This window comes from Megascapheus bottae, chromosome 5 (assembly GCF_031878675.1).
Source record: "Megascapheus bottae isolate mThoBot1 chromosome 5, mThoBot2.hap1, whole genome shotgun sequence".
Taxonomy (NCBI): Eukaryota; Metazoa; Chordata; class Mammalia; order Rodentia; family Geomyidae; genus Megascapheus; species Megascapheus bottae.
The window spans coordinates 2751534-2995326 of NC_143513.1; the positions used below are offsets into that span (position 1 = coordinate 2751534).

The 243793-nt window shown below is 47.5% G+C and overlaps 1 protein-coding gene across 5 annotated transcripts; it reads right to left on the reverse strand.

The window, feature by feature from the left end:
* Positions 1–28710: 28710 nt before the first annotated feature.
* Tns3 (tensin 3) lies at positions 28711–237405 on the reverse strand. 5 transcript variants are annotated; one of them, XM_090332534.1, is made up of 31 exons: positions 237365–237405; positions 199624–199735; positions 184907–184944; positions 166305–166343; positions 134225–134277; positions 133228–133399; positions 130515–130565; positions 127718–127840; positions 121817–121881; positions 118816–118899; positions 114742–114854; positions 114128–114188; positions 113393–113468; positions 102381–102510; positions 101563–101628; positions 100918–101022; positions 77305–78555; positions 69847–70016; positions 68938–69052; positions 68772–68852; positions 46405–46576; positions 44671–45314; positions 43662–43748; positions 40572–40703; positions 38546–38641; positions 37621–37698; positions 36540–36617; positions 33181–33349; positions 32090–32158; positions 31975–32001; positions 28711–30064 (listed from the first exon to the last, which is right to left on the reverse strand). In XM_090332534.1, the coding sequence occupies exons 6-31, from the start codon at positions 133393–133395 to the stop codon at positions 29920–29922; spliced, it is 4356 nt and encodes a 1451-aa protein (XP_090188660.1). In that variant the 5' UTR covers positions 133396–133399; positions 134225–134277; positions 166305–166343; positions 184907–184944; positions 199624–199735; positions 237365–237405; the 3' UTR covers positions 28711–29919. The 5 variants fall into 5 exon arrangements, with proteins under 5 accessions (XP_090188660.1, XP_090188658.1, XP_090188659.1 ...); XM_090332532.1 differs by lacking the exon at positions 237365–237405 and adding an exon at positions 237025–237190; XM_090332533.1 differs by lacking the exon at positions 237365–237405 and adding an exon at positions 235809–235910.
* Positions 237406–243793: the final 6388 nt, after the last annotated feature.

A 243793-nucleotide genomic window follows, 5' to 3' on the forward strand; every position in this document is an offset into this window, starting at 1 on the left:
TCAAGTGGTAGAGCTCTAGCCTTGAGAAAGTCCAAGGACAGTGCTCAGGCCCTGAGCTCAAGCCTAGGACTGGTAAAAAAAAAAAAAAAAAGAACAATCACACAAGATAAAGCACTTGTTTCCCATATCATAGAGTTCCTTTCATTTAGCTTTTAATACTTCTTTTTTTTGTGTGTGTGGGTCATAGGGCTTGAACTCTGGGCCTGGGCACTGTCCCTGAGCTCTTTAGCTCAAGTCTACCACCCTACTGCTGGGCCTGTGCATTTTCTGTGAGGGTAGCCATACCCTTGAGCCATGGCCCCACTTCTCATTTTCTAGGGGTTAATTGGAGATAAGAGTCTCAAATTCTTTAGGTTCTTTAGTGCCCGGGCTGGCTTTGAACCGAGATCCTCAGATCTCAGCCTCCTGAGTAGCGAGCATTACAGGCTTGAGTCACCGTGCATGGCTAAACTTTTAATACTCCTGTGGGAGGAAAGAAAAGACTCTTGCACATGGCAGCTGCCCAAAAGCTCCTTTCATCCCACCGCCAGTTCCAAAAAAGTTGGTTGTGTGTCCAGCTCTGGATTTGCTAATTAAGTCAGCCTCCATTAACTGCCCAAGCTTTCTTCTTGCTCCTCCAGTGTTGGGGCTGAGTAACGCCATGTCTATAACTTTCTGCTGAGGCTTGTAGTAGGGATAAAACACGTGGACCTCTTTGTCCTGACCATCTTGTATCCTGATAGGTTCCCTCACCCAATGTAAGAAGGAGGGATTTAGGGAATAGAAAGAGAGAGATCTTCCTGCCTTGATGAAGCTGTGTGGCGTCTCTGTTCTTCTGTTCGTGCTCTGGGGTAAGAAGGCTGGGAGCGGGAGGACAGTGGGCCCCTTCCTCTCGCGGCTTGGCCTGGTCAGGGTGTGTTTTTCCCCATCCCCCTACTAGTAGAGGGGGACTGGGGATGAAGGACCCCGACACTCCAGGGTTGTCATTGTCTCAATAGACGTAGCACTGTGCTAACCAGTACTTCTGACCCAGTGAAGTACTCAGTTGCCAGGAAAGAGGCTTCAGTTAACTTTGCCCTCAGCTTTCAGAATGTCCACCTTTCTCTCAAAGGCTTATATCAGACTCACCAACAACTCAAGAAGTACTAATAAAAGCTCAAGGGGGCTCCCCTCTATTTCCTGTCCCACTCAGCTTGTCTCTGGCATCCATGCAACAACCAGACCTTAGACAGCTATGACCCATCAAGGTTTTACATCAAGAAGGAAACTTGCTCCAAACCACTGGTTTCTAGGAACCTCAGTCTATATTCCAGAAATCCTGCGTATGGTAGAATCAAGACAGTTGTGTATAGCTGGATCCATGTGCTTTTGTAGGGCTTTCTGGTTAGTAAACACTACTAGTGTGTCTGCGTGTCTCTGATTAGATTTGGCCCAATCTAGCATTTAGTAAATTACTCAGAGTGGCCTTTAGATAATTGGACTAGAAACGATACTCTAATTTTAGTTCTCCTTCCAGCCAAAGCCTTGCGTTAGGGAGACCTGAGCTGAGATCCCACAGCCTCCTCTTCTATGAGAGAGCTTTAAAAAGGCAAGGGGAGGGGAGAGGGCAGGCAGAAGTGTAGCCTAGTGGTAGAATGCTTGCCTAGCATGCACGAAGCCCCGGATTTGATTCCTTGATATCACACATATACAGAAAAGCTGGAAGTGGTACTGTGGCTCAAGTGATAGAGCCACTAGAGAAAGCTCAAGGACAATGGCCAGGCCCTGAGTTCAAGCCTCTGGACTGGCACAAAAGAAAAGAAAAGGGAGCTCATACTAGGTACTGGAGACTCGTGCCTGTTATCTTAGTGACTCTGGACACTGGTATCTGAGGATGGAGCTTCAAAGCCATTCCAGGCAGGAAAGTCCATTAGACTCTTACTTCCAATTAACCACCACAATGCCAGAAGTGGAGCCACAGTTCCACTGGGGTTTTCCTTGCTGGTTAATTTGGATAATGCAAACCAAACTGTTGTTTAGTGAGCTAGCTGCTTCATGACTGCCAGCCAAAACTTGGATTCACTTTGAGTTTATTTTTTCAAGAGATAAAGGCTCAGTCAATTGCCATGTCTGTGACATTCCGTTGTTTCAGTAGTATTTGTTGAAAACATTCTTTTTCACCATTGAATTATATTGATAGCCTTTGTGGAAAGACAATGGAGTAGACTTTTTTCTGGAAACTTAAGTCTCCAGAAAATCTTGACAAATTTTGCAACCTGGACACATTCCATTCATCTATGCGTCTTCCCTGATATCAGTACCATTGATAAGTAACTATATTAACTTTTGGAATTGTGAGTCCTCCAGCTTCCATCTTCCTTTTCAGGATTGTTTTTGACTTTTCTGAGTTCCCTCTGTTTCTGTAAGAATCTTAGGGTCATCCAGTCAGTTTTGGCTAGAAACAGAGATACCTGAGCCAGACTCTGGTGGCTCAGGCACATATTTCTAACTAGTCTGGAGACAGATTTGATGATGATGGCCCAGGGTAAGGAAAGTCCTTGAGACCTTTTTCTCCAATGAACAATTAAAAAGCCAAAAGTGGAGCCATGGCTCAAGTGCTACTAGAGTAAAAAAGGTTAGGGACATCACCCAGGTCCTGAGTTCAAGGGTAGGACTGTGCGCGCACAAAGAGAGAGAGAGAGAGAGAGAGAGAGAGAGAGAGAGAGAGAGAGAGAGAGAGAGAGAGAGAGAGAAAAGAAAAAAAATCTTATCATCTGAAAACATCATTTTTCTTCTTTCTTCCCAATCTGGATGTGCCTCTGTGTCTTCATATTTTATGAGATGAGTTTCATTTGGTGCTTTAGTCATTTCTGATTGAAGCCAAAAGAGCATTTTCCAACTTATAAGGCTTGGACAAAAGCCATATTCCCCTCATGGAAACTGGAACAATTCATAACCGCAAATGGCCATGCTTCTTTGATGAAAATGTAGCTCTTGAGCCACGAGCTTCCAGCCTGTTCCCAAGCTGACCTCATTTAGAGAGCTGGGCCCTGTAACTGGGCCTTGTCCCTGCAACCTAATCTCCTTGTCCCATTTCAGACCTAAAAGAGTTTGTCTTACATCTCCACACACGGATTTAGTCCCTGCTGGGGGTGGCGCCCTTGTTCCACTGGCTATTCTATTGCTATGCTCAGGTTTTGCAGGGCCACTAAGACCTAGGGTTGAGGAAGAACTCAGACTTGAACCCAATCATCCTCACAGTAGGAGCCAAGCTTTCTTCCCCTGTCCTTTCTTCCTACTAGGACTCCTCCTCAGGACAGGAAGTTTCACCTCCTGGAAGGCATCCCTGAACTGGAGAGGCTTCCAAACCTTAAGAAATATTTCCAGGAGAGGAGCATAGGACAGAAGAGAAGGAATCCCCAAAGTGTTTAATAAGCAGCTGACACGTCACTCATGCTTGTCAGGAGACTCAGATCTGAGGATCACAGTTTGAAGCCAGCCCTGGCACATGTCTGTGAGCCTCTTCTCCAATCAACCAGCAAAGAACAGGTACTGGGAATGTGGCTTAGTGATAGAGTGCTTGCCTGGCATGCATGAAGCTCTGGGTTCAATTCCTTGATACCATAAACAGAAAAAGCCAGAAGTGGTGCTGTGGCTCAAGTAGCAGAGCAGTAGCTCTGAGCAAAAAGTGTCCAAGGACCGTGCTCAGGCCCTGATGAGTTCAAGCCCTACCACCAGCCAAAAACAGAAAACAAAAAAGAGCCAAAAGTGGAAGAGGGAATCAAGTGCCTTGCGTGAAAAAGCAAAGTTAGAGACTAAGGCACTGAATTAAACAGCATGAACACACACACACACACACACACACACACACACACACACACACACACACACACAGCTGAGTATATACTTAAGGTTGATTTTTACATGGAAACATTTTAAAACCAACAACATAGAGATCAATAGTAGAGTGTTCAAGTCCACAGATGCATTTGATTTGGAAACTTGTTCTGTGGTCCAATGATGAGAGATGATCAGGTCATTTTCCAGCCCAAGGAATCAGATTATAACACGCAGGTGACTCAGAGCCGAGCCTCTGCTTTTAAAAACCTGCCTGACAATCTAATAGGCAAAGATAGGCTGTGTTGAAAAGCTGAGCGGGACTGGGCAGGGCCAGCTCTGCCTCTGCGACCCGGCAGCCCCGCAAACGAGAGCCATCCCTTCCCCTCAACTCTGGCCTCCCACCTGTAGAGTAAGCAAAGCAAGACCTTCCCCATGCTCCTCTGGCCCTATTCCTGGGGCCAATTAAATTGGTTTCCACCCAGTGTGGACCATCCAGTCCTCCAAGAACATGCTACCGCAGCAGCCCTAGCAGAAAGGCCAGTGGCACATTTGATGAGTTCATCCACCATGGAGCGGTACCGCCATGTCTGTCTCCCTGGCCTTGAAGCTCTGCACCGAATTCACTGCAGGTTCCCACAGCCTAGCAGCCTCCCCAAATACCCCCCCACGCTGCTGCCAAGCTCCCTCCTGCCATTGCAGGCCCATCCTGCTAGTCACCTCTGCCTTTCCAAGCCATCTCCATGGGAAATGAAGCTCAGTGGGCCTCTCGGCCCGCAGAGCAGTCACCACATCTCTGTATACTGGTCGCACAGTGAGTCACCTCCCTGTGCCAAGGCCCACACTGACACATCCTGTAGTGAATGTACAAGCCTTTCAGCTTCTCCTATTCCCAGAATCCTACAAGGCACCCCAGGATCTGGACAAGGGGACAAACCTGAGTCACCCACAACCATGCTCAGGTCAGAAGCATCCTGCCTTCCAGGCCATTCCAGCCTGCATGGCTTCCCGGGACACTGCCCCCATGTGGAGATGAAAAAGGCTTTCTCTACTGCCTGAGAGGCCTTTCCACTCATCCCACAGCCCCAGTCAGCAATAAACACCCCAGCCACAAGATTCTCTGGTCCACTCCCCGGCGGCAGACACTCATTCTTGGCGCCACCAAGAGAAGCCGTCTCTAGGGAGGCTGTGACACAGGGTGTTTCCAGGGTCTTAAGGGCAGGGGTGACTCACCGCCCTCTGGCCCCACTCTGGGGACATGAAACATGGCCCCAGAGAACAGCTGTCAGCAGCTGGGATTGAGTCACCAGAAAGCCAGAGAGTGGTTCCTTGGAGCCACAGTGCCTGCTGGCCTGTGTCAGAACCTAGCAGCACCAGGGCATCTGATGGCCCAGGCGCAACATCGCCCCCTGCCGCCATCTGCATACACTCTGAGAATGGAACTGCTCTACCTCTGAGCAGTCTCACTGGTTTATTATACTAGGATCTCTTTTCCTCTCTCACTTCTCTCTATACCTTTTCATTCAAATGTTCCATACTGTGAAGGGCAGTTAGAAGAAGGCGAACTGTAAAACAAGATTTGAAAAGTTTAACCCAGCCAAGCACCCATGGCTCACACTTACAATCCTAGCTACTCTGGAGGCTGTGATCTGAAGATCACAATTCAAAGCCAGCGCAATTTAATTAGGGGCTGGGAGCATGGCCTAATATGGTAGAGTGCTGGCCTAGCATGCATGAAGCCCTGGGTTCGATTCCTCAGTACCACAAACTCAGCAAAAAGCTGGAAGTGGTGCTGTGGCTCAAGTGGTAGAGTGCTAGACTTGAGCAAAAGAAGCTCAGGGTCAGTGCCCAGGCCCTGAGTTCAAGCCCCAAGACTGACAAAAAAGAAAAAAGAAAACAAAGGAAAACAAGAATAAATTAAACTGGTAACAGTAAACGTGTCTGGTCTTGACTCATCTATGAATAAACTTTCTAACTCAGTGCAAAGCATTTCACCTTTCAGTTCAAAACGCTAATATTTCAAAAATGTATTATTCTGTTCCTCTGTCATATTTATATTTTTAGGTCAAAACATCACATTTATTCTCTAGAGAAAGCTCCAAATAGTAACACAATGGTTCAGAGAAACAGAGTACAGCCTACTGAGAGAACAGGAAGTTACTAAAAAGTCATCTCCTAGAATGAGCAAATTGTTGTTATGAATTCCTTCCCTTCGCTGTTTAACAGCCCAACAAAAGTAGAGGTCAAGAGCAGTATGGATGCTGAGAAGACTAGAGAGGTCAGTCACTGGTCATTTGACCTTTGCACTCTGCTGGACAGATAAGCCCCATCACAAGCCCAGAGACCAAAGCAGGGGCTCTTAGGGGAATTGGAGACGTTTGTTTCTCCACAAATCAAGTGGTCACTGTAAACAGAGGTGATGAAATTTCAGGAGAAGCTGATATGGGCAGCAAGCATGTGCCCGAACTCTTAGAGAAGAGAGAAATCTAACCCGATTCTAGGCCTACTTTTGTGTATTCAACGTTGGGATTACCTTGTGTGAGTTAGATGGGTTCTATGTGCAAGGTTCTTCTGTGGTCAATGAGTTAGTTGTTCCTGTAATTTTCTAACACTCTAAGAGGGACAGACGCTTGATGAGAGACATGTGGCCTCTCTTCACATACAACGTCACATCCAGGAGACCATGACCTCAAAACAAGAACGAAAGGTGCTGATCAAAGTAGGGTTTCTGACTCACTAGTAGTAAAGAGTGTTATCAGGTGACTGGCATCAAGGGTACTAAATCTACAGTTGTGGCCCATTCAATGTGCCAAGCCATTGGTGCAAGCTTCTTCCCTCATTTTCTTGCTCCATCTTCATGGTATCCAGAGAAGGAAGCACCTCATCTTCATTTGATGGGGGTAAGAAGCAGAGGCTCAGGGGACACAAGCCTCATTCTAATGGCACTTCCAACACTCCAAAGTTATTAGCCATCCCATTAACTGTGCATAGTGTGAGGTGGCAAAAGCACGTAGGCCTCTAATAGACAATCTGCCTAGCCTGGGCTCTGATGGCTCATACCTGCTATCCTAGCTACTCAGGACTCTGAGATCTGAGGATTGCAGTTTCAAGCCACCCCAGGCAGGGAAGTCCTTGAAACTCTTATCTCTGATTAATTACAGAAAAACACCAAAAAAGTTGTGCTGTGGCTCAAGTGGTAGCCTTGAGCGAAAAGAACTCAAGACCAACCCCCAAGGCCTAGAGTTCAAGCCTCAGAATTGGGGGGTGGGGGAGACAATCTGCCTATCTGCCTATCATTTTTATATGACCAAAGGCATATATGTTGTCTTTTTAATTTTTTTTTTTTGCTGGTTCTGGGGCTTGAATTCATGGCCTGGGCTCTATCCCTAAGCTATTTTTGCTCAGGGCTAGTGCTCTACCACTTGAACCATAGCTCCACTTCCTGCTTTTTTGATAGCTTATTAGAGTTAAGAGTCTCACAGACTTTTCTGCCTGGCCTGGCTTCCAACAGTGATCCTCAGATCTTAGCTTCCTGAGTAGTGAGGATGACAGACATAAGCCATTGGTACCTGGCTACATTGTCTTTTATATATGACCCAAAAACATGTGTGCACATAGGAAGGCCTGACGATATTTCAAATCACATGGAGCCCCTTAAATGTACAAATGTTTACTCGTTACTTGGATAAATTAGGGTAAAGAGTAATATTTTTAATGTAATGTTATAAATAACACTATTTAGAAAGCTGGAATCCATAAACCTAGATTTCATGAGAAAAAAAACAGCAGGCAAATTGAAATTAGGGGACATTCCACAAAATCCTGATGAGTATGCCTGAAACTGCCAGCACCTCCAGAGCTAGCTCACACTAGGGTGAACGGATGAATGAATGCCATGTGATATACTGAACTAGATTCTGGAACAATCAAAGTGACATCAAAAATGAAACTGGTGAAATACAAATAACCAACTTTCCTATAGGTCTAAGTTTATTCCAAAGTGAAATACTTCAGCTTTATCATCTGCCCCACTTTTCTCTTTATTGCACCTCCACTCTGGAAGTCTCTTTAGCCTTCACTTTTAAAATGTACATCATGGGGCTGGGAGTTTGGTCTAGTGGTAGATTGCTTGTTTAGCATGCATGAAGACCTAGGTTCAATTCCTCTGTACCATATATACATAGAAAAAACTGAAAATGGTGCTGTGGCTCAAGCGGTAGAGCTCTAACTCGAGAAGGCCCAAGGACAGTGCTCAGGCCCTGAGTTAAGTAAAATATATATATATATATATATATATATATATATATATATATATATATTTAAAGCTAGAACTAAATATGTTGATTCACACCCGTAATCCCAGCTAATTAGGAGGGAGTGATAGCAAGATCACAGTCTGAAGCCAGGCCAACCAAAGTCAGCAGAAGACCATATTGAAATAAGCTAAAAGCAAAACTAGAGATGTGGCCTCAGTCATGGGAATGCCTGCTTAGCAAGCCCAAAACCCTGAGCTCAATCCCCAGTACAGAGAGAGACAGAGAGAGAGAGAGAGTAAGAAAAGGAGGAGAAGTGGAAGGAAGAGAGGAAGGAAGGAAGGAAGGAAGGAAGGAAGGAAGGAAGGAAGGAAGGAAAGAAAGAAGGAAGGAAGGAAAGAAGGAAGAACAGACTGTATTAAAACATCCTGAATTCAATAAAAATGAAAATACAATATTAATATTAGGATAGGCTTAAGAATAAGAAGAATAACTAAAGATGATAAAGAATGAGTTCCCTAAAATGACTTAATTCAAATTGCAGAAGCATCTCACTTAGGCCCCAAATACATGACATGAAAACCATCTGACCTGAGAAAGAAGTAGTAGTCAATGCCACAGTTAAACCAGGAGAGTTCAGAGCCCCTTACCAAGTTGGAGGTGTGACTCAGGGTGCAGGGAACCTGCCAGTGAACAATAAATACCAGATACCAGGTTCAGATCCTGGTCTCGGACAAAAGAGAACAAAGAAAGAAACAGGAGATGAAAAATTCTCGAGACTATAAAATATTCAGAAAATGTTTTATATGCATAAACTTGATTGACATTTCTAGAACACTTGCAACATTCAACATCATATAACTCATCCAGTTCCATGAAAGAAGCATTAATAAACACGATAAACTGAAATCATACAAGCTGCATTCCCTAGCAAAAGTAGGATTAATCTAAAAATCAAAAACAAAATAAACCTGGGAAAGTTCCCAAAGAGTTAGAAATTAAATGACACATTTCTAAATAATGCAGTTGTTAAAGCAGGGGTCCCCAGGGAAAATGGAAAACCCCTGAATTGAATCAAAATGAAAATAAAACACATGGATGTTTGTTATATTTTACTGAAGAATTTCTTAGAAGGAAATTTATATTGATAAGTAATCATTTAGAAATAAAAGCCAAGGAATGGCTCAAATAGCAGAGCACCGATCTAAGAGCTAAGCCCTGAGTTAAAATCCTAGTATCCCAGAAAATAACTTTTTAAAATTATGTGTCAGTGGCCGGGAGTATAGCCTAGAGTAGAGTGCTCACCTAGCATTCACAAAGCCCTACGTTCGATTCCTCCATACCACATACATAGAAAAAAGCCGGAAGTGGTGCTGAGGCTCAAGTGGTAGAGCTCTACCCTTGAGAAAGTCCAAGGGCAGTGCTCAAGCCCTGAGCTCAAGACCAGGACTGGCAAAAAAAAAAAAAAAAGAAAATAATAAAAATAAAACCTGCAAATAGTGAGATTTAAAACACTATGCAATTGAAGAAACTAATTTAAATTAGTTCTTTGAAAACATCAATAATATAAATGCAATAATACAAATCGAAATGATAAATATCAGTGATGAGAGAGACATGTCCTTTAAACTATCCAGACAATAAAAAAGCTAAAAATAGGACAGTCTGCCTTTGCCTACATATCTGAAAAATCTATTTAGGTTATTATTATTATTATTTTGTCGGTTGTAGGACTTGAACTCTGGGCCTGGGTGCTGTCCCTGAGCTCTTCAGCTCAAGCCTGAAGAGCCCCTTAAGCCACTTCCTGTTTTCTGGTATTTAATTGGAGATAAGAGTCTCATGAGGGGCCGGGAGTTTGGCCTAGTGGTTAAAGTGCATGAAGACCCGGGTTCGATTCCTCGGTACCACATATACAGAAAAAAGCTGGAAGTAGTGCTGAGGCTCAAGTGGTAGAGCTCTAGCCTTGAGAAAGTCCAAGGACAGTGCTCAGGCCCTGAGCTCAAGCCCAGGACTGGCAAAAAAAAAAAAAAAGAGTCTCACGAACTTTTTAGTGCCCTGGCTGGCTTTGAACCACAATCCTCAGATCTCAGTATCCTGAATGTCTAAAGATTACAGGTGTTAGCCACTATACCCAACTATAGTCAGGTTATTTTCTGTGTAGTTATTTTAGTGCTGGTACCGGGACTTGAACTCAGGCCTTCATGTTCCTTCAGATTGCTCACTCTTCACTGGCTTTTTACCACTTGAGTTATGCCCCCATCTCAAGAAGTCCATGCAGATGTAACAAAAGGCACTAATTTCTTAAGAAACATATAACTTTTAAAAATTTGTCTAAAGAATTTTATATATTAAAGGACTTAGTTGTTTTGGTAAAAACAAACCATCCAATCTATACAAAAATATTTATTAAACTTTTTAAAAAATACATTTTAGGGGTGCCAGGAGTTTGGCCTAGTGGTAGAATGCTTGCCTAGCATGCATAAAGCCCTGGGTTCTATTCCTTGGTACCATATACATAGAAAAAGCCCAAAGTAGTGCTATGGCTCAAGTGGTAGAGCTCTAGCCTTGAGAAAGCCCAAGGATAGTGCTCAGGCCGTGAGTTCAAGCCCAGAACTGGCAAAAAAAAAAAGAAACAAAACAAAAAAAAATCCTGTTAGATTAAACTTATAAATATTTCATGATGCAAGCTTAACATATGAACTTTATTCATATACTATTATAATATAATATAGTAGATTACATAGTGCTATAATATATAGCATATTGATACTACTTATACATAGACTTTATATACTAACAATGAACAATCATAATAAAATTACAAAAATAAGTTATACTCAGGAACAAATTTAATACTATACATTGATGTCTGCAAAATATTGATGTAAAGAAATTAAATACCTTGATCCAGGAGGGTAGAGTTCTTGCCTAGCATGCATGAAGCCCTGAGTTCGATTCCTCGGTACCACATACTCAGAAAAAGCAGGTAACAGAACAGAACGTTTTCAGGAATAGCTAAGAAAACAGTCCATGAGGGAGGGTTGAAAGATACCCGGAAGATGCTCATGAACCACACTCCATGTCACTTGTGTCCCAAGCTGGGACTGAGGCCCCCTAAAGTAGTAAGAGACCACTGTATGTTATATGCAGTCGACCATCTGGGTTCTGCCCACGATTGCTCCCCATGATTGCTCCAGAGAGCCAGTTTCACTGTGCTCAGTGAACTGGCAGGAACCAGTTCAAATGCTTTAGGTGATGGTAAGTGTAAGTCCCACAGCAAGGCTGCCTGCACCAGGGATTCTTTGTGGGGTTTACACTCATCTTCTCTTCTCTGTGTGCTGCAGAGTAGACAAGAGAGCCAGCTGAGGACTCAGATTTGAGCTACAAGAGTTTGCTTTTTCAAAAGACTTTAGTTCTATTACCTGCCCCACGTTGTTTCCCCCCCCCCCCCTCTCTCTCTCTCTCTCTCTCTCTCTCTCTCTCTCTCTCTCTCTCTCTCTCTCTCTCTCTCTCTCTCTCTCTCTCTCTCTCTCTCTCTTTTCCAGTCCTGGGCTTCAGCTCAGGGCATGAACGTTGTCCTTGGGCTTTCTCAAAGTCAGAGCTCTACCACTTGAGCCACAGCACCACTTCTGGCTTTTTTCTATGTATGTGGGACTGAGGAATCGAACCCGGGTCTTCGTGCATGCTAGGCAAGCACTCTACCACTAGGCCAAACTCCTGGTCCCTGCCACGTTTTCTCTTTATCAAAGCTCCACTCAGGAAGTCTCTTTAGCCTTCACTTTTAAATGCACATCGTGGGGCTGGGAGGGAGAGAGAGAGAGAGAGAGAGAGAGAGAGAGAGAGAGAGAGAGAGAGAGAGAGAGAGAGAGAGAGAGAGCGAGCAAAAAGATTCTTAAATGTAGGTGTCAAAATTCTGTAGTTTGGGATAATTAAGTATCAGGTGGCATTTTCTGTATTTATCCCTCAGACTTCAAAAAATGGATCGCCATATCCTCCCTTCCATCTCCAGATGTGTTTGTTTGTTTGGTTCCTCCTGGTTATTCTGAAACTGTGACTACAATTGACCTGTTTTTGTTGGTTTGGGGAGAATTTTTATTTAAAAGAAATAAAATAAAAATCAGGATGGTCTAGAAGGATTGCATGTATCCCAAACTATGAAGCTCTGTTGTTTCCAGATTTGTTCTTTGTAAATGTGTTTTCTTTCTCCCTAAGCTTTTCTCCAGAGGTTATATTGTTCCAGATCTTTCCAGCACTTGGAATAGACTTGAACTGCACACTTAACATTCTTCTTTAATTATGAAGTTGGAATAAACATCAGTGAATGCCAGAACCCAGTTGCTGATAGGAACCAAAGTGCACAGCCAGTGGGGAAAGGAGAAGCCATCTTTCTGTGACCACTCACCACATGAAATTAAAATGATGGATCCTCTATATCCTCACCCTTTGAGAGGACAAGTCTCCATTCTGGCAAGTGTTTTTGTTTACAAAAATAATGGAAAGGTGGGAGAGGCATGGGTTCCCATGGCATGCTCAGTGTTTCACAACCTCTTTGCAGAGTTGCTAGGACACCAAGACCTTTGCTCTTAGAGAAGAGTCCTGAGGAGGAGAGTCCTAGTGTCACTCAAACAGCCAATGCCAAGTGCTTGCTGAACTCTGGGCTGGCTCCATGCGTAATCAGTGGTAGTTAGCAGTGTCTAGTTCCAATACTTGGGACTACCCCTGCAGATAGTATTCCAGTGCCTGCTCTCACCCAGCCGTGTCTCATCTGGGTTCCTCCTTGGCAGCCCACTGTGACTTTGTGCTTAGGTTACCCTGCTGGCATGGTCTCCTTTCTCTCCCAGGTGGGGAAGGCTGGCTCTCACTTGCCCCTTGCAGAGGCAGGACGCCTTCCTCCATTGCTGCAGCTGCCACATTGCTTGGTGACAGTTGCATGGGACGTTGTGTCCCACGAGAATCACAGAAAGAAGCCCGCTCTTTGACCTACATCAAGGGAAGACCCTGGCTGGGTAGGACTAGTGGCCTATGAAGAAGAGAGACGTTGGAATGGATGCTCAGAAAGAAGATGATGTGAGGACACAGGAAGAATATCTGCAAGCTAAGGAGAGAGACCTCAGGGAACACGGTCTGTAGACACATCAGCCCTGGATTCCCAGCTTCCAGGCCCATAACACAATAAGCATCTGCTGGTGAAGCCAGCCAGGCTGCGGTGCTGCGAGAGAAGCCCTTGCCCACTCACGTGATAACTGTCCACCCCTCTGCTCCATGGGGGTGTCTCCTTCCAGCAGAGAGAGACCTTCCCTCCCCAGTACCAGTACAGCAGCAGCCTCGTGCAGAGCACATCCTGTGGAAGAGCAGAGTGGTGGCAGCATCTGTCACTCCCCCATCCCTTCCTTTCATCTGGAAACCTTTGCTTCATGTGCTATATGGCAGGGAGAGGAGTCTGAGAGCACAACGATGGGAACAAGCCCTCAGTAGGTGCTGAGTGGGTGCCAATGCTGGCCCCACCCACCTACCACGACCCCAGTGAGACCTGCAGCAGGACACACCAGCCCATGTTTCTTAGGGCAACAAATGTCAGGGCCTTCCCAGGTTGGGACGGCCCTGGGCTCTTTGAGGGAAACCCAGCACGGAATAACTCCAGCTCTAGGAGCTGATGCTCTGTGGGGGAAGCAACAAGAACCCAACAGTAAATGAGTAGTGGTAGTGTATTGAGAATGAAGCAGGATAAGGGATGGAGTTATGCCAGGACTCTAACCCCTGCCTTGTGCTATGGAGCCACCTGGGTGTTAGCTAAGAAGATGAGCCAACCAGCTGCTCCTCTCAGTGGGGTGGGGATTCCTGCTGGGCCCCCAGCATCCAAGAAGTTCTAGATATATCCAAATGCAGGACTTTCTCTAAAATAGAATCTCAGTAAGCACAAATCTTGGCTAAAGCAAACGTGTGTGTGTGTGTGTGTGTGTGTGTGTGTGTGTGTGTGTGTGTGTATAATCCTGGGGCTTGGACTCTGGGCTTGGGTGTTGTCCCTGAACTCTTCAGCTCAAGGCTACCACCCTACCCATTTAGCCACAGTACCACTTCCTGTTTTCTAGTAGTTAATTGGAAATAAGAGTTTCAAGGACTTTAGTGCCCAGGCTGGCTTTGAACCAAGATCCTGAGATCTCAGCCTTTTGACTAGCTAGGATTACAGGTGTGAGTCACCATGCCCAGCTCACATGTTTTTAATTCTATTTTTTTCATGTTCTTTCCCTCTTTCTACATTCACAATTAGACCTTTTTAAAAATCTAATATCAACAGCCCTTTTGCTGTGTAATAATATTTAGGATGGGATATTGTAGGACTGGACATGAATAAAACATGTTTTTATGAGCTGTCCCAAAGCAAAGAAATTTAATCAACAGCGAAGAATATTCTAATAGATACTTCCTCATCTCTTTTTTCTTTTCTTCCTGTATTCTTTTTTTTACAAGAAAAGGTCAAGAAGGCATGGTGTTTCACATGTATAGTCCCAGCTGCTAAGAAAAAGAAATTTGGAGGACCAAGGTTCAAAGCCAACCTAAGCATTCCCCTTCTCCTTTCTCTTAATGGGTTTTACTCCCCACCCTATGATGAAATGCATGAAGAGAAAATTGAATATTCTCTGGAGTCTAAATGTTTCATTATTAGTTCTCCTGGTTTTGCTTCTGGGTGGTGTTCTGAAGCAGTCTATTTGTGGAAGTTCTTAAAATATGCTCATTAAACACAGGACAATTGCTAGCACAGGGACGGCAAGTGGGGGTGAGCCTGGTCAAGTGTGATTGAGGCTCTGTGTGGAGTCCACAAAGGAGAATATGCTCAAAATAAAATCGGAAGAAAACTGTTGGCTTGGAGCTTCCTAGCAGCCAAGGCAAGTAAGCATAAGGTCAGCTATAAAAGGCATCCAGAATGACTGCTGTGTCTCATATGACTTACTCATTTCAGAGGCATCTTAGATGACTAGCTGTGGGCTTTTCTGTCCTATCACCCATACATTCTTCTCCCCATAGTCCTCCTTATACTGAATTCTGGGCTCCAAAGGAGTGGACCTGGGCCCGATCATTCAGACCGTTTTCTCTGACTACAGCGGGGTCCTGTGCTAGGTAACCCAATCAAATGAAGGAGAATTAAAGGAAATCTGGGCTCCGAAGCAGACCAGTCTCATGCTGGGGCAGCTGGAATGGAGAGAATGAGGGATCTACACAGCTGTAGCCATATTGTTTCTGGCAAAGGTATATATGGAGTGGCCAGGACAGAGAACATAAAGCCAAATGGAGAGACATAACAACAAGGACAGGCTGGCTCTGATCAAGTCCTGACCATATGACGCAAAGGAGCAGAATAATTTGTGAGGTAGATGACCCTCTACAATCTCCTCCTCCTCCTCCTCCTCTTCCTCCTCCTCCTCCTCTTTCCCTTTCTCCTCCTATTTATCATCATCATCATCATCATCACCACCGTCATCACTATTATTAACTTTCCCTGCTTTTAAACTCATTTACAGTGAGTTTTCTCCAGTAGACCTTGGAAGAGTAAGAGGGAGACTGCATTATAGTCTAAATTAAATGACCACCCATGAGATGTAAGCAGATTCCAACCCATTGTCTGTGGAAGGAACAGGAGGGAGATTTTTACCGCATGACCTGCTGTCACCAATGAGTTGTCAGACGATGGATAAGCCAGGGCTGGTGGCTCACGCCTGTAATCCTGGTTACTCTGGAGGCTGAGATATGAGGATCATTTTTTTTTTGCCAGTCCTGGGCTTGAGCTCAGGGCCTGAGCACTGTCCTTGGACTTTCTCAAGGCTAGAGCTCTACCACTTGAGCCTCAGCACCACTTCCGGCTTTTTTCTATGTATGTGGTACCGAGGAGTCGAACCCGGGTCTTCATGCATGCTAGGCAAGCACTTTAACCACTAGGCCAAACTCCCGGCCCATGAGGATCATTTTTCAAAGCCAGTCAGACCTAAAAAAATAAATTCATGACACTCTTAGCTCCAATTCATCACCAGAAAACTGGAAGTGGCCATGTGGCTCAAAGTGATAGAGCACTAGCCTTGAGCTCAAGAGCTCAGGGACAGTGCCCAGGCCCAGAGTTCAAGCCCCACAACCACCACCAACAAAAAAAAGTTCATTAGATTAAAAGAAAAAAGGTGAAACAAGCTAGATCAACTTTCAAAGATACTACCACTGCCATTGGCCTTGATTCTTTGGTGCTTTTCTTTTCTTTGTTTAGAAAGAAGGAAGAAGTTTGGAGCAGAGCTGCAGGACAGATGGACATCTGTGGTTGGAATGAACCTTTGGGGAATGATGACACTGACTGGCCTTTGCTCTGTTGATGAATGACGGCTGATAAGCAGAGTGCAGAACCCTTCTGCGCAGGTGGCTGGACCAGCCTCTCACCAGAGGCTGGCCATCAGAGTGTCCCCTGCCAAAAGTGGGCTGCTGTGCCCCTCGAAGCCACTGGAAAGCAAGGTGTCATGGATAGCTCCCCTGTGAATGGATGTCTGCCTGGTCTTGGAGGCCTCCCCCATCTTGGCAGAAGTTAGCTTCAGAGCAGACTTCACTGACACTTTCCAGAAACAGGTCAGAAAAAATAAATGGCTGAAACCTGCCAGCCTTGTCTCTCACCCGGTCTTCCTCACACTGCACGGAGTTCCACATCTTAAAGTGGGTGGCCTTGAGAGGAAGTGGACAGAAAGGCTCTCTGCTCTCTGAGGAGTGGGCTCAGGGCCAAGAAGGACTGGGCAGGACCCACTGTGGACAGCCCGGGAGGGAGCAGCCACACCCAACCCAATGTGGTTCAGTAGCCCAAATATGATTATGAATAAAAAGCAAAGGAAACAAAATGGTTCTGAAAAGGGAACAGAACTCTAGGAAGACGTGGGGGTCATCTTATCTCCAGTATGTCACATGAGGACCCTGGGTCGCCTCACTACCAGAACACATGAAGAGCTTCCTGGGAGGCAACAGGTTTGTTGTTGTGGCTTTTCTGGCAAAGAGGAATAATCACTATAGGGGATGGTCATTTTGACAGGTAAGAGGCCAGAGCTCAGCCTGCCCTGGCCGGGTCCATGTCCCCTCCCCTCCCCTCAGGTGACTCGGTCCTTCATAGATCCCTCAACTCTGTGCAGCCCAGAATTCCTGGAACTTGGCCTTGCTCGCTGGCTCAGCAACCCAGTTTTTCTACTAAAGCCTACCAGTAATCCCAGTCTGCCCTAGCATGCCTGGAGTGTCTTCACCAGCACGCTAGGCCGTTGGACGGCTTCCTGCTACAGCCTGGCTCTGTCCAGGCTTGCCTTGTGACCTCTCCCTCATGCCCTGGCACTGACCTCCTGAGACCCTGAGACCCTGTCACTGTTGCCCTGAGGCATGCCACAGACACACTCCTGATGGCTGGTGTCTGAGCTGGGTGAGGCCTTCCCTCCTCCTGTGGCACCAGGGCTTCTGCGCCCAGGCTAATGCTTCCTACTCTGAGCATAACCATTTCTACAACTGGTCTGATCCTACCCCAGGACCAAGTCGTTTTCTCTCCATGGACCAAAGATGCCTAGGCACGCCCAACCCGTCCTCCACGGACCAAGAGACTCCTGGCCACGCCGAGAATGCCTTATATGGACCAATAGACTCCTGGCCACGCCCAGAATGCCTTACATGGACCAATAGACTCCTGGCCACGCCCAGGATGCCTTACATGGGCCTACAGACCCCCCTGGCCACGCCCAGAATGCCTTACATGGATCAATAGACTCCTGGCCACGCCCAGGATGCCTTACATGGACCAATAGACTCCTGGCCACGCCCAGAATGCCTTACATGGGCCTACAGACCCCCCTGGCCACGCCCAGAATGCCTTACATGGATCAATAGACTCCTGGCCACGCCCAGGATGCCTTACATGGACCAATAGACTCCTGGCCACGCCCAGAATGCCTTACATGGACCAATAGACTCCTGGCCACGCCCAGAATGCCTTACATGGACCAATAGACTCCTGGCCACGCCCAGAATGCCTTACATGGACCAATAGACTCCTGGCCACGCCCAGAATGCCTTACATGGGCCTACAGACCCCCCTGGCCACGCCCAGAATGCCTTACATGGATCAATAGACTCCTGGCCACGCCCAGGATGCCTTACATGGGCCTACAGACCCCCCTGGCCACGCCCAGAATGCCTTACATGGATCAATAGACTCCTGGCCACGCCCAGGATGCCTTACATGGACCTACAGACCCCTAGCCAGGCCCAGCATGTCCTCCCTCTTTCACTGGGAGCCTTTGGTCATGCAATGAGCTCACCATTGCTGCTGCCTTCCTGGAGCACAGCCCCAAACCCCGAGATGAACTACGTGCAGATCCAGTGCTGGGGACAGCTCGGTCTCACCTGTACCCCACAGTAAGGCTGCGAAGTCATCTATCTGCGGAAGGTAAATGTGGAGGCTCTTAGTCCGGAGGGACAATGGGGGAGGGTGACCAGAGGATGCCACCTGGGCAGCTCCCAAGAGTCTCTAGTGACTCCAGAAGATGAACCTGAAGACAGCTGGTCACAGGTCATGGCTCAGTTCCACAACAGACCAGGGAAAGTGGTTCTTTAATGTCAGTCTAATGAAAAGCCAGGTGCTGGTGACTCAGGTATGTATTTCTAGCTACGTGGGAGGTTGATAATGGGAGGATCAAGGTTTATGGTTACCCCAGGCAGAGATGTTGATGAGACGCTGCCCCCTCTTCTTCCTTAACCCAAGCGGAAGTAGTGGCACACCCTCATCAAACTAGCTAAGAGGGAGACTGAGATATGAAGAATCACAGTTCTAACACAGCAAAGTCTCTGAGATTCTCCAGAAGGAAGCTGAGCACAGTATCACACATACCTCATCCCAGCAAAGACGAGAGGCTTAAAACTGTCAGATTGTGATCTAGGAATTACACACCTGGAAAGGAAGCAAATCTCTGTCTCAACGATAGCCAGTACAAATCAGGAATGGAAGTGTGGCTCAGTGGTAGAGTTCCTGCCTAGCAAATAGGAGGTCCTGAGTTCAAACCGTAGGACTGACAAAAAACAAATTCAGTGTAACATACACCCAGATTTTATCTCACCAGGGACTTCATTCTACATGGTGGGGGAGATTCCCCCTCCTCATGCCAGGCAATGATTTCAGGCACATCTGATGGCCCAGAATACCTGAGAAGAGCTTCAGCCACTGGTTTACCTCCTAAGTTGTGGCCCCTCACATGCTACTGAGGCACAGATGCTGCAGGCCAATGTCCCTGAGCAGATCCAGGATCTTCTGCAACTCAGTGGGAAAGGGGAGAGCGCCAGCTGTCCACCAGCAAGGCTGAATCCCCACTTCAAGCTCATCCAAGACAGCCTCCGAAGCCTGCATCTTCTAGAAACCAACTCAGACATCTCCTCCTCCCACCCCTCCACTTCTGATTTCCTTTAATGTCATCACTGTAAGGAGACCACGTGCGTGTGCGTGTGTGTGTGTGTGTGTGTGTGTGCATGCGCACGCCTGTTTCTGGGACTTGAACTCAGGGCCTCCTTTCCTTTTTTCAAGGCAAGCACTCTTGACTCACTGCTCCACTTCTGGCTTTTTCAGAATTGTTTATTGGAGATAAGAGACTCACAGACTTTCCTGCCTCAGCAGGCTTTGAACCATGAGCCTCAAATCTCAGCCTCTTGAGCCACTAGGAATTCGGGATTACAGGACTACAGGTGTGAGCCAGCAGGGACTGGGCTCACTATGAAAATGTCTGTCTTCCGTTCAACCGTGCAAAGTGTCCTGAGTACCAGGCAGCTTGGCCCCAGAGGAGAAAAAACACCAGTTGCAAGAAGAAAGCATGGTGACCACTGGCTGTCTCTTACTTATGGCCACAAGGAGGCACATTGGAGCCACACACACAGAGAGCAACCTAACTCCTGTGTGCATGCCTCATCCCTGCAAAGAATATGAGCAGTATGCATTGCTTACAAATCCTGGCATCAAAATCGTTAAGTCAATCAGCAGAACTTCCTGGGAGGATAGTTGTAGCTTAAGTGAGTTCGTTTCTTACAAAGTTCTCTCCAGTGTACTTTAAATTCACTTGACTGGTGGGAAATTGTTTTTTCTCACCCCTCTGGCAGAGCTGTGGAGCTCAGATCAGCACCAACGAAGGGCTCGAGCGCCCCCTGCTGGCCATATGTGGAGCCATGGTATGCAGGGCTGAGGCAAGGCTGTAGGCAGCTCTCTTCATTCATTCATTCATTTGTTCATTCATTCATTCATTCAGACCTCAGGGTGCAGATGCACAGGGCAGGCTTGGCACAGTTCTGCGGAAATCGATTAAGCTCATGGTGAGCTTTCAAAGTGCCAACAAAAGGGTGAACCAAGCCTAGCACTCTGACAACCGTGCATTGTTATTTCTGTTTCCTTTTGTTCTAATATATGCTGGCAATAATGGACAGATATCTTCAAGGGTCTGCAAATCCACACAGAAAAGACCCTTGGATACTTGGCTGGGCAGACTGGGCTCATGTTGACCCCAGGAAGCCACTGGAAATGAACTATCATGGCTCCAGGAAGGTACATGGTTTTTGTTTTGTCTTTGTGCTGGTACTGGAGCTTGGACTCAGGGCCTGGGCACACCTACCATTCCAGCCTTTTGGTCATCAACTGGAGAAAGAGTGTCAAGGACTTTGTTGCTTGAGCTGGCTTTACACCACCATCCTCAGATCTCAGCCTCCTGAGATCTGGACTACAGTTAGGATTATAGGTGTGAGCCACTAGTGCCCTGTGGTATTCTCTTTAAAGTAAATGTGACTTTAAGCTCACCATCTTCCGATCCATATTAGGCTCAAGTTCTGTCCACCATTCCTTCTGCTGCACCCATGTCCAAGCCACATGAAGGGAAATGGGGGCGGGGGTCCCCAGCTTCTCCCAGGCTGCAGCTCTGTGGACACACTGCCATGCTCCAGATCCACTACTTGTCACCACGCCTACCACTACACTTAGTGGTAAGGTAGACCATTGACAGATACGTGTGAGCATGCACGGGCACACACACACACACACACACACACACACACACACAGAGTAAATTCTCTGTGTGGCCTTGGGGATTGACTTTGAATCTAGGTTTAACTATTTTATGCCACAAGCAAGGTATTTACCCCAGAAAGATCCTTGTCTCTCTCTCTCTCCTTTTTTTGTGGAGAGGGAGAGAGGGAGGGAGGGAGGGAGGGAGGGAGAGAGAGGCGGGGGGGGGGGCATGTGTGCAGTACTATGTGAACTCAGGACCCGGCCACTGGCACTTGAGATTTTCCACTCAAGGCTAGTGGTCTACCACTTGAGCCACAGTTTTGCGTTGAGCTATTTGGTGTTCAGCTGGACATACGAGTCTCATGGACTTCGTGCCCGGGCGGCTTCATGCTGTGGTCCTCGCATCTCTGCCTCTTGAGTTCGCTGGGAGACGTGAGCCACTGGCACCAGGCAGAACTAGTTCCCCATATTATCTAGCAGCCACCACCTGGTGGCCCTGAGGGACAGTTCCAGCCTCCCAGCTCAGTCCAGCACCCCACATCCCCATAAGCCTTACACAGGCGGCCCAGTGGCTGCCCTGGCACACAGAGCGATGCCCTTTGATTTCAACCCAACACTCAGAACTTGCAGAGGAAAACCTGCTTGGATAACACCCAACTAAGGTCTTGCCCTTAGGCCCTTCTCTCTGTCTTGTTTCCCAGGGGAGGTGAGTGTCTTGGGCTGCTCTTCTTCTCCTAGCAGGCCTGCTTCCTTCTTCCTGTTCATCCAGAAGGAAGACATGGCTTCTGCCACTTGACCTTACTTCTCTCTTGGTCCAGGATCCCAAAGAGAAGCCATCTTGAAAAGGATAATCTACATGCAGCTTAATAGGCAAGAGCCAGAAGATGTCCATGCTCAGGGGACCTGGTGGCAAGCAAGTCCCCACTGGATGGGGGATCTGCCAAGACAAAGAGGAAGCTGGAGAAATGAGTATTTGTAAAGACGTCCATTGTCGTAATCCGGGCCTGCCACCAGGGGGCACGCCTCACTGTGTTCTCAGCCACCACCACTAAGAGCTTTGAAGACCTGAGTTCAGCTGGGTTCTCCCCATCAAAATCCACTTGCAGAGGGAGAGCCATTTGATGGTAACTGGGATGGGTGGGCACACAGTGTCTCTGTGATTTAGCCAAGGTGTAGGACCTGCTGTCCAGTGGGCTGTGTTCTTGGAATTGATTGCTGCTGGAGACAAGCAATAAAGCCTGACTGCTCAGAAGGCTGCTATCTGAGAATGGTGATTCAAAACCAGCCCAGACTAATAATAATAATAATAATAAGAAGAAGAAGAAGAAGAAGAAGAAGAAGAAGAAGAAGAAGAAGGAGAAGAAGAAACTGAATAATTAAATAATAAATAGTAAATAAAAAATAAGAAGCCTCAGAAACTCGTGTGTGTGTGTCATGGGTCTTGAACTCTCAGACTTAAACTCTGGGCCTGGGCACTGTCCCTGAGCTCTTCAGCTCAAGGCTACCACCCTACCCCTTGAGCCACAGGGCCACTTCTGGTTTTGTGGTGATTAATTGGAGATAAGAGTCTCACGGACTTTTTAGTGCCCGGGCTGGCTTTGAACCGCCATCCCCAGGTCTCAGCCTCCTGTGTAGCTAGGATTACAGGTGTGAGCCACTGCTCCCGGCCCCAGGAGACTCTTATTTCTAATTAACTAGCAAAAAAAAAAAATGCCCCAAGTGGGGATTGGTTCAAGTAGCAGACTACCACCCTTGATCAGAAAAAAATCAAGTGAGAGTACAAGTCCCTGTGTTCAAGCCCCAGTGTTGGTACACACACACACACACACACACACACACACACACAACTTGCTCCCGCATGCGCACTCACATGCACACAGGAGTGTGTGTTGGGGGAGGGGAAATTATAAAACAATTGTTTTTTTTTTGTTTTTTTTTTTTCCCATGTCTGCTCCCTGCCCTTTTCTAGCCCCACCCTTCAAGACCTGTGCAGGGTGACATGAGTCATGGGTGGGCAGCCGTGAGAGGAAATGTGCCAGTGACATGGACAGTAGGCTTCTCTCCACCTACAGTTTTTCCTGTCCACCCAGCCTGCACCAGAGGAGTCGCCACTGTGGCTGTAAAAAGTTAATCATAAGCCGGTTCCTGTCTCCCAGGGTGCGGTTGTTTGCAGTTTTATCTGCCTGAGATAGACAGCTAACCATGCTGATTTGCACTGAGGGGGCCCCAGTCATGCCCTGGACCCGGGAAATGGACCAGGCTGGAGATCCCAGGGCCATTCTCAGCAGAGGCCGCATGGGCACATACGCCTCAGTAACCCCGCAGCATACGCCCTGCCTCTGGAAAGGATTGGCCCTCGACTGAAGATGGAATAGGCCTCCCAGGTAACAGGTACTTTCCAGTATCTGCCTGGTGCTAGGGCCCACTATAGAGGCCTGCCTGCCTCCCCCCTCCCTTCTCCCTCCTCCCTTCTTCTTCCTTCCTTTTTCCTCCCCCCCTTCTCTCTTTCTTTTTTCCAAAATGGTGACTGACAGTCAATCACTTGCTTCTGAGAGCCTTGAACCTTACATGGTAATCTTGAGGACATTTCCAGTAAGAAGTCCTGAAGAATAAAACCAAACTACCTTCTCTTTTAATAAATAAGCAGACATAGAGACAAGTGCACACATTCTAAGAGCTAATTTTCTGACTCAACACACTCAAAGCAAGACAACAGTATTAATGCCTCCCACCCGGTCCCCTTTCAACAAGCACCCTGCCTTTTTTCACCAAAGACCACCAGTCTGCCTGGTTGAGATATTTATATAGTGAAATGACATAGGAAGCATTCTTTGGCATATGGCTTTTCCAGTTCTTAATCTCCGATGTTGACCTGTCTTGTTTCACCGGGCTTGCCTGATGGACAGTACCTTAGCTGGCAGGTCTCAGTGATTCCTGATCAAATGAGTGGGTATTTCTGAATCTCCTTCACTAGGTTTCTGCCAGTTTACAAGTAGGCCATCCATTCATCAGTCCTTGAAAAATGCAGGGTCCTTCCCTTCTGCTGGCCTCTGTGGTTTGACAGAAACGCATTCAGATCCATAGCCACACACCCAACCACCATTTCTCTCTGGATACTCCTCATGGTATTTCTCTGCCTTTACCAGAAGTTTCATCCTAGTTGTTGATTCCGTTTAGTTTACTTGGCTACTTGAACCTATAGATTGGTCATCTACCCAACTTGCTTTTATTATGATCGTGGGGATTGAACCTAGGGACTCATGTTTACTAGACTGGTGCTCTATTACTTGAGCTACACCTCTAGTTCAAGTATATCTACTGGAGTCTCCCTGGGTTTTCGGCTTACGATGACTTTGAACAAGTCTCCTCTTGATCTTCAACACAAAAAGTTCATTTCCCCCCCACTGTCCAGATTGAATGAATTCTGTTGGTGTGCCACCAATCTCTTACCTCCATTCTGCTATTGAATACATGTAGGTGAAGTAAGGAAACTGAGTCTATCCTCCCCCAGATAATTGGCCCTTCAGCTCCCCTTGATGGTTTGCTTTTCTATTGGGTTTTAATGGTCCCCATCTGGTTTGCTTTGCTCATGTATAACACTTTTGTTGGATTTGACTTCACACATCTTATGTGGTTTCGTCCTGTATAAGCTTTGTGCTAGCTGCATAATTTTTTATTTAGTCGGTCATGGGGCTTGGACTCTGGGCCTGGGCACCATCCCTGAGCTCTTCATTCAAGGCTACTACCCTACCCCTTGAGCCACAGGGCCACTTCTGGTTTTCTAGTGGTTAATTGGAGATAAGAGTCTCTTTAGTGTCTGGGCTGGCTTTGAACCACGATCCTCAAATCTCAACCTCCTGAGTAGCTAGGATTACAGGTGTGAGCCACTGCACCCAGCTGAAGCAAGTTATTTCTATTATACTTTTTAGTCCTGTAATTGTGTGGTTCTTCCATTTTTTTGTCTTTATAATTAAAAAAATAATTTAAACAGACTTTATATTGATTTGTGGACGCATTTTTGAATCTATTTAAAAATCCTAGCTGGGTGCTGGTGGCTCATGCCTTACTTCCAGCTACTCAGGAGGCTGAGATCTGAGGATCATTGTTCAATATCAGACTGGTTAGAAAATTGTTCCATGAGACTCATCTCCAATTTGCCACAACCCGCGCCCCCCCCCCCCCCAGAAGTGGTACTGTGGCTCCGATTGGTTAAGAATGCTAGCTTTGAGTGAAAAAGCTCAGGGACAGCACCCAAGCCTTCAGTTCAAACCCCATGAATGACAAAAAAACCAAACTGTCAGCATGTGATTTTTCTCTATCCATATCACAACACTGGCATCAGCTGTCTTGCACTCATATGTTTAATTTTCTCAGAAGCCCAAGTGGTGGGTGACTCTGTCTTGGAGCAGCTAGAAGGCCCCGTCCAGCTGGGCCCAGCTCACAGCCACTGGGACGTTGATAGTTGGTCCCCTGGGGAGCTAAGGCCAATCAGGACATGTGAGTACCCTGCAATTCCCAGCACTGGACAAATGACCACCACCTGACCAGTACTACCCCAGTGCTCTACAGACCTCGCTGAGACCATGGCCGGACTTGAGCAGGTGGTGGTCAGCTGGGAAGAGGGAAGGGTCACTGGTATCCTCCTGCCAGATACCACTGCATCTGCCATTGTCTGCCTCATAATGCACCCGTGTTCCTGGGATGGAAATGAAGTGAGAGGTGTAAGAAGGGAGTGGAATGGGGGTCTCCAGTGCCAACAGTGCCCAGAGTACTGACTGCAGAGGCAACTAACTATCCTTAACTGGACCCCACCACTTCTTTCCAGCCTGATGGCTGTGGGGGAGTTAGTGGGTAGACTGTGTCCTGCCACCTGATGCAGCTGGGAGGGGGCATCCCTAGGGGCTGAGAGTTCCTCAGGGGACAGGTAAGGATCTTGCAGGAGAAAGGACTCCAGCGTGTGCTGGAGGCCAAGTGCACTGAAGCCAGGCCCACACCATCAGAGGACATCCCACCCAAGCCAGTGGTACATAGATAGTCAGAGAGCATCGAAAATATACCAGAGCCAGGTGCCAGTGGCTCACGCCTGTAATCCTCACTGCCGAGGTAGCTGAGACCTGCGGACTGTGGTTCAAAGCCAACCCGGGCAGGAACATCTGTGAGACTCATTTCCAATTACTCATCAAAAAGCCAGAAGTAGAGATGTGGCTCAAGTGGTAGAGTATAAGCAAAAAAAAAAAAAAGGATCAGAGACAGGGCCCCAGGCCCTGAGTTCAAGGTCCAGGACTGATATGCCCACACTATACCCCCTCCACATACACACCCAAAAATAAAAGTGTAGTATAGGTTTCAACAATACTACATAATGTAAATACTTTTTAAATACTTGGGTATATTCTTTCAAAGTTGTCTGAGCAACCATTTAGCATCTGTGCTGTCCCTTATCTTTTTTGTTCAAGGCTGAAGCCACACGTCTACTTCTAGCTTTTTGGTGATTAATTGGAAGCAAGAATCCAACAGATTTTTCTTGCTTACCTGGGTTTTGACCCATGATCCTCAGATCTCAGCCTCCAGAGTAGCCAGGATTACAGGTGTGAACCACCAGTGCCTGTCTGCAAATACACTCCTTTTTAAAAAAATTTTTTTTGCCAGTCCTGGGGCTTGAACTCAGGGTGTGGGGAACTGTCCTTGAACACTTTTTGCTCAAGGCTAGCACTCTGCCACTTGAGCCAGCTTTTTCTGTGTATGTGGTACTGAGGAAATGAACCCAGGGCTTCGTGCATGCTAGGCAAGCACTCTACCACTAGGCCACACTCCTGGCCCTATAAATATAGTCTTGAATGCCAAATGTGAATTGATTAACTGAGTACACTGGTCTTTTAAAAGCAAAAATAACTAAAAAACAAAAAAAAAACACAAAAGCCTAGTCACAAAAAATTAAAAATAAAGCAAAATAAGAACAAAATAAAAGCCAGGCATAGGTAATTCACGCATATAACCCTAACTACCCTGGAGGTTGTAATGTGAGGATTGAGGTTCCAATCAGCCGAGAAAGAAAAGTCCGTGAGACTCTTATCACCAGAAAGGGAGCTGTGGCTCAGGTGTTAAGAGCCAAGCAAGAGAACAAGGCCCTGATTTCAAGTCCCAGAACCAGAAGAGAATACAACCAAAACAACAGGCACACACACAAGACACATATACAGCACACAGTGTGTGTGTGTGTGTGTGTGTGTGTGTGTGTGTGTGTGTGTAGTCCCCACACATAGATGCTTATTTCATGAATTTTACTGAAGTCATAATTTTTATTATACTCTGAATAGAGATGATATTTAAAGAGCAGAGAAAATGACTATACAAAGGATTTATAGAACAATCATTTACATACTGGATATATGTTCTTTACAATATCAGAAGAGTAAAAATATACGCTACCAAGTAAGGCAGGCGGGGACACAGTGCAGGGTCTTTGACGCTGCGGGTAACTGTAGAGAACTTTTAACATGGCTATAGCTTAACACTGGAGGGATACATGCTTCTTGACTGGGTTAATAAGGACGTTGACTAGTACAAGAATTGGTTGGACATGGTTAAGTTCAACTCACTGTATTGACTCCCAGGACAGTGTTTGAGCTCAACTGGAGCTCTCAGGGCAAAATGCCCAGGATTAAGTCCTGAGCATACATGTGAGTGCATCTAACACACAGTCACCCCAGGAAGTGGACAACCTGTCACACCACGGGAAGGAAGGCCACTTCCCATAGCTTCTCAGAGGGAACTGTGTGCTAGCAGAGACTTCTTGGATGGCCTTGCCCACTTTTACCATGGAATCAAACTCACACCTGGCCAGTCAGTGGAAAGACAGAGCAAGGGTGCTTCTTGACTGCACTCTATAGCAGCCTTCCAGGGCCCTGGCGTCTCAGGGCAGCTGCGCGAGCTGGCAGCTCTCATTCCTTGCCAGGCCCTGTCTGTTCAGAGGGCCTGGGGTCTTGGGGACCAATTTGGATAGAAACCATTGTAGATATGAGACTTCTTAGAGACAGACAGCACAGATTCCGCTTCCCCTGTCAGGATTTCTGCAGTGGAGGAAAAACTGAAATGCTAGGAGCCCAGGAAACACATCAGGGCCTTCCAGAACATTCTAATAGCCACAAGGTGGGCTGGGAAGACCAAGGCAAACATTTGGCACAGAAATGAGGCACTTGGCGTTTGGTGCATCAAATAGGAGCTTAAAAAATGGAGAGATCCTCCAGTTAACAAACACACTCACTCACACACTCACTCACACACTCACTCACTCACCTACAACATCCAACATGACTGATTGCTTCCAACTCGACCTGAACTTGCACCTTGCTCCTCTGCACATGACAGAGAGCCTGTCGGGCATACTTCCCAAGCCTATCTGGCTAACCAGAGCTGTGAGACCTGTGCCCACAGCGGCCTTCTGAACGCTGGCAAGAATAGGAATTTCAACATGGGTCATAATGGGGCGGCAACTGAAGCTCCCATCCACCGCAATGGGTTGGGAGGGAAGGAGCCTGCAGTTTTGTCTCCCTGGGGCCTGACTCCATCTCTCAACTCTGACAAGTGCGGTGGCTCCCAAACCTCAGAGAGCTGCAAGATGGCTATTGGGAAAATGTACCCAAGCATGAACTATCACTATCAGGCCTGATTCTGTGGCTGAGATGACACAGAGGGGTGTCACCGAGCAGAGCCTGGAAGACTGGGATTCAATCCCATTCATTCCTGCTCTTTCATTCCCCTCAAGTGTCACGTGACACAGGAAGGGAGGGTGCAGGTGCTGCCAGGAGCAGCAAGGTAACATCTTACAAAAGTCACTTAGGCCTGCCCATGACCCCAGCCGGGATTGCAGGCGGGGCAAGGACTCACCCCAACATTCCCAGTGCTAGAGGCATGCAGCCTGAAAAAAAAATATGTTAATGTACAAAGCACAGGCTGGGCTGCCGGAGGGCAAAGCCACCTGTCTGGAGTACCGAAAGTAGGGGGCTTTCAGGTGTCACCCCCAAATCACTGTTTATCTTCTAGGCCAGGGGTTGGGGGGGGCACAAGGTGACAAACATCCTGAACATGCAGCTCAGCTGCTGTCACATCACACTGGTACGTCAGCCAAACAATGGCAAACCGTATAAATAATTTGGCATAAGTAAAATATAAATTATATAGAAATGGCATTTTTGGCTTCCATCTTCTCTCTCCTCTCAGGATCCTTCCAGGCTCTCTCCAGTCCGGCACTCTATCAGAGTGTTCCCCACGGAGAGTGGAGTCTCCGCACACTCCTCCATGCCAGGGGCCCCACCGCCCCATCCAGCAGCTCATCACTGTCCCCTAGTCCAAGGCCCTCCATTTCTGGAAGAGCCTGACCTGCTCAAACCTTCTTCAAACATGCATCCCTTTCTCCGTTTCATCAGCATCATCAGATCACTGGAAGGGAGATTCCAGCCTTAGGTGTCAATGGGCAGAATGGCTCCTGCTGCGTGGATTCGGTACCTGATGCTGGTGTGCCAGAACACAGGGCACCTCGCCTTCCCTGCTCCTCACAAACAGCCCTGCTCTCCCCTGGCTTCCAGGCGAGGAACCCCTGGGCCCATCTCCTTTTGTTCCAAAGTGCTTTTCAGAGAAGTGGCAGACAAGGCGGTCCTTCCAGAGAAAGGTCAATCCTTGCTGATACTGTTCTTGTCTTTGTAGAGTGGGCAGATTCTCTGCCAGGCCAAGAATGTCAGGATTACTGTCGGTATGCTATAATATGAGGGCCATGCCCCACCCCACAGCGTTCGTGAACATGTCAAGAGGCCACTGGTGGGGAGTCTGGGCTAGGAGGGGCTCTCAGATCTTCTTTGGGGAGCCGATCATGACCTTTGACACAAAAGTGACAATGGCACTGGCTGGCTGCTCAGGGTCATGTTCTGCGAACAGGTGGCACACATTGTCTGTGGCACTGCCCTGCTTCCGGGCCACAAATCCGAAGACTCTGCAGGAGGGAAAGCTCAGGTTAGGGGGATCATGCCTGTATGTAAAAGGAAAAGCTCAAGCTAGGGGACCAGGCCTGCACGCAGGACATGGCCTCCTCAAGCCTCCAGTGGGGCTGTCTGGAGCAATATCAACCATCACGTATTGAAATTGTACCACGAGCCAAGCACGCTTAAATGCCTCTCCACATATCTGACTTCCAGCCCTTGTGGACAGAACAGGTGAGAAACCCAGGCTGCAGAGGAGAAGCTGTAGCTGAGGAGAACAAACTATAGCCCCTACCCAGGCTCATTATAGTATAATCCACCCACAGCACCCCTGAGCTTCAGTGGACATGAGGGAAACCCAGGTTCCTACTGCCAGGGCCCTCTGGACTTGGGAGGTGACACAGAGGTCTCAGCCCAGCCTGCCTTGGCCATCCCACCCACGGGGACCAGAGAGAAACAGGTCAAGACTCCTTCTCATATCTCCTAGGCCTCTTTGGCCATCTAGTTAAGGAAGTTGTCTAAACAAACAGTGCCTCTAGTTATTTCTCTAAGAACAGGAGCTATATCGCCTTAATAGGCTTCTACAAGTCTTCGGCTTAGCACAACCAAGATCATTCTCAAAAAAAAAAAAATCTGCTAATGATCTGGTTTTTTTCCCAGAAAAGAAATTTAAAAGGGCGGATGGAGCTTTTTATTGCAACTTAGCAGTTCCACATTATGGAAGGGTCAAGCCACTGACACCGCAAATTCCAGGCAGATGAAACCCCACGTTCCTCACAGACAGAGGCCTTAGGGTGCTGGAGACATGGTCCTTCGGAGCTCAGGGGAGGGTACCAGCACTCACTACACTAACTAGGGAGTCTGGGAAAGGATCTTAGGGAAGGAGGCCCGAGGTGAACAGTATTGTCATTAAAACTGGGCAGAGGACAGAACTGCAGACACAGCCTCTGTCTCTCTGCCCACCCAAAGGCACCTCGCAGAATAACGTATGAAGAAAACACACTTCAATCTGTGCTATCTCATCCTTGATTCCTCTTAACTCTGAGCATCACTCCCTGCAAACTCCCACCTGGCTAGAAAGGACAAGGGATCTGTCTCCCTATACATGTTCCAGCTTACCCTATCCAGACTATCTATCTAGTACCAATCTTGGGACTTAAACTCAAGGCCTGAGCACTGTCCCTGAGCTCTTTTGCTCCAGGATATGTGCTCTTACCACTTGGTCCACTTTTGACTTTTTAAAGTTCATTAGAGTCTCATGGATTATTCTGCCCAGGCTGGCTTTGAACTGTGATCCTCACTCAGATCTCAGCCTAACTGAGTAGCTAGGATTATAGAAGTGAGCCACCATCTCCTGGTCTGTTTGTATTTTCAAGCAAACATCTTACTGATCTGCCTCAGTGGTTTTCTTATAGGAAATCCTTTCTAAAAAGTTGGAACCTAATGGCATTTGCAGGGAAGTGGATGAATCTAGAGCAAATCATGCTGAATGAGACAAGTCAAGGCCAAAGGAACAAAGGGCACATGGTATCCTTAATATGTGGCTATTACATCCAAATAGTACTAGAGTGAGGACTCAATATTTGCATACCCAATGCTATGGACATGGTACTGGAAATATAAACACAACTACATAGACATAAAAACCTATGACTCTATAGACATATTGTTTTATTACATAGATTAATATGTAGCTATGATATACAAACCCTTAGCCTAACTTTGATTATATTCTAAAAACTAAGTGCCAGTGATTGTATACAGACATTCCCTTCTTGAATACTTGTTTGTTAAACACATCATTTGAAATATGATGTAAAAATCAATGTTAATAAATTCTTTAAAAAAAAGTTAGAATCAAATCCATCTTTGGACTGTAATTCTACACAGAGAGAATAAATGAAAAATAAAGGCTGTGACTTACTTGGAGGAAGGACCATCTTTGATCCATCTGGAGAATGAAAAAGAGTGAGATTACTTTTAAATTCAAAAGGTAACATGAAGTGCTTGTCTCAATCAAAATGATGCAAGTTTCTTACTTCCGATCTTGTGGGTCCAAAGCACAGAAAATCACACTGCTTACAGGGTAATGTCTCCGGAAGAAGAGCCTGTGGGGGTACATGAAGAGAGGGACACTCCTGTCACCATGGTGCTGGGGATGGGGGGATGTGTTAGCAGAGTTCCCCCTTTACCCACAGATGAAGATAGGTGGGGTAGAAACCATTTGCTAGTTTCACTTTGTCCTTCAGGGAGAAAGGCAAGCTATGTGCTTGGGAAACTATCAATAGGACACGCCAGCCACATAGCACGTGGGAGGCATCAAAGAGCCCTGAGAAATTCCAGGGGAGACAAGGGCACAGAGAGGCATCTGGGCCCCCAAACTACTCCAGCTTCAGTCTCCTGGCCTATGAAGACAACTTCATGAGACAGCCTGCCCCTCTCACAACACACCAATACAGGGAGAGGTCGTGTGAGGGCCTCAACCCATCTCATGAGGCCACAGCAGGCCTGACACTTGCCCTTTCCTCTTGGTTTGTGTTGCTGAATTCCTAGATTTCCTTGTTTTTGTTTGTTTGTTTGTTTGTTTTGTGTGGTGTGTGTGTGTGTGTGTGTTTTATGTGTATGTGTATGTTTTTTCCTTGGTTCAAGTACTGGGGCTTGAACTCAAAGCCTGGGTGCTGTGTCAGCTTTTTCCACTCAAGGCTGGTTCTCTTCCACTTTTGAGCCACAGTTCTACTTCCAGTTTGAGTAGTTAATTGGAAATAAGAGCCTCCTGGACTTTCCTGCCCAGCCTGCTTTGAAATGGGAATTCTCAGATGTCGGCCTCACAAGCATGAGGATCACAGGTGTGAGCCACCTGTACCCATCCCCAGGTACTCTAGGGTAAATGTGAGAGATGAAGCACCACAGAGGGGAAGAACTTGTCAGAGGGAGCACAGAACTCCGAGTCAACCAGCTAAGCCCAAGACTTGTTGTCCCTGGGTCCTGTCTTATCAGCTGAAGGAGTATGACAAAACTTGCCCAAACGTGCTTCCTTCCCCCTAAAGCAATGCATGACTTACTAGCCCGGCCCAGGACCAGGACCCCTCCCTCCCCCCCCCCCACCCTCCAGCTCCTTCTCAGAACTCACTTCCTCTGATTGTCCGTCAGCGTGATGCCCTGGCTGGACACTTTGAAGTGTACTACTGTGGATACCGGGGCTGGCTCTTGGGCCAGGGTCATGCTCAGGGCCTTCTGGACAGCCTGGTGGCCGGTGAGGGACTCCATCTCCACAGAGTTCAAGTACCACACATTGCAGGCTGTAAGACAAGGGGAGAAGAGAGGGTGTGTCGGCTATGATGACCAGGACAGCCGCCACAGGCTGTACTGACACATGGTGGAGGTGGACCTGTGGACGATGGGCTTGTGAGAAGCCTGCACAGGTGACCCAGGCTAAGTGTGTTTCACAGCAGGCATCGCTGGTCCCCAAGTCTGATGACATGGACAGTAATGACCAATGGTATTTGCTCCATTGGCAAGGTGGAGAGGGAGCTGTTCCAGAATCTTCTCAGGGAGGTAGCGAGTGGTAGATTCCAAAAAAACTCCTCACCCCAGGTGGTAAGAGGTGATGCAGGCTGCAGATGTGGGATGCCCATCAGAATCTCAGGTAGATACGTCTGTCTGTAGATAGATCTACCAGTACTGGGGCTTAAACTCAGGACCTCACACTCTCCTTTGTTTTTGTATTTTTTTTTCTCTCATGGTGGTTACTCTACAGCTTGAGCAATGTCTCCACCTCCAGTATTTTGCTGGTTAATTCCACTGGCTTCAAATGGAGATCCTCAGATCTCAGCCTCCTGTATAACTAGGATTACACCTAGCCCATTGTCTCTTTTAGCCCACCGACCTTCTGAAGTAAGCACAGTAGCTAACATGGAATTTGAGGTGTGGGTGAAGTCACTTTCCCAATTCAAAAGATACTTGCTCTCTGCAAGAAACAAGGCCTTGCATGGCCAAAGATGGGAAATGTCTCCTCCCCTGGGACTATACCCACAGACAGCTTTCACAAAATGCCGGTGTCACTGGGGCCAAATTTTAGCTGGTAATGTGGCCAAACTTACCAAGAGGATCTGAAATGCCTAAACTAACCTGCAGGTCCAAGTTCTGAGAAGAATGAAAAGGAAAATATGTCACAGCCAATGATATAAGTAAACTTATAAGAGGCTGCTGGGACCACCCCGCCATTATACAGGGCAAACACTGGAGAGAGACTCTGTCCAAAAAGAAGAGAAGTTTCCATTTGTTCTCTGGGGGAAATACCAAGCGACCAGCAAACAGCAACCAGGAAAATTATATAGCAACGTGGGGGAAAAAATGGCTCACAGGTTAATTGGAAAAGCAGAATCAAGAGGCTCTATGAAGAGAACTATAAAATAGAAAGTATGTGTGTACATAAAAGCCAGCTAAATAGAGAGCAGATTTTAGGAGGATAAATATTCTACCTGTGGATTCTATACAAGACAATCTGGAGAGAAACAAGATAGAGAAAGAGAATTTTGACACCGCTATCACGAACAGGGAGAGAGAGGGAGAGAGGGAAGAGAGGAGAGAGAGAGAGAGAGAGGGATGAGAGGGAGAGAGGAGAGAGGGAGAGAGGGAGAGAGGGAGAGAGGAGAGAGAGAGAGAGAGAGAGAGAGAGAGAGAGAAGAGAGAGAGAGAAGAGAGAGAGAGAGAGGGTGAGAGAGAGAGAGAGGGAGAGGGGGAGAGAGAGGGGGAGAGAGGGAGAGAGGGAGAGGGAGAGAGAGAGGGAGAGAGTGTGTGTGTGTGTCCGTGCGCGCTGCGCGCGCGCGCGCTGGACTAGGATTTGGACTCAGGGACTGGGCACTATCCTTTAGGTTTTCTGCTCAAGCTGGTGCTCTATCCCTTGAACCACCCCTCTACCTCTGGATTTCTGTATCCACCAGGCTCACAGTAAGGAGTTCTGGGAAGTAGGGGGACGACTTCACAGTGTGGAAGCAAGTCTCGGGCCATTGTAATTTCGTTTCTGGCAATTTACCTCAAGACAAGGATGTAGAATGAGGAAAAAGAAAAAGCCAGAGACAAATGGAATGACAAGCAGGAAGAGTTAAATTACATGACAGATCACTATATAATCACTAAGAAAAGTGGTAGAAGCACCAGCTGGGAGAAATGTGAGGCTCTGTGTTCAACTCCCAGCATTATGCAAAAAACAAAAAAAGAACCAAGCACAACACAAAAATCCCATAGTATTTACAAGAAATCTTAGATGTCAGGTGAAAGTATTTTTTTTTAGAATTATCCTATATTCCTTCAACACAAGAAAAAATTAAAAACTGAAGCTTAAAACACAAAGAGAAATTGTTATAAAGAATGGATCAGTCATTCTTGGTCTCCTCAGTATCAAATGACAAGGGATTAAAGCCAGTAGGATTAAGCTGATTCTCGTATATGGGCTGTCTCACTGCTATGATTTCTGAGTCTTGGCTTCTATGGCCAGTAAGGCTATTGGACTTGGTGATTTCAGGACTTTCTGTCCTAAAGTCCCGATCCTGAGTGCAGTTTAGGGGCTAGGAAAGTGGCTTAGTGGTAGAGTGCTTGCCTAGCATGCACGAAGCCATGGGTTCAATTCCTTGGTACTTACATACACAGAAAAAGCAGGAAGTGATGCTGTGGCTCAAGTGGTACAGTGCTAGTCTTGAGAAAAAAGGCTCAGGGATAGTGCCCAGGCTGTAAGTTCCAGGACTGCCGGAGAAGGTGAGGGAGGGGGGGAGGGATAGCAGGGGGAGGGGGAGGCCCTTAGGTTCAAGCCTCAGTACTGGCACAAAGAAAATAAGGAAATACAGCTTATTATACCTTATCATAGACTTTGTGATTATAAAGTAGTGTACAGATATGTAATACAACATGGAAGTATTTCTGATCCAAACTTTCACCGGAACCAGGAATACTTCATCATTTCTGTATCCACCTGTGTAAAGACCTCCTTTGCAAGGGCCCTCCCTCCACCACCACCACCAAGCGAAGTGTACAATCTTTCAAGAACATGCCCACAAAGCGGCCTGGTCTCTGCAGAGAGCTGGAGGGGGTGGCTCTCGCCAGGCCCAGGGCAGCCTGCGGCCCACAGTGACTCACTTCTGATAGTTGAGTCACACATCTTGAGAACGTTTTTTTACTTTCACAGCTGGCAAGATAGGTCACCACATCCTGTCTTACTGCGCTTCCCCCATGGAGCCCCAAGCTAAATCCAGGACTCGCCACTATTCTGCTGAATTTGGTCTGGTCCTAAACTAAAGTTTCCAGGCTGTGATGCCCTAGGCCCGTCCCCTGACAAATGCACCCCACCAGCTCTGAGCAAGCTTCTATAAAAGGAAACTTCCTTCACAGTCCAGAGGAAACTTGAATAAAGAAGGTGCACGTGGAAGGTGTGTCCCTAAATGCCTGACTCTGCCCAGTCACCAGGAAATAGGAAAGGAAGCAGCGTCCACTGACCTGCCCCCTGCTTTAACAGCTCAGCTGCTGAATTGGCTGCAGTCTGGGGAGAATTCTCTGCCATGTCTTCTAATGGGTCTGCAGGAAGGGGCAAGAAAACACAAATATGAGTCCTCAAGAAAAACTAGAAGTCCCACATGGCAACCTGAAATGGCTTTGCAGAATGAAGTTTCTCTTCAGGACAAAGAGATGCTCAGAAAAACTGATTTCAATCTGAACCAAGTGAAGAGAATTTAGAAACTGAAATATGATCTCTGAATTCATGAATATGAGAAGTCAACTTTTAAAGGCAAATCACAGTTGTACACTACATTGTGGGGCTTGTACTCAGGGCCTTGTGTTCTTGTCTGGCTTTTTCCCTCCAGGTTAATGCTCTACCATTTGAGTCACACTTCCACTTCTGGACTTTTGCGGGTTAACTGGTGGTAAGAGTATTACAGCCAGCCTTTCCTTCCTTCCTGAGCTGGCTTCAACCCTTCATCTTCAGATTTCAACCTCCTGAGTAGCTAGAATTACATGTGTGAACCACCACTACCTGACTTTTATTTATTTGTTTCTCACTCATGGGGCATGAACTTGGGGCATGAGTGCTGTCTCTGAGCTCTTCAGCTCAAGGCCAGCACTATTATCACTTGAGCCACAGCACCACTTCTGGTTTTCTAGTGGTTAATTGGAGATAAAGAGTCTCATGGATTTTCAAGCCAGGGCTGGCTTTGAACTGCGACCCTCAGATCTCAGCCTCCTGAGCAGGTAGGATTACAGCCATGAGCCACTGGCACCTGGCTTACCCATATTTTTACTTGGATCATTTTTACATAAAATTATCTTTATATGAAATTAAGTTAGTTTTGGAAAGTTGAGCCCTGGAGTCAGATCACTAATGATATATTCTGCTGTCTGTTTTACTTTTTTTTTTTAAATGATTACAAATGTTTCCAAACAAACATAATAGTGGACCCATCATTAACATTCACATTCTCCTCGGTTCAGGGGAGCTCTACGGCTCTCTTGGGGTTTATAACTCAAGAGTAAATGTCAGAAGGTAACAACTAGCCCAACACCTCCCAGTGGCCCCTCCTACCTCTCTCTGGAATAAGCAGCTTGCAGGGCAAGGCCAAGGGCGTGATGGAGTGCTGACACACCAAGGCTGTCAGGCTGCCTGCAAAGGGAACAGAGGTGAACAGGGTCAGTCACCTCTTCTGGGTGGTGTGCTCTCCAAATGCAGGAGAGGTGAGAGGGAGATGACTCCAACTCTGCGTGCGTGCGTGCGTGTGTGTGTGTGTGTGTGTGTGTGTGTGTGTGTGTGTGTGTGTGTGTGTGTGTGTGTGTGTGTGTATACCAGTCTTAGGTCTTGAACTCAAGGTCCTGTGCTCTCACTTAGCTTTGCTCAAAGCTGGGGCTCTACTACCTGAGCCACATTTCTACTTCTGGCTTTTTGCTGGCTAATTTGAAATCAGAGTTTCATGTCCTTTTTTTTGGGGGGGGGGGCAGTCTGACTTCAAACCATGATCCTCAGATCTCTGTCTCCTGAGTGGTTAGGATCACAGGTGTGAGCCCTTAGGCTGGCTCACTGGGCCAATTTGACTTTGATTGAATACATGATCCCTGCTCAGTAGAGCTCAGGGCTTTGCTAACTAGGACGATGGGTGCCTATTCTCTAGGCTGGGTGCCTATTCTCTAGGCTGGGTGCCTCTGCCCTGCCTGGGAAGGAAAGGCGCCAGGCCTGGTGAGGCTCTGTGCTCTTCCATGTGCCTGGGTTTGGGGTCACCTTGTTGGTACACTCATGGTTTCTAGTCTTGATGTGGTGCTGTTTGGCTTAACAAGCCTTTGAAGAACTGCTGGCTCCCCCAGTTATCTTAAAAGCAGTGTTTCAGATGTAAGGGTGCTCAGCTCTGGGAACCAGCTGAGAGAACCCCAAAATGTAAATTGTAACTCTTGGGTGGGCCAGCAGAGGTAGGTGGAACAAAGTGATGCTCAAGGTATCAAGAGCGACTTGGGGGACTCACCGAAATACGGCTCGTTGGAGCAGCCTTTCAATCGCACGCCTTTCGGGGTGCACTCAATCAAAAAGTGCCGGACAAGTTCATTAGCTAAGTCTGCAGCTGTGAAGAGAAGTAAAAGAAATGCTTTTATAGCCCACATTGATGGCTCACACCTATAATCCTAACGACTCAGAGGCTGAGACCTGAGGATCAAGGTCTGAAGCCACCCTGGGCAGAAAAGTCCCTGAGACTGTTAATCACCAATTAAGGAAAGGGGGGGGGGGAACCACATACACACACAAAAAGCATATGTGGAACTCTGGGTCATATGGAAGAGTGTCAGCCTTGAGCAAAAAAAGGAGAGTAAGAGACCAAGGTCTGGAGTTTGAGCCTCAGTACTAGAAAAAGAAAGAGAGAGAAGAAGGAAGAAGGAAGGAGAGAGGAGAGGAGGGAAAAAACTCATGAGTCCACCAAATACCTTCCCATTGCCAGGCACCAGGTGTTAGGGGAAGGGGTGGGAACAGCTGGGGCAGGGAGAGTCCAGAGCAAGCCAGAGAAGATGCCACTGCTCATAGTCTGATCCCAGTGCACCCAGGGGCCCTGGGACAGCTTGAAGGGCGCCAAGGAGCCAAGTCTGGCGGTTTCTGAAGTTTCCTAAAATAATGAGGAAGATCCTGCCAGGGCTGGAAGGGGTGTGGGGATTGGTAGGGAACTTCCAGGAGGGTTTGCTCTCCCGGGCTGCAATTACAAGTGCTCACTTCAGAATTAGTCACATGTAACTAGCCATGTTGCTTGCTTTGAAGGCTTATAAATTAAAACTCATAAAGCTTTTATACATCTTTATGAATGGTGCTCTACTTCAAGACCAAAAATAGCTTCAGAAAAGGAAAAGTAGAGCTGGGTACCCGTGGCTCATGCCTGAAATCCTAGTTCCTCAGGAGGCTGAGCTTTGAGGATCACGGTTCAAAGCCAGCTCTAGGCACAAAAAAAACCTGTGAGACTCTTATCTCCAATTAACCATCAGAAAACTGGAAATGGTGCTGTGGCTCAAGTGGTAGAGCTATAGCCTTGAGATGAAGAGCTCAGAGACAGTGCCCAGGCCCAGAGTTCAAGTCCCACAACTGACACACACACACAGAGGAAGGGAAGGAGAGAGAGAGAGAGAGAGAGAGAGAGAGAGAGAGAGAGAGAGAGAGAGAGAGAGAGAGAGAGAGAGAGAGAGAGAGAGCGCTCGCGCACGCAGTAAAAAGGAAAAGTAAGAGGCTCACAAGCGTTGGTGCAGGAGCAGAAGGCTGGGAGGCTCACACAGTCCTTATACCCTACCCGGAACTGATCAGCTCAGGACTCTAGGCTTTGTGTTCTTGCACTACTGTTTTTTGTTTGTTTTCATTTTGAGCACTAGGGTTTGAACTCAAGGCTCTGCATCAGCTAGGCAAGATTCCTACCACAGGATCCCCTGGGTCTTTTCTCCGTGTTCCTTTGGGCCTGGCTGTGGTGACAGGCATGCAGCACTATGTCCCTACATTGGTTAAGATGGAAGGGGGGAGGGGGGCTCGAGAACTTTTGGGCAGAAATGGTGCTGAATCATGATCCTTTCAGTCTCTACCCAGTGAGTGGCTAAAATTACAGGAGTGAGCCACCATCTTAACTGATCTGAAAATACTCTATTGGGATTATATTCAAGAAGCACATATCAAGTACTAGAATAAGAAGGGAAGTAAGTAGCCATGTGTCTGTACGGAAGCCACCAGTGGAAAACCTCTCAGGAAGAACCCTGGATGGTCCTAGGGGAGCAGGGGCTGGGGAGGTGGATGGGGCTGTTGACCAATGATTTTTTTGAACAGAGAAGTGAATTACCCACCCACCGCAAACAACAGATTTATAAACCTAACGTTCTTCCTTGGACAAGGAAACTATTTTGGAAAATACACCTAAAAATATAAGCAATACAAAAAAAAAATCCCAAAAATCTGTGAGCACAGCTGTTATTCACTTACTAGCTTATCCCCAGCCCACCAACTGGACCCATCCACCACCTAGGGGCCCTTACCTTTCTTGTTGAGCTGCAGGACAGAGGGAGGGGGCGTGGCTACCTTCATGGCCAGCCCATAGGCTCCCCGGAAGGAGTGGCTGTCCCTCACGATGAATGAGCCAGGCTCTTTGTCCTTCAGCATGGCAATGGCTGGAGGGGATGGAGGACAAGACTATGAAACACGCTGGGTAGATAAGGAAAGTCACCCACTAGGGTCCCTGGCAAAGCTCCGTCTGTGACTGGAATACAGCTGGGCATCTCTGACACTCATTGGCTTGAATTCCAGTGCCACAACGGATGAAGTCGACCACCTGGGCAGGGATGTCCACTCCCAGGACTGGACTGGTCATGATGAATGAATGAACTTTTACAAAGCAAAGGTTTCAGTGCTCTCTTCCGCTCTCTGTCTCTGTCTGTCTGTCTGTCTGTCTGTCTGTCTGTCTCTCTCTCTCTCTCTCTCTCTCTCTCACACACACACACACACACACACACACACACACACACACACACACACACACACACACACTGGATTTGATTCTGTACAAAGCACAGTGAACACACCACAGACAGCCCAAGAAGCAATGTACTGAGACAGCACCATCGGAACTGGTTATTGTCATTTCTATTTTACTTTCTCCTTTCTCTTTTCTGTGCAAGTGTTTCTATGTTCACCTTTCAAGATCATCACAAGTTAATCTTGGGACGGTAACAGGCAACAAAACACGGTTCCGTTCCTTGCCTTTTACTTTTGATAGTGCTGGCATTTGAACTTGGGGCTCATACTTGCTAGGCAAGCATGCACTCTACCCACTGAGCCAAGTCCTTAGCCCTTTTTGCTTTAGGCATTTTTTTTTCAGGTAGGCTTTCATTTCACACTTTTTGTCTGGGACTCTGATCCTCATATGCGCACTTCTCTAGCAGCTGGGATTATAGACTTGCATTACCACACCTGACTCTTAATGTTCTTTTCTGTCCTTTTTCAATTCCTAAAATGTTATTTTCCAGGAGAAGCAAATAGCATAAGAAAAATCAAAGAAGCCTAGGGTTTTCCCTGTGACAATCGGAGAAGCTGGCATACCCAGTAGAATATTACTCTAAAACTAGGAGGAAGTTATGTTCTAGAGAATTGGAAAAATCACTGCCTAATGTACACACTGGGCACTTTCGATGAGAACAAGTCGTTCCAGAATGAATGCTAAAGGTCAGGCAAACAAAGATGCCATTCTTTGCATATTAAATATTCTCCAAAGGCCACGGTGGCAAAGGATTGGTCCCCAGAGCTGGCCAATGAAAGTGCTGGAAACCTTAAGGGGTGGGCCTGTCGGGAGGTGTTAGATCTTGGAGTGAGCTCTTCAAGGCCACAACACAAGCACTTTGCTACACATTCACTTGGTGGTGGGCCACCCATGCCAGTTGTGGGACAAATATGATCTTGGAGCAGAAACTCCAAAACCAAAAGACAAAATAAACCTTTCTTCATATGTTAACTGCCTGAGGTATTTCACTATAGCGATGGGGTGCCATTTCTTGTTCATCTACCAGAGTTCCCAGCTGCAACCATCGCTCTGGACTCTGCATGTAGGAGGCAGGCTCAGGGTTCTCTCCCCAGTCTGTTTGCTAGCCCAGCTCACCACCATAATCCAGAAGACCAGTGTTAACAAATAGCCAGGTACACACAGAACCTTCTAGAACACATCATGAAGCTGGGCAGGTGGCTAAGAGGGTTCAAGTCCCCCGAAGCAGGGAGCCTTTAAACTTGGTAAGTAGATTTTCACAAAGGCCAACTGAGGGAAAGGAAAGGCTATAGACTGCTGTTCTCCTTTCCTTTCTCTTCCATGAAAAATATGAGCTTCATTAAGCTCATGGGAAGAGACACACATTCTCGTAATTTCCATTATCTCTATACCCGGGTGGCAGAATTTCAAAGAAAAGGCTGAACAGTGGATTTTTCAGCCACTTCACGGTTCATCTTCACAGGCATTCCTGAGGCATAAACGTAAGCAGAATGCAATGACTTTCTTCTGACCTTGAGACACTCAGGCACAGACCAGCCAGGTGGGGTAGCTGTTGACCACAGCTGCAAACTACTCACCCCATTTAGTACCCACAAAGCAGCTTCCCTTGGCTTCCCCTCCACTCCCCAGGGTCCTATCTGACTCCTAGTTGCCATAGACACAGCTGTGATCTTCCCACACCAAACCCTCTAAGGGTCGCCTCTATCCTTGGACCAGAGCTCCGCCCTCTGCCCCAAGCAGCATCCAATGAGCAAATGAAAGATCGGCAGCTTCTTAGGCAGAGGGTGGAGTTACAGGCATTTGTAAACTCAAGCACTAGTCACCAGGCTGGAAATGGCCTGTTATCCCCCCACTGAGCATGCTGGTTTTAAATAAAGGAAAATAAAGTGACACAAGGACCTCACTGCTCAAAACTGTCCGTGATGTCACGAAGACTATTTGGCAAGGTAAGAAAGCTAATGGCTACCTTGGGTACATTCATTATAATCATCCTCATAGACTGTAGGGGTATCCGGTATCAGTTTAAAAAACATTAAAGACAGCAGTAGCTTCAATCTTTAAAAACTGTCTAGAGGCTGAATCAGGAAGACAGATACTCTGTCTATTTTTGCACTAGTTAAGTCCAACAGATAGTAAATGCTTCCCAATGGGAACCAACCCAAGTGTTCAGAAAACTAAGGGATCTCTCACTTTCTCCAGCAGAGCAGTGAAAGGAGGGCATTCTTCTCTTCTCTCCTTCCTGACCCTGGTCCCCATCCAAGATGGTGACAAGGGTGGTGTGTCTGCCCTCCCCAGCAGGCAGCCGTGAGCAGGCCTTGCTGGTGACCTGGTGGTGGAATCAGCCAGTGTTTGCACCCTGTACATGGCTGATGCCATTCCTCATTAATGCCTCATGAGTGGGAGTCTTTCCTGTAAGCCTCAAGGTCAAGGCACTTACCCAGAGATGCACTGTGGGGAGGGTATGGTTCTGCTTCACCCACACCTTAACCCCCCCCATCCTTTCCAGTTCCACTAGAAGACCCTTCAATCCAAAGTGCCTGCGCCCTGCCCAGCACAGGAGAGGTCCCAGGAGTCCCCGCATCTTCCAACCTACCTTGTTCCCTTGAAATATCCGCCTTGTACCAGAACTTGGAAGTGTCTTGAACAAACTTCACCATTACAAGTTTATCATTTGGACTGTCTATTAAAGCAAAAAGTTAAAAAGTGATTATGACAGAAGTGTGTCTGGAATCTGCTGCCTGTAAGGACCTGGCAAGTCCAAATCCCATGCCAAGATAAAGGAAGGAAGACTCTACCTGATGGGTTCGAGAGACAGTCAGTCATGGGTTTTCTAGACAACATAGAGCTTGGATGCACTTTTTTTTTCTTTGCCAGTCCTAGCCTTGACCTCAGGGCCTGAGCACTGTCCTTGGCTTTCTCAAGGCTACCCACTTGAGCCACAGCACCACTTCCAGCCTTTTCTATGTATGTGGTACTGAAGAATCAAACCTAGGTCTTCATGTGTGCTAGGCAAACACTCTACCACCAGGCTAACCTCCCGGCCCTTGGATGCACTTTGAACTTTTGTTGTTGTTGTTTTTGTCTTTTCTTTCTTGGTACTGGGGAAGTGAACTCAGCATGATGCCCTTGCTAGGCAAGTGCTTTGCCACCAAGCACCATGCCAGCACACTTCTAAATACATCCAAAGGTGGCTGCTGGTTGTCTGACTAGTATGTCGGACCAACTCTTCACACAACTAAATTCTGGATAAATCTATTTAATTTGAAAACAAAAGTAATTCTAAAAAGTCTGTTTGCAAGGCAAAGGAAAAAGAAAAGGAGAACAGGCGTTCCTCTTCCACTGAGATGAAGCAGGCAGACAATGGCAGGTGTTCTCTTTACCTGACACATCCTTACGAAATTACCTTATGAAAGGTAATTGCACATTGCCTTTATAATAGTAATAAGGTGGGAAGTATTGTGAGCAGGTCTGGCTTTGGGTCAGAAATATGGCTGAGCCGCTTGTAAGACCCCTGATCCATGAACGCAAGCACGCAGGCCAGCTCATACTGCAACCCCAGACCTCTTCCTCCCAAGTGAACAAACAGCAAGGGCAGCACATACCTGGCAAAGGCGAGGCCACTTCGGAAGACTTGGACAGGTCTGGGAGGACATTTGGGAAGGGAATGCTGATGGTGCTTCCGCTGTGGGGGCTGGAGAAGCCACTGGAGGAGGGGGAGACTGAGCCCAAAGAGCGGTCCCCCTCCGAGGCCCGCTTCTTCTCCGGGAGAGGTGGCTGCCCGGGTAGGGTCACCCCCTGACCCTGCAGGCCTGGGTTGTGGTGGCTGCTGCGTCCAGGGGACACAGTGAGGAAGCTGTGGGGCAGGAAGCCACCGTCTGCAGGCCCTGACGAGGCCAGAGGGGCGCCGGGGGCTGGTGATGTCCCGTGGCAACTGGCCAGCAAAGCCTCTGGGTCCTCACGGGGCAGAAGGCCGCCTCCCACGGGGGCAGCGCTGAGGCCTAGGAAGGCCTGGCTCCCTGGGGGGAGCAAGGCATCCTGGGGCTCGGCTGTGGACAGCTCATGGCTGTGCATCGAGGGCTGGGGCAATGGTGACGTGAAGGAGGGCCGTCCTGGTCCTGGAGAGTCCTTGCCAGGGCTGGAGAACTCACTGGTACCCAGGGGGCTTCCTGAGGGCCGGCGGCCCCCCAGCAGGGCTACAGTCGCTTTGGGGCTGCTCTCCACCCACTGGCATTCTGCAGCAGGCAGGCTGTTTGAAAGACAAAGCCAAACAGCCATTAGATGTCGCGAGCTATGTTAAAACACCTCAACATCACCAACCGACCTTGTTGGTATCTGTTGTATTTACCTAAGGCTAAACTATGGTCTAAAAATATTAAGTGGGATATTGCAGAAGCAAGTTTCAAATCACATGCCATTCTGAGTACTGTAAGGAAGTCTTACACCTTCCTATCCACATCTGCTATCCAATGTCCCTACGAGTCACTGGGGCTGTGACACTGATATGGCAAGAACAAGCCATCAAATACTTTCTGTGTGAAGTTTGTCACAGAAGCACAGGAGAAACCGTAGCTGATATGGGATTTTGGTTCATTTTTTGGCCAGTCTGGGGCTTGAACTCAAGATCTAGGCACTGTCCTTGAGTTTTCTCAAGGCTAGCACTTTAACACTTGAGTCACAGCACCACTTCAGGCCTTTTCTGTGTATGTGGAATTGAACTCAGGGCTTCACACATGCTAGGCAAGCACTCTACCACTAGGCTACACTCTTAGACCCTGGGATTTGGTTCTATTCATGGCTTTAGGCATCAACTGAGGCTCATGGCCTCACCATCTTCTCTGCAGATGCGGGTGGACAACTGAACTGGAAATGACCACCCATTTAGGAATACAGAAAGACAGGTAAGAATCAGACCCACAGGATACATACATATTCCAATTAGCAAGTAAATAATCAAGTAAGTCCTTAGGAAGATCTGCTTCATTGTAATGAGAAAGGAGAAAAGAATTAGGGGTGGGAAACAGAAAACCAAGTGCCCAGGAATACACTTAAAGGAATTTACTTCGACTCTAGCTAGTGCCTCCCCCCTCCACGTGCCATTTTCTACTGTGGGCCCCTGCAGGACACTTCTGTCTTATTTTCCATTCTAGCAACCAAGCTCTCTGCCACTGGGTTTCCCATACTTCCTATAAATCCCATGTCCCCTGAGCAGCTGGGAACATCTGTTCCCTGCCCGCTCAGGGCCACCCCTGCTCTGGGCAGAGACACCCCTTCTGGGCATTGATCCAGAATCTTGTTTCTCTTCTTCTTCCCCTTTTGCTTTGAGGCCATTGTCCTACCTCTCTCTTCTCTGGCCAGGGCCATTGCTTGAAATCGTGCACGAAGATGTGAACGCCTGCTGAAAGCTGGGTGTAGCAGGCATGTCAGCCCGGAGCATGGTGGCTTTGGGTCCAACAGGACTGTCTGACATCCCCACAGAGTGGCTGAGAATGTCCCGGCAGCCTCGTGGCTCTGCAGGAAAAAGCCAAAAGCGAAGACTATGTGATCCAGGGTGCCCAAGTTCAACCTTCACCATGAGCTGTAAGAAACAGCTTTGGTGTTTCAGGCTTCCTGGGACTATGGAGCTGTGACACTCCACAGGCCCTCATGTTACCTCTGCTGAATAAGTGAATGCATGAATGAATGAATACACCAGGGAAACACCCTGTGACCATCCCTGGTCACACTTGGTTTGGTTAGAGCAGTATGTCCGTTTCCTGCTGACATCAAGTGCATTTATTGGGTGTCGGTCCTGGGGCTTGAACTCAGAGCCTGGGCATCAGGTGAGCTCTACTTCCAGCTTTTTTTGGTGGTTAGTTGAAGACATGGACTTTCCTGCCCGGGCTGGCTTTGAACATCAATCCTCAGACCTAAGATCTCAGCTAGGACTACAGGTGTAAGCCACTGGTGCCTGGCTGAGGTTTTCTTACAATAATTTGATCATCCCCTCCCAGAGAGACCACAATGAGCATTTTAAACTAAATGATGAATTAGATAACTGTCTTCCAAGCTCATTGTTCATTCTTCCCATGGCACTGGGGTAGAAAAACAAAAATATACAGTATTTCAAACCGTGCTCTGTAGGATTTGTTTTCTTTCATATTTGACCCTTTTCTCAGCTTTACAGGGGATGGAATTCAGGGCCTCTTGAGCCACATCCTCAGTCAGTCTGTATTTATTTTCTGAACATGAACTCTTCATACACGGTTTGGATCCATGGGAAGGTAGAAAAAGAAGGAAAAACATACAGGGGAGGAGGGGGGGGAACCAGTATTTCTTGCCATTGTGGAGGATGAGAATCTGAGATGACACAGCCTCCTATGGGCCTCAGAGAGACTCAGAAAAGATCAGAATCTTTAGGACGATTCTTTTCTTCCTGGAAAGGCACTAGAAGGCTTCTAGGAAGAAGCAGGAAGGACAGGCTAGGTGGCCTTTTGATGAATACTATCACACAGGCTCAGGGACAGAAGCTGCCTCACCATTCACTGCTGCGTTTTCAGCACCCACTCTCGTAGGCATGTGGTATCAGGCAGGTAATGACTGACTAAATGACTGAACGAATGAGCCAAGTGAGCAGCAGCTAGCTTAGAGGGTAGGGAGGGAAAGTTGAAAGCATTGTGCCCTGGAGAGCAGGTAAATTGGCTACCTCTGGCTTCGAACCACAATAGCTGTTCATCACTCTAGTCTCAGGCACCGGTGGTGAGGCAGAGCAGGCCAGGCAGGTGAAGTCAGACACTTAGCAGCTCCTCCCCAAACTGGCCAGAGGTCCAGAGGACCTCAGTCCCTGAATTTTTTTTTTTTTTTTTTTTTTAAATTGAGCTCCAGGGCCACAGAGATCAGAGGAAGCCATGCCTGGACTCGGGAGCCCAGAACACATTCACATGGCAAGCCAGAGATGTCCACCAAATGAGAGGAGGCCCGCAAAGAATGAAATCCCACTTTGTTCCAATTATCACCCTGTTTGGCCCAGAAATCGGCAAGCACAGCACTTCTCATGAAAGTGGCTTTGTTTATGGTTCTGTTAGCACCAGCACTGGGGCAGGCACTGGGGCTGTGTGGTTCTCTCTGTTCCTGGCCCACAGTCAGGACTTTAACCCTTTAGGGGAAGAAGACAAAAGCACCAGGTCCCCTGTTTCTGCCTGGCCCTCAGTGCAGAGGGGCCTGGCTGCTGCTTCTACTCTATCTGCAGAGCCCCAAACCGGGCCTGTGCTCACACCATGCAAGTCGGTAAACGCAACCTATACACGGCCCAATACCATAGCAATCAATTGTGTGCTAGCTGGACCAGAGAATTCATAGAAAAGTGGGGTGCTGGCAACTTGTTCCTGTCAATAGTTACTATGCAACCCCACTGGGTTGTAGGCAGCAAGGGAGATGACAGTGGGTCACCCCACTTCGCAGAGCATGGGAATCTGACACCCCACTGCCCCACAGCAAGGGGGGGTGCATCTCTAACTCCCAGGCGAGGAGAGGGTGGGGAACAGGTTGGATCCAGTGTCTGTTGGGAATGGAGAGCAGAGGACAGCACCCCACAGGCATGGGAAGTGCAAACTTTACTCCCAGAACTGGTATGTTCAGCAATCCTTGAGCCCTTCTGCCCAGGCTGCAGATGGAGCAGGCAAGGCAGGGCTACTAGGCTGTGGCTTATACTTGTACAGGTAGGGATAGAAGATGTGCAAAGTGAGCAGAGCAGATAGGCTGAGCAGACCTCTGGCAGAAGCTCAGGAATGACTGGAGGGAAAGAAGCACAGCTGTGACCTCTAATGTCCAAAAGCCATTACACCACTGTCACTTTCAAGCGAAAATGCAGTAAGCGGCCTTATCTCCTCCAAACAGCAGGGGACACAGGGCCAACGCAGAGGGGACCATGGCTCCTTAGAGTTACTACACAAAAGCCTGGGGGCCAGGCACCTTCCTTCTAAAGGCACACTCTGTAAGATGGGTTGCTGCCGTCGAAAGTCTGACCCGAAGTCCCCCACAGAGGATGGGCCCTGGGTGGGAGAGCTTCTTGGCACCTTCCGGACACAGGATCACTTCTGATCCCACTTGTCACTATCATCTTACCACTGGGCTACCCAAGCCCAGAGGTGGTACCACACAACTGGTATTCGGAAACCCAATCCCATTTCACTTCTAAGATTTCTTTGAAGCGAAGGGTATCCTGGCACTCTGTGGGCTGGAGATGCAATGCCCAGCAGAGGTGCTGGGCTCTGTCTGGCAGCCCCTCTGAGCTGGGCTGGAACTGGGGCTGGGGTACTCACAGTTCCCCTGGGATCTCAGGAATGCCTGCCCTGCCCTCCCCTCTGCTCCCACTTCCTCCACTTCCTTTACCAGATACAAGGGTGAGAGGGTCACCGGCTTCCTTCCAAATGATCTATTTTTGTGCTTTCTTTCAAGCCGTGGGAGGAAGGCTCTGTGGGAAGCTGGTCCCTCCTCTCTGTCCACTGGTGGCTCCTGAGCAAGTCACCAGAGGAAATGGTGACCCTGACAGGGCTGCGAGCCGGGCTGGAGCCCCAAAATCTAAACACAGGGACCTGCCACACATGAAAATTCCTGAGTGACTTAGAGACATCAAACTCTATCCCTGGAGATGCAGAAACCTACACAACTTCCCAAACAAAAATTTAGGCCCAGTGATATTTAAAACACTTTCCTGTCTTAATTAAAAACAAAAACAACAACAAAAACACTTTACCGAGGCATAAAAATTATTTCTTATACATATATTAGGCAAAAATGACAAATTGCCTTCAAATCGTTTATATCTTCAGTGAAAAATGAAATATATTTAGCAGAGGTCAGTATTAGAATTTCCTGTCCAGGTAAAAAGAATTTGTTAGATAACTACTTGAAAAGTCATTCTCAGCTGGGAGCTGATAGCTGTCATTCCAGCTACTCAGGAGGCTGAGATCTGAGGATTACAGTTAGAAAGCAGTCCAGGGAAGAAAGTCTGTGAGACTCTTACCTCCATTTAACTAACAGAAAAGCTGGAAATGGAGTCGTAGCTCAAGTGGAAGAACACTAGCTTTGAGCAAAAACGATGAAGGACAGTGCCAGGCCCTGAGTTCAAGCCCCAGGACCAGAACATGAACACACACACACACACACACACACACACACACACACACGCACGCACACACGTGCGCACGCGCTGTCATTTTCAATCTATGGCTCATAAATATGCAGGTATTATCAAAACAGCCTTTTAAACACAAGCTCTCTCATCTCTCAATTTACCTTTCATGGCTTTCAATTTCTAGCAGTCTTCCATCTATAGCTATCATCTATCTTTCATCAATACGGATGGATATATCATATATTTACTATCTATGACCTGTCATTTTTTTGTTTGTTTATGGAGGAAGAAGGGAAGTGCTGGTACTGAGGCTGGAACTCAGGGCCCAGACACTGTCCTTCTGCTTTCGGTGCTCAAGACTAGTGCTCTACCGCTTGAGCCAAACCTCCACTTTTGGCTTTTTGACAGTTAATTGGAGATAAGAGTATCACAGATTATCTTGCCAGGGGTGGCTTTGAGCCACGATCCTCAGATCTCAGCTAGGTTTACAGGTGTAAGCCGCCAGCCTGGTTCATCATTTGTCTTTTACCTACAGCTAACCATCTTATTTACCTTCTGTCTTTCACATATTTCAGATCATGTATCTGATCTATCATCTATCTGCCTCCTTCCTTGCCTCTTGAATTATACATCAAAAAATCCTTTGCCTTCCTCCCCCATGCTGTTTCCTGGTATGGGTTTTGGGGCCACCAAGCAGACAGCTGATCTCTGAATCCCAGTCTGGGCTCCTTGGCACAAGCCCCAGGGCCAAGACACCTCCTTGCCTTCCAGAACCTCCTCTTCAATTCCAGAACCCCATTTGCTGGGGTCAGACAGAGGATTTCTGGGGTCTCTCTAGGTCTAAACACTAGGGGCTGGAGAAATGACTCCAACAGTAGAGCACCAGACATGTGAGCAAGCCACATAGGTCCGAGGCCCTGAATTCAAATCTAGTACTGCACCCCCCCCCAAAAAAAAGAAAAAGAAATGAAACAACAACAACAAAAACCTCATCATTGTGTATGGATGTTTGATCGTAGTAATAACTTTTTTAAAAGAATGTTTTTAGAGACAGGTGCCAGTGGCTCCAGCCTATAATCCTAGCTACCCAAGAAGCTGAGACCTGAGGATCATGATTTGAAGCCAGCCTGGGCAGGAAATATCTGTGAGACTCTTATCTTCCATTAACCACAGAAAGAAGTCAGAAGTAGTATTTCAGCTCAAGGAGCAGAGCCCTAGCCTTGAGCAATATAAAGAACAACATCCTGGCCCCCATGGAGGGGGGTAGAGAAGAATGTCTTTCGTTTATCATTCTTCTGTTATCTATGACAAAAAGGAATTTAGGCGATTTTTCTGGAAGGGGGGGGGGTGAAATGGGTAGACAGCCAAACCTAATGAGAATTAATCCATGGGAGATCCTGAAGCTCTGTGTGTGCTTCCTCAGCCTTCACTTTTCTCCTGATCAGTAGTGGAGCTTGAACTCAGGGCCTTACACTCACCACTTGACTCCCTAACCCCAGTTCTTTGTATTTTGGTTAAATTTTATTAGATATGATCTTAGGTTTTGTGCCCACACCAGCTCGGGACCGTGATCTTCTCATCTACCTCCCACAGTAGATGGGACTACAGATAAGTATTCTAGCTAGCTTGTTTATTGAGATGACCTCCTGCCAACTTTTTGTCCCCATGTTCAAGCTAGCCTTGAACTTTGATCCTCCCACTATCACTCCTGAGGTGGGGTTCACCATGGCTGGCCCAAGCATATTTCTTGATGAGAAGCAAAGTCCTGCATCTCCATCCTATTAACTCTCTATATACTCAGGAGCAGCCATCTGTAAGTGGATCAATGCCCATTTTCTTGGTGTATGCGCATGTGCTGGGGGCGGGAGTGTGCCGGGCACTGTCCCTGAGCGTGTTTTATTCAAGACTAGTGCTCTACAACCTGAGTTACAGCTCTGCTTCTAGCTTTCTAGGTGATTAGCTGAAGATAAAGAATCTCCGGGACTTCCCTACTTCGGCTGGCTTTGGACCTGGATCCTCAGATCTCAGTGGGATGACAGGCGTGAGCCACTAGCTTGGTGCAGCTTGAGCCTTTTGTTTCCCCCTAAGTCCTAAGGTCCATATCACATGATAAGCTGCCTCTGTCCTCTCAAAGCAAGCCCTGCCACCATGGAGTGCCATTCGTTTCCATGTGTGGACAGCATCCCCCAAACTAGGCCACCGCCTTTCCTTTCACCAGCAACACAGAAGGAAGCCGAAAAAATGCAGAGCAAAGTTCACTCTGGATGGGGCCCTGTGTCCTCTGATTCTTTGGAGATGTCCCATTTATAGACCCGGGCTTTGATTCAACAAACTGGCAGGAAAACACCCCGTCCCCCCGCGCCCCTCACCGCACATTTATATGGGGGTGTGCAGCGAATTTTAATGTGGAGACCCTGAAAAGATGTTCCTTTCAGAGTGAGTGTTTCCCAAGGCAGTTACACCCTCGGAGATGGACACAAAGCCAGGCCCTCTTCAGGACCTTACCACACAGTTGCATGGGAGAAGCCTGTGATTCAGTTCTAGTTCTAAGGAAGACAAGACCTCAAGGCCCGCTGGGCAGCTGACTTTGGAAAGGAGCAAGTTACATGTCTACTGTCACTGCTTTCTACAACAGAACAAATACAACTGAGAAGCAGCAGCATGGCCATTCTTAATTACACGGTGTGAAGTCCACCCACATCGCTGTCCAGACACCCTAACCAACAGCTACAGGACCCTTGCAAAACTGAGTCCCCACTAAACATATTCCTCCCACTGGCCCTCCTGTACCCCCCACCCCGACAACTCCTAGTCTCCTGCTTCAGACAACCCCCAAGTGGGATGATGGTACAGCTTGGACATCTCCCCACACCTTTAGCTTTATTCTTTTTCAGATATGTTCTTGTCCCAGCCAGCCTGGACACAGCCCTCCCCCTTCCACCTGCGCAGCTGCTGTCACAGGCCTGGACCACTGTGTTCAGCTTCGTGGTGAAGATAGGGAGAGGGTGTCTCACTTTTGCCCAGGTTAGCCTCAAACCCTGGTTCTCCCAATATCTGCCTCCCTCCCAAGAAGCTGGCATCGGTGGTGGGAGCCACCACAGAGCCTAGTCTACTGACAAGTTGACAAGTGACAAGAGCAAGTCCCTAACAGGAACTTCTGGCTCTTATGGTTACCAGCAGTGTGATATAAACAATCCATCTACTATTGCTGACCACTATCTATCTGTATGGTACTTGATGGGTTTACTCAGACATTAGGAGAACCAGCAAACAACCCCGCCAGCAGCCATCCACACTGACCAGGAACAGGCTCCCTCCGGTGCCTCCCTGCACCTGGAGAGAATGAGTGCAACTCTGCAGTGGGACTTAAAACACACTCCTCCAGCTTTTCCTCATGGGTTCTGTAGCGAAATCTCTATCCTTCCCATTCTCAATGCAGCTCCACGGGTGACAACTCTGGGATCGCAAGACTTGGCACCTCAGCTGGCTCAGTTATCTGCTGAATTTGTTACAACTAATCTGTGGCATTTGTTATAGTTGCTGTCCACAAGAGATGGGTGTGGGGAGGTGAGAGACGGTTTCACAACGCGTGCTCCTCCTAGTCCATGGTCAAGGGTCAGCGGGCCTCGTTCTTCCTGAGGTTTCTCTCTTGGACTCTTCTTCTCCCTGTGACTGCCATCTGGCCATCCTTCCATCTGTGTCCCCAGCCACCCTGGCTCAGGCGCTGCCCCCATGAAAGACCCCTGTACGTCCCTGGTGACCCCATCTCCAAAGCTGGCACATCCACAGGGTGAATGCAGCGTGTGGATCTGGGAGCTGTGACACGGGGGTTTGGTGAAGTGAGGAAGGGCAGCCTTGTAGACAGCAGCAGGGTGCCGGCAGGGTTATCAGGAGGACTGCTGGCCTGTGCAGAAAGTGTCCGTATACCGTACCTGATTCCCAGCAGCCCTGCCAAGGGAACTCATGCCTGCGTGGGTGAAACCAGGGTGTGGAAAAGACCACACAGAATGGCTGAGGTGTCCTCTCTGAGAGTGTGGTAAATTCTAACCGGGCTGTGGTAGACTCCCCAAGGAGCAAAGTGTGCCAGGAACCTGTGTGTCCCAAGGGGTCTTGGGGCACCCAAGGAGCCAGTGACCCAGGGTCACAGCACCCCTTCTCATCTGAGTCTGTAGCTTCCTGCCATGAGGCTAATGAAGAAGCAGGGAGGCTCTGAACATTATATTTTGGTTTGCTGCATGCTGGCTGCTTTGACTTTGGTGTCTAGTTCTGCCTACTTCTAGCACATGGACTACCCATGTTGAGTGCCTGACTGGCAATCTCATCCCACCGTGGGCAGGCTCAGCTCTACAGCCCACAGATGCCACTGGCTCCAAGCAAGTTCAAACTTCATGGCAGCGCTGCTAAAGGCCACCAGGCTGGGTTAGCATTTGTCTCAACTTCCAATGAAGCTCTGAGCACATTGAAGTTGTTCCATATGCTGCAATGAAGCTAATTAACAGGCTATATCTGGAAGGCCTGGAGGGTCTCCATACCCTGAGCAACACAACCATTCCTTAGGCTGGGTACTGGTAGCTCAGAGCTGTAATCCAAGGTACTCAGGAGAGACAGATGCAGACAGAGCTGCCCTGAAACAAACCACACTGCCCTGCTTGCACCTGCACTCTTCCATGAGGGCCAGCCTATTGAAAGTTCACAGCAGAGCATTAACCATCTGCTGTCTGAGCATTGGCCAACCTGCACCTTGGGGTGGACAGCCTGTGTAGTGTTCTGTAGCCGATGAGGAGTGAGGACCAATAGTGTGGGTGCCCCCAGGGTGACTGGGAGACAATGGGCAAAACTAAGTTATGAAACGGACATTAAAACCCATCCCTCCTTGACCCTCATGGAAGATTATTGGAAGAGGAAGTGGGGAGGCGAAGGCAAACATATGTCAAAAATCTATCGTTGCAGTGGAGGGTAATGGGAAGAATAATGTTGATCAAGATGCATGCTTAATTGAAACCAGTTGATAACAACTGAAAACATTAAAATTTATAGTAAGGGTTTTTGTTTTGTTTTGGTTTTGGTTTTTTTTTTTGCCAATTGTGGGGATGGAACTCAGGGCCTGAGCACTGTCCTTGGGCTTTCTCAAGGCTAGAACTCTACCACTTGAGCCACAGCGCCACCACTGGCTTTTTTAATATGTATGTGGTACTGAGGAATCGAACCTGGATCTTCGTGCATGCTAGGCAAGCACTCTTACAACTAGGCCAACTCCTGGACCCTTTATTAAGAAATTAAAAAAAAATAATAAATCTGTGGCCAGGTGACAGTGGCTTACATCTGCAATCCTAGCTACTCAACAAGTTTGAAGCCAGCCTAGGCAGAAAACTCTATGAAACATCCCTATCTCCAATTAACCAGCAAAAAGCCCAAAGCCGAGCCAAGTGGTATGATGCCATCTTTGAATAAAAAAGCTGAGGGACAGTGCCTAGGCCCCAGTACCGGCACAAAAAATTACAAAGCAGCTATTGACAAATGCAGAATGAAGGGCTATGGCTAAATATTCTAAGGAATTGGCAAAAATACAAATGTGAGATAGCCATGTCCAAGTCTGGAACACGTAAGAGCCCATATAATCAAGAAAACCCTGCTTGGGCGTAAGGGCCCCCGGGGCTGAGGCTGTAATGCAGCCATGAACTTGAACCTGGCCACCTGGCCACAGCACACCACCGCTGACCTCATTACACACACCTGCAATCTGCATTCTCATCTGGGGCACATCCTGCTTCACCTGGAAACACTTCCACCCTCCAGGGTCCCTATGGGGATGGTTTGTGCATACCTTGGATGTGGAGAGAGCAAAAAAACAAGGAGGAAGCTGGGTACCGTAGCTCACACCTGAAATCCCAGCTACTTAGGAGGCTGAGATCTGAGGATCACTTTTGGAAGCCAGAGGCAGCAGGGAAGTCCATGTGACTCTGTAGGCCAATTAACCACCAAAATTTAAAACTAGAAATAAGACCTTTGGCTCAAGTGGTAAAGTCCCAGCCTTGAGCCAAAAGCTAAGGGACAGGGCCATGGATCTGAGTTCAAGCACCAAAGCCCGTGGACTGTGTATCCAGAAAAGCACTGCTCCGGAAGGAAGGGCATGAAGACATGATGAAGAATTGGTTGTTTGCAAATCTGCCCTTCAGGAATGGCCACAGGAAATCTTCTAAACAGAAAGGAAATCCTAAGGCCTGGAACTTCCCAAAGGAAAGAACTTCGGATGAGTGACGTCAGGGTAGATAGGAGAATCTCCCCTTCTCATGAGTTGCCTGTGCCGCTTTCACATAAAGTATAACACTGGCCTGTGTGACACCTGACAGTTTTTTTTTATTCTTTTTTTTGGGGGGGGGGGGTCATCCTGGGAATTAACTTAGGGCATACTTGAACTACATCTCTATCTATACTACACTGACTTTTGTCTTGTTTTGTTTTGTTTTTTGTCAGCCGTGGGGCTTGAACTCTGGGCTTGGGTGCTGTCCCTGAGCTCTTCAGCTCAAGGCTAGCACTCTGCCACTTGAGCCACAATGTCACTTCCAATTTTCTGGTGGTTAATTGGACATAAAAGTCTCATGGATTTTCATGCCCGGGCTGGCTTTGAACCACAATCCTCAGATCTCTGCCTCCTGAGTAACTAGGCGTGAGTCACCATGCCCAGCTATAACACTGATTATTTTTGTGGTAGGGACTTGCTTTCTGCCCAAGGCCAACCTGGCCTGGGACCCTCTTACCTACAATTCTGTGTATCACGAGATGACACATGTACACCACAACACTCAACCACTAGTTGAGATGGAGTCTCTGGAGCTTCTTTTTCATCAACTGGCTTCAAATTGGGAACTCTATTTCTGCCTCTCACGCAGGATTACAGATTGAGCCACCATCTTGTTTTGAAACAGAGGATTTCTCACTTTACTGACACTAGTAGATTAGAATAGGAGCACAATCTACCAATAAGAAATGGCCAATCCTACCCCCCTCCCATCAATACGACACAAACTCACTCAAGGCATGACAGGACATAGGGGAAGGGACAGAAAACAAATACATCCTTCCTTTCCAGGAAGAACTGAACTTGCTGTCAAGCCCTGGTCCACTCAGGGTGGAGAATCCATTCCCCTATTCAGAATGGAGCCCTTCCCAACTAGACTGGGAGGATTTAGGGGGCAGTCTTCCTCTCCACCTTGGACCAGCTCCACAGTTCCTGCCATGTGCAGGCCTGTTCTACCTTTTCATCAACAGATGTGTATGATTGATCTCAAAGGGCTGGCTTCCAGTGGAAGCTCCTGGGAGAAGGGGAACCTTTAAAGGGTGGGGCCTAGTGACAGAGTCCCTCCTTAGGGACATTTACTCCAAGGGACTGCGGGGGGGGGGGGGGGGGGGAGGGGCCCAGTCCCTCCCCTCTCTCTTCTCAAAATGCGGTGTTCTGTTCCACCAGGAGCTCCTGTCATGACATGCTCACAGCCTGTATACCCAAATAAACTCCTGCATTGTTATCTCAGTATTTGTGTTTGTGACCGAAAGCCAGGGACACACTGGCTGAGGGCACGAACTCACAATTGGCTGAATTCTCTACCTTTGCCACAAGTCCTTGCCTCTCCTCACATGCATCTTGGAGACCTAGGTCTATTTTTTGTTTGTGGTGGTGGTTGTAGTTGGGTTGAACTCAGGGCCTGAGCATTTTCCCTGAGCTTTGTCACTCAAGACTAGCCCTCTACCACAACACCACTTCTGCTTTTCTGGTGGTTAATTGGAGATAAGAATCTCCTGGACTTTCCTTCCTGCCTGGGACAGCTTTGAACCCTGATCCTCAGTGCTAATATTACAAGCACCAACCACCAACACTCAGGTAGGATTTTTATTCCAGAAATTTTGAATCAGTTGACCAAGCTGTACCTCCACAAAAGAAGTCGGTGTTTTTATTGGAAATGAATTAACTGCACAGATAAAACTGAGAATAGAAAAAACAAAACAAAAGAAAACACCACCACCACCACCAACAAAAACACTTTATGATGCCATCTTCTGATTCCTGAACATGTATTTGTAACTTTTAAAGCTTTGGCAGTCTTTTCTACCCCTCCCTACCTGGACCCAGTACCAGAGACCCAAGAGAGGCAGCCAAGGTGACCATGGCTCCTGGAAGGCCAGACCCTCACCCCTCTCCCCCCTCCTAGCTTGTAAAATCTCCTTGCTCCAGTTTCCTCTGCTGTTTGCAGACCAGGCACACATCTTTTCCAGCTGAACATCAATCTGCCCTAGCTGAGACTCATCATATAACCCCACTCAGTACCAAGTGTAGAAGACTAGAGATTGAAATCCCCCCACCCCACACTTCTCATGTTTCATCCTGACAAACTGGGACAGAAGAACTGGGCCAGGGTGTGGCCCGTGACTTAGGCATACCTTTAAGTCAGTTTCATATGCCTGTGATAAAAGTGAGGGAGTGCTGGGGCCTCAACAGATCCTAGGACGTGCGCCACCCCTGACCCTCCTCCTGCTGGCTAAAGAACTAGCTTCTATTCATCAGTGGACTCTTGTCACCTCTGTTCAGATTCCCACCTGGATGGGCAGCCTTCTGCTTTCTGCTATTGGGTTTTCAGCTTGTTCGTTTACTACAGCACAGGGAAGACATGAACAGAGCAGACATCCATAAACCATACAGACTGCCAATCCCCAGAATCCATCCTGCTCCGGAACTTCCAATGCCTAGAAGTCTCACAAGGAAGGGAGTGGGAAAACCCCCAAATCTCAAACCCAAATACTGACACCCTTTAAACTACACAGTCCTCAGAATCACTGAGAAATTCTGATGGCATTGCACAAGATGTTGAGGGGGGCGGGGAGAGTAGATGATGGGTGAGAGTGCTTAGCCTTATGTACCCTGCACGTCTTCTGGAAAGCATTTCCATGGCTAATGATTGCTTCTAGTACCCAAACAAGAGACAGATCCTGAAAGGTGAATTTCAACTTGTTCTAGGAAGCCACCTAGATCTTTGTCTCCCATCAGCTATTTCTTAAGATCAACCTCCACCAGAGCTAGCTTTATTTCCCCCTCAAATTGTGACATAAATAGTATAGGTCTCACAGAGGACAAGGAACTTGTCACACAGGTTTGCCCCACAGTCGGGGAACACACCATGTTGTCTTAAGCAATTTCTGGCCCTGTAACTGTGGGTGCGACTCAGCCCCAATAGAACACAGCTCACAGACACCCCCCCCCACCACATTCTTGAAGGCTGAAGCAGAAAATATATAACTTCTCTGTTGACACAGAAGGACACAGATTTCCTTTTCATTTCCCTTGGACCCAAAAAATGATTTCCATCCCAATCACACTATTTCAAATCCACTGACACGCACGTGGGATGCACAGAAGAATGGTGGCTCATGCCGGTAATCCTGGCTACTCCAAAGGAGGCTCAGGCAGGGAAGTCTGAGATCCCTAATCTCCATGAACTGCCTCAAAGCTAGAAGTAGAGCCGTGACCTCTGGTCTTTGACCTCTGGTCTTTCAGAAAGGATGGGTAGACCCTAACCAGCCAGGCTTATCCCAAAGTCACAGCTGAACTTAGCTCACCAAGGACACTTGTTGGGGTTTGCTCTCCTCTCCCCAAACCTTCCCCAACCCTTCTGACACCCCCCCCAACCTGGCACAGTTTAGTATAGATATACAGTCAACGTATTCTAAGCAGGTTATTCCAGCAAATATCAAAGTCATGAACTCATTTAGAAAGATTCCCTTTGCATGCTCTGACCACAGGCAAGACAAGCCAAAACAGCATTGGCATTGAAAACCCACTGCCTGCTTTCTGCCTCCAGGAGGGAGGACGGCCTCTGAGGAGCTCCCGGATGGGGACGTGAGATGCCAGGGTGTGCGGCCACTCTGCGCTTTGGGCATGGAGTGGGAAGTAGCTCAGTACAGCTGCACACATCTGTAAACCAGGCTTGAGCCCCACCCCCCCCACCCCCCCACCCCGTCTTAAAGAAAAGAATGCTTTGTCTTGAAAAGAAGTGCCTTCCCCTCCTCCCTTCGGGGCTCAGGCTGGGGGACTGCATCTTATAGCCGGGAACAGAGCTGTCACCAAGTGACAGGGACTAGGAGGGTCCCGAGCCCTATCAAGGCATCTTCCTGGCACTGTGGACCCCGCCATCCAGCTGCATCCTTCACTACCCCGCCCCCCATCCCAGATCAGATTTCAACAACTGGCCTTGGCTTGAGGGAGGTGGGGAGGTGAGGATGAACCCCGCCCCCCCCAGCGGGATGTGGATGGGAAGTTCCTCTACCCGGCTTACCTGGGCACCTGGGAGCTGGTCAATCCATGGGAGAGCGGGGGAGCCGTGGGCCTGGCGGCGGTGGCCCGGTGATCTGTCCCCAGCAGTCTGGGTGGGGAGTTTCTGTCCCCGCGGTGTCCACCCACCCACCCAGGGTGTGCTCTGCGTTCTGGGCCGTCCCCGGGGGCCTCAGGGCTGGAGGCGGGGCAGCCACCTCAAAGAGGCCCATTCAGAGGGGAGAGCTGGCCAGGAAAGAATCCCGGGATTGTGGGGCGGCCGGGCCCACTGGCTGCTTCGGGCTGTCTGCCCAGTCAGTGCCTCCAGCACAGGCCCCGCCTGCTCCATGTGGCTCAGCTTCCTTTCATTCCCTTTCCCTTTTTCCTCCCCTCCCCTGTGGCTGGGACTCTTCCTGCCCCCACCCACCACATAGACCAGTGGGCTCCCAGGTCAGGGCCACAGGCAGCCAGAAAGGCCAGCACAGCACCGGACCCCTCCCGGCCCCTCCCCAGCCAAGTTCCAGGCCCTTCCCCAAGGGCTTCCCCTCACCAGGCTTTCATTGCAACCCTTCACCCAGAGCCCCAGGGGCCTTGGCAACAGCAAGTCCCACAGATCTAGCTCCTCAGGCTTTTCTATGGACCTCAGGGCTACCCATCCAGCCAGGTCATCCCTAGCACTCCAACAGGTTGTGCGGGTGAAACAGGCAAGGTGCTCTCCTCTGTGGAGGTGACGCCTTTTTTCTTCCCTCTCTGCTCCAGTGTTTTCCTCTGTATGAAAAACCAACCCCTATACATCCTTCAAAACCCCTTGCAAATAACCTCTTTTAGAAAAAAGTCTCCTGTCTCCTTCAATCAAGTGGAAGTAAGTGCTTGGTTCCCAAGGCCCCAAATCTGACCCTGACAGATCACACAGCAGAGCACAGGGGCCTGGGAATCATGCAACTCACACAAGGCCACAACAGGAGTTCTCCCATCTGGAGAGTCCAGCACAGTCTCCAATGAGAGTGCTGACATCACTTCTAGAAAGTTCTCCGTGGAGGAGAAGGTACAAGGTACATTGTGCTCTCTCTCTCTACCCCCCCCCCCCACTCACACCACTCACACATACACACACACAGGAGGCTTCCTCTTCTGTATAGGGGTCAGCAGTGGCGTTAGTGTATCACGGGGTGGGGTGGGGGTTGCACAGCCACCCGTGCAGGCCTCCAGAACTGCCCCCCATCCCACCCCTGCACCCAGCAGGAGCCTGGGCCCACTCACAACCTGTGGTGGTGAGCAGGTCACTATCCCACCAAAGACATGGTGTGCCCAGGTTTCTCGGGCCCCAAGGCAAGGCCAGGAAAAGCCTGCTGGGTCCCCTCCCAGGCTGTGCTGCACAGGGCTTCCCCTCAGCTTCCCCTGGGCTGTTTATATGAGACTGCTGGGAGGCTGGGCGGCTGGGATGGAGCACTGACCAGGGATGGAGCACAGACCCGGGATGGGAGGCTCTGGATGAGAAGTGGGGGCATCCCTCCCAAGCTGGTCCTGTTGCCCCCACAGATGCCAAGGCAACCCCACTGGAAACAGTGTGAAAGAAGACAAAGCGCCTGCATCTAAGTCCACATCAAAGCCCTGACCAGTTCTGCCCAGGGCACGAGTTTCTACACAGTTAACGCTGTCCTGCCTCCCCCACTGTGCTGTAGCCAGGGCCCTGCATGCTTTCTGGGTTGTGTCTCAAGTGGGTCTGTAATACCGGGGAGGGGAGAGAAAGAGGTGGGGAGGGAGGGGATGGGGAGGGGGAGGGAAAAGGGGGGAGGGCTCCAGTCCTGCCAGTCTGGGATCTTCCTCCCACACTTAGGATGGCGGCCTCTGCAAGGCTGATACACTGGTTCCCAGCAGTGAAAGCCAACACATTTCATTCTTCCTCACCCTCCCCTCACTTCTCCAGCCTTCCCTCCTTCTCTCCCACTCCCTAATCTCCACCACCACCCCCCTTCCTTCTGTTCTCCAGAAAACAAGACCCCTCTCTCCTTCTCCTCCCACACTTCCTGTTTTTGGAGGGGTGTATGTGACTCTGGTTATGGACCCAGGCTTTCTGCATAGCAGGCAGGCCCTCTGCCACTGAGCTCCATGCCCAGCCTTTGTTTTTTGTTGTTGTTGTTTGTTTGGGGTTTTTTAATATAAGATCTCCCTATGTGAACCAGGCTGGCCCTACCTCGGCCTTCCCAAAGCTAAGATTACAAGTGGACCCTACTGCACCCAGCTCAAAAGTAACTTTTATCTAGAAGTTTCTGTGCTAGATAATGGGGTACAATCACTGCCCTTGGAATGTTACCAGGCTAACAGAAAGGCTGGGTACAAACTCCTTATGATCCCCGCAGGTCACAGCTGCCTGTTTCTTCTACTCCTGCAGGGAAGGCAGAACTGGGGTCCCTTCTAACATGGAGCACAGACCCTGGGCCAAACACAAAAACAAAAAAACCACGGTGAGATAGCCACAGAGGGGCAAATGGGGTGAGGTTTAGGCTGGGGTCACTGGGAGGTCTGGCCCCTTTCTAGAACTGGGTAAAAAGAGAGGAGGAAGGAGAGGGGCCAGGGGAGCTCACTTCAGTGGGGAGAAACCAGACCTGGTGTCCATGGATGAGGCTGCCAACAGCAGGAAGAAAGAATTACACAGCCAGCTAGCTGCCAGCTCAGGTGAGTGAGGGAGGCGGCGAGGAAGCTCATCTAAGAGCCAGCCTCCCTGCCCCTTTTTGTGCAGGTACCAGAGCATGAACCTGGGTGCTGTCCCTTAGCTTTTTCACTCAAGGCTGGGAGCCACAGCTCTTCTTCTGGCTTTACAAGTGATAGACAAGAGTCTTACAGACTTTGCTGCTTGGGCTGCCTTCGAATCATGATCCTCAGATCTCAGCCTTCCGAGGAGCTAGGATTATAGGTGTGCGCCACCAGTGGCCAGCAAAGCCTGACCTCTCTAAGAAACCCTCTGAGGAAGACACTCAGCCAAGATGGCATCTGCATACACCACGCATAGTGCACACATGTTACTTTCCAGAAACTAAAAAGAGGTGCTAAGTTATGCAACTCGGGCATCTCAAGAGGAAGGAGTTCTGGTCACCAGGCTTTCTTGGGGCTAATGAGAGCTGAAGACCTGTTGGCAGCTGTGTCCCAGTAGCTGTGACAGGATGTTATTTAAGAGCAGCCCAGCAGGAGTGGGTGAGGAATGGAAAACTGTTCTCTGAGCCCCAAAACAAGCAAGTTAAAGGACACACTCAGCATGGACCAGCTCCCAGCAACTGTGTGTGTGTGTGTGTGTGTGTGTGTGTGTGTGTGTGTGTGTGTGTGTGTGTGTGCGCACGCGCCCACACACGCCAGTAGTGAAACTTGACCTGGCTTCTTTAATTGGCCTGCTCTAGCTCTGAAAAGTTTTCTGAGCAAAATCGTGTTCTCACCTCACCCAACTCCTGATGGTGCATGTGCCAGCCAGTGCGTTACCCTGACCCTATCCCTGATATTGATGGTTAAGCGCATTTAAGCACACTCTGCCCTTTCTCTATTCACATCTCACAGGAGGCAGGGCATGAGAGCTTGCTGTATTTGTAGTGAGTTCTCGTTCACACACACACACACACACACACACACACACCCATCCTCATGCCAGTCCTAGGCCTTGAACTTAGGACCTGGGCTCCATCATTCATCTTGTTCACGCAAGGCTAGTGCTCTACCGTGAAGCCACAGCTCCACTTCCAACTCTGCCGATTAACTGAAGCATCTCACACTCTTCTGCCTGGGCCTGCTTCTAACAGCAAGTAGAGCTCAGATCTCAGCCTCCCGAGTAGCTAGGATTACAGGTGTGAGCTACTGTCACCAGGACATGATCACATTCTTTGGCACAGATGAGAGCACACAGAACACCCCAGAGATGGATACGGATGCATCTGCTACTACTCATTCCTGTACACATGTGAATACAACTTTCCTGAGGCTTGACCTCTGGACCTGGGTGCTTTACTGCTCAAGGCTGGCACTCTACCACTTGAGCCTCATTTTCACTTCTGGCTTTTTGCTGGCTAATTGGAGATAAAACACCTCAAGGGCTTTGCCGCCCCAGCTGACTCTGAACCCTGATTTCACAGATCTCAACCTCCTGAGTAGCTAAGATTACAAGCAATGGCACCCAACTGCCAATGCTTTTAAATTAAAAAGGTACTGTGGTGAGACAATCTGCCTTTCTGTTCCCGTCTTTCTTCCTGTCTCTGACTTTGTGTCTCTTCTTTTTTTGAATTTGAACTCAAGGCTCTATACTTGTTAGACAGGCATGCTCACCCCTCTGCCCTTTGTTGATGTTTTATGGGGTTTATTTGCCAGTCCCAGGCCTGAGCTCAGGGCCTGAGCACTGTCCTTGGGCTTTCCCAAGGCTCTACCACTTGAGCAACAATACCACTTCTGGCTTTTTTATATATGTGGTACTGAGAATTCGAACCAGGGCCTCCATGCATGCTAGGCAAGCACTCTACCATTAGGCCAAACTCCCAGCACCTGTTCTGGTTATTTCTGAGATAGTCATGATATGTTCCCCCGCCCCCCCCCCCCCCACCAGCTTGGACAGTGACCCTCTTAGTTTAGGCTTTCCTCTATTGCTGAGATGACAGGTGTGTAGTACTGAGCATTTTTTCAGTTGAAAGGACATCAGCTAAACTTTTTTTTTTTTGCTGAGGCTGACCTACAACCATAATCCAGACAATCAGAGCTGGGATCACAGGCAAGAGCCATGGGTGTCCAGTGTGTGTATCCTCCTTTTCTCTATCCTCTGTCAACTTTACTTTCAGACCTTGGCAGGTTTTGAATGCCAGGGGTCCCCAGGCGCTGAGCTCCCTGCTCTGAACCAGTGATAGCATCCATGCATGCTCTTGTGCCCACTCCCTCCCCACCCTGGAAATCATGCCCCAAATCAACACATGAGCTATGTGCTCCTCAGGCCGCCCCAAGGTCAAGGTCCACCCAAGACAGGAGATAGGATTAGGACCAACTGGCAGCAAAACCAAAGCATTTTTCTAGAAATAAAACATCAACAGAAGATCATTTTCCCAGAAGCCAACAATCTTCAGCCACATTACTACGAGGCTGTTATGTGACAGGAATGTTCTGGAACTACACAGGGATCGTGGCTGCAGGATTTTGTGCATGTAATCAATGCCTCTGAATTGTTCACTTGCAAAGAGCTAATTTTAAATTAAGAGATTTATTTTTTGCCCCCATTTAAAATACACACACACACACACACACACACACACACACACACACCTTGTGAAGCTCAGATATGTTACATTTTTTTCATCATGCTTTTGTCTTTCTGAAACAATTTCATATTTTGAAACTATGAAAGTTAACTATCAGATACAAAACACTGACAAAACAGTACAATCCTCCAACCTCTCCTTGGCAAGCAGTTCTGGGGTTTGAACTCAGATGCTTGTACTGGCTAGACCCTATCTTATATTTGTTAGGCCTTATACTTGCTAGTGCTCTACCACTTGAGCCACACCTCTTGTTCCTTCTGGGCTTTTGCTGTTGTTGTTGTTGTTAATATGATGATGTTTTTGAAAGGACCTCACTTTGCTTTTGCCAGCACCAGCCTAGACCAGATCCTTCTACTCACACTTCTCACACAGATGGAATAAGAGGTGTGCATATCACCTGCTTGGCTTTGTTGTTATTATTATTTTTAAGGTGAGACCTTGCTGACTGTTTTTTGCCCAGGCTGGTCTACTGTTATAATCTACACAAACTCTTCCTTCCAGGTAATTGGGATTACAGGCTTGAGTCACTGTGCTTGGTTTACAAATAATTTTTGTATGTTGATATTTAGTGTCTTCAAACTTGTTGAATCTATTTTTATTTTCAGGTGAGGGGGATAGGCTGTGGGATTTGAACTCTGGGCCTGGGCACTGTCCCTGAGCTCTTCAGCTCAAGGCTACTGCCTTACCCTTTGAGCCACAGCACTATTTCCGGCTTTCTAGTTGTTAATTGGAGATAAGAGTCTCACGGACTTTAGTGCCCAGGCTGGCTTTGAACTGAGAGCCCCAGATCTCACCCTCCTGAGTAGCTAGGATTATAGGCATGAGCCACCACGCCCGGCTTGAATACATTTTTTATTCTAATTTGTTATTCCATTTTTCTGCACTGTCATTTTCATAAATCATGTCATTAACAAAACAGTTTTATTTCTGATTCCCCTCCAATCTGTGGTAAGGTTTTACTCTAGTGCAGTAGGACTTCAAACATTACACTGAATATTAGTGGTGCTGGCTATAGAAATTTTTAGACATTTTTATCCACACTAGACATGTGGATGAGGAAACTCCCCTCCCTTCTAATAGGAATTTTTAGACTTGAAGACTATGAATTTAGCCAAATCCCTCCTCCACCCCAGACACTTCACATTGATTGACATAATCATGGATTGTCTTGTTTAGTTAATATGGCAGAACACATGGGCAGACTGTCAAATGTTGAACCAGCCTTCTGTTGCTGGAAGAAAGGCTACTTGGTCATGGTATGTGAAAAAGTCTATAAACTTAGGTTCTGTGTATGGTTTTTCATTTATATTCATGAGGGATATTAGCCTGTGGTTTCATTCTTTTCCTCTTCTTTTTCCTTTTTTCCCTCTCTTCATTACCTTTCTGGAGGAAAGTGGGGGGAGGTGCTGATGAGAAGCCAATCTTCTCTGGGGACTTTTGAGATAGAAATCAGAAGACTATCATCATCATCATTTAAAAGCAAAAGTCCTATCTTTCCTGCATAGATACTTATTTGCAGAAAGTAGTTAAGATGTGGGGTGCCCTACTCTATACTGGCATGCAAGGCCCCACTCTATTCTCAGGAGAAGGCTCAATAAACCAGGCAGATCCTGGGTACTCCAATGCTTTCTAGACCTTTCTATAGCCTAGAGGAGGCTCAGTCTTCTCCCGACACCAGTGTCCCAGAGGCCTACATAATAGGCTGTTACTGAGCTTCAAAGTTCTTTCTAGTATTTTCTTTCCTTGAGGTCATGATTCACCTTGTATACATGTTTGTGGTCTGGTACTGAATGGAATGAAGAAATCCAAACCAGAGGGCTGGTTCCACTCCAATCCAATGTATACACTGCATTTAGGAGTCAAGTGTGGTTGACTGAATGAGGAAGAGAATTTGGGGGGTAGAGAGAATGCATCTCTTTTGGCCTCCATGTACATTAACCAATGACTAGACACACAGGTCCTTGTGTGCATTAGTGACATGGACAGACATACATCAGAACATTCACCCTCCTCCTAAGCCACGTTCAGGCAAGGTCCAAACAGAAACAAAGCAACGTTCCATGTATGCCTTTTTTCTCCCTTAAATTTCAAGTCATCTCTGCTAAGAAATACAGATAACTAATTGCTAAATGCTATAGATAACAGAAGCACTATAGTCCTGTTTCATTCAAAGTCCTTTAAATTAATCTCTATGGACAAAGAGGGCAGGAGCTGACATTTCCATGACTGTTTCAGATCCAAGAAAGGAGTGGACATGATCTAGTGGAGACCCCTCATTCTCAGAACAAGTGGAATAGGGCCCTCCCCAGAACAGCTGCATGAAGAATCTTCACGTGGAGCAGTAGGTGAGTCTCAATCCTCCCCCTGTCAACACCTGGTTTCCCCACAATGCTGAGCAATGCCTGTCCCTGTCACCACTCCCTCCCAGGGCTGGCTGTGCAGATGGACACAACACACAATGCCAAAGGTGTCCCTAGGCCCTGCTGCGAACACTCAGACTCAAGGACCACACATGCAGAGATCAGAAGAGCCACAGCAAGTACAGACAGGGGCACAGGCAGCTCCAGCCAGGGTGCACACACAGAGCTCACTCTTGCTCCCCCCCCACAAGAACCACTTGCTCAGGGAAGGGTGAGGCCTGTTAGCTCCTCCCTCCAACTCAGGCTAGCAGTAGTGTCACATGGACATTAAAGGTGCCTCTGCTAGTGGGGGACTGCTGACAGCCACAGGCACCCCTGGTCTTGCCACAAATGCGCATCTTGGGGGACAGATGGGAACTGTGGAGCAAAAACGCTCCTGCACAATGTCAGAAGCCCCTCCACATCCTCTGGCTCCCGTCTACACACGAGGTACATCCCTATCAACATCCCAACATCTTTTCCCATGAGTCAGGACCGCACCCAAGGCTTCTGAGCTATGCAGCAAAAACAGAAGCATCTACACAAAGCAATGTCATTGCAGCAACCATATCAACAGTACCAGGGCTATGCATATCACATTCTGGGGGTTACTTACCCAGACCTTCGCAGAGACTGACAGGACCACTCAGCTGGATGTCAGGGGGGCTGAAAGGAGGGTACCGTGGAGGTGTCTTCACTGGAAAAGAGGACATGGCAGAGCTGCTGTCACTGGTCTCTGGGCAGTGGCAAGTTGTAAATACTTAGCTTTACTGTGTTCTTACCATACGGTGTTTCTGGAGACACTGGAAATGCTGGGGTCGAACATGTAGATTCCTTGCTATTTAAAATCCTGCCATCGATCAGATCAAGGTCTGGAGGATAAGCAGCCACCATCGTCTATAATCAGCATGGAAAGAAGAACGGAAGAATGAGGAATCATTCTCAGTTTCAGGTCCCTCAGATGGTCTGTGGCACAGGAGCCCTCCAAGAGTAGGGACAGGAAGAAACCAATGCCTGTGTCTTGGGGCGAAGACAAAGGCTTTTATGGTCACTAGTAAAAGGAGAAAGAGAATCTTGATACCTATCCTCTTTTTATTTTTTGCCAGTCCTGAGACTTGAACTCAGGGCTTGGGCATAGTCTGAGATTCTTTTGCTCTACCACTTGAGCTACAGAAGCACTTACGTCTTTTCTGTTTATGTGGTAACAAGGAATTCAATACAGGGCTTCATGCATTCTCAGCAAGCATTCTACCACTAGGCCACATTCTCAGCCCAGCTCCTCCTCTTAATCTGGCATGTGACGCTTACAATAACTGAGCCGGAGACACAACACAGACCAGGAGACGCCTGGATAGGAGTGATGGTGTAGGCTTGGGAGTTAAGATACTAGCGTCAGGTAGTTATCAGTGGCTCACACCAGTCATCCTAGCTACTTGAGAGGCTGAGCTCTGAGGATCCTGGTTTAAAGCCAGCTCAGGTAAAAAGTTCATGAGGATTTCATCTCCAATTACTCAGGAGAGGCTCACGAAGAGGCAGCCTCCCCAGAGCCATCTCTGAGGTACAGTGGGACCCCACCTCTGCCCCTCCCTGAGGAAACTATGTGTAGAGTTGAGGTACAGCCAGAGCTGGGAGGGTCATGGTGCCTGTGTACAGGAATCGGGCCCAGCTGCTGCCCTGGACCCAGCCCATACCTCTTTCATGTCTGCCGGAGAAGGAAATGGCGCCATGCTTGGTGCTGGGTCTACAGCAGCTTTTGCCCATCCACACTTGGAGAAAGACAGCTGGCAGGCAGCCTCATTATCGTACTGTCCAAGGCTCAACTTCCGGAGTCTTCCGCCCAGGGGCTCATGACTGGAAGGGCCTGTAAGGAGAGAGAGGGATGGGTGTGGGCCATCACAGTGGAATGTGGACACCTGGATAAAAACCCTCCACAGCCCATCTCCAAGGCTGGCAGTGAGCAGGGCAGTCAGTCTATGAGCAGACCCTGTTTGGGCACTGGGCACACTCAGGTGTGCAGTGGTGAGCCAGGCAGCAGCCACTGCTTCTCTACTGCACTTCCTTCCAGAGCAGGCCTCAGACGACAGGGCAAGGTAGCAGGACTCACCCCCACAGCACTGGGACAGGCCAGACAGCTGTTACCAGTCTCAGGCCCTGGACTAATTCTTGTGACCACCAGCAAACCCATGGCCCCCACAACTTGAGTCTTCACAAGGAGAACTTTAGGAAGGAGAGCCCAAGGGGAGGCCTTCGGGTCACTAATGTACCCTTGAGAGGACAGTGGGACTAGATACTAACAACCCTGAGCCAACACCCATGGTCAGTATTTCCTGCCGGAAACCCGCCGGAAACCCTGCAGGCTTTCAGTCCTCACACAGACATCCTTGCTGCCTTTTTTTATTTTTGGACAGTTCTGGGGCTTGAATTCAGGGCCTGAACACTATCCTTGGGGTTTCTCAAGACTAGAGCTCTACCACTTGAGCCACAGCACCATGTCCAGCTTTTACTATATATGTGGTACCAAGGAATCGACCCCGGGTCTTCGTGCATGCTGGGCAAGCACGCTACCACTAGGCCACGCCCCTGTTCTACATCATCTATCTATCTATTTATCTATCTATCTATCTGTCTGTCTGTCTGTCTGTCTGTCTGTCTGTCGTCTGTCTGTCTGTCTGTCTTGCTGGTTCTGGGGCTTGAACTCAGGGTCTGGGTGCTGTCCCTAAGTTTGTGCTCAGGACCAGGGCTCTATCATTTGGGCCACAGAGCTACTTCCAACATTTTAGATTTAAGTGAGGAATATATAGTCCTGCTAGGTGTCATGGCTCATGTCTGTAATCTCAGCACACAAAAAGTGGAGGCAGGAGGATTGAGACTTCCAGGACAGACTGGATTACATAGAAAGATCCTGTCTCCAGGAAAAAAAGAATCTGGGTGTGTAGATTCATGGCTGGAATCCCAACTATGTATGTGGAAGGCAGTCAGAAGGATTTTTTTTTTTTTTGCCAGATTAGCCACATTCCATGATTTTATCTGAAAAACAAAACAAAAAGGTCAAAGGGCTAGGTGAAGGTGGTTCACACTCCGGAGGCTGAGATGTGATGACTGTGGCTTGAAGCTAACCAGCCTAGGCAGGAAAAGTCTGTGAGAATCATATCTCCAATCTATAAGAGAAAGAGCTGGAGCTGTGGTTCAAGTGGTAAAGTGCTAGCTTTGAACACAAAAGCTCCGGGTTAGCACACAAGTTCAGAGTGCAAGCCTCAGGACCAGCATTTAAAGAAAAACAAAAAAGAAGGGGCCGGGAGTTTGGCCTAGTGGTAGAGTACTTGCCTAGCATGCACGAAGACCCGGGTTCAATTCCTCAGTACCACATACATACAAAAAAGCCAAAAATTGTGCTGAGGCTCAAGTGGTAGAGCTCTAGCCTTGAGAAAGTCCAAAGACAGTGCTCAGGCCCTGAGCTCAAGCCCAGGACTGACAAAAAAAAAAAAAAAAAAAAGAAAAGAAAAGAAAAAAGAAAGGCCCTTCCTAAATGACCACTGACAGCACAGTGACAGCCCAGAGCAGGCACACACAGCCCTGTGTGGCCAAGACACCAGGTGGTGCCTGGCAATGGGGCTGCCTGCTTCCCTGGTCATACTCCCTGCCACTATTGCCTGGTACTTGCTCAGCACCAAACTCAGCATCAAACTGGTCATACCAAGGGCTATTGGTGCAGTTGGGTGGCTCTTGGAGAGGAGTCTTTTCCTAGCCTGGGTCAGGGCAACACTGCGACAATGGCCCTGTGGAGTGGCGCACAGACCTGCTCATTACCCGTGTCCTGGGCCTCCCACCCTGCCTGCTTGTCAAGGCCGGTGGAACCGGCCACTTCCTGAGCCTTAGTACTCCTTCAGTGCTCATGCTTGCAGCCTCTGGTTGGATGACAGCCTATAACTAATTAACAGTCAGGAGTGGATGGCATCTCTTGTTCCTGGCCTTCCTAGGCCACAGAATCTAGGAGAGTACCAGTGAAGCAGACACCAGGTCTGAGGAATGTTGCAAACCCTTGAGGCAAGAAGGCCCGGCACTCTACTCAGTACACACACAAGCATCTGCCAGGTTCCTGTCATCGTGGGCGTGATGGTGGTGGAACATGAATAAAATATTTTGACAGCACAAAGCCAGAAGCCCTGGAGATATGGAAACAGCAGCCCACTTTTTTTTTTTTCTTGCTTCCATGGAACTGTCCATTCCATAGGCCAAGTCGCTGGTCTCTTGTCTCAGGTGTCATCAATTGAAATCTCCACTGAAATCTCTTCCCACCTGAGGACCCCCTTGGTGGGCAGCTGCACCAGAGCTGTGAGGCCAGGTGGAGGCCCCAGGGCAGGTTGAGGGCTGGACAGTACAGGAGGACTGCCACAGGGCCAGGGGAGGGAGGTGGCCTTTAACTGGAAAACAGTCCTTCAGTTCCAGGGTACTTCACTGTACAAAGAGAAGTGGCCTCAATCACCTGGGCTGGCATCCCACCCCTGACTGGCCTCGCTGCTGCCTGGTGGTAGGGAGGGGCCATTCTACACTGCCTTGTGATAAATGTCACCTCTGTGTCCACGTGGAAGCCACATGGGACATGCGCGTTGCCACCTGTCAGGGCCCTTTTCACAGATCATCTGTCAAGTCTGTATACCACATACCAGGTAACATAATGAGTAAGTCATGGGCACTGGCCTCGAGATGGAAATAGGGCCAGGCACCAGTGGCTCCTGCCTGTAATCCTAGCTACTCAGGAGGCTGAGATCCGAGAATCAGGGTTCAATGCCAGCCCAGGCAGGCAAGCCCACGACCATGAACCACCAGAAAAGCCGGAAGTGGTTTGGGCTGTGGCTCAAAGTGGTAGAGCACTAACTAGCTTTGAGCAAAAGAAGCTCAGTGATAGAGCCCAGACTCTGAGTTCAAGCCCCAGGACCAACAGTAACAACAATAACAAAAGATAAAAGAAGGTAAGGGTAGCAAAAGCAAGGTGGAGGTGGGCCAGAAGACAAACATTGAGAGCAGTCAGAAAGACATCATCGGGCTGGGAATGTGGCTCAGTGGTAGAGTGTTTGCCCAGCATGCATGAAGCCCTGGGTTTGATTCCTCAGCACCATATCCACAGAAAAAGCTACAAGTGGCGCTGTGGCTCAAGTGGTAACGTGTTAGCCTTGAGCAAAAGAGGCACAGGCCCTAAATTCAAATTCTAGGACTGGCACACTGGCATGCACACATACACACACACACACACACGCAAAAAAGTAACACCACCATCACCATCACCACCATCACCATCATCAGCACACCAGCATTTTCTAGCCAGGAATTTGGTCTAGTGGTAGAGTGCTTGCCTAGCATGCACGAAGACCCGGGTTCAATTCTTTGGTACCACATACATAGAAAAAAGCCAGAAGTGGTGCTGAGGCTCAAGTGGTAGAGCTCTAGCCTTGAGAAAGTCCAAAGACAGTGCTCAGGCCCTGGGCTCAAGCCCAGGACTGGCAAAAAAAATGTCTCTCGTTACACTTTCATCTATGTAGAAAACCCCAGAGAATCTGTCCCCCCACTATCCCCCAGAAAAGGCCCTCCTAGAACTCTGAGTCCAGCAAGATTTCAAGGAAGGTGCTAGCTTTCGATCCCGACCACAAATACCAGAGCTATCTATCCATCTGGTGAGGACAAAGAGTTACTGTACAGGTCTGGAGATTTCTATGTCAGTTGTAGCCCCACGGTTTTCTCATGGTTGAGGGTAAAGCAGAGTAAACACAACCACATGACCAGAAAGCAAAAGGGGCGGGAATTCTACTCTCCTCTTCAAGAGTACAACACCAATGACTTACACACAGACCTCCCATTCTGCTACAGGCTCTACCACATCTGATCAGCACCTTGCTGGGGAGGAAGTCTCACCACACAGACCTTTGGAGGACACCGAAAACCCACCCGTGTGCCATCAGCACCTCCATTTGCAACACAGCCACTCCTGTCACTGTGGTCACAGGGTCATCCTTACCACAATCACCCAACCACCACCAGCATCCTCACCCCCTCCATCAGTACTATCTCCTCTTCATCACCATGACTACAGCCAGTAGCAACAGCCATCATTATCACTGTGTCCACAGGAAAGAGACATTCTCAGAAATGCTGAGCCTTTACATCATATTTTCATCACAGAAATAACCAGACCCAGGTGGGCTTGCTTCAAGTTTAGCAAAGTGAGTATCAGAGAGCTAAAACAGGATTGTAGGAGCTTCAGGAGTGCAGGGAAGGGAGTGAACGAGAAGGGAATGGGATACAAATTCATACACTCAATGTACACAGGTGATGAAGAAAGTAGAGAAAGGTACCATGGGTCTGGGGAAGAAATACATGGGATTGGGGAGAATGACAGAATCAAGAAGCACTCTATATTTGAACAGATATGAACCTTTTGAAGTTCAGTATATTAAAAAAAAACATAAAAATTGAGGGAGAGGGGAGAGGCATTGACCAAGATGCAGTGCACTCAAACTGATGCGTTGAATGGAAACATCTTTGCAAAGCTACTTAAGAGAAACTTGAAATATAAAATAAGAAAGCTGGGCTGGTGGCTCATCTTGGAATCCCAACCACCTAGGTGGCTGATAGATAGCTGAGGATGCAGTTTGAAACCAGCCTGAGGGAAAAATTTTAAAAAAAAAGGTCCCTGAGACATCTCCAATTAATCACTCAAAAAAAATGGAAGTGGAGTTGTTCAAGACCCATGACTGACAATAAGAGAAGGGAGTGAGGGAACATCAATGGGTAAAAACGTTTACGTTTCCATGACAAAGTTATATTAGTTTTTTTTTTTTTTTTTTTTCCTTTCTCCCTTGCCGGTCCTGACGTTTGAACTCAAAGTCTGGGTTCTGTCCTTGGGCTTTTGTGCTCAAGGCCAGGGCTCTACCACTTGAGACACAGCTCTACTTCTAGCTTTTAGGTGATTAACTGGAGACAGAAGTCTCATATTCAGACTTTGATCCTAGATTTCATCCTACTGAGTACATAGGATCACAGGCGTGAGCCCTTAGGCTATATAAGTCAGGTAAAGAGTACATTTCTTTTTGAACAATATCACCCCTTCCCTTGCTTTCTCCCAGTTGCCCTTCCCCTCCCACCACTACAATTACTTTTATAAGAATGGATGGAGTTAAAGAAGATCTAAAATTGGGTCTAGGAGTGTGGCCTAGTGGTAGAGTGCTTGCCTAGCATACATGAAACCCTAGGTTCAATTACTTACTACCACACACACAAAAAAAGCTAGAAGTGCTGCTGTGGCTCAAGTGGTAGAGTACTAGCCTAGAGAAAAAGTGCTCAAGGACAGTGTCTAGGCCCTGAGTTCAAGTCCCAGGATGGAGGAGATGGAGGAGGAGGAGGAAAAGGAGGAGGATCTAAATTTAAAGGAAGAATTCCACTTGCGAAATTGATTAAGTAACTGAAGAATGGTCAGTGCCAAAGTGGAAGGCAGGAAGGAACCATGTGACCTCCTGGGCTTATGTGTGCTTTGTTTCAACAAGAGCCAAGAATGGACTGAAAGACACATTAACCTAAAGAGGTGCTGACCGGAGCAAAGTCCTCTCCCACAAGCACTCATACACACTACAGCTGCTTCCAGATCACAAGAGGGATTGTAACCCTGGGAGAAAAGTCTTCCAACTTAATTTTTTCAAGCTAATTCTTTCAAGGTTGATGGTCGAGTGCTATGATAAAGATAGTATTGTTCTTTCTAAAACCTTTTTCTCAATCTCAAGAATTTCCAGAGTGTATGAGATTAAATGAGAGGTACTAAACTACCCCGTCATTGTTTAGTATTGCTGGGGTGATGGCTGTGTGCTATATTACAGAGAGGGTACTCCGGGGACACATCCTGAGTCTGATGAATGGAGCCATACCATGCCCAGTCCCCACAGTCGTGCCCTGCATGCACGGAGGTTTTCCCATCAGTATCATCAACACACATGCAACAAGAAACGGGGAGAAAACAGAACACAATGAACCCTACCTGTTGTATAGGTGATCCCTCTATGGACCCCATCCAGATGCAAACACCTTGTCCTAGTTTCCTACATCCTATGGGCCCCTGCCCTGAGTGGTCTGTTTCTACCCTGTGCTCCCCTGCCTCCTGAGCTTCCTCTCTGACCAGCAGCAACCACAACCAGTCCTCACTGCCTTCCCAGTACAGGAAGCATCTGGCAGTAAACTCAATCCCAAAGTCCTCGCGGGGACACAGCAGGCAGACTCAGAAACCACTGCCCTCCACCACCATGCACCTGGGGCCTTCCCACTGGGCAAGAAGACCCTGTCTGGTTCCCAGTTTGCCTTGCTTCGGGAGAGAAGGCACATACAATCTGGGCTCCCCACAGGGGTGTGACTCCCACATTCAAGGGGTACACAGAGGTGACCCTCATCCCTGGCTATCACCCTCCACTGCAAATATACATGCATGCACACAGGCATGAGTGTGCGCACACATACATGCGTACACACACACACACACACACACACACACACACACACACACACACACACACAGTACATGGCCTCATGGTTCTGCTACAGTCCCCTCTATAGCACGGAATCAGCTCAGATGTAACTCTTTTGTCATCAGGTCGTTTTCCGCCCTGACTGCCTTAGACCAGATGTTTCTTCTTATTCTCCCAACCTTCAGACCACTGAGTAGCCTGGCCTTCTTCCAAAAAGTATGATCTGTAACACACATTTGGTAAATACACTCCCCCCCACCCGCCCCTATCCCTCAGTGAGGAAGCTTTCACCATTAACCCCATTCCGCAGAGGTGGAAACAAAGGCTCAGAGAATAGAAAGCAATCTGTACCACGTGATCTGGCTCCAAGATGGTCTCCACTGACCACCTGTGAAACAACAACCACCTATGAAGTGAAGAATATCATGGCTGCCCAGGGCCAATTTCCTAAGATGATTTGGGCCCCATCACTGATCCCTCCCAAATCTGCCACCCAGCTCCCCGGGTGGCACAGGTGGCACATTGATCCAGAGACAGGAGATGTGGAGAAACAGTGAAGGAAGCTTTAGCCCAGGCTTTAGCCCACCCTAACCTTCAAGCTTGCTGATTTCTTATCAGATGTTGACCTTCCACGCAATGCCAGCTTACCTTGCCTCCCGGGACTCCTGCCAGGGCTGTCAGCCGAGCCCGGCAGCCTGCCGCTTGCCCGGAGACCACCTCCCAGGCTAGCCGGGCACACGGGGCCATTGGCTGAGCTGCCCAGGGCATTCATATGAGTGGGGATAGGCTCAAAAGTGGGGTCCAGCTCTAAGATGAGTCTGTTGAGTTGCTCGATTGACTGGTCAATGTCCAAGGTGGGTGATCCTGGGGAGGGGCCGGAGCTCAGCTCAGGATGGGCTCCGTTCACAGCCCTGTCCTCTGGGAAGGCAGCGTGGGAGGCTCTGCTAGAGTAGGACGGCTGTGTGTCAGAAGGGCTGGGCCCGTTGCTTATGCCCCTCTGGACGGCCACTCTGCTGCTGGCTCCACGAGTGGGGGTGACAGGGCCCCGGGGCTGGCTGAGGCTGGAATTCTCTGTTGCACCCTGGCTACACAGCCTGGCCTCCCCATTGGGGGCAAAGCTGTACTGGTGAGCAGCCACCATCTGCTGCTGGCGTACCCAGGTCTGCGTGGAGTAGCTGCTCTGCCCGTAGGCCTGGCCCGGGGAGGGCACCGAGGGCTTCCTCAGCACAGGGGGCAGCGGCTTTGCCTCCCGCTCCCCAAACGTCTGTTCCCGTTCATACAGCGGCTCCACACCAAGGCCCAGATCGGGAGCCAGTGCACCGCTGCAATCATCACCCACGGTGCTGTTGAAGCCATCGGACAAGAGGGAGTTCTGGCTGCTCTGGTGGCAGGTGAAGGGCCCCAGGTGGGCAGACTGTGGCCCCTCGGATGAGGACAGCGTGCCCAGGCTGTCCACGCTGTGCAGGTCGTGGTGCGGCACCTCATCATCCAAGATGTCTGTCTCCCGGTCCTTCAGGGTGGCATCTCCGTTCACGTGGACCTGGGCTGGTACCACGTGGCGGGTCCCACTATATTTGCTGCGAGCATCACTCATGTCCTTGAGGGAGTTTCCAGAATCTTCCAGGCCAAAGCCACTGAGCAGCTGATCCAACTCAGCCTTCTCCTGGGGGCTGAGGCCCCTCCGGGGCCCCGGGGCCACACGTTCTTCTGTCTTGTCGGTCCGGGCGGAGGCAGTGGAGTGACCAGAGTCACTGCTGACAGACAGGGTGTGGTCACTGTGGTCGGGGCTGCTGGTGGCTGGCACGGCCTGGGCACCGCCAGGGCTGACGGGATCAGAGGAACTCTTCTTCCTCACCTTGGCATAGAGGCTGCCATCCACCGGGCCCTGTGTATGCAGCACTGCGGGGAGACAGCAGGAGACAAGCCATAAGCCAGCGCAGAGGCAGCGTGACCTCACACGGTTGCAGAGGCCACTCCTGTGTTCACACAGGACTTACCATCAACAGGGACAAAGACTTACCTTCATCCACCATGTTCCTGGATCTTCTGCACACTGACAGCAGTGAAAATGAGTTCAGATCATTCGATAGAATCATTTCTACATCGCCATGTTGAACGCGCGCGCGCACACACACACACACACACACATACACACACACACACCCTCCCCTGTGTGTGAGAGACAGAAACAGAGAGTGTGTGTATATATCTGTACCAGAGTATGAACTCAGAGCCTCTCATTGTTCCTTAACCTATTTGCTCAAGGCTGGCTCTCTACCATTTGAGCTACTCTACTTCTAGCTTTTTGCTGCTTAACACAGGAGTCTCATAGAATTCCCTGCCCAGGCTGGATTTGAACCACGACCCTCAGATCTCAGCCTTCTGTAGCTGGATTATAAGTATGAGCCACCAACACCCGGCTTCAGACTCATAATCTTATAATGATGCTCTGGGATGTGACACCCTTTGAACCACGACTGCTACATTATATCAAATGCAGAGATCATAAGCTCCCATGAGTCCACTGTCTCAATCCGTTCATGCATCTGCCATTTGCTGAGCAGTGACTCCGTGCAGGGTAACAAGTTCTCCTTCAATGGAATGTCACATGGATCTGTTAAAATTCTAACTATGTAACTCAACCGAAGAGGAAAGGACAGGGGTGGATCTCAGGCTTCTCTGCAGCTGGGCCACGCAGAAGCCTAGTGACGGTGGCTGATGAGAATCATACCCTCCTGAGATTGCTCTATATGCACTGACCTCCATTCATGCAATGTTAGGCAAACAAAACCCAGACCTACAGTGTGGGCAAAAGACGTGACCCCTCGGCTGCTGTTGTTAATTAGGGCCCAACAGCGTCCCACAGAAACTCCCAAGCTCAATCTGCTGACTGGCAGCCCTTCATGACTGAAGCCACATGGTGTCTCAGCCAGAGCTCCAGAAATACACTGGAACTTGCAGCCAAGCGGACCTCTCCCACCACCTTCAACTATCTGGATTGTAACACTGCACACATTCCACAACAGGGAACTGCTGATGGCTGCATATCCAAGCTGAGGGGGAAACGTGGAACTGAAGAGACATGAACCAGGGTAACTAAGCCGGATGCTACTGCACTCTGCTGGGACCTGCCTGAACCCACAGCCCCTGGGCTCATGCTGGGGTCAGGGGAAGCAGTGTCTGCCGATCTGGTTGGCATCTAGGGATTGAAGACACATCCTTGTAAAGCATCCCAGCCTGGCCTTTCTTCTGTGTCATCTGTGTCCTGGGGAAGAGTGCAGAGAAAGAAGAGCTGGGATGGCAGGTAATGGGGGTACAGTGCAGAATGAGCCGCAGTGCTTGGGGCAGGGATAAAATGAGGGAGACAGGACAGAACAGTCAGAGAGGGTAAATGTAGGACGAAAGCTTGGAGAAGACTCTGGAGCTACCTGAACCCAGCCCCTGCTCCAGGAAGACCCCACCTGAAGCAATGTCCAGGGCATGTCTCATGCCTCTGACCCCAGGCCTAGGCTTCAGTGCAGACAATGCCTCTGTACCCTGGCTGCTCAGACCAAGGGATAACTGGAAAGAGGGCTCTAAATTTCAGAGCTTGAATTCCAGCCCTGTCGGCTGTCCAGGTCCAAGAGTCTATCTACAGGGCAACCACAGATGAACCAAAACCTGTACAAAATAAGACAGACCTGGGTTCAAGTCTAGGATCTACCTAAGACCCAATGCAGGGTCCCACCAGCCAGGATGCTCACCTAAACCTTCAGCCTCTCAGTTATGGAACTAGGGTATGAATGGATGGCTCTACAGGAAGGCTGACAGCTCAATAAACTCAATCTTCTATGCAGGAGCTCTCCCCTGTGGAAACTTCCACCACCTTCCCAAGGCCTGGCAGCTCAGCCCTTTTATTCTGCATAGCATGAGAAAAAGCAGAGGGGACACTAATAATCAGAGAACTCCACCAAAAGAGAGAGTACTAAGGGCTCTTCCACGAGTTCCCTTAAGTAAGGGAATGGTCATAGCATGGAACACTGAGCACACTGCCTGAGTCTACTCAGGACAGGAACAATTTTCATCTACTAACACTGTACATTTATGACTTCCATAAATTCAAAGCAGTTCTCTAATTCTTAACTAATCAGCACAATGATTTCAAACAGAACAAACAAAAGACCAAACACTTGGAATCCATGAACATTCTTCTAATTTAAACCTGAATGTAGCCTAAACATACCTGTTTGCCATCCTTTGGCTGTGTCCACGGGTGAAAGGTTATAGATGATACTATTGAGAGGTGTGTGTGTGTGACTAGAGTTTAAACTCAAAGCTTCCTGATTGCTAGGTAGGCATCCTATCATATAAACCATACCACCTTCAGCCTTTTTTGTGTTACCTTCTTCCTCTTCTCCTTTTTTTTTTTTTTTTTAAATCTTTAGGTAGTGTACAAAGGAGCTGCCATTTAACAAAGCAGTTTCTGAATACACTGGGTCTTGATCAGTGATCCCATCACCATTCTGCTTTGATTATTTCCTGTCAGTCCTCCCCCAACAGGCTGGTTCAGATAAAGATTTGAGAAGGCAGGGATGGGCGATCACTCCCAGATTTCTTTTTTTTTTTTTTTTTTTGCCAGTCCTGGGCTTGAGCTCAGGGCCTGAGCACTGTCCTTGGACTTTCTCAAGGCTAGCACTCTACCACTTGAGCCTCAGCACCACTTCTGGCTTTTTTCTATGTATGTGGTACCGAGGAATCGAACCCGGGTCTTCATGCATGCTAGGCAAGCACTTTAACCACTAGGCCAAACTCCCGGCCCCTCACTCCCAGATTTCTATGTTGAGATAGGAGTCTTTCCATTTTCTTCCCACCCAGGTTAACTTGAATCCATAAACTCAGCTTCTAGAGCAGCTTCTAGGCATAAGTCATTGCTACCCAGGTCCTACTGTTACTTTTATCTGTGCTGTGGTAGAAATCTTGAAATAGATATAGACCTATCCACCCACGATGCCTGGACACTATGGTCCCAACAGAGCTTTCAGGGGTACAGTGGTGTTCCCACGTGTGAACACAGTCACTGGGCAGAGGGACTCTCCAGCCCTGCCAGAATCAAAGACCATGCTAGGCTTTCCTGAACTTTATGCTAGACACTGAGGCAGCTTTCAGAATCAGAGACTTTCCCCTAAATCTACAGGGAATGTTCATGAAATATATCTACTTATTCAAAAATAGCTTATGACAGATTCAGATGGAGGTCAGGGACAGGACCAGTGTCCAACATTCCTGCCCTGCCTTCTCTCTGGTAAGAAGGTACCATTCATAAGAAGAATGACTAGAAACAGGCACTGGTGGCTCATACCTATAATCCGAGCTACTCAGGAGGTTGAAATCTGAGGATGGTTGTTCAAAGCCAGCCCAGGCAGTTTCTTATCACCACTAAAACACCAAAACGCCAGAATTGGAGTGGGAATCCAAGTAGTAAGAGTGTTAGCTTTGAGCACAAAAGCTCAGAAACATGCCCCAGAGTATAAGCCACAGGATCCGCATTAAAAAAAAAAAAAAAAAAAAAAAAAAGAAGGGCTTGAACTTGAGCTTTGGGGGTTCCTGTATCTCCCATCATCCTGGAAGACAAGACGCCCAGTCAGCCATGCCTTTGTGTATGCCTGGTAATGACAATCAGAGTATTAGAACCCTTTTCTCTCTGTTGATAAGAGTGCCCCAACATGAGAGAAAGAGAAGAGCCCTGACCCCTCACAAACATGGAGTCACAGAGACCCAATGTCCTGGCTTCTCACATGACACAATCAGATATGTTATTTTGCAAAGTTATTTTCACAAGGCGAAAGATGTGCTTAATGCAGCACCAATCTGAGGGGCCTCGGCATGAGGAGTGGCTGGATTCCTGTGCTCTGATGGCTGTGGGCTGCAGTTGGAGAGCACCCTGCCCTGTCCTGCCTAGGAAGCTTGCTGCAGGGTGAGGATGGCCCCTCTGCCTCCAGGACCAGGTGAGGAGGGCTGAGGAGGGAGAGGAGTCTGGGAGGTGAGTCTGGCCACTCATAGGTTCTTTGCATGCTTTTGTATTGTGGCCCCCCCCCCCATGGTATTTATAGGAACTAGTCCCAGGACCTTGACAAATACAAAAATCTGCAAATTCTCAAATTCCTTCTAAAGAATGGTTTAGTGCTTGTAGATCAGCTACACATGTCTTACATCAGAACACCTAACACAACAGGAAGATCATGAAAATACCTGGAACTGGGCCATTTAGGGAAATATATGTACATATGCAGACAGACAACTGCCTTTTTTAAAGAATATTTAAGAGGAGTTTGGCCTAATGGTAGAGTGCTTGCCTCGCATACACGAAGACCTGGGTTCGATTCCTTGGTACCACATACATAGAAAAGTCAGAAATGGTGCTGTGGCTCAAGTGATAGAGCATTAGCCTTGAGGAAAGCCCAAGAACAGTGAGTGCTCAAGCCCTGAGTTCAAGCCCCAGGACTGGCAAAAAAAAAAAAAAAAAGGAAATAAAAGAAAGAATATTTAAGAATATGTTCTAATCATAGCTACTGAAGATACTGAGATCTGAGGATAATGGTTTGAAGCCAGCCCCAGCAGCTAAGTCTGTGAGACTCTAATCTCCAACTAACCAGAAAAATGCCAAAAAGTAGAGATGTGGCTCGAGGTAGTAAAACACCAGCCGTAAACAACAACAACAAAAATCCAAGCAAAAGTTGGAAGCCCTGAGTTTAAAACCCAATATCAGCCCAATACACCCACACACACCTTCCCCAACCCCAGTCACGGGACTTGAACTCTGGGGAGAATTGAACTCTGGGCCTGAGCGTTGTCCCTAAGCTCTTCAGCTCAAGGCTACCGCCCTACCCCTTGAGCCACAGCATCACTTGAGTTTTTCTGGAAGAGGAGGTTCGTGAAGCTGCCAGGCATCTTTGTTTCTTCTAATTTTACTTCTTTGGGTCCTAAGCTCCATTTTTGTGACAGGTTTGCTTTAAAAGTACTTTCCATTCAAAAGAGCTAGTCCTTGCAAGTCTTCAGTGAAGAAACCAGAACCTTTTCGTCCAGTAAGGGCTGACTAATGAAGCGTACTCCCTGCTAGCTAGGCATGGGGACGTACTAAGAATCTCGTCTTGCCCTACTGTAAGCTCAGAGCAACAGAGAGAAGCAAAGGATGGATGCATAGTGGACACGGACCATAGAGGAGAAAGCTGAATGCAGACAAGAACGAACCACCCGCTGTGACCACTAACTGTTCTAGCTGGCTGTTGCTCTCAGGTGACTCCCTCAGCTCAATCAACTCCTCATCTCCTGTGCCCACCCAGGGTCCTGGCTCTGCAGCCCTCCTTCCGAGGGCTGAGGAGACAGCACTCTCCTAAACAAATGACCCTGGGTCATGGCCACTGGTTGGATGAGACCCAGAGGCTCCAGCTATGGGACTCCAGGAGGGAGTAGGCATCCTGGGAAGGCAGGCCTGGACACCGGTGGTGCGGCTAGGAGACGGGAGGAGGGCTGCCTGGCAGGGGTGGGGGGGGGGTAGCCTAGGCCACAGCTCGGTCTTGATTATGCTAGGCTTATTCAAGAAGAGCAATGTCAAATTCACCAAAGTGAAGTTACAGGAGGAGCACTCACACCTCAACTAACAATCATCAGAGATCCAGGTGACTCTGGGAATCCTCCCTCCCTTCCTCCCTTTGCCTTTCCGCCTCTTTCCCTCTCCCTCCTTTGCTCACCTCCCAGAGCCTGCCTTCCTTCTTCTCACATTCCTGAAATTGCAGAAATGCTACTCTCTTGGGATAGCTGACCTGGTCCCCAGAGACTCCCCTACTCCTCCAGAGGCCCAGAGCCTAGGGAAGGTGGGCCACTGAAGTGCTTTTCTTTCCCTTTTTCCCTCCTTTCTAGACCGGCATTATCCATCTGGACTTCAGAGTCTTGGCTTGGCCACAGCAGTATGACATCAGATACACCTCACTTTCCTCATGCCTAAGCCAGGGATTAGAAAGGAGGATAATCAATGCTAGCTCCTGAGATCAGGGAAAGCAACAGAGAAGACATGGCATATACAGGCGCCAGGCTGACAGGAGGTTCTGCACTTTGCACCTTGCTCACAGGAGTGAAAGGCTTCCCAAACTCACACGTGAGTCATGGCTCTGCCCCACCGGGTGAGGCTGGGGCAGAAGAGCGTTTGCTAAGTGTGTGATTAGCAGATCTCACAGCTCCGGTCTGCTGACTTCATGGTTTGGGAATTAAACGGATGAAATATTTCCTATGATAAATCTATAGCAAAAAAATGAGTTTACTTTTCCCTATATTCCAGGCATTCAATTTTCTGTCCATACCAACTTAATGGCCGTTTTGCCAACCTTCTCACAGCTGGCAATTTGGTTCCAGTTTCCCACTTTTTTTCTGACTTTTTTTCTGATGGGTGATTTGCAGGGTAGCCAATGGTCTTCTGAGCACTCAAGGCCAGCACTCTACCACTTGAGCCATGCCTCCATTTCTGGCTTTTTGCTGGTTAGGGATGAGAGTCTTGGACTTTGCTACCCATGCTGACTTCAAGCTGTGATTCTCCTGAGTAGCTAAGATGAGCCACTAGCACCTGGATTCTAACTTCACACTAATGAATGCCTCATGCAGTCACCCTTCACTCTGACCCTGACCATGCCTGGCCCTCTGAGAGCAAGAGCAGCATGACCCAGAGTGCTTCCATGTCAGGCCAAGACTCGGTGTCATCTGACCTCTCTGAAACACATGCCATTTCCCAAGAGACCAGTGGGACAATGGGGCCAAATCCACAATACATGAAGCAGACCAGGGCAGCTTCAGAGCTCACAGGCCCTGTGCTGTCATTTCTGCCCATGAAAAAGCCACTATCACACCAGGTGGGCTCTACCCAGAGTACAAATCACAGCAGGGAAGTGGGGGGGGAGGTCTTGAATCAGAGGATGGGAGGTGATGTGCAGATGGATCTGGTCATGTCATGAAGGTACCTATTCCCTGGAGTGTTTTGAGGCCTCATCCTTAACCACCAGGGAGGGACAAAGGTCAGGGAGGTGGCCTATCTCACTGGTCATGCTCCTGGAAATCGGTCTCTTTTTCCCTGTGGACATTTATAACGCAAGCCTTTATAATCTCCAATAAACAAAAAGCTGCTGTTTATTTCATAGCAATAGCCTCTGTGCTAATTACCAATTTCTCCCCTTTGTGTGCTAAATCATTTTCTATTCTAGAGAAAAAGCAGGAGCTATAAAACACATGTAGGCCTTAAAACACTACTTCTGGAAGTGGATACAGGGCTCTAGTGGTAGAGCACCAGCCGTGAGCAAAAAGAAAAGAAAACAAAACAAAAAACCCCCAAAACTACAAAGCCAAGCTAGTGCCAGGCCCTTAGTCCAAACCTCAGCACTCCCTACCACTCCCCCAGTAGAATTCTACTGCTAATTTGCAAAATCAGACAAACTACAGCTTTGATGCATCTCAGAGCAGGACAAAACGTGTGCCTTTTTCTCTGACTTGTTGATCAAGATTGTAATACTATAAAAACCACCTCTGTTTCTCTCCCCAGGTACAATTCCAGAAATAAATGCCTTCTGAGACTTCTTTCCCTGGATGGTTCAGCCTTCTTTCCCAATCACCCAAACCTGAAGCTCTCCTTCAAAAGCTGCAGAGCAGGAGAGGGCTGGCACCTGCAGTAAAAGAACATCCAAACCAAAAGATTTCCCCCAGGGCATTGGAAAATCCCCCCACAGGGAGCACAGCTTCGCACCCACAGGCAAAAAAATCAGGCAGCCTAACTTATGGAGAAATACAGAACAGGAAAAACATAATGAAAGCAAGGCTTGAGTTTTCATACAGACACGCCCCCCTGCCACAAACTGCTTCCTGGAAAGGAGCTGAGCCCCACTTCAGCCAGGCACTCACTGGGTGAGGTTCTAGAATGTGACCTTAAAGGAGAGCTGTATGTAGGTCCCAAGGTACTGAAAAGGCTAGCCCAGAACGTGTTGGGGGGCTGCACAGGGGGGAGGGTCTTGCTAAGTGGTACCTACATCTGAGCTGTGCAGAGCAGTATACTGCCTCCTCCCCCCACATCATAAGTGATGACCAATGCAAACACCTGTTCTGGCTCCTTCTGACACTGCAGACCAGCTCCCATGGATATGCTTAGCTAGCTGATGTCCCATGGACACCCAACTAATTGGAACTCCTTCCAGCTTAGTCAAAGAAGCAGGCCCTTCAGTCTCAGGATAGACCACCTGAGTGGTCCAGAAGAACCCAATGCAAACTCCACTCAAGAGAGGAGCAGGGAAGTTAGCCTCCTCCTGCTAGCAAACAAGTAAAGCATTCCCAAACCAGTCTAGCAGGTGAGCAGGCCAGCCGGAGCCAGGTCCTTCCCCACCCCCACTACTCCATGCCACAACCCCCACATCCCCTCGCCAGCCCATTTCTTCCCAGCCAGGAGTCTTGGCAAGTCTCAGAGCATGTGCAATTTGGTTTTGGGTAGCTGGAGCCTTTCCGAAGACAAACTGGTGGTGTGCCATGGGCACGGGGGTGTGGGGAGAGGGACACTCGTGCATACACGTGGACACACGTGAACACACACACGCTCACACTCAAGCACATGCTAACTGCTTACCTTTCTTCCTAACACCCCACAGCTCTCTCAGTCCAGATGTTCAGCTTAGGTCCCTTGGATCAAGCCTTCAGCAACATCCGGTAGGGACACCCGCCTCCCTCCCTTCCCCGGGAGCTGGAAGCCAGCCTCCCAGCTCCAACCAGTACAAGTAGAAGATTGGGCGGCCAACACGAGGACTCAGTCAAAAAGGGAAGAAAAAAAAAGGAATAAGAAAACCGGCCGGTGCAGTGTAAACAGGAGGGCGGGGTTTTCTGCAATCAAGTTTAGTGAAATCTGAACTGTGCAGGCTCAAGAGGCGGGGCAAAAGGCTCCCCCACACTCCCTCAGCCTGATTCCTGCAGTCACTCTTTCCCTCATCCCAGCAAAAAGGTGCTGGAGCAAGGACACTAACCACAGTTCTTTTGTGGTTTCTGTAAAAAGGTGTGTGTGTGTGTGTGTGTGTGTGTGTGTGTGTGTGTGTGTGTGTGCCCGTGCGTACCAGTTCTGGTTGAGTTTAGGGCTTGGATAGTGCTGTCACTTAGCTTTTTAAACCCCACTCAAGGCTGGAGGTCTTTCACTTTAGTCACAGCTCTACTTCTAGCTTTTTCGTGGTTAATGGGTCATAAAAGTCTCACAGACTCAGCCACCTGAGTAGCTGAGATCACAGGTCTGAGCCACCAGTGACTCTTTTCATCAAGCCTTATTAAATGCAACTTGGGTGGGCCTCCGCCAAAAAGGGGGGCTATACCCCTTCACATGTGCTGATTATCAGCCACAGGGACTTTCACACACTTGAGCCAATAGAAGATGACATCACAAACAAGAAAATCCCCTTCTAATATCCATCAGAATCCCAGGCTCCATCAGACCCTTGTAAATGTCACCACTCAATCAGCAAGAACAGGAGGACCTGCTCGGGCTGCAAGCCAGAGCAGAGGACATTTTGTCAGTAAATCTACCCAACACATCAGAGGCACACTCTGCTCACAAAATCATGAGATAGGCTCCCCTCATCCCCCAGGAGAAAGGGTCTTCAGCGTGCCCCTTATGCAAGAAGTTCTGCCAAGTGGGCAATCAAACATAGCACCTTGCTATCAAAGGAAGGCATAATACTGGCTCCCATTCAGCAGATAGGAACACTGCATTAAAGGCAGGCTCTGACTTAACCACACATCCTGTTTTCCTTCCAAAAAATAAGCATCAAAAGAGGAAGGAGAAAGAGAGGGGGTGGAGGGAGGGAGGGAGGGAGGGAGGGAGGGAGGGAGAGAGGGAGGGAGGGAGGGAGGGAGAAAGGAAGGAAGGAAGGAAGGAAGGAAGGAAGGAAGGAAGGAAGGAAGGAAGGAAGGAAGGAAGGAAGGGACTGAAATCTGATGATCAAGATTCAAAGCCAGCACAGGCAGTAAAGTCCATGAGACTGTTATCTTCATTTAATCATCAAAAGCCCAAAGGGGAGCTGTGATTCAAGTGAGAGCTCCAGCATTAAGGAGAAAACCTAACAAACCCTCACGTTCTTAGTTCAAGCCCCAGAATTAGCAGAAAATAATAATAGTAGTAGTGATGATGGTCATAATGATAATGATGAAGACTCGGAGCAGAACTTGAACAACCTGGCTTGAAGACAGAAAAAGACTGCTTGTATGGTAGTACTAGAGCTTGAACTCAGGACCTCCCACCCTTGCTTATTATTTGTGTTTTTGCTCAAGGCTGGTGTTCTACCACTTGAGTCACAACTCTCATTTTTGGCTTTTTGCTGGTTAACTGGAAATAAACAGTCTCCCAGGCTTTCCTGCCCAGACCGGCTTCAAACTGTGGTCTTCAGATCCCGAGTAGCTAGGATTACAGGTGTGAGCCACGGGCACCCAATTGAGGACAGCTTTATAAATGAGTTACCAGGGGTCCACATAAAGTATGTGTCAGCTTGCCCCTTGTAGGCTCAGTTCTCCTGGCTTACATGGAACTGCCCTTTGGTTTCCCATTTCCCACTAGGTAGGTTTTGATTACATAGGCCTGCAGAGGCTATTAGTATTAACTTCTCATGAAACAATGTGATCTTTTGAAGCTTTGATATAGTTTAGCCAGAAGGCAGCTCTGTGGCTCAGAAGGTTTTGAAAGGCCTCAAACCTTTTAACCCTGAAAAGTTACAATTATGTGCCTGGGATTATATGTATAATGAAGGGAGGGGAATGACGACCCAAAACTGGACTGCTTTTTTCAACCATCTCTGAAAGAAACTGGCCAGATGAGAAAGGGAGCTGCAGTGTGTGTGTTCAGTATGTCCTGTTTGAGACTCTCAAAAGGCAGGAGAAAACAAGTAGACATGATCAAAGATGTGAAATCTCAGAAAAGTGTTAGGAAACATCAAAGATCTGAGGCTCTCCCAAGGTGAACTCAAGTAGAAGAATGTGCATCTTCTTCAAAAAGTTCTAATGCTGGGCTCTTGGTGGCTCATATCAGGCTGAAATCTGACCATCCAGGTCAGACTGGGAGACAAATTAGAGATTTCTATCTCTAATTAAAAAGAAATAAAGAAAAAGAATAGTGAGGGTATCAATGTTTGTGAAGTAATACATCTTCTATCTGGTGAATATAATGTAACCCTTCTAATAATTACAACAAAAATATCATATGGAAAAAAAAATAACGAAAAACAGCCAGAAGTAGAAGTATGGCTAAAGTGGGAGAGAGCCAGACTACAGTCCATGTTTTTTGTTTTTGTTTTTGCAGGGAGTTAATCTCATTGCACATCAGCAGAGGAACACAATGGCCCGCCCACAACCCACACAATGGAACATTATTCATTCATAAAAACTTCCCAGCTGACTCTGACTTGGGCCCCTATCAGTGAAAGAAACATCCCAACTGGAGACTTGATCTGATTTCTCTCGTGAAGTCATGATTCCAGAGTCTAAAACAAGTCTTAAGTTCAGAGCGGGGTGTGGCTCTCCACCAGCCCTCAGGAGCACTGAGATCTGATAGCATTCGCCAAGGCCCCACGGAGGATGTGTCCAGGAGTCCACAGGAAGCCTTGGCTTCCCATAGAGCTGGAAACTGCAGGGTCCAGCATTGTCCCAGTTCTATGGGTGGTGGGGGAGGGTGGAGGGGGAGGAAGTCAGGGCATCAGGCCTGCAGAGCTGCCCACATCCTCTCTCCTAGTCCAATAGCAACTCCTCAACATGTCTAAGCTTGGCAGATTTCCTATCATCAACACGCAAAATTACTCTTCCCCTAACCATTTGGCCTAATTTCACTGAGAACAGATTCTAGGTAACAAATCAGCTCACTCACTGGTGGAAAAAAAAAAAAAAAAAAACTATTCTGTTTCCACGCAATGCTCACATCATCAAGCCTAATTTTTTTTAGTTTCCCATAATGAAGTCCCAAACACAATATCAAAAGGCCCGCCTGTTAAGAAAATGGAAGAGGGGCTGGGCGTTTGGCCTAGTGGTAGAGTGCTTGCCTCGCACTCTAGCACTATTCCTTAGTACGGCATACACTGAAAAAAGCCAGAAGTGGTTCTGTGGTTCAAGTGGTAGAGCGTTGGCCTTGAGGAAAGCCCTGAGTTCAAGCCCCAGGACTGGCAGAAAGAGAGAAAGAGAGGTGGGGGGGGGATACTCCATGGCTGTATCATAGTTCCTAATTCCGAAGGTTGGCTTTTCAAAGGAAGCCTGTAATACCACACTACACATGCAGCCCTGCTCAGCCCTGTTACTGCTGGAGCCAGCGGGCTCCAGGAACAGAGACTTGTAGCTTTGATTCAGAACTGAGGGAGGAAAGGGAGGTCCAGGGTAGGGCAGAGAACCCTCTGGCCTGACAGCACTTGCCATGGCACAGGTATATCATGATAAACTATTTCCCTTCAACGGTCTCTCTCAACATGCAGCACCTAGGAGAGCCTATCTGAGAATGTGGAAGTTGTCCAAATCAAAAATAGTCCCCTGTGTAAACTGTAATGTAACCAAAACTATATAGAAAAACAGGGAGGCTATGGAAAAAGAGATCTCCTAGGGCCGGGAACATGGCCTCGTGGTAGAATGCTTGCCTAGTATGTACTGAGCCCGGACTTTGATTCCTCAGTACTATATATACAGTAAAAGCCGGAAGTGGCACTGTGGCTCAAGTGGTAGAGTGCTAGCCTTGAGAAAGCTTAAGGACAGTGCCCAGGCCCTGAGTTCAAGCCTCAGGGCTGGCAAAATTAAAAGGAAAAGAAAAAAAAAAGAAAAGAAAGATCTACAATATTGCTGAGAGGGCCAGGTTTCACCTTCCTCAAGAGTCCCTAACAAATTGACTAGAGCAGAAGTCCTACAAAGATAACATTCTGTTCCACTTCAGACCTGTGTCATTTCATGTTCTTAAAGCTGATGGCCACAGATCAGCACCTGAACCCTTCCCCTTTAACAGGTAGAGCAGAATACACCTGGAATCCCAGCACATGGGAGGGGAGGCTGAGACAAGAGTATCGTGGGTTAAGGGCAGCCTGGACTATACATAGAAGGTTTGAGGCCAGTCTCAGAGACAGAGATTCCCTGTTATAAAAATCAGGAAACAAGCTGAATGCTGGTGGCTCACACTTGTAATCCTAGCTACTCAGGAGGCTGAGATCTGAGGATCACAGCTCAAAGCCAACCTGGGCACTAAAGATGAGACTCTTATCTCTTTAACCAACAGAAAACCGGAAGTAGCACTGAGGCTCAAAGGGGTAGGGCGGTAGCCTTGAGCTGAAGAGCTCAGGGACAGCGTTCAAGTCCTATGACTGACCAAAAAAAAAAAAAAATACAGGAAACAAAAAGCAAACCAACCCAAATGTCCCTTTACTTGCAAGCAACTGCAGCCATTTCTATTCCCAAATAGCTATCATTATTCTCTGGTGAATCACACTCTTTTTATTGTGTCACCGAGGCAAGATCTAAGGAAATCTTCCATGGGCTGGTGTAGGGTCCAGCATCCCGTGTGGCTGCTGTGGTCAGACATGACAGATGGGCTTCTGGACTCCTGGGCAGTGCCCACACCTTCCTGAAGGCAGGACTGCGCATGCCCAAGCAGTCCACAGGAGGCAGAGCTTGGCACCAGGCTAATGTGGCAGATTCCAGCGGCCTTCCTCCATACCAAGTTGCCGAGACTTACTCTGCATTCTCAGACCTTGAAATCCTCGAGTTTGGGGGAGGAAATACACTTTCAGAACAGCAGCACTCGAATGACAGAAGCCTGAGGCAACATGCTATGTTCAACCTCAACCAAGGCCAGAGCTTCCAGATCAACTTCCTGTCATCAGCAGCCCAGTCCCAGGAGCCTGGCAGAGCATCCTGGAGCATCCTGTTTCAGGACCGCACCTTACTGCAAAGATGGAGAGCAATTCTGAGCCCCTCAGACTGTCTGCAGCCAGCAGCCACAGTGTGAGCTCTAGACAATTGTGGTTGTCTGGGAAGCCAGGTGGAGTGCTGGGGATGTTTACAAAGGTGTCCATTTAAACCCAGTAAGGCGAGGTCCCTCACGTTGCTTACCCTCGAATGACAGCAAGGAGTTGTGGCCAGGAAGCCTTAAGTCAAGACAAGGAACTGAAGTGACAGAGCAGTTCTGCAAGCCCCCGCCCCCCGGGGTGGGGGGACACACTCTTGACATTTCCCTCCCTGGCCAGGCTCTGGTGGCTCACAACTAGAATTCTAGCTACTCAGGAGGCTGAGATATGAGGATCACATTTGGCCTGGGAGACATATCTATGAGATACTAATATTCAATGAACAAAAAAACAGTGGAACTCTAGCTTAAGTGTCAGAGCCCCTGCACTATACAAACAAAAAAGCCCTAGTACTTCAGTACTACACAAAAAGAAGGAAGAGTGGAAGGGAAGGAAAGAGGGAAGAAGAGAGGGAGAGAGGGAGGGAGGGGGGCAGGAAGGGGGGGAGGGAGGGAAAAGGAAACTTCCCTGCCCTTCTCCCTCCCTTTGGACTGTTCTCAAGTCTTATTCTCCATTCCCTGGGGGATCTAAAGCACCCCCCTCCTCAGAGATGCCTTGCTCGGTTGTGGGCTGTGAGGGGCTACTCCCCCTTCACAATCCTCCCCATTCTCCAGTCTTGGAAGTTTTAAGGGTATCCTCTGATCCTCTGGCCCTGTTCTGTCTTCCTGCCCTCGGATCCTCCAGTCCTGCAGTTTCTCCCAGCATACACTAGGCCTGATGCATTCCAACTTGATAAACATGACCTGTTCACCCCCCCCACCACACACACACACACACACACACACACACACACACACACACACACCCATCCATCCTGTATATGAACATGCCCCAGCCATACTTCCTATCTGGAAGGGCTGGCTTCTTCAGAACTCATAGATAGGAGAAATAGAGCCGCTCTCTTCCACTCTTCTCTAATTCCTGACCATACACCCAAATCACAGCCCAATCGAAAGAGACTATTGAAACAGCTCTGAAGTCATAGATTCAAACTGTGAAGCTAAGTGTGGATGGCTCATGTCACTGAGGAAGCTGATATCTGAAGACCTCAGTTTGAAGCTAACTTAGTGTGTGAGACTCTTATCTCCAATTAACCACCAAAAAGCGGAAAGTGGGGCTATGTAGCTCAAGTAGGTGAGTGAGGGTCAGCCTCAAGCAAAAAAGCTAAAGGACAGTGTCAGGCCCCAAGATCAAACCCAGTACCAGCATAAACAAACAAGCAAACAAGAAACCAACCATGGGTAGAACATACTTTAAAAAAACACTTGCATCAGTACCAGACATGTGGACTTTTATCTTGTTATCACACCTTAAGCAATTCAGTGAAACAAATATTTACATTGTACTAGGTCTAGGTAACTGGTAGTAGTCTGGAAATGAATTAAAGTCTATGGGAGGGTGTGTGCAATTTCTGTGCAAGTACAATGTCATTTTATAGAGGTGACTTAGGCAACGGTGTGTTTTGGCATGGAGGAGTGTCTCAGGATAACTTCACTGAAGATACTGAGAAAATTGTACAACATGTACAAAAGAACACACAGGGCACACACAATATACAAATCTCGGCTGGGAGTTTGGCCTAGTGGTAGAGGGCTTGTCTAGCATGCATGAAGACCCAAGTTCCATTCCTCAGTATGACATACATAAAAATGCCAGAAGTGGTCCTGTGTGGCTCAAGTGGTAGAAGTGCTACCCTTAAGAAAAAAGTCCAAGGATAGTGCTCAGGCCCAGAGTTCAAGCCCCAGGACTGAGAAAGAAAGAAAGAAGAAAGGAAAGAAGGAAGGAAGGAAGGAAGGAAGGAAGGAAGGAAGGAAGGAAGGAAGGAAGGAAGGAAGACAGAAAACACAAATCCCCAAACTGGCTGAGTGCCAGTGGCTCATGTCTATAATCCTAAATATTCAGGTTCAGAATCTCTGGATCAAGGTTCAAAGCCAGCCCGAATAGGTAAATCTGTGAGACTGTTTATCTCCAATGAAGTACCAGAAAAGCCACAAGTGGAGCTGTGGTTCAAATGGTAGAGCACTAGCCTCGAGAAAGAAGTTCAGGGGCAACAACCAGGCCCTGAGTTCAAGCCCTAAGATTGGCACTAAAAAAGTCTGAATTGGAAGAAGACATGTTTAGACCATCTAACTATAGCCAGTGTTGAAATGAAAAGACAGCAAGGGGCTGGGAGTTTGGCCCAGTGGTAGAATGCTTGCCTAGCATGCATGAAGACCCGGGCTCGATTCCTCAGTACCACATACATAGAAAAAGCCAGAAGTGATGCTGTGGCTCAAGTGGTAGAGCTTGAGCTATGAGAAAGCCCAAGGACATCATGCCAGAGTGAAGCATGACTCCACCACATTGGGCCAAAGAAGAGAAAGAACAGGCATGATCTGTCCTGTCTATTGCTGGTGGTGACATGCCATGCTGAGAGCGATAAGCACTTCTAGGGCTTTCTTTATCCAATCACAGCCAACCTGATCCTCTAGCCATTAAAAATAAAAATGCCCCATCCTCACTGGGTGACAAGAAAGTGTGAAATCGATGGACACCTAGCACAACACCTAGTCCCAAATGAGGAAGTGCACCAACCAAGGCTCCTGTCCTGTGTGACCTTGAGCCACAGACAACCCTGTACCTGCCATAAGGACCCCAGGCCTCTTTCCTACTTGAGCTCCTTGGCCTTTCAAATAGACTCCTTTATCTTTAAAAGTGACCTGAGATGGTTTTCCATCTCAGATGGTGAGGGGGCGTGAGCACCCCAAGGCTTGCAAGCAGAGCAAGCCACAGTCCACCAGGACCAGAGATCTGTAGGACAAAAGTGACTCTGACCACACTGTGTCTTCACATGGAACCATGGACACTGGGCTGGCTGAACCCTGTTGGAATAGATTCAAGGCCAGTTCCTCTGTTAGTTCAGAAAGTAGGGCATGGTGCTTAGACATGTAAGGCAGCACTTTTCTCACAGAAGAAGGCACCAACGGAGCCCCCCACCCCTCCCAGAATAACAGGACTTTCTAGAGATAAATACAGCTTAAGTCAAGATTTCTGTTTTTAGGGTTTGTTTTGTTTTGTTTTTTAAATAACCACTAAGGATTAGCACAGAGTTGAGGTCAGAACAATTTAGCAGGAACAGAAGGCATTTCAGAGGCTGAGAAAACTTTCTCTACTCCTCCAAGTTTCAGACAGCTCTCTGGACTAATGCTGCATGGGGTTTTGGTCTTGGCAAGAAATTTGGTTGAGAGACTCCTCTTTCTGCCTGTCAGGGCCATGACTTTACCCAAGGACACAGGACAGGAATCCCAGACTCCAAGCAAGAGCAGAAACTACAGTCAGATGGAGAAAGACAGTCTCCCCAGTGCCAGGGTGCTGGGACAGGGAGGAGAAGGCAGGACAGGATTCTCCATCATGGGTCACCATTCTGCTCTGGCACTCGTTGTAGCCTTGGTGTTAAAATGAAAACGCAGAGGCCTCAGAAAAGCACAGCAGTAGGATGAAATTTGCTGTGGTCACCATTTTAATGGAAGCCTTTTATAAAATGCACCTTTATGTTCACAGATATGAGCTAAGTGAAAATTCAGGTTCTAAGAAAAACACTGACTTGTTATTGTCCTGATCCATTTAAATAGGATTTGGAAACCAGGCTTAAAGTACCAAAGATAAGTAGTATCTAAGTAAGCACTTTCCTTCTTTCTTTACCGTAGTCTGCATTTCTTCCAAATCTCATTCAAACATCAATTGATTTACAAAATGAAAAGTATGAAGTCACTCCACTGAATTTCTTTCTCATCCTAGGCTTCTGGAAAGTTAAATTGTATTGGAATAGCCAACGCAGGGGTTCAGATTAGACCCCAGTGAAGCCTACCTGCTGTGTGCTGGAGATGAAGCAGTCTCGGGATTGATGGGCCAGGTGAATCCCCAGAGTGCAGATGGAACATGTTCATGAAGACACCACAGAAAGCCTCGTACCTACCAGTGGCTCACGCCTGTAATCCTAGTTTCTCAAGAGGCTGAGATTTCAGAATTATAATTCAAAGCCAGCCCAGATGGAAAGCCCATGAGACTCCAATTAACCAGCCAAAAAGCCAGAAGTGGGCGTGTAGCTCAAGTAGAAGAGCACCAACTTTGAGTGAAAAGGCTAAGGCACAGTGCCCAGGCATGAGTTCAAGCCTCAACACACTTGCACCACAATCTTGCACTACAATCTTTTGATCAAAGATCGCCCTGCACACATGCACGTCTAGCCCAGCCTCACTTAGGAATGTAAGTAATTTATGGCATTTGCACAGCCAATTTGCAGTGTGTTATACTGAAATGTGTCATATGCAGGCATATATGTATGATCACATTTCTACAGAGACAAGTTCATTCACAAGAACACAGACTACCTGCCCCTGCCCAGTGTGCTTGCTCATAGGACAGCTATGCTATGACACTGGCTGCAGAGTGCACATTTCTGTCTGCCTGGCACCCTTGCCGTGACCCCACCCTCTCCCATGGGCATCCAGCCAAGGCTCCCAATTTCTTTTTAGTTGGTTTCTCACACTGCACACCTGCCCCTCTGATTGCTGTTAGCCCTTCTCTACTCATACCCAGACCCAATTGTCGGTGGTTGATGCGCAACCCGTGCCGACTCTCCAGGGCATCCATCTGCCTGGCCCCAGCACCTCCACCTCCACAGCCTGCAGCATGGGGCCTTCATCCCATCCATACTGGCCGAACCGGAGACACTGAGTGAAAAACCACCCGTTCCACAGGGAACTTCTGCCCCTTGTCCCAGCAGAAGGCTATAAATATCTGTTGCAGCCCAAATTTCTTGTGTTGAAACCTAAACCCCAATTAGATGGCATTAGGAGGGTGATTAGATCAGGAAGGTCAAGCTGAGGGGGGGAAATGGGGAACTGTTAAGTAAACAGAGATTAAAAGTGGCAGATCTGTAGCTGATAATATGGGAGGCATGGCGGTGCTTCTTGTTCCCATGATGCCTCGGGCTCTGGTTCAAATGCTTCTTTTCTACTTCACCAGCAAAAAGAGCTGGGGGATGGGCCCGGGAGTTTGGCCTAGCGGTTAAAGTGCTTGCCTAGCATGCACAAAGACCCGGGTTCGATTCCTCGGTATCCCATATACACAACCAAGCCGGAAGTGGCAGAGACGAGACACAACCAAACCGGAAAAGTGGCAGAGACAAGACTGCGACGGCGACAGAGAGCGAAAGAAGCGAGCTGAGCTGAAGTGAACAGAGCCCAACCGAGTGGTGGCCGGAGCGAGCGGAGCCAGGAGCAAGCGAGAGCTGGCCGGACCGGAGCGAGCGGGGCCAGAGCAAGCCAGGGCCGGAGCGAGCGGGGCCAAGAGCAAGCCAGGAGCAGGGCCGGGCCGGAGCGAGCAGGGCCGGAGCGAGCGGGGCCAGAGCGAGAAGGGGCCGGAGCGAGCGGGGCCAGGAGCAAGCGAGAGCTGGCCGGGCCGGAGCGAGCGGGGCCAGAAAGAGAAAGGGGCCAAAAAAAAAAAAAGAGCTGGGGGAGCAAACTGTGCAAGGCCCAGGGGAAATGTAGGAGAAGAGTCCCCATACTCCCCACCAAGAAGACTCCACTTGGAGCCTCTTGGGGACAACTTTTACAACCAAGGCTCTCCTTTTACTTTCAAATACACTTACTGTTTAAACACTTCCTGCCTTTTCATTCTTTAACGGGTGGAGAAAATGATAGCATCAGAGATCAGGGGAAGAGATGAATGTCCTTCTAGAAGAGGCCTCAGCCTGCTCTCCCAACTGTCTTCCTGCCACAGAAGACAACAGCAAGATCCAGCCACTAGTAACCAGATCAGGCCCTTGCCAAAATCTAACCACATGGCCATCTTATACTTGGACTTCAGGCCTCCAGAAGCTTGCCTAAGCCAGAAAGGCTATTCAGTGCAGCATGTACCAAGTGCACCTGCACAGAGTGAGACAGTGCCACATAAAGAAAGAGGAGGGAACATGTCTGGGGCCACATGCACTTTTCATTTCTGACTACTTCAGCAGGGTATATAAAGTATTTGTGAAGGATGCATCTTGCCCCGTTCTTCCTCCCCCTCCCCACACAATTTCCTTCCTCCCTTCCCCCCCTTTCTCTGCTTCCTGGCTGCCATGACCTAGGGAAGCAGCTTTCCTCAGCCAGGCCGACCCACCATAATGCTTCTGCCTTGCCAACAAGCTAAAAGAAATGGGAGGGGGGGACAATTGATCATGGAATGGAACCATGAGGATTATAAATAAATAAATAAAGTCTCTTTTAAATCATTCCTCTTGGGTATTTGTCAGAGCAATAGGAAGTCTGAGTGATACATCCGCCCAAAGGCCCATGTGTTATAGGCTTGGTCCCAGGGTGAAGCCAGTGGGAAATGGTACGTGGTGGAAGGAATCTAGGCTGTTGAGAACTGCCCTTGAAGGGGACATTGGAACCAGGTTCCCCTCTCCCCTTTGCTTCCTGGCCACCCTGGGGTCTTCCTGCCAGGTAATCCATCTTACAACAGGGTCCCAAACAACACGGCCAATTAACTATAGACTGAGACTCCCCACTAAAATGTGAATCAACATTAACTTACAATCAGTTGTTTGTCTCAGGTATTTTGTCAGTTATGAAAAAGCAGCCAACACAGTACATGCACATGCACAAATGCACATGAGCGCACGCACAAGTGCACATACACACACACCACTTCCACACATTTTCTATAAATTCCCGTGTAAATACCAAAGGGTAAAAGAGCACTCAATTGTTTTATTTTCTTTGCTCTTTCTATATAAAGCCATATAAATCTTTAACGGATTCTGTATTATATGGTCCTGGGCCCTGTCAGTACTGGGCCTCTGGTTGTAAAATGATTATAAGCCTGACTCCAGATGGGGGCTATGGGATTGGAGCCAGCCCAGAGATAATGCCAGGGTGCCTTCAGAGGGCCAAGAACACAATTCTACTCTGCAGCAGATTCCTCACCAAGGTCTACATGGCTGTACTGTCCACCAGACATCTACCACCCGCATATAGACTATGCCCTGGGACCTGAACTTCCAGAAACCCCTTCCTTTCCTATGGTCCCAGCCTCTCCTAGCCCACAGCATTAAGGGGGTTTCCTGGGCTTGTACTGTAATATTCATTATCTAGGAGGCTGAGATCAGAGAGTTTGTGGTACAAGATCATAATAGGGGGCTGAGAGTGTGGCCTAGGGGTACAGTTCTTGCCTAGCATGCACAAAGACCGGGGTTCGATTCCTCAGTATCACACACACCAAAGAAGCTGTTGTGACTCAAGTGGTAGAGCTCTAGCTTAAGCACAAAGAGGCTCAGGGACAGCGCCTGGGCCTTGAGTTCAAGCCCCACAACTAACAACAACAACAACAACAACAAAAAGATACACCGGAGATTTTATAAAGAAAGGCTCATCTCTACCACAGCTGTGTCCTTTAAATTTCATGTCCATTTTTACACCGATAGCATTCATACTCCAGCTCTGAACCCCAACTCAGGTCTATGTGGATTTGATACCTCAACAATCCCTTCTGCTAAAATTCCATCCCACATAACGCGAGAAGGCTTAGCTATCTCCTCAGCACACACAGAAGGAAGCCTGCTGTTCCATCCAAGGATACAATCAGTGTCCCTGACAGCAGCCAAAGAGTACCCAAAATGTCCCTGGAAACTCAGAGATACATGAGGATGTGACATAGCTCTTCCCACACCAACTTCTGGCAGAGGCCAGAATGGAATTGAGTTCTCCAAGTATGTGATTCTTAAGTGATCCTTTCGGTAACCCCAAGAGATACAGATGACTGTCCCTTCACCCCTTTTTCTGCCTTGGGACTCACATTTTATACTCTGCATGAACAGCAAATGTGTTCAACAAAACAGACTTATACCCATGGAGGTTGAAACGATGTAGCCCCAAGATGGGGACACCCGAATAACAAGCAATTAGGACTACAGCCAAAGGTGTACAGCACAACAGGAAGTGAGAGACCACACACACACACACACACACACACACACACACACACACACACACCATCTCAGCAAGGAGGAGCATGAGTGGAGTTCACTGATGATCCACTTACTATGACAGGTTCAGAATAAAACTCTGTCCCCCAAGCCCATGCCTGGTCTCTAGGAACACACGGCTTGTGCCGTCGGACTATACCATGCTCCCTGCTCCTTCCCATCGGCCCCTGTGAGTGCGGTGAGAGTACGCACCTTCTCCATCTGCACTCAGGTTCTCATACGAGTCCCAGCGGATGAGCGGGTCTGCCGTATTGTAGTCCACAATCACCCCGTGGTCACTGTGCAGGTGCTCGGACCCTGTGGGGTCACAGGGGGAACATCAGTCCTGGCCAGGCCCAGTCCCTGCAGCCGCTTGACCCAAAGAGTAAGGGCAGCTAAGGGTCTAGACTTGAATACAACACTGAAAACAATACTCGCCATTTCTCCTCCCACAAAAAGGTGCTAATCACAGGGAGAACGAATAGTTTCTGACCAATTAAACAGCAATTAGACAGCTCAGGGAAACCACAAGATGGATGTTGGTCACTTAAGGACTGTGGTTCTGAGCCCAATTTCTGGATCACCTGACAGATGAGGCCAAATGTGCTGGATGCTGCACCTCAGAGCCCAGCCCTGAGGCTCGCAAAGCTTTCAGTCATTCAATCAACACCAACAGGACAGCGCCCAGACCCCAACTTTAAACCTCAAGACTGAAAAAAATAAAGAAATAAAATAGATTGCTATTCAACCTTTCCATACATGGGCAAAGGTGGGAGACAGCATAGCCCCTAGACTCGCAGGACTGTCCTCTGTCAGAGCCAACACCCAGCCTCACCCATGTCCTACCCAGCTACTCACCTTGGATCTTCTCAGGTGTGGCTGAGAACACCAACTCAATCTTCCCATAGTCAGGGAAACGATCGTCTGCATAAAATAAACAATCACAGGCTGGGAGTTTGGCCTAGTGGTAGAGTGCTTTCCTAGCATGCACAAAGACCCAGGTTCGATTCCTCGGTACCACATACCGAGGCTGAGGCTCAAGTGGTAGAGCTCTAGCCTTGAGAAAGCCCAAGGACAGTGCTCAGGCCCTGAGCTGAAGCCCAGGACTGCCATAAATTAATAAACAAACAAATAATGAATTAATAAACAAACAATCACATTACAGCATGTGGGGAGATGAGGACTCCTGAGTATGCATCCGATGTGTACTGACATTTCCATCAGTACAGCACTACACCCACATCTGAACTATCTGTGCTTCTATGCATTCTCTCTAGTTTTTTTTTCCACAGACTGACAGGTTTAAAAAAAAAATGTGCATGCCATTCCTGGGATTTGAACTCAGGAGCTGAGCTCTGTCCCCTAGATTTCTTTTGCCCCAAGTGAGTGCTCTCCTGCTTGAGCCACAGCTCTGTTTCTGTTTTGTTTTGTTTTCTTGCTAATTAATTGGAAATGAGTCTCATAGACTTTTCTTGTCCAGGCTGGCTTTGAACTATGATCCTCAGCTCTCAGATTCCTGAGTAGCTAGGAGTATAGTTGTGACCATCAATTCCTAGCAGGTTTTCTTTACATTGGTAAGAATTTTGCCACGAAGCATAAAATGGAGGGAGGAGAGGGTAAAAGGACAGAGAAGAGCACTCACACCCAGAAACCCCAGAGCCAGCTGTCCCATATACCTATACAAGCATTGTCCAGCTCCTCCTTCCCAAACAGGAGCCTGTAGCCCTGCACAGCCCCAGTGTGGAACTGCAGGCGGAAGATGACATCACGAGTAGCCGATCGGTACTTCTTATGGTAGCATTTCACCTGGTGAAAGAGAAAACAGATGCCCAGTGGGAGAGAGCCACCAACTTGCAGAGGTGTGGGTGGTGTGGGCCCTCCTGGGACAGATGCAGCCAAAGTACAGGGATGTGTGCTGGAATTCTGGGAATGTGGGTCTGAAGAAGTTAGGAGGCAGACAAGCACACAGCACGGCTGTGTGACAGGGAAGACACCACAGTTACATCCCTGAGATACTTGCACTATTTCAATGGAAGCAAAAGTTCCAAAATATCCGGATTGACCTGGATCAGACAGGCCCCACCTCCCTGTAGAGCTGTCCCCTGGGGACATCTGAGGATTGGAAGCCTGTAGTTTCTCTATTTCCAGATTTGAACAATTCATTGTGATGAAGTTTACCTTTCCTCTAAAATCTTGCTTTCCATTCTGATTTTTCAATTGAAAACATCAAGATTTTTCTGATTTTAGAAACGCTGCAGGGTGCCAGTGGCTCAGGCCACCAGGGCAGAAACCTCTACAAGATTCTTGTATCCAATTAACCACCATAAAAAGCAGGAAATGGAGACGTGACTCAAGTGGTAAAGAGTTAGCCTTGAAAAAAAGCTAAGAGACAACACCCAGGCCCGTCATTTGTGCCTCGGTACCAACATACACACTACCACCAAAAATAACAATGAATGGCCATCCATTGCTCTCGGTGATATATAGACATGCTGTGTCTATGAGAACTACGAGAAAGAAACGAGAGACATGTAAGAAATGTAGAAGGGGGAAAGGCTTGAGACAGAACTACAGAAGAGACATTTGGTGAGGACAGAGAGGAGGAGAGGGGGAAAGGAATGGCTTTTTTAAAGTCCTGTGTACAGCTATTGGGATATCTTTAAGGCCGTTGTTTTTAAAGGAGCCATCAAAAGTATTCCTTTGGGGCCAGGATCATAGCCTAGTGTAACTGTTCCCGTAGCATGCACGAAGCCCTGGGTTCAATTCCACATACTCAGAAACAAGTCAGAAGTGGCCCTGGGGCTCAAGTGGCAGAGTGCTAGCCTTGAGCAAAAAGTGTCCAAGGACACTGCCCTGAGTTCAAGCCCTGGCAAAAAAACAAAAAACAAAAAACAAAAAAATGTATCCCTCTGTGATTTGAACTCAGCCATACCATCCTGCTTTGGGGCTGGAGGCCACTAAAGGAGCAGGGTGTGGCACCACAGGGCACTGTGGGCAGAGAGAAGCCCCTCTGGACACCCCGGGCTGCCCTGCTTCTCACTCCAGCAGAGTGGGGACACATAACTCAGATCAAAGGGGTGGGTCACAGGCAGTGACACCCTCAAGTATCTCCTCAGTGAGCAAAACAGCGTGCTGAAGACCATGTTTCATGGTGGCAGATGGCTTGAAAAACTCACAGACTTTACAAATCTCAATGAGGGGTGGTATAGCACAAAGCATAATCCCAATCAGCTATGCTGCAATACTTCTCAGATGACAGCAACTTTGCCCAGTGTCCAGAGAAAACATCCCACAGAACCTACAGAAAAGGATGTCCCGAAAGCTGGGAAAGTCAAGGAGCCAGGCACCAAGGCTGGTGAGCAGGCCCAGAACTTGTGTACATTGTGCTATCAGCCAGGAAACAGGCTAATAAATAACAGACATACCGAGGGCCACACGCAATGTTCCTTATTGACAAACACAAGCTGGTGGCTAGCTGCACATGAGGCGCCACTGGACTCTGTAAACACACGGGGACAAACACAGGCCTGGCCCTCGGGGGTCTGGGCTCAGCAGACTGCTAGCGGCACACAGCACTGCGAGGACTGGGAATTCCTCTCCTGGCTTCCCAGTGTCCAATGGCATCCTGGCTCCACGTCTTTTCTTCTTCTCTGGTGTCTTGGCTGAGTCTTCAAGAGAACTCGATCAAAGACTGCCTTTGCAGTCTGCTATCCTTCCAGAATGTTCTGTGTGCATTCAAACCCTTCCTAAACTTGTCCTCTGCCCAGTGCTTTGGCCCAGGCATAGGAAGGAGGCTAAATCCACACTCCCACCTCAAGGATAGCAGCATACCAGGAAGTGGGGGAGATGAGGGCAGGTAAAGAGAACCCAGATCTGAAGCCAGTCTTGATCTCAAGTTTTTTCAGGCCCTGGGCACACTGTCCTTTAGCTTTTTTTCTCAAGGCTGGCACACCATCACTTCAGGCACACATTCACTTTTGGCTTTTGGGTGCTTAATTGGAGATAAGAGTCTCATTGACTTCCCTGCTGGGGATGGCTTTGAACTATGATCCTCAGACCTTAGCCTCCCAATTAGCTAGGATTTCAGGTATGAGCCACCAGTGCCCAGCTCATCAGTTCCTGTCAATACACAGGGAATCAAAAATGGAAAATCAAAAGAAAAAAAACAAGGAAATTTCAGCTTACTCACAGAGAGGAAAAGAGGCAGACCACAAGCTCAGCACCAAACTCAGCACTGTGTGGAGGACCCCTGGAGGAGGTGACCTGCAGATTACAGCTCATTTCTGCCAGAACTCTCCTCTTCAACCTGCTTTGAGTGACATGGGCTTGCTCACCCTGTGGCTGCCTCCCTGGCCTGCATAACTGTTTCCTGTCAGGGTGGGTCAACCCACCTCTTCCCCTCCCTCCATCTTGGAGCGCAGGACACTTGGTCAATGCAGTTTCTACTCCAGGTCCTCACAAACACTGAGGCTCACCTTGAGGCATCCTGACACTACTCTCCAGCGCCGAAGGGCAAGGTCTGGCCCTGCACCCCAGAGTAAAGATGGCACCACAGCTCCCAGAAGCCTCACACAAGGCATGCTCGGGGCTCTGTGATGTCCTTCTTTGGAGAGGACTATGGGTTGAAATCCAGTGTATTGGCAAACCCCATGCCAGGAAATACCTACTGGGCCATATTCTGGAAGGGTCTGCGGGTGAGATGCCTGGCGCACCTGCACACGCTTCCTGCCTCCCACCAAACCCCATCCTGACCAGCTAGGACCTCTGCTGCCATCATAGCAGCCCTGTCACACAGCAGGCTAGCCTGTAGCTGAAACTACCTGCCCTGTACCACTGGCTGCCAGAGCTCAGAGGTGTGCCCCTTACATTTAGCAGACAAAGCAATGCTGGGTCTGGTATGGAAACCAAGAATTTGTGACTCACACCTGGAATCCCAGCTACCCAGGAGGCTGAGATAGGAGGTTCATAGTTCTAGCCGCTTGGTGGCTCACACCTGTAATCCTAGCTACTCAAGAGGCTGAGATCTGAGGATTGCAGTTCAAAGCCAGCCTGGGCACTAAAGAACGTGAGACTCTTATCTCCAATTAACTCAAGGGGTATGGCAGGAGCCTTGAGCTAAAGCGTTCAGGGACAACTCCCAGGCCCAGAGAAAAGGTGGTAGCCTTGAGCTCAAGAGCTCACGGATAATGCCCAGGCCCAGAGTTCAAGTCCCAGGACCAACCAAAAAGAAAAACAAAAAAGGAAGTTCATAGTTCCAACCCATCCAGGACAGAAAAGTCACATTTGCAATTAATCACCCAATATCTGGAAGTGGAGCTGTGGTTCAGGGGATAGAGAACCAGTTTTGAGCAAACAAGCCAAGGAAAAATTTGAGGCCCTGAATTCAAGCCCCCGTATATACACACACATGCACTCACACTCACACATACACACACACAGTTTGTACTAAACTTATTCAGATATTGTGATGTGATTTTACCCTAAGCATACAGAATAATGCCTACACATGTAGCGTGTGTAAGAGAGGACGTAGAAAGGGATGTGGATAGGTGATGCGAACACCATCCTATTTTATATACAACCCAAGCATCCTTAGATCCATGCGGGATTTGGAACCAACTTTTGTATTTTGAGGAACAACTGTAGTACCTAAAAGGGTAAAAGCCTCTGGAGAGTAGGTCCTTGACGTTCAAAACTGTCTCTACTAAGAAGCCACAGGCAGTGGCTCACAATTGTAATCCCAGCTACTCAGGAAGCTGAGATCTGAGGATCATTCTTCAAAGCCAACCAGAGCAGGAAAATCCATAAACTCTTGTCTCCAATTAAGGCCAGAAGAGGAGCTATAGCTTGAAGTGGTACAGTGCTCGTCTTGACTGAAAAAGCTCAGGCCGAAGTCCTCCTCTTTTGCCTTTTCAAAATCACTGCTGATTAATAATGTCCACCAGATACCCCTAACACATCTTGCTCTGTCTATGGAAAGAGTGTGGAAGTCTTGGTCTAATCTTGCTCTCCTATAGTAGCACAGAATGAGCCTAAGCCCTTTGCTGTACGCTAAGTTCATGGTGACAATCTGCCAGGCCCTCCTTTGGCCCCATCAACACCGGAGTGGAAAGGGCAGGCATGTGAAAGTCTCAAGCGGAGAAGGAATTGGCCCACCAGGCTGATAAGGAGAGCTGATAGGTTAATAGGCTTAATTCTGAGGCCTAGGAATACACTTTTATTTCAAACCCTCCAAACGCAGGAGAAACAGCACCTAGCACCAAGGATATCAAGAGTAAGCAACAATTCCAGTCCTACTTGCCTTTAGTTCAGATATCAGGTTTCCCATTTGAGCGTTACCTACTCCGCCCCCCTCAAATCACCACCAGCAGCCAATGGCAATGGCAATACCTACTCAGAGGTACTCCCCCTAAACTTTCCAAATGAAGTAGCAGGGACCACAAAGAGCCCTTAACACAAATGACAGCCACATTCTTATCCATATCTTCTGGTGGGGCTGAGAAGGCCTCAAGGGACTCATAGTCCTTGGAGAATATGAACACTACTAGTTGAAGGTCAATGACAGCCAAACTTTAGACGAAGTGTCTACCTGGTACAGAATGACAGGAACTAAGATGACCCTTAGAGCTGAGCAGTAATGATTTTACATTGTCTCCATACAGCAATTCATGACTCCAAACCAATAAATGTTATCAAATTCTAGCTGCTAGGGGGTGGGGAAAATCTGAATTCCATGGAGTTCATGGTATGGAATTGAACAAAGTGGAGGGAAGCCCACCTAGGCTGAAGAAACTCAAAATAATCATAAAAGAAGGTCTGTGGTGAATGGCAACTCCTGTGTACAACTACTTAAAAATAACAAGAAGGAAAGGAAAAAGAAAAGAATGCAATGGTAGGTACAATGGCTATCTGTCCACACAACCTTCCTGGGGCAGAGGGAGGAACGTTTCCACTCTTCCTGGTCTCTAACAAGGTAGAAACAACAAACAATAATGCCCTTCCCCTTGAGGAGACTTCACTGAGTGAATAAGCCTAGTGACTATGACAAGGGCTCAGAATAGCAAGCATGAAGACAAAATACAAGTGGCTATGGTTTGCCCGGGCAGCGAGCAAGACAGAGCATGTAGGTAGAAAAGTGTTTACAAGCCCTGCCTGGACGGAAGAAGTCAGCTGGGAGGGGGCAAGCTAGATCAGGCCCCGGCTCTCAGCCAGCCCTGCCAGGCCTGAGCCCATTCGAATTCCACAGCAGGGTTGTGTAATCAGAGGGCAGCCCTTACAAGGTGCAGCCTCTCACCTGATAACAGCAGAGCCAGAGCCAGGTCCTTCCTATCTAGGGAAGGGTGGACTGGCCTTGTGAAAAGGGAGGTATGAAGACCAAAGGGAACAGAGAGCCAGTGGCTCACATCCATAATCCCATAGGGCTGAGATCTGGGAACCAGAATTCCAAGCCAGTCCAGGCAGGAAAGGCCAGAAGACTCTTACCTTCCTCTACCAGGAAAATCAGGAAGTGGAGCTGTGGCTAACGTAGTAGAGCTCCAGCCTTGCCAAAAAGGAAAAAAAGCTACAGGATAGCACCCAGGCCGTAAGTTCAAGCCCCATTACTGGCTCAAGCCCCATTACTGGCACACTTGCGCCTGCCCTCTCCCTCTCTCTCCCTCTCTCTCCCTCTCTCTCTCTCTCTTTCTCTCTCTCTCTCTCTCTCTCTCTCTCTCTCTCTCTCTCTCTCTCTCTCTCTTTCACACACACACACACACACACACACTCACACACACACAACACACATACACTGGGTTAGGTGTGGAAGGGAGAAAGATAGTAGGCCAGTGATGTGTAGGTCAAGGCAGATAAAGGGTTAATGTCAACTGCTGTTACCAGTAATAACATCATTGGCTGGTTTCTAGAGTCAGAAGAATAACAAATGGATTTGCGCTTTCCCCTTGTGTCTTCATGAACTTGACCTCACCTCTGCCCAACATACCTGAGGATACAGTCTCTAATAAGCAAAGATTGACAAATTTACCTGCCTATACGGGGGAGGTGATCAAATCAAGGAGGCCCTGCTAAACTGAAAAGGACAAGATGCTGTGTGGAAGCAGAAAAATGAAGGCTAGGAAGTCAGCCAGGGCATGACCTGGGCCTTACAGAGCAGGCCAGCTTAATAGAGCCAGATGGCCGGGAGTTTGGCCTAGTGGTAGAGTGCTTGCCTAGCATGCCGGAAGACCCAGATTCAATTCCTTGGTACCACATACATAGAAAAAACCAGAAATGGTGCTGTGGCTCAAGTGATAGAGTGCTAGCATTGAGAAAGCCCCAGGACTTGGTGGGGGAGGAGGAAAATGGCACAGAGGAGCATGGTAGCGGGTTACAAGCCAGAAACAGGGACAAGGACAATATATGAAAGCAATAAGGGCTGTGTGTGTGTGTGTGTGTGTGTGTGTGTGTGTGTGTGGTCTGTCTGTCCCCTTGTGTCCATTTTAGGGACATGGATGGAAAAGAAAGACTATGAGTCTATGCTTGCATTACCGCTCAGGACACATGATCCAATTCAAACATCTCTCCCCAGTAAGCCACAACGACAATGGGCATGTGAAGGTATTCTTTCTTCCCATGCTGACCTCTGAGGTCCTTCTCAGGTAGACCAATGACTTCAAGATGTTTGAATTTTGGCACAACATCAACTATAGAGCTGATTATCTGTTGACTGGGACAATCCTATTCTTTTCGGTTTCAGCTGCCAGCTCTGCTCTGAAGCCACACCCTGTCTGACCTGCTGAAAAGGACGTCTTTTGCCTATCATCAATTCAGCTCTCATCTCTGGAAATACACTGGTGCGTTAAGTTCTGTATGTGTGAGTTATATCCCTGCTCATCTGTTAAACAACCACAGCCTCGACTCTGGGAGCTGGGCCTAAGTGTGTCCCTACATAGCCGATCCCCACAGGCTTACCAGTACTTGTTGATGACAGTCCATATAGCTAAAGCAGCCAGGTAATCAACAGCACTGTATCCCACCATCAGCCTGGCTACACATTCTAGAATAGCTCAGTTAAGGAGCAGAGGTGTATGGCAGAATCCTGTCTTCCCAAACTTATAAGTAAAAGTGCTCAGGGCCTCTATTTTAGAGACAGGGTTTGTATAAAGCACGTTTAAGTTGACACAGGCCACTGGCACAGGTCCTAGGGAATTACGACTGCTGTCCTTATGAGATGAGGCCATGGTGAGGGAGGGAGGTGAGGGGGGTGAGGGCGGCACTGGGATGCACAAGTCCAACAGGGAGGTCTCTGGGGACACGATACCTACTCTGGTACTAGCTATGAGAAAATAAATCCTTATTGCTTAAGAAGCTCCGCTAGCTGAGAGCAGGTAACTCATGCCTATAACCTTAGCTATTCTGGAGACTGAGATCTGAAGATTATGGGTTGTAGCCAACCTAGGCAGACAAATCTGTGAGACTATTATCTACAATTAGCCAACAAAGAGCAAATAGTAAAGTGTTGTGGCACAAATGGAAATCTTGAGCAAAAAAGCCAAGAGGAAGCACAAGGCCCCTAGTTCAAGCCCCACTACCAACACACACACACACACACACACACACACACGCACGCACGCACCACCTACCAGTAATGCAGCAGTCATGTGCCTCATCATTAAGCAGCCCCAGAAAAATACAACGCATAAAAAGTGCTTTTAAGGTTTCAAGATCAAGTCTAAAGCTCTTGGGTACATCTAAGAAAGGTACCAGGAAACACGAGCCCGTGGGATGGAAAAATGCACGCTCCACTGTCACCCGCATTACCTAGCTTCCATCTGACAACAGTACAGACAGCAAATGCAGAATGGACAAAAAGGAACCACAAACACAGGAAGCAGAAATCAAACTATAATGTAACCCTAAAAATATTCCGTGTGAGGAATGAAACTGGGCACAGGAAGTTATCTTATCACAAGCTGTTATCTCCCAGGCAAAGGTCGACAATCTCCTGTCTGCCAGCATTTCTAATGGCAACAAGCCATCCATGGATGAAGTGCCTGTGGCATGAGTTCATCTCCAGAGACACCTGGCCACCCCCACGCCCAAACTGCAGACCTCTACCTCCCCAGTTCTACCAACAGATCTGGCTTCTCCTTCCCTGCCACTGAATAACTGCCACAGGACCCCTGAACATCTCCGGCACTCACGGAGGAGGCCTGTAACATCCCTGGCACGGGCTGGCCAGCATACGCATTCTTTCAAGAACCTGGCATGGTTAACTGGCTAGGAATGTAGCCCTAGCTAGTTAACTGTCTGCTCAGCCACAAGGTGGTCCTGGGGGCAGAAGGTGAGTGCATGACAATGACAAACAGGGCAGGGGCCTGCACTGAATCCAAGTTACAACCATTCCTCTCTTGTGCTTTTCAGGTCTCTCCTGCGCATCCATCGCTTCTCTTGAACTTGACCTTGACCTTGGGAACATATTAAATGAAGCCATGCCATCAATAAAGCCATGAGAGGCATAACCAATGGAGTGTCAAATCTGTAGTGGGGTTTCAGAGGTGAATGAAGTTCAAGTTCAAAGTTCAAGTGGGCAAGGAGTCTCAAAAGACAATGACAGAATGACAGGGTTCCGCCCAGAGCAGTGGGTGGAACTTAGCGGGCTGAGGATAAAATAGTCTGAACTAAGCATAGACAGGGATAGATAGGATCAGAGGACCGCTGTGCGGGCAATATTTGTTTAGAAGCTACCAGGAAGGGATCCAAGGGAACTTGGGGCTGGAGACCACCAGAGATGGGGGTTCAAGGTAAGGGTCACAGACAAAACAAAGGAGTAAGCCCCTGTTCGCAGATGAAAGGCAACTGGGCCAAACAGCAGACACAAGCCGCCCTTTCATGAGCCTAGGGAAGACAGAGAAAACAGAAAGGCCAGGTGCTGGTTAAAACATAAACGAAGAGGCCCAGAGAAGAGCCAGAAAAGAGTCCACCAGGACAGGCAAGGCAAGAACAGAGCAAGGGATGGACCGGCCATGCTGGAGACTGAAAGGCTGTGCCCTCAAGCCCATGTGCTAAAATCTTCACCCCCAGGGGGACACTGTTAGGAGGTAGTGGACTTCGGTACTGACTAGATCAGGAGGTTGGGCCCTCATCAACAGGATTAGCATCCCATAAACAAGGCCCTTCTTGACATGTGATGGCACAGGAAGAGGGCACCCTCTGAATCAGAAGAGATCCTTATTAGATGCAGAGTCTTGGACTTTCAGCCCCAGCTGTCTCATATTCACACCCCAGTTTACAGCGTTCTATAAAGCACTCTATGTAGGCCTAAGCTAGCTTCAATAATCACCAAAAAGGAATGAGTGGGAGTCTGTGTGTACTGGTACCCCGTCTCAACACACTGCTTAGTTAGAAACTAATTTGGGAGGGAAAGACTCAAATATCATTGATCCAGACTTCCTGTCACAGACCAGAATGGTCACTGAACTCATGGTGAATAGACTCTTTAACCCAGGGAAGCCTTGGCATTTAGGAAGAACTGGGGAAGCTTCAGGCCAGTGACATGCCAGGGCTGGGGCTGCTCTGCTCTGGGGAGGCCTCATCTGTGACCTGGACAAAACCCAGTTACAGCACACAGCAGCAACCCAGCTTTCCTCCCCGAGCATCTAGACGCCTCTAGCTGAGTCTAGAGGATGTGTTTATAGGGGTGTCCGTCAGTGAGTGTCTCCTTCACCCACTCCTGGCTCCTCCCCACTCACACTACCTCTAAAGAGTCCCTACACATTCCAGGGGCCACAACCAGGCTCTCAGGTCACTTCTTGAGACCCTGTACTTAAGGTGTGGGGACCACGACCACAGGGCAGGACAAGGATAGAAAGAAGCATGATGGGGACAGAAATGTAGAGGAACGCTGCCAGGGGCTCACCCCTGTGAGGAAGGGATGACTACCCAAGGTTGAGCCATAGTCTCTGGTGGTGACGACAGATGGCCATGCTTCAGGCCCAAGTGACATGGCCTTTAACTTCTGGGTGTCCTGTCCCAGATGTATGTGAGCGCACTCCACCCATCCTCACAAAGTAAATGTGCGCTCATGTCTATAATCCTAGAGACTCAGGAGGCTGAGAAATGAAGATCCCAGTTTGAAGCCAGCCCTAGCAAGAAAGTCGGTGAGACTGACCTCCAATTACCCAGTCTCCTCTAAGAACTAACACACCCAAGAAACAAGACTAGTATCTAAAGAAGTCACTGTTTGAACATAACCACGCTGTAACAACACCCCTTGCACTTGGCTCCTAAAGTTAACTACATATGCCAGTTTTCCACTTACACTCTGAGAAGCTGACAGTTATGGGACAATTACAAATTAGGTCAGGAATTAAGAAAGCTTACCAATGGAGCAACTGTGGTAGGATGTTATTTTCAAGTTTACATATATTGAATGTGTCTACAGATAATAGCAGAACAAAGTTTTTTTTCTCTCTCTCTTTTAATTCAAATATTTTTAACTCCCAAATCAACCAAAGGTCTTGAAATGAAAAGCTAAATACCTTTCTTATACCTGCAGGGTTTTCTTTTCTCTGTGAGTGAGTGAATTTGTATTATTTCTTTTTTTGGGGGGGCGAGGGGGGTTACTATTCTACTGTTCTAAGGTACCATCACTTTTTCCTTTGGGGTCTCTGTTTCCAGGACAGCAGGCAAGGCTGCAGCCACAAATACTCACCATGATGTCTCCCTTCAGCAGCTGGGCTGGCTCTATGACCATGCAGATCTTGCTGGAGTTTTCTGGGCCAACATTGCTGTGGGGATAACAAAGAGATTGATCGTTACGTCATTTCAAGACATCGAAAAAAAGAACCATACCTTTGAAAACTCAGAAACGAAGCCCCATGTTCCTCTTTTCTGAGAACCTCATTTCTGAGAGTCTACCTAGTGGAGATGAGAAGGATCAGAAATCTCCTGGGCCAGGATGGGTCCAGACAGCACAAGCAAGAGCTGACGACTGCATGGAAATCCCCAGGATACATGGATACAGCCCGGAGGGAGGGACTGGAGCTGTGGGCTTCCAGCAATCATGTGTACAGGTCTACTGTGAACCCAGCGATGGGTAGAGGAGCAGAACATGGCTTCTCTTTTATTACTCATTTTCCATTCATGCTCACAAATCACACAGAGCAAATACAAATCTGCAGGTATGTGTGGTTCCTTCATCTAAAAGGCTAAGGAGAAAGAAATAAAACCCAGAAGGCAATCATTTCCAATTTCCACTACCAACCAGCAATGGTCTCCCTCCTAGAGGATCCAGGGCCCAGCACCTTGATGAAGCCAACTCGACTAGTAGCGAGGGGATAGCTGTGCAAGGTAGCGGCCTGGCTACTCCAGGGCCAGTGCCTCTGGCATCCTCCAGCCCCTCCGCCATCACTCCTGGACCATCCACAAACTACGCTCAGGCACTTACTAGATCCCCGAAGTATACACAGGTTGCATGGCCTGGTAGAGCTTCAGGAAGGGCCGGCATGCTGAAAGAGAACACCACTGTGAAAATCAGATCACTGAGCTCCCTGGACCCACACAGGCCCAGCCCAGGACCCTCATCAAGAGGGCAACTCTAACAGCAGGGGAGAGAGCACGCACACCTATGTAGATGGAGCTAGGGGGACGGATCCTGACACTGTCTCTGTGCCATGGGCTTCCTCACAGCATCATTCTAAAGAGGAAAGAGGTTGGGCTGTAAGGTGATGCTCAGGCCTTCTCATGCTGGGTCCACACAGAGAAGCCTGAAGACCAAGTGCACAGATGACCCAGGGCGGCACAGGCTTTTCTGAGTCCCTGTCCTGGGTGTGTTTGGGGTCCCTTTACTGGTTGCTTGTTCCTTATCAACTTCTTAGTCGGGTCCCACAGAGCCAGAGCTCCATGCACACAGAGAAGGGCTGTGGTGTTTGTGGCTTGGAAGCCCAGACACAGACCTGGGCATTGCAGAAGGGAAGGGAAAACTTGTTTTAAGACAGGGACAGGATCAGCCCCCTGGGCTGAGCTGGAATTTGGCAGACACCCAGCATGAAGGTCACTCACCTCCCCCTGCATCGAAGCTTGGGGCACCATGCAGGACGACAAAATGCAGAAACAGTGGCGAGGCATTCATCTTCACGGAGCCTGACAGGAGCCCGCTGAGAAACTGCACGTACCTACATGGAGTGAGCGCTCAGCCTCCAGACACAACACCCACTGCTGAGACCATGTGGGGCTGGGAGGGGCCAATGGGTTCCCTGTCCACCACACACAAAACATGGCTCCCAACCCACACTCAGGCAGGGGCTATGCCCATACTCTGTAGGACAAAAGTTCTACCGGCAGGTGCCCAGAGTTGAGGCCTCTTCCTCTATTTTGATTACAGGAAAGTCCAGCACTTGGGACCCAGGCCCTGTGGCTTCTGTGCAGAGCAGGTGCAAACCCCTGTACCCTATGCTGCACCTCCAAGGCCCCAGGCCTCTCGCTGTATCTCTTATCTGTGCAGTGCCCTCTCCTCAAGGCCTGCCTCCAAGCCTGAGGCCACCATGGTTAATCATGGCAGGGAGCATGGGATTTTTCCACCCTGAATGTCAGGCATGGACCGCATGCATCCACAGATGAGATGCATCCTTCCAAGAAGTTTCTACCAGGATGACATGGTCACAGGGGCTTACAGAGGTGCTATGTAGCAATAGTTCTGGATGGGCCCCGGTCACACTGCAGCTTAAAGGCTGTGCTCCTTCTTCCCTGTGTTCCTCCTTCATTTCCTGTGTGCCAGGGAGCCAGAGCCAACCTCTCCACCTAGGTCCCTCAGGATGGGCCCACTTCCCCGGCACAACCCCCACCAAAGCCTGACCTACCCATCTAGGAAGCCTGGCACCTAGACGCTCCACCTGAGTCTTTAAAGGGGGAGCAGGGACTCAGATTCCAAAACACTGAATCCATTCACTGCCTGTACTTCTCTGAGACTGGCAAGAGCCCCGCCAGGAAGCAGGACAATCACCAGCACAAAGTCTTCACTTGTCCCAATCCCAGAGGGAGACTAGAACCATTGCACCTCAGGACGGGCATATCTATGAAGGTGCAATAATGTTCAGAAACGGCAGAAAGCCAATTAAGAAGTAAGAAATGGCTGGTAAATACATTCAAGATGCCTAATGTCTGTAATCTCAGCCTCTTAGGAAATGGAGATCAAAGTATCCTAGACTAGGGCACATTCTAGGCAAAAGCACGAGACACTATCTGAAGAGCAAGTTTGAAAAACAAAAAGAATGTGGTATGGCTTAAGTGGCGTAGTTTTTGCCTAACAAGTGGGAAGTCCTGAGTTCAATCCCCAATACTGTTGGAGAAACAAAGAAAAAGAGACAAGACGGAGAGGCACCAACTTACAATCAATGCTCTAGAAAATAAAATCTTTGAAAAAGTGCACTTGATTAACTGCAGTATGAAAAAAAAAAAACATAACAGGAGGAAACTGGGCACTATTGGCTTACATCTGAAATCCTGGCTACTCAAGAGGATGAGATAAGAAAGGATCACAGTTCAAAGCCAGCCCAGGCATGAAAATGAAAATACATGAGACTTTTTTTTTTTTTTTTTTTGGCCAGTCCTGGGCTTGAGCTCAGGGCCTGAGCACTGTCCTTAGACTTTTTCAAGGCTAGCACTCTACCACTTGAGCCTCAGCACCACTTCTGGCTTTTTTCTATGTATGTGGTACCGAGGAATCGAACCCGGGTCTTCAAGCATGCTAGGCAAGCACTTTAACCACTAGGCCAAACTCCCGGCCTACATGAGACTCTTATCTCTAATTAACCACCAGAAAACCAGAAGTGGTACTGTGGCTCAAGTGGTAGCCTTGAAGAGCTCAGGGATAGTGTCCAGAGTTCAAGCCCCATGACAGACAAAAAAAACCTCCCCAAAACCACAAGAGGTTTTGGCCTTCCTGAAAGCAAACTGCTCTTCTCTTTTGGAAGAGAATAAAATTCACACAGGAGCCTGTGGCAGCCTGGCCTCCACGCAGCTCCCTTGGGCCTTCCCCGGGGTGAGCTTTTGAGTCTGGCCACAAGATTTCCTTACTCCTATTGTACACACACACAACATCTACATCTCACACTGGGGAACTGGTGATCATCTGGCTCACTGGCCATGAGCAAAGGGAATCGAATTGGAAGATCCTGTGTGGAACACCTGAGTCACTCCCCACGGGACATTCTTCTCTACTAGAAAATGCAGGGTCAGTTCTGGCCATGAGGACCCCATGGGATCTGGACTTGACACGGGCAGGTCTGCAGGGAGCAGCAAGTGAGACTGCCCTTCACACTAGGTCTAGTGTGCATCCAGACCCAGGGATCAGCTTAGACTTGGAGGGGCTGACATTTCCATACCAACACTAAACAGTCAGTGGCTTGGCAGGCTGAGTCGCCTGGAGTTGGGCCAGGAAACCCTCACACCCTGTGGCTCACATCTATAATCCTCAGTAAACAGATCCGAGAATCATAGTTGAAAGCTAGACCAGACTAAGAAAGTCCATGAGACTCATCTCCAAATAACCAGCAAAAAGGCAGAAGTGGAGATGTGGCTCAAGTGATGGAGAGCTAGCCTCAAGCACAAAAGCTAAGGGTCAGTGCCTAGGTCCTAGTTAAGCCCCAGTACAAAAAAAAAAAAAAAAGTGGAGAGAAACAGTTCTTTCCTATAAGTCAATAAAAACAAAGAAGAAAATAATGGCCTGCTGTATTTTTCTGGTGTGTTCTAGGCATTTCCTATGGGTTACATGTTATTTTCTTAGAATTGGCTTACTGGGGGAAAAGAAAAAAAACAAAAACGAAAACAGTTCTTATGTTAGAACAAAAGTTAAGTTTAATAACCTAACAAAATGCTGGAGCTTACATAGGGGTTTACACCTTCTCTATGGGGCCTGCTACTCAGGTGTTGAAGCCAGGCTCCAACCCAGTGTCCTACAGTGAAGCCCACGACCCTCCCACATCCTCTGATCTGAACAGAGATGAACCCAGACAAATGGAAGTAGCCACAACAAAGCTATCTCTAGTGACTTGACATCTTGCTGCATGTCTGCTGACAAAGCTCTTGGTTGAACCAGGCAAAAGAGATGTACAAACTCCTCACACAAAGGGGTCAGGAGGACAAATGGAAAATTGTCCAAAATGGAAAACCATGTTACAACTCTGAGCAATTCTTATGTCAATTTTCTAATGTTTGCCTTTCCTGCAGGAAGGCAGGCTATGTGCTTGGCTCCACGTATGCAGAGGAAAGACACAGAGGAGAAAGTACTTCCTTACATTACCTCAGCTCAGAAAAGCAAGCAGCAAAAGACAAAGTCCTACTCCCCCATGGCAGAGCCCCCAACAATCCCAGGGACCATTTCAAGCAGCAAGGAATGAAGGCATGGAGTGACTCCATTTCCTTGCAAAAGAAAAACTTTCAGCTTCAGGGAGCAGCAGCTATAGTATAAGAAGCCTATGGTGACCTGAACTCCTGTTTGTGTCAATAAAGTTTTAGTAGAACACACCTGTATTCACTCGATTGCAAACTGCTTGTGGTGACAGAGAACATAAAACTGTAAGGCTTAAAACATCCACCCTCTATCCTCTGAGCAAGTTCATTGATCTCTGCTGTAGCAGGTAAAACAAGTTCTAGAACCATGGAAACCAAAATTCACTCACTGTCAGAGGCAGAGGACTGACTGGAATGAGAAGAGAGCCACGGGTCCTGGGTTGACCTGCAAAGCCGGGGCAGCTGTGCTGCATGGCTTATCCCTCACCTCATATTCTATTTTCTTGGTCAGTCACGGGGCTTGAACTCAGAGCCTAGGCACTGTCCATGAGCTCTTTTGCTCAAAGCTAGCATGCTACCACTGTGAGCCAGAATGCCACTTCCAGTTGTCTGGTGGTTAATTGGAGATAAGAGTCTCATGAACTTTCCTGACTGACCCAGCTGCCTTTGAACCACAATCCTCAGAAGCAGGTAGGAAGACAGGCATCCACCACCAGTTGCTAGCTTCCCCTCAGATTCTTTAACATCACCCAAGGGCAATGTTGTGTGGAGATGGAGAGACAAAGCACTCAGCCCTCTGTCTTCATTCATTTATTCATTCACTTTATCCAAAAGACAAATACATACCGTTTCTGGGAAGGCTGCATTAAAGCTGAAACTTTGTCATCATAGAACTTCTTCATTGCAAATCTATCCAGGGCTTGGTCAGCACTGGAAATAGAGAGGAGTGGGAGAGAGAAAGAGAGAAAATGTTTAAGTCTGTCACATTCCTTGCCTGTCTGGAGGCTGGGTGGATAGAGGACAGCACAACCCATGACTATTTATCGCAACCAGCTGCACCTGTGTACCTGCCCCCTAACAATGCCCCGGTCCCTCAGGACCAAGAGAACTCAGGGAGCAAGTTCAGAACATGCCCATCCATGCCCAACTCATGACTGACATGGTGAGCCACAGCCAGAAACAGACAAGACAAGGTTCGGGATAGATGGCCTCAGATGGCCCTATGGAAGGTAACTTGCCCTTCAACTCCACCTGCACTCCCATGCACAGTGGCCACAGAACCTTCCAGAAACCTGATTACAGGGCCTTACTAGTTTTTGGATCTGGTTTCAGAATAAGTGGTGGAATGTGATTGCAGGAAGACTTAATAACTCAGACTTGTGTGAGCCAAAAGCTTTTCTGAAAAGAAGAAAAATTGATAGAATAGGAGCTTTCTTCTTAGTTTGTGTGTGCCTCTCCTGAAATAGGATATATTTTGGCAATTGTGAGCATAACACAAAAACTCCCAAAACAGGCAGGTGTAGACAGAATGACAAAAGGGAACTCTTCAGAATAAACATGATTGCTTTCCACAGAAGGCTTACACAGCGGCTGGCTTGCTACTTGGATGTGTCTGAACGAGGGGCTACTTAGGTGACTGTGTTTTACACATTTAGTGCACATTCTGAATCTTTTAAAATAGGGTATGTATTTATATGTCCACCCATTGACTCTGCTCTCTGTTTCAAGATTTACTGTTCTTTTAATGCAGTTACATCCGTACGCACAGAGTTTATCCTTAATGGCACCACTGGTATTAATATTAGTTCTTTCTGTATGCTGTTGATAGCTTATGATTAAGGCTTAAAGAAGAAGCAAGACCTCATCTCAACCAATTATGCCGGAGGCCTAAACAGAAGGACCATGAACCAGGCCAGCCCAGGTAAACACATGAGACCCTAGCTGAAAAATAATCAAAAAGGGTTGGGAGAGTAGTTCAAGTGATAGAAAACACACACACACACACACACACACACACACACACACACACACACACACACAGTAAATGTAAGAGTAAGTTCAACATGATAAGCCCTGGATAAGAGAATAGGAAGCAACCTAAATTCTAAAGAAAAACTATAGCAACCTAGATTACCAAATTGTCAAATACTTAAAAGAATGACACAATATCCACAGAACAGAAAACTGGCCAGTAGGAGACAGAGTGCGAAAGCATTGGTCAAGTGAATGGAAAAGCTCTTAAAACTGCTCCTGCCCTTCAAAACAGCAGCATTAATGCCTGCTGGTATCCCAGCTGTCCTGCAGGGAGCTGTCAGAGAACTCAGGGAGGCCAGCTCAACCCTCTTGAGGGGCTAATGCTCAAAGAGACTCATACACACTTGCCAACACGTGTCACTAAGGGAAACGGGTTTCCAGACACAGTTCCAGGGACACAATTTAAATGAGTAAAGCTCTTCTCTGCGTTTCCCTACATGCAGCTCTGCATTCTAGCAGAACTGCATTCTGGGAGTGGGCAGGAATGCTCCGGTGGTCTCTGTGCAGAATCAGCCAGGCTACATGTGGTTATGCCTTTGGCATAACTGAGGGGAACACTGTCTCCAGGAATCTCGGGGTGTCTGGCACACACACAATGCTTGCTCTCACCCAGCAGGCAGGGGGGAGCGGGCTCTGATTTTCACTGGGGTTCGGAGTTGGGTTTCCTCCCTGGCAGGCACTAGCTCCCCAATTTGTTTCCAGAGAAAACATTCCAAAAGTCAATTTTCCATCCTTAGTGCTAGAGAGGAGCAGCTCTGTGAGGTAGGATGAATAGCCTTCCATTTGCTGGGGTGCCGTGGCTCAGACACACAAAGCCGCCATTGAGAAGCCAGGAGGCTGCAAAGGCATGCCTGGGAAGACTGGTATTTTGTTTTCATCTTTTTGTGGTACTGGGGATGGAGGCCAGAGCACTGAGTTTACTATGCTAAGCAACCATGATATCACTGAAGAACCTAACGAAGTTGTTTTCCAAGTGACATTTCTGTTTGAGTGGAGCAGACCTTGCTGCTCAAGTAGGAAGATTGAACCATGGCTGAGGTCTTCACACTGTCCCCAGAACCCAGCAGAGGGGAGCCAGATGCTCCTCAGAAGTCCTCCCAAATACCTCCTTCCCGCCTGAGAATTAAGCCAAACCTGGCCTCCCTCTCTGCCCAGTCAGGAGCATAGGATCATATGAAGTCACCAATATCTGAGCCTCAGTTTCTCTACCTGTTACCACAGGGATAGTAATAACCACCGTACAGGCTCATTGAGAGAACAGGCAATGCTAATATGCAACAATGGATGTCTGTCACCTATCATTGTGATGTGCCATTCAGGGACACCTCTTCTGTATATGCATGTTGGTCCTGGGGCTGGAAGACAAGGCCTGGGCACTGACCCCGAGCTTTTTTACCCAAAGCTTCACTCCTGGCTTTCACTATGAGTCTCAGGGACTTTTCTTGCCCTGGGGCTGGCTTCAAACTGTGATCCACAGATCTCAGGCTCCTGAGTGGTTAGGATTATAGGCGTGAGAGAACTCTATTCTTGTTATCATGGTATCTAATTTACTTCTTGTCTTAGAGAATACCCGATGTTACTTGGTTTTGTTGTTGTTTTTTTTTTTTTCCCCTCTCTGGAAATTTCTTATCATCAACACACATAGTAGGGCAAATCAAAAGATGCCTTTATCTCCAGTATAAACCTGGAATCTAGGTCTGAGGCATGGCAAATAGCTGAAAAAGAGGCCAATACCCAGAAGGAAGACCACCCCCATCCCATCCAGCCTCGGTTTCCACCACCCCAAGAGAGCCAGGCCCCGGGTCCATCCTACCTGGCTGAGACATTGGTGAAGTGCATGTAGGAAGAGATGACCACTCCAATGCGTCCTTTCGCACCCTGCAGGAGATAAAAGTTGCACTCATGTTGTCTAAAGGCAGACAGGCAATTCAATGGGTCAATGCCCAACCAGGAACAGAATGCCAGAGGAGCCTGTGTCCACCCTCCAGCTCCCCCCCTCCCCCATAACTAGAGTGTGAGCTCCAGTACAAGCATGGCTTCCTTGATAGGGAAACCTGCAGGCCAGGGGCCCCTAGCAAGAGCAGGTGCTGTTAATTGGGGCGTCTGTGAAGCCTGGAAGGCACAAAGAGCCAGACATTTCACCACCTCCCAATTAGGCTACTGCAGAGTGCCAGAACCAGCAGTAATTAGCATGACTTAATTACCCAAGGGAAAAAGGAATGCCTGCCCTAGGGTGACAGTGATAAGAGGTGCACAGCCAGCCCTCCACAGTACCAAGCTCCAGGGGGCTGCCCTCTCCCATCCTCTCCCATCCTCTCCCACCCTCTCCCACCTCCTCATTACAGTACAGGAATCCTGTCTTCATGGAAATGAAAATCTCTTGAACTATAACCAAAACAGCCCCTCACAGAAAAAAAACATCACTGCCAGAAAAAGAAGGAGAAACTACACAGTAGGCTACAGTCACAATCATAGAATAGGCCATGCCTTCTAGAACATTTTGTGGTGACACACTACAGAAAAAGTACAGCTTGCAAGCAGACTTCTTTCCCTACAACTGGTAAGCTAACAGTCTAATTCTGAGATATGTAAATCAGGTTCTGAGATAAGTAAACATTGTACAAAATCTTTTTCTTTTGTTTGTTTGTTGATTGTAGGACTTAAACTCTGGGCCTGGATATTGTCCCTGTGCTCTTCAGCTCAAGGCCATTGCCCTACCCCTTGAGCCATAGCAGCACTTCCAATTTTCTGCTGGTTAATTGGAGATAAGAGTCTCACGAACTTTTTAGTGCCCAAGCTGGGCTTTGTACTGTGATCCTCAGATCTCAGCCTCCTGAGTAAAGTAGGATTACAGGGGTGAGTTACCATGCCTGGCTTACATAAAATCTTTATGCCAATGCCATCCTTCAAACCTCCCCCCCCTCTCTCTCACACACACATACACACTCACACTCACAGTGTGCACCATATACATTCCTCTATCCCACAAAACAGCAGCAGTTATGAAAAATTTTGGCAAAACCAAATACCCTGAAAAGCCTAAAATACTTAGTACTTGGCTTTTAAGAAAAATTTGCCAGCCCCTGATCTAGAATCACATAAAACCAAAATGGCAGCTCTCTATTCTTTCCTTCCTCCCCCTAGCAATGGTGGGGTTGAATCTGGGGCTACGTGCATGTGAGCAGCTAAACAGTGAGCAGCGCCCTTACCCTCTAATTCTATTCTCAAAAAGGAACAACAGAGCCAGGCGCCAGAGACTCACGCCTATAATCCTAGCTACTCAGGAGGCTGAGTTCTGAGGATCACAGTTCAAAGCCAGCCTGGGCATGAAAGTCCAGCAGGCTCCAATTAACCACCAGAAAACTGGAAGTGGTGCTGTGGCTCAAGTGGTAGAGCCCTAGAGTTCAGGTCCCACAGCCAACCCCCCCCCAAAAAAAAGGAACAACTGATCAAATTCAAATTCAAATAAAAATTTGGATAAGCCAACATCCACAAAGGGGCACCTTTCCCCCTGCACTTGGCAAATCCACCACACAGGAACCGTGGTATATAAAGCTACCCACATGTCTCTTGCATGAGACAATTTAAGAAAAGTTCACCTAAAATGAAACAACCTCTCAGTCAAAAGCCAGGAACTATGGGGTGGCACACCCCACTGATACCTTCAACCCTGCACTTAATGCAGCAGTAGTAAAGCGAATATAAAACAAATATTAGAGGCTGAAAACGTGGCTAAAGTAGTAGAGTGCCAGCCAAGCAAACAGAAGGCCCTGAGTTCAAATCCCATCCACATATACACTATGATAGAGGAGACCAAGCCAGACATGTAGTCTCAGCACTTAAGAGGCTGGGCAGGCGGGGTTCAAGTTCCAGGCCAGACTGAGGAACCTGGTAAGACCCTACCTCAAATAAAGACAGTAAGAATAATGGAGACATCAGTATATCATTTTCCACAACAGAACGGACCAGACAGGAAATCAATAAAGAAACATCGCACTTAAATTGTAATTTGGATTCAACCTATCTACCAAACATACAGAGAACATTCCATCCAACCACAGCAAAACACACATTCTTCACAAGTGCGCCCAGAACATTCTTCAGGGTGGATCTTATGTTAGATCACAGAGCAAGTCTCAACAGATGTAAGACGACTGAAATCATATCAAGCATCTCGCTGACTGCCGTGGCATCAGTAACAGGAGAAGTTTTGGAAAATTCACAAGTATGCGAAAGCTTCTGAATATGGGAGAGACAAATAATAAATGTTGAAAGAGAAAACAATGTTAACTATCTAGAGACAAACAAAAATGAAAACAACATTCTAAAATTTCTGAGTCACATCAAAAGCACTCCTGACGGGGAAGTTGTAGCAATGAGTGCCTAGAAAAGAAAACTCGCAAATAAACAACCTCACTTTTACCTCAAGGAACTACGAAAAGAACAAGTGAAGTTTATAGGAGAATGGAAAGTTACTGGAAGGAAAGAACTTACAAAGATCAGAGCAAAACAAACTGGAGACTCTGAAAACAACAGAAAAGATCAATGAGGCGGGGAGCCCATGGTTAATACCTAGGATGCTAGCTGCTCAAGAGGCTGAGGACCATGGTTCAAAGCCGCCTGGGCAGCAAAGTCCATTTACCACCTAAAGCCAGAAGTGGTAAAAGTGCCAGCTTTGAGTGACAAAGCTAAAGAAAGCCTGAGTTCAAGCCCCAGTACCAGCATAAAGAAGAGAAGAAGAAGGAGGAGGAGGAGGAGGAGGAGGAGGAGGAGGAGGAGGAGGAGGAGGAGGAGGAGGAGGAGGAGGAGGAGGAGGAGGGGAAAAGAGGGGGGAGAGGGGAGGAGACAGGAAAATTTTAAAAATCTATTAAACTAGAGTTATTTTATAAAATAGAAACAAAGCAAACAAAATTTAAGATGAGAGTCAATGTCGTACATCACCGTTATAATAACAACTCAAACATTAAAATTTAAAAAATGATAAGAAAAAGAAAAGTGAAAATATATACGTAGAGTGGGATGCCAGTGGCTCACACCTGTAATCCTAGTGACTCAGGAGACTGAGATCTGAAGACTGTGGATCACGGTTCAAAGCCAACCTAGGCATTCAAGTCTGTGAAATACTTATCTCCAATTAACCACCAGAAAACTGGAAATGGCACTGTCGCTCAAGTGGTAAAGCACTAGCTTGAGCTGAAGAGTTTAGGGACAGTACCCAGGCCCAAAATTCAAGCACCATGACCAACTGAACAAACGAACAGAATTGGGGCCTGGCTACAATGTGTGAGATAAGGCCCTGGCCCCAATCACCATTACCAGAGAAACAAAAAAGTAGAAAAATGGAGGAGGAGACATCAAACTCAATAACACGGGAATAATGAAGAATCAGCTGAAAATGAGAGGCTCCTATCTGTGATTCTACCTACCTGGGATGCTGAGACAAATTCAAGAGACATCTCCAATTGACTAACAAAAAGCCAGAAATGTGGGCTGGGAGTTTGGCCTAGTGGTAAAGTGCTTGCCTAGCACGCACAAAGACACGGGTTCAATTCCTCAGTACCACGTACACAGAAAAAGTTGGGTTCAATCCCTCAGTACCATGTACAAAGAAAAAGTCGGAAGCGGTGCTGTGGCTCAAGTGGTAAAGCTCTAGCCTTGAGAAAGCCAAAGGACAGTGCTCAGGCCCTCAGTTCAAGTCCCAGGCCCACCACAAAAAAAAAAAAAGTCTCCAGTCTAAGTGAAAATCTGAGTGAGTGTACAAGGTCTTGAGTTCAAGCACTAGTACTGGTAAGTGTATTCTCTCTCTCCCTCCCTCCCTCCCCCTTATCTCAGGGGTTATAGGAAAACAGAGGTCAGGTGGAATTGCTCATGCTGTAATCTTTTAATGCAGGCAACATGTTTTTGAACTTGAATCTATTGGTCTGATGTAAATGAAAATCACAGGATCACTAGGAATATTATTTGCTATGGCTAATAAAGGTTGTCACAGAACTCCCAAGCTAGGGATGAGATGAGGAGAACATTCCCAGAAGAAATGGGAGCCTACTTCTGCTCAACATCCAATCAGGTGCCTACTGAGTGAAGGTGAGCTTAAGTATACCCAACAGCCCCCCTGCGATAAATGGGGGTGGGGGTGAGGAGTGAAGGAGACAGCCCACACTCTCAGCTCTTGCCCAAGCTGAGGATGCAGCCCCAGCTATTTCAATCATGCCAAGCATCTGTGAGGAAATGCATTCTGCAGAGCAGGCAAATTCCAGGCAATGTCAGCAAGTCCAACCCTTTGTGAAGATGATGATGATGAACTTCTGTGAATGTTGACATTCCAAATTTCAAGAGGGCTTATCTCTCTCATTGTGTGTGTGTGTGTATGTGTGTGTGTGTGTGTGTGTGTGTGTGTGTGTGAATGCCAGAGCTTTAAATCAGTGCCTCTCACTCTCGCCAAGATTTCTTGTTCAAGGCTAGTGCTCTCCCACTTGAGCCATGCCTCTAGTCCAGCATTTTGGTAATGAACTGTAAATGGAAGCCTGACCAACTTTTCTGTTCCAGCTGGCTGAACCTCAGGCCACCAGACGTCTGCCTGCTGAGACGCTGAGATCGCAGGTTTAGACCTCTAGCACTTGACTTCATGGCACATTTTTACAGGTGTATCAAACTAGAGCCAAGCACAATGAAAAAGGTTCCATGTGTCTGAGGGTTGAATCCACTGAGAGACTGAGTTGCTAAAAGAAAGGATACATTTGAGAGATTTCCAGATGATCACCACACATTTTTAATTAGTACTACAACTTAATTTTAACCTCATTATAAAAATGCAATGTGGAAGCCAGTAATCTGGCTTAGTGGTAGAATGCTTGCCTTGCCTAGCATGTATGAAGCCCTGGGTTCGATCCCTCAGTACCTCATACACAGAAAAAGCCAGAGTGGTGCTGTGATTCAGGTGGTACTGTGCTAGCCTTGACTAAAGAGTACTCAGGGACAGTGCCCAGCCCTGAGTTCAAGCCCCAGGACTGGCAAAAAAATAAAAAAAAATGCAAATGTGGAATGGAATGGATGGAAAAGGTAAGGGCTTAAAAAACTGCCCAGCAACACCAACAACCTCAAGCCTATGAATCATAAAGGCAAACTACATGTATGGAAAGTCTGAGGGAAAGAAAACGAATCCGTTCAGTAGACAGGAGTAAGAAGTGGCAGACACAGCACACGGAGGCAACGTGTGGCCCACCATGCAACGTCTTGTTGGACAGTGCCTTGGCCTCCTGCATAAATGCTGTGTCCCACAATGCTCTTGAGGTGTCCACTCAACCACAAAAACAGCAGGAGCGGGACACGCACCAGCCATCAGGCAACCAGTGAACTTTGGGGCTCCACTGTTTGGGCCCCCTCTGGCTATTTAGCCTGGCTTTCCTACCACTTTCAAATCAAGTTGCTCTCTCTACTTTAAACGCTTCCGCATGTTGTGATTTTTGTAATGGAGGAAGAAACAATTCTGTATCCACACATGGCATCGGTTTTTTTCGTTCCATCTTGAGAACAAGTGGGAAAACCTCGAAATAAACACACACAGAGCACATCCTACCAGCCATTGGTGACCACGAGCCCTGGCTCCTATGAGCCTCCATGTGAGAGACATGAACCCCACTCTGCACATGGTAGAGATGGCAGAGGCCCTGCCAGAGCCCCCCAAGCACACAGCAGGGGCGGCGATTACACTCACCCGGCAATGGATCACAACCACGTGCTGCGGGTCACTGTTCAGCCAGGACTCTTGCTCCTTACATATCGTACACATCTTGTCGAGGGGTGGTGCATGCAGCTCCGGCCAGCCGACATCCATGATCTACAAAGGAGAAACAAGAGCTGCCTCAATTTCCACCTGCTGGAGCCTTCAGAGGTAATCTCATGAGAATGCTGTTCATTTCCTAGAACCACTTCCTTAAGAATAAAGAAGGATGCTGAGCCAGGTAGGAGGCTGAGATCTGAGGATCCTGGTTCAATGCCAGCCCGGGCAAAAAAAAAAGTCTATGTGACTCTTAACTCCTATAAACTACTCAGAAAAAAACAAAACAAAACAAAAAAAAAAGCCGGAAATGGTGCTGTGACTCAAGTGGTTAGAGTGCTATCCTTGAGCACATAGAGGCTCAGGGACAGAGTCCAGGCCCTGAGTTCAAGCCTTAGGACTGGCAAAAGAAAAAGAAAAAGAGCTAAGGTGCAAGCCATAGAGCAATTAGTGCAAAGTCCAGGGGACAAGTTATGAGAGGAGACCCCCTACTCTAAAGCCACCCTCCAAGAGGACTCAGCCAGGAGGCCTTCACTGGATGGGTGAAGAGGACTGCTATTTTCCTTTGTTTACTTTAAAATAAAATTTAAAAAGAGGGGCTGGGAGTTTGGCCTAGTGATAGAGTGTTTGCCCAGTACGCACAAAGACCCAGGCTCAATTCCTCGGTTACACATACATTGGCAAAAGGCAAAAGTGGTGCTATGACTCAAGTGATAAAGCTCTAGCCTTGAGAAAGCCCAAGGATAAGGCTCAGGCCCTGAGCCCAGGACTGGAAAAAAAAGTCTCATATTCCTTTCCTGAAACAATGTAGACTCATAATTGGCCAGGCCACACACGTCTTCTAAGTACTCATCTCCTCTTTTGTAGCTGATTATAATCCTAGAAAGTCCTTCCCCAGGGTTCATTATACAAGATCAAGTGGAGAGGGACCACGGACCCCCAAAATATACAACAGGGGCCCTTCATCCTAGGGACTGCCAAATCTTGTCCTTGGGCTGGCAACTCCGGGGTTTCCCTATGCGGTGAGGCAGGTTCACAGGGACCAAGGCCTGTCCTGCAGGCCCAGGACACAATGTCACTGAAACACAGGAATGTTCCCAAGGAGGAAGCATTTTTCAATGGCTGATCACAGTTGGGTCCACATACAGAAAATCACTGAAAACTTTTGCTGTGCTCCAGAGCCAAAGCTCAGAGCAACTCAACACAGCCTTATACAACCCAAAGTGGCCACAGGGGGGTGTTGCTTTGCTTTTATTTCCTTTTCTTAAGGCAGAGGAAAAAGCAAAACTGTAGCATAGAATTCAAGCAGTGGACATAGTTTGAAATGGGATGGAAACTTTGGGACATAAACAGGAAGCAGGAAAATCAATACTCCCCAATCCATTAGAAGTAATACATTAGAAGTAATTACTATAAGATTTTCATGAATCTCTCCATTCCTTTCTGTGGACAGACAACTCCACCACAAAGAGAGCTACATCTTCAGCTCTCTTTGCTCTCTTCTCCTGGGTTTATCTAGCATAGATAAGATTTGTTTTGTTTTGGGATTTGTTGGAATGTTTTCATACACTTAATAAGATATGCTGAAGATGAGATAAAGATGAGATTCATTTATGTTTTATATATATTTTGTCCACATAGCCTAAAAGCTAATTTTAATAATCAGCTTTTAAAGAAATCATTTGGGGGCCAGGCGTTTGGCCTAGTGGTAGAGTGCTTGCCTAGCATGCACGAAGACCCAGGTTCAATTCCTCAGTACCACATACATTAAAAAAAGGCAAAAGCGGTGCTGTAGCTCAAGTGGTAGAGCTCTAGCCTTGAGAAATCCCAAGGACAGTGCTCAGGCCCTGAGTTCAAGCCCAGGACTGACAAAAAAAAAGAAAAAAGAAAAGAAATCATTTAGAGCTGGGTGCAGTGACTCACACCTGTAATCCTAGCTACTCAGAAGGCTGAGATCTGAAGATCAAGGTTCAAAGACAGCCCGGGCATGAAAGTCCATGAGACTCTTATCTCCAATTAACCATGAGAAAATTAGAAGTGGCACTATGGCCCAAATGGTAGAGTGCTAGCCTTGAGCTGAAGAGCTCAGAGACATTGCCCAGGCCCTCAATCGACCAAAAAAAAAGAATGAACTCATTAAATAACTTAAGAAACAGTAACCCCTCTGTATATCACAGTTTAATTTTTTTTTAAGTTTCAGTTTTAAAACTAAATAAATAAATAACCAACAAAGGAACATGCTGGTGTAGAAAGGCCAGAAGCCAGGCCCAGTACAGCAGCTGTGGGAAGCCTGGGGTTCAATCTCAATACTGCAAAATCAAAGAAAACCAACCAATTAAAAAAAAAATGTTTGTATAAAAAAACCAAACTTCACAAGGTGGGATTTTCTACTCATGGCGTCATTATGGAAGCTCACAAAGTTCCTGATTTTGAAGCCTTACAAACTGCAGATTTTCAAGTTAGGAATACTGGACTTCTGTGAGTGTTAGCCCTGGGGAGGAGACTGGATAAAAGGTACCTGAGTCCCCATTCTTTTTGTAGCTTTTTAAAATTATATAAGTATTCCAAGTTAAAGTTATTAAAGAAAAATGAACAAACCAGGGGTATGAAGTTCCTATTGTTCCTTTATTGGCTCACATTTCACAAAAGCTTTTAACAAAATACTTTTGCATAAACAAAGCAGGTATGGTTGACATTCTATCAAATTCAGGATTCAGAAGAATAAAATTCATACCTTTGGGTTAAGTTTTGCAAGGTCAAATCTCTTTTCTGAAAGGTTTAATACCTAAAAAGAAGAGTAAGAAAGCTTTTAGATCAATCAGTCGCCCATCCCCAAAGACCAAGAGAAGTGTAAGAACTGCATCTTATATGTGTTTTACGTTCAAGGTAGACAGGTTTGGGAAGGGGGAAGAGATGTATAATGTATGCATTGTGACAAAAAATAAAGTAAGGGAGACAAGGATGGTGCAATAAATACTTATAAATCCTACAAGAATCCTATATTCCATTTTGGCTAAACAGAACAAATCCAGAAATCTCTGTTACTTTGCTTTTATTGGAATGACTGTAAATATCACACTGTGAACAAACTACCTACACACCCATTGTCTATCCACCAGGCAGGACTTCCAGTTATGCTCAGGATAAATGCCTCTTATGGCACAGGGTTCTGTTCTCTGAGGAGTGGGCAAGGCCAGACACAGAAAAGGCCTGAATTCCTGATCGGACTGGAGACTCCACCCAAGCTCTGTGTGGAATCAAGCTGGAATATAACCAAGTAAAGCAAAAACAAAAACAAAAAAACAGTGTCTCAAGCCTGTAATTCTAGCTACTCAAGAGGCTAAGATCTGAGGATCGAGGTTCAAAGCCAGCCCAGCACAGAAATCTGTAAGACTCTTATCTCCAATTAGCCAATCAAAATCAGATGTCACTGTCACTGTGGTGGCTCACACCTGTAATCCTAACTACACAGGAAGCTGAGATCTGAGGATGACAATTCAAAGCCAGCCCAGGCACAAAAGGACCTGAGACTCTTATCTCCAATTAACCTCCAGGAAATGGGAAGAAGTAGGGAGGTAGCCTTGAGTTGAAGAGCTCAGGGACAGCACCCAGGCCCAGAGTTCAAGCCCTGTGACTGACAACCCTTTTGTTCCAGTAACAGGGCCTGTGGGACATTGTGGGGAGGATCTTTACCAGGTCACCCCGTGAATCCTGCCACGGGGATCATATCTGCTTTGCCAGGGCACCCAGCTCATTCTAACACAGTCTCTGCTGTGTTTCCAGCCCACAAAATGTATGCTCTCCATGTAACCACAGCTGTCAAAACCCAGGAAACTATGGTGTGACAAGATACATCACCAAAGAAATCCTGCCTAAATGGCTTGTGCTTTGGGGACTGTTTTGTTGAAAAAAATCTAATTGTCAAGTATATACAGAAAAAGAAATAGGGAAAAAGAAATGGGCTAAATAAATAAAACACATACAGGAGTCTTTTTCTAGGTTTTTCCAAAAGGCCTTTTCCCCAAAAGAAGCAATGGGTCCCTGCCTTGGTCAGTGTGAAGGGGAACTCTGTTCCTGACGAACCCCACATAATAAAAACGGACTCAGATCTGTCCAGCGCCCGGATCCTGGCCCTCGACATGATCTAATATGGATGGTGAAGGTGGGGGATCTGGGCATTCTGCCCAGTCCAGATGCAGCTTGTCAAGGTGGCAGCTGGAGTCCTGCAGGGCCTACCTCAGTGGCAGCTCTGTGCCAGTGGCTTTTGCCTATTATCCTAGCTACTCAGGAGCTTCAGATCCTGAGTTCAAAACTGGCTTGGGCACTAAAGTCAATGAGGCTTTTCCTTTTTTTTTTTTTGCCAGTCCTGGGCTTTGAACTCGGGGCCTAGGTGCTATCTTTGAGCCTTCTAAAGGCTAGCACTCTACCACTTGAGCCTCAGCACCACTTCTGGCCTTTTCTGTGTATGTGGTACCGAGGAATTGAACCTAGGGCTTTGTGCATGCTAGGCAAGCACTCTACCACTAGACCACACTCTGGGGCCCTCCATAAGACTCTTATATTCAATTAACAAGGAAAAAGCCAAAAGTAGAGACATGGCTCAAGTGATAAAACATCATGCTAGATCTAAAAAGCTGGGGAAGAGGAGAAGGTCCTCAGTTCAATCCCAACCAGGGCATCAAATAAAATAAACAAAAATGAAGGCAGCCGTGGAGAGAAAGGACCCTCGAGTAGCATGGTGGCTATTCTAGGGGCTTGAACCACAACCCTAATCAACAACCAGCCCAGAGCGAGGATGAGCCTAGGGTGGGGAAAAAGCACAGAGCCTCTGAGAATCAAGGGATAGGAAGGTGTCCTAGTATGATCCTACAGAGGAAACTTCTGAAAGCAGTTCTGGGCCAGGCCGGTTGCTCTGAGGCTGGACAGAGGCAGCATCCACCATGCCCCTGGTCTGTCCTAGTCTAGTCACAGGGAAGACTGATAAGGTGACAAAGACTGCCTTGTTGAGTTAGGTAGGATTAGCTTGAGGGTAGATAGGGCGGCAGCTTCAGAGAAAATAGGAGGAAACTATAATGTAATCCAAACAGTGATTACAATGCACAAGAAAAAAAAAAAAACAGAGACTCTGTGTGGGCTCCCAACCCTGGGAACAGGACACAAGGACATGAGGCCAATCGGAGGATGGGGGCGGGGGAGGCCGTTCTACTACATTCTACCCAAATGCAACATCCAGGGCCACACGCGTTTAGAAATCGAGCTACCAGCCAGGTATTGGTGGCTCACAACTGTAATCATAGCTGCTTAGGGAGCTGAGATCTGAGGATCAGGGTTGGAAAGCAGCACCTGCAGGAAAGTCTTGAGCAAAACAGCTAAATGCCTAGGGCTCAAACCCTGGAACCAACACACAAAAGAGGAGAGGGACGGACTGGCTACCACCCACAACTCACCAGGTAGTTGTCCCCATGCTTAGACTTGAGCATGCGTGTGACCTCCTGGAGGCTGTGCAGGTAAGACTCCTCAGAGCAGCTCGAGGGGAAGGACACGGCGATGATACGCTCTGTGATGTAGGTAAGATCCAGCACATGGCTATCTTCCATGGTGGGGCTCAGGATCATACGCCTGCCAGAAAGAAGGACCAGCCAGTCAGCAAAGGGGAAAGGGGCACAAAGAAGAGCATTTGCACTCCCCGGCTTTCACAGGAAACCTGCAGTACTTTGAGAATCTGCCTCTGTGTATCTTCTACACTTTCTCCACGCTGAGCAAAGCACACGATGGTGTACAACTCCTTGCATAGTTGATACAAGCTACAAGCTACTGTGGAGTAAGCAGAGAACCCAGAGCAGTGGTGCAGAATGCAGGTTCCTGGGGCGGGTGTCCAGGTGAGAGACAAAGAGAGATGGAGGCACACAATACTGTGTGTTCCCACAGCCATGACAGTGTAGAGAACTCTTGTAAAGATTCAGGTGCAGACTCAAGCTGCTGCTGCCTCTCCAGGCACTGCCATCTGGGCAATGCACTCTGACTAGTTCTAGAACCCTCTTCAGAAGCCCACATACCATCAAAGCTTAACTGTGTAGCCATCTACAGATGCAGTGCAATGCAGAATCCGAGCTCCAAACACCATAGATAATAAGAATATAATAAGTTGGTGCCATGGCTTACACCTGTAACCCTAGCTACTCAGAAAGCTGAGATCTGAGGATCAAGAGTCCAAATCCGCTGAGGCAGGACAGTTTGTGAGACTTCTCTTCAATGAACCACCAAAAAACAGAAGTAGAGCCGTAGCTCAGTATTGGGACAAGAGGAGGAGGAAGAGGAGGAAGGAGGAAGAGAATGAGGACAAGAGGAAGAGGAGGATGAAGAAGGAGGAGATTACCACAGCTTAACACAATGGCCCAGTCTTCCCCGGTCCTGGGAGATAGTTGCTGGTGCATGCACACTCACCTTGGAGGCTTATCACAGCGGAGAGCTGGGGCTGGAGTAGAACTCCCAGGAACCTGCAGAAAACAAGACATGGATCACACTGCGCCTGCAGCAGCAGGGTGTGTGTGTGGGGGGGGGGGTAGAAGGGGGCGGAGGAGGGGGTGCCCGCAATGACAGCTTCCATGGCTTAATCATCAATGGGAAGTCAAACACAGTCAGTGCTGGCCCACTTTATCACCTGGGGAGGTCAGGTCACCTAACTCACCAACAAGCAGTGAATGGGGCACCTACGGGGGCTTGCCAGGGCTGGCTAGGTGCCAGCTCAGCACTGCTGAAGCCTGCATCCCGACATGGGCGCCTCTCACAAAACATGGTCCATGACAGCCATGTCTGATGCTTCTCTGAGGAAGACAGCAGAGCAGGAGACACCCAGGGCGCCCCTCCATAACAATCTGGAACCATCTTCCAGCTCTCATTAAAGGAACGGAACACAGAGCCAGGCTAAGGGGCACAGCACTCTCAGTCCAGTCTGCACTCCACTGACATTGGCCCACAGAGATCTCAGACTCAACACACACCCTGAGGTGCTCACAGGAGCCCCACCGGACAGGAAATAACAGTCAGGAAAACCCACAAGACGTCTTAACCACTAAGAAGCTAGAAGTAGAGCTATGGGGTCAAATGACAGAGCACTAGACTTGAGTACAAAAGCTCAGGAACAGACGGGCAAGTGGCTCACACCTGTAATCCTAGCTACTCAGGAGGCTCAAATCTGAGGATCATGGTTCAAAGTCATCCCAGCACTAAATCCATAAGACTCTTATTTCCAATTAACCACCAGAAAACCAAAAGTGGTGCTGTGGTTCAAGAGGTAGGGAGGTAGCCTTGAGCTGTAAAGCTCAGGGACCAGCACCCAGGTCCAGATCAGAGTTTAAGCTGCATGACCCCTCCCAAAAAAAAGCTCAGGGACAGAATCCAGCCACTCAGTTCAAGCCCCAGGATTGACACACACAGACACAGACACACACACACACACGCATATACACAGGAGGTGGGGAGGGAGGGAAATCAGCAAACATAAAAACTTCCCTTTTTTTGGGGGGGGGGGGGCGCGCACGCTAGTACTGGGCTTGGGCTCAGGGCATGAGCACTGTCCTTGGGTTTTCTCAAGGCTAGAGCTCTACCACTTGAGCCACAGCACCACTTCCGGCTTTTTTCTATGTATGTGGTACTGAGGAATCGAACCTTGGTCTTCATGCATGCTAGGCAAGCATTCTACCACTAGGCCAAACTTCCAGCCCAAAACTTCCACGATGGCTCACGCCTGTAATCTTAGCTACTCAGGAGGCTGAGACCTGAGGTTCGTGGTTCAAAGCCAGCCCCGGCACTAAAGTCTGTGAGACTCTTTCTCCAATTAGCCACCAGAAAACCAGAAGTGGCGCTGTGGCTGAAGGGGTAAGGCAGTAGCCTTGAGCTAAAGAGCTCAGGGACAGCGTCCAGGCCCAGAGTTGAATCCTATAGCCAATCTAAAAAAAAAGTAAAGAGAACCTGGGCATGGTGGCTCTCTCCTATAATCCTAGCTACACAGGAAGCTAAGATCTGAAGATCCTGGCAGGAAAGTCCATGAGACTCTTATCTCCAATTAATCACCAGAAAACCAAAGTGATACTGTGGCTCAAGTGATGGAGGGCTAGCCTTGAGCACAAAAGCTCAGGGACCGTGCCGAGGCACTGAGTTCAAGTCAGGAAGAAAAAAAAAAAAAAGAAGTGAGGAGATAGGTCAGACAGAGACAAAATCTGTCCTGTTCTGATATCCTCTGAATCTAGTGTCATACTACATAGACTAGAGAAGGGTGTGTATGCAAATCTGAACAGCTGAACAGCATACAACTGAATCCACTGGCGTTTTTTGTTTTTTTTTTTTAATCAGGAACTATGTAATTTCCAAGATAGGAGCCAAAAGGAGAATTACTCAGCTATCAACATTAAGAAGTCTAAACCTGAGCCAATCCAAAGGCAGAAAGAGTTGACCTTCACATAGGTGGCCTGCAAGAATCCATGGCAGCTCATCTTCCTGACAACTCCCCAAAGGATATAAAGGGATGAGCACAGAAATGAGAGAATCTTGCCCACTTAGAACTAAAGCAAAGTGACTTATACCTGTAACTCGAAGCTGCTCAGGAGTCTGAGACCTGAGGATCAAAGTTCAAAGCCAGCCCAAATAGGAGAGTCTATGAGATGCTTATCTGCAGTTAACCACTGAAAAGCTACAAGTGATGCTGTGTCTCAAGTGTTAGAGCCCCAGAATTGAATGAAAAAGTTAAAGGACAAAGCCCAAGCCCCAAGTGGAAGCCCTACTGCTACCACCAAAACCAAACAAACAAAAACTCAGAAGCCTCAAGGCCATCTTTCCAGAATCACAGAGAACTGCATGCCCATATGTTTCCTCAGCTCCAGCCCAGCAAGTGTGAGTCACTCAGCCCCCTCTCCAGGGAACAGCACAGGCTACCACAAATCCTGCACAGTACTTGGCACCAGCCCAAATCCTGTATTGCAGACAGCAGCACCCCTGGGTCCCAGGCCAGGCGGATGCTTTACCTAGAACCACGTTAACCCACGGTTCACTAGCCCATCCTGGAGGGCCTGTCTCAGCCCCAAAGACCCATAGACAGAGATCCTCAGTGAGGGACAGTCCAGCCCTGAGCCAAAGAGGAGAGAAAAATTGTGTTAATCAATTCATCTTTTCTACCCCTGCTCCAAGTGTGGCAGAGCCATTCATCTGAACCATTAGGGGGTGTCAATGTGGTGGCATCACCTTCCTGGGGTCAGGGTAGGGCTCCCACATTCCTTGAGGAACCCATGACATGGGTTGAGATGTCAAGAATGGAGTCTTGGCTACATGCCGTATGGCTTCAGCTGCCTGCAGCCTTTCTGCCTGATGACACAGCAACAGTATGTCTCTGGATGTCTTTATTTGATAGGAAAGAGTAGATCTGGATTTGAGATGCATTCACCTCCACTGTACCCACAATACATTTCTCAGCTTCAAGGGGGCTGGAATGTTAACATGAACTGAAGTGTCCTTAATTCTAACCATGACCTTGGAAGTCCCCGCTTGGAGGCACCAGTCCTGCAGATCTGTGAGTTCAGCTCACATCCCAGGCATGCAGCAGAACAGGACTGTCATTCTGGTCCTCAGAAGCCTTCCTTGAGGCCACAATTTTCCCTGTGTCCTAGCAAAGCACCTGGGAAAAGGGAGCCAGAGCCTTGCTGGGTCAGAAGGGAAATCTGCAAACCACAAAGTGCCCTGCCAGTCTCCACAGGCCCACACCTCCCTCACCTGCGTCCTGCTTGGCAGACACTTATCACAGCCTTCACTTTCCACAGGTGCCCAAGAAAGCAAGGAGGGGGATAGGCTGAGGCAGACTCCATGGTGAAGGTCAACCCTGTAAGTCACAGCCCTGCCAAGTCTTCCAGCTCCCAGCCCGTTGAGCCACTGGCTCCCCCACTGTGTGACCAACCAACTGGCTTGGGTGGTCAAGGAGTCACCATCTTACTAACACTAAACCTTAACAGCAGTAAGGTCAGATATGTGGGGGCCTCAGCCCTAGAATGCACAAGATAACTAAGATGCAAAAAAAGAAAGAACTGAACAACCTATAATTACTCATTTAAACATTAATATGTTGGGAGATATTAAATACTCATTCCTTGCTAAGGATTTTACTATTTAGAGGAAACACAGCAATATGTGATCTGGCAGCCCTGTGGAATCTAAACCTCAGTGGCCATCTCTCACTGGACAGCTAGAATCCCACAGCCATGACAGTCTGTGGGGCCACACTGCATATGAAGGGGCAGACTCTAGCCAGGCACCAGAGGCTCAGAGCTGCAAAACTAGCTAATCAGGAGGCTGAGATCTGGGGATCACGGTTTGAAGGCAGCCGAGGGAAGAAAAGTCCATGAGATTCTTTATCTTCATTGAAGCTGCAAAAAACAGGAAATGGATCTGTGACTCTCGAGTGGTAGAGCACTAGCCTTGAGGGAGAAGAGCTCGGGGACAGCATCCAAACCCTGAGTTCCTATTCCAGTACTCAATGGACACATACACACACACACAAAAAGAGAGACAGAAAGAAAGAGGGCTAGAAAGAGGGGGGAGGGAAGGAGAGAGGGAGTAAAAGAGGCCAAATTCTATCTACACTTCCTAAGTCACAAATTGGGTAGAAGATACAGGCTGTGGAGCAAAGGGTATGAAAACAAACCCACCCTCTGTTGGCAGAAACTAAAGTTCAAATTTGGCCGCTGTGTCCTTTCAACGCACTCTGCCAGGATCAGAATTGCCATGTTCCTCCCAGGACAGTACTCCACTGTTGCCTTAAACCATACAGGGCTGTTAGAAAAGTTGATATTCACAGAATGCCCACCAGCGCCCCATCCTACCGTATCACCACTCACAGTGTGACACCATCCTCTGAGCCTGGTCCTTTTCCCCACCTTACAGGGCCCCACTGGCCAGATTCAATAAGGAAAGATACAAAGAGTGTAGCACACACCCATGGCTGGTAGTTAAGTGATGTGTAAATAAATAAGTACAGACCCAGTCGTCGACTGTGTGCTGTGCACTTTCCCTACCAATCCTTAAGTTTAGTGTAGTTTCCCAGGTGCAATCACTCCTCTACTGCCTGTTTTGCAGATGGAAGAAGAAGAGAAATAGATAATGGGTAGCATTCTGACAGTCACCTAGCCAGTAAAACCATTTCCTCCCTTAAGAATGAAAACTCTGGGGCTGGGAGTTTGGCCTAGTGGTAGAGTGCTTGCCTGGTATGCACAAAGACCCAGGTTCAATTTCTCGGTACCACATACATAGGAAAAAAAAAGCCAGAAGTGGTACTGTGACAAGTGGTAGAGCTCTAGCCTTGAGAAAGGCCAAGGACAGTGCTCAGGCCCTAAGTCCAAGCCCCAGGACTGGCAAAAAAAAAAAAAGAATGAAAACTCTGAGAGGTCAGCAGGAGCATGGCCTAATGGTAGAGTGCTTGCCTAGCATGCATGAAGCCTTGGATTTGATTCCTAGGTACTCCATAAATACACACACACACACACACACACACACACACACACACACACACACACACCATAAAAAACAAAACAAAACAAAACAAAAACAAAAAAAACCCAGAAGTGATGCTGTGTCCCAAGTGGTAGAGCGCTAGCCTTGAGCAAAAAAAAGCTCAGAGACAGTGCTCAGGCCCTACATTCAAATCCTAGGACTAGCAAACCAACCAAACAAACAAAAAGGCATTAAATAGATAGTTTACAAATTATCTATGAGTAGGTTATATATCAATGACTGTATTATTGTGGCAAAAAAAAAATCTCAACTTAAACTACTAAAAATGAAAAAAGAAGGAAAACCCAAGACATAAATTATCAAAATTACCAGTCAGAATTTTTTGTGTTCCTTAATTAGACATGAGCAATAATGATAGGAATGACCAGATAAAACAGAATAGACTAGAATAACATGACTTTATCACTGAGTTCAACTGTAAAAGCGAATGCCATGCCCAGAGTGATATTCGCCTGCTGTCATTTGTCACCCACTCTCCCCGGGGTCCTGGCCTCCTCTGTCCTGAAGTCTGGCTGGGTTATAGCCATATGGAAGGGAGGTCCAGGGCTGGCCGGGGAGAAGACCCAGTATGAAGTTTTATAAGCAAACCTGGGGCTCGCCTTTGCTCTCTTTGCACAGAATAAACTTCCCAGGAAGGAGTCAACAGGCATGGTGGATGATGGTGCAACCGGCCACCTTAGGGAGTCAGCCAGGAGCTGGGAACTTACTGTGCGAAGCCGGGGCAGCCCTGCTGAAGCTGCTTCTCCTTCCACAGTGGCTTTTCCTAAGCCATCACTGCTGGCTCCCACGGCCGAAAGTCAAAGCCCCCTCTTCACACTCACAGCACGCTCAGGACAGGAGGGAAATGGAGTGGCGGGGTAGGTGGTAGAGGCCTCTTGGAGTAGGGGAGGCTCAGAGCCACAGATAGGAGTGGCAGGCGGGTGCACCCAGCCAAGACCAGCCGTCATGTTTGCTCATAGGCAAGGACAATGTCAGCCCAGGGCTGCGGGCCAGGCTCTCAGGGCTTCTGGAATAAGAGCCTACTGACAAGGAGAGCCTTCTGACCCAGAAGCTGAGCCCAGACCAGGCCACCCAGAGGTCTGCCCTCTGGGGCTTGACAATGAAGCTTGTCCTCCAGGAAAAATCATAATAATAATCAAGTAAACCTGCTGTGAGTTCCAGAAAGGGCAAGAACTCACTTCAGTACTCTTGAACCATGTGCAATGCCTCCTGCCAGCCCACCTTCCACCCTCCTCCCTGCTCCCCTTCTCACCTCACCTCTCCTCTACTTCTTTCCATTCCTTGACTAGATCTCACTCCAAGCTGAATCTGAGAGGACTTTCCCAGTGATTACAAATCTAATTAATCAAAAATATTAAAATAAAAAACAAACCAAGAACAAGTAGACAGAACCAAGGTCAAAGACAAGCTGGTTAGACCAGAAAAGAAAGAAAGGTTTGTGTGGTAAAATCTTGGTACTGAAAGGAATTGGTGCTCAACCGGTTCTGACTGGCCTCCAGGCCAAAACATAAAAGGAGATTGTGGCTGAGGGTGACAGAGCTTGGTGACAAGCAAGGACGTTAAGGCCACTCACCTGAGGGAGGTAAGGCTTAACTGTCACCTGGCACTGAGAGCTAGCAGGAAGAACACCAATCTTCCAGCCCATCCTGGTAGCCAGCTGTCAGACCCGCCATGCTCAAAAGAAGCTTCCTTATGAAAGGTCTTAAATTCACAGCGAGGGGGGGGTGTACTTTCTCATCTGATGATCCGTATGTACACTGCTATTCTTCTCATTTTATTATTTCATGCAAAAGCATTCATTCGCATAAAAAAAATTAAAAAGAGGGGGGAAGGTTGGTGCCTGTGGCTCATGCCTGTAATCCTAGCCACTTAGGAGGCTAAGATCTGAGGGTTGTGGTTTGAAGCCAGCCTGGGAAGGAAAAGTCCGTGAAATTCTTATCTTCAATAAAATACTCAGTAAAGGCAGGAGTGACACTATGGCTCAAGTGGTAGAGCACTAACCATGAGTACAAACAGGCTCAGGGACAGCACTCAGGCCCTGAGCTCAAGCCCCAGGACCTTCCCAGCCCCTGCCCATCCCCCCCAAAAAGAGGTGAAAAGAACCATGTGCCAGTTAATCACACTTGTAATCTCAGCTACTCAGAAGGCTGAGATCTAAGGATCATGGTTCTAAGCCAATCTGGGTAGATAAGTCCAATAGATTTGTATCTCCAACTAATCAGCAAACAGCTGAAAAATGGAACTGTGGCTCAAGTGGTAGAGCCTTAAGCAGAAACGCTAAATGAGAATGTTCAACTCCCCAAGAGGATAGGGGCAGGAAGGGGAGGGGAGAGGAGGGAGGGGAGGGGAAGGACTGCTAGGCCCCCTAACCTATCCCTGGTTATTTGGAAGAACCGCTCCACAGGAACATAGCTGGGTCTCCCGTCTTCCTGAGCATCTCTGATGAATGTCCAGGATAACCCACTGCCCACTTCCAGGCTGGGGCAGAAAGAGACATAGTTTGGGAGCCTAAATAGACAGTTTATCCCTTTAACAGTCATGGTAGCGTTAGACTTGGAACACCAACTCTGAGCATGGCTTTTCATATCTCTGCAATGGGTTGATTCTAAAATGTCATCAAAGCCCAGTACCCAGGCCCCAGGAGGGCCAGACAGAGCCCATGCAACCCCTGTCACCAGCCCATCCTCTGAGAAGTCCCATCACCAGAGGGAAGGTTCCTAGCGTAGGTCCCAGCCTCACTCCCTCACTTTACCAATGAGCAGCGGGGCAGTAACCAGAATGAACAGGCAGGCCCCGCGAGGACAGCCTGGAGACCTGAGAAAGTGAGTTCTAGGGATCCAGGGCTCTCACAAAGACTTGCTAGAGCAGCACATGGGAATGGGGATGGGGGTGAGTGCTACTTAATGATAACCGTATGTACTTCTCAAAACAGCTGGAGGATATTCCAGAGATTCTCAATGGATTATGCACAGAGAGGCTAATTCCCTGATTTGCTCATTACACGTTGTATCCAGAGGTGGAAACATCAGCTATGAACAGGTATAATGATCATATGTTAATTAGAAAAAGTTGGGAGGGGGAACCAGAGAAGCATCCTCAAGCACAGAAATACCACAGGAGGGCTGTCGCCCACCACGAGTGACCCATTAGGCTGGTACTACTGGCTAGGAAGTGAACATTCCTCACAGTGCTGTAGTCTGAATACTCTGGTGGCAGAGTTGACCACTTATGCTAAGTCCTTCAATCTGTCATCTTGGCACATGGCCCTACAGAGAGCCTGGAGACCCATCTTCAGGCAGAATGCAGGTGGCTGCCCTGGATGGAGACACCAGTCTCCAGCAAGTAGCTGTGGAGATTAGCTGCATGATGTGTTAGAGTGGCTTATTGGCTGAGATGGTGTCCTGCTGGGAAAGGGGAAGGCTATCTACATGATGTAACAGAACAGCTTATTGGCTGAGATGAAGTCTTGATGGAGGGACATGATATATCAGGGTAGCTTATTGGCTGAGAGGAGTCTCGCCAACTTTTTCTGCTGGAGCTGGACATGATCTCTAGCTTATAACTGTCACTTTCCTCACTCACTCTTCTTCTCATCTCCCTGCTTTCCCCGTTTTCAATTAATTTAGTTACCATTTCTACAAACATATTTCAAGAAGCCCATTCACCAAGAACTGAGTGCCAGTGGCTTAGGCCCATAATCCTAGCTACTTAGGAGGCCAAGATCTGAAGATCAAAATTGAGGGCAGGAAACTCCATGTGATTCTTATCTTCAACTAACCAGGAGGGTGGAGGGGAGAGAGAAAGGAAGAGCCAGAAGTAGAATGCCAACCTGGAACAGAAAGCAAACAGACAGCACTCAGGCCCCAAATTCAAGCCACAAAAACAAAAACAAAAACTCCTTAGAATGGTTTGCTTCTCTCTGTGGAAGAGTTGCACTGCTAAGATGTGCCTGCTTCTGCGATTCCCGACAGTGATCCCCTCAAACCAACTGTCCCCCCAGGCCATCATTCTGTCACAGCAGCACACTACATGGAAAGGCCCGAAGGGAGGAACCAGAGGTGGGAATACTGCAGGGATGAAACCAAGGTATAAATGACTAGGTCAGCCCTCAGCCAGGATAGACATGTTCACCCCATGTCCTCTCTGAGACAAAGAAAATAAAAAGAAGTAACCCCAACCCACAGCGGTCCTGGGAATGGCATGCCCTCATTCCTAGCACTGGGTACACAGACATTCTTGTCCTGAAGCCTCCTGCTGAGCTTTCTGACCGGTGCCTTGTTCTGTGCCCTGGGACCTCTGAATACAATTCTTGTCTACAGTGTTCCCTGACAAAGAAGAGCTGAGCAGGGGCTTTGAGAAAACCACAGAGCTTTAGACACAGAGAACTCTGATAGTCATCTAGAAATATGACTTCTAAGCTGGCCACGGTGGCTCCTTGCTCTTCAGAAGCCTGAGATCTGAGGACTGCAGTTCAAAGCCAGCCTGGGCACTAAGGTCCAGGAGACACTTATCTCCCATTAACAACTACTGTAAGTGACGCTGTGGCCCAAGTGGTAGGGAGGAAGCCTTGATTTGAAGAGCTCCAGGACAACGATCAGGCCCAGAGTTCAGGTCTTATGACAAACAATCCTCACCCCCCCACCACCACCACGAAAAAAAAAAAAAGAACACAACTTCTCAGATCAGCCTTAAAAACTATGGGCAAAATAAATCTCATGGCCAAATATTGTCAAAATAGCACATAGACTAGTAAAAATAATTTCCAAATCAGTTCCTTACTGAAATCCTCCCTTTTAGGGAACAAAGTCCCCTAATGAATCAGCAGAAGCCACAGCTGGATGAAACAGCAAAGACACCTGCAGCTTTGTATCAAGGCAACTACCCAGGCCAGGTATTTCCTGGCCTCTTAAACCACAGAGACAGCTGTATCCTCCAAAGAGTTGAGACCCAGGATAGATCAGCAGTGACTAGGTTTTGGGGGTTGTTTTGTTTTCATGTTTCTACTGTCAGAGAGCCCAATATAAACTTGTTCTGAAAGCAATAACAAAATGAGATGAAACCAGGTGCCAGTGGAACACACCTGGAATCCTAGCTACTCGGGAGGCTGAGAGCTGAGGGTCATAGTTGGAAGCCAAGCCAATCAGGAAAGTCTTCAAGGCTTTTATTTCCAATGAACCACAAAAAAAACCCAGATATATAGGTGTGTGGAACAGCAAAGAAAAAAAAAAAAAAGCTAATGGACAGAGCCCAGGCTCTGCATTCAAGTCCAAGTACTGCCATAAACAAATAAACAAACAAGTAAGATAGTCAGCCTCCAGGAAGTTACAGAGTTGGAGCAGGCCAGATACAGTGGGTGCAGAACAGCAGGGAGCAGGGGTGAACTGCAAGTGTGACCTTCGGCAGGGGACCAGTGGTCACCCTGGCCTTTCCTGCAGGTGCCTGCTCACTCTCTGGAAGGAGGCAGAAACCCTCAACAGCCAGGCCAATGCTCACCAAGAGCCAGCTGCAAAAGATCCACAAAGGCTTTATTAAAACCAAAGAGTCCCCTGTTTCCTTCCCTATGATATACATGCTATTTTCTCATAGGAAATTCATGAAATGAAACTGAAACAGGCTGGTCTGCTGCTCACCATACCAAGACAGCCCTGCTGAGCCACACCAGGAGGGTAACTCTGACTTTATTCTGCATATATGTATTTAGAAGTCACACCATTCCACTCTCTTATGCTATTTTACTTGTTTGTTTACTATATAACTCCCGGGGCTTGAATTCAGGGTCTGAGCGCTATCCTTTATTTATTTTTTTTCTCAAGGTTAGCACCCTACCATTTGAGCCACAGATCCACCTCAGGCTTTCTTGTTTGCTTATTTGCTTGTTACTGGTTAATGAAGAAGTCTGAGGGACTTTCTTGTCCAGGTAGGCAATCCCCCTATCTCTGGGTACCACCTGGGCTCTAACATTTCTCTCTTAAGAATGATGCTGTGAGAACCAATATAGTGAAAATGGCCATACTGCCAAAATTGATATAGAAATTCAATTCAATCCCCATCAAAATCCCAAAGACATTCTTTACTGAAATAGAAGATATAATCCAAAGATTCATATGGAACAAGAAAAGACCAAAACAATTCTAGGCAAAAGAGCAATGCTGGTGGTATTACAATACCAGCCTTCAAATGCTACTATAGAGCCATAATAACAAAAAAAGCATGGTATTGGCACAAAATAGACCAGAAGATCAATGGAACAGAATAGAAGATCCAGAAATAGAACCACATACCTATAGGCAACTTGTATTTGACAAAGGAGCCAAACATATACCCTGGAACAAACACAGCCTATTCAATTATTGGTACTGGCAAAAGTGGGCAGCCACATGCAGAAAACTAAAAATTGACCCTAGCCTTTCTCCATGCACAAGCATTAACTCAAAATGGATCAAAGACCTCAGTGTCAGACTGGAAACCTTGAAACTGCTACATGATAAGAGTTGGAGAGACACTGGAACTCATAAGCACAGGCAAAAAATTACTGAACAGAATCCCAGGGTCACAACAGATTGGACAGACTTGATAAATGGGACTACCTAAAAATAAAAAGTTTCTGCACAAATAAAAGCATAGCCACCAAAGTTGAAAGACAGCTAACCAACTGGGAAAAGATATTTACCAATAATATATCAGACAAATGCTTAATATCCAGTATCTACAGGGAACTCAAGAAACTCAAGAACTAAACCCAACAAACCAATCACTAAATGGGGAAGGGAACTAAAGAGAGAATTATCAAAAAAAAGAGGTTAAAATGGCAGAAAAGCATATGAGAAAATACTCATCATCCATGGTCATAAGGAAATGAAAATAAAAACAGCCTTAAGATACCACCTTACCCCAATTAGAATGGCCAAGATTTTGAACTCAGACAATGACAGATGCTGGCAGGGTTGTGGAGAAAAAGGAACCCTACTACACTGCTGGTGGGATTGTAAGCAAGTTCAGCCACTCCAGAAAGCAGTGTGAAGGTTTCTTAAAGAATTGAAAATAGACCTTCCCTACAATCCCGCCATACAACTCCTGGGTATCTGCCCTGAACATCATAACCCAGGATATGATAAGGACACCTGCTCAGCTATGTTCATCTCTGCACTATTCACAACAGCCAGGCGATGGAAACAATCCAGATGCCCTACTGCAGATGAATGGATACAGAAAATGTGATTGATGTGTATATATATATATATATATATATATATATATATATATATACACACACATACATACATACACAATGGAATTCTACATAGCCAACAGGCAAGATAAAATAATGGCCTTTGCAGGGAAGTGGATGAATCTAGAGTGATTCATGCTGAGTGAGACAAGTCAAGACCCGAGGAACAAAGGGCGCATGGTATCCTTAGTATGTGGTTATTAGATCCAAATAGTACAAGAGCGAGGACTCAAAGGTTGTATACCCAATGCTATGGACATGGTATTGGAAATCTAAACACAACTACCCAGACACAAAAATCTATGACTCTATAAACATAATGTTTTATTACATAGATTAATATGTATCTATGACATATAAACCCTCAGTTTAATTTCAATTACCTTCTAAAATCTAAGTGCCAGTGATTATATATAGAGATTCCCTTCTTGAATACTTATTTGTTAAATATGTCATTTGAAATACGATGCAAAAATCAATGTTAATAAATTCCTTAATAAAAAACACCAAACCAAAAAAATAATAATTGTAAAAATAAAAATCCTTAGTCTTAGGAGTAGCATATAAAACATTTAAAGATGGCATTTTGTAAAGTTTAAAAATTACACTCAAAATCAACACTAAAAGCATTAAGAAAAGGCAGAAAGAAAGAAAGAAAGAAAGAAAGAAAGAAAGAAAGAAAGAAAGAAAAAAGAAAGATGCTGAGGGTACAGCAGCACTCTAGAGCTTAAAGCCTTCCCAGATGTGCTTTGGGATCTTATCACGTTTTCCCAAGAGAGAGGTCCAGTCATCCCAAAGACCAGACATGCTACCCCAGAGCATATGAACTACCTAGAAAGCAAAGGGCTCCTTCCCTCTTTTGTAAGAGGCATCTCTTGCCTTTTTTTTTTTTTGCCAGTCCTGGGCCTTGAACTCAGGGCCTGGGCACTGAGTCCTTGGGCTTTCTCAAGGCTAGAGCTCTACCACTTGAGCCACAGCACCATTTCTGTCTTTTTTCTATGTATGTGGTACAGAGGAATCGAACCTGGCTCCTCATGTATGCTAGGCAAGCACTCTACCACTAGGCTAAACTCCCAGCCCTGCCTTTTAAAAGAACTTAAGAACATCTGAGTGGTTATGAATTCAAAATACCAAAAAAGGAGACAGGAAGGAGAGAGCAGTACCCCTATCCTCTGTGTGAAAATTCCTTCACTCCTTCCCAGGACTGGAGCTCTAGGACAAGATGACCTAGAATACACTAGAATGGAAGTTCCATCACCACAGCCAAGTACCAGCAGCTCATGCCTACAGTCCTAGCTATTCAGAATGCTGAGATCCAGAGAGTCAATGTTTGAATCCACTCTGGGCAAGAGAGTCCTCTAGAATCCCTCTCCAGGGGAGCAGAGCAAAGCCAAGCAAGCATGAGTGCCTGAGTTCAAATCTCAGTACCACGAAAAAAAAAAAAAAAGAAAGAAAAAAAAGAAAACTGAGGAAAAAAAAGAAATGGGAACAGATATGCTCACAGTCTGCAGAGTAGTAATTCATGATGTGTGTGTGTGTGTGTGTGTGTGACTGTTTGTGTGTACACATTTGTAGGTGCTCACTCTGGTAGTGGGGCTTGAACTTAGGGTCCCCCTTTTTTGATTAGCTTTTCTACTCATGGCTGCTGCTCTACCACTTGAGCCATGCCTCTGATTCTGCCTTTTGGTGGTTCATTGGAGATTAAGAGTTGCATGGGCTTTTCTGCCTGGGTTGACATCAAGCACGATGCTCAGAGCTTAGCCTCCAGTGTAGCTACGATTACAGGTGTGAGTCCCTGGAACCTTGTGGCATGTGATCATCTTGACATTGTGGTCTTTTTTATTGTATTTTTTTTTTTACCAAAAAATGCTAGAAGTACTCTTTCTCACTCCCCTGCAGGCATCCTCCTTCACTAATGCGTGAAGTTTGTAAACGTGTATGTCCTGAGATCCTCACGTAGCAGGTGCTCAGCTGTGTGCTGGGGTTATGGGGGGAAGCGTGACTTTCTGGTGATGGAAGCTTTATTATTTTATTGCTGGTGGTGGTGGTCTTTGGGACTTGAACTCTGGGCCTGGGCACTGTCCCTGAGCTCTTCAGCTCAAGGCTACGGCCCTACCCCTTGAGACACAGCGCCACTTCCGGTTTTCTGGTGGTTAATTGGAGATAAGAGTGTCGGACTTTTTAGTGCCTGGGCTGGCTTTGAACTGGGATCCTCAGACCTGCGCCTCCTGAGAAGCTAGGATTACAGGCATGAGCCACGGTGCACGGTTCTGTTTCTATTTCTTAAATGCTGAAATGAATTCCTCACACATTCATTCACCTCTGTTCAGAGACTCATAAAGCCCAGATTTAGGGTGCTAGAAGAATCTTAGAACATGACTATATTTAAAGGTATGAGCTTTAGGGAGGTGATACAAGGTTTTGTTGTTGTCGTCGTTGCTCTTGTTTGGGAGTTTTTGTTGATGTCGGGGCTTGAACTCCGGGCCTGAGTGCTGTCCCTGAGCTCTTCAACTCAAGGCTAGCACTCTACCACTTTGAGCCACATCCCCACTTCTGGTTTTCTGGTGGTTAACTGGAGATTAAGTCTCCAGGACCTTCCTCCCTTGGCTGGGTTCAATCCTCAGATCCTCAGATCTGGGTATCCTGAGGACAGTAGCTAGTACAGGTATGAGCCGCCAGACATCCAGCTTATACAATTTTTTTTTTTTTGCCAGTCCTGGGCTTGAGCTCAGGACCTGAGCACTGTCCTTGGACTTTCTCAAGGCTAGAGCTCTACCACTTGAGCCACAGCACCACTTCCGGCTTTTTTCAATGTATGTGGTACCGAGGAATCGAACCCAGGTCTTCGTGCATGCTAGGCAAGCACTTTAACCACTCAGCCAAACTCCCGGCCCCAGCTTATACAATTTTAAATGCAGTCATCATGATAGGCTCTAATCCATTTTGACTGTGCTGTCCAAACAGAAAGAGAAGGGATTGGGACACACACACACACACACACACACACACACACACACAGACACACACACACACACACTGAAGACCCTCATCTACAAGCCAACTAGGGACTCAAAAGGAACTAAGACTACCCACACACTCATCTACAATTCCAGCCTCTGGCTCTGTGAAAAGTATATGCCCACTGTTTATGCCACCCAGTACCTGCCTGGTGTCGCCAGGTACTTTGTTACAGCTGCCTGATTTGAGACACCAGCAGTCATTTGCAAAGTGACCAATCAACCAGAGCAATTCTGCAGTGTCCCAGGGTGCTTAGAGGGGTCTCCCCCATTTTCCTCCTGAAGATTCCCTTCTCCTTTCTTAATGTCGGTATGAAAAGCTGGCTGGGGAGAGAAATGTGGGGGAGCATGGCTGATATAATGAAGATCTGTTAGGCCTTCAGAGTGATGAAGGGGAGGTATAGGACAGACAATGAGGCTTTGAGCTCTTCCTACTTCCTGCAGCCTGTGGCTCAGGCCTGGGACCCTTCTCTACGAGGCTGTCACTGGGGATCATGCAATGCTTTTGCTATCTGAGACCTGCTAGAGCCTCTATGAGAAAGCTCATTCTTACAGCAATGCATGACTGGTTATTTTCCAGGACTTAGGGGGTGTCTGGTGCATCACCAGTATTAAAGTTGAAATATCATTGTGACTAGTAAGCCCTTAATATCACAAAATACCTACTCCATGTTCAAACGTCTCTGGCACAAGGTTTTTGTGTTTTATTTTTGTGCTGGTTCTGGGGCTTCGACTCAGGACCTGGGTTCTATCCCCTGAGTGTTTAGTGCTCAAGCCTGGCCCTCTACCATTCAAGGCACAGCTCCACTTCTAGCTTTTTGCTGGTTGATTGGCAATAAGAGTATGACAGACTTGATTTCCCAGGCTGGCTTCAAACCTCAATCCTAAGATCTCTGCCTCCTAAGTAACTAGGATTGCAGGCCTGAGCCATCCGCATCCAGCAATTCCCTTTCCAAATAGTTCTTCCTCCTCTTCCTCCTCCTTCTCCTCCTCCTCCTCATCCTCCTCCCCCGCCACTGCCGCCTCCTCCCCCTCCTCCTCTTCTTTTTCTAACTCATTAAAGAAGATGGAGATTATTTTTGTCTGTTAGAATTTCCCCAGTCCTGATGCTGCTTGCCCTCCCTTGTTACTTCACAGATTGTCCTGGGCCCTGGCTTCCTGCCAGCAGCTTGCTGGGATTCTGGGTTGATTTCTGGTAAGAACTGGAAAGACAGCACATGACTGGCCTCCACTTCTCTTTTGCAACTCAAGAGGGTACTTAAGATCAGGGTTGCGAAGTTCATAGTTCAGTTATGAGGACTTTGAAAAGGGGCAGTTATTTCTCAACCTTAAACACTGCAATTCCTCTTTCAATACAACCTTCCATCTTCCTACATCTGGAAAGTCCCGAGGGAAAGGAAAGGAAGCTTAGCTGAGGATGTAGCTAGGTGGTAGAGTATTTGACCTAGCATACCAAGGTGCTGGGTTCAAATTCCAACTTCCTCCCCTCTCAAAAAAAAAAAAAGGGTAGAAGCTTCATTGTTTTACTTTATTAATTTTTAGAATAAGTGAGTTTCTAGCTTCCCTCTAAAAGTAACTGAGGTTTTTAATTTATTGTGCTAGTCCAAGGGCTTGAACTCAAGAGTCTGGATTCAAGCTTTTATTCTTTCTTTCTTGTGACCTCCCACTTGAACCACAACTCCACTTGTGGCTTTTTGGTGGTTAATTGGAGCTAAGAGTCTCAGCAGGGAGTTTAGCCTAGTTGTCGAGTGCTTGCCCAGAATGCACAAAGACCGGGGTTTGATTCCTAAGTACCAGCCGGAAGTGGTGCTGTGGCTCAAGTGGTAGAGCACTAGACTTGAGAAAGCCCAAGAACAGTGCTTAAAAAAAGAGTCTCATAAACTTTCCTGCCCTGGCTGGTTCCTAAGTACAGTTCTCAGATCTCAGCCTGCTGAGTAGCTAGGATTACAGGTGTGAGCCACGGACACACCAGCAGAGAACAATTTCAAATAATACTCTTGTCAATACTGTATCCCAGTATAAAACAACAAAACAAACTAACAATCATCACAAGCTGGCCCTTGGTCTATCCTGTGCCTCTAAAGTCCCCCACCTCCCATTCTCTGCTCTGAGCCTGACCTCCAAGGCCCCTGCGTTCTGGAAATACTGGCCTAGACTGCCCATCCTGCATGAAGCCTGGGGAAGGCAGGGGTGGAGTATGTCACGGTCAACAGTCTGGGAAAAAAAAAAAATACGGCTGTCCAAATGCAGAACACTTCACTCACATGGAAAGTACCGATGCAATTACACATGCAGTTGAACAGAACACTCCGCCTCCCTTCAGTCTGCTCAGACTCCCCATGTGGCAATTTCCAGTAAACACAAAATATCTTTCTTCTCTTCTGCAGTGAGTGTTTTCTAACACTGGAGGAGAAGTACATAGTCTAAACAAATCTGTTATCAATGCACTTGGAAAATACCATTGGTCCAGCAGCAGGCCAAGGCTGGGCTGCTCAAGCAAGCACCTGGCTTTCAGGCCAAGGCTGGGCTGCTCAAGCAAGCACCTGGCTTTCAAAACGAACGGCGGCACACAGGCCTGAGCTAAGCAGTAGACAAACAGAGCCAGGACTACCAGGGACTCAAAGGCCTCTCAGTACCCAAGGAAATGGCCTCTGCACCAGCTTCTGAACACAGAAGCCCTCCAGTGCCAGGTTCACAACCACATAATACAAACACATGGCCCCAGGTCAGCAAGGAAAGAGCCTGAAACAAGGAATTCTGGCTCTCAGACTGGCTTTAGAAGAGTGGTGGATATGATTCAGAAGATAGGGTTCGTTTTCATGCATCCTCTCTGACAGTAATTTAAATGCTTAGGTGATTTAAATGCTTTGCCAACACAATGAGCCACTGATCTGGGATTAGAATGATGCTCAGCCACGTGCTAAGCAGGCTCCTACTTGCTTTTTCTTTTCTTTTGGTCCAAGACCAAGACTTGAACTCAGTGCCTGATGATTTCACTCATGGTTAGTGGTCTACTAAGCCACACCTCCAACCCCATGGTCTCCAATTCTAAGCCATAAAGAAGGTGCATCAGTGGTTGACAGCTGCCATCATACCAACCTGAGAGACTGAGATTGAGAAGACTGGGGCTCCAGGCTAGCCTGGGCAGAGAAGTCTGTGAAAGACTCAGTGGAAGAAGCTGGGTGCCATGAATGCTTGTTAGCCTAGCTATAGGAGGAAGCATAAAATAGCAGGGCCATGGTCTATCACAGACCTAGGGAGGAGGTGAAACTTGACCCCCCGACAGCCCCCCCCCGCCCAAATAACAAGGGCAGAAAAAGACTAGAGCACTTGCTTAGCAAATACATGCTCTTGAGCTTACTCTCCAGCATCAAGTAAGAAAATAAAACATTTGGTTTTCCCTGTCAGGTTTTTGTTTGTTTGTTTGTTTTGCCAGTTCTGGAGCTTGAACTCAGAACCTGGGCACTATCCCAAGTTCAAGGCTAATACTCTACCACTTCAGCCACAGCACCACTTCTGCAATTTTTGTTGTTGTTTTGTTGTTGTTGTTTTGTTTTGTTTGTTTTTGTTGTTGTTTTTGCCAGTCTTGGGCTTGAGCTCAGGGCCTGAGCACTGTCTTTGGACTTTCTCAAGGCTAGAGCTCTACCACTTGAGCCTCAGCACCATTTCCAGCTTTTTTCTATGTATGTGGAGGAATCGAACCCAGGTCTTCGTGCATACTAGGCAAGCACTCTACCACTAGGCCAAACTCCCGGCCACTTCTGGATTCTTTGTTTATAAGGTACTGAGGAATGGAACCCAGGGCTCTATGTATGCAAGGCAGCACTCAACAAGTAAGCCACATTCCTAGCCTTTCTGTCAGTATTTATATAATCAAGTCACCCTCCACCCCAACCCTGCATCAAATGTGGCTTCTACCTTCAAAACCAGTCACATGAATACCCATAATTCCTTTTTCCTTATTCACTGTGGATATCCAGCCATTCAGTTGACTTGAAGGCATTCATTCATTCATTCATTCATTCAAAGCACTGCTTGCTTCAAGGCAAGTACCCATAGCTCACACCCATAATCCTAACTTCTCAGGAGCCTGAGATCTACAGGATCACAGTTCAAAGCCAGTCCAGACAGAAAAATCAGTAAGACTCATAAATCTCCAATTAACCAACCCAACAAGAAAACTGAGCAAGTATAAGGCTCTAAGTTGAAAGGGAGGAAGGAAAAAAAGAAGGAAGAGAGGGAAGGGAGAAAGGATTGGAGGGGAAGGAAAGAGAAAAAGGGAGGGGCCAGAGGGAAGAGGAAAGGAGAGGTGAGGGAGAAGCCTTGGAGGGGAAGGGAGAGAAGAAAAGGGGAGGGAGGGAGACAAAGAAGGAGGGAAGAAAGGAGATTGGCTTCTTGGCTTCCTGCCCTGAGGACTGAGGTTAGCATGAAAGCATATAAATGATTTTGGATGCCACTCTCTTGAGGGCCCAGGGTCCAAAGAATTCAGGTGTGCTGGCCTCACCTCTTACTTCAGGAGGGTTCTGAGCCCCAGGGACAACACCAACCCCAAACCCACAGACACAAGTGAGCAGCCATGGGGAATCTTGCCCCATGGGAGTACCATACATACACCTGGTGGCACAGATGTAGAGTCACCACAGTTATGACCTAGGCCTGTGGACTTTTAATCATTAGCTAAAGCTGGGTGTAAGGGGACACCAGGAAGGCCCTCTCTGTCCACTCCCTGGCAGAGAGGACAATGGATATGGAGACTGGGGACCAGTGACAAAGGAGTATGTGTGGGGAGGTGGGGGGGGGGGTTCAGTGCACTTTCTTTCCTGCATAGAAAGTTTCCTGGTTTCCCTGTAGAAAGTAGACCACAATCAGGAAGCTCTTGGGTATAGACAGTACCAGTAAGGCAGTAGTGAAGAAGCTCAAAACAGGACGCTGCCTTTCCCAGAAATCCAGGCAATTCCCGCCCTCCAAGCCAAGGCCAACTGTTATTTTAGGTGTGGGAGGGGATGGTAAGATCAAAGTAAAATATAGATCAAAGTTTAGCCTGCGGTGGGGGTGGGGGGAAGAGGAGAGAGAAAGAGAGCCACAGACATTCAGAATTCTGCCTGCTGGCTCACCAGGCCTCAGGCTGGCCTGGCTGAGACCCTGCTGGAAAGAGCTGAACCAAGCCTCTGATCAGCAATCAGGGCCCCTTCTACAAACATCCATAAAACTTGGCCTGGCTAAGGGCCAGGAGCGTGACCTAGTGTACATGCCTGCCTAGCAGGTACAAAGCATTGGGTTCATTTCCTCGGTACCACATACACAGGAAAAGCTGGAAGTGGTGCCGTGGCTCAAATGGTAGAGCATTAGATTTGGGAAAGCCCAAGGATAGCGGCCAGGCCCTGAGTTCAAGCCCCAAGACTGGCAAAACAAAACAAAATACTGGCCTGGCTACTCAGGAGGTTGAGGTCTGAAGATTCGGTGATCTGTGGTTCATAGCCAGCCTGGAGAGGAAAGTTTGTGAGACTCCTATCACCACTGAACCAACAAGAAGGCAGAGTGGAGCTGTGGCTCAAGTGGTATAGCACTAGCCTCGAACAAAAAAAACCCAAAGATGGCACCTAGACTTCAAGCCCTAGGACTGGCATAAAAGTAAACCAAAACAGAACAAACAAAAAACACTAAGCAAGCCATCATCAAGACCCTGTATGACATTACTGAGAACCCTAGGCAGGAAGGCCTGGTCTTCCCCTGAGGTGAAGAATGGAGAAGGATGGAGACCACAGGCCTACTCACTACAGTTTACAGGCAGAGGCTCCTCCCTCTACCTCCACAAGCTAAAGAATAATGCCCAGGCTCTGAGTTCAAACCCTACTACTGGCAACCAAAAATTGTAAAAAGACCTCCAGTCCCCATGCTGAAAATGCACTAGACAACTTGTGGGTGAGGACAGGATAGAAAAACTAGGAGAGACAGAGAACAGGGGACATAGTTTAAAAGGAAATGTACTCTTTTTTTTAACCTGACTTATATAACTATAACCTTTCTGTACATCACCTTTTTTAAAGTCTCCAACCAGAGAAACAATTAAGTATTGTATTTTCATCTCCATCCCTACCCTAGCTCTCAGTTTCTACCTTACTATTACTTAGGACCCTGAACGCTGAATAAACCTCCCCAAGGGTCTTACTCCAGGGACCCAGAAGGAGAAGCTGGAGCTGGCTGTAATCCTAGATTCTATGGAGACTGAGATCTGAGGACCATGTTTCAAAGCCAGTTCCAGCAGGGAAGCCTCTGAAACTGTTATCTCCCAATTAATCACCAGAAAACCAGAAGTGGCACTGGGGCTCAAAGTGGTAGAGTGCTAACCTTAAGGTAAAGAGTTCAGGGACAGCACCCAGGCCCCGAGTCCAAGACCCACGACCCATGACAATGACAACAATAACACAATAATAACAACAACAAAAATAATAAGAAGCTGGGACTCGGGTCCCTAATGCCACATTTTGAAAGATCAAATGGGATTCTGGTCTCATGGCTGCCTGAGACAGGACAGCTCAAGACTGCCTAGAACCCAGAGATGGAAAAAGCCCTGGGATTCTACCCTGAGCTGGGGCAGTGCTCCAGGAGCTCTGGGCTTAAAATGACCCCAGGCATGGCACACCTTTGCAGTCCTAACACAAGCATGCTCTCCCTGGCTTTTTCCATCCTCTCTGCAACTCTGCATCTGCAGTGTCTCCCCCACCTTTTCTTTTTCCTTTTTTCTTTCCTTCCTTCCTTCCTTCCTTCCTTCCTTCCTGGTACTAGAGTTTGAACTCAAGGCTGATGTTCTATCACTTGAGCCACACAGAATTACTTGCACTCTTTTGCTGGTTAATTGGAGATAAAAGTCTCCAACTTTCCTGTTCAGACTGGTTTGGAAACACAAGTCTCAGATCCCATGCTCCTGAGCAAGTAGGATTACAAGTGGGAGCCATCAGTGCCCAGCAAGTCTGCTCCTTAGAGTCCCTCCAGGGCACCCTCACGTTCAGGTTAACCATAGCATTTCTCTAGGATAGCTATGATGTGTCGAGTTACAATCTGTATTATTATTATTAATACTACTACTACTACTATTATTTTGGGATCTCACTCAGTTTTTGCCAGAACCACAGATGTGCAGTTTGGTTCCCTGAATCAAATGGATTGCATGGACTATGACCTAAGAGGCCCCCTAAGCCTTTTTTCTCTGCTTCCTGAAGGTCAAAGAGATCAGAGAGCCAAGGCATTTATTTGCACATCTCTGTTGGCCAGCTACAGCCCAATTTCATTGTGACTGTGGCTGAATCCATTCATGGATACACACACAAACACTGTATACCTGTAGGAGATTGTCAAAGGTCAGTGGTAAGCACACAGCTAAAACTGCTGGGTATAAAGTTCCAAGCTTTTGTGTGCTGCAAGACTGCTGTGGTAGTCAAAGTTATTTGCCACTGGGATATAACACATGATTTGGGGAGCAAATCTCATACACAGGGACTTACATGAAGTCACTTGAGATGAAGTTCACAAGGTAATACCACTGCAGAAGAGACCTCCTCAGGCCTCCAGCTCTGGGTCACCAGGCTAATCTCAATGCCCAGAAATGTAAAGCTTCAGTGTTGAAATCTCCTCCTTTCCCCTCCCCTCCCCTCCCCTTCCCTCCCCTCCTCTCCTCTCTTTCCATGCCAGTACTGGGTCTTGAACTCAGGGTCTGGGCACTCTCCCTTAGCATTTTTGGCTCAAGACTGGCCTTCTATCAGTTGAGCCAACAGCTTGACTTCAAGCTCTTTGGTGGTTAATGGAAGATAGTCTCACAAACTTTCCTTCCCACTGGCTTCTTACTCTGATGCTCAGATCCCTACCTCCTGAGCAGATAGGAGTACAGGCCTGAGTCACCAATGGATACTCTTTTCACCAATTTACGGCTTCTATCCAACCATCTGGTGGCCATTCTTTCCAAAATAACTGGGGACCTTGGAAAGCCTAGCATGGATTTCTGAAAAATGTAAGGGTGAACAGATTTCTGAATAGTCAATCTGTCTTTCTCATGAGACAGCTGTTATGGCTGGTCATGTAAGTTAATGAAGTGCCAAAAGCACACACAACACACATGCATGCACAAGAGTGACATAGACAGGGAAACATATACACCACACATGTGCATCAATCTTAGGGATCTCACTGGCAAAGCCAAGTTTGAAAAATCCAGCCTTACCCTGTGCAACTTTGAGTTACACAAACAGCCTGACTCATTAGCTTCATTGTAAAAGAACTCAAGTCATTGTAACTTAGAAACTATTCTCATAGGCCTCTCCTCCACATGAGAGGCCAGAAAAAGCAGTCTGAGTGGGCGTGTCCCACTTGTGGCTGCCATTGGCCCACTCATGGCCACCGGAAGGCCACCAGGACACCACCGGAAGAAAGCCAGGGACACAAGCCAGGCCATTTTCACAGCCACTCTGTAAATAGTATGACACATCCGCAGGGCTAGTTGGATGCAGTGGTGCTGGTGGAGACTCGACTACATGCATGGACTGCAGGATGTCTGCACAAAGGCCAAGTCTACATCCCGGAGTGAACTGATACACATCGACTCACTTGAAAGGCACATGAAAACAAACACAAGATAAAGGAAGAACTTTGCCACTGCAATTGGGTGAAAATCTGTCAGGCTACTTGTTTAGGCCACTGTCAGCCACCATCTAAGAAAGGATTGTAGAAACCAGCAACTACCAATGGGGCGGGGGGGTGGGGTGGCAAAACAGGGGATCCAGAGAATCACAGGACACAGCAATCTAAGCCTGCTCCATGATCACTCACTCCCTCGGAAAATACAGGACGCAGACTAGGGCTCATTCCACTGGTTCTCTCCCATCAGATGGCAAGAAAAGAAGATAAAAACAGAAAACACACAGCAAAACTGAAGAAAAACTTTGCTGTCCACCAACTCCAAGGAATGGCTTATCAAGCTCTCTCCTTTCACTGCATGCAGAACCCATTCATTGTTTCGCGTGACAGAAGAGCAAAGCAGAGTCCACAAGAGTGACAGGACTCAGATCAAGGTCACAGGGTTATCCAGTGCCACAGCCAGGATAGCCACACCTGGACCTGATTTGAGGAACTTTCTCTTCCATTCATGGAGTACCCTGTTTTCTAGAACACCACCATAGTGTGATATAAGCAGATGCAAAAGCAGCTCTATTCCATGTATATATTTTTTTCCTTTGGTGGAGGGAAGGGGGCAGACCTGGGGCTTGAACTCAGGACCCGAACACTGTCCTTGGGCTTTCCTCAAGGGTAGAACTCTTATCACTTGAGCCCAGCACCACTTCCAGCTTTTTCTATGTATATGACACCGAGGAATCGAACCTGGGTCTTCAGGCATGATAAGCAAGCACTCTACTACTAGACCAAACTCCCGGCCTCCCTAAGACACTGTCACTGGAAGACAGAAACTCACTATAGCTTTTGCTACAATGATTATGGCCGGGCACCCACGAACAAACAGAAACATCTGGCCTCTAGCTTTGAGTTCAGGGGCTACCCACATGGCCCAAGTCAATGCCCGCAAGACCTGCCTACCCACAGGAGACATTTTCTCTGCTGGTTCTTGCTTTATTCTTTACTTTCAGATAAGATGCCTATCAATAATAGAGGTTTCTTTATTCCACTGGCTCCCAGGAAACTCAACGCCTAGCTCCATGCTTCATGTACACTCTTAAGCTTTACAAAGCTGGCCTGCTTCTGAGCTCCTACTTACTGTCAACCACACTGACTGACAGCCTTGCTCGAACCTCAGCTTTATACTTTTGTAAGCAGCAACAATCAACCAAAGAAGATTCTGCCCCTGGGAAAGAAAGAGAAAAATGAATGTGTCAGACAAACTGCCACAGGATCAATGCACAACTCCCACAAGAAAGGCGTCTTCCTCTCAAGTCCCATCACTTCCTCTTCTCTGTCAAGGACCAGAGATAAGACCAGATTTGGAATGCAGGAAGGCCCAGTCCTCATGTCACCCTTAAAGAGCAGAGGAGTGTGGCACAAAGGAGGCACAGGACCAGGCAGAGAAAGGGCCAACCAGAGTGGAACAAGGCAGGCAAGCGGCCCTTAGCACTCAGTGGCTTGCTCAGGGGAGCTCAGATCCCAGGGGCAGGGGTATGTCCACCAAGATGATCACTGGCCACAGCTGTGATGGAACGTCAAGCTGGCAGGGGCTTCTTACTTGCAAGGCTGAAGCATCACATATCTGGAGAAACCATATCAGTGTGATTCCCCAACAGCATCAGAGGTCAGAGGGGAAGAGAAGAGGAGCAGGAGATTCGAGGAGACACCTGTCTGCCTCAGCGCAAGCAGCACTAAGACCAGAGGCGGTCAACAAAGTCCACACCACTGGTTGGTTTGCTGCTTGCCACGGGCAGCCAGAATCAATGCAACCATGGGCAAGCTTTCCAACCCCTTGCCCATCTCTAACATGTTCTGAGAACTGGGGAGGTACCAAAGCTCAGAAACTCCCTGAGTCCTACTCACGGGATGTGGAGAGTTTGCACAAATGGCATCTTTACCTTTAGAAGTACAGCCACAGCCAGGCACCGATAGCTCAGGCCTGTAATTCTAGCTTCTAGAGATTGCAATTCAAAGCTAGCCCAGCAAGAAAATCCAACAGACTCCTATCTCCAATTAACCACCCAAAAAGCTGAAGTAGAGCTGTGGCTCAAGTGACAGAACATTAGCCAAAACAGAAAGAAACTCAGAAATGGTACCCAAGGGTCTGAGTTCAAACCCCATGGTGCACATACACATACACACACACACACACACACACACACACACACACACACACACACACACACAGCAACAGCAGCAGCAGCAGCAGCAGCAGCAGCAGCAACTATGGCTAGGCAAAGAAATCAAGGCTGGGCCAGGGCTGACTGTGACCTGTCTGTCTCCCTGGCTATGACCTCAGGGACTTCCTTTGCTTATCTGACACGAGGCAGGCACTCATTGGATGGCTATCAAGGAAGATAACACCGTGCTCAGGTAACCTCGCCAGGCCAGGACTTACACAAGTCCAGTGACTCTCAGGTGCCATACCAGGATATGGGTGCCAATTCAAACTGCCAAGGCCTATGCCAGAAGGTTTTCCACCCATTTAATACCAGGAAAGAAAGCAAGATCACTTGTTCTCTGTCCTGAGCAGTAGCAATGGGCAGGCCAGCATCATCCCAGTTCATCCCAGTTCATCCCAGTGGAAGGAGGCTCCACCCTCCCACACAGGCTCTGCCCCACCAGGCCCAAGCAGGGAAGCCAAAGGAGCTAGGATGGGGCTACCTCTTCCACCTGCGTTGATTCCTCTTGCAGTTAGGAGGAAGAAAAGTTACCCACAGGATAAAATGTGAGAGAACTCGGGGTGCCTAGGAGGTCAGGGACACCTACTTCAGGCTCACAGCTGGCTGCACTGACTGTCCCCTCAAGAGCTAATAGAAACAGATGTTTCTAGCTCCAGCGCTCCTGCAACTGCAGGTGAGGTCTGGCAGGCCAGGGGAGGTGCATTTCATATCTAGCAGTTCCCACGCAATGCTGAGATGGCTGGCTCAGGGCCTCACTTGAAGAACTGCCAGTCAAAGCAATTTGAAAGAAAAAAGAAGGTCACCGAGAGCTTAGTACAGAGCAGAACTATGCATGGTCAGCTCACACAGAGCCACAAGCCATACAGTGACACGTCAGACAGACAGACAGAGAGACCCCCTCCCCCTACCCCTGCCACTGCCCCTCAAGGCTACAGTGAAGCAGGGTGTGGGAGCTCACATCCATAATCACAGCCACTTGGGAGGTGGAAATGAGGATTGTGGTTCATGCTAGCCTAGGCAAAAAAATTAAGCAAGAACCCTCTCCTCTTCCTCAACAAAAAATCTGGGCAAGGGAAAAGATATTTACCAATAATACATCAGACAAATGCTTAATATTCAGTATCTACAGAGAAATCAAGAAACTAATCCCCGCCCCCCCAAGCCCCAACAAACCAATCACTAAATGGGCAAGGGAACTAAAGAGATACTTAACAGAAGAAGAGATTAAAATGACAGAAAAGTATATGAGAAAATGCTTATCATCTATGGTCATAACAATGCTAAGATACCACCTTACCCCAACAAGAATGGCCAAGATTTTAAACTCAGACAATGACAGATGCTGGCAGGGTTGTGGAGAAAAAGGAACCCTACTACACTGCTGGTGGGATTGTAACCTAGTTCAGCCACTCTGGAAAGCAGTGTGGAGGTTTCTTAAAGAACTGAAAATAGACCTTCCCTACGATCCCGCCATACCACTTCTGGGCATCTACCCTGAACATCATAACCCAAGATATGATAAGGACACCTGCTCAGCCATGTTCATCTCTGCACTATTCACAATTGCCAGGTGATGGAAACAATCCAGATGCCCTACTGCAGATGAATGGATACAGAAAATGTGGTATATATACACAATGGAATTCTACATAGCCAACAGGCAAGATAAAATAATGGCATTCCCGGGGAAGTAGATGAATCTAGAGTGAATCATGCTGAGTGAGACAAGTCAAGACCAAAGAACAAAAGGCGTATGGTATCCTTAATATGTGGCTATTAGATCCAAACAGTACAAGAGCGAGGACTCAATAATCACATACCCAATGCTATGGACATGGTATTGGAAATATAAACACAACTACATAGACATAAAAATCTGTGACTCTATAGACATAATGTTTTATTACCTAGATTAATATGTATTCATGACATATAAACCCTCAGTCTAATTTCAAGTATGTTCTAAAATCTAAGTGCCAGTGATTGTATATAGAGATTCCCTTCTTGAATACTTGTTTGTTAAATATGTCATTTGGAATGTGATATAAAAATCAATGTTAATAAATACTTTAATTTAATTTTTTTTTTTTAAATCTGGGCAAGGCACCTCCTATCTGTCATTTTAGCCACTCAGAGGCATAAATGGGATCATGGTCAAAAACTGGCTACAGTCAAAAGTCACAAGGTTCCATCTGAAAAACTAAGCCAAAGCAAAAAGGGCTGGAAGCATGGCTCAAGTAGCAGAGTGGCTGTCTTGCAAGCACAAGGCCCTGAGTTCTAACCCTAGTGTACCACTCTGACGAGATAACAATAGTGATCTATCTAGTGATGCCCCCACCTTCCTAACATAAAGGAACCCACAAGGTTGTGGGGCTCTTGGCATCAACCACTACTGTGCTGCTGCTTATCTGAAGCAGAGCACACCCTCTGCCCTGTGCTTCTCATCGTTGTTCTATCCGCTATCTGACTTCAATGTCAGCTAGAGAACACTTCCATCAGGCAGGCATGCAGAAGGGGCCCAGAAGGCCTTCCAGTGAGAAGTGGCAACTCCTACAGCTTGCAACCCTGTGACCTCCTAGAGAACAGAAGTGGGGATGGTGGTTAATGCCCTGACCTGGGCCAGGCCTGAGCCAATGTGGGGTGAGTGTGTATATCTGTGTATGTGCACATGTGCACATGTGCCTGTGTCAATTCTTAACAAAGACAGTTGAAGGTACAAAAGCATACTCAGAAAGTAATAAGCCAGAGAGTGGTAGCTCACACCTGTAATCCTAGCTACTCAGGAGGTCGAGATCTAAGGCTCACGGATCGAATCCACACTGGTAAGAAATTCCTAAGACTCTCATCTCCAATTAACCACTATAAAAGCTGGAAGTGCAGCTGTGGCTCATGCTAGCCTTGAACAAACACACTCAGAGACAGCACCCATGTATTGAGTTCAAGGCCCAGAATCAATACTAAACAAAAAAAGAAGAAGAAAAGATGGAGTGGAGGTATGGCTCAAGAAGCAGAGCACCAGCTTTAACCAAAAAAACCAAACACGAAAGAATAAGAGGTCCTCGGTTCCAGCTCTGGTACCGACACATACGGACACAAAATAACAACATGCGAAAATACGAGATTCTAGAAGTAGGTTTGTGTGAGTACACTCTATGTTATTAGCACAATAAAATCATGCAAGTACACACATCCCAAAACCTACTCCCATTCTCAAGTGATGTACATATAGATTCATAGAATCACAAAAATCACATGCATAACACACATAACACATGAATAACGATTATATACTACAGACAGAGAAGTAGGTGCACAACCATCAAAATCACATGCTAAATGCATACATGTGTGAAAATCACACACAATATATACACAGATACAGCAAACCATTACAAGCATAATATAGACATCTATGTATAAATATAATAATACACATTCACATTTAGAACTACACATGTGTAATATATCCACATGCATGAAACCATTACACATAACATTTCATACATGTGTGCAAATATACAAACAGAATGCCACATAAGCAGATGAATGAATATTCATTCACACACGGAGAGAGGGACCCAGACCGTTGCAAGAGCTGGGTCAGGCCCCTCTCCTAGAGACCACATTTGTGCACACAACCATTGAGGTGTGTCCTCATGTAGGAAGAGACCAGAACAAGCTTCTGGCCTTTGGGCAGGAGATCCTCAACTCTAGCTGTCAAGGCTGGTAACCAGCCTTGTAGAGACCCTTTATGCCTAGCTTTAGGTACAACTCTCCAACAGGGCTGACATGGGGCAGAGATGGGTGGGGAGGGAGATGTGGACAAATCTGGGCATGAAGATCCTCTGGACAGGAGCACAGGTGGAGCATTATGGGAAAATAAGAACAGCACCCCTTCCCCTCATCAGTCATGGAGGCAAATCACTCTGTGCCCCAACTGTGAGTCCCAAACAAGAGAGGGGAGACCACCCAGGGCAAGGCTAGGCACCACAGACAGACAGGATGGGAGCCAGTTTCATCCTCCCCCCCAACCCTCAGGGTCCTCAGCTCTCAACACTCCAACATATTTGTCTAACTGGGCTCACTCCTGTGATCTCAGGAGACTGAGATCTGAAGATCATGGTTCAAAGCCAGCTTAGGTAGAAAAGTCCATGAGACTCTTATCTCCAATTAACCACCAAAAAACAGGAAATAGAGGTATGGTTCAAGTGATAAAGCACTGTCCTTGAGTGAGAAAAACTAAAGGACAGCACCCAGGCCCCAAGTTCCAGTGCCAGAACACATGCACATGCACGCGCGCACACACACATACACGCACATGCGCGCCCCCCCCCCACACACACTTTTCATCATCCGTAGATATTTAAGCTTCAAAATGAGATTTCTTTGATCTCTCTTGTGACCACTGTGCACCCAGAAGTGAGAGAGTATAGGAAGTTAAAGTCCAGTCTGTGGGTGGGACACATGTGACATGACGATTGTCCTTTCTTTACCTGTCAGCCAGGTTTGGAGTACCTCCATTCCCATGGGGTTAAAAATGGAAACTGACCGTGTACGAGTGGCTCATGTCTGTAATCCTAGCTACTCAGGAAGCTGAGATCTGAGGATTGCAGTTCAAATCCAGCCAGGACAGGGCAGGACATGAGACTCTTGTTTCCAATGAACTATTCAGAAAAAGCCAGAAGTGGTGCTGTAACTCAAGTGGTAGAGCACTAGCCTTGAACACAAAGAGGCTTAAGACAGTGACCAGGCCCTGAGATTCAAGCCCAGAATCAGCAAAAAAAGTAAAGAAAGGAAACTGAGGCTCAGCTGTAAGGCCAGGAACTGGACTCAGCTTTGTCAGGAAAACAAGTTACTGGACATCTGTCAACGTCCATCCCACAGATTATATGTCCACGGAGGACAGGACCAGCGTCGTCAGAGACACAGGCAAGGCAGGAAAGGCAGGCAAAGTCCTCAGCAAAACCAATTGGATATGGTGTGAGACAAACACCAGGGCTACAGGCCTGACACACTTTCACAAGAGAGCCAGCAGCCAGCAGCCCAACAGAGGGGAGGAGACCCTTCCTCAGCACCCAGAGGCTTCTTTCCACGCCCTTCCCCAGGTCCATCGACAGCCCCAGGGAGTTCCCAGAACCCACAGGCACTACCCAGGAAGCTAGTAAGTCATCAGAAACAAGGTTTAAAATGTGAGACAGACTAAGGATGGCCCAGTGTTTCATTCAAAAAAAAAATAGATCAAAATTCATATTTACCAAACGACAACCACAAGTGTTATTGCATGTTTGCCTTTCATCAGATAAAAAAACATGGCATCTGTCAGGACTGAATATTCGCAAATCATTGCATCATGCTCTACGCACAACCACCTGTGATACACGTTCCCTGATTGTGGCGCTTTATCATGAAGAACGGAAGGGAAAAAGCTAGGGAAATCAAGCCCTGGAGGTTAATTTTACTGACCCCAAAGGCAGCTCCTACAAAGGAGCACATGGATTCTCTCCTTTTAAGGAAAAGTTGAGAGGCCAAAGGACCTACAAAACTCTGGGCTAGGGAAAAGAATAAAAGGGCCACAGAAGATACAACCTACAAAGACAATCCAAGCAAAGCATTCACATTGCTACTCAGGAAGGAGGCTACAATCCAGAAGCTGGCAACTTGAGGACAAGCAGGGTGTTTGGGGAGATGGAGTCAAACCATCTCCAAAATAACCAGGCTGGAGGCATGGCTCAGGTATAGAGTGCCAGCTAAGAAAGCAAGCCTAGCAGATTTAATATTGGTGCGGGGACAGGAGGAGGGGAGAGAGACAAGAAAGAAGGAGAGAGAGCTACTAGAAAATAAAAGGCCCCCCCACCCCAAAAGAAACGCAAAGGACTGACCTGTTCTGGGTGGACTTGTACACAGCAGGGCGTCACCACCTTAAAAGGAGAAGAAACAGGTAAGCCACAGAATTGTCAGGGAAAAATTAGCTTGAGAAAGGGCAATAACTGGAAGTAACGGAATCTACACTGTTGGGAAATTCGAATATTTTTTGAGGCTTTCAGAAAGAAATCATAGGGCCTCTCAATAAGAAGGTGTATCATCATTGCAAGCAGCTAGTGGTCTCCAGGCCGTCGAAACTTCGAGTCCCACCAGCCCTTTGGCAGTGGAGCAACTGGGAAGCAGAGTTCAGAGACCATGGAGGGAATTGCAGAGTAGGGTTCAAGCTGTTCCCAGGCCACCCAAACTCACACCCCAACCCAGGCACAATGCTCTCCAGAGTAGACTGCCCTCTGCAGGTGGAACTGGGTGCAGATGACAGGTGGTTCCTGTGGCTCAACCACAGCCCTCTGACAATCAGAGGTCCTCAATAAGTGGGCTAACAAGCAGGCCGCCAGGGCTCACGCCTGTAATCCTACCAACTCAGGAGGCTGAGACCTGAGGATCACGGTTTGAAGCCAAGCCAGGCAGGAAATCCCATATGAGATTCTTATCTCCATTAAACTACCAAAAAAAAAAAAAAAAGTGCTAGAAGTGTGTTGCTCAAGTGAAAGAACTCTAGCCTTGAGCACAAAAGCTCAGGGACAGTGCCCAGGCCCCTGAGTTCAAGGCTCAGTACTGGCATTATAAAAAAGTAAAAACTAAAAAATAATAATAAAGGGTTAAAATGCAAGGGCTGGTGATGTGAAATTGTCACCAGATGCAAGCCAAGGCCCTGAGTTCAAACCCCAGCTGGGGGTTTGAGGGCAGAGGGACAGGGGTGGGAGAGGAGGCTTATTACCTACACAAGCCAAAATGGTAAGACCCACGCCTGAAACCCCAGCAAAAAAGGGCCCCATCAGGCATAATTGAGCTGATGGAGATAGAAGGCAACTTACTCTAGCTAATCTCCATGGATCTTACTTTCCTCATCTGCTGTGGGGAATAACAAGTCTCTTCCTCTGCAGGGTCTTTGTGGGGATCAAGAGAGTGGACTCCGAAGAGTTCTGACACAGAACAGGATGGCTGGGCTCACAAGAACACAAAACGCCTCCATATGTATTGGGGAGGTGGGGGGAGGGTCAGACTAGAACCTAACCGGAAACACAGCATCTGCAGGAAGGAATCCAAGCCTGGCTCTCCCACTGCTGTTCTCAAATCATTTTCTTTCTAAGATGTGGAAAGAAGAGGAGATGCCAGGGAGCTGACGAATTGTCACTGCAGTTGCGAGTGGGAGGCAGCATGACCCTGGTCCTTCCTTTGGCAATTATTTATAGCTCTCTTGCTTATCTTCCTCAATTAAGTTCCTCAAGGAATATGTGACACATAGTCATTCTTCTGTCTGGGACACATTACTCCACCAGGTTTGTGACTCATTCTAGTGGGGGGCAGTGGTCCTGGCACCCGCTCCAACTGGCTGTCACACAAGTATGCACGCGCGCACGCGCGCACACACACACACACACACACACACACACACCCCACACAAGCAGACCTGCTCTGCAGGCACACACTGCAGTTTGAAGGGAAGAAGGAATGAGTTTGTAAATAAGTGCAATGTGTGGGGGGGGGCAGTGGGGGGGAGGGTAAAGGGGACCAAGACATGTGAAAGGGTATCAATGTATGTGAATTAATGCACCTTCTATATGGCAAATATCATGTAACCCTTTTATTAATTACAATTTAAAAAAAAGAAAAATAAATAAATAAATAAGTGCAATGCAAAACCCTAATGGCTTTGGACACAGAGAGGGAGCTCAAGATAGGGCCTTAGAGGGTGGCACTGGCACTGACAAGAAGCACTGTGATTCTTCTCCCCTTAGGTTCAAAGCAGGTATCCTGGTGCCTCACCACACATGTGCCAAGCTTACAAGAAACATATAAAGAACCAGCAGAGCCCCTACCTGTGAAAGTACCCACTATCTGTATTCACTCAGTGAGATGCAGAAATGCACTTCAAGGTGCGAAAAAAACACCAAGGAAAATTAAATGCAAGAAGTCAGTCTAAAACAACCACAACCCACATGTTATAGGACTCCAATTACAAACTCTTCAAAAAGAGGCTGCACTATGGAAACATTAAAAAGATGAGCCGTTTCCAGGGGCCGGGAATGTGAGGGAAGGAACCTGACAGATAGAAAGTTGGAGCACAAGCCAGGCGCAGTGGCAGGCCTGTATTCCTAGCTACTCAGGAGGCTGAGATAGGAGGATCTCGGTTCAAAGCCAGCCCAGGCACTAAAGTTCGCGAGACTCTTATCTCCAATTAACCACTAGAAAACTGGAAGTGGCACTATGGATCAAGGAGTAGGGTGGTCGTTTTGAGCTGAAGAGCTCAGGGACAGCACCCAGGCCCAGAGTTCAAGTCCCACAACTGACAAAAAAAAAAAATTGGAGCACAAACACGTTGAAAGCTATGAAACTATTCCATTAGAACAGTCTAATGGCAGATGCATGTCCTGAACACATATAAACAAAAACGCGCGCGCGCACACGCGCGCACACACACACACACACACACACACACACACACACCATGAACAAACTCAAAACAAACCACCATGGAAAGATATTTTACATACAAGGGATGGGGGAAAGTGTTTAATTTTTTCTATTAATCTAAAACTGTCCTTAATTTTTTAAAATTAGGGGCTATGTGTTGTGTTGCTTTGGTTTTTGTAAACTCATTGCCTATGCCAGCTGTCAGTGGCCCATGTCTGTGATACTGGCTACTCAGGAGACTGAGTCCTGAGGATCACAGCTCAAAGTCAGTCTGAACAGGAAAAGTCCATGAGACCTTTATCTCCAATTAACCACCCAAAAAGCCAGGTGTAGAGCAGTAACTCAAGTGATAGAGTATTAGCTTTGATGGAGAAACAAACAAACAAACAAACAAACAAGCTAAGGGAAGGCACCCAGAAACCACTAAGATATTCAGCCCCAGGCCATATGCAACCTTCATTCCAGAAGGATCATACTGCAGGACCAGGACTACCTAGACTGAGTTGCCATTTCCATCTCACTTTTCCTCCTTTCAAATACAGAGGACCTCTGACCACAGTGACAATAGCAAAGCAGCTGTGTCATCAGTGTCCTTTGGAAGCTTTTATTGGATATTTGGATGCCACCTCCCATCCTCAATCTGACCAAAAAGGCACAGGCACGCAGCTTCTCCCAGCTACTGAACCCACAAAACACTGGGGCTATTCTCCAGCCCCTGAACTGCTCCCTGACCTACAGACCTTCCTAAAACACGGAAAGGCAGCTCGTAAAGATGGGAAGCAGGTGGTAGAACGAGGGTAACATGTTACCTGCTTGCAACATCTCCAATTCTGCCTGCGGCGGTGACTTTTCACAGGACAGCGGGAACGTCACAGGCTAGGTTACTCTAACTAACCCTCCGTGGCATGAAGATGCTGGCATCCCCTTCAGGTCTCACCCCAGCCATGAATGGACCTCAGTAGCTAGCCAGCACTGAGAGCTAGTTGGGAGGGGACACAGCTGGGCTCTACCCAGGCCACACAGACACAGTCTGGTTTTGTTTTGTTTTTTTGGGGGGGGGAGTTTTGGGGATTTTTTTGGTTAGCCATGTTGAACTTTGAGCCTCAAGGCTCAAGGATAGTACTTTGAGCCACAGTGCCACTTCTAGTCTTCTGGTGGTTCACTGGAGATAAGAGTCTCATGGACTTTCCTGCCGTGGCTGGTTCTGAACCGAGATCCCAATTCTCAGCCTTCTTAGTAGCTAGGCCTACAGGCATGAGCCACCAGTGCCCAGCTGATAAGGACAGTCTTATGGCTGTCCCATCCAGGGTCCCTGTGCTCAGTGGACCCCCCATATATGGCTCTACTGAGCACTGAGAAAGCCACATTAAAGCTCACAACTAGCCATTAACAGGTGCGGCTCCAGACATCCGATTACACCCTCAGGAAGGCGACAGCCCCTCCATGGAAGACCCAAGTCAACATCACAGACATGGGAACACAGCCATAAGCACTGCCTGCAGGCTTTTATCCTGAGTCAGAGAGGAGGGGTCATATGCAAACCCTCCAAGAGACAGACTGACTAGATTTCAGTGACTTTAGCAATTCTCCTGAAGTCCTTACAAGTCCCTGACAAGAGGAGGACTACAGTGGGGGAGGAGAGCACAGCAGCTCTAACTGGCAACTAAAGCCCAGCCTCTGGAGCACTGGATTGTGAGCCATGAGGCAGGGCATTGGGCCCTGACACTCCCTCTCCTGAGTGTAGCCAGGGCTCCTCCTCCAAGGGGCCCATGTAAGGGCCACTTTATGGCCTTCTCTCAGCTCTGTTTGGGGCCTAATCTGCGGTTACCACGGACAACCACAAACAAACAAGACTGTACCCAACCCACACCTGCCTCTGTGGGCGCCTGGATCACTCCACGTCGATAACTCTTGTCTCCCAGCCAGCAGGTCAAGGGGAGGGAGACTGAGGTCCAAGGGCCTTGGTGGGGGGAGGGGGTGAAGGGGGGCAGAGAGACTTCGTCCCACACTTGGGCATGTACACCGGGGCAGTGTCTGAACGTGAGCGTGGATATTTACAGTGGAGCAAGGCCCTGGATTTGATCTCTAGCAACGCAAGAAATAAAAGTGAATACGGAGGATTAGTGAGACCGTGTGCACGCATGTGTGTATCTATGTGTGAGTGGGGCTAAGGGTAGTTGTGAGTTCTCAACAGTGAGGAGCTGAATGCCTGTGGCTCTGAGAACAGCTGACTCTGTTTGAAATGGGTTTTTGTGTGTCTGCGCCTATATCTGCCACTCCTAACCTCAGGTGAATGGCACAGCTCCACCCCACAAGCACACTCTCCTCAACAAGGCCTGAGATCCAGAGATAGACTACCTGGCCCACTCCCTCTGGGAGATCAAAGTCCCAGGAGAGAAAGGACAATTCCATTCAAAACATACTTGGTGGACATTGTTTTCTTTCACATCAACACAATTAAACTATGAACTATGCTTTTGTTGTTGCATATTAAGTTTTACCTTGGACAAAGCCACACAAAGCTGGATGCTGGTGACTCACACCTATAATCCTAGCTACTAAGGGTTGATGTTCGAAGTCAACCTGGGCAGAAAAGTCCAGAAGACTTTTATTGCTAATTAACTAGCAAAAGGGCTGTAAATGGATGTGGTAGAGTGCTAGCCTTGGGGGGGGGAGAAGAAAGGGGAGAGTAAGGCCGTGGGTCATAGCCCCACATAAGGAGCTGAGATCTGAGGATCTGGATTCAAAGCCAGCCCAGGCACTAAAGACTCTGAGATTCTTATCTCCAATTAACCACTAGAAAACTGGAAGTAGCACTGTGGCTCCAGGGATAGAATAGTAGCCTTGAGCTGAAGAGCTCAGGGACAGTGCCCAGGCCCAAAGTTCAAGCCCCACAATCGACAAAGAAACAACAACAACACACAAAAAAAAGGTACATAGAACAAATGACATTTTTTCTGCCGGTCTCTAAAACTTACAGCTATCACACTAGCACATATATAAATAATCAAGGTAAATTTGAGTTCGGTCAACTGTTTGTGAATCATTGAAAATTCCAATCATGTTGGGTCACATAAATGAACTTTCTAGCATCCTGCGGCAATCTGAAAGGAGAACCCATGAATTCCCAGCATGTTTTCACTTGTTCCTAAACTACAATGGACGCCAGAGGGCTTGGTTCACCCACCCGCTATTTGGCCTGCTTGTTCTCCACTTTATTCAGCCCCCCCAACCCCAGCAAAGCTTTCCCCAAGCTGGCATCAAGTAGGCATATATAGGCCAATCATTTTTATGCCAGGATGGAATCACCTCAATAGCCACCTGCAGAACTGGCTTAAAAGCCTTCAATAACCACATACAGATACTGGATATGCAGCTGTACAAGAGAGCATGTGCTTCAAATATACCAAGCCCCGAGCTTGGTAAAAGCTCACAAATAAGCCAGGTCCTGCTGGCTTACACCTATAATCATAGCTACTTAGGAGGCTGAGATCTGAGGATTGAGGTTTGAAGCCAGTCAGGGCAGTCAAAGTCCATAAAATTCCTATCTCCAATAAACTACTCAGAAAAAGTCAGAAGTGGCACTGTGGCTAAAGTGGTAGAGTGCTAGCCTAGAGCAAAAAAGTTCAGGGACAGTGCCTGGGTCTGAGTTCAAGCCTCAGGACCTGTAGGAAGGGAGTGAGAAAGGAAGGAGGGTGGGAGGGAGGGGACAGGAGGGGAGGAGAGGGGTAGCAGGGAGGGAGGGAGGGAGAGAACACATAAATAAATGCACATAGTGTGAGCTGGGCACTGGTGTCTCATCCTTATCATCAGTACTCAGAAGGCCCTTCTGAGTCAAAGCTAGCTCAAGCAGAAAAGCCCAAGACTCTTATCTCCAACTGACCAGTAAAAAGCCAGAAGTAGAGATGTGGCTCAAATGATAGAATTCCAGCCTTGAGTGAGAGTGTGAGACTCTGAGTGCAAGCCCCAGTACCAGCACATAAAAACAGGCTTGAACTCACAGCCTGGGCACTGTCTCTGAGCTTATTTTGCTCAAGGCTAGCACTCTACCACTTAAAGCCATAGCACCACTTCCCACTTTTTCTTTTTAGGTTGTACTGTAATGGAACCCAAGGCTTTATACACGCTGTACAACTAAGTCACATTCCCAACCCTAATTTAATTGTTCTTAAATGTACATAGCCCTAACACAAATTCATCAATCATCATTCAGATACAAATGGGGCAGCAAAGACAGCCAGTAGCATATCTCAGCCTTTCTTTTTAAAATTATGATTTAATGAATTTTGCTTTGTTTATGTGGTAATGTGGTACCAAAGAATCAAACCCAGGACCTCATGCATGCCAGGCAAACACTCTAACACTAAGCCAGGATCCCAGCCATCTCAGCCTTTTGAGGGGGAGAAGCAATTTGATGAGTTAAGCCAAGTAAACAGACACTGCTATGCACAAGTCCTATTATGACATCAAAAATAAATAAAATTTGTAAGATAAGCTGCACAAAAGTAGGTGAGGTTCATTTGTGTTTTATCTTTATGAAGAAACTTTATGTTGAAGCCAGAATGGCTGCATTCTCCTTCCCAAATCATAAAAACAGAGAGACAGCTGGTCCTAGTGGCTCACAGCTGTAATCCTAGCTATTTAAGAGGCTGAGATCTGAAGATCATCTGAAGCCAGCCTTCAATGCCAGTCCAGGCCACAAGTATAGCCTAGTGCTAGAATGCTTGCCTAGCATGCACAAAGTCTTGAGTTCGATTCTTCTATACCACCTGCACAGAAAAAGCTGGACATAAGCCGGGCTCATGCCTATAATCTTAGCTACTCAGGAAGCTGAGATCTGAGAATAAAGGTTCAAAGCTAGCCAAGGCACAAAAAGGCCTGAGACTCTTTATCTCCAACTAACCTCTAGAATGATTGGCTTAAGGGTAGGGTGGTAGCCTTGAGCTGAAGAGCCTATGCTGAGTTCAAGCACTATGACCCACCAAAAAAAAAGAAAAGAAAAGAAAGAAAGAAAAAAAAAAGCTGGAAGTGGTGCTGTGGCTCAAGCGGTACAGTGCTAGGTTGCTAGCCTTGAGAAAGCCCAAGGACAGTGTTCAGGCACCGAGTTCAAGCTCCAGGATTGACCAAAATAAAAAAGGCAAGCTGGGCATGGTGGCTCACACCTGTAATCCCAGCTACTCAGGAGGCTGAGATCTGAGGATCAAGGTTGAAAGTCAGCCCAGGCACAAAAGGACCTGAGACTCTTCTCTCCAGTTAACCTCTAGAAAACAGGACGTAGGGCTGTGGCTCAAGGGTAGGGACATAGCCTTGAGCTGAAGAGCTCAGGGACATCACCCAGGCCCAGATCCGCTTCAAGCCCATGACTGACCAAAATAAATAAATAAATAAAAACTTTAAAAAAAAAAAAAGGCCAGTCTATAAGTCTCTTGGTCTAATTAACTAGCAAAAGGCCAAAAGTGGAGCTGTGATGCTAGAGCACCAGCTCTGAACAAAGAAGCTCAGAGACAGGCCCTAAATTCAAGCCCTAATACCCACAATCAATCAACAGATAAACAAATGCAAGCGCATATATATATGTATATATACATACATATGCATATATATACACACATGTGCACACATATGTGCCTGTATATAAATGTGTGCTTATATACATATATCTACATGTACATGTATACATGTATGTGCACATACACACACACACACATACAGTGAGAGGTCACTTGACTTCTCCTTGGCCTGGCGGAAAGTTATGCAAACTGCAGTGTTGTCTGAGCCCAGGTCCCACAGGGCAATGGTGCTGGGGGTCTCCATTCCCATCTATACACAGAGCAGCTGTGTATATAACTTAGGTTATATCATATTATTATATTATATTATATTACTGAACAATGAAACAGCATGATGTCCTTGTTTGCTCAGTATGACAGACTGGAAAAAGATAAGCTACTTAACTATCCTCATTTCCATGGTTATTGTTTATTACAAATGGGGGGGAGGGGAATGAAGTAATGTTAAGATGAAAGTCACACCTTCCTCTAAGGCTGTCACTAAGGGAGGGGTCATCTTTGCCTGAGTAAAACCCCCAAGTCCCAGGCTGGGCACTTGAGTAGCAAGAATTATGCTTTTTTGGTTTTTGCTTTGTTTTGTTTTGCTAGCCCTGACTTGAACTCGGGGCCTGGGCACTGTCCTTGAGTTTTCTCAAGGCTAGCACTCTACCACAGCACTACTTCTGACTCTTTCTGTGTTATGTGGTATTCAGGAATCAAACCCAGGGCTTCACACATGCTAGGCAAACACTATACCACTAGGCCACACTCCCAGCCCTGAGAAATGGGAAATTTATCTCCTTATAGACTTAATAGACAATCCTTAAGCCTGAGGCCAGGCATGGGTGGGCAGAGTGGGTTGCTCTCTCCTGGCTTGTGGATGAAGGCATTCCCTGTCCTCAGGGGTCATCTCCCTGCTCATGTCTCTCTTAATCTCTTCTTACAATGATACCAGTCAAATCCAGCCATAATGACTTCATCTTACCTTAATCACTTTTTTTGACGAAGACCCTGCACACACAGTCAGAGCCTCAAATAAACAAGGTTTGGGGCCTCTAACAATAACCAAAGATCTAACAGGTCAAGAAGGCTGGCAGGGGCTGAATCCCTGGCAAGCATCAGGGCGTAGGCAGTCTGTTTCCCAGTTCAAGGCTGTGTCTAAAGCATTTGTTGGGTGGAGGATCTCTCTAAGGGTAGGGAGGCCCCCCACTGTCCTGCTCAGGGTCAGGCTTTCATCCAGACCCCAGAGATAAGAGGAATGTATACAAAGAAAGAGAGCACAAAATAAGGGCTTTGGAGATTTTATTAACTTGCCTTGCTTCCTTCAAGAGCTCTCCCTAACTTTGCTTCGGGGGTCCTCTTTGTCAGGCTTGACCCTGGGATCTCTAATTAGGTTCACATTCCTCAGGAAGCCCTGTTACCCCACCAGGCGTCAAGGCCCAATTTAGTCACTCTAATCCCCATGAGAAACAATGTTCCTCAAAGGCAATTAACCTTCCCAGACTGCCAACCACAAGTGGGAAAGCGGGAATAGTGGAATCAAGCCTTTGTAATTTCCTTGTGAAACTCATGCTTTTGACACTGTGAAATAACTTTAAAAAATAAAATAAAAATCCCACCATTCCAAACTAAGTTGGCCAATCGCAGCATTCCCTGTCCCAGGCCTGCCAATCCTGTCATTCACCACTCCAGGCCTGCTATCCCAGCATTCTCAGCCCCACACTCACTTCTCTTCACCAGCTCAGGACCCTGATACAGGTGAGCTCTGCGATGTTAATCACTTTCGGGGAAAAGAATGTGTGCCGATCAGTTGATCCATCTGGAACCTTCTTTTTCCAACTCAGACCGTTGCTCCCATTTTCCAAAGTGAGGCAACAGCCCTTGGGGACAGGCCTAAGTCTTTCCTGACTTTGAGCCAACAAAACACTGCCAGTAGGGAAAGCATAAAATTAAAACCCAGCCATTAACATTCAAGAGGCTGAGATCTGAGAATGTAGTTCAAAGCCAGTCAGGGTAGTTAAGTCCATGAGACTCTACCTCCAATTAACCAACAAAAAACAATAAGCCCTGGGTTCGATTCCTTGGTTCCCCATACATAAAAAGAAGCTGAAAGTGGTGCTATGGTTCAAGTGGTACAGCACTAGCCTTGGGAAAGCTAAAGAACAGAACCTTGGTTCCGAGTTCAAGTTACACACACACACACACACACACATACACACGCGCACGCACACTCAAAATGTATTGCTGCATGCATTACATTCCCAATATTTTTCCCAGATCAGAAACAGAACTGAGCATATGCTGCAAACAAAACTTCAGCATGCAAGTGTTGGGAATTCTCAAAGGGGCTGGAAAATTTTCCTTTGATTCTCCTGTGCCAACTGGCACTGGAGTGTGTCTCAGAGCCAGAGGAGACAGGAAATCCAGTGACCTGCTGGACACTCAGCATATGGTTCAAAAAGCTGAGGTATCTTGAGAGGGAAGGTCTATCCAAAAGATAGAGCTGAATGTGGTAGTGCATGCTTGTAATCCCAGCTACTGGGGTATTGAGAGGTCAGCTCAGGCAACATTAGCAATACAGTATCTCAATAAAAGGAAAGGTAAGGGCTGGGAGAGATATCAATCAAGTAGTAGAGCTCTTGTTTAGCATGGGTAAGGTTCTGGGTTCAATCCCAAGTAGGAGAAGGGAAAGAGGAAGGAAAGAGAAGTATGGGGAGAGGGAAAGGGGCATAACCCCCACCATTAGTTAAGACCAGAGTCAGGGTCTATAAGATCTTAGGACAATATTTAATAGATTCTCATATCTTATCTTTCTAAAACAAAACAAAACAAAGAACCCAAAGATTGCACAATGAGGGATGAATGCTAATAGCTTTCTAAAGAATGAGGGGGGGAGCCACAAATCCCACTTGCCTTAAGTCTTTTTAAAAGCCTTTTCTTTGGGTGAGGGTGTAGAGCACTAAGTAACTACATCAAGTAACTACATCAGAATGATTGACTCTATTTCTACAAGGAAGATGCAGCTCTCAAAACTCATTATCATAGACTGCAAATGTGACTTAGAGGTCGAGTGCTAGCCTAGCACGCATGAGGCCCTGGATTCCCTTCCTCAGTGCCACATAAACAAAAAAGACCAGAAATGGTGCTGTAGCTCAAGTGATAGAGTGCTAGCCTTGAGCAAAAGAAACCCAGGGACAGCAGCTGGTCCTGGGTTCAAGCCCCAGGATGGCAAAAACAAACAAACAAAACAGTGGCTCACATCTGTAATTTTAGCTACTAAAGGGGCTAACACCTAAATCATGGTTCAAAGCCACCTAATTAACTGCTAGAAAGCCAGAAACGGTGCTGTGGTTAAAAGAGCTCAGGGACAGCACACAGGCACGGAGTTCAAGCTCCAGAACCTGCACTCAAAAAAAAAAAAGTGGTGTCACATAGTGTCTCTCTGACTCATCTTTGCCACTTCCCACCTATTCCTCCCTGTTGAATATGGACATGCTCCAGGTTTGCCTGCTGACCTTTTGTAAAAAACTGAACACAATAGAACTTCAGAAGCTGGGCCCTAGAATGCTTGGGAGGTGTTGGGGCGGGGGTGCGGGGGGAGAGGTACAGGCACAGCTGCTGCTTTTGCCTGAGGGATCCATAAAGGATCAGTAAATCCAGCTACCATGATGAAGGAAAGCTCGGTGCCCATGTAAGAAGCACAGAGACATTCACCAATCACTGCCAGCTGGTAGAAATGGGAGAGAGGGCCCTTGGAATCGTATGCCCACCTCTACTCTCCCCTCCCTGGATTATCCTCCTTATGCCTCATCTCACACACACTACATGCCCAGACATCTCTGCCCTGGGGGAGACAGGGACAGGTGCCGCTGTTACCTCTCAATTTATATGAGTCCTAAATAAGCAGGACTGTGCTGAGGACCATGGGAAGGGAAACACAAATGGCTGCTCACAGTCCCAAAGCTAAAGAAATCATGTGGAAAAGCCATGATTCCAAACCTGTGAGTTTTTCTCCTCCTTCTCAATACCAAGAAAAGTTGAAGGAGGTGATAACTTTTTCAATAAAGCACTGTTTTATTTTTCCCTGGAAGCGATAAGAGTAACAGACATAATTTTCTCCATGGAGCACTTGTGTAGTTCCTGCCACAGTAGCTTCACACTCAGAAACTGTGGCTTCCCATCACAGGGCTTCGGACAGAAGCTATGAAGCCTCAGGCTGAAGCTTGGCCAACAGGTGCTCTGAGAAAGCAGCAACCACTGAGATTAGGGCAAAGAACAATGGAATCAGACATTTCTGGGTCCCTGACTTCCAAGTCATCTTATTAATTGTTTTTAAGTGGCATAATTCAGGATCTCAGGCTCTTCCTTTAAGGCTTTTTCTGCTCAAGGATGATCCTATAACCCTGGAGCCACAGCTCCACTTTCAGTATTTTGCTTATAAATTGGTGATTAGAGTCTCCTGGACTTTTCTGTCTGGGTTGGCTTTAAACTCCAATCCTCACATCTCAGCCTCCTGAGGAGCTGGAATTACAGGCATGAGCCACAAGCACCTGGCACACTGGTCTTCTAAAGGCAGGACAGAGGCAGAGACCAGTGTGCCCTTGCTTATAAGGAAATCACATTTTTATAAACACCAGACCATGAAGGTGATGGTGAACAAAGCAGTTATCCGGGCTACATCATCAATGGGCCAGAATCAGTGCAGTCCTTCCTGAGACAGGCTACAGCCATGCCAAGTGGTACAAATGCAGGATTCTGGGGAGGGATGGGCAGGCAGGCAGACAGGCAGGCAGGGAGGCAGGCAGGCAGGCAGGCAGGCAGGCAGACAGACAGACAGACAGACAGACAGATGGGACGCTGGAGGACCAAGGTAGGAGGATACTGGAAGGAAAACATGGAGGAGGCTGGCAAATGAAGGGACAAACAGGTGCAGATTTGTTCCAAGGATGTACTGAAGCATACCTTATTTTCTGGCACATAGTCCACAGATTGCCAAGCGAGAACTTAGCATACGTGAAAAGGCAGGATCTTCTCAGTATAGTATTGACTTAAAGCTAATGTGTAATCCACGCAGATGATTATGTAGCCACCCATGGCTGCACGACGGAGATGCGTTCTGAGAATTGCAGGCTGTCCGCTTGGTCACTGTGGGAACATCAGACAGTGTGCTCCCACAACTCACGTCACCATCACAGGCAGGGTGCTCCAACAAATCAGAGTCACCACGTCACCACCATGTGATGCCACCTTGCAGCCACCGTCACAGATGCAGTCACTGCGTGGGGTGATGGCTGTCACCCCCTCTGGACACTTGTTGGGGTGGGGTTAGTAAATCCTATGCAAACACAGCTTCGACCCAAGCCATCCTAAAGAACAAATATGTGACCACGAAGTGACATTTACATTGTTAACTACACAAGATGACATGCTCCTGCCAGTCTGGCCACAAGCTTTCAAGGACTGTAAGAAACCTGTGCTTCTTGCTGGGTGGCGGTGGCTCACACCTACAATCCTAGCTACTCAGGAGGCTGAGATCTGAGAGGCACATTTCAAAACCAGACTGGGCACAAAAGTCCTTGAGACTTTCATCACCAATTAACCACCAGAATGTGGTACTGTGGCTCAAAGTGGTAGTGCACTAGCTTTGAGCTGAAGAGTTCAGGGACAGTGCCCAGGCCCACAGCTCAAGGTCCATGACCGACCAAAAAAGAAGAAAAAAAAAGAAAAGAAAAAAAAAGGAACCTATGCTCCTCAGAACAAAGATGCTTGAAGCCAGCCGCAGTTACGTCCTGGAACAGAAGCTGTAACATATGCTAGACCATACCTTAAGCTGAAAATGCTTTAAGCAAGCAATTGCACATTACTTTGAAATCCACCCAAAAAGCTAACAAGAATCTACCTATCTATCCATCCAGGTATTTATATGCACTCCAGCTTAGCTAACACAGACATCTTAGATGGAAATAAAAAAATATCTTCCCCAAATCTGCTGTTTCTCATATTTCCTTTTTATGCCAGTACTGGAGGCTTGAACTCAGGGCCACGGCACAATCCCTAAGCTTCTTTTTGCTTAAGGCTAGCCCTCTACCACTGGGGACATAGCACCACTTCTGGCTTTTTCTGTATATCTGGTACTGAGGAATTGAACCTAGGACGTCATACATGTTAGGCAAGCACTCTACCACTGAACCACATTCCCACCTTCCTACTTCTTCCATCTCTTGTGTCAATGAGTCAACCAATGGCGAGAAAACAGCCAAGTCACTCAAGCCACTTGACTCAAGCTGTTCACATATTCAAACAGATACACCCAGCATTCCAGGGAGCGAAACACTTGGGATTTCTAAATGTGTACATAAGTTTATATAGAACATTGCACTTCCCCGGAATTTACACAATATTATACCAATCCATAGTTGAGAAAGGGACTATTTTGTTTTTGCAGAGATGATAATGGAACTCAGGACCTTGTCAGGCAAGTGCTCTTCCACTGAACTAAATCCCCAATCCCCCAAAAGGGTGTGTGTGTGTGTGTGTACATTCATACATCTATATTATAGGAGAGGACTGTCACTCTCACACATACAAGAGTATCGATTTAGGCTGTCTTGACAAAACAGCTTAGCCTGGGAGTCTAAGTTCTAAGTAGGTAATATCTAGAGGATGAAGGTCCTGAGATCAAGCCACCAGCATATGTGGTACCAGTTGGGAACCTGTGTTCTGATTCACACATGGTGCCTTCTCACTGTCTTTTCATGATATAAATGGTAGGCAAGGAAACTGGCTGGGGTCTTTTTTAGGAGGGCATTAATCCCATTCATGTAGTCCCTAGCCACCTGACCTAAGCACCTCCCAGAGGCCCTGCCTCCTAATCACCAACACTTTGGAGATTGGGTTTCAAAATATGAACTTGAGCCAACGGCACTAGGAGCTCAAGTTTGTAATCTCAGCTACTCAGGATGCTGACATCTAAAGATCAAGGTTCAGAGCGAGCACAGAGAGACAAATATAAGAGACCCTTCTCTCAAATCAACAACGAAAATAAATCAGAAGTGGAGATGGGGCTCAAATGGCAGCTCACTAGCTTTGAATGAAAAAGCTGAGAGTCAGTGCTCAGACACTGAATTCACCCAGTGTGTGTGCATACATGCACACACACACACACAAAAATTCAAAGATATGCAGAACATTCAGAGCAGAGTAGATGAGTTGAACAACCTTCAGCCAAAATGCACCAAGGAGATCAAATCTCAAGTCCTGCCTCTAGCTGCCCACTGAGCCCATAGCCTGCCCTGAGCAACAGATTTCCCAGTGGCTAATGATCCCATCATGAACCCATCCTCAGTCCATCAGGGCTTCTAAGTGCTGAGCTCCCATCAGCTTACTCAATGCTCTTTGCAAAACAATCTCTCAAAGTCCTCAGCATTACCAGAGCCTGAAGGTCTGGACAGGAGCCTGTGCCCATGGGCTTGGCAGAACCCACTGTGGTTATATCGTGGTCATCAAGTCTACCACAGCAGCCACATGCCCCAGGGATGTGGGCAGCCCTCCCAGGACACCGAATGACACATGCAGAGCACATATCATCACCTGGGCCACAGCAGGTAGCACTGGTCCAAAGAAATACCCTAATCTGTTTGGCAGCAGAGGCTCCTTCCTGTATTCTTAGCTACTTAGGAGGCTGAGATCTGAGAATCAAGATTCAAAGGCAGGCAGGAAAGTCCATGACATTATTATCGCCAATTAATCAGGAAAAAAAAAAAAGAATGAATTTGGAAATATGACTCAGATGGTAAAATACCAACCTTGAGTGAAAAAGAAGCTCAGACCCTAAGCTCAGACCCAGAACTAGCACAAAAGACAAACAAAAAGACCCAAGTGTCAAACGGGCATGGTGGCTCATGCCTGTAATCCTGGCTATTCAGGAGGGTGAGGTCTGAGGATCAAGGCTGCCTGGGTACTAAAGGACCTGAAACTCTTATCTCCAATTAACCTCAAGAAAACAGCAAGTGGGGCTTGGCTCAAGGGTAGGGAGGCAGCCTTGAGCTGAAAAGCTCAGGGACACTGCCCAGGCCGAGTTCAAGCCCCATGAGCCACCAAAATATATATATGTCTATAGTGTTCGATTAGGGGACCTTTCTGGTAGCCCATACACCACAAAGCGCCATAAAGAGCCCAAAAGCCAAATGTGATTTATAATACACAGTGTAGCAATGTGAACAGGAAAAAAACCTTCCAATGGTAGTGAGGCTGTACTGCCTGCAGGCCATGAAGCCCCACCCCACCACATCTGAGCCATGAGAATTCACAGCCTTCACATCCCCAACAAGGACGGCATTATCGTTTTGGAATGAGAAGGTGCTTTGTTACTACTGGTGACATTTTCTCCTGCTATTCAATGCCATGTTATTAAAAAAAAATGCAGATACATTTCTTCCTGGCAAGAGCTGATAGGAGTAAAAGCTGATCTAACCAATTGCTGTTAGAAATACCATCATCAGTGATACTTTTGCAATATTCTTTGAACCCAAGAAATCAACATCTCCCTCCCCTCACCCCCTAAGCTTCCAGAAATGGAAAAAACAAGGGGGCAGGCTCATTTCTGCAGCTCAGCCAGAGGAGGCAGGGAGGCGACAGGACAAGCACTGGAGCCCATCTCTCCTACCCACACCAGTGACAGGATTGGTGGTCAAGAGAAGCCTCGGGGGTGAGGGGAACATTTGTGTCCTGTGACAGGGAGGAACCTCTTTCAAATGTGAACCACATCATCCCCTAGAGGAAACCAGAAGCCATCTGTGACCCGAAGACCTAAAGAAAGCCCCAGGATCAGACTTCAGTGCCTCCTCCACTGGGTATGCATGCCCCTGCCAGGAGAAGGAAGTCTTCTCCAGAGAGAGGGGAAAGCAGGGGACTGGAAATGTGGCTTAGTGGTAGAGTGCTTGCCTGGCATGCATGAAAAGCCCTAGCTTGATTCCTTAGTATCACATAAACAGAAAAAGCCAGAAGTGGTGCTGGGCCCGAATGGTAGAGTGCTAGCTTACCACCATCACAGTGCGCCATGGGAATTCTGGGAAAGGGAGGTACAGGGTGGAGGGGGCAGGGACCGGGGCTGTGGGTTTGGGGCCAGGTAGCAATTGCACCAACAGCCCGGGGCCATTGCTTTCTGCTTCTGTCCGTTCTGAAACTTGATTGACATTTCCAAAGAAAACTTATTTCTCAGACACATGGGCTTGTGTGTGCATAGCTGCATGTGTACATGTGTGTAAGCACGTGTGCGCATGCCTATGTATGAATGTATGTGCATGCAAGCACGCGTGTGCACATGCTATACTCACCATGGTGAGTGAAGGATACATGGCCTCTCTCGTCCTCATATGGAAAGCACTAGCTAGTCATAGCACCATGAAATCTGGTTCTAGCACAATCTTCAGCTCCGAAACTGAAGATAAGCTAGGAGCCTGGAGGGATGACCACCCACGAGCTTTCTAACAGGACCAAAATCTCATCTCCCCAGATTTTACAGCTGCAGTACCCTGCCAGAACCCCAGAGACAGCTGGTAATAGGTGTGATGCACTGAAGCCCCCATAATACAGCCAGAAACCCAAAGGTGCAGACATTAAAACAGGAAAGAAACTTCAAACTCCTCCCTGAACACTCCCTACCACAAATTCAACAAAGCACAGCCAGGCCACAGCCATTGAGGGCCTGTCAAAAATGTTCTCTCTCTCTTAAGGATGTGCAAAATCAGCCTAACCAGGCCAGGAATAGTGGCTCACGCCTGTAATTCTAGTTACTCAGGAAGCTGAAACCTAAGGATCACAGTTCAAAGCCAGCCCAGGTACCAAAGTCCATGAGACTCTTATCTCCAATTAACCACCAGAAAACCAGAAGTGGCGCTGTAGCTCAAGTGGTAAGAGCTCAGAGACAATACCCAGGATCAGTGTTCAAGTCCCGTAACCGACAAAAAGAAAAGGAAAAAAAAAAATCAGCCTAAACAGCCTTATGCCAGGGTTCCAGGACCTTTGTGGCAGCTAAAATTCCCAACCCTTCTGTATACAACTATCTTCAAAGCAAGGCCTCCCAGCCAAGCGTGGGCCCTGACCCCCTCCCCGCCCCCATCCATGGAACAGGTGCCAATGCAAGGAGAAAGCAGGGATCGTCTGTCACTGAGAAAGAGCTGGTGGTGGCACAGCCAGGAGAAAATTACTATAAATTCTTATCTGAAATCAAATTCTTAAGAATTATTTTCTATAACCCAATACATGGGTTACAAACATCTTCAGTTTATTCTTAAGATGAAAAGTATACACTGCATACTGAGAAAGCCAGTATCCACCAGCGGTCTCTTTTTCCTAACAATTCTCTTTCTGTGGCAGGGATCCAAAGAGCCCCTTCCCCCACCTCCTCCACATATCACCCAGCCAAGGCCAGCTTGACAGCAAGAAGTCCCATGGGAAAGCCACATACTGCTTACCTGGCCTTCACATTTCTTGTGGCAGGAATATTTGCAGGCTGGGGGGGAAAAAGAGGAGAACATGAATGTATGTCAAGCAGTCTCAGCAGTAACATCCAACCTCTCCGAAATCACTTGCTTCTTCAAAAAGTCCAAAAGAGGGGCTGAGAGTGTGGCCTAGTAATATTGCTTTCCTAGCATACACAGACAAAGCCAGAAGTGATGCTGTGGCTCAAGTAGTAGAGCTCTAGCCTTGAGAAAGCTCAAGGACAGTACCGAGGCCCTGAGGTCAACCCCAGGACTGGCAAAAAAAAAAAAAAAAAAAGTCCAAAAGGAGCTGGGCGCTGCTGACCCCCATCTGTATGTAATACTAGCTCTTCATGTGGCTAAGATCTGATGATCAAGGTTCAAAGCCAGCCCAAGCAGCAAAGTCCATGAGACTCTTATCCCCAATTAACCACCAAAAAGCCAAAAAGGAAGCTGCAAGTGACTCAAAGTGAGAGAGTGCTAGCTTTGAGTGAGAAAGCTCTAAGAGACAGCACTCAGACTCCAAGTTCAAGCCTTAGTCCCAGCAACACAGTTTAGTTTTTTTTTTAAGTCCAAGAGAAACATTAAAAGTTTCATGTCTCCCTCTCCCTTCCTGAGCACAGTTGTGCCATTAGGATACGAGGCAGAGTTGGAACTGGAGGTGACTAAGGACACAGAATTTGAGGGGAAAAGGGGTTTCAGAACTAGAGGTCTATCCGAGCATCACAGCATGAATGAGCTAGAACCACTCTCCATAGGCACTCTCAATTGGCTCAAATGTAAAATTTGTCATAAACTGATCCTGTTTGTCAAAGGAATATGTCAAAGCAGGGTGGACCTCTAAAGAGGAAAAGGCAGTAAGGTTAGGTAATAAAAAAGCATTCTTACATGCCTACAAATGATAGCCCATTCCAAGAAGAAAGACCAGAGAGGAAAGACAATGCCCACTAAATGTCCCCGCTGCAGGCTTTACAGGAGTGAGCAGGTCATGCATTTGATTTCTACACTGTACTGCTTCCGGACTAGCTAAGAAGGGGCTGTCAGAATAAATTCATGTCTAAATTCCTGCAAGGGAATCCTTCCACAGGGGTCATTGTGCAAACTGAGCTAGTTCTGTGTCATGGGAGACTCTAACAATGCAGAGGTGGGGGCTGGAACCAATGAGATTTCACAGGCCCCTCCCTCTGCCCCAGAGACCATAGCTGTGCCCCCCAAAGGCATAAAGCAGCCACCATGGGGTGCCAGAGCAGGTCCTGCCCCAGCTGAGGGCTGAGGGCAGGAGAGGGGACACAAGGGAAAAAAACAACTGCATAAGAAAACCCACCACAGTTGCTTATGAGAGCCCCGAAGGGAGGGTGTGTATCTTCCCTCACTTCTACCAACTGGTAGACCAGCAGGAACACCTGACTGGGACTTCCTATTTGGACTCTGTGTACAGGTTCCAGGACCTCTATTTCCTCTCACCAGTTACGGTGGCGTTGGGCATGGGTGGCTCACACCTGTAATCCCAGCTACTCAAGAGGCTGAGACTGAAGGATGGAAGTTCAAAGCAAGCCCAAGCAGAAAAATTCACAAGACTCCTATCTCCAATTAACCACAAACAGTCAAAAGTAGAATTGTGGCTCAAATGGTAGAGCACCAGCCTTGAGCATCAAAGCTATGGGATAGAACACAGGCCCTGAGTTCAAAAAATGGGAGTTTGGGGCAGGGAGTTTGGCCTAGTGACAGAGTGCTTGCCTAGCATGCAGGAAGACCCGGATTCGATTCCTCAGTACCACATATGTAGAAAAAAGCCAGATGTGGTGCTGAGGCTCAAGTGGTAGAGCTCTAGCCTTGAGAAAGTCCAAGGACAGTGCTCAGGTCCTGAGCTCAAGCCCAGGACTGGCAAAAAATATATATATAGTTTGGTTGAGAGGGGAAGCCCTGGAATTCAGGAATCTTTCCTCTGAGTCCTGACATTCTCTCCGTCTTAGATGGATGAAGTCACAAAAAGCTCTTACAGGGTTGAATGAGGATAAAACAGATTAAATGTGCCCAGAGTCTGAGAGTTAGGGCACAGTAGTTGCTACTTAGAAAATTTTTATCTTTGCAAGATCTGATTTTTCAACACTCTGTCTCTGTCTCTCTCACTACTTCAGAGAACTGTTAGATCATACACCCAGGCAAATATTTAGTCCTTGTTCTCTCGCATGAATAATACACAAAGATGGCCAGTGGCTTGAGAATCAAAATAGCCTTCCATTGAGGGGGGGGGAAAAGGGATGGGGGCGGAATTTCCATAATATTAAAACCCAGACACAGCCGTTCTGGCAAGAGAATGGCAGGAAGCCCCCAAATCAGTGAGAAACAGAGGTGCAAGTGGTGAATCCTATAACTGCAGCCCCCAGTTTCAAGTACCAGTCTTGGAGATAGCTCCCACAATTCCTGAGTGATGGTTGGCCTGCAAGACACTGAAGCCTGGGACAGGGACGGGATCGATGAGGGGAGATGTAGGCCAGGCTCCCTAGCTCCAGCCGGAACAGAGTCTTCAGATGACCCTGAGCCAGAACTGACCCCTAATTCCTGAACTACAGAACAGGTTGGAATTAACAGATGCTCCGGTTTTGTATGAAGGTATTAACATGTGGGGTAAATTGTAATACACTGCGGCAGACAGCACAATAGATCAGCTCAGTACAAAATGAGCTGGCTAGTAAGCCATATCCACAATGCATAGCCTACTCTGCCTTGCAGGAGGCCACCTGCCAGGGGGAGGGAGGGGCAAAATCATGAAATTCACTAAGTACAGGAGTACAGACAGAGTTTATGCCTTCTAGAGACTAACTTCCTAGTGGTAGAATGCTTGCCTAACATGCACAAAGCCCTGGGTTGGATTCCCTGGTAACATACACAGAAAAAGCCAAAAGCACCTGTGTGCTGTTCCTGAGCTCTTCAGCTCAAGGTTATCACCCTACCCCTTGAACCACAGTGCCACTTCCGGTTTTCTAGTGGTTAAATGGAAATAAGAGTCTCATTGACTTTAGTGCCCAGGTTGGCTTTGAACCACAATCCTCAGATCTCAGCCTCTTGAATAGCAAGGATTATAGGTATGAGCTACTGCACCCTGCTCTTACAGGTAATTTTTTTTTATTATATAGATTGATATGTATCTATGACATATAAACCCTCACAGCTTAATTTTAATTATCTTCTAAAATCTATGTGCCAGTGATTGCAAACAGAGATACCCTTCTTGAATACTTGTTTGTTAAACATGGCATTTGAAATATGATGTAAAAATCAGTATATTAAACTGGGAGAGAATAAAGGAAGAGTGACAGAGTGACATTGTCCAAAAAGAAATGTACTCTTTATCTAACTTATATAACTGTCACCCCTTATATATCACCTTTATAATAAAAAATTTGAAAAATTATATTAAAAATGAAATGTACATTCAATGACTGTATACACTGAAGTTTGTGCAGTATATTAGTTTATTATGAGAAAATAATCTAGCTCATATATAGATGTAGTGTTCCTTAACCAAAGGCTTGTAATTAAAATGTTTCAGATGTCAGCTTTTCTAATTATGGAAGGTTGACACAAATTTCGCTGATTAACTGTCCTTAATCCAGAAGGCTAAAATCTGGAACACTCCAATATGGGAAATTTGCAGATTCCTATCTGATTAGAGATTCTCAGATTTGAAATGATCAATATATATGACCCTTTCATTAGAAAGAGAGGTAGGCACAGTGCCTCACAGCCTGTAATCCTAGCTACTCAGCAGGCCGAGAACTAAGGGCTACTTTTCAAAGCCATCCAGGCAGGAAAGTTCATGGGACGCCTATCTCCAATTAACTACAAAAGGTCGGAAGTAGAGCTATGGGTCAAGTGGTAAAGTACCAGCCTTGAGCAAAAAATAATAATAATAATAATAATAATAATAATAATAATAACAATGCAAGAGCTCCTGTGTTCAAGCTCCAGTACCAGCACATACATGTGCACACACACTCCTGGGGAGAAGCATGGCGTCAATTGTTAAAGAGCACCTGCCTTGCAAGGGCAAGGCCCTGAATTCATATCCCAGTATTGCCAAGCAAGCACAAACCTACACTAAATTAAAAAGTAGGCAGATCCAAAACAAACCAGACCTTACAACATCTGAATGATGCGTAACAAACACAACGTAGAAAGTGAGACAAAAAGCAAATGGCTGTCGAGGGCCGGGAGTTTGGCCTAGTGGCAGAGTGCTTGCCTAGCCTGCACCAAGACTCAGGTTCAATTCCTCAGTACCGCATACATCAAAAAAAAAAAAAAAGCTGGAAGTGGTGCTGAGGCTCAAGTGGTAGAGTGCTGGTCTGGAGGAAAGCCCAAGAACAGTGCTCAGGCGCTGAGCTCAAGCCCTAGGACTGGCAAAAAAAAAAAAAAAAGGAAATGACTGTAATACATAAGGTAGAAAGATAAGAAATGTCTTAAATTATTAAAGATACATATTATCAGAAATTGTCAGAATGTGCCCAATATAGCATTTTTTCAGTGAGTCCTTTTTTTAAAAAAAAATGTTTTAGCATTAATGATTCAAAGGAAAATTCACTGTGACATGTCCAACTCACTACTTGCCTACAAATAATCTCTGCAGAGTACTGGTAGCTCACACTTGTAATCCTCAGGAGGCTGAGATCTGAAGATCCTGGCTAAAAGCTAGCTAGGACAGCAAAGTCCTTGAGACTCTTATCTCCCATTAACTACCAGAAAACCACAAGTGGAGCTGTGGCTCAAAGTGGTAGAGCACTCAGGGACAGTACCTAAGCCCTGAGTTCAAATCCCATGACTGACAATATACATGTATCAACAGGTTCCTCACGTAATATTAAGAGATTTAGCATCCCTGCCACTTAGAAATCACGATGGAAAAAAAAAAAGTCACCTGATTTTCCCACAAGCAAAGGCCAGTCTATTCAAGTAAAAAGAACTGAGATCATATAATGACCAAATAAATAAAAACATACCACTTTCCATCCAACTATTTGCAAAAGTGAGGCGCTGAGAAGTCTTGAGTGTAAGGGCTGAGTGTAGGCAGCAATCACAGAATTCACCTGGAGAAATCTGTTCCTAGTCCAGGCCAGCCCAGCCTCTGGTGTCTGTACAGAGGGCCATCTTCTTGGGGGTGTTTCTGACTCTACAGCCTGCAGAACACATCTGCCTGCCCACTGGGCTCTACAGCTGAAGCACTCACTGAAGGCTTCATATCAGCCCCCTCACCAGAGCGAAGCTACCAAAGAAAGCCATGTTTAAGAATCCTGGCTCCCCCCAGCCTCTGTCAGCATCACAGCTGCCTGGCTCCAAAAGGCCCCAACATTGTTAGATGTTGTCTTGGAATTGGCTATTCTTCAAAATGTCTCTGCAAGCCTTTGGAATCCTGGCTGGGGCCTGATGAGGTTGTTAGAATCTTTTATACAGCACTCTATACATATTTACCTAGTGAGAAGTGAGCCCCAGAGCAAGCCAACCTTGGCTTCTCACGTTCTGAAGCATCCATGGGTCCTGGGAATGCTGTGGGCTGTGTCCACAGCCCCTTCACCTCAACCCAGCTCTGCTGCTGCCCCTTCTAGAAATGAGCCAGAGAAAGGACATACGGGATGGGTCTACAAAATGGCTATGCATGTCCTATCTGAGTAACATGTACACACAGACCAGCAGGCAAATGCACAAGACACAGAGATACAGTGTAAAGACACTGCACTCTGAATTATGTCTTGTTTTCCTTTGGTGACATAGTGTATTAAGAAAAACAGATCTTAGAGATGAAGTATTTCAGCCTAAAGACAGTAATAATTGAAACCCTGAGGAACAGAAACAGGATCCTACAGGGCAGGCCTCAGCTTCCTGGGAAATAAGCCAGTATTTGATCAATGGGCTCCTGCCTTTACCCCCCACAGTGCCTGCCTGGACCCAGATTCCAGCTCAATAAGCAGCTGGCTTTGCTGTTATAGACTGACATGGAAATCACCATGGCCAAGGAGGAAGTAGGCCGAGCTTGCAGTGAAGATGATTTCCTGTGAAGACACACAAATCAAACCCCACCTATTCACATGGCATGGTCTGCTTCTGCGGGTCTTTTTCCCTCCAAGTGTCACCAGCTGTGACAGTTCTGTCCTACAGCTCCTATCCCCATAATACCAGCCCAGTTCTAGTGTTGTCCTGGATGTCCCCAGAGGCCTATTCGTGAGAGCCCATGACAACTCAGGAACCGTGACTCAAGGTGATCCTGCAGCCCTACTGTGGACAGAGGTTTCATTGTATAAATCTCCACTAGTGAAATCTATTCACAGGATAGGAAGGCCTTTCATAGTTAAAGAGGCTGCTTATACCAGAATGGCTAAGGAAAGGCTTACTGAGGGTACCTTCTCCATCCCCAACAAAGCAGACGTTTTTCAAGCACAAAATTAGGGCCTGGGCCCATAGCTCAATGACAGAGCTCTTGCCTGGTAAGAGAGAGGCCCAGAGTTCTACCCCCAGCCCTGCAAAAACAAATACAAAGTAAACCCCAACCAAGGAAAAGAAGGCACAGTCAACGTTTTCTACCTGCTCCCTTTTTAATTCGACAGATATGCACTGACCCAACAAATGAAGCATTCTTTCTACAAGTTCAAGGAAGCTATATACTATGTGACAATAAGGGAGCTGGGTCTGAGAATCAAGCAGGAATGCAAGCCAGGCACAGGTAGCTGGAGCCTATAATCTTAGCTATTCAAGAGGCTGAAATCTGAGGATCAAAGCTCAAAGTCAGCACAAGCAGGAAAATCCACGAAACTCTTATCTCCAATAAATGAGTAAAAAGCCAGAAATGGGGCTGGGACTCAAGTGGTAGAACACCAGCCTTGAGTGAAAATGCTAAAGAAAAGCTCAAAGCTTTGAGTTCAAGCGCACACACACACACACACACACACACACACACACACACACACACACACACGGTATCCCCCCTCAGGTGATCATAGTTCTAAGTGCTGACACTCCAGAATGATCCTCCTCAAAGTTGCCAAATGCAGGGAAGTTGTTATTTTCCTGCTACAGGATGAGAAAACTAAGACCAGAGTCTGGGATAAAGCTAGAGACCTGAGCTCACATCTGCCTGGTAGCAGTGACCACAGCAGAGCCTCTAGGCCTCCAGGAAATAAACAAATAAACAAATGGCTGGAAGGCAGCTTCATCTTCACAAGCAGGCCTGGGTACCAGCTGCTCAATAACTATCCTTCACCCAGCATCACAGAACTGAGCAGTGCCTGCAGCCACACTGTGTGACGCACAGCCACTTCTTACAGGTCCCACTGTCTCTCGGCCCTCATCATGGTCTAGAGAATGAGATTGAGTCAGGGTGGCCAGAGGGCCCATACCCCCGCTGAGGGCAATGCTATCGCAGGTTGTTTCTCTCTGACTTCACAGACTCCCTATTCAAAGCATCTCCACCCAGTACAGGACACTGGTGGCTCACACCTGGAATCCTCACTACTCAGGAAGTAGAGATGTGAGATCATGGTGTGAAGCCAGCCTGGGCAGAAAAGGTTTTGAAACTCTTACCTCCAATTAGCCGCAAAAAAAGTCAGAAGTAGAGGTGCGGCTCAAGTGGTAGAGCACCAACTCTGAGTGGAAAAGCCACGTGAAGTCAGAACTATCTAGCACAAAACAAAACAAAAAAACATCAACAAAAACAAAATGGCAGTGTCCATCCACCAAAGCCTGGTGGCAAATGTCCTTCTATGCATAGCACCCAGGACACTTGCTGGCCACGGGAGCCATGTGGGCCATAACCACATGTGGTAGTTTATCCAAGATATCTCCCAAAGGCTTATACGTTTGGAAGCTTTTGAGAAAAATGGCCATAAGGGTACTGACCTAATCAATGGAATGATGAGAGATTCATAATATGGTCTTGAGAGGGGGTAAAAATGAGGACATTGATGTGGGGGTCCCAGTAGGAGGTAGACCCCTGGGGACATGCTCTAGGGAAATGATGCCTTGTCCCCTGACTTCTGTCTGTTTCCTGCCCACCAAGAAGTAGGCAACTTTGCTCTACCATGCCCATCCATTATGATATCCAGCCATATTCTGCCTCAAAAACAACACAGCCAGCTGACCAGGGATTGAAAGTGCATCATCCTTCATTTTTTTTGGTCAGTCACTTTAACTCAGGGCCTGAGCACTGTCCCTGAGTTCTTTTTGCTCAAAGTTAGTGTTCTTCTACTTTAAGCCTCAGCACCACTCTCAGGTTTCTGGGAGTTAATTAGACCTAAGAGCCTCTTTGGAGTTTCCTGCCTGGGCTGGCTTTGAACCACAATCCTCAGATCTCAGCCTTCTGAGAAGCCGGGATTACAGGTGTAATCTACAAATATCCAGCTCCCAAAAGGTTTTAAAAGTTCAAATCGGCCTACAAAGTAAACTAATGGAACCCAGATGTCCCTCAGATGCAGAAACCCCAAACTTTAACCACCCAGACCTTTAAAACCCAACTGGAAGGGGCCCAAGCCTTCTTCCTAGCCTCAAGATTCAGAAAACAGCTGAGGAATGCATGGAGGTGGCTGTGGGAGGCACTAGTCAGGATTGGAAATATCAGATGGAATTTATCCAGTTGCTTGGTCTCCCTTCTGTGCTCCTGGAAGATTGTGTTTCCTTACTCTCTGGAGACGGTAGAGTCTGACTAGAAGGACAGAGCCAGCAGGGAGGACTGGGGGTGGGGGGTGGAGAAATACAGGGGAACTGGTCACTCTAATTGATTCGAGAAGAAGTGAGGCAAAAACACCTGTAGTTATTTCACATGAACTAGCCTGAAAGCAGAAGCCGATGAGCCAGGTATAGAATACTGGGGAGAGAAGACTTAGAACAACAAGTGAGACAGCACAGCACAAGGCCTCAGCTGGGCCAGCACTCAGGCTGCCCAAGAGCCAATCAGAGGTCATCTGTACCACCCACCTTCCTGGAGTCACGGCCTCTTTGCTGTGCCATACCTCTGCTAATGCAAGCATAGCAGAGGATGCCTCCCGCCTACTCTACACAGCCTGGGAAGTTATGAAGAAGTTTATTTTGGCTCATGGTTCCCAGCCAAGGTCAAAGGTCCACCTAAGATGACAGCCATCTCCTCTTTCCTTTTCTTCTCCTTCCCTCTCTCCTTCCCCCACCCCCTCTTGAAAGCCCTGGAGCTTGAACTCCAAACCTGAGCACTGTTTCCAAGCTCTTTTCCCAAGGCTAATGCTCTACCACTTGAGCCACAGCCCCACTTCTGCTTTCTGGTGATTAACTGGAGGTAAGAGTCTCATACGGACTTTTCTGCTCAGGCACATTCCATGCACACAGACAGACAGACAGACCAAACAGACACACACACACACACACACACACACACACACACACACACAGCCCTCTGCACTCATAGATTCTGAATTTAAAACCAAAAATTTTGAAGGATGAGCCACAGAGCCATCACATCGTAGTGTTCTTGGTCTTTGCTCTTCAGAATGCCTGGGTGCTGAGACATATATGTGATCTGAAGTTGGTACGTCTTGGCATACCTTCTTTAACAACTGAGTGACCGATAGCAAGAATATCCTTGCACAGAATACTGTCCAATCTCTCTTTTCTCTTCAAGAACTAAAAGCTTTTCCAGGAACTCGGTCTCCAAATAACAGATTTTGTGAGGCAGAAGAAGTTAACCAAGTTCCCTGTGCTCTAGTTACTTGTGCATGGACACGTGTATACTCGTGCACATGCACAAGCAACCAGTAATGCATGCATGCATCCAACATTTATGAACAGACAATGATGCACAATGCACTCCACACATACAACCATGTATGCATACTAATACATACACATTCACACCTGCACACACTCATCTGTGCAAAAACACAGATGCACACACGCAATCGCCTGTGTGTACTCACGACCACTCCCAAGCACCTACAACCACATATCAACCTGACAAAGCTCCCCAACCCAGTCTAACATTTCACATCCCACCTATTAAAAATACCCTAAGACAGCTGGGGGAAACCAAAGGAGCAGTGTGGTGCGATTGCATTGCCGTGCACAGGACAGAAAGCAACACAGGCCCAGCTAGAGAAGGTGCCGTGACCATATGCCTCTGCCAGAACAAGAAAAGAGGCGGCTCCCAGATACCCCTGGATCCAACAGCAAGGCTCTTCCAAAAAGCTATTTTACCAGCTCTGCTCAACTTGAAACTTGTACGCACTGCTTTTAGGATATTTGGGGTAGCCCATAGGTAAATCAGAGCCTCATTTATACAAAGACAAGAAAGAATGGCTACTTTTTCCGTGGAATAATCAACACAGTTCAAGTCAGGCACTGGGGCGGCTACTGACAAGCAAAGCCCACCCCTCCCCCACAGCCACATTACCTGTGGTGTCTATTTATAATTTGTGCACACAAAAGCATACGCTTGTCTCCCAAGTCAGACGGAGCACAACATTTCACACGGGGAGTCCGCGTTTCTCTCAAACATGATGTTCCTTCTCTTTATTTTCTCACCCACAGGTCACGTTTATAGACTCAAATCCTAAAACAGGGGCTTCCTCTTTTTTTTTTTTTTTTTTTTTAGGGCTGATTAGAGCTAAAAGTCTCACAGACTTTCCTGGGGGCTGACTTTGAAGCAAAATCTTCAGAGCTCAGCCTCCTGAATAGCTATGAATACAGGCCTGGTTCTAGGGCACCTCACAAAATAGGAACATTTTTTGAAAGCAGGGATTCCAACACCCACATATGGCGGGCCTTGGCCTCTGTGTATTCCTAGAGGAGCTCGGGGCCCCTGCAGTCCCAGAGAGTGGATATAGATACATTGCACACAGGAATGTCTGATGTGAGAAACACTGTCTTTCCTATTAAAGTGTGTTGCTTTGGCTTGGTGGGTTGGCTCTTGTTAACAAGCAAAATAGAAACTGCCTTGGGATAAGAAAAGATTTGTATAGTGTAAGCTTTTATCTTAAACTAGTTTCTTTTCCAAATTAAGACATGCCCCTAGTCTGTTCAAGAACTAGCAGTGGGCATAGTTTGAGATTACTTGTAAACCATTAATCTTATTTCAAAATCACATTTAAGAACATTTTACCCTACTCAAACTAGCCAATCACAAGCAGAATTTAACCAATCAGAGCAGAGAAGCAGGACCTGTTGTGTTGGGATAAATACTGAAGCAGCTTGCCTGCTTGGTATGGTTGCCAGTGCCAGATTTTTAAATTTTATGTATTTTTTTATTATTTTATGTTTTTATTTTTATCATTCATGGGGCTTGAACTCTGGGCCTGGGTACTGTCCCTGAGCTCTTCAGCTCAAGGCTACTTCCTACCCCTGGAGCCACAGTGCCACTTCCAGTTTTCTGGTGGTTAATTGGAGGTAAGAGTCTCACAGACTTTAATGCCAAGCCTGGCTTTGAACCATGATCTTCAGGTCTCAGCCTCCTGAGTAGTTAGGATTGTAGGCATGAGCTACCACATCCAGCAGTGTCAAATTTTTGACTGAAGGTACTTTGCCTTGCTGAGACAATCCCTTATTTTTAAGTTTATCATTGTGGCTCCAATGGTTCTTAGGGAACGTATTTGTGACACCAGCCATAGACCTCACAGTCACCAGGTTCTCATGCAGAATCATTTGAAAACAAAGGCCAGAAAGGTCTGAATCATCCAATGTCATAACAGTTGTCTAGGATTTGACAAAGAGATCTAGACGTGGACCTGTGTAGATTCCTCAGACAGCTCCCACATATAATTTCCAGATGGAAATCAGACCGGGGTACCCCAGAGGTCACAGCCACAAAGGTCAGTGAGGCTGGACAGACTGAATCAGCCACACCTGTACTCCTCGATGTAAGATCAAAACCAACTCACAGGCCCGGCACGGTGGCTTACGCCTGTCATCCTAGCTACTCAGGAGGCTGGGATCTGAGGATTGTGATTCAGAGCCAGCCCAGGCACAAAAGTCTGCCAGACTCATCTCCATTTAACCACCAGAAAACGGGAACTGACACTGTGGATCAAGTGGTTGAGCGGTAGTCTTGAGCTGAAGAGCTCAGGGACAGTGCCCAGGCCGAGAGTTCAAGCCCCACAATCAAAACAACAACAACAACAAACGCAGACAGGAAAGCAGGCGAGCCTCTTACTGTCCAATCACCAAAAGGCTAGAAGAGAAGCTATGGGCCAAGTGGTAGAGTTTGCTACCCTTGCACAAAAGAGCTAAGAGAAAGAGCCAAGGCCCGAGTTCGAGCTACAGGGCTGGCATATACATGCCCTCCAGTGGAGGTCCCCATCCTCACAGGGTCACCACTACTGACCAGCCAACCAAAGATCCCTGTTCTGGATGTCAACTCTCCTGTGCTCCTTTCTTCTTCATCAGATCTGGAGAGGGTAACTGGCTGGTTCTCTTCACAGCACATTCCACCTCTCAAATCAACCCCCTCAGACCCTGACCACTGAGTGAGGACAGCCCACCTCTGGGGAGGAGTCCCTTGAGTCCACCTCATCATCAGGGCTGAATTTGCCAAAGCAGGAAATGGACCAGCCTGTACCCTAGCCCTGCAGGACTCAAGATAAAGATGGGTGCTTAGCTGGGTGCTGGTGGATCTGGCCTTAAGCCCAGCTATTCTGGAAGCTAAGATCTCAGAATTAATAGTTCAAGCCAGCCCTGTGCAAATCCATGAGCTTCTTTATCTCCAATTAACCAGCAAAAAGACAGAAATGGAGATGTGATTCAAGTGGTAGAATGCCAGCCAGGAATGAAAAAGCTGAGTGAGAGTGTGAGGCCCTGAGTTCAAGTGTACACACACACACACACACACACACACACACACAGAGGCATGTAGTAGGCTGAGAGTGTAAGGAAACACATGAAGGTTCAGGAAGAGAGGTACATGCCTTGGCATCCTAGTTGGGGGTACCCAGAGGGCTGGAAGTAGGGGGAGACAACTGGGAACTTAGACTGACATGTGTTAGCTATAGGAAGCAGAGGGAAAGAGAAGCAGGAGTAGAAACGGTGCCACCGGCTCACAAGCAAGTTCTTCAACATTGAGTGATACTTTCAGAGATGAGAGAGGCAGGCAGCTTTCCAGCCCAGCACATCTTCCTACACTGAAAGGGCTCCAGGAGACCCTGAGAGAACTAAGGCTGGATCTCCAGCCCACTGAAGCCTGACACTCACCCTCTACTCCAAAGCAACGTGGTAGTCCAAGGAAGAAACCAATAAGTCCCAATGCTGCAGAAGCCCACCAGCTAAGACTTCAGGTTTTCACAAAAGCACTGCTGGGCATGGTGGTACATGCCTGGTATCACAGCCCTGGAGAAGCTGAGACAGGAAAACTACATGTTCAGTATCAGCCTGGGATAGACACAGCAAGATCCTGTCTCAAAAGATTAAGAAGGGTCTGGGAGGGTGGCCTGGCGGTAGAGTGCTTGCCTAGCATGCACGAAGCCCTGGGTTTGATTCCTCAGTACCCCATACACAGAAAAAGCCAGAAGTGGTGCTGTGGCTCACGTGGTAGAGCTCTAGCCTTGAGAAAGCTGAAAGACAATGCCAAGGCCCTGAGTTCAAGCCCCAGGACTGGCAAAAAAAAAAAATTAAAAGATTAAGAAAGAGTTGGATTCCAATGGTCCACACTCATAATCCTAGCTACTCAGGAGACTGAGACCTAAGGAACTTCATTCAAAAGCCAGCCTGGGCAGGAAAGTCCACGACATCCTAATCTTCCAATTAACCAGGAAAAGGCTGGAAATGGAGGTATGGCTCAAGTGTACAGAGTGCCAACCATGAAGAAAAAAATCTAAGCAACAGTGCAAGGACTTGAGTTCAAGCCCTAGTTACAGCACACACACACACACACACACACACACACACACACACACACACACACAGATAATAATAAGTAAATTCCACAAATGGACTGTTAAATCCCATAGGGAGTGGATAACAGCTTTCATTGTGTGCCACCCCCAAGGACCCATATGCACCCTCAATCTGTAATGTACAGTACAACATAATTGAAAGTTGCATTAAATCCAAGGTGGTGGCTTTAAGCACAGTAGTAGTGCCTTATAAAACAGGCTGGAAAGGGCCACATCATACAATAAATCCTAACTCTGAAGAACAAATAACTTCATCAATACATCAGAAAGTCCAACTGAATTAAATGAAGGAAGGACACGATGGAGAAACCAGAGAGGGCCAGACTCTGGTGGCTCACACCTGAAATCCTAGCTACTTGGGAAGCTGAGATCTGAGGGCCACTGTTCAAAGCCACCCTGGACAGAAAAGTCCTTATGAGACTCTTACCTCCAATTAGCCACTCAAAAACTAGAAGTGGTGCCATAGCTCAAGCAGTAGAGCACTAGCCTTGAGGCTCAGGGAAAGTACCCAGGCCCTGAGCTCAAACACCAGGAGTAAAACAAAAAACAAAAAACAAGGGGGGCAGCAACCACAATCACAAATTGCCAACAGCTATTTCCTCTCCCATCAGAGTAGCTCTGCTACTGGAAAAATCTTGTGGGCATATTATCTCTGTAAATATGGTAGATTCCTACAAGTACAGGTTGAGGGATAGATACACAGAGGCAAAAAGAGGGAAATTCCACTATTTAATTTTTGGCAACTCCCAAAAGAGTGTTTTCACTTTTGCTATTTGTTTGTTTGGCTCCAGTTTAGTCAGGAAATCACAAGCATGGACTTACCTCGGCATGAAATCCCTGGACCATCAATGATTTGTTTGCAAACACCACAGGGTTTGGATTTCTTAAAGGCCTTCTTCTTAAAACTGTGCAGACTTTCAGTCAGTTCTTCAGGCTGTGAAAGTCAAGGAAGAAACTGTCAACACTTCAAATCGAAGTGCGTTTTCTTTTCTCTTTCCTTTTTTCCCTCTCAGGAGTAACAGCTCAGGTGGAAGTTGCACGCATGCCATCACTCACCTAACCAGAATAACTGAACATGGAAAAAAACAGCAAGCTACCAAAACATACAACTTTGACAAATGGCTTGTAAGTGCAAACATACACCTAACCCGTGATCTAGCAATGCCACTCTAACACACGACAAGGATGTGACATTTTTATTTTTAATGCCCACACCAGATGCTAGTGACTCACACATATAATCCTGCCTACTCTGGAGGCTGAGCTTGACAATCAAAGTGCAAAATCAGTCAAAGAAGACAAATCTTTTAGACAGCTATCTCCAATTAGCCAGTAAAAAGCCAGGTTACGGGCGTGGCTCAATGGTCAAGAACACAAGGTCCTGAGTTTAAGCTCCAGTATTGGGAGAAAGAAAATAAAAAAATAAGATGCAGGAACATCTATCTGGTGGTTCTGCTTAAGAAGCTCATGAACAGGCAAATTCATCTCTATTAACACATTAACAGCTGTCCCCTCTGGGGCACGTACTTACTGCAAAGAGTGGAAGGTAAAGGTCTGGTAAAAAAAAAAAGGAGGGGGGGGTACTGAGGATGGTGTCTGTCTGGGGGACACATATTTAGCATCATTATCCTGAGTGCTGCATGCTTTTCCATTTTAGTCACTAAAAACCTATAGAGGAATGGGTAAAAATTAATAAAATAGGAGCCAGGAGTTTGTCCTAGTGATTGAATGCTTGCCTAGCATGCACAAAGGCCTGGGTTCTATTCCTTGGTATCACATACATAGAAAAAGCTGTTAGTAGTGCTGTGACTCAAGTGGTAGAGTGATGGCCTTGAAAAAGCCCAAGGATAGTGCTCAGATCCTGAGTTCAGGCCCTGGGACTGGATCAAAGAAAAAAATTATTAAAATGGTGATCCTGAAAAGATGTCAGTTTGGTCTGGAAGATGAGTTAAAATGATGATAAGCACTGTGAGGAGGAAGGAGAAAGAGAGACAGAGACAGAAGGAGAGAGCATGTGTGTGTCCATATGCATGTGTGGTACATGCACACGTGTGTATGGTATGTGTATGCGTTGTATGTGTATGTGTGTGTAAGGTGTGTATTCATCAATAGGACCTTCCAATTAATCTTGTTCCTAAAATGATCAAAAAGGTGACCCCAAAATGTGAATTTTATACAACGTGTTTGACATGCTAGATAGGAAGAGTAGTGACGAAAATTCCTTGTCCAACAGCTCAACTCACAGAGGGTCTCCTGATAAGATTGTAATGGAGCTAAAAATTTTCCCCCACCCAGCAACATCATGGTGCCCTCAGTCTGTGCCTAGAGGAAAGGAGGAAGCAGGCAGAGCCCAGTGTACTTACTACCTGGGTTGAGGAAAGCAAGGTGAATTTACTTGACAGAATTGGCACAGGCCCAAGGATTCTTAAAATCTGCACAAAAGCCAGGTACTGGTGGCTCAGGCTTTGCTACTCAGAAGGCTAAGATCTCCATTCCAAGGCTGTGAGACTTCAGTTAACCACCAGTAAACCAGTAGTGGTACTGTGGCTCAAAGTGGTAGAGTGCTACCCTTGAACACAAAAAGTCAATGACATTGCCCGGCCCCTGAGTTCAAGCTCCAGGGTCAACAACAACAGAAGATCTGCAGAAAGACCTGTTAAAATGTTCTCTGAGTTGAAAGGGGGAAAACGGATACAGAGAGACAGAAGAGGTAAGAGGAAGGGTAGGAAAAGAACCAGCAAATAGGATCAAAGGTGACAATGACCACATATGTACAGATCTGGGGATGGGGCCTGCTTCCACAGCCAGACTAGAACATGGCAAAACACGAGCAGTTCTCAGAAAACCCAGGAGTTCATCTAAGCCATAGTAAAGAATTGCCCTGGGGCTGGGAGTGTGGCCTAGTGGTAGAGTGCTTGCCTAGCAAGAATGAAATCCTGAGTTCAATTCCTCAATTTCACATACACAGAAAAGGCCAGAAGCCGGGTTGTAGCTCAAGTGGCAGAGTGCTTGCCTTGCCTAGTACACACAAAGCCCTGGGTTCTATTCCTCAGTACCACATACACAGAAAATGCCAGAAGTGGTGCTGTGTCTTAAGTGATAGAGCTCTAGCCTTGAGAAAGCTCAAGGACAGTGCTCAGGCCCTGAGTTCAAGTCCTGCTAAAAAGAATGTCCCTACTGAGAATACTGTTCTTGCCTTACCCTCCCTATCTGAAAAGCTCTATCTGAAAGGAACTGTTAACTGTTTCCAAGTAACAAAACTGCATTCCAGAATAAAGCTCAAGAGAGTACCAGTAGCAACAAAAAATTTTTCAGCATCCAAACACAGTCAAATACCTGTCTGGCAGCCAGTCAAAAATTATCAGGCACTCAAGGAGACAAGGAAACAAAATCCACATGAAGAACAATCCACTGAAACTAATCCAGAAACGACTGGGATCTGAGAATGAGCAGACAAAAATAGTACTCACAGAGTAAGTACAACTATATTGTATATGCCCAAAAAGCAGACCCTAGAAAATACAAAAACATCCACATCAAATATCACAGAAGAAAAGCAAAAATCTTAGGTTACAAAAAAATAAAATAAAAATAGCTGGGTACAGTGGCTCACACCTGTAATCCTAGCTAAGCTAATCAGGAGGCTGAGATCTAAGGATCATGGTTCAAAGCCAGCATGGGCACTAAAGTATGTGAGACTCTTATCTCCAATTAACCACTAGAAAACCAGAAGTGACACTGTGGCTCAAGGGATATGGTGGTAAGCCTTGAGCTGAAGAGCTCAGAGACAGCACGCAGGCCCAGAGTTCAAGTCCCCTAAAACTAAAATAATAATAATAATAATAATAATAATAATAATAATACACTAGACATGATGCCAGACATCCTGGAAAACAAAAGAATGTGCAGGGCACCAGTGGTTTACTGCTATAATCCTGGGTGCTCAAGAGGCTGAGATCTAAGAATCGTGGTTCAAAACAGCCCAGGCAAGAAAGTGCATGACACCCTGCTTCTAGATAGCCAGCAAAACACTGGGATTAGAAATATGGCTTAAGTGGTAGAGTTCAAGTACCAGTACAGAGAGATAGAGACAGAGAAAGAGAATGGAATCAAACGATATCACATTACAAACTTCCAAAAAACAAACCACAAATAAGCACAGGCATATTAGAGCATCAGAAACTGAGGGAGGATTTTAAGAACACAATATCCATGCAGTCTGGGTCTCTAAAGAGGAAGACAGTAAAAGTAGTTTAAAAACTGATGGCCAAAAGTTCTCCAAAATAGGGGAAAAACTTGTAAGTATATAAGGCCAAGAATTGCACCAAATTGCTAGAATAAGAAGTTGACAGTAACTACACCAAAGCACAAATTACTCCAACCTAATACTAAAATTTTTATTTGGGTTTAAAAAAAAACTGTATTTTTTTGTCTTTTCTCTTTTGGTACTGGGGATCGAACCCAGGACATTGCACTTACTAGCCAAAGCTTTGCCATTGAGATATATACTAGCCCTAATAATGAAATTATTTAAAAGGAAAAATATGAAACATCACATCCAGGAGACCAAATATTAGAATGAAGTCCGTCATGAGGCTTGAACTCTGAGACCGGGCGCTGTCCTTGAGCTCTTCAGCCCTACCCTGGAGCCACAGCCCCACTTCTGGTTTTCTAGTGGTTAACTAGAGATAAGAGTCTCACAGAATTTAGTGCCTGGGCTGGCTTTGAACCACCCCAGCTGGATGAGCTGGATGAGCCACCACATCCAGCTACATGCATGAAGCCCTGGGGTCGATTCCTCAGTACATATACATACCAAAAAAAAAAAAAAAGTCTGAAGTGGTGCTGTGACTCAAGTGATAGAGCACTAGCCTTGGGAAAAATGAGCTCAGGGACAGTGCCCTGAGTTCCAGCTCCAGAACTGGCAAAAAAAAAAAAACTGTCAATCAAGTCAAAATAACTATCTTTCAAAATGAAAAAGTATCATACATGCATTAAGATATTCAAAATCAGAACACTGAAAGAATGCATCACTAGCTGACATACAAGATGTGCCATTATGCTGTGGCTCAAGTGGTAAAGTGGTAATATGCTAGCCTTAAGCATAAGAAGTTCAGGGAGCCAGGTACCAGTAGCTCACACCTGTAATCCTAGCAACTCAGGAGGCTGAGATCTGAGGATAGTGGTTCAAAGCCAAAATGGGCACAAAAATCCGTGAGACACTCCAATTAACCACCAAAAAAAACCCCAAAAAACAAAAAACACAAACAGAAGTAGCTCTGTGGCAAATGTGATAGAGCGCTAGCATTGAGCTTGAGCTGAAGAGCTCAAGGACGATGCGTAGAGCCACAGTTCAAGAAATAAAGCTATGGCTGAAGAGACAGAAGCGCCAACCTTGATAGAAATGAAATACTACCCAGACCTTGAGTTCAAGCCCCAGTACTGACACAAAAAATAGACTTTTTTTGAGGGGGGGGCACTTCTGGGGTTTGAACTCTGGGCCTGGGCATTGTCCCTGGGCTTTCTTGAGCCACAGAACCACTTTTGGCTTTTTCTGTGTATACAGTACCAAGGAATCAAACTCAGGGCTTCGTGGATGGTAGGCAAGCACTCTACCACTAGGCTATGATCCCAGCCCAATTTTTTAATGATATAATGTGATGTCTGACATAGAACTGATGCAGTAGAACAAAAATCAGGAGAGAGCCAAACACAGTGGCTCACGCCTGTAATCCTAGCTACTCAAGAGGCTGAGATCTTAGACTCAAGTTTCAAAGCCAGTCAAGGCAACTAAAGAACCTGAGACTCCAATCCTCAGTTAATCACTAGAAAACGGGAAATGGGCTCAAGAGGTAGGGTGGTAGCCTTGAGCTAAAGAGCTCAGGGACAATGCCCAGGCCCAGGGGTAGGGTGGTAGCCTTGAGCTAAAGAGGCTCAGGGTCAGCACCAAGGTCCAGAGTTCAATCCCCATGACAAATAAATAAATAAATAGGAAAGGAAAAAACAGAAATATACTACTATGAGCTCCTGGTGTTGTTAAATGATCTAAGATTACTGAAAATAGACTGTGTAAGTAAGAAATACTGCAAACTCCAAAGTAACCAGTAAAAAAAATGAACTAGAATTAGTAAGCCAACAAAGGAAATAAAATGAAACTAAGTTTCACTAGGTGACTTATACCTGTACTCCTAGACTAATTTCTGAGGATAACAAATTAAAGATGGCCCAGGTAGGAAAATCCATGAGACTCTTACTCCAATTAACCAACAAAATACAGAAGTGGAGCTGTGGCTAAAGTGGTAGAGTACTAGAATTGACCAAAACAGCTCAGTGATAGCGCCAAGGCTCTGAGTTCAAACCTCAGAACCGGCACTCCCCCCCCCCCGCCCCCTGCCAAAAAAGGTTTCAAATGTTGTAAATATGTTCAGAAGAAAAATTGATAACTACCAAAGATATCACACATCACTCTAATAATCACATTCTGTAGTTGAAATAACCCAGTTAAAAGGCAGGAGCCAGACACCAGGGACTCATGCCTGTAATCCTAGCTACTCAAGAAACTAAGATCTGAGCATCATAGTTAGAACCTGACCCTGCCAGGAAAGTCCATTTGTCTCTTATCTCCAATTAATCACCAAAAAGTAGAAAGTAGAGCCATGACTATAGTGGTGGTAGACTACTTGTCTTGAAACAAAAACTCAAAGACAGGACCCAGGCCCTGAGTTCAAGCCCTAGAACCAGCATCAAAAAAAGAAAGAAAGACAGAGATTGTCAGATCAGGTATATATTGCCAGAAAAGGTATATATTACAAAACAATATATTATAGTGATAGCAACTAAACAGAAGTTGCAATAATTAGATTAATATAAGGCAAAAAAACACTTTAGAATAAATATTATGAAGGATAATAGAAAAACATTTTCAATGACCGAGGGGTTAATTCCTCAAGAAAAAATGTCCATACCATGGCTTTGGGCTTCCTGCCAACATTGTAAGAAAATGAATTTCTGTTAAGTCACCTTGCCTCTGGCATTTTATTATAGCAGCCTGAAAACCTAAAGCACCCCTCCCTAAGAACCTGGTCAGAAAATAGAGATATAAATGATTTAAACAACATTGTGAAACACATTAACTTAATAAACATTTCTAGAACACTTGACTCAATAGCAACAGAGTACGAATTCTTTTCAAGTACAGAGTGTTTACCAATGTAAACCACACTGAGAACATTATTAGTCAAAATAAACCCCCAAGGAATTCAAATCCTACTAAAAATACATTCCCTGGCCAAGATCAGATTAAATTAGGAAACAGAGAAATATCTAGGCTATTATTACTTGCAAACTAAATAACACATTTCTATATAACCCGTGACTTATCCTATATAACTCATGGTGTAATATATCATGAGAAACTGGATTTATCCCAGGAATGCAAGGTTGGTTTGACATCAAAAAGACGTGAAAAAGCTGGGCACTGGTGGCTCACACCTGTAATCCTAACTACTCAGGAGGCTGAGACCTGAGGATCTCAGTTCAAAGCCAACCTAGGAAGAAAAATCTCTGAGATTCTGATCTCCAATTAAGTACAAAACAGCTGGATGTGGAGCTATGTCTCCACTGGCAGTGCACTAGCCTTGAGGAAAAAAAAAACAAAAAACAAAAAACTTAGGGACAGTGCCTGGGTACTCAGTTCAAGCCCTAGGATTATTATCAAAAACAAAAAAGAAATTCATACTCCAGTTCATGCTCCTAAAGCAATACAGAACAACTACTAACAAAATCCATGTCTAATAAGAACTTAAGAGTCAAGCAAGAATATAAAGGCCTCCCTGCTATGGAGAGAATACATCTCTGTGAACCCCACAGCCAATACCCTTAATGATGAATGCATAAATACTTTCCCTTTAACAGCTGGAACAAGGCAGAGATATCTGCAATTAACATTGCTATTCAACATTGTTGCTGAAATCCTGAACAGGACAATGAGGCATGAAAAAGCAATAAGAACCATTACAACAAGTACTATGGCTATCTTGTTACTGACAGCATGATTGTCTAGGTAGTAAAATCTGATAATCTGATTAAATCTACAAAAGGCTTCTTGCATCAACAACTGAGAATAATAGCAAAGGACTCAAGATGGACTTCCGAAAATGAATTTCAAAAAAAATTACCAATATCAATACTATGAAAATAATGGACTTAAAAATAAATCTCTGAAGCAGGCATGGTGGCTCACACCTGTACTCCTAGCTAATCAGGAAGCTGAGATCTGAGGATCAAGGTTCAAAGCCAGCCAGGGCACTAAAGAACCTAAGACTTTTAGCTCTAATTAATCACTAGGAAAAGGGAAGTGGTGTTGTGGCTCAAGAGTAAGGCAGTAGCCTTGAGCTGAAGAGCTCAGGGACAGCGCCCAGGCCCAGAGTTCCAGCCCCATGACCCACAAAAATCAATCAATCAATCTCTGAGCTAGATGCCAGTGGCTCATGCCTGGAATCCTAATTACTTAGAAGGCTGAGATATAAAGATCACAGTTTGAAGCCAGCTCAGGAAGGAAAATATGTGAGATTCTTATCTCCAATAAAGGACAGAGAGAGAGAGAGAGAGAGAGAGAGAGAGAGAGAGAGAGAGAGAGAGAGAGAGAGAGAGAGAGGGAGGGAGGGAGGGAGGGAGGGAGGGAGGGAGGGAGGGAGGGAGGGAGGGAGGGAGGGAGGGAGGGAGGGGGAGGGAGGGAGAGAGGGAGGGAGGGAGGGAGGGAGAGAGAGAGATGGAGAGAGAGAGAGAGAGAGAGAGAGAGGAAAGAAAGAAAGGGAAAATAAATGGAAGTGGAACTATGGCTCTTGTGGTAAAACACTAGACTTGAGTGAAAAGCTCAGGGACAGCACACAGCCCACAGACCAGCAAGGAGGAGGAGGAAAAGGAGGAAGAAGAGGAAGAAGAAGGAAGAGGAGGAGGAGGAAGAGGAGGAGGAGAAGAACGAGAAGGAGGAGGAGAAGAAGGAGAAAGAGGAGGAGGAGGAGGTATGAATCTCTGACAAAGGGTATGAGAAGCTTACAAACTAAAAAGCATAAAACATTCCTGAAAAAGAGAAAACGTGAATACCTGCAGGGGTCTAACATGTTCACAGGCTGGAAGATTCAATATAAAGCGCAATTCTTCCCCAATAGTTTATCCATCTCACTCAAAATCCCAGCATTTCTATAGAAAGTGGGAGAATGAAATGTATGTATCAAGACAAAGCACTTAGAATTGCCAAAACACATAGCATTGCCAAAGCAATGGCAAAGATCTCACACAATTAAGCTTACAATTCAATATTTTATCTACTGTACATTGTACACAGATGTTCTCTAAAAATACTCAACCAAGGCAGATGCTAGTGGCTGCTATCTATTCAGGAAGCTAAGATCTGAGGATCAATATTCAAACACTGCCAAGACTATTACTACCATTAAGTGGTAGAGCCTCAGCTTTGAACAAAAAGGCTAAGCAAAGAATGGGAGGCCCTGAGTTCAAGGCCCGGTACCAACACACACACACACACACACACACACACACACACACACACACACACACACACACAAATAAATAAACTGAAAGCAAAGTATGGTTGTGTGTGCCTGTAATCCTAGCACTTGAGGCAACAGAATCCCCAGTAAGGAGCCCACCCTGGGCTACATAGTAAGAACCTATCTCAAATAACCTAACTTGAATTAAATGATTGTATTTCAATTCACATATATTCTTTGGGGTTCTACAAAAAGAACAAATACAAGATCCTGACCAAATGCCATGAATTCTGATTTTGCTTGTAGTTGTAGCATATTTAGCCCTTAAATTCTCATTTTCAACAGAACCAATCATCTCCTGAGATGTGTCTCTGTCTAAAGGAACATAGGTACTTAATACAGATATTACTCCTTCACCCTTGGCAGACAAAATCAATCAATCACAATCATAGTTCCCCGCTGTCCTTGGGACTCCAGGAAAACTACTAAAAGATAGGATATGCAGAGGGGACAAATTCCAAGGTGCCGTTCTACTCCTAAAGCATGCTTCAGGATCATCTCTGTCTTTCCCTGCTACTCTAGCTGTCTAATAACTTGTTTATTAATTTTTGCCAGTCCAGGGGCTTAACTCACAGCCTGAGCACCATTCTTGGGGCTTTCTCAAGGCCAGAGCTCTGCCACTTGAGCCACAGCACCAATAATGACTCTAACCCAGGTCTTTGTGTGTGCTAGCCAGCAGTAGGCCAAACTCTTGGCGATAACATGTTTTTCTCCTTGCTCTTTTCTTTTTTATTTTCTTTTGTGTGTCCCACTACTAGGGCTTAAATTGAAGACTTGAGCACTTTCCCTTAGCTTTTTCCCTCAAGGTTGGTGCTGTACCACTTGGGCAATACCTCTATTTCTAGCTTTTCGGTGGATAACTGAAGATAAGTGTCTTACAAACCTTCCTGCCCAGGCTGGCTTCGACCCAGCTCCTTAGATCTTAAACTCCTGAGTAGCTAGGATTACAGGTGTGAGTCACTGGTGCCTGATTACTTGTAGTTTTCTACTGTGACCATTTCTCTTCCTAGCCTCCCCCCAGGTACTTCTCAGCCACACAAGATCCCCAGCAATCTTGATACTTAGTCACATTATCTACTTGTGTGTGTGATGGTGCAATCAAACTGATGTTTTAAAAGGGGGAAAGTGTCTTACAAGCAGTACACCTGAATGGCAAGCCACATCCACTCAGAAATGGAAAGGATACTCTCCTCTCCCCATACCAATCACAACATAGTATCAGCACTGAGGAATACCTAGAGCAGGGTTTTAGAGAGAGGTTGGCTCACCAGTGGGTTCTAGCAGCTGAGAAACCCCAGTGTGTATGGCTGTGGGATGTACTGCTAGGGTCTACAGTTGTATATCATACTGCATTACAGACTCATTCCTCTGCTGGTCTTGATTGTTGAAAAGAGAATGCCTTACTGCTTTCAGTATGGGTCCAACATCCTTCAAAAGGGCCACCATACCATACCATATTGCTACTAAAAAGAAACTGGGAAAAGGAAAGGGATGGATAGGGTAGGGAGAGATGAGGAAGAATGATGAAAAAGGTGACATTAAGATGTACTGTACTCATCACCTGACATGTTGATCTGAAACCTTTTCATGCAACTACTTGAAGATAATAAACAATAAACAAAATAATTTTAAAAATTCCTATTTACCTCAAAATGAATTCACCACCAGGCATAATACACCCCTGTGTTATTACATACACCCCTGTGTTATTACCGTGGTCAACAACAGCAGCTAGGATGGTAGCTCAGAATATCTAAACAATCAGTGACTGAAGGGCAAGGTACCTGACTAGTGGCAGGCTCAGAGAGGGGCACGATGGCACCAGTGGCAAACGCCTAGTAAGTGTAGCTACTCTGGAAGCCGAGATTTGAGGACTGGGCATGTTTCGAAGCCAACCTATTTAGGAAAGTCCATGAGATTCTTTTCTCTAATTAAGCAGAAAAAAAAAAAAAAAGACGTAAGTGAAACTACAGCCCAACCTTGAGCAAAAAAACACTGCCACACAAAAGCAGGAGATCCTGAGTTAAAACCCCAGTATCCCAGTGCTGGTACCAAAAAGGAAAAAGTCTGACAAATATTCTAGCAATGCCCTAGGCTGGGACACTTGTGGCTGAGAGTCAGAGCCATGCCCCATATTTGTTTACTTGCCTTCTCTCCTGTGCTAGATGGCCATTTCCTAGATGCAGGACAGCCTTTCTTCCCCCTCTCTCCCCTGTGGCCCTGCCCAGCTGGCAGACAGTGGGCCATGGATTCCGCAGTTCATGTTTGTGCACCAAATGAATTGACCATAGTCTGCTAGCCAAGGAGGGATACTGTGACCTTTCATTCCTTACAAACACCTTTATTCCAAGCAAGGAGAAAGAAGCAGTATTTCGCTGCAGCTTTCTTACCCTTAGGTCTACTGCAAGAGCCACAGAGATGGAAACTAAGGTGCAACCTCCTCCTCTTCCTTCCATTGCTGCCCCCCCCACCCCCGCTGAGTCTGCTTGAGTCTGTTTAAAGATAATGTAATAACACAAACTCCCAGACACAATACTTAACATCTCTTGTGAAAGGAGACCAGACAGAATTAAAACTGCCCTGGTCTTCACCTGATACAGTGTTTTCATTTCTCCCACCAGTGTGGGGGGAGCCGGGGTCCGTGGGGGAGGGGGAAAGGACACATCCATGTGAAGGCACTTAGCAAGCTCATACTGAAGAATGTAAATTGCATTTAATAGTTAAAGAGTCCAACTCTGGAAGTGTAGCAAGCCAGGCGGCTGGTTCCACAAGGATTCCCTGAGGGCAACTCAGGTAATTAGTTTTGATTATGAGTTCTTTTTTGAAGGGGGGAAATCTCCAAAATTAGACAAGGAGGTGGCGCTTAAACACGCATGCTCCATTCTGTCCAAAATCCAAACCCTCCCAGGCAGGGGCCGCCCGGCGAAGGGCTCCCCCACTAAAGGTCGACAGTGGCAAAATAGTTACAAACCCAACAACACAACGGGGTTCCAGCTGCACAGACCCAGCTACGTTTTCCTTTCAGGAAATATTCACCCACCACAGGAAGAGGACTTAGGGGCACTGGGGTAGCTGAGGCCCCTGCCTAGAATTCTGGGAGGCAGACCCTGATCAAAAACACATTTTTCAGCTCAACTTGACTCTGAAATTAAACAGACACGAACACTTCCCACATCCTTGAGTTGATCCCACATCTCAGAGAAGTTTCCCACTCCACAGGAGCCCCCATCCCCACCCCAGTACCTGGGGCAAAAGGAGGGCGGGGAGGGGGGGGGCTCTGCATTTATTTGTTCCCTACACATTTCAGTGCAAGGGTTTGGCTGCTGCCCTGAAAATCTAAATGCAGCTGCAGTTCAGATCAAGAAAACTAGCTGGCATGTTGACAACCTTTCCCTCTCCGGAATTTTACGAAAGTTTCCAGGAACACAAATGCAATTATGCAGAGATCCTTGGACTCTGAGAACATCCCCCTTCGTCCCCTCCCCGGGAGCAGTCAAGGCACTACGGTTTAATGCCAACTGCAGGGCGGATCTGTGCGGCATGGGGTGCCTGGGGTCCCCCAGGCCGACCCGGCGACTCACTCTCGGCCTGTGTTAGCACAGCCCCAGGGCTAAGGCGCCCTTTGCTTTTGCAAAAACTAGATAAGCAATAAACAAACGCACCGAGCATCCCTAGCGCCCATGGCTGGCCGTGTTCCACTTGCACTCCGGAGGCGGGAAGGCTTGTCAGCGAACCCGCGCCGCCTCCCATCTTGACGGGGGCTCACCACGGGCTCCCCCCATCCCAACTCGGCAAAGCCCGGCGAGCTGCTCCAGAGAAGGGAGCAGAGCAGGCTGGGGCGCACGGACCTGGAGACGCGCACGCTGCCCCGGACGCGCACCCACCCACGCGCGAACATTCCCCATGGCCCACGTGGGTGCCGCTCGAAGGAATCCCGGGCCCCACGCCGCCCTCGCCCCCACCCCCGCCGACTCCGCAGCCCTGGTGACCCCTCTCCCCGCCCAGCGCGCACTCACCTGGCGCCGGCGCCCACGCGCCCCGCTGTCGCGCGCGAACCTGGCCGTTGGCCCCGGGGTCAGAGCGCGCAACCGCATGGTTGTCCCTGCGGTCTGGGGGGGGGGCGGGGTAAGGACCTGCTCCCCACCCGAGAGTGGCACCGGGACGTCTCCTGGGCCTCCTCCCTCTGCAAGTCCCAGGAAATGGGCGACGCGGAAAGGTTCCAGAAGACTCCCGGGGGCTCAGCCGGTCCGAGCCGCGCCGCCTCCACGGCCACTCCTGCCCGTCACAAGTCCGACTCCGGGAACAAAAGCCAGGCGCGAGCGCCCGGCCCCGCGCGTACCGGCATCTGACACGAATTAGCCCTCCCTCCCTCCCTCCCTCCCTCCCTCCCTCCCCCCTTCCCTCCCCCGCCCAGACCGCAGCGCGGAGGCCCGCGCAGGCTGCTGCCAGACATGGGGGGGGGGGGAGTGGGCGAAGAAACTCCTTCCAGGCAGGGGGGCCGCGCCTTCCCGCCGCCATCTGACTGGAGTTACATGGCTGGGGTTCTCCTTTACTAAGATTTCAAACTTAGTGCGCTGACCAAGAGGCGGCAAAGAACCCAAACCCGGATCCTGGTCTCAGCCCTGAGCTGTGACAGGCAGGGTCTCCCCAGATCCGAAGCCCTGCATTTGGAATAGAAGGAAGGAAAATGCTCAGGCAGGCAGGGGTGGTGGTTGACGGTTTTCCAGTGTTCCTCTTCAACGATATAAAACCAAACAGAGTGACCTTGCCGGAGAAGACCTATGGGCATCTCGTGCAAAGCCCCAAGCAAATGTCTGTCCTGACACACCCCAGAGGGTTCCCCTCTCCATCCGCACCCCAGAACCAAGACAATCCAGTTCCATCCTGGCTTTCATTGCACACCTGAAATTTTAGAAGGAAATTAGAAACCAGAATGAGGGAGGCTAAAGTTACAAAAGTGGAGGAAAAGCAAATTGGGAAACAAGTGTGAAAGTCGAAAAAGCCAGGAGAGGTGGCAGGCGCTGGTGGCACACACCTATAATCCTAGCTACTCAGAACTGAAACCAGCCCCAAAGTCCAAGAGACTCTTACATCCAGCTAATCACCAAAAGCTAGCAGTGAAGCTATGGCTCAAGTGGGAGAGATCTAGCCTTGAGCAAAAAAAAAAAAAAAGCTCAGAGACAGTGCCCACCCAGGCCCTAAATTCAAGCATAGCAAAAAGAAAACAAAAGAAAAGTCAGGAGGGGAGTGTGGGCAGGATAGGAAGATTGCACAGCCACTCTCAGACGCCAGTGTGATTTCTACAGAATTGTGTTCTCAGGGGCCTTTGTGGCAAACAGCAGACAGAGAGTGAGTCCCTGCAAGAAGCAGCTCAATGACAAGTCTAATTTCTGAGACAACTTGAAAGGCCACTTTGAAGATAGACGGTTTCAAGCCAAAGCCACTGTCTTGCATCTATGAGGAGCAGTAAAGACCTCTGCACAGGAGCCTGAGGCTGGCTTTGGCACACAGCTCTAGCAGTTGGGGGCCTGCGAGCCTTGGCTCCAGCCCCAACCCCCATGTACAGTCCTACTGACCTGAGCTGTCCCAGAGCTCAGTCTCTGAGGGTCTAACACTAACTTCAGGTCTGCAAGCCCAGATGCCTTCAAAAGTAGAACAGTCTGGGTGGGCTTGCAGAGCCTTTATGGCTACCACATGTGTAAATTCCAGTCATCAATTCAATCTCTCAGGTTCTGGCACTAAATATCCATCTTTCCATGTCTACAGTGGAGTGGCAAAGGCTGCTCTTCAACTTTCAACCAGAAAGGGTTGGGAGGGGGAGGCAAAGCAAAGCATATTTCCTTGGCTAGAATGGGCCAGCCAATACCTCACTCGGTGATCACGTGTTTTTCCCCATCAATCAAGTGAGGCCATTATTCATGCTAGTCTACATCCAGCCTTCATTCACTTTTCCAAATTCCTCAACTTTTTAACAGAAGTCTCTTGGTTGTATTCCTACATACACATTTTTGTCCTCCAGATTTCTGACAGACCCCTGAGAACGCATCTGGGTTGGTCATTCTGTATTCCTCACTTCTAACCCTAGAAGCGCACGGCACTGTCTACAAGCTATGCTACTGTCTTGTCTATCAGGAGAAAACACAGAACAAGGCCTAGCTAGGAGCTACTGCATGGCTGTTTAATTCAAACAGCCGTGGAGCATGGTCCTGTGACCCACAAGGCAGCAGGTGTATACATGCTGACAGAGATGCTTGTATTCCTGCATCTCAGCACATCCCAGACATTAGCACGGAGCTAAGAAGTCCTTAGCTCTGCAGAGAAGTCTGTGAAATGGCCAGCATTTCACTTCATTCCAGAGGACGGAAGAGAAGACCTGCAGGACTCCACAGGCTTTGCCATTCCCACTGCCACAGGGTACATGGGAACCAGCCAAAGGAAATCTGGGTTTAAGTAGACAGTCCTCAAACATGATGATGAGAATGTACCATGAATGACAGCCCAAGGTCCACTACAACCACACTTGAGCCGAGCACAGTGGCTTCCCTCTGTGTCCCAGCCTTCCCTCCAGGACCCTAGGTTTCTGGCCCTTCTCCTTGTTGGCTAAAAACCCAAATCCTGAAGATCCCATCCGACAAGCTCCTCACTTCTACTCGAGCTTTTTAATCACCACTCGTCCCAGAGTTAAATATGGCTGCAACCATAGTCACAACCCCTTCATGTGGTCATCTATCTCACACCTCCCATCTGCAAGATTGAACCTTCCTCTGGGATTTTCCACACACACCATATGCAGCTCTGCTGGCAGCCCCTTTTCCTTCTTTCTTTTCCTTTCTTTTTTTTTTCCTTTTCTTTTCTTTTTTTTTGTACCAGTATTAGAGGAGCTTTAACTAGAACCTGAGTGCTATACCTGAGCTCTTTTTTTCTTTTTCACTCAAGATTAGCACTCTATCATCACTTGATTCATGTCCCTCCTTACAACTTTTGGGGGGTTGTTGAACTGGAGATTAGAGTCTCAGGGACTTTCCTACCCTGATAGCTCCAAACTGTGACCCTCAGATCTTGAGTTCTATCCAATAACCAATTTGTCTTGATTGTGTCTCTGATGACAGCATCTATCCAGTTCCCACCCAGCTTTGCCATAGCAAAGCTCTAAGCTGCCATAATGGCTTCTCCCTGGCTTTTGACACCTGGGATCCCCCAATGACGGGGCACAAATAGTAAGGTGCATATCAGCAAAGCAAGCATGAGGATGGGAAGCTGAACAATCCAGGGGTAAGCCACTCTTGAATAACAAATCCTCAAATCTGTCACCAGAAACTAGGACACATCCATTCTGCCACAGGCTCTCTCATTTATCTGCAAAATGAGCAATCAGTTGAGTCCTTAGAGAAGAAGGAGCAAGGACTGGCTTACCCCACAGAGATCGAAGGTCACTGAGAAGAACTTGACTTCGATGGTGCCTAGAAGGGAGGGCAGAGGTTTCCCAGGCAAGAAGAGGAAACAAGACACCTGAGACCAGGTGAGTCACTGCGTGGTGTTTTGAGATTAGCCAAACAAGACTGGCTAACTAACATACAAGGTGTATTAGAATACAGAAAAGCAGAAAGAGCTCAAGAACAGGGCTCAAGGCCAAGTGTCTCGTGGCTGCAATTGCAGCTACTCAGAAGGCTGAGATACAAGGATGGTATTAGCCTGAGTAGGAATGTCCATGAGATTCTTACCTGCAGTTAACCTCCAAAAATCCAGAAGTGGAGCTGTGGCTCATGTGATAGAGCACCAGCCTTGATAGAAAGAGCTTATGGACAGCACTCAAGCCCTAAATTCAAGCCCCAATACCAGCGCACATGCGCGCGCATGCGCGTGCGGGTACGCGCGCGCGCACACACACACACACACACACACACACACAGTAACAACAGACATAAATGTGTGTGTATATACTTATTGCACAGACATTCCCAGCTAGCAAGGACCACTTTTCCTTCCTCTTGCTTTTGCCTCAATTGTAAAGGAACAGGAACACTCAATGATACAAGGATCCAGGGCTGAGGAGAGCCTACTACAGACAGCTTTAACATAAAAGAAATAGTGAAAGGTTGGGAGTTTGGTCTAATGGTAGAGTGCTTGTGTAGCATGCACAAAGATGTGGGTTCGATTCCTCACTACTACATACATAGATAAAGCCAGAAATGGTGCTGTGGCTCAAGTAGTGGAGCTCTAGCATTGGGAAAGCCCAAGGACTGTGCTCAGAAGCCAGGAGTAGAGGAGAGAAAAGAAATAGTGATCAGATCAACCAGAGTCAGAATGCAAGAATCCTTGAGTCTGTTGCTAGAAACATGCAAATGAACACAGTGAAAGTCTACATGTTGTCATGGTCCTCACTGCCTGAGATGACAGAGATGAGGAAGCAGCAGATGCCCCAAAGAGAGTGTGTGTCAGGAGGGCAATGTAGGGCTCAGAAGGCAGAGTAAAGGGGTGACAGACAGAGAAAGGCAGACTGTGACTTCTCTCTATGTAGAAAATGCCCCATTACCTTCCATCATTCATTAGAAAAGGGAAAAGAAAGAGGGCACTGGTTGCTCACACCTGTAATCCTAGCTACTTAGGAGCCTGAGATCGCTATTCAATACCAGCCCAGGCCTGAAGAAAGAAAAGCCCCAAGAAAGTTCATGAGACTATTATCTTCAGTCATGCAGCAAGGGCCAGAAATGGAGCTGTGGATTCAGTAATAGTCACTGAGTGAAAAAGCTAAGGGACAGTGTCCTTGTGATGAGTTCAAGCCCCAGGACACACACACACACACACACACACACACAGAGTCTCTACTGACTTGGAAGTTCAGGCAAACAATCACGTCTTGGGGCTTTTCTTCATCCATGTTTTTTTTTCTTTGTCCGTTATGGGGCTTGAACTCAAGGCCTGGGGCCCTATCCCTGAGCTGTTTTTACTAAAGGCTAGTACTCTACCACTTTGAATACCACTTCTTGTTTTCTGGTGGTTAACTAGAGATAAGAATCTCACAACACCTTCTTACTCAGGCTGGTTTCGAACCCTGATCCTCAGATCTCAGCCTCCTGAGTAACTAGGATTACAAGTGGAACACCAGTGCCCAGCTATCTTGGGGCTTCTCTGAAGGAACAGATGGCGTTGTTTGTCCCCTTAGTAGGGTGCAAGAGCCTGAGGGCCTGAGGAAGTACATTTGCTTTCATTCCCCTCTTCTGGCCCTCTGTGTATTTCCTTCCCCCTTGTCCTCAGAAATAAAGATAAACTGCTTAAGCCTACAAATTTGCTTCCTCTACCTGCTTCTTCCCCTCTCTATTCACAACAGCCATTCTCCACCACAGATGAGCAAATGAAACCGAATAAAGAATGAGTCAGGCATCTCTGACTCTTAAACTGAAGGCCTTGAATCTGGAAGAAGAGGAGATAGAAGGGTACTGGATATGTCACCTTCTCCTGGGTTGGGGGTAACAGGATGGGACAGGCCAGTGAGGTAAACCAGGGAGGCAGGGTCTTTTTAGGGTCTCCTTCAATCCAGGGTCTTGGGGTTCTTCTCCACTAGGCTTTTCAAACTGGTCTGGATTGCTAGGCATTGGTAGCTCACATCTGTCATCCTAGCTACTCAGAAGGCTAAGATCTGAGGATCACAGTTTAATGCCAGTTCAATCAGGAAAATCCATGGAATTCTTATCTCCAACACCAAACACCTAGAAACAGAATTGTGGCTCAAGGAGTAGAGTGCTAGCCTTCAGCAAAAAAGCTAAAAGATAGCACATAGGCTCTGCAAGACACCCCCCCCACACACACACACATACACATACACAAACACACACACCCATACACATACACAAACACACACCCCCATATACATACACAAACACACATACACATACACATACACATACACATACACATACACATACACATACACATACCTAGCCTGGACTACATGGAAGCTACCCTGTCTAAGCCCCATCCCCCTCCCAATCAAAGCTCAACCTGAAAAAGAACACAAACCCTCTTACTGCCTCTTACAATCATCTTAAGTGCAGAGCACAGCCTTGTTCAAGTAAAACAGCCCCACTGGAATGATCCAAGTCTCTGTGTGCCTCCCCCCAAAAAGAATTCCTGGACTAAATGCTTCTTCCCACCCCACTTGTGATAGTAGGAGGTGGTGCCTGGGTAGGTAAGCAGGTCATGGAACCTTCTTGAAAGAATCAGTCTCTACTCCCCAAAGACCAAGGAGCCTTCCAAAGTAAGAACACAGCACAGGACACAGACTCGCCACACATCAAATCTGTCAAACTCTGACTCCCCAGATGCCTCTGTGTGTGTGTGTGTGTGTGTGGTTCCACAAGCCACCTTGGAGACCTGACCACACCTAAGAACTCAGGTAGGGGGGCTGGTTAGGAACATTGCACCCTGGGGGTTTATTGCCCCCCCTGTATTCACAACAGCAGCCAACATTTATGTCAGGTCTCCCAGTGCGGTTCTCATTTGCAGCTGGGTTGGTTATAAGACAAGGGGTGAGGGACTGGGAGGCAGAGCAAGGGAAGGGGCTGAGAGGACAATGTGGGGACAGACTCCCAAGATACTCCAACCCACCAGTCTGTCCACAGGTTTCTGATTTGTTTCTCTGAGCTATGGTTTCTTCCTCTTTTCGTGGGGAAGGTCAAATCCCAACCAAACTCCAGGACTTCGTGGGGGGCAGGAGGGCTCTGCTGTGTGGTTCTGTCCCCTAGAAGAGCTGGGAGCAGGGGGCTTCAAGAGCAAGAAGATAAACGGAATCTGCTCTCTGTTTTCATATATAGTAACAAGTTTTAGCTAATCAATCTCCAAGTTCATTTGGTTTTGTTCTTTTTTTGGTTGTTCTTTTAAGCCCACTGTGAATCAGCATTTGTTGTCTCAGGACAGAGGTGACATTGGCACTCTCATGAAGAAGCTGACACTCCTACTCTGGTCACCTTCCCACATAGGTTCAAGCTGTAAAACGGTTTAGGACACACTCTGTGCTGGCTCTGGTCCCCTACATGAGGCCTCAAGGCACTAAGGACTTGAAGTTCACTGGAAGTCTTGCCCTGGGGACTTTGAATCTCCCGGCAAACACCACACTCTGGCCTTGAACCCACCCCTACTTTACAGAAAAAAAAAAAAAAAAAGCCAGTGATCCACTGATGCTGAGCTTCCCTTAGTCCCAACAAAATTAGGACCTCTGAGCCAGGTACCATGGCTCATGCCTATAATCCTAGTTGCTCGGGAGGCTGAGACCTGAGGATCAAGATTCAAAGCCAGTCCAGGCACTAAAGAATGTGAGACTCTTATCTCCAATTAATCATTAGAAAACGGGAAGTGGGGCTATAGCTCAAGGGGTAGGGTGGTAGCGTTGAGCTGAAGAACTTAGGAACAGTGCCCAGGCCCAGAATTCAACCCCTACGACTCACCAAAAAGAACAAATATGACCTTTGTTCTATGGAGAGAATCTTAAATCTTTGCAAATGTGTTCATTTTGTGCCTTAAGACCATGAAGTAACGCTTCTGATCTAAAAAAACAAAAACAAAAACAAAAAACAAAAAAACATGCCCCTTGCTGGCCTCTGGTGGCTCAGGAAACTGAAGTCAGCCCAGAAAGGAAAGTTCAGGAAGTTCTTATTTCCAATTAACTACAAAAAGTGGGGAGTGCAGAGGTAGCTCAAGGTAGCTCAAGAGGTAGAGCACCAGTCTTAAACAAAAAAAAAACTTAAGTCGGGCTGGGAGTTTGGCCTAGTGGTTAAAGTGCTTGCCTAGCATGCATGAAGACCCAGGTTCGATTCCTCGGTACCACATATAGAAAAAAGCCGGAAGTGGTGCTGAGGCTCAAGTGGTAGAGCTCTAGCCTTGAGAAAGTCCAAGGACAGTGCTCAGGCCCTGAGCTCAAACCCAGGACTGGCAAAGAAAAAAAAAAAAAAAACTTAAGTGGACGGAGGGAGGGAGGGAGGGAAGCAAGGGAGGGAGGGAAGCATCAAGGGAGAGGAAGGAAGGAAGGAAGGAAGGAAGGAAGGAAGGAAGGAAGGAAGGAAGGAAGGAAGGAAGGAAGGAAACACTGAAACAGGTATTAGAAATCAGAGCCACTGTCACTTCGCAGTGGAGTCACTGTCACTTTGCACACTCATCGGCATGTACCCCCAACCTATCACATTCTCCTGAGACATCTAGTTTTTCTTCAGTTTTTTCTTCAATTTTTTCCCCTGAAGCTATTTTGGCTGCAAAATAGACTCTTAGTAAAATAACAAGGACTTGACAAATAAAAGGAATGCTTAAGGATGCCTTCAGAGTAATCTTGCCAAGCCAGGAAGCTGTCTAGATTTCAGTGCCTCAGTCACATAAGAAACAATTTGCCTGGAGAACAAAAGAGAAACAATAATAACAAAAGCCACTGTCTATCTCCTTTTAAGAAAGCAAGACACATACACACATGCACACTGTATGCATTCTTGTGTGTGTCTGTAGGTACATTGATGTGCATGCACACACATAAATGCATGCATGCATTGCACTGCATGCTCCCATATGCACACATACACATTCATACAACCAACCATGGCCAGGTGAAGGCTATGTGTAGATTGTATGTTATACTATCCTTAAATCCTTGGGTGATATTTTTCTTTTTTGGGGGGGGGAGGGTGGCCAGTCCTGAGGCTTTAATTCAGGACCTGGGCACTGTCCCTGAGCTGCTTTTGCTCATGTATAGGGCTCTACCACTTGAGCCCAAGCACTACTCCCACCTTTTTCTATTTATGTGGTACTGTGGAATCGAACCCAGAGCTCCATGTATGGTAGGCAAGCACTGTACCACTAAGCTACATTCCCAGTCCAAGACAGTTTTTTAAGAGACAATTTTCTTTTGCTTTTTTTTTTTATGCCAGGGGGCTGTGATCTGAAGGTCGTGGTTTGTCTCCAGCCCAGACAAATCTGAGAGACTGTTAGTTCCAACTAACCAGCAAAAGGCCAGAAATCCACTGGCTCAAATTGTAGAGTACCATCCTTGAATGGGAAAAATCTAAGGGAGAGCTCTCAGGCCCTGAGTTCAAGCCATAGGGCTGGCACACATACAAACGAAAACTGTGTGGGTGGGAGTTTGGCCTAGTGGTAGAGTGCTTGCCTAGCATCAGCAAAAGCCCAGATTCGATTCTTTGGTACTACATGTATGGAAAAAGCTTGAAGTGGTGGTGTGACTCCAGTGGTAAAGCACTAGTCTTGAGAAAGCCCAAGGACAGTGATCAGGCCCTGAGTTCAAGCACCAGGACAAGGAAGGACGGAAGGAAGGAAGGAAGGAAGGAAGGAAGGAAGGAAGGAAGGAAGGAAGGAAGGAAGGAAGGAAGGAAGGGAAAGAAAGAAAGGAAGAAAGAAAGAAAGAAAGAAAGAAAGAAAGAAAGAAAGAAAGAAAGAAAGGAGAAAGGAAGAAAAGAAAACTGTGTCATGGAATCCCCCAGAGGACCGGAAGGACGCTGTATTTAGGGCAGGGCTGGTGTCGCAGGTAGGTAGGTAGGTAGGAAGCCGACATCCCCATTTACCCACCCAGCCCTCTGTCCACCTGTCCATCCATCACCCCTCAGGATCCTCTGGCTCACCTCCCACCGAGGCCCACCCTCAGCCCCACCCCTTGGCGGGCGTGTGGGCGTGGCTGCCGGGGAGCGGGGCGGGGCTCCCGGCCCAGGAGGCGGGAGCTCCGCCCCGTGTGGGCTCCCCACATAAAAGGAAACGCAGCCTGTGCGGTCCCAATAGGAGGAGCAAGCTTTGGCAAGCCAGGTGCCCCGCAGGATCAAAGCGGCGGGGCCACCTCCCAGGGAATCCCCGCCAGCCAGGAATGCGTGCCCCTCGGCACTGTCTTTTCTTTTCTGACCCACAGGCTACAGGTACAGTTCCCAGCCTGGCAGAAGGTCCCACGCCCTCCGCCTGGCAGACATCACACTGCCTACCCCACACTGTCCATCAATGGCCTTCAAAGGAGCCGCCTCACCCGCTGCCCGCCCCGCAGCGCCCGCGGCGGGGACCGGCACAGGACACCAGCTCTCCACTGGGCTGGGGACAGACGCCCACCGCTGTCTACACCGACCAACTCCAGCAGGCTCTTGTTTCCTTGTGGAAGAAACTGAAAAGACGAGGTGAGCCAGGTACCTAGGACTCACCCTGTAATCCTAGCTACTCAGGAGGCTGAGATCTAACGAGTGTGGCTGGAAGCCAGCCCAGTGTGTGAGATTCTTATCTCCGATCAACCAGCAAAACACAGGGGAGTGGAGACACAGTTCACCTGTTGGGGCACTAGCCTCATGTGGGGAAAAAAACAAGAGCTCAAGGCCCTAAATTAAAGACCCAACACCACCACCACCCCCAAAAAAAGAGGGGGCAGGAAGTGAAGCAAGAGAATGTGGTAGAGGGGGTGAATTTGATTAGGTTCTATTATATTCATATATGGAAACGTCAGAATGAAACCCTCCTTGTACAATTAAAGTATGCTATTAAATTAAGTATTAAAATGGGGCTGGGAATGTGGCTTAGTGATAGAGTGCTTGCCTACCATGCATGAAGCCCCTGGGTTCCATTCCTCAGTACCACATAGACACAGAAAAGCAGGAACTGGTGCCATGGCTCAAGTGGTAGAGTGCTAGTCTTGAGAAAGTTCAAGTCCCAGGACTGGCAAAAAAAAAACAAGAATTAAGGAGAGCCAGTGTGGCCCACACCTATAATCCTAGCTACTCAGAAGAAAGAGATGTGGAAGATCATAGTTCAAGGCCATTTGGGGAAGAAAAGTCTGAGAGACTCCATCTCCAAAATAATCAGCAATAAAGCAGGCTGTAGGTATGACTCAAGTGGTAGAACACCAGTCTGGTATTCTGCCACAAGGACCTGAGCTGGAACCCCAACACAGAAGAGGGGGAAGTCACCAGAAAAAAAAAGATAAGCAAGTAGGCGGGGCTGAGATCTGAAGATCAGGATTCTAAGACACTCTTATCTCCAATTAACCACCAAAAAGCTGGAAGTGGAGCAGTGGCTTAAGTGGTAGTAGAGTGCTAACCTTGAGCACAAAAGCTCAGGGACAGTGTCTAAGACCTGGGTTCAAGCCCTAGGAACCAGCACATATACAAAAAAAGACAAGCCAGTTACAGGGAAACCTAAGACTTGGGATGCAGAGAGCCCAGAGTGACCTGAATGTCAGGAAAGGGAAGGCAGAGTAATCAGCCAGCCGTGGGCTACAGCCTGGGGACAACTGCAGTCACCTGGCCCAGTTAGACAGGAAATGCAGGAACTAAGTTTCTGGAGGTCATGGGTGGAGGAAGGAAGGCCCTGGAAGGCTCAACACTGAGGGTGTGTGCAGCTAGACAAACCAGAGCCTCGGGGTCCCCAGTGAGTGTTTGAAACTCAGTGTGTACTGTATAAAGCTGTCTGGAGGAACGAGAGATGGAGTGAATGGACAGAGGACCAGATGAAGCACCTCACTCTGGGTGTCACACAGTCAATAATTCATGCTACCAGGGCCCTGCCCATACCTCCACCCTGGGGTGGGTCCTTTCCATTCTGGAGACCAGCCTGAGGTTTATTAACCCCTGCTTTTCCTAGCATTATCTCACACAAATGGTGACAGAATAGTGCTAGGTGCAAATCCAGACAGAGCAGATGTGGGTACTGCACCCACATGCCACCGGCTCTGGGTTTCACAAAGGGCCAAGGCCAAGCACCAGCTGTTGGATACAATGGCCCTGAAGCCAGCTGCTGCCTCAAGAGAAAAGACAGTGCCCCAGCTGATATGGGGTCACAAACACCAGACCCAGCATCTCCCACCCAGGCCAGCTACTCACCCACATGCTTCCACACACACGGTGATATTTAATACACACATCCAAACATCTCTCCTAGAGCTGTGCATTCTGTCCCCAAATTATAGAATCCTCAACCCACAACCCAGAATCCTCATGAGATCAAGAACAAGTAAGATCACATTTGAGGGGCCTTCAGAGGTTCTAACAGGTACTTAACTCTCAGTAAGATGCAAACTGGGAACATGGCTACTTTCAAAGAAAACAAAACTAGTCACCAAGCAAAGTAGCTCATGCCTGTAATTCTGACCATCCCACACAAACAGTTCGTAAGAGATCATGTCTACCAATAAAAAGCTAGGTATGGCAATTCATGTCTGTCATTGAAGGGATGGAGGTAGGGAATATAAATAGAATTGTGGCCAAGACCAGCTTGGGCATAAATGCAAGACCCTATCTCAAAAGCAACCAGAAGCCAGGCACCAATGGCTCATATCTGTAATCCTAGCTACTCAGGAGGCTGAGATCTGAGGACTGTTATAGAAACCCAGCCTAGGCTGGAAATTCCATAAGTGAGATACTTATCTTCCATAAACTACCAAAAGGCTGAAAGTGGAGCTGTGGCTCACATAGTAGAGTTAGCCTTGAGCATAAAAGCTCAGAGGCAAGTACTTAGGACACAAGGGGGGGGAAAAGTATCTCAGGAAACAGTAGCAAAAGCACATGCAAGCAGATCTCTTTCAAAGTAAGAAGATAAACTAGGAAGTTCCCAGTGGGGTGCAGAAGCTAGGGCTGAGACTAGAGGCTAGAGATACCCAGGGGTGGAAACAAGGAGTAAGGCATGCCTGGTCCAAGGACACAATGCTATCTGCCAGAAACTTCCAAAACTCTTATCAGGCTGACACAAAAGTATTCGCAGCCTTGTCCTTGTCCTTGTAAGTTCAGATCACTAGATACAAAAGAACATGACACAATCACTACAAATTGTGTCAGGGGGAGGAAGGACCCCCACTAACAGTGTAGAGGTGATGCCAGCGCCCCCTCAAACCACTGGAAGGGCAGGAGTGCAGGCATGGGTCCACTGAGGTTTGTGACTTAAGGCTTCTTTGGGGTTCAATGTCCTGAATAAATGTGTGGGAAACAAAAGCAGCTGGGCACTGCTGTCTCACACCTGTAATCTTGGCTACTTACAAGACTGACATCTGAGGATCTCGGTTCAAAGTCAGGCTGGGCAGGAAAGTCTGTGAGACTCTTCAATGAATGACCAAAAAGCCAGAAGGGAAAATGTGGATCAAATGACAGAGCACTAGCCTTGAGAACAAAAGCTTAGGGACAGTATTGTCCAGGTCCTGAGTTCAAGCCCCCCCCCCACAAAATCTGGTACTATAGGAGACAAAATGCTGATGTCCCCACAACACACAGATGTGAGGACAGAGTCAGCACATGGGTGGAAATAACCCATGTATAAATAAAAAGACAAGCGGTAATTCCAGGGGTCAAGGGGATGCAGGACAATGAAGATCACGGTCAAAGTCTTTGTCAGCTCCTAGCATCTGCTCAGCCCATGTTGGCACTGGAAACTGAAGCCTGGATCTAAGTGGAGCTTAGCTGGGTTGGTACAGGTTAGAAAGCTGAATTCAGCACTGAGAACCCAGCTGGACAACCACCAAGAGCCCTGGCCACAATCACAGAGCCATGGCCATCACTAATAGCTTGGTCAGCAAGCAGCTGGCCACAGATGGCAGAGCACACTGTACATGGTGTCCCAGGAGCCACAGTAGTCAAAAAGGACACACCCATCTGAGGCCATCTGTGAGAAGAAGACAACGCTCCTGGACACTACTGACCACCAGCCCATAAGGGCCATCCATTGCTTGGGGTGGGGCTTATAGCTATGCGCAAAATCAAACAGGAAGACTAGGTGGCATGGGAGTTTTCTAAAAGACAAACTAGCCACTGACAAACTAGCTTTTTAGCTAAGGGATCATTCATGCAGTTATAGCCAGTGCCCTAGGTTTTCTCGGAAGTCACTCCAGAGGAGACAGGAGAGGTCAGCAAGTGCTCAGGGTGGGGTATGGGTTTGTGGTAATGACACATTATGCTTCTAAAATGAAACACTTGCAAACATCTAAACAGACTAGAAATGCAAATAATCCCGTAATTTGGTACAGTGTGAGCAGAGCACTTTTTCCCCCCAGTATTGAGATTTCAGCTCAAGATCTCACTTGTTTTCTTTTCCACTCACAGCTCAGACTCTACTATTTGAGCAAACACCTCCATTTCTGGCTTGGTAGTAGTTAAGTGAAGAGTTCCAGGGACCTTCCTGCCTAGGCTGGCTTCAAACAGCAATCCTCACATCTCAGCCTTCTGAACAGCTAGGATTACATATGTGAACCATTGGTACCTAGCACCAGAGCACCTTGTAAAAAGCATGTGATCAATAGTACTTATCTTGAGCTGCTTAAAAGAAGCTCAGGGACAGTGACCAGATCCTGAGTTCAAGCTCCAGAACCAGCAGGGGGGGAAAAAAAGACATGATAAAAGCATATGATTATCATTCCAGTTTGTTTGTTTTGTCCATGGTAGGACTTGAATTCTAGGCCTGGGTGTTGTCCCTGAGCTCTTCAACTCAAGCCTAGCATTCTACCACTTGCTCTACCACTTGAGCCGTGGCACTACTTCTGCCTTTCTGATGGTTAATTGGAGATAAGGGTCTCATGGACTTTCCTGTCATGGCTGGATTTGAATTTTGATCCTCAGATCTCAGCCTCCTGAGTAGATAGGATCATAGGCAGGTGTGAGCCACAAGTAGTTTTGTTTTTTTCCTAATCATAAACAAAAGGTCTGAAAAGCACAGTATGCGCTTACCTGACCTGTAGCTTGAATGATCACTAAGTAAGTGCAGGGAGAAACTGGCGTTAAAGAGCAAGGTAAATCAATCTGTGTAGTCAGTGATATGTCTCATAAGTTTTCTGACAGCATCATCTGGCTAAAATCAAGCTCATCAGAGGGAAAGGAGAAAGGTCTTCCAGGGACAGACAAGAGTCCATGCTGTCCTAAAGTGGGCTACTGTGTTTTCTTTGGGCATGATTTGAGTGATTTGCTAACAATACAGCAAAACCTTCACATGCAGTGTTGAGAGCCAGTGGGATCCTCTAGAAGGTAGACCTAGTGGAAGGTGATTAGGTTATTGGGCTGTGATCAAGAGCCCAACCCCTGAATTGCAACTTGACTTCCTGTTTCAAGACAGGCCCCACCCTGTCCTCACCAAAGGCTAAACCAATGGTGTCTCCTTTTTCCCATTTCAGCCTCCATGAGGGCACTAAACATTTTTTTTTCTTTATACCTCCCACCTACCTGTCCTTCCTAAGGAAAAGGAATCAGAACCTCAAGCTCTAGAGCTCACCCTGCCTGCAGACCTATGTCTGTAGTGTGTACTCACAGAAATTTGGATCTCCTCTGAGGACCCTTCCCAGCCTCAGAGCCAACAGTCCTCTAGATCAGTGGGCACTGTGCAGATCCACAACCACACCACTGTAAGTCCATGGGATACTGTCCCAGACTCAACCTATATCTCTGGGTTAAGGAGTAGGCTGTCCACTGTGTCTTCTGCAAATCCCCTTTGCTAGCCCAGGTATGTCCGCAGTGGCTACTCCCTTTGGGCATTCTCTGCACCCAGCTGGTCCTCTCCAGAGGTACCCCCATTCCTCCTTCACCCTAATATCCTCTTTAAAAAGAAGCCCCCAGTCAAGAGCTGATGGCTCATGCCTGCAATCCTAGCTGCTCAGGAGGGTGTGATCTGAGGATTACAGTTCAAAGCCAGCCCAAGCTGGAAAGTCCCTGAGATTCTTATCTCCAGTTAACCACGGACAAACCGGAAGTGGTAGAGTGCTAGCCTTGAGCAGAAAAGTTCAGGGACAGCACCCAGGCCCTGAGTTAAAGCTCCATGACAGACCCAAAAAGAAGAAAGAGGAGGAGGAGGAAGAAGAGGAGGAAGAGGAGAAAAGGAAGGAAGGAAGGAAGGAAGGAAGGAAGGAAGGAAGGAAGGAAGGAAGGAAGGAAGGAAGGAAGGAAGGAGAAGCAACCCCTGTTAAACACCGCCACCCATGCTGCAGCTGTCTCCCTTCCAGGGCCCACAGGTCTGCCTGGCCCTGGTGCCTGGAAGACTCTCAGTGAATGGACACCTAATTCAACTCCTCATCCTTCCTCCAAAGTTGGCCAATTCTATAAATGACTTTGAGTAATTTCGGTCCAATATGTCCCGAGGAGTGTGTTGACATTCCTGACTAGGGTTTGTGAATGCATTCTTGGAGGGTAAAAATTAACCAGCGTCAGCCATGGTGACTGGTCCCCACTAGCTCCTGGTCCCAATCAAAAAGGCTGCTCAACTCTTCCAGTGCTCAGCTCCCCAGAGTCACACCCAAGAGCCAAGGCCAGGTCCCATGCTGTTCCTTCCAAAAAAGCAGCCAAGGAAACCCTGTGTAATTGCTCTCATTGATCATTCCCTCTGGCATGTGGTTCCCAGACTGAACCATTTATCCAAATTAAAACCATTCTCTAGAAACATCAGACCCCTTTAATTGAAAATAAAACCAAGCAGCCCCGAAGGCTTTTTTTTCCCTCTTATTTTTATTTTTTTTAATGAAAGACATTCTTCCTGATATCTCATTCTATTAATCACTGAGTTTACACAATCTGTCAAAATGGCTTGATAAGAAAGCTCCCTCCTCTCCTTTTCCGGGGGTCTGATTCGCGCTCTGTGGAGGACAGTGTGAGGATCTGGTGAACACACCAGATTCTAGCTACAACTAACCATGACAAGGAACCCCAAAAAGTGGTGGCTAACCCAGAAGGCCTGAAAGTGGAGACCTGCATACATATATTTAATACTATTATTTTTCATCACCATAAGGCTGATACAGCCCAAGGGTCCATCAACTAGTGAATGTACCAGTGTAATGTGGCATGTTGACACATGCCACATATGACTCAGCCTTAAAAAAAAAAAACCTGATACATGCAAGAACAAACCGCCAAACGCCAGGCACCAGGGGCCCACAGCTTCAATTCAAGCTGGTTCAGTAGTAGGCCAGTCAGGAAAGTCTAGGAGACTCTTATCTCCACCTGGCCATCAACGTGGTAGAGCGCAAAAGCTAGGGGACCGAACCCTGAGTTCAATTCTAGTACTGGCACGACAGATAGATAGATAGATAGATAGATAGATAGATAGATAGATAGATAGATAGATAGGCACATGAACAAACCTTGAAGAAATTATGCTAAGAAAACTAAGCCAGTCACAAAGAACAAATTCTATGTGGCTCCACCTCCTTGAAGCCCATAGAAGGTAGGCTCACAGTCCAGGTGCAGCAGCTTATACCTATGATCCTAGCAACTTGACTTTCAACTGACATTGGTTTGAGGCCAACTCAGGACAGAAAGTTCTGGGTATCCTTTCTTAACCAATAGTTGGAACATGCTGGCCTGCACTTGTAATATGAGCTGTTCAAGAGGCTGATATCAGGAGGATCATGATTTGAGACCAGCCCAAAAGCCCTAAGGATTCCATCTCAATTGAAAAAGTTGGGTGTGATGGTATGCACACCAGTTATGGTGGTAGTGTGAACACACTTGGAATAATAGTTGTCAGAGAGTGATCATTTTTAACAGGTAGAGCTCCAGTTTCACAAGATGAAAGAATTCTAGACAGATGGCTATAGAGCATGGTTATGTATCTAAGCACTAGTAATGGCTAAAATGTTAAACCTCATGCCATGTGTATTTTACCACAATATTGTTTTAAGTTTGTGTCATTTGACCTCCAATCACTAGCAATCTTTCCAAGAACATAACTAGCTCAGATCTTCTCAAGGATCTATGTACAAAGATACACACAGGCATATATGGGCTAGGAATCTGGCTTAGTGGTAGAGTGCTTGCCTAGCATACATGAAGTCCTGGGTTCCATTCCTCAGTACCACATACACAGAAAAGCCAGAAGTGGCACCATTGCTCAAGTGGAAGAAAAAGAAGCTCAGGGACAGTACCTAGGACCTGGGTTCAAACCCCAGGACTGGCCAAAGCAAAGGTGGGGTAGGAACGCACAACTGAGCAAGGCTAACATAATAACATAATAGCATCTGGGATGTTCCAATTTAGATCATAAATGTGGCCCTGGTTGGTCACAACCTGTGACACTATTGGGAGGTGTGGACCCTTGGGGGTGGGGCTTAGTGAGAGGAAGTTAGCTCATAAGGGGTATTAGGGCCTGACCCCACCCCCCCACCCTCTCTCTCTCTCTCTCTCTCTCTCTCTCTCTCTCTCTCTCTCTCTCTCTCTCTCTCTCTCTCTCTCTCTCTCTCTCTCTCTCTCTCTCTCTCTCTCCTCTCTCTCTCTGTGTGCTTTCTTCTTTCAGCTTCTCTGACATCTGATCTCCAGAATGAGTCTTAAACACACACTTTAAAAAAAACCATGTAAGCAAGCAATTGGTCAAGGACCAAAATCTCTGATACCACACATCAAAATAATTCCTCCTCCTCCTCCTCCTCCTCCTCCTCCTCCTCCTCCTCCTCCTCTTCTGTCTTTACCAGTCCTGGTGTTTTAACTCACTGCCTGGGCACTGTCCCTGAGCTTCTTTTCTTTTACTCAAGGCTAGCACTTGAGCCACAATGCCACTACAGCCCTTTTCAGTGTATGTGGTACTGAGGAATTGAACCCAGGTCTTCATGCATGCTAGGCAAGCACTCTACCACTAAGCCACATTATCAGCTCCTCTTCTTTTTTCTTTTTTTCCTCTCTTCTTTTTTCTTAATTCTTTATTTTTTTTCTTTTTGCTAGTCATGGTCTAAAGCACTGTCCTTGGGCTTTCTCAAGGCTAGCATTCTACCACTTGAGCCACCATAGCACGTCTGGGTTTTTCTATGTATGTGGTACTGAAGAACAAACCCGAGTCTTCGTGCAAGCACACTACCACTAGGCCAAACTCCCCCCACCCCACTCTTCTTTTTTAAACTTGATTTTTTTCATGCATTTTGTTACATGCTGGAAAGCTGACAAGCACAGAGTACAGTAATATTTAAAAGGCAATGTGCCTGCTTCCTTGTGTTTCCTAGCTGTAGCAAAGTCTATAATGAGCACTTATTCTGTAAAACTTAGTTGAAAACCCCCTAATTTGAAACCAAGGACAGCCAGGCACCAGTGGCTCATCCCCATAATCCTAGCTACTCCAGAGGCTGAGGGCTGAGGGTCATAGTTCAAAGCCAGCCGGGGCAAGAAAGTCTGAGACTCTTATCTCCAATTAAACACCGAAAATGCCAGAAGTGGAACTGTGGCCCAAGTGGTAGAGTGCTAATGGTAGTCCTGAGGAAAAAAAGCTCAAGTATAGCACCCAAGGCCCTGAGTTCAAGTCCCAAGATTAGCACCAAAAGTAAAGTGAATGAATGACTAAAAGCAAAGGCACACAGTCTACCTAGATGGGTCCTGATACTTACTGAACAAATGCTGCACACATCCCTAACCAGCTTATCACAGACACACACACACACACACACACACACACACACACACGCGGGATTCCCTTTCCTTCACCCCTGGACATTGCACCCTACAGTCCATTCCTGATGAGCTGAACTGGAAGCACCTGTCCTCACTAGACTGACAAATGCTTTTGTCACTCAGGCCTCTGCTGTGTCACCAGTCCCAGCTAGTACTCCTACCTCCCAAGAACAGGAAAGTCAGCCCTGGCGGCAGCAGGAAGGATGTTTTCCCGACCCTGGGGCAAGGAGATTTTTAGCAAGATGAAGGTAGAGGTGGGTCTGCAGTCAGTCAGTGCTGACAGGAGCATAGATACACCAAGCGGCTCCCCACCCTGCTCCAGCCCAAGCTCAGGGTTCCCTGCAGGTGTGCCCCAGACTGCAGGTAAGGGATGACCAGGGCAGCCAGGACAAAGAGTGATTTTGCTCTAGGTTGATGAGATGCCAGAGCTTGGACTCTTTCCCTGTCTCTCAATCTGAACACACCTTTGATCTACCTCCAAAATGGCTAGTGAGGAGAGGGATGGAAGCCCAGGGAATCTCTAGGAAAGGTGATGGATTACAAAGTGTAGAGGAACACCAGGCCCAGGCCCAGGGAGGCCTTTGTTCTGGAAGGAATGTGCACAGGCGCCCTGGCTAATGGCCCAGCCTGGCCCCAGGGCTGCCAGTAGGCCCAGCCAGATGTGGCCTTACACAGTTTATTGGAGTTGTGCGCCAAGGTAATGGGGAGAGCTCAGATTCCTGAACCCTCTGGTGGGAAATAACCAGCGCCCGCATGCCTGGAGTGGGCGGGCCTTGCCCATTTAAAAAGAAAAAAAAAAACAAGTGAGGGTAGGCAGCCCGATGAGCCCTGCCCACCAATTAAGGAGCAATTTATTTCTTTTATTCCTACAGTGACTGCTTCTGCATTCCCGTGCAGTCAACAGAACAAGCATTGGCTCCCCATTCCCAAAGCAGTTCCACAAAACCTACACACAAGTGGCGCCGCCCTGCACAGTCTGCACAGCCGCACTGCACACAGCCGCTGCGATAAGGAAAGGTGAATGCCTTTGGTCCACTTGGAAGTGTCTCTGGATACCAGGGGTGTGGCCTGGTAGTGCAGGGTGTGGGCGACCATGAGCAGGCACCCAACTTCCTGGATTTAACGGTAATGTGGAAAAGGAAGGGAAGGAAAGGGAAGGAAAGAAAAGGAAGAAGGAAAGAAGGAAGGAAGAAAGGCAGTGGTGGAGTACTAGCCTTGAGCAAAAAGAGCTCAAGGACCACTCCCAGGCCCTAAATTCAAGCCCCACAACCACCCCCCCCCCAAAAAAATCAAATTTCCAGTTCATGCCGGTGGGCTGAGATCTGAGGATCATGGTTCGGATCCATCCCAGGCTTTGGAGTGATTCTTCTCTCCAATTAACCACCAGAAAACCAGAAGGGATGCTGTGACACAAAGTGGTACAGTGCTACCTTTAGCTAAAAAGCTCAGGGACAGGACCCAGACCCTGAGTTCAAGCCCCAGAGAGAGACAGACAGACAGACAAGAGAAACAGACAGAAGGGGGGCAGGCACTGGTGACTCATGCCTGTAATCTTAGCTACTTAAGAGGCTGAGATCTGAGGATCATGGTTTAATGCCAACCTAGGCTGGAAATCGATGAAACTTTTATCTCCAATAAACTACTCAGAAAAAACTGGAAGTGGCACTGTAGCTCAAAGAGTAGAACACTAGCCTTAAACACAAAGAGGCTCAGGAGAGTGCCCAGGGTCTGAGTTCAAACCCCAACAGTGGGGGGGTGGGGGAAGGAAGGACAATGTATGGGAAAAGAAAGAGGAGAAAAGAAATGAACAGAATAGCATCTTCCTGGGTCCTACATGTAGATCTATCAAACACATCTTCTAATACCTTAGAAACAGAAAGAAGGCCTGCAAAGGGTGTTCAAATGTGGTTATCTTTCCCAAAAAAAGAAGAGGAAGAGGAAGGGCCTGCAACTTCACGTGCCATAATTAGCTCAAAGGAAGGAAGGAATATAGAAAGGGGCTGACCTCAGTGTCTAAGGAAGCAGCTGGAGCTCAAGGTCTAGCTACAGTGGCCAGTGAGTGTCCCCAGCTCCAAGCCTGGATCTGCCCATTCAAGCTGGGGTTACCCCAGGTGGTTAGAAGCTGGGATAATCAATCCCTGCACCCCCAATTCAAACCCAGACCTTGGCTTCCAGAAGATGCACACAAGGTATTGAAAGTCATCACAATTCAAGGAATCTTGCAGCAGACTTGGGAGATGAGGTGACTGATTAGACCCAATTATGGGTAAAGAGTCTCAGGCCAGCACAGGTAATCAAGGATGGGGCTGGGGGCAGGGGGATAGTTAAGGGCAGAGAATCTTTCTTCTAGTGATGTTCCCCCATAGAGCGGTTGTTTCTGATCTGATCAAGGAATGCTCTACTGGAGAAAAGGTTCCACAGGCATGGACCCCTGTTAACACTAAACAACAGTGCTCTTTCAAAAACAATATCACCACCGTTTTGTGGGGCATTCCAAGGGCTTCTCATTTGTGCCATCCATCACACCCACGGTGTCATGTGCAGTCCCCAGTGGGTGTTGGGGCCACCAGGTAAAGGATCCCAGGTATGGGGGGGGTGGGGAGCTTGGAGCCAGACAGTGGGCGTTTCCCAAGGACACACCCTAAGGGTGTGAACTCAGCACCAGAAGAAATAGGCACAGGGGCTGAGAATGTATGTGGCTTAGTGGCAGAATGTTTGCCTAGCATGTATGAAGCCCTGGGTTCAACTCCTCAGTATCATATAAAGAGAAAAAGCCCCCGAGTTGTGCTGTGGCTCATGTGATAGAGTGCTAGCCTTGAGCAAAAAGGTCTGGGGCAGTGCCAGGGCCCTGAGTTCCTCAAGCCTAGAGACTGGGAGAAGGAAAAGGAAAGGAGAGGAGAGGAGAGGAGAGGAGAGGAGAGGAGAGGAGAGGAGAGGAGAGGAGAGGAGAGGAGAGGGGAGGTGAGGAGAGGGGAGGGGAGGGGAGGGGAGGGGAGGGGAGAGGAGGGGAGGGGAGGGGAGGGGAGAGGAGGGGAGGGGAGGGAAAGGCAAGGCACAGAACACATTCCTCATCCCTGGAGTTCAAATAGTAAGTTCAAGATCTTACTTTTCTTTAACAAGGAATTAATGTCCAAGGGTAAGGCCCTCGGTTGGCCAGTGCCTCTGACCATCTGGTGAATGAGATGTATCTTCACAGGGTTTTCAGTTTTCAGAAAGGCAGAGCAGGTACCCAGTACCTCATACATGCAAGGACAAGAGAGATCCCCCAGCAGTCCAGCTAGGAATGCAGCAGTTGGGGCTCAGCCAGATCCCTAATGGTTCCAGGGATTCAGAAACGTGCTAGGCATTCCCCTCATCAGTAAAGTGGGTCCTTGTGCACAGAGCCCGTGGGGAGACAGGAGAGGTAATTGACAGAGGGGTACAGACTTCTGGCTTCAGTCTCTCCCACTCAGTGCTCCTGCCTGCTGCCTCCTACCAGATCTCAGCCAACTCCTTCCCCAGCCTAGGAACATAATTTGACCCCATGCACTTTTAGCTCCCAGGTCATATCTCCAAGTAGCTCAATTTTCAAAACATTGGATGCCAGCAAGATACTTTGTAAAGGCTAATCAATTTGCATTGGGGAACATACTTTTCTACTTTCCCTATCTTCTGGGTGTTTATGTATTCATTTTAAAAAAATAACTGCTGATCGCTTTGGCAACCTTAGCTGGAAAGCGCTGTCTAGACATGCTTTAGAGTCCAGTTGACAGTCAGATATGCACCAAGTCAAGACTGGAGCCAGGAGCAGGGCAGTTCTGTCCCGAATCCTGAGTTACTGTACCACCTCATATCCACATGTTGAAGGCAAGCGCCAAAGCCTTTCTTTGCACATCTATACAATGGTATGGCAGTCCCCTCCCCTCCCCCAAGAGCTGTTAGTGCGGTGACATACAATGCATACAAGGAAAGTATCTAGTACCAGCAACTGCTCAGCGCTCTGTAGGCTTTCTTGACTTTGGGGGGTTACCAGGGCTCTGAGGTCTGGCAACCTGCCAGTTCCCGCAATTCAGCTACCCAACACCCAGCTCCTCTCCCCTCAGCTCACCCCCACACCAGAGCCACGTGCAGGTCTCGGGGTTGGGGGGGCTCCATCCACCAGCTGCAGCACTCCCCACTCCCCTCCGGCCCCAACACAGAAAAGCCTTTCTTAATTCTTGTTGATTGATTTGCAAATATAACCTCAGAGGCCCTGAAAGTGAGAAAAAGAGAAATCCCAAGGACACACACATACACACACACACATCTCATTTAAAAGCGAAAGAACTAAAGCGCTTTAAAAAGCGTTCATAGGCACAGATCAAAAGCCTCCAGAAAATAGGACCAAAGGGTCAAAGGGATTTGTTCTGAAAACCTATGTGATGTTAACTCAATGATGATTTTCACATTCAACTTTTCAGTGGGAGCTTCTCACGGGGCAGGCAGTCGAGCATGGGGGCCGGGGGAGGGGGTCGGAGGAATTAAAAACAATAATTTAAAAAAAAAAGTAGGAGCTAGAGAGTGTGGATGGGCTGTAACCCAGCCGCGAGCGTCCTCGGGAGGTTTGTCTCCCCGGGCCCCGCGCCCCACGGCGCACTCTCGGCTTTGCAGTCTCGGCGGAGCCGGGGTCTGGGCGGGCCTGCGCGGGCGCCGAGACCCCCCTCCCCGCCCGGACGCGCAGAGCGAGCACCCCGGGACCCACGGGTGCGGGGCCTGTCAGAGGCCACGTGCCACAGGTGGGCCCCGGCCGAGACCCCGCCCCGAGCCCCCGAAGTCAGAGGGGCTCGACGGCTCCCGGCCGGCGCGCGGACACTTGCCTGGGAAGAGCGGGAGACGAGTCCTGGGCTTCTCCGCGCAGCCTGGCGGCTCCGGGCCGCAGAGTCCCGGACACGGAGTAGAGAGCGAAGTTCGCCGGGCCGCGAAGGCGACAGGGACCGCGCGGCTCCGCCCTCGCCTGCCGTGCCGGGCACCGGGGCCCTGACCCGGCCGGCCCGCGCCCCGCCGCGTCCGCCCTGCGCCCCCGCTGAGCCCGCCCGCGCTGGCTGTGCGCTCCCACCCCGGTCCCGGAGCCCTGGCAGCGGCCGGGACCCCGCGATCGCGCGTCCCCCGGAGCTCCGGTCCCGGCGCCCGAGCCGGTCTCCGCGGCCAGGTCCGGATGACTGCGCGCCCGGATCTAGGTCCCGGAGCCCCGCGTCCTGGCTCCCCGTGTGCAGTGGCCCCCGCCCGCCCGAAACAAAGAGTTGGGCAGCGCGTGGTCGCGGCTCCCGGCCTCCCGGCCCCGGTACCTGCGCGAGCCCGCGGCGCGATCCGGCGGGGCGATGGCCGGAGCTGCGCTGGGAGCGGAGCTGCGCGCGGGCGGGCGGGCGGGCCCGTCCCCCTGGCTGGCGGCCCGCGTCCGCCGCAGGGCCCCCTCGAGGCGACTCGGGCAATCGCCACCGCCAGGCCCGGCCGGTCACCTGGCCTCCTCACCCAACAGTGTCTTGGCGGATGCGCCCCAAGAAAACCCCACACACACCAAGTTCTCCACCCTTGCTGGCCACAGAGGGGACAGGGAATTATTCAGAAGCCCGCAGAGCAGCCCAGGCTCCCAGCAGTAAGAAGGCCCGACGGGCGGTGGAAGTGTACCTGGGAAGGCCGATTGGAGTCCAGCTTCGTGCAAAACCACTTCATTCTTCTATCTGGGGTGTCTGAGACCTGTGTCCACTAGGAGGTCTACCCAGCCCTCCTGTAGATGAGTGAGGGCCGGAGCGGCCTGCAGAAAGCCGCGGTTGCCCTCGATCTCTCAGACTCACTTCCCTAACTTGGCACACTTAAGAGGATGCCAGGCCATTTGACGATAGCATATGGATAAAACGAATGCTCCTAGCTGGTGCCTGTCTACCCCAAAGGCTGAGATGTGAGGATCAGGGTTCAAGGCCAACCGAAGCAAGGATTTCCAGGGGACTCTTCTCTCCAACTAACCACCAAAAAGCCAGAAGTGGACCTGTGGTTCAAGTGGTATTCCAACCTTGAGCAGAAATGTTCAAGGACAGCACCCAGGCCCTGCGTTCAAGCTCCAGGACCAGCACAAAAAGCAACAGCAGCAACAACAACAACAACAACAACAACAACAACAACAAAAAGGGTGCAGCAGCTGGGAACTGGTTGCTCACACCTATAATCCTAGCCACTCTGTAGGCTGAGATCTGAGAATCACAGTTGTAAGCCAGCCCTAGAGAAAAGCTCCCAAAAGACTTATATCTCCAATTAACTACACAAAAGCCAGAAGTGGTGCAGTGGCTCAAGTGCTAGAATTCTAGCCTTGAGTACAAAGAGGCTCAAGGACCATGACTGACAACAAAGCACAAACCAAACAACAACAAACCTGTGGCTCTTCAGAAACAATTAGCTCTATTCTTGCTGGGAAGTCACGAGGAGGTTTCTTCCACCTGTCTTCCTGGTGACAAACACAACACCACATATCTGGACTATATCCTGTGGGGAAGGCTGAGGTCCTTCTGCCATGGGCAGCAGATGCTTTGGAATCTGCAGGAGCAAGGTGAGGACAGAGCTTGTAGCAAAGCTATCAGGAAGTGGTCCAGACTCTCTCTAAAGCAGAGAGCACTTGAACCCACCCCCAGCCATGGTCCTCCCTCTCCTATGCCAGGGAAAAAGCAGGGAAAACCAGGTTTGTCCAGGATGGTGGAGAAGCTGAGCAAAAGGAGCTGCTTAGTAGGCTGAGAGCTGACGATCGTGGTTGAAAGCCAGCCCAGCACAGGAAAGTCTCTGAGATTCTTACCTCCAGTTAACTACCAAAACGGCAGAAGTAAAGCTGTGGCTCAAAGGGTTAGAGTGCCAGTTTTTAGTGAGAAAGCTCAGGAACAGAGCCCAGGCCCGGAGCTCAAGTCCTAGGACCAGCACATACACACACACACACACACACACATCTGTAAAGTCTGTTTCAAAGCAGCCAGCAGAAGCCATGGATGCAAAGGCACCAGAAAGGGAAACAGCAGACCTCACCAGGAGTCTGATCCAGGCTTTCACTACATTCTATCTCATTTAGTGGTGATTTGTAGGCAGCCTTGTCCCACTCCTGAAACTCTGGGAAATAGTAGCCTGGTTTCTCATCACAGAAAAAGCTAGGCATTCGTTGCTTCAAGTGAGTTTCCTGAGCCTCTAGCCATGAGAGACTCTACCCTAACACAGAGGACTCCAGGGGTGGAGGATTCCATACTGAGAAAAAAGCTGTCGTCAGGAGGGTGGGAAAGAGGCCATCAATCAACATAGCACCTTGTTCAAGGTCAAGGGCAGAGCTTGAGATGTCACTGCTACCAAGCTCTTCTCCAGATTTCTTCCCTGGTGTGCCTGTTTACTCTACCCCCATTGCAGTGGGAATTGGATTATCTGCGGAGATATTTATTTCATCTGTGCTGTCTGAGTAACTACAGGAACTTTGAGCTTTGCAAAGTGTTAGGATGTCCCTTAACAGGAGTTAATGCTGCAAAGTTGGCCCAAGAGCTCAGAACTGCCAAGATTCCATGCTTGTGTCAGGCAGCTAAAGTCTTCCCAAATCCAAGCCAGGTGGTCCGCCATGCCTGCTGTCCCCTGCTGCAGTGGCAGGAGTGGGCACGGATGTCCTGGTTATATCCTTATTTTTAGTGGGACTTAGATGTCCCACTAAATGCCTCACAATATCTATTCTTTCATTCTCTGTGAGTGTCTTCCTATGAAAGAAGAAAATCAAACCTGGTGCCAGTGGCTCACGCCCATAATCCTAGCTATTTAGGAGGCTGAGACCTGAGGATTGTGATTCAGGGAAGCCAGCCGGGGTATGAAAGTCCAAGAGACTCATCTCCAATTACCAGAAAACTGGAAGTAGAGCTGTGGCTCGTAGTGGTAGAACATTAGCCTTGAGCACAAAAGCTCTGGGATAGTACCCAGGCCCTGATACGAGGCCTGAAGACTAAGGCAGAGAAGAAGAGGGCCAGGAACGTGGCCTAGTGGTAACATGCTCACCTAGCATGACTGAAGACCTGGGTTCGATTCCTGGATACCACATCCACAGAAAAAGTTGGAAGTGGGACTGTGGCTCAAGTGGTAGAGTGCTAGCTAGCCTTGAGCAAGAAGTGTCCAATGACAGTTCCCAGGTCCTGAGTTCTAGGCCCTAGGACTGGCAAAAAAAAAAAAAAAAAAAGAGGAGGAGGAGAGGAGGAAGACAATGGAAATGACAGGAGTGAAATGGGGAAGGCTGAGCAAATCCAATGTGCATTATGTAAAACTAAACTATATAATTTGAGGGGAGGGACAAGATGGGGGGAAATAGGAAATCAAGATACCACTTGAGCCATAGCACCACTTCCAGCTTTTTTCTATGTATGTGGTACGGAGGAACTGAACCCAGGCCTTCTTGCATGCTGGGCAAGCACTCTACCACTAGGCCAAATTCCCGGCTCCTCAATTCTGCTTTTTTAATGCATCACTTTGACACCCTGCAAGCATTCCCATCCCAACATCTACAAAACATGAGACCTGAGAACTTATTGCACAAGCACAGGCGCTGATTCTTTGGGTCATAGCTCAGAATCCTTGGAAAGCAGGCTCTGAGAAGTAAAGGACAAGGCCCCTGTGGTGAGTTCACCCTGGGCGGCACCCCTGGCTCCTAGCTTCTGGGTTGTCTATAGTGAGCCTGAATGAACTCACAGTGGGCTGGGTAGACCTGAGATCTCAGGCTCTTCTGGCTTGAGGCCCTCGGCCTCCGCTCTCAAAGCCAGATGTGCCGGTAACTGTCCTGATGGATGATCCTCAGAACTCACAGCCTCCATCGACTGCACTGGCTCTGAGCAGGTTGGCCTGATGAGAAGTCTTTTCTCCAAGAGCTGCCTTAGCAGAACAAGGCCTCACTCGTGCCTCCCAAAGGCAGAGGGCCAGGTAGGAGCACTGGCATAGGGTCTCTGGAGCAGCTGCCTGAGATGTTTCGCAAGGTGGCTCTGCTGGGGAAAGCGTGAATTCTGGAGAGCAGATCACAGGATCTGACTGACTGCCCCTCCAGGCACTAGGGAGGTGATTGGTCCTCACAGGCTGGGGGAGTCTGCAGGCAACTAGAGGGAATGTGGGGACCAATGGCTAAAGGTATGCACAGTCATGGAGCTGCATCTAGCCTAGAGGAGGGGTGACAGGGCCTGGAGCAGAGGGATGGCCGGAAGGGGCCAGATGATTGGATGACTAAGCAGAACCCTTCAGGCTCACATGGACGTCTTGAGGTAGAACTATAACAATCACCTTTGGGGTTTTTGTTTTATTTTGGTTTTGTGCCAGGCTTGAACGCAGGACCTAGGTGTTTTTCTTTAGCTTCTTTGCTCAAGACTGGTGCTCTACCACTTGAGCCACAGCTCCACTTCTAATATTTTGCTGATTCATTGAAGATAAGAGTCTCACAGAACTTCTTGCACAGGCTGGCTTCAAACCTCAATCCTCAGATCTCAGGCTCTTGAGGAGTTAGAATTGCTGATATAAACTACCGGCACACAGCTTCATTTATTTTTATTTTTTATTTTTGCCAGTCCTGGGGCTTGAGCTCAAGACATGGGCATTATCCCTGGGCTTCTTTTGCTCAAGGCTAGCACTCTACCATTTGAGCCACAGCACTGATTCCAGCTTTTTCTGTTTATGTGGTACTGAAGAATTGAACCCTGGACTTTATGCTTGCTTGGTAAACACTCTACCCCTAAGCCACGTTCCCAGCCCTACATTTATTTGTTTTTGTGCTGGTATTGGGACTTGAATTTAAAGCCTTGAGATCTGCCTTTGTTTGTGCTCTCAAGGTGGAGCTTTACCACTTGAACCATACATTCACTGCCAGCTTTTGTCAGGGGCCCAGGTTGTTGGATATAATTGTCTCACAGACTTTCCTACTGGGGCCAGCTTTGAACTACATTCCTTAGCCTTCTGAGTAGCTAGGATTACAGGTGTGTGGGCTCAGATCATCTTTGTGTTGCTGGACCCCTGAGCAGCATCCCCTGCCAGACTTCAGTTTTCTAATCTGTAAAATGAAACTGCTAAAATTCCCCACCTGGGGATTCCCCAGGGAGCTGGAGGAGTTGGGGGGTGGGGGGTGAGTGGGCTGACAATAGGGACAAGTTGGCCAGCTTTAGCTTAGAGCAGTGCAGAAGGTGTTATAAACCTCCCAGGGGGTCTAGAAGAACAAGTGTCACTAACTCTGAAGGGAGGCTCTGGTGTGATCATGGCACGAGGTCTGGCACTCTGGTGGATGACTATTTAGAAATATACATCCTGGCAACAAGGCCATTGGCTCTGTGGTTTTTTTTTTTTTCTTTTTTTTGCAATTAAGCAGCTGTGAATTAAAGAAGGGCCGTGTCCACCCAGTGGTGTTATGCTCACTCAGCAGCTACTTAGCAAGAACCAGAGGCACTTGGCAGCTGTGTGAAGGTCCAGACCTAGGCTGGGCCCCAAGATGGAAAGCCAGCTCAGCAAAACCAGAGTACTCGAAGGCCCTTGCTGAAGAGCCTCTTCTGCCCATGTCTGCAACTTTCATTAGAAGGGGTTACTCCAAGAAATGCCCTCTCATCCACCGGGCTGGGCCTTCCTCCCCTCTGGACACTTACGACCTTCACCACAATGGTAAAGTCAAATCTAGTTCATCCTGGCAATGTTTTTCACCCCTAAAACAACCCCAACATGTCTCAAATTCTCCTCCTGAGCACAGTATACTTTATTTTGTCAGCCCTGGGACTTGAACTCAGTGTCTAAGCACGGTTTATGAGCTTTTGTACTCTACCACTTTGAACCATAGCTCCACTTGCCATTTTTTGATAGGTAATTGAAGATAACAGTCTCTGGGATAGCTGGGGCTAGGCTTTGACCTGCGAGCCTGAGATCTCAGCCTCCTGAGTAACTAGGATTACAGGCATGAACCACCAGTACCCAGCAAATACTAGTTTCTGAACTGTAGGCCACTCTTTCACAGATTTGTAGGGTGCTTCAGTCCTCCAGACACTGTGCATCCTGTCTTGGGTTGATACCCATGGACTTCCTGTGCTGCCAGCTGGACAAAGGCAGTGAACTACACCTCTTCTGTTCCTGACCAGCTTTCTCCTCCAGCTCCAGTATGTCTACCTGGCTGGGAGCAACCTGGATGCCCAGCTGAGGGCCGGACAGCCTTGCTGGACCATGAAAGGCTACAGTGGCCACTTGATTGCTGTGGCTTTGTCACGTTAGTGAACCTCTCTGCTCCTCAGTTTAATGTATAAGAAATGGTGATGCCCACCTACAGCCTCGCAATTCTGGAGGCTCACTCTGGTTCAAAGCCAGCTCAGGTAGAAATACCTATGAGACTCTTTTTTTTTTTTTTTTTGGCCAGTCCTAGAGACTGAACTCGGGGCCTGAGCACTGTCTTTGGACTTTCTCAAGAGTAGAGCTCTATCTCTTGAACCCCAGCACCATGTTAAGCTTTTTTTTTTTCTATGTATGTGGTACCAAGGAGTCAAACGCAGCTCTTCATGCATGCTAGGTAAGCACTCTACTACTAGACCAAACTCCTGGGCCCTGTGAGACTCTTATATCCAATTACCCAGCAAAAAAAGAAAAAAAATCAAAGTGGAGGTATGAATCCAGTGCTAAAACACCAGCTATTAGCAAAGAAGAGGGTCTTAAGTTCAAGTATCAGTCCTAGTGCATGCATACACACACACAAACACACACACACACACACACACACACACACACACACACCCTCCCACACTGGCATTCACACAAAAACACACACACAGAATTCACCGCCATTCCTAATCTGGCTGCTCTGAATGCTAAATAAAGTACTGAACAAGTTATAGGGCCTGTCCGAGAGGTGGGTTTTTTGTTTGTTTGTTTTGTGAGGTCATATGGCTGGAACTCGGGGCCTGGGCGCTGTCCCTAAGCTTTTGTATTCAAGGATAGTACTCTATCACTTGAACTGCAGCTAGCTCCACTTCCATTTGTTTGTTTGCTTTTCTTTTTGGCTAGTAATTGGAAGAGGCTTATAGACATGGACTTTCTTAACTTTCTTGTCCAGGTGGG

Coding starts and splice junctions, on each gene's coding strand:
- Tns3 (XM_090332530.1), bottom strand. CDS start 212,467: ATGCGGTTGCGCGCTCTGACCCCGGGGCCAACGGCCAGGTTCGCGCGC. Junction 68,853..68,937: donor GTCTCCAGAAACACCGTATG/GTAAGAACACAG, acceptor CCTCTTTTCCAG/TGAAGACACCTCCACGGTAC. Junction 46,577..68,771: donor CAGTCTCTGCGAAGGTCTGG/GTAAGTAACCCC, acceptor TTTTTCCTGCAG/AGCCACGAGGCTGCCGGGAC.